Source organism: Canis lupus, chromosome 17 (assembly GCF_011100685.1).
Source record: "Canis lupus familiaris isolate Mischka breed German Shepherd chromosome 17, alternate assembly UU_Cfam_GSD_1.0, whole genome shotgun sequence".
Lineage (NCBI taxonomy): Eukaryota > Metazoa > Chordata > Mammalia > Carnivora > Canidae > Canis > Canis lupus.
This window is the reverse complement of record NC_049238.1, coordinates 34,288,718-34,570,752: the sequence shown is the minus strand read 5'-3', so window position 1 is coordinate 34,570,752 and position 282,035 is coordinate 34,288,718. Positions and strand designations below refer to the sequence as shown.

The following is a 282,035-nucleotide window of genomic DNA, read 5'->3' as shown; positions in this document are numbered from 1 at the left end:
CATTGCTGGATTTTTAAAAACAGTCTTGAAGTATACTTGGCATGCGACTCACTGCATATATGTAAATTGTACAATTTGACAGATTTTGTATACATGTACACCTGTGAAACTCAATGCAATCAAGATCATACACTTAGCAATTACTCCCAAAAGTTTCCTCCTGCCCTTCCTCACCCCTCACAGATTCATTTGAATTTTCTAGAAATTTTTGTCTTCTCTCACTTACCATAATTATTTTGAGACCCATGTTGACTTTTTCTTTTCATTGCCTATTACGGTTCCCGTGTGTGGTTATATTGTGATTTGTCTATCTATTCACTTGTTGTTGAGCGTTTGGGTTACTTTCAGTTTGGGGGAACGATGAAACTGCTATGAACATTCCTGTACAAGTCTTTGTGGGGAGGGACGTCTGGGTGGCTCAACAGTTGAGTGTCTGCCTTAGGCTTAGCATGATCCTGGGGTCTGGGAATTGAGTCCTACACGGGCTCCCTGTGAGGAGCCTGCTTCTCCCTCTGCCTGTGTCTCTGCCTCTCTCTGTGTGTCTCTCATGAATTAATAAGTTAAAATCTTTTTTTTAAAAATGTCTTTGTGGGCAGCCCGGGTGGCTCAGCGGTTTAGCGCAGCCTTCATCCCAGGGTGTGATCCTGGAGACCCAGGATCGAGTCCCACATCGGGCTCCCTGCATGGAGCCTGCTTCACCCTCTGCCTGTGTCTCCTCCTCTCTCTCTGTCTCTCATGAATACATAAATAAAATCTTAAAAAAAAAAAAAAGTCTTTGTGGGGAATCTACTCTTATGGTAGGTGTATGTCTAACTTTTAAGAACGTGCCAAACTGTTCTGGTTCAAGGGGGTGATGTAGGAAGACTCTGAGCTCTTCTCCCATTGACACACTGAATCTACAGCTATGTACAGGACAGTTTTCTCTGGAAGAAACCCCAAACTAGGTAAGTGGTTCCTATACATCAGAAAAAGAATGAGGGGGCGCCTGGCTGGCTGAGTCAGTGGATCCTGTGACTCTTGATCTCAGGCTTGTGAGTTTGAGCCCCATGTTGGGTGTAGAGATTACTTAAGAAAAATAAAATAAAATCTTAAAAAAAAAAAAAAGGAGGAGGAGGAGGAGAGAAAACCTTTATGGGTAGGAAAGGCTGTGACACAGTCTTGCCATAACCCCACCCCCAATGTAGTGACCCATAAGCATGAGGGAACTCTAAACCCATAGCCTCTCTCTGAGGAGTGAAGGATTTGTTTTATTTATTTATGATAGCCACACAGAGAGAGAGAGAGAGAGAGAGGCAGAGACCTAGGCAGAGGGAGAAGCAGGCTCCATGCACCAGGAGCCCAAAGTGGGATTCGATCCCAGGTCTCTAGGATCACGCCCTGGGCCAAAGGCAGGCGCTAAACTGCTGCCTTTGGGATCCCGAGTGAAGGATTTGAACCCCACATCTAGCACTCTAACTTTTAAGACTTCCACCTGGGAGATAAGCCTCTAAAACATCTACCTTTGAAAGCCAGTGGGGTTTATGGCCACGAGACCCACATGGCCACGAGTCCCACATGGCCATGGCAAAAAAGTACCTGTTGTTACAGGGCTCGTGTGGACTCACCTGGCTGCCGTCTGGGGCCCAGCAGAGATGCAGCCAACTGAGAAGCACCCAGTCTTTCTGTGAAAAAGGCCTAAAGCTTTGGCCTGAGGGGCAGGCATCCAACTTAACACACATCTAGGACTTACTGAAATAAGCCGCAAAGACAGAGGCCAGTGGGTGTCATCTGTGCTTTCTCCCTTTGCCTCACTCCTAGCCACTGGTATCTCCTGAAAAAGAGCTTGTCCCCTAGTCTAGCACCCTGGTTTTTGTGGCTACCTCTCTTGACCTTTTGTACCTGCTGGCCAGCAGGCCTTGTGCTCCTGAGCCCCTCTGGGCTGTCACCAATGGAGCAAGAGTTCTTGACCAGCCACCACTCCCAGGACACAGCAGAGAGGCACAGTCTGTGGTGCCCATATTAGCTCATCCTCAAAGCTGCAGCCTGAGGGCAGGCTTTTCATTAAACACTCACCTAAGGGCCTCTGATAATCCTCTCCAGAGGCCTCAGGGAGAGGATAGGCTCTCTCCCTCTGCCTTGCTCCATGGGGCCAGTGTCCCCTAATATAGAGCTCGTGAACAAATCTGCTTCCCCAGTTTTTGTGGCTGCTGCCCAGGAGACACCTTTTGATCACCTGGCTCAGGTGGCCAGCAGTGCTTATGTTCATGGGTTCCATAGGACTATAACAAATGGAGAAACAGTTCTGAACCTGTGAAATTCAGAAGATATCTGCACTCCCACATTCACTGCAGCATTACAACAGCCAAGACAGAGAAACCACCTTAGTGTCCACTAATGGATGAATGGATAAAGAAATGTGATGTATGTGTACAATGGAGTCTTATTCAGCCATGAAAAAGAGGGAAATCCTGCCATTTGTGACAACATAGACGGACCTTGAAGGCATCATTCTCAGTGAAATAAGTCAAAGACAAATACTATATGATCTCATTTATATGTGGAATCTAAAAAACAAAACACCCAAGTTCAATGATTCAGAGAACAGATTGGTAGCTACCAGAGGCGAGGGGTCGGGAATGGGTGAAGGTGGCCAAAAGGTACGAACTTCCAAAAATAAATCTGCATAATAGCTAACAGTAGCTAACACTGGTTTGGCTTAATGCTATGCCTGTTGTTAGAATTTTTATATGCATTAACTTATGAACACTCACAACATCCCCAAGATGTAGGTACTGCTATAATGTTGACTTTCATTTGAGAGCACTGAGCCTCAGACAGGCTAGGTCACATGCCAAAACTGCAAGGTTAACAATCCCAGATCTGCCACTTACTAGCTGCGTAACCTTGGGCATGCTTCTCACTGGCCTCACTGCCCTCAGCTGCAATAGGGGGATAACCACAATGCATACACCACAGGACTGTGAGGATGCAGCTAAATACAGTGTTTAGCTCAGAGTTTGAGGTCAGAAGATGCGAGTTATTACTGCATGTGACTGTAGGATCAAGCCTACTAGGTGGACTGTTGGACTGAGGGAGTATTTGGACTCTTTTAAGGAGTCCTGCTAAGCCTTGCAACCTTGAGCAAGCCACTCTTCCCCTGGGTACCACGTATTACCCATCCACAGTCTAGACTCCACCCCATGCTCCTTGCCCATCATCTGAGTCCCTTGCTCTGAGGCCTACCTTCCCAGGGACCCACCTCCCTACCCCTGTTCCCCAGCTAGCCTCCCACTGGCAGAGCTCCAGTCCTGGGCATCTTTGCCACCCAGCAGCTGGCACACAGCAATGGCCTGATAACAACTTTACTGAATGAGCCAGCAGGTGCCTGTGCACTGGGAAGTCAGCCCTCCTCCCACCATTGTATGCCCTGCTGATCAGTTTAACCCTCATGTGCTCTGAGCCCTCATCTCCCTGAGGCCCCCAAACTCTAGCCATACACTTTTTTTATAATCAGAGCACTTGGCTTATCAGAGCCTGAGGGCAGGGATGCCATGTGCCCCGGAACTCGGGGCTGTGAGCACAGTCGACACGCAATGAAATCAGATCACAGAAAGCACATGCCTCCTTTGAGCCTCTGGGAAAAGCACTTATGCTGGTACCTGGGAGGATTCCCGCTGACATTGCCAGGAGACAGGCCCTGGGCTGTCATATTCTAGGAGGAGCTTGCTGAGGAAGAGTGCCAGCCTGCAAAGGACTGAGTGTTGTCTGACTCTGCAGTGAAGGCAGGATGGCAGAGGGAACCCACTGCAAGAAAAGAAAGTGTCATGGCCTGGCTGCCACTTATCCAGAGGCTTCCACTTCTCCCTCAAACTCCTTTGGGACCTCTGCCTTGACTTCCACCAGGAGCTGAGGCATTGCCGGTGGCAGCTGCTCACCAGGGACACCAAAGAGAGCCAAGAATGAGAGGAGATGGGGTTTCACTTATGTCCAAGCCTCCCACTCAGATCCCTTGAATGAGAAATGCACTCAGCTGGGGGACAGGCACCCTGCCTTGGAGGTGCCTCCCACCCCCAGAAATACTGGTGGCCATGAGGAGGACGGTCCATCTGTGAAGGAGAAGGCTGTGCTCTCCTGCTCTCTGCCAGCTTTCCCCAGGCAGACAGGATGCTGGCCACATATTTCCTTTACCTGGGGCACTGTGTGCAGGTTTGTAGTGTCGGGAAAGACCCCAGAGGTTTCCAGTAATGTCACCTGTCTTTGGCTATTGGTGAATTTGGGATTGTGGCAATGAACAGAACAGGAAATAACACTTTCTTGTCCATTTGATGAGATTATTTTTACCTAGATTCTAAAAGCAGATGAAGACATTATCCACAGGTCTACCTCACTTCTGAACATAATAAGTCCTAGATAAACTATAGGTACATGATCTGTTATCCAAGATTCTGAAATCTAAAGAGCTATGAAACCAAAAGATTTTCCATAAATCATTTGGAGGCAAAGCCTGAAATGAAGTCCTTATTTATCCTACTTAGCTTAATATTCAAAAGTTTGTGGCAGGAATTTAAAGATATTTGATTATAAAAAGCCCTTCTCTGGATTTGGGTGTTCTACAATATATGGTTATTTACTATGTTTCCTTTCTAACATCCCAAAAAATGCCAAATTCCAAAACACACCTACAAATTTTCAGATTAGGGACTATCGATATGTATTAGCAATCTGAATCTTATCTAGAAATCATATATATGTGTGTGTGTGTAATATATATATATATATATATATATATATATATTTACATTCACTGTATCCTGTGAGGGAGGCATTTATCATCATCCTCTTTTTAAGATGAGGGAATTGAGGAACAGAGAAGTGAGGTTTTCACCTATTTTCTCATCTGTCGAAAGGAGATGCTGATAGGCCCTCCTCAGAACGTTGGTGTGAGCATCAAATATATCAATTCCCATAAATCTTAGAACCACTAGTGGGCTGGAATTGATTTGCAGCGTGCTTCTGTGCCATAACTTTTCCAATCAACATATTTTGGAGATTTGTCTGGATGACACTCGCTCCAGGATGCATGGTGTGACACACTGATTCCAGCCATTCTCCGGTTGATGGACACTGTGGTGGTGGGGTCCTTCCAGAAGCAGATGCCAAGACATAGACATACAAGGCATTTATGGGTTGGGGGAGGCCTGTGAAGAATGGAGGGGGGCTAGATGGAGAAAGAGGTGAGAGCCTTCAGATGTGATGCAGGCCTGACACCTATGAAAGGAGAAGGGAAAGAAGGAAGGCTGGGCAGAAGAGCTGGGTCTGTGGGACAACTCTAAGAAAGGTTCCTGCTGGCTGATGAGGCATTGTCGAGTGGAAGGCACCATCACAGGAATTCCCCATGCTACTGGGGTGGGCCTAGCCCTTGTGCCTTACCATGTCAATGAAAGGCCAGGAGCAGCCATGGGGAGCTGGGCTCTCAGTCACTCACGGTCCCCACAGCAGAAGTCTGAGCAGGGTGTTTTTGTGGCGGCCATAGGCAATTCGGGTGGTTCACATTTATCTCAATCCATTTTACTGGAGGCCTAGTGGTGACCGCAGGAGGCCTGCTGAGGAGACTACATCCACTGGGTGCTGACAGAATCAAGTTTCTGAGCCTCATAAACTCTGAGATGAAAAGACTGGCCTCAGGCCTCTCATGGGTCAGTTCCCAATTCATCCCCCTAAGAGGACACACACTGTCTGACATGTCCTTATGGCTGGAAGAACGCCTCTTTGCCACACAGCTATGGGCCCCTGTGGCTCTTTTCCTTACAAACATTAAAAAAAGATTCTACCTTAGGGTAACCCAAGGATCTCTGTCCCCTTTCAGCCAAGGGTCATGTCCTTTTCAGTCTCCATTTGAGGAAGGAAAGGCATCAAGTATTTCCCCCAATATAATACTTAGATTCTTCCTTTTAGGAAGCTCGGGGCTCTTGAGGTAGTCAGCCCCAGGACCACATATGCTTTGAGAGGACAAGTGAAGAACTCATTGCATTTGATCCTCTTTTTGGCCAGCAGGAGCCCCAGAGGAACAGAGGGAGTTGGGAGAGGTCCTGGAGAGGAAATCAGGAAGATGGTTTGGGCCTGGAAGGGAGATTGGTAAGGTCTCTCACCATCAGCCCTTCCATCTCAATCACTGCTTGTATCCAAATTGACCCTTTTTGTGTCAGGAATTTGAAGAGGGTGTGGAGAGATGGTAATTACCAGGCGATTGGCATCCATTTCCAATCATAAATGGCACAGCATGTGGCAGGAAATTTCCTTGGCTGGGATCCCAGGATTTGGGATCTAGTCCTGACAACACAATGGACTGTTGAGTGGTCTTGGGCAAGTTGGACACAGTTTCTAGGCCTCGGTTTTTCTAGTTATAAAATGGAAATATTATCTGCTGTGGCCTGCCTACTTCACACAGACCAGAGTATCACAGAGTCATCCAGGTTCTTGAAGGGACCCCCACCTCCTCCTCCTGCAAAGGAAAGTGTGGGGGGTGGGGGGAGCAGGACAGCTGGCAAACAGGGCACTGATCTGGTGCAGGCCCATGCTGGGATGGGACAGAGCCTTGTTCTCTTCACCCTGCCACCAGGCTCAGGAATGGTCTCTTCACCACCCTTTCCAGCATTCGCTTGTGGACTTCTTCCAAGTGGAATTTCTTTTTTTTTTTTTTTTAATCTTTATTTATTTGTGATAGTCACAGAGAGAGAGAGAGAATGAGGCAGAGACACAGGCAGAGGGAGAAGCAGGCTCCATGCACCGGGAGCCCGACGTGGGATTCGATCCCGGGTCTCCAGGATCGCGCCCTGGGCCAAAGGCAGGCGCCAAACCGCTGCGCCACCCAGGGATCCCTCAAGTGGAATTTCTTGAACAGCTTATCAGGAGGCCTCTACAATGCAGAGCAGGGTGGGGGCGCATGGGGGGATGGTTTAAGTAGGCAATAATGCTGGTGGGGGCTGCTATTCAAATAGCATGGGGTGTGGGAGTGTGTGTATAAGTGTGTGTTTGTGTGTAGATGTGTCATGGGGAGTTAGGGGACACATTGGACCTGGCCCCTAGAAGAGGGCTTTGTTATTCCCCAGATGAAGGCAACACGCCCCAATCAGGAGCCTTATCTGGAAGTCATCTGAAAAGGGAATTTCTCTCCGTCTCCAGGAAAGTCCCATCACAGGTCCCTGGACCCAGACCAAGCTGGTTTTCTGTTTATAGCTAACATTGATAGTCCATGGTTGCACTTTTACTTTCCTTTTACTCTGCATATTGCCTTCATGATAATGATTCATTACATACTCACCCTTATTGCTTTGATCCATTGAACTCCCTTCACCAAAAGCTCTAAGTCTCAGAATTCCAGGAAAGTGAAACTTAGAAGCATTGTTTTTCTAAGCACCTTATAAGCAGAGCATGCTTGGCTGCAGTGGAACAGCCCAGCTGACCTGTAGCTTCTATACCTTACCCTCCCCGGGGTCAGCTGGGACCGCAAGCACTGCCCAACCCCCCCCCCCCCCCCCCCCCCCCCCCCCCGCCCCTGGGGCACACACAGGGCTGGTGGAGCGCTCCAAGGCCTGCTCTAGCCACGTTCCCCTTCCTGCTCCCTCTGCTTTGGCCCATGTGACCTCGTCCTCATTCCCCTGACACATCCTGCACTTGTCCACCTTGCCATGGGCTGTGCTCACTCTGTAGACTGCCTGAATTTCCCCTCCTTTCCCAAAATAGCCATTGGCCCTGTAAGAGTTCAAATGTCACTTCCTCTTTGAAGGGTTGCTTGCTCCCCAGGGCTAATAGTGCCTTCCTCTTTTGCTCCCACTAGCACTTTGTTATTCATCTATTTTGGGTGGCTTTTTTGCATAACTTTTACTTTGAGGTATATAATCCACCTACCAAAATATCCTTACCTTTGAAGTGTGCAGTTCGGTGGTTGTCAGTATATTCACAAAGTTCTGCAACTGCCAGTCCCATCAATTTTAGAACCTTTACCTCCCCCCTCAAAAGAAAGCTTGTACCCTTTAGTTGTCACTCCCCTCCCTCTGTTCCTCCCTCTCCCCTCCCCTCTCACTGCTAATTTACTTTCTGTCTCTATGGTTTTGCCTGTTCTGTCACATAATATGTGGCCTTCTGTGACTGGCTTCCTGCTTAGCATGCTTTCGAGGTTCACCTGTGTTGTAGCATGCATCACCCCTTCATTTCTTTTCAATGGTCAAAGACTGTCCCATTGAATACATAGATCACATTTTGTTTATGCATTCATCAGTCGATGGACATTTGGGTTGTTTTCCACTTTGGAGCTATTATGAACAATCCTTCTATGAGCATTCACATACAAATTTTTGTGTGGATATATGATTTCAATTCTCTTGGCACAAATTCAGACACAAACTCAGAGTGAAATTGCTGAGTCATATGATAACTCTATGTTTAACTTTTCGAGGAACTACTTTTACTATGCATTTACCAACACACACACACATATTCACACACACACACACTTTATATATTTTTACATTCATTAAATTTACTCTATGTCACATTCTATATTTCAGAAATATTGTATTCTTGAGAATGTATCCTTTGTAACTGTGAACAGTGTTCCCCATGTGGATAAACCCTAGCTGATATAACCTCACATAGGCACTCCCTCCCTTTATTTTAATCCAGTGACTTCCCATCTCATCCGTGTGAGTGACTTACTAGAGTAGATAAAGCTGGGGAAATAGGTTATATATACTTTAAATTCTAGTAGATAATGTCTGCAAATGTTGTTCAATCAATTTCTATTCTGTTGGTATTTCCTAACTGCCCTTATTTGCATTTCTCAGGCCCTGGTGAATGAGATTATCTATCATATGTTTATTGGCCACTTGGATTTATTTCCCTGTATGTGATCTTAGCCACTTGTATGGGAAGCTATTTGTGCTTTTCTTATTGATTGTACGTATGAGTGAATGCTTTATATATGTGGACATCAATCCATTCTTTTATATATATTGAAATACTCTACTTCCTATTAACTTGCCTGTTAGTCTTATTTATGGTATTTTTTGGCATACAAAAGCTTTTTAAAAATCTGTATGTCCTCAAACCTGCCAGTCTCCACTTCATTACCTTTGATTTTTATATCTTGTTTTAAAATGCTACCACTACTCTGAAGTCAAATTTTTTCTCATATTGTTTTCTAAAATATCTTGAACACATCAAAGCAGTATATGTGCACAAGCACATAACATGATCACAAAAAAATCATGCTACCAGTTAGATAGAAATTGTATCAAAAGACATGTTTGAAAAAAAAGACATGTTTGTTTGTGTCATTTGCTCAGCAGATTATATAAAAATAAATTATTTCAGATTTAAATATTATCTATTAAATGGAAAAGTCATGTGCTATGATTCTGCGAAGATATAAACTCAAAGGAGACACAAACTGCAGTAACAAATAAAGTCCACAATTTCAGATGCTTGGCACAACATAGGTTCATTTTTCACTCATATTATGGTCCAATGCTATGATTCCTGGTTAGCTCACCTTCTGTCTTATGTCTCTACCATCCCGTAGAATCTGCATCCTCTGCACCTAGGAAGTACACTGGGGAAGAGAGAAGCCTCAGACCAGATATAGTACATATTGCTTTCTCTCACAGTCCTTTGGTGAAGGTTCAGAATATAGTCCCAGACTGGGCAGCTGCTTCCCAGCAATAACCCTGTTCTTGTACTTGCTTTGAGTCTTGCCAAAAAACCATGTGTTGTGGATCCAAGGGAGCTCTATGCTCATGGGCATCAGGGAAGCTGTATATGAATGGAGCAGCTGGGAATGGCCACTTGGCATATTATGTATATCTCCTATGCTCACCACTTGCTCATTGTTCTCTTAGACATCACTACGTTTGTATTACTCCCTTGTTTTTTCTTCATTTCTCATGCTCCAAAATTCCATCTCTAATTACTGATTATTCTGTTTGGGAAACCTCCTTTTGTCATTCCTTTAGGCCTGCTGGTAACAAATTCTCTTAGTTTTCCTTTATCTGAGAAGATCCTGATTTCCTCTTCATTCCTGAGGGATCATTTCTCTGGACATAGAATTCTGAACTGATAGTTGTTTTTTTTTCCTTGCACTTGAAAATGTGACACTTACAGCCTCCAGGGTTTCTAATGAGAAGTCTCCTATTGTTTCAGTTGCCTTTTTTAAAAAATATTTTATTTATTTATTCATAAGAGACAGAAAGAGAGAGAGAGGCAGAGACATAAGCAGAGGGAGAAGCAGGCTCCATGCAGGGAGGTGGATGTGGTACTCCATCCAGGGACTTTGGGATCACGCCCTAAGCCGAAGGCAGACGCTTAACCACTGAACCACCCAGGCGCCCCTCCAATTGCTTTTTCCCTAAATGTAAGGTACTACTTCTCTGGCTGACACTAATACTATATAAATATTTATTACAATTAAGCTGAGACATATGTATACTATAATCCATTATAGTATCCATACTTCTTGATCTCTCCATATATATACAGTAATATATATCCATACTATAATCCTTTTCATTTTCTTGTCTTTTTTTTAAAAAAAGATTTTATTTATTTATTCATGAGAGACACACAGAGAGAGAGGCAGAGACACAGGCAGAGGGAGAAGCAGGCCCCATGCAGGAAGCCGGACATGGGACTCCATCCCGGGTCTCCAGGATCTCGACCTGGACTGAAGGCGGCGCTAAACCGCTGAGCCACCCGGGCTGCCCCCCTTTTCATTTTCTTTAAAATTAATCATTGTCTTGGGGCATCTAAGTGACTCAGTCCCTTAAGTGTCTAACTCTTGACATTAGCTCAGGTCTTGATCTCAGGGTTATGAGTTCAAGCCCTGCATTGGGCTCCATGCCAAGCATGGAACCTACTTTAAAAAATCAATAATAATAATAATAATAATAATAGTTGTATTTTTTCTTTGCATCCCTGGAGAATCAACCTCTAATGTTCTGACAAGACAGGTAAAGAAAGGCACTGCTTCCCAGGGATTCGAGGAGGAGATCTCGGGAACTTGCTATTTCTTAAATATATTTCCTTTCTTAAAAAAGATTTTATTCATTTATTCATGAGAGACACAGAAAGAGAGAGGTAGAGACACAGGCAGAGGGAGAAGCAGGCTCCATGCAAGGAGCCTGACGTGGGACTGGATCCTGGGACTCCAGGATCACGCCCTAGGCCGAAGGCAGGCGCCAAACCTCTGAGCCACCCAGGGATCCCAATTTCTTAAATATATTTCCAACAAATTTCTGTTTCCAGCCTTTACTCCATGCTTACTTCAGAGATACTTGGTATCCCAATTCCTGAAGCTTCTGGGTGGAAACCAGGTTGGTTTTTTTTTTTAGCTTTCCCCACTGCTGGTATATAAATCAATGTGTCTGGGGCTCAGTCCAGCTCTTTTCCAGCTTTGCAAAATCTGTTGTGTTGCCTCCTTTTTCATTTTCTTTGCCTTTATGGGGTTTTGCCTTAAAAAAAGAAATCTCGGGATCCCTGGGTGGCGCAGCGGTTTAGCGCCTGCCTTTGGCCCAGGGCGCGATCCTGGAGATCCGGGATCGAGTCCCACGTCAGGCTCCCGGTGCATGGAGCCTTCTTCTCCCTCTGCCTATGTCTCTGCCTCTCTCTCTCTCTCTCACTGTGTGCCTATCATAAATAAATTTTAAAACAAAATTAAAAAAAAAAAAAAGAAATCTCCTTGCTGTCTTGTCAGTTGGTTTTCAGCAAGCAGCAACAGTAAATGAGTATGTTATATCTTTCATCTTTATCTGGAAGATAATAAAGTTTTTTAAGATCTTTAATCCATCTTCTACGTATTTTTGTGAATGATATATGACTTCATTCATTTTCTCCATGGGTAATCAGTTTTTCCAAAAATTCATTCAATAATCTGTGCTATTTTTCACTGATTTGAAATGCTTTATCTTATATAAAGCAAAATTTTCTTTTACACTTGGAACTGTATAATGATTGGTATTACAATCTGTTGATTTGTCTTTTCTGATAAAATCCACATAAATCAAAGTATTGCTTAAATTACTGTTGCTTTGTAGTATCATATTCTCATTTCAAAATTGTCTTATTGTGTTCATTTAAACATCTACTTTAATTTTAGAAACAGCTTCTCAAGGCCCATGAAAAATCCCACTGAGCTTTAGATTGAGATTGCACTGAATTCCTGGATTTATGGTATTTTGGAAAGAAGTGATATCTTTACCATATTGATATTTTTGCCCATGAATATGATACAGCTCTTTTATTTTTGGTCTTTTTTGTGTTATTTCATGGTGACTTGAAAAACTTCTTACATTTATTCCCAGGTATTTTACAAGGTTTGTTGTCATTGCTAATTTAATCTTTTTGACTATTTTTATTTGTTATCTGTTTATTTGTTATTGCTATTATTAACCAAAGCTATTAATTTTTGGATGTTAATCTTATAAACATGTTAGGAAATTGACTATACCTTTGTAATATCTTCTTGAGTTATTGAAATATTATGGTTTTCTACTTGTTGAGCCAATTTGAATAATTTATATTTTCTAAGCAAGTCATCCATCTTGGGACACCTGGGTAGCTCAGCAGTTGAGCTTCTGCCTTTGGCTTAGGGCGTGATCCCGGGCTTCTGGGATCTAGTCCCACATCAGGTTCCAAGAATGGAGCCTATTTCTCCCTCTGCCTATGTCTCTGCCCCTCTCTGTGTCTCCCAGTCTTCCCTGAATAAGTGAATAGTTTTTAAAAAAAGAAAAAAGTCATCCATCTCATCTAAGGTTTTCATAGGTGTAAATTTATTGGTGCACCTTATATTCTCTTATTAAATCTCTATATTGTTAGGCATATTTCCTTTTTGTTGGTATGTTAATTCTAATTTTATATTGCATTGTGTTCTGTGAATATAACCCATAAGAATTATTTTTCTTTTTGAAATCTGTGGTGTAACACAGAACATTTTTATGTTTGATATATTTGAAAAGAATATATATTCTTCAGTTTGGGTTATTAAAATATTGTATACATCTACTAGGTAAAAACTAAATGCACTCTTCAAATCATTTGTAACTCTACTAATTTTTTGTCTTCTTGATCTCTCTGTTTCTGAGATGCATTAAAATGTTCCACTATCATTGAGCCTTTTTGAAATTTTGCCTTCAGTTCATATCACGTTTTGCTTTTTTAGGAAGATATTTTGTTAGGTGTATCAGCATTTGAAATTATGTATCTTTTTACCAGATTATTCCTATCAATATAAATTCTCTCATTATCCCTTACAATCCTTTTTTCCCCTTAAATTCTACTTTATCTAATGTTAACACAGTTGCACCTGAACAGCAGCTAAGAACAAACGTTCTAATCTGGCTTTTATGATGCTGAAGAATAATGACTAGACCAGGTGTAAGGAAACTTTTACTTCTGATTTACAAAAAACTAGATCAAAGGATTTACCATAAGATAAGGAAGGATACAGGAAATGGCTCAGATTTTGGTTTCCCTTTTTCTTTTTCAACAAGAAACTTTTATTTATTTATTTTAATTAATTAAAGATTTTTCTTAAAGTTCTTTTTTTTAAAGATTTCATTTATTTATTCACGAGAGAGAGAGAGAGAGAGAAGAGACAGAGACACAGGCAAGAGGGAGAAGCAGGCTCCATGCAGAGAGTCCAACGTGGGACTCAATCTTGGGTCTTCAAGATCAGGCCCCGGGCTGAAGGCGGCGCTAAACCGCTGAGCCACCAGGGCTGCCCCAAGATTTTATTTATTTGAGAGAGAGGGAGACAGAGCATGAGCAGGAGGGAGGAGGGAACAGAAGGAGAGGGAGAAGCAGGCTTCCCACAGGGAACCTGAGCTCGTGACCTAAGTCAAAGGCAGAGTCTTCACCAAGTAAGCCACTCACAAGCCACCCCTTATTTATTTTTAAAGTAATTTCTACACCCCACATGGGGCTCAAAACTCACAACTCCAAGATCAAGAGTCACATGCTCTACTGACTGAGCTGGCTGGGGACTGGGTGCTCCCTGTTTTCCTCTTATTTTTCATAGGGGTATGCTCAAAGTCTGATGGCTTTCGTGGAGTAAGATGCAAGCGCTTGAGAGCTAGAGAATTGTGGTCTCATTCCAGGACCAAAAATGACCAGAAGAGCATGGCCCCTTAGCTGATACCTGAATTCTTTCGAAGTCCTACAAGGCCTAGGCATCTTCTATTTACATTATCTTGAAGGATCTTCAGGGCAAGCCTCATCATGGACTGCCACAACCTGTTTTCTTGTTGTCTGTGTTTGCTTGATATCATTTTCTTTTCCTTTATATTTGCAGTATTTTCGGATTTTGTTTTAAGCGCATCTCTTAGAGACAGGATATAATTGGACTGTATTTCCTGGAGATATATATATTTTTTTATTGGCCCAAACTGAAAATTCCTGCCAATCAATAAGTGAATTTAAATTAGCACATGTAGGGATCCCTGGGTGGCTCAGCGGCTCAGCCGTTTAGCGCCGCCTTCAGCCCAGGGCGTGATCCTGGAGACTCGGGATGGAGTCCCACGTCGGGCTCCCTGCATGGAGCCTACTTCTCCCTCTGCCTGTGTCTCTGCCTCTCTCTCTCTCTGTGTCATGAATAAATAAATAAAATCTTAAAAAAAAAATAAATTAGCGCATGTATTATGAGTACTGCGTCTTTTAGGATTTATTCTTACCGTCTTTTTATTCTTTTATTTACTTTTCTGCCTTTTGTTGGATTGCTGGAATTGAAGTTCTACTATGTTTCTTTTAACGATTTGGAGTTTATATATTGTTAGTAGTATTCTGAGTTTTGTTTGTATGTTCTTCAACATATCAACTAAACCTATCTTTTACTCATTTGTATTGTTAATAATTACCTATTCCTAGTCAGAACAGAACCTTATCATGCTTTTGTTATGCTACTCTCCACCCCACCCATAACAATATCATCTGTGGTTTTCATTTCAGATTAGTATTGATTTTTTTTAAATTTTTATTTATTTATGATAGTCACACAGGGAGAGAACATGAATCCTGGGTCTCCAGGATCGCGCCCTGGGCCAAAGGCAGGCGCCAAACCGCTGTGCCACCCAGGGATCCCGATTTTTTTTTCATATAATTAATATTCATTTAGAATTAGCATTATTTGCTTTCACTAATCACTATTGCATTAATTTTTCTTGTTTTTCTTCTTTCTGAAACAGTCCCTCTTAATTTTTTTTCAGTCCCTCTTAATTTTTTTTCATAAAGTATCTGTAAATGAAAAAGTGGATCTTTTTATATGGGAAAAAAAAATCTCATTTGCCCTCATGTTTGAATGGCAGAATAGCCTGTAAATTTTTAGATTTCAAAATTATTCCCTCACCAAAATGGAAACTTAAGATCTATGCATTTTCTGTGTGCAAATCATACTTCAATAAAATTTTTTAAAACCCTCTGGAATTTGAAGATATTATTCCATTGTCTTTCAGCATCCAGTATTGCTGAAAAAAACTACTGTTCGTTTGATTCATGTTCTTTTATATGTAACATATTTCCCCCTTCCTTGGGTATTTTCTTTATCCCCAACACTCTGAAATTTCATCAGTATATGTCAAGGTGAAGATCTTTTTTTCATATTCTGCTTGGCAACTGGTGGGCTTTTTCAATCTGAAGAGTCTTTCTTCAATACAAGTTTTTCTATCTTTGAACATTCTCCCTTTTCCATATTTCTCTCCATTTTCCCTATTTTCTCCTTCTGGAATTTTGGATATTTGAACTTCTGCATCTATTCTCTTTTTTCATGTTTCATCTCTATAGCTTTGCAGTGGATTCTGTTTGATTCCAGGTCATCAATTCATTTTTCAGTTATAATTTTTCTGTTATACAGTTCATCTAGTGAGTTTTTATTTTTTTGTTTCCAGGGTACCTAGAGTGTTGTTGTTGTTGTTATTGTTTTTAAGTAGGCTCCACACTCAGCATGGAGTCCAATGTGGGGCTTGAACCCACAATCCTGAGATCAAGACCTGAGCTGAGATCAAGAATCAGACGCCTGACTCAACCACTTAGGCATCTCTGTACCTAGATTTTTTTTTAAGATTTATTTATCTGAGAGAGCGCGAGGGGCAGAGGGAGAGGGAAAGAGAATCTCAAGCAGACTTTGTGCTAAGCACAGAAACCCACTTGGGGCTCGACCCAATGACCCTGAGACCATGACCTGAGCTGAAACCAAGAGTCAGACAATTAACCAACTGTGCCACCCAGGTTCCCCGCGGTACCTAGATTTTTTTTTGATGAAATGTCTTTCTGCATTTACATTTATTCTAAATCCCAGGTCTATTCTGCCCTATGAAACCCATCTTTTCCAGGTATGAACTCCTCCTTTTGTAAAGTTGAGTGCCTTTCCCCTCATGATATTAGCTTTCTTCAAATACTTGGCTTTTCTTGGGTGTGACCTCCTGTTGGAACTAAGACTCCTTGTGAGATTAAGTGGTTTGCTTGCAAGAGGGAATAAGATATGCATCTGTGAATTGCACTGCACCTGTCTAAAGTGATCATGAAAAATGGATGCCATGTGCTTCTGGACAAGATGAGTCAATAGCCTTCTGAAGAGGGCTGCCCTGAAGAACTGTCAGTGTTTGGGGCTTTGCCTTGCCTCTCTGACCCAGACATACAACCCAGGAATGACCAGGAATATCATGGGCAGACACCTCCTTGGCTCATTGCCTGGTCTGAGATGAACATTCCTGACCACTTGTTCTGTGCCCACCGATTCATGGTCAGTCAGGCAAGGGCCATCTTCTTTCAGTCCTCCAGTTCTGGGTTTGAAGCATTCCTAGAACTATTCCCATATCTTATAGCAGACCTCTCCTCTGTGTAATTTTGGCCCAAGGTTTCCAACTTCAATCTGTTCCCATGTGTTTGTCATCTTCTATAATGGCTTTTAGTTCACTAAATAGTTCCCTCTATTGTTTTTGAATGAAGATATGGATTTATTTAGATCTTTTGTGAGCAATTTATAGATACCTGGAGTAAAAAGAAACAGCTACATATGCTTAGTCTGCTATCTTGAACCAGAAGTTGACAAGCTTATTGTATAGACAATTTGAAAACTTACCCCACGGTACTATATTTATTCCCCAGTGTGACTCCCAAGGATGCAGATAAGGCTGTGCTCATAATAAGATAGCTTCTAGTGTCTGGTACTTAATATTTTTTTGGACAAATGAATCTGACAAATGAATGAAGAAATGATTGAGTCAGTGTGATTAAAATGAGTATTCTAATTCTCATCCTGTCATTTATAAGACCATTCCTCCTCCCTGGACCACAGTTTTCCTATCTATAGGATAAAAGGTTTGAGATCAATCCTTTCGTCTTATAATTTTTTTAAAGGTTTATTCATTTATTGGAGCTCCTGGTGGCTCAGTCGGTTGAGCACCCAACTCTCGGTTTTAGCACAGGTCACGATCCTGAGATCGAGCCCCATGCCAGGCTCCAAGCTCAGTGCAGAGTCTACTTGAGAATTCTCTCTCCTCTCCCTTTGCCCTTCCCCCCTTTATTTATTTTAGAGAGAGAACGGGGTTGGGGGCAGAGGGAGAGGAGATAGAATCCTCAAGCAGAACCCCCCCCGCCGGAGCGTGGAACCCCAGGAAGGGTTCAATCTCAGGACCTCAAGATCACAACCCAAGCTGAAACCAAGAGTCAGCCACCCAACCTATTGAGCCACCCAGACTCCATTAATCCTTTCATTTTAATATGAAAGCAATTCCTTTAGTATTTCTTTTTGATCAGGTCTGCTAGCAATGAATGCTCTGTTTTTGTTTACTGAGAATGTCCTCCTTCCTCACTTTTGAAGGATAATTTTGCTTGCTATATTACTTTTGATTGAAATTCTTTTCTCCCCCCAGCACTGCCAATATACCATCCAATTACACTCTGATCTTTAGCCTTCATGATTCCTTTTTTTTCTTTTTTTTAGTAAGTTTTTTATTTAAATTCACAGTGGAATATTAGTTTCAGGTGTACAATATGGTGATTCAGTGCCTTCCATGATTTCTGATGAGAAGTCAGCTGTTACTGACAATACCATGGAGGTGATGAGTTTTTTTCTTATTGCCATTGAGATTCTCTCTTTGTGTTTGGTTTTTGGCAATGTAACTCTGATATGTGTCAGTGTGAATTCCTTTGAGTTTATCCTACTTGGAGTTTGTTGTTCTTCTTGGATGTATAGATTAATATTTTTCATCACATTTAGAAACTTTTGTTCTGTTTGTGGATTTAATAGCAGGAGGCTAAGGTGGGGTGTGCCACTTGCTGTTTCCACTTTTCCAGTGGGGAGGGGGCCCTGTGTAGGTGCACTGAGGTGGATGGCCATGATGTGTAGAGTTGGGGGAGTAGGGGGAGCTGATAGGGCAGAAGACATTCAGGGGGCCCAAGACATGGGGGGACTGCTGGGCAGTGCAGAGGTCCTTTCCATTAAGTGACCAGGATTGTCAAGTGGCATTGAGTCTGGTGTGAAAGTACTTGACCCCTTCCCTCCCAGCTTGGAGGAGCTTGCCCAGAGCCATCAGGAGTGTGAGGTGGCCGCTGGCCCACTAAGGCCCACTCAGTGTCCTTCCCTGTCATCCCTTACTCCTGTCCTAGGCAGAGGAGCCCAGGACAGGTGGAAGAACCACTCTACTTCCTTCTGTTGAAGTTCAATTCTGTGGACAGAAGCTGGCTCAGGCAGGGCCAGCGGCAGCAGGGGATGGTCACAGAGCAAGTGTTGAGTGCTTGGTGGTTGAGAAATATAGCTAGGCCCAGAGTGGCAGCAGCACTGAGTGGGTAGGGTGGCCAGGGGCCAGGAATGTGAGGCTGAGGTCTATGGCCCTGAAGCCCTCCTGATATGGGGTTGGGGCAGCAAGCAAGTTGGAAGGACAGAGATGTATTGGGCTATGGTGGATGGGGTGGGAACCTGGGGTTCAGAGCTTGTGGTGGTTCACCTATTTGCAGGTACCTTTGTACTAGAAGCCCACTCTCTTCATCAGCTTGTCTGCCCCTGTGGGGTCTTGACGGCTATAAACAAACACATGAGATGGGATGGGCTGAGGCTTCTTGTCCCCAGTCTTGTGTGGCAGTGGTGTGAAGATCCATCACGCTTCTCAGAGCTTGTCACTGTGTTGGAAGTGCATCTGGTTCCCATGGGAGACGTTCAGGATAAGATGCTCATGGGCACTGGGGAACTTCACGTTCTCGTATTTTGCTATAGGTCAGGTCCAGCTCTGACTCCAGAGGCTTGAAGAACATGCTGGGATTCTTGGTCATCATCTGTATGTACACGGCTTTGTTGTGCTTGCACTGCTGCTGGAAGATGTTGCTGGCCACGTCCCAGAACTGCAGATGCACCTCAGCCTTGTGCTTATTCAGGCCTTTACAGCAGCGCAGGATGAAGGGCAACTTTTCCCACCTCTTGTTCTTCACATAGAGGGACAATGGCCCCAAAGGTGGCTGTGGTGGGCCCGCAGAGCACTGTGGGGTCATCAAGGTACCCTTTGGTGGACTCACCCTCTCCTTTGGGGTTCCCCACATTCTGGTCCAGGACTACTTTATTTGCCTGCACCTCTGAGATATGCTTTGACACCTTGAACTTCTCCTCATGGACATCATTGAGATCAGAGGAGGCCAGCTTCTTCATGGTCACCAGACACACTATCTGCAGGAGGTGGTTCTGTATTACATCCCAGGTGATCCCAAATTCATCAAAGTACCTGCGGCACCCCTTAATGCCAAAGGGCTCCTTTAATGTGAGGGTGACACAGACAAAGTTGTCCTGGTTCCAGATAGGGCTGATGATCCTGTTGGCAAACCTCAGCACCATGAGAGGTTCTGGACCATCCCCTGGCCCAGGTAATGGTCAATGCGGTAGATCTGGTCCTCTGAGAACACGGAGAAAATGTGGTTGGAGAGCCATTGGAGCTTTGAGGATATCTCCTGAAGGGCTTTTCCACACAGACATGGTTTCAGCCTGTTTGCTCTGGCTCATGCAGGTGTCATGGATGTTCTTGGTGACTGCCTCATAGACAGTGAGTGGGGCAAGGCCGGGTAGGAGAGGTGGTTGACCTGCGGCCTCTGGGGAGGGCATTCATGTAGCTGTTGAGGCACTCGTAGGTGGCAGTGTTGTCATACTGGTGAGCCACATAGGAATTGCAGGCAAAGAACTCCTTGGGCTTCTCCTCTGGGGTGGCTTTGAAGGAAGGTTCACTCTGTTTTCATACGTCTGCCACTGTGAGGTGGGAGCGGGTGGAGCCCATAATGAAGGTGTCTTTGGGCAGAAGGATCATCCTAGAACAGCCACCAGATGGTGGGGTAGATCTTGGTTAACTTGCCCCATAATGACAAAGATATGTGTATTGGATTGATGGAAGGCATTGCTCTTTCCTCAGGATCTCACATACTTGGGCCCAGCTTAGGGCCATCCGCTCTGCCATAATGCTCTCTGAGCCTCACCACCAGTGAACATCTTGCTCACAACAGGGGAGTTCCTGGTAGGTTCCCTAGGCTGCGCCCCACCCCACCCCACCCTTAAATGGTGGGGGTGGCTATGGTTCTGAGCTGATGCCTCATGCAAGGTGTGTGGGCAGAGCCTCAGCATTCCCTCCCCACTGGGGGTGTGAGGGGAGCCCTCAAGTTTAGAAACTTTTTGGTCTTCTAAAATATTTTTTCCTCCCCTTTTCTCTATTCTCCTTCTGGTATTATGTGTATAATGGAGCACTTGGTGGTGCGTCACAGTTTTCTAAGGCTTTGTTCATTTTTGCCATCTTTGTCCTTTTCCTCAGGCTAGATAATCTGTGTTAATTTATCTTGAAGTTCATTGATCTTTCCTCTTGTGGCTCAAATCTGCTGTTGAGCCCCTCCAGTGAATTTTTTTTTTTTATTAGGTATTGTGCTTTTCAACTCCAGAATTTCTCTCTGGTTCTTTTCATAATTTCTATCTCTCTATTGATATTCTCTATTTGGTGAGGCACTGATAACATACTGTCCTATAAATTTTAGACATGGTTTCCTTTGCCACGTTGGTTTTGTTTGGTTTTTAAAGATTCTATTTATTCATGAGAGACACACACACACAGAGAGGCAGACACATAGGCAGAAGAAGCAGGCTCCATGCAGGGAGTCCTGATGTGGGACTCGATCCCGGGACTCTGGGATCATGCCCTGAGCTGAAGGCAGATGCTCAACCGCTGAGCCATCCAGACTTCCTGCCTTTACCACTTTGAACATATTTAAAATAGCTGACTTAAAGTCTCTGTCTAGGGGCACCTGGGTGGCACGGTCAGTTGAGTGTCCAACTCTTGGTTTCAGATCTGGTAGTGATCTCAGGGTCATGGGATTGAGACCTGCCTCAGGCTCCATGCTCAGTGCAGTGTCTGCTGGAGTTTTTCTCTCCTTCTGCTCCCCCCCTCCACCATGTGCATGCTCTCTCTCTCTCTCAAATAAATAAATCAATTAAAAAAAATAAAGCCTCTAATATAGATGGCCACCAGACACATGAAAAGTTATTCAATATCACTCATCATCAGGGGAATGCAAATCAAAATGGATAAGACATCACCTTACACCTGTCAGAATGGCTAAAATCAAAAACACAAAAAAACAAGTGTTGGTGAAAATATGGAGAAAAAAAGAAAGCCTCATGCTCTGTTGAGGGGAATGCACTGCATACCTGGTGTGGCCACTGTGGAAAAATAGTATGAAGTTTCCTCAAAAAATAAAAAAATAGAACTATGCTATGATTCAGTAATCACACCACTAGATATTTACCCAAGGAATACAAAAACACTTATTTCAAAATGATATATGCACCCCTATGTTTATTTTGGCATTATTTACAATAGCCAAATTATGGAAGCAGCCCAAGTTCCAGCAATAGATGAATGGATAAAGATGTTATACACACACACACACACACACACACACACACACAAATAGAATAGTATTCAGCCATAAAAAAGAATGAAATCTTGCCATTTGCAAGAACATGGGTAGAGCTGGAGAGTAAAATGGTAAGCGAAATAAGTCAGAGAAAGGAAAAACTGTGAGATTTCACCCATATGTGGAATTTAATAAAGAAAATAAAGGAAAAAAGAGAAAGATACAGCACGAAAAAGATTATAAACTCTAGGGAACAAATTCGTTAAGAGGGGGGGGCAGTGGGATGAGTGAAATAGGTGAACTGGATGAAGAGTATACTTATCGTGATGAGCACTGAATAATGTATAGAACTATTGAATCACTATATTGTACACCTGAAACCAAATAACATACTGTATGTTAACTATACTGGAATTAAAATTAAAAACTGGGATGCCTCAGTGGCTCAGTTGGTTAAGCATTTGCCTTTGGCTCAGGTCATGATCTCAGGATCCTGGGATCGAGCCCCAAGTCAGGCTCCTTGCTTAGTGGAGAGTCTGCTTCTCCCTCTCCCTCTGCCTCTGCCCCTCCCCTGGCTCATGAGCAAGCATGTGCGTGTTCTCTCTCTCTCAAACACAATTTAAAAAACTTAACCCCCCTCCCAAAATAAAGAAAAATAAACTCATTAAAATTAAAATTGAAAAAAGAAAATCTATGTCTAATAAGTTCAAAATCTAGCCTTCAGGACAGCATCTAGTCACTGAAATGGGCCATACTGTGTATATGGGCCATGCTTTCTTATTTCTTTTCAGGATATATATATATATATATTCCCCCCCGCCTTTGAAAACCAGATTCTCTAGAGAACATAATATGGCAACTTTGAATATCAGATGCCACCACCAGCACCAGCACCCCAACCCCTGCCAGGGTTTGTTGCTACTGTTGTTTGTATATTCCTTTGTTCAATGACTTTCTTGAACCAGTTCTGTGAGGTCTATAATTCCTCAGTGTGCAGCCACCGATGTCTCTGCTGGGTTAGCATAATGGTCAGCTAGCGATTGGACAGAGATTTCCTTAAACGCCTTGAGCTAGAAAATCTTCCACTTTTGACCAAGAAGCTCTGTGTGTTGATGTATCCCTTCAATGTTCAAACAATTTACAGCTTTGTCTTAGTCTTTACTTCCTGCTTGTATAGGACCTCAGGGTCAGCCAGAAGTGAGAGATCGGGGCCTTCCGGTCTTTCTAGACCGTGGACGTCATCTTTTAGACCCTGGGAAATTATACCAGAGCTTTTAAAATTCCCCTCTGTACGTCCAATTTCTCAGATCTCCCTTTTAGGTCTTTGGCTGGGCTCATGTTTGCCCCAACTGGTATTGCAGTCTTTGGCAACTGTGAGGCTAAGCAACTAAGCCTGATTATATTTGACAAATGCCCTGGGAATAGGGGTTTTCCCAAGTAGAGAGCTCCAACTTGGATTCAATAATAACAACACCCCGTAAATCAAGCTTTTCCAGTGAATTACCATACAGTCCAAACAGTGATAATACTTGGGGGTCAGAACTTTCGAGGTTCCTCTAACCCAACCTGTCCCCTCCAGCAGCTTCAAGGCTGCTGTTTTTCAAGGCTCCTATGGAGTTGAGGCTAAAGGGATGGCAGTAGGCCAAGTCAAAACACCACAAATCCCACTGTTCTTACCAAAGTTGAGCAGTTTCTCTTGGATAAAACCCCTCTTCAGATTGTTGTTAGCTTTTGGCTAATATCTAGAGTTCTGGAAAAGTTGATTTTTTATAATCCTGCCAATATTTGTGTCGCTTTTATGGAAGAATGGATTTATAGAACTCCTTACTCCACCATTCCAGAAGTCCCTCCACTCTGGTTAGAGATCATGTCTAAGATCAGGCTTGCTCAGGTGTTAACTAATAAGAAGGTATTCACTGGAAATAGGATTAAAGTACTGCCCTTGTCCTACAAGTCTCTGGATTTAAAAACAAAAAGACACTTTAAAGGAAGGAAAAAAGGATCTATAGGAATCATTCCAAGATACTGGGGTGACATGGGCGCCCATGGTAAAAGTCAGTGGGCTGTCAGGACTCACACCCCGATCCCTGACACCTAGCCCATTGATCTCTTGGCTGCTTCCCCTAGGAGATGCCTTTTTCAGAAGGCAGATGCCATGTTTTGAGTACTTCATCAAAGCTACAAGTTTCACACTTATGATACTCACACTTGCCAACAAAAAAAATGATCTTATTTCCACTTTACATATGAAGAAACTGAGGCTCACAGGAGTCAAGTAACACAACCAACGTTCATGAGTGATGGAGAGGGGATCCTATTCCAGAGTGTAAGCTATTCCAGGGTCACCAAACCCAATGCCCTAACCCACTGGTTGGCAATGGTGTGGGTAAGGAGGCAGTTTATGAAGGTGCCCATCATGACAATTTTGAGCACAAAAGGTTGGAATTGCCCTTTTAGCCCTCTTTCCCAGGAGATACCTCCCCACCAGTCATGGAGCAAGGAACAATAGAAAAATAATAGGTATGGCTTGCCCTAATACGAGCACCTGCTGAGGTGGGCTCCCGGGTCAACTCCTCTCTCACTCGGGAGCCAGAGCTTCCTTGCAGTCCCCTCAAATCAACGGTGGCCAGGGCAAAGCCTGGCTGTGATGTCAGGGCTGGGAGCACAGAACTATCCCCTTCATATGCTCAGAACAAAGTCCACAGGCCTGAGAGTCGGAGCCCCACCCAGTCAGTCCACTGCAAGCCTAGGGTGTGTCTATAGAGGACAGAGGTATGTTCCCAAATGCCCCAGCATCCCGGCAGCCCACAGCTCCATCCATCCCCCATGACTGCAGCAAAGGGGACATACTCATTACAGAATACTTTACAAAAGATCCATTTTATTTTGACACCTCAGAAATTGGCAAGGAAATAAGCACAGCAACAACAGTACAGGCTCGTGTGCAGAAACATCTGCAGATATGTGATCTCACTGGGATCTCACAATCACCCTGCAAGGCAGGCAGGGTGGGTAACCACTGATCCACTTTACGGAGGACTTGTCACAGGGGACCCAGCTTCCACACAGGAGTATAAACATTCCACCCATGCCTCCCTGTGTCTGGTCCAGGCTCCTCAGTACCCCAGGGTGGGCTGGGCTTCCACCAGCTACATGCCGGTATCTTAACATCCTCCCCGATAAAACCAGGGATCAGGCTGTTCCATCTTTGAATAAAGGCCTTTCTCATTGACACGACCTATATGTACCTAGCAAGCATTGCTAGGTCTGTCCTATGGTGGCTGTACCAAGTGGCCAGCCAAAAGCCTTAGCAAGCCCTGGGCACAAATGAACCACTTTATATAGTCAGGAATGCCACCAGGGAGATAGTTCTAGTGTGGGCAGAAAAAGCGGGTCCTCGTTTCTCCACTGGCCCCAATCTGTCGGGGAGGGGGAAAGAGTCATTGCCTCCTCTCTCTGCTGTCCTTGTTGTTGACCAGCTCTTCTGACTATTCTCCAGAAGGCGAGTGGACCTGCACCTCCTCCCTCTGCAGAGGCCAGCCTCGGAGCTAGACTCAATCTGCCATCCGCATCAGAAGGCCCTCTCCAGTCCTCAGAGTAGGAGGGCCCCGAACAGGCACCATGGTCTTGATCTCCCAGCGACATATAGGGCACTTTGCAGAGTCCCTGAAGACCCTCCAGGCGCAGTAGCTGCAGAAGTGTGTGTGGCCACAGGGAATCAGGCAGGTGTTGGCAGCATGGTGGAAGCAGATGATGCACGCCTCCCCTGCTGTGGCTGGAAAAGGGGACAATACCAGTTGGGGCACATGGGGGCAAACAGCAAGCAGCCTACCCACGCTATAACTTAGGGCAGAGACACACAGTCCTATTCTGAAGATTACCTCATGAGAAAATGCTCTCAACATAATCAAATGAAAAAAACCTGGGGGGGCCGCTTGGGCGGTCAGTCGGTTAAGTGTCTGCCTTTGGATCAGGTTGTGATCCCAGGGTCCTAAAATTGAGGCACTGAGCTCCCTGCTCAGCGGGGAGTCTGCTTCTCCCTCTGCCCCTCCCGCTCCCTCTCCTCCTGTTCCTTTTCCCCAAACCTCTCTCAAATAAATGAAATCTAAAACAAACAAACAAAAAGAAAACAACTGGGAAGAAAGCCATAATATACGTACAAAAGTTCAACTTTGAAAAAAGGAAAACAGAGCACAATTTCCCATAGAAATATGACTACAAAATAGTAGGAGAAAATCCACCTAAGAGGTCACGGGTGATTTTTCTTTTTTTTTTTTTTTAACTTCCACATATATTCTTTAATATTTATTTTTTTTTTTTTTTTTTTTTTTTTTTTTTTTTTCTTTAATATTTATTTTATTTCTGTTTGGCAAATTTTTTATTATGAACATGGTCTGTTTTTTAAAGCAGGGACAAAATCACATTATTTGTTCATGAATGTGCTCTTGTAATTTGTAAAGTTAGCGAATGTTCTAGAAGGCAGAGCTATTAAGTTGCTTTTAGGTTTCCCATAGGCAGCACCCAATCTTTTGACGTAAAGCCTGCGGGAGACATTGTGAGACTTGGAAAGACTTTAGTGAGCTTCCAGAGCTGGAGTCTCCCCTGGTGCCTCTGGTGCTGGAGTCCTGGGGAGTCCCTGGTGCTGAGGGAAGCCACTCACCTTCAGGCTGCAGAGTCTCATCACTGACGGCCCGTGGCATGGTTGAGGGGAAGACACTGGCTGTGGGATCTGAGGCAGAGAGGGAGACTTAGGACCCAGGGAAAGCAAAGCCAGGGTGCTCCCACGGTCCCTTCCCAGCTCTTGAGGTAACTGCATGGGCTTTCTTTCCTGGGTTACAGTGCTGGAGCTCCCCACTGATCTTACGGCCCCAACCATCCCCTCCCCAGTTTAACCCAGCAGAGACTTTGTGAGGCTGTAGATTCTTTTTCCTAAACCACCCCACCCTTCTTTTAGACACCTCCTCTTTGCCCTATTGTCACTGCCTGACTGGAGAACCTCAGCCTTACCTGCCTTCCTAAACCCAGATGTGCACTAAAATCCCCCAGGTGGTGGGGCAAACAGGTGCTTGGGCCCACGCCAGACCAACCAAAACAGGTGTGTTGGGGGGGAGGGGGTGGTGAGGCTTCAGCAGCTGTGACAAGTGATTTTAAAAACGGAGGAGAGAATGGACTGCTTGTATAGGTCGTGGAGGAGCAGCACAGGAATCCCAATATTTCTTTTTATGGGTGTTTCCTGTATCCACTCTCCCTGAAATCCACTCTCCTTTCAGGTGGCTAGAGGGACGGTTCCTGTTTCCCTACCCATTGACGGAATGGCTCACTTTACCCCCACTGCACACCCAGTCTTCCTGTGCACCTCCAACCCTCATACTTATGTTCCCTTTGCTTGCCACCCTTGACTCTTGTGAACTACTTAGGGGCAAAACCTGGTCCCCAATCTCTCCCTTTGTGAAACCCCCCTTTAACAGATGTTTGGAACGCTAGTCATATCTTAGCGTTCTCTAGGGACAAGGCTGCTCTCCCTTTGACTGGGTCTTGTCCATCTGGCATCCCCAGCGCCCATCTTCATACCTGACACTGAGCAGGAGCTGACGCAACAACCATATATGAAAAACTGAGCGATCTCCCCACCCCCCACCCCAGCTGCGGGTACCACCCGAGCCTCCACCTCCCACCCAGGGGCGGCGCCCGGGTGCCCGCCGCCTCACCCAGCAGCTGGATGGCCTTGGTGGTCCCGTACACGTCCATCACGGCCCAGAGCGGGGCGCCCATGAGCACACCCTTGCGCAGCAGGAGCCTGGGGCCCGCGTTGACCGTGGCGCAGAGCCGGCCGCGCCGGGTCACCCAGAAGCGGACTACGTCCCCGGCCAGCGCGCAGCCCTCGGGCAGCACGGCCGCCCACGTCGGGCTCTGCTGCTCCAGGTCCGGGCACACGAAGGGCGGCAGGCTGGGCGCGGACACCCGCGCGGGGTCCAGGCGCGTGAAGCCCACGCGGAGGCCGCCGCACCAGCCGCTCTCGTGCCGCAGCACGCGCAGCGCCACCCGCTCGCCCGGCCGCACCGGCCTTTGGCTGAACACGATGCCGTCGTGGAACGTGGCGCGCCTGCGCGCGGTGCTCCCGCGGGCGTCCAGCCGCACCTGCGCGCCCTTGGCCTCCAGGTGGAAGCGGAGGGTCTCTCGCGGCGCCTTGGGGCCTGCGGGGAGGCGGGGCAGTGTCAGCGCGGCCCGGCCCGGAGTCCTCGGCCCCGCCCCCCCGCCCCGCCCCGCCCCGCCCCGCCCTCTTTCAGGGGCCCTCCGGAGAGCTGATGAAGCCTGAGGAGGAACCTGCTTTGGTGCCTGGGATCCGAGTTCCATCGCGAAATTCAGATGCTGTAAAAATGAAAGGAACTCCTGCCTGTGCTGGCTCTCGATACCTGGTAATGGTTATTGGCATTAAATAGAGCAGGCTTTAGAACAGTAGCTATAATATGATCCAGGTTTTGTTCGACACATATATGTTTAATACACACATATATTATGTTTAATATGCACATATATATTCTATCTGTATCTAGAAACAATCTGAGAGGAGATGGGCTTGCCAATTGTGGTCAGCTTGTGGGGATGGGTCCTGGTATTGGTGCTGTTTTCCTCTCTGTCTGACTTTATGATTGTCCCACAGAGAACCTGCACCATATTGTGAAGGCCATGGTCCACAGAGAGGGTGACTTCCTTTTCCTAGGAGAGAAAGGAATCCAACGGCTCCTGCACAGGGGGAGGTAGCAGGAGGAGGCATAGGCTGGAGAGGGAGTCCCAGGTCTGCCGCCCAGAATCCTGGACTGGGCCAGCCAAGCCCCAGGGCTGGGTTTTACAATCAGGGGACTTCCCAACCCCACTCCACTTGGCAGCTGGGAGGGGAAGTTCCCTCCTGGGCGGCCCTTCCTCTCAAGCCTCAGTCCTGAGCCTGGAGGAAGCTGGTGAGCTTCCTGCACTGAGCCAGTGCTACGGCTCTCCTCTCTCTCCACCCCTCCTCCCCTCCTGTCCTGCTCTTTCTGGGTTGGAAGATGGAAGCTGGAAATGGAAGGGAATTCCACTGGAACTTGAACTAGACCCCAACCCAAAAAGCAGGCCCCTGCCCTCCTGGATCTTACCAGTTTTCCCAGCCACACTTCTCTGACTACTCACAAGCCTGCAAGATTCCAGAAGGTCAGAAGGAGGAGAGGCTAAATCTGGTCAGGTACAAGGGATACCCTTGAGGTCATAGGGAATCTGTCTCTGATGGATTCAGGCCAAAGGCAAGCCTACCATGGTTCTCTCACATGAGGCATTAGGGACAAGCACTCACTGTGGCCTTGGGGACCTCTGAACACGCTCATAGGGCCTTGCTATCCAAGTTCACTCCTCCCTCACCCAAGCCCCCTGCAGAACCTTCATCCCCTTCTGGAATATCTTCATCTCTCCCTTCCTTCCTGATGATCTGCCCAGATGCCTTTTCCTGGAGGCTATGCACAAACAAGGGAGAGTCCCTGGATAGGCATAGACAGTGACCAGGAGCCAGAGTCAAGGGCCCTGACATCGGATGGATTGTCTTTGGGCCCACTGCAGAGTCGCTGAGGCATCCAGGAGGCTCTATGGAGGGCAGCCAGGACTGATACCCAGATGCTAGTCGCTGTTGCCTACTGCCCCTCTCGGTACAGGTCTCCTTATCCACCAATGGGATCAATATGTTTGGCCTGCCAAGGACCTGCCTAGAGATCCTAAATGTGAGGAGTTAACTACCCCCTGAGACAGGTGTCACAACTTTTGGATGTCTCCCCTCCCCACCCCACACCCCGAGGCTGATTCAAAGAGAATCTTTGCAGGAAGTCTCTTGGAATCTAAGTGACTGAGGGTCAGCCCTCTGCTCTGCAAGGACGTCCCTGGATCTTTATTATCCTCCTGGCCACCCCTCCAGCCATCAAAGCCCTTGGGTGCCAGGCATGCATTACCCCTTACAGCTTCTTTCACTCCTCCCACAGCCTGAAGGGAAGCACTCAGAGGGAACTGAGTTTGGGGTGGTTCTGCACATCTCCACAGTGAGGAGCAGAGGAGCCGGAGCCCAGCTCCTGCCCCCGCACTCTTATGCTGCCTCCTTTGTGGCACCGCCATGACCTGGAATCCAAAACACAGTTGCCACAGCAGCAGCTACAGTGGCTTGGTCCCCACCCTCCTTACCACCTTCTTTCCCACGGAGCTCTGGGTGCTACCTGCTACTGCTGTGTGAGGCTTCTGTGCCCCTGGGGAGCCAAGGGCTGAGACTCCAGGCTCTCTGCCTGGGAGGGAGCGGGGTTCTGAGATGCAATCCTGGTGTCTGGTGGTAAAAGACCAGCTCTCCATCCCCTGCCCTGCATGCTAAGGGAACACTGTGCTTTCAGGCGAGGCTCTCAGAGAACTATTGTGCCTGGCAAGCTTTTGGTTTGTGCTTCTAGCAGTCCCGTAAGCTTGTGGGCAGGGTGAGTTGCATTGGCCCTGGCCTGCAGATGGACAAACTGAAGCCCCAGGGGAAAAGTGATTCTCCCAAGGTTCCACAGCCTCCCCTCTCATTCTTGCATCCCCGGTCTAGGGACCAGGCTTGGGGCTCCCACTTACCAGCCTCAGAGCAGAGCTGGGCTCCCATCAGCCTGGGGTCCTCGGGCACAGGTCCCTGGGTCTGGAAGGAATTGTCTGGAGAAGACCAGTGGACAGGTTTCCAAAGACTCAGCAGGTCCCCTCGTTATGGGCAGGATCATGTTACAAGGTTGATGATTAATTAGATGTGGCTGTCACGAGTTATGATACCCAGGGAATTTCCTGATGACTGCGCCTGGCTCGTAGCAGAACTGCCACAGCTGGCCGACCGAAAGGAAGCAGGGACTCGGGAGATGGCCTGAGTAGGATTTAGGATAGACTCCCTCACTTCTGACCAGCTGTTCTGAGCCCCACTGTGCGTTATGATCGTCTGAGGCACATTAGTAAGTACTTATGCCCAGACTGCTCCCAGAGACTCTGATTCCAGTGGCCTGGGGGAGGGGGTGGTCCAGCATCAGTCATTTTTAAAGGCATCCAGGATGATTCTAATGCACAGTCAGGGTGGAGATTCTACTGCTACAGACCCGGGCACACAGGCGGTGCCTAATCAGTGTTGCTGAAGTGGACTGAATTGAATTAGCTGCATCCCAGGACCTGTGAAGCTGCCCCAGCCCTGGGTCTTAGGCAGAGGGAAAAGGAGAAAATCGGGCAGGATGGGAGAGGTCTTGATTGCTCCCCCAACCCTGCTGGAGCTGGAATTCCGCTCTCCAGTATACGCTGCAAAACACACATAGTCCCACCAGGAGGTCGTGCCAAAGGCCTGGCTCCTGGTGTGTTGGCTCTGGCCGCGAAGTGAAAGATCTGGGGCATCTGGCTGTTTCCATCTGTAGAGCAATTGACTCTTGATCCTCAGGTGATCTCAGGGTTGTGAGTTCAAGCCTTATGTTGGGTGTGGTGTCTATTTAAAAACAAAACAAATCAGAGATCTTTCGCCCTCTCCATTTTTATAGGAAAACTGAGGCTAGGGCAGCCCCGGTGGCTCAGCGGTTTAGCGCCACCTTCAGCCCAGGGCCTGATCCTGGAGACCTGGGATCGAGTCCCATGTTGGGCTACCTGCATGGAGCCTGCTTCTCCCTCTGCCTCTCTCTGTTTCTCATGAATAAATAAGTAAAATTTTTAAAATAATAAATAAAATGCTGATTGGCTCAGAAGGTATAGGGCTCTGGCTAAGATATTCCTTTTTTTTTTTTTTAAGATTTTATTTATTTATTCATGAGAGGAACAGACAGAGACACAGGCAGAGAGAGAAGCAGGCTTCATGCAGGAAGCCCAATGACTTGATCCTGGGTCTCCAGGATCACACCCTGGGCTAAAGGCAGGCACTAAACCACTGAGCTATCCAGGGATCCCCTGAGATGTTCCATTTCTAACAAGGTGTTTCTGTGGAACCCACTTTAGGTGGCAAGGCCTCGGGTTAGCTCAGAGGCTTGTGAGTTCCCTGGCCCCCACCCCCAGGCTGAGCCCTTCCCAAGACCCCAGATCAAGGCCATGATCAGTGAGTACTCTGAACTCAGCTAAGGGATACATGTCCCTGGAGCAGCTGGAGACAGTGGTGCTGCTGACCAGGCCGAGGAGGCTGTGGAGATGGGAAAGGATGGAGGATCTGGAGACCCAGGTTCTGCCTCCTGTGTTTTCTTGCCTTCCCCTGCCCTCCCTGGGCCCTGGTGTCCCCGTGTGTAAAGCAGGAAGCCAAAATAAGCTGGTCTGTTGGCCCCTCTAGCCCTGACATGCCGTGACTTTAGTCTTAGCAATGGAGAGATGACATCAGTCTGGCCCCAGTTGCCCTCAGAAGATGTTGCCTGGACCCTGGACCTTCTCTTTCACACCACACCCCTGGCCAGGCTCCCTCTGTTTCCACCTCTAGAAGTAATCTTCCAAAGGCCAAAGGCAAACTGGTGAGAAAAGTCAATAGCAATCACAGCAAGTTCAACGTTGGTGGTTCCAGCTAGTCTAGTCTGAGGTAAAGGCCCCTGCTGGTCCAACCTGAGGGATTCAGGCTTAAGGCATCGCCTTATCTCTGGGCAGTGCTGGGGCCCCAAATTCCCTCCTCCCTCCTCCCCCACTCTGGCTTTACCTGCATCATTGGCTGCCTTGGATGGTGACCAGAGGGCTGGAGCCAGGATCACATGTTGATAAACCACAACCTTATAGAAGAAGCGATTATGGAAGCTTATCAGGGAAATCAGGTCCCCTCAGCCCTGGTGGAAAATTATCTGGCAAGCTGTAGACATCAGGCTACCTGATGCCAACAGGCTGATGTGGTATAGTTCCATCTGCAGGACCTCAGGGGGAGTAGGCATTCTGAGGAACTGCCATCCTGTCTCGGGCCTGACATCTAAGGTTCAGGGGTGCCCAAGACAGCACCACCGTCACACAACACACTCAGTGTTCTAAGTCCAGTACTGTATTTTTTTAAAGCTTATATTTATTTATTCATGAGAGACACACACAGAGAGGCAGAGACATAGGTAGAGGGAGAAGCAGACTTCCTGCAGGGAGCCCGATGTGGGACTCGATCCCAGGACCTCGGGGTCACACCCTGAGCCAAAGGCAGACACTCTACCACTAAGCCATCCAGGTGCCCCAGCCCAATACTGTATTAACTTGCTAATCCTCATGGTAATTTCTCAAAAATATCTATTCATTATAATGATCCCCATTTTACAAACTGGGAAACCGAGGCACAAAGAGGGGAAGCAAGTTGTTCACCATCACAAGTCAGTAAACTTCGAATCAGGACTTGGCCTTGGGCCTCTGGCTCGAGAGCAAGTGTATTAACCCCTGAGCTACTGTAACGGAACCAAGCCAATAAAAGCTGACAGAGCTTTTGCAGTAAAGAAAGATAGGCTATTTGTTGGTGTGGCACCAGCCAGGAGAACGGGGGGCTAATGATTCCAGTCCTGAGTTCCCTGATGGCTTACAAGCTGGGGTTTTTAAACGATGAAAACTCAGGGTCTTGGATCATGCTGATTGATTAGGGATTATGTGGGCTCTGATATTTCCTTTCTTGATGACCCAGCATCTCCCTGACTGTTTGTGGTAAGCGGATGGTTCTGCTTCAGGGACCTGGTTGTTCCGCTTTAGGGGCCTGGAATTGGGGGTAATTCTCAGCAGATTGCATTACTGCTGTCATCTGTAGAATACAAGGGCAGAAATCCTACCTCCTGGAACTATCGGTAAGATGCAAACTAGCATTATCATTTTTTCTTGCAAACATGGCACATTATGTTCGTTCTCGCGGGCAGAAGAGCATCCCACAGACTTTTCGGGATGCAACATAATCTTATTTCCTGAGGTATTTTTACAGGTCCTTACATCAGTAACTAAGGGCTCTGGGGCTCTGGTCAGAGGCAGCTAGGAGCCATATGTCTGTATCGTGGGATCTGTGGGGGCTTGCTTCCCCTCTGTCACTGTGCCCACTGTCCCCCCCCCCCCCATGCCTCTTCATTTAGGCTACTTTGTAGCCTTCTGAGCATTTAGTGGTCCCTCCCTGTTTGTGCTGACCCCACAGTAGGAGCTTTATGGATTATTGCTAAAGGGTTACCCGAGTGAGACAGAGGCCACCTCTCGGCGGAGACCTTCTGTCGTGTCCAAGCCACCTACACAGCAAGGCTGTGTGCATGTCTGCTCCAAAGGAGTGTGACTGGCCCTTTGGAGGAAGGCAGCCTTCAGACAGTTCTTGAAGCGTCCCCTGGTGGCTATAGTCGGTACTGCAGGATGTGCTGAGCCCCTCAAAGCTAGGAGGGGCACCCCCAGGCAGGGAGGTCAGAAGGCTGAGGCTTCCAAGGCCTCTCCGCCTCCTCTCCTGTCCCCGAGCCCCCTCATAGTCCCTCATCCTTCCCCAGGGTTCCCTCACTGGCAGTCAGCCCTCATCATTTGCCCAGGCTGCATCATTTCAAAGGGCTTCCAAAGAAGCATTTCCTAAGTAGCCTCAAGTGCTCTGAGAAGCTGCTGGACAGCTGTTTCAATACCCAGCCATACAGCTAAGGAAGCTGAGCGCTTGTCCAGGGTCCAAGCCAACTGTGGTGGAGCAGAAATGGAAAGCCAGTGGAAGCCCAGCCCAATCTGGAGACAGCTAGGCAGCCTGGCCCCTTGTCCCTCCCACCACCAGGGCCCTGAGACCCCTACCTTATTACACTTGCCTGTGTTCAGCTGTTCCCCACTGGGTGGAAATCTCAGAGGGCAAGGGGCTGCCGAGCCTAGAAACCAGCCCCTCAATCAGGGCCATGTGCACAGTAGGTGGTCAGCAAGGATTTGTGAGTGCCAAGTAGGGCAGCGTGTCAGTGCCTCCTAACGTTGCTGGTACGCCTACCTAATGACCCAGACATGCCTCTCCTAGGTGAATGCCCAACAGGCTTGGGTGCATTTGTCCACAAAGACCGGTACGTGAATCCTCGGAACAGTGTTATTCATAACAGCCCCAGACTAGAAACAGCCCAAATGTCCATTGTGCTGATGCTCTGACGTGCTGCTCAGATCCTGCTTCAGGACTGGAGAACTTCCATGTGGTTAACTGAGGTTCTTGCCGCAAGGACCATAGAAGATTCATTGCAATAAAAACAAAGTACTGTTAGCCACAACAACATGGTTAAACCTCACTGATGTGATGTTGACTTAAGAGAAAATGCAAAAAGCATCCATTGCATCCCTCTACTTATATGAAGTTGAAGAACAAGCTAAACTAATTTGTGGTGTTAGAAATCAGGACAGTGCTTACCTTTGGGAATTAATAACTGGGAAGAGGGCATAAAGAAGCCTCCAGGGTGCTAGAACCGTCCTCTATCTTGAATTCATCCAGGTGGACTCTCAAACTGCGTGTCAAGTGTACCTTAATTACATATTGGCTACATTCCCTTCCAGCCCTAAAACTCTGATTCTGAGTAAACTGATGAATGATGGAGTATCCACCCTTGGAAAATCCTCCCTAGAAGCCAGAGGGCTTAGCTAGCACTGCTGCCTGGTGGAGAGAAACGGAATTGACTGTGGGTCTGATCCCCCGGAGGGGAGCGGTTAGGAGACCACGCAGGCTTCCACCTTTATCTTTGGACACTTGTTCCCCTTCCTGCCCACTCAATTCCTGCTGATGAGCCACCCAAAAACTCTGGGAGGCTAGCATATCCTCTGAGTCAATAGCTAGACCCCTACCCTGGGCCTCGGGGTCTGGAAGTCAGGAGAGGGAGGCTAGGATGTGCCAGCGAAGCAGCCAGTCCTAGTTAGGCGTGTGCTGTTCCTTCTATCCCGCTGCCCTGTCCAGATATTCCTGGCCTTGATTCTGCTGTGGGCCGAATCCACTGCCACCACTGCCTGGGCCCCCTGGCTCCTGCCTTACCAACACCAGGGCACCTTCCATGTGCGAGTGTGGAGCCTATCAGGGGAGCCAGAGGAAGGAAGCAACCTAGGGGGCCAGTTGGGTGATCAGAGGTAAGAGAAAGGGGGAAGGGAGAGGTTTGGGTTTGTTTTCCTGTTTTCCTTCTCCCTGTGTCCCCATTTCCCCACCCACATCTGTCAGCGAGTCTGTCCTGGAAGTCTCTGGCAGCTGCCCTGGGGGTGGGTGAGTGTCATGTCTGTGTGTGTGTGTTCAACAAAAATTTACTGAGCACCTCCTATGTGTCAAGCACTGTACCAATTTCCCTAGAAATTGGAGAAAACTCACTTCTTGTCCCTCAGTCAATTCAAATACACCTTGATACTTAAATAAGTGCTCTGAAAGGACCAAACTGAGGCTGGGAAAACCATGGCTTCAGCAGGGGGTTGTTACACCCAGAGAATGGGTGAAGGTTTTGTGGAGTAACAGACATTAAAATTGATAACTGCAGGGGTGCCCAGATGGCTCAGTGGTTAAGCATCTGCCTTTGGTTCAGGTTGTGATCCTGGAGTCCCAGGATTGAGTCCCACATCAGGCTTCCTGCATGGTGCCTGCTTCTCCCTTTGCCTATGCCTCTGCCTCTCTCTGTGTGTCTCTCGTGAATAAATAAAATCTCTAAAAAAATAAAAATAAAAAATAAAATTGATACTTGCAAGCTAATTAGGACTTCAACAGCAAGAAAGGAAAGAAAGGCATTCCAGGAAGGAAGAACCACACATGCACACGTAGAAATGTAATTGTGCACATTGCTATCTGGTTGTATCACGTAAGATCAGGATTGCCTGTGTATCACCGAACATCCAAAAGAAGAGTGACTTAAAGAAGACCTGTTCACTTCTTTTTCACGTAAAAAAAGTTGAAAGTAGACAATCTAGGGTAACCATGACAGCTCTATGGTCATAAGGAGCCCAAGATTCTCTCTACTTTTCTGCTCCACCATTCTAGCACTGGCCTCCATACTCAAGATTACTTTAGGGACCAAAAGGACTGCTGGGGCTCCAGCCAGCACATCAGCATTCCAGGTAGCAAGAAGGAGAAAGACCCAAAAGGGCATTCATCTCAGCTAAGTCAACTCCCTATAAGCTGACTCATTGGAAGGTTTATGTAACATTTTCATTGACATTTCATTGGCCTGAATTATGTCATGTGGCCACAACTAGCTGCAAGGGAAACTGAGGAATGTGGTCTCTATTGGGGGAGCTACTAAAAATCAGGGTTCTCTTGTGAAGGAAGAAGGAGAAAATGTAGATTAGGTAGGCCATAAGCCCTATCTAGCCCAGTGGTAGAGTGGAACGCTGGTCCTCCAGAGTGTGGGCAGAGCTCGCAGCAAGGACCTAGATCACACTGGCCATGCTCAGGAGGGCTTGGACTTGATTCTGTAGAAAACGGAATTGCTACAGGATTCTGAGCAGGAGCCTTGGGTCTGGGGCCTGGAACAATTCACTCTGGGGAAAGATCCATCAGGCAGAGGAGCCGGAGAGGGTTGAACACAGGTGCAGAGCATCAGGAGTGATGGGTTGGAGGCGGCAAGGAGGAGGCAGTGCAGGGCTGAAGAGGGTACAACAGGAGAGCCGAAGTCAAGCCTGGCAACAGTGGGAGGTGATGCCAGCTTCCCAGGGAGGGACACTCACCTGCTGAGAGCAAGTCTGGGAAGAGATCTGAGTCTAAGGCAGCTGCGAGCCATCAAGTCAGGGGGCCCAAGGGCACCTGGGAATCCAGGTGGAAGTTTGGGGAAGAGGAAGGGCTGGGCATGCAGATTTGGGAGTTGCCACTCGTACAATGATGGATGAGATCAGTGGGGCAGGAGTGCCCAGCTGTTGAGCTGGAGGAATGGGATGGACTCTCCAGAGTTACTAGGGAGGGAAGACAACAGAGTGGGCAAGTACATAAACTCTACAGCCAGACAGAGCTGGGTTCCAGTCTTGAATTCGCCACTGAACAGCCATAACCCCCCAGGCCAGCTAATTGCCCTTTCTAAGCCTTAGCTTTCTCATCTGCAAAATGGGAACAAAGGTGCCTACCTCAGTCCCTCACCACAGAAGGGCAGCCCTCCACTTATTGGAGGGGACACCAGTGCCTTTCCTGCTGGAAGATGGGTCCCCTGGAGCCCTTTGTGGGCTCCCTGGGGAGTGAGTCATGAGCACTGTGCATCTCCGGAGCTCTGAGAACCTTTGGCCCAGTCTGGCCAGGGCAGCCCCTGGCTCAACCACATCTCTGGGCAAGCTGGTGGATTGGGCGAGGAGTTACGTATTTGCTAGGAGACAGTCCAGCAGGAGGTGAGGGCCAGCCACAGACTCGGTAGAGATGATTCGAGGTAGGCTCAGCCTGGTTTTGGAAACTAAGAAAGACAATTGCTGGGGCAGAGGGAGAGAGTCCAGCCAGCCATCATGAGCAGAGCAGAGATGCATTGTCTGCACCAGCCTGGCCCTGCAGCGTGGGCAACCAACATCCAGCCAGGACAAAAGGCCTGGCTTGGAGTCTGAGAAGACACCCCCACCTCAGCCCAGAAACCCAGCTCATCCACTTCTCATCCAGAAAGACAGTCTAGCCCTTATCCCCCAGAATGATCCCAGACAGAATTTTGGGGAAACCAGCACATCAGGGACAAGCATAAGGGCCCTTTAGGACACTAGAGAGGGATAGCAGAGACATGGAAGGTGCCAGGAGCGTGGCATCCCACAAGCTAAGAATGGGCAAGAGGAGGGAGTGGGGGGCGGCCAGGTGTAGGGTGGGATGACAGCTGGGAAGAGGCCATTGGGTTTGTGCAGGAGGAGGTCCACTGTTGGAGAGACCGTGCGGGAGGGATGGAGGCAAAAGTCTGAAGGCAGCTCCTGGAGAAGTGAATGTTGTGTGCGACGGGATCCTATAGGCTGTGATTGTAGCTGCAAGTGCCAGAAGCTCAAAAAAGCTCAAGACAGAGGTTCATTTCCTTCAGAGCACAAGTCTGGGGTGGGGGCTCTGCTCTGCACAGTCAGCATGGCCCAGGGCTCTCCAAAACTTTTGCTTACCCTCACTAGATACCGCCCTCCTCCACGTGGCCGAGGGCCGGCCCCACAGCATGGTTCAGCCAGCTGGAGCCCCGGTGGTCAAGGCAGGCTTGACACACCCCTGCCCTTCAAGGGCGCAGCCAGGTGGGTTCCCACGGCCCCTTACTTCATCTCGTAGCCCATTGGCCAAAGCTTAATCACACAGCCACACCCAGCCACCAGGACTAGGAAATGTAGGGGTTAATTCTGATCAGTCCTGTGCCCCGCTAGAAACTGGGGCATGCCGTTGCTATGAGAGAGAAGGAGAGAATGGCTACAGGAGGACAAGCGAGCACTCACAGAGTGCAGGGAAAGAGAGAGGGTGGCAGCCAGAGGGTACCAGGTGAAGGAAGGAAGGCTCGGAGCATGAGAGCACCTGCACATGGATGCAGGGACACGTGTGTGCGCACCATATGGGTCCACGGCCTGAGTGCCAAGCTGCCTGTGCTCCATTGTGGAGGCACTGCAGGTGGTGTTGCTGCTGAGAACTGGTTCTGCTAGCCAGGAGGACAAATCACCAACCTTTCCAGAAGAATTTTTCAAGGTTTCTTGGAGGTCCTTCTGGTCCTACACCAAAGCCAAAATAGCACTGCTCATTTGGGCTATTGTCATTGGGTCCAGTGCCTGGCCACGGGCACAGTCCTTGGACAGGGAGCAACCACCCCAGACCCCTCCACCACAGCAGAGCTGGTCCTCCAAATATGGCCAGAGTGGGCTCCAGACTATTCTTTCCCTCTAGGAGCCTCTCCTCTCTCCATTTGAGCTTTTGGAAGCAGGATAAGAACAGACTCATCCCCTAGAGATGAAAAGGTTAATAATAAGGGTGTCTCTGTTCTCACTGGGCTACACACCTGTTGACTACTGCTGCCTCTCTCTGTTCCCTGTTGTGTGTGGAAAAATATATGTTGGAGGGAAGGAAGATAGGGTCCTTGATTCTGTATTAGTGGGACTAAGTTGTCCTGGGAGTTGATTTCCCCATGGGTAACTTGGCAACTAAACGCAGGCATGTGCTTTGGGCACCATGTGTGTGCTTACAAATAGTCTGTCCTTATGTACTTCATTCTCTCCATTCGTGAGTGGACACACATCTCATCCTTGGTGTGTGCCTTTACTGAGGACTTCATTGGCTCATTGATTCATTCAGTCAGACAGTTGGCAAACATTTCCTGGGGCCCATGTGAGCTAAGTACCATGGAATAACTTAGCACGGTGGGCAGGTTAGTAGCTAGTATAGATTAAATCAGGATTGACTCCAAAGTTCTTCACTCTTTGGCTAATTCTAAAACAAAGATAATTGGCTCCTGAGTGAAAGCCCTAAAGGCATTTGAAAGATGTGCCAAAGTATGTGACATATGGTTGGCAGCATATGTTTATAAAACCTCATTTCTTTGTTCTCAGGTGTGTTCCACAGAGATGAGGTGGCTAAACCTGGGGCTTCTGGATTAGTGAGCAGTTGCCTCTTTGGGTGAAGTCGTGCACGGAGCATGGGTTTATGGGGGGCCATTCCGAGTGTGGAGCCCATGTGTGAGCTTCCAGTCCTCTTGCAGAGTGGGATGTGCTAGTCTTAGAGCTGAAGTAAAAAGCCTCAGCTGAGCCTTCTGTTTAGGTCCAGAGGGGAACCCACTGCCTCCCCTCAAAGGCTCCAGGGATTCCAGGGTGGGGGAGGTCAGCAAAAGCCCCCATGTTTCTCCAGGCTCTTCCTTGCCCTGTTTCTTCCTTCTGCTGAAGCCTCCTTCTCCTGTCTTCTTTCCTATGGATGTTTTCTTGCCAGCAGCCAGCACACCCCAAGATAGGCTCTTTTTTCTTTCCTTTTTAAGATATATGTACTTATTTGAGAGATAGAGAATAAAAGAAAGGAGAGGTAGAAGAGAATCTCAAGCAGACTCCCCACTGAGTGCAGAGCCCAATGGGGCTCCACATGGGGCTGGACACTGTGACCCTAAGATCATGACCCGGGCTGAGACTAAGAGTCTGATGCTCAATGGACTGAGCCACCCAGGCGCCCCTAGGCTAGGCTCTTCTTTCCCTCCAGGATCCCTGACACAGGTATTTGTGAGCAACAAATTTGACTGAAGCTATAGGCCCCTGCTGTGTGAGAGGAGGGAAGATGCATAGTGCAGCTGAACACAGAGAACAAAGTTAAATGAAGCTCAACCAACCACGGTTTTCAAGGATCCTCAGATGTTTCCATCACCAGGACTTCTTCTTTTTAAGATTTTAGTTTTTTTGGCAGAGAGAGAGAGAGAGAGAGAGCATAAGCAGTGGGGAGGGGCAGAGGGAGAAGGAGAAACAGACCCCTCACTGAGCAGGGGCCCACCATGAGGCTCAATCTCAGGACCCTAGAATCATGACTTGAGCCAAAGGCAGATGCTCAACTGACTGAGCCACTCAGGTGCTCCATCCACCACCAGGATTTCTCACTGTTCATTCTTTAGGAGCCTTCCTTTATCCCTGCTGGCCCCTTATTCTTCCCCTATCTCTTTTTTTTCTTTTTAAGATTTTATTTATTCATGAGAGACACAGAAAGAGAGAGAGAGAGGCAGAGACATAGGCAGAGGGAGGAGAAGCAGGCTCCATGCAGGGAGCCCGATGTGGGACTCGATCCCAGGACTCCAGGATCACACCCTGAGCCGAAGGCAGATGCTTAACCGCTGATGCACCCAGGTGTCCCTCTTCCTCTATCTCAAAACCAGTTCTCCTGTCCTCACCCTCAAACCCCTGTTTATTTCTTATGCAGAGATGTTCAGCTCCCCACCCCCAACCAATACTATCTCCAGGCCTAACTCTGCAGGTCCCAAGACTCCCCAAGGTGCTCTGCTAAACACCAAGACCACTGGTTTCAGACTGGCAACATCATGGACTGAATCAACACTGATACCTTTCCCTTTGAAAATACCGAGAGGGGATCCCTGGGTGGCTCAGCGGTTTGGCGCCTGCCTTTGGCCCAGGGTGTAATCCTGGAGACCCAGGATCGAGGCCCACGTCAGGCTCCCTGAGTGGGGCCTGCTTCTCCCTCTACTTGTGTCTCTGCTTTTCTCTCTCCCTCTGTGTGTTTCTCATGAATAAATAAATAAAATATTTTAAAAAATAAATAAACTTGGAGCTGAATCTAACACACTGTGTGACCTTCCGAGGCTCCCTGAGAATCATATTTCTTAAAAAAAAAAAAAAAGAAAAAGAAAACACTGAGAAATTTATAATAAAATGTTAACTGAAAGATACTAGAACCACAGCAGAACTTGAAGAAAGGGTGGGGAAATACCCAGGTGTCAGGTGCACAGAGTTGAGCTCTGGCCCTGGATATGGGCCCTAATGACAGAGGCTGAAGAGTCAAACCCTCCTTGGATCAAGGGGTGTGACCTTCAGGAGACATGGAACAGAGACCCCTATATAGCTAGGGCTGCCCCTCAGGAAAGAATCAACCCATCAACCTAGAGAGCTAACAGTGAATCTTGTCTTGGGTTAGGGCTCTGAGTGGGAAAAAAGATTCCTAGGAAAAATCAATACTTAAAACCTTAACTCTTCACGGGAGTAGCATCTATAAATTTATGCTATCCATGGGTTGAAGAATTCCCAAGCTGAAAAATCAACACAGAAATATTCCCCTGATGAGGTCCTTGGAGCAGTTGGTACAAACAGAGAACAGATCTCTGGGGCCATTTTCATAACCCAGGACACACAGGACTCCCGCAGAACAAAGCAATCTCACTGAAGATGAGCTCACAAACACCAGTTACAAATCACAGGAAGAAACCATCTACTGTGAAGGAGAGTTGGCAAGTATAACAAATAGAAAAATTATCTCCAAGAATTTGGGATGACAGAACAATCTGAAAAAGATACCAAAGCAGTATGTTAAAATAATTAAAAATATAAGGGAAGGAATAAAAATGATAATAAAAGATCAGGATGCTTTGAAGAAGAATAGATTGAATGGATGAAATTTTGCTAGAATGGAAAAGAGATAAGAATCTTGAGATTGAAAAGGCAACTGAGGGCAGCCTGGGTGGCTCAGCGGTTTAGAGCCACCTTCGGCCCAGGGCAGGATCTTGGAGACCCGGGACTGAGTCCACATCGGGCTCCCTGCGTGGAGCCTGCTTCTCCCTCTGCCTGTGTCTCTGCCTCTGTGTGTGTGTGTGTGTGTGTGTGTGTCTCATGAATGAATAAATAAAATCTTTTTTTAAAAATTAAAAATTAGGGGTAGCCTGGGTGGCTCAGTGGTTTAATGCCACCTTCAGCCCAGGGTGTGATCCTGGAGACCCAGGATCGAGTCCCACATCAGGCTCCCTGCATGGAGCCTGCTTCTCCCTCTGCCTGTGTCTATGCCTCTTCCTCTCTGTGTGTTTCTCACGAATAAATAAATAAAATCTTAAAAAAAAAAAAAAAAAAAAAAAAAATAAAAATTAAAAATTGAAAAAATGAAAAGGCATACTGAGTCCTGGGTAGGATAAATAAAGATAACTCCACATACAGACACTACAGAACACCAAAGATAATCTTAAAAGCAGTCAGAGGAAAAACATGGCTTACTTTAAAAGGAGCAATAATTACATTGATTGAAGACAACTTATCCACAATAATAGAGGCCAGGCCATAAGATAATCTTATGTATAAATGTTAACAGTCATTGATTTGGGCATCCCTATGTTTATTGCAGCATTATTTACAATAGCCAAATGATGGATGCAGCCCAAGTGTCCCTCGATAGAAGAGCAGATAAAGAAGATGTGGGATATATATATACAATGGAATAATACTCAGCCATAAAAAGAATTAAAATTTGTTATTTGCAACACATGGATGGATCTAGAGAGTATAATGCTAATGGAATAACAGAAAGACAATACCATATGATTTCACTCATGTGGAATTTAAGAAACAAAACAAATGAACAAAGGAAAAAAAAGAGACAAATCAACAAACTCCTTCCCAGAAAACAGACTCTTAACTATAGAGAACAAACAGCTAGTTACTAGAGGGGCGGGGGTGAGGGGTGAGGGAAACAGGCGAATGGGATGAAGGGTACCCTTATCGTGAAGAGCACCAAGTAACGTATAGAATTGTTGAATCACAATATGGTACACCTGAAACTAACATAACACTGTATGTTAATAACACTGGAATTAAATTTTTAAAAATTTAAAATAGAACAAAAAGGTCACTGATTCATATCACCACCACCAATATAAATAATTTGAGATGTTAAAAATAAAATGAAATAAAATACTAGATAACAATGCATGGAAAATGAGACGTGGGTAATTGGGAGTTGAAGCTTTTAAGATCGTCGGCGTTATTTGGAAAGAGCATAAAGATACTGATTAATTTCACCCCTTGTGGTTTTTTTTTTAAAGATTTTATTTATTTATTCATGAGAGACACAGAGAGGCAGAGACACAGGCAGAGAGAGAAGCAGGTTCCATGCAGGGAGCCCGATGTGGGACCCGATCCTAGGACTTCCAGGATCACGCCCTGAGCCGAAGGCAGACACTCAACCACTGAGCCACCCAGGCCTCCCAATATCATCCCTTGTTAAATCAAAGATGCATGAGAGAGCTATAAATTAACTCCTAAAAGAATAAAAATAAAGTATGCAACATCCAAACTGGTATTGGGAAAAGGGGTGAGCTTAAAGAAAATGTGACCAATCTAACAGCAGGTAGCAAGTGGAAATAAGAAGCAAAGCAAGAACACAGTAAATATAAATAAAAGAGCACATTAAATTGAAATATATCAATAATGGCAACAGATATAAACAGACTATATTTGCCACCTATATAGCAGAGATTCTAGAACTACATTTTCAAAACTCTAGCTCTATGCTATTTACAGGAGATATGCCTAAAACATACTGACACAGAAATATTGGAAGTATTTTTGTACTAAGAGGATACTAATCAAAAGAAAGATAATATAGCAGTATCAATACTAGGCAAAATAGACTTTAAGACCAAAGTCACTGCTAGGGAAAAAAAGTATCACTATAAATAATAAAAAGAATAATTCACCAATAGACTAAAACAATCCTGAACCTGATTGTACCTAATATCTTTAAAATATACACAGCAAATATTTACAGAATTACAAGGAAACACTGTCACAGCCACAATCACAGTGGCAGATTTTAAACAAAGGGCTATCGACTCCAGGTCTCCCAGGCATGAGTCACAGAACCTTTAAGATTACAGTCTTTCTTTCGATATAGTCTAATTCTAGACGTAATTCCTTCAAGTGCCAGCACCTATAAAATAAAGAAAGCAGTACACATTTGTCCTCACCCCGGGTGAATAATCTCACACTCGTTAGGCAACAGAAATGTACAGAGCCAGATGTTTTTATTAAAATAGTCATTTTGGGGCAGCCCGGGTGGCTCAGTGGTTTAGTGCAGTCTTCAGCCCAGCGCGTAATCCTGGAGACCCTAGATCAAGTCCTATGTGGGGCTCCCTGCATGGAGCCTGCTTCTCCCTCTGCCTGTGTCTCTGCCTCTCTCTCTCTGTGTGTCTCATGAATAAATAAACAAAATCTTTAAAAAATAATAATAATAAAATAAAATAGCCATTTTTTTCTCTTGCCACAAATGGACAAGCCTCAAGCTGTAGCAATAGTCCCAGAAGGATTTCCTTGAAACCCCGGAGGAGCACCTATTTTACACTCAGGGTAGCTATGCTCCTGAAGACACTGGGTTGCAGTAATCTGAATTTTTGTAAATTAAATCCTATTCCCCAATGCACAGATGCTTAGACGTAGATTGCATATCCACATATTATAAGTTAGCAAAGGAGAATACTTTTAAAAAACCTTAAATGTTATCTTAACCAACCTCTGGTTTACAGATAAGCCAATGACACCAGGCAAATGAGTTTTCCAGGGCTCTCTAGCTAGTGTGGTGACCAGCACCTGCCTCCTGGCTTCATTCAGAATTGTACTGAATTGGGGCACCTGGGTGCCTCAGTGGTTGTGACCCTGGGGTCCTAGGATCGAGTCCTGCATTGGGCTCCCCACAGGGAGTCTGCTTCTCCCTCCGCCTGTGTCTCTGCCTCTCTCTGTGTGTCTCTCATGAATAAATAAAATCTTAAAAAAAAAAAAAAACAAAAACGAATTGCATTGAATTTCATGTAACAAAAACCCGGGATGGTGGCTTAGCCACATGGGGGCTCATTTCATTCAAAGGACAAGAAGTCCTAGAGTGGGAAGTCCAGGCTGCTACAGCTGCCAAGCAAATTATCAAGGATCCAGCATCCTTGCAGCCTCCTGTTCTGCTTCCTTGGCAAGTAGCTTTGTTCCTCAGGGTTTCATGATTGGTGCTTTATCCCACTGTACCCTCCAAGCAGGAAGAAAAAAGGAAGTGAGAAGGAGGAAGGGACAGGGCCTGTGGCAGGAAAGTCAAACTCTGCTAGAAACCCCAGCTGACTCCTTACATCTCGTTGACCAGCAGGGCTATCCCTAGCTGTAAGGGATGCCGGGTTGGCTGGGTTTTTGCCAATCCCATTAAAATCAGGGTTCTTCCATGCACCCCCATTAATAACAAATTAGCCTATGTTCATGAACTGCTTACCGTGTCAAAGACCCTGGTTCAAGTCCTCACCTCTCTGTACTTTCAGATTAGGATTTTCCCCCTTCACATTGCCCTCACTGCATCGTATGGTAGCTATTCACAACTTTCCCTGGAAACGAAGTTGTCAGCTTTTTGAAATTAGGGACTCTGGCAAGGATAGAAAATTAGCTCATGTAGGAAAACAGTTGTGAAGTTTTCCATGCCATACATATACAAAGTGGGATTTTTATTATCGATATCGGTATCAGTACGTTTTGTACAATCTCCTCCTCCCTGTGGCGGCTCTGTCTTTGCACACATACGTGTTTGGCACATGTGTGTTCTATTGCTCAACGTACCACATGTGCATTTCCCCCTCCTCTTCCTCTACCCCTCCAGTTTCTGCTGGATGTGCAAGGGCTCAGGAACCAAGCCGCGCCAAGCCTCTATGTACCAAGGATGCCCTCTCCAGGTGGGGAAGAGGAGCCCAAGGGGACTGAGACTCCCCCACCCCACAGCAAGCTATTTACCAGCCTGGCAGGCCTCTGTACAAGACCTTGTATGTGGGGTGGGCTCTGGGAAGGGAGGCAGTGGAGATACTCAACTGGAGGGGAACATACTCAACTGGAGGGGAACTGAGGCAGGACCAGCACAAATGAGGACTAGAGAAATCCTTTGTCCCCCAGAAACCAAAGCCTACAGTGCTCTGCCCTGGGTCTGTAAGGTCCTGTCCACCCCAGGGCCCGATGCAACAGTGCCCTGCTCTGAGAAGAGGGCAGGATGCAGGTTGGAAGCCTAGTGGCCCATACGAGGCAGATTTTTCATGCATTAATCTCACTGTCTTCACAGTAACACCAAGGTAAATATTTCCATTTTACAGATAAGGAGAGTGAGGCCCAGAGGCTAAGTAGTATACTAGGGGCCACACAGTAAGTGGCAGGACTGGGAATTGATCTGACTCTCAGCCTTTTCCCTTTCACTGAAGATGGGTGCTTTGCCTCCCATTTAAAGCACCAGCAGGCTCTCTGGCCTCATCCCTGAGGGGGCAAGTGGCAGAAGCAGCAGGGGTCAGACCAGAGGGAAGGTGAGGTGCCTGGTTGCCATCCTCCCATCTATGGCTGCTTCCTCCATCTCCACAGGCAGCAAGAACAATTCTCCCATGGGCTCCCCACTTCACTGCAGCCTCCTCAACTCCTCCATCTGGGGGCCATCCAAAAAAGCTCCCCAGGGCACCTGTGTGGCCTGGTTGTTTAACTGCTTGCCTTTGGCAGAGGTCATGATCCCAGGGTCCTGGGATCGAGCCAAGCCCGTGTCTCTCTGTTCAGCAGAGACCCTGTTTCTCCCTCTGCCTATGTCTCTACCTCTCTCTTGTGTGTCTCTCATGAATGAATAAATAAAATAGTTTTTAAAATAATAAAATTTTTAAAAAGAAAAAAAAGAAAAAGCTCCCTAGAATGCACCAGGCCAAGACCCTGACCTGAAGCCTCCCCTCACCTCACCCACCCCCCTGCCCCAGACCCCACAATCCCCCTACACTTGCTGGGAATCCAGAGCCTGCCCTGTTTGCTTCCCAGACCACGGTGCCTTTCATGCCCTTCCTGCCTTCTCAGTGGCCCCAGAGGCTCCCCCTTCCCTGTCTCTGCCTGCTGGCCTTCTTGCTGGAGGAAGGTCCCAAATTGCATGCAGGGAGGATGGGACTGGGTGAGGTGGGGGGAGTGGGATGGAATGCCAGGAAGGCTGAGCCCAAGCCCTACCCTTGGTTTGCTGACCCTTTCCCAGAGGAGGCATGACAAATTCAAATAAAGACAGCATTTAGGCTCTGGACCAAGAGTCCTCGGGTTCTTGCAGGCAACCCTGACAGTACAGGCTTTTATGAAGAAGCAGCAAATCCTAAGAAAACCATCTTCTTGGGTGGACTTAGTTGGGACAGAAACTGCAGACTGATGCCAATTCGGGCCTATCTCCATGTCAACATGTACAGAATGTACAACGGCATCCAAACCATAATCCTCAATCCTGGTGCAGAGCCTCGGGTGGCTACACAGTCTCTGCTGACCCGTGACAGTGGCTGTGATAGCAGGACCCATGTCTAGAGCACATATGGCTCCTCTTTCTAGTGCTTGTCACAACCCAGGAGGTATTGCTCTGCGTATTTTACAGATAAGGAAACTGAGGTTACTGAGGTTAGGTAACTCAACCAAGGTCACATATTTAGAAAGTGGTGGAACTTTTCAAAATACTAAACTGGGGAAATGCTCGCCATTTGTAGAGAAATTTTCGATAAGGCATAAGGACACAGGCTTCCAGTTAACCCTCAGTTACCCAGAAAAATCAGTTCTCCAGAATGTCCCTACATGTGCGTGCATGTTGTGCATGCATGTGCTTGGGTATTTTGATCAACAGAGTTTTCCATAAACAGGTCAGACCACAGGGGTATAGAAATCAGCATTGTATTCTCTGAATTCAGTCCTGTGCTTGGAGACGCCCAGATAACAGGTAACAAGATATACTCCTTTCAGAGCAATGGCAGGAAAGGGGGATGAAGCATCCACTGGCCCGCTCTCCAACCCCTGGCTCCCACAAGCAGCTGACCCAAGGTTCACAGGCCACCTCCCCAGACTTGGAATCGCTGCAATGCTGAAGGAAAAGCAGGAGCCTGGCAGCCTCGGGATAGGGCTCAGCCACCACTCTGCAGGGTGCTGTTGGGTTGTAACAGGTCAGATAGTGAATATGTTAGGCTTAAGATCTCAGTCACATTTTTTTTTAACTTTAAGTAATCTTCCCATTGAATGGGGGGCTCAGACTCACCACCCTGAGATCAAGAGTTGCACGCTCTTCCGACTGAGCCAGCCAGGCACCCCATACATTCTTCTTCTTCTTCTTTTTTAACAGCCCTTTAACAATGTAAAACCTTGTAAAAATGGAACCAGGCCAGAGAAGTTTCCGAGACTGTACCACAATAAGGCAGAACCCCTTGCTACCCCTAAGTTCTCATTCTGCTCCTTAAAATGGAGATGCTCCCACCTTTCTCCTTGGAGCCAGGGTCTCCCTTCAGCCCTCAGAACTAATAGTCATCCCCCTGCTCTAAACCATTCATAATAGGGACTTACTTCAATGTCAATATTAGCTGCTGCTCCAAGCCCTAATACGGCGCCACTTTGGTGCCTTCCTCTCTCTCCAGACCCCCCTACATCTTAACTACAGAGGTACAACACCAGTTGCTCTAATAGATCAGTAGCCATGTGGCCCCAGCCCTGCCAACTGCACCGACCAGCACTGCCCTAGAAAGGGTGTATGTGTGTCTATGCATCTGTGTCCTCCTCACATGCTCAGCTGACCCCACATGTCCCTGACCTTGGCCATGTTCTGTGCTTGTCCTTGTGTGTGGTGTGCATCAGCCAGGCCATCTATACCACAGCCGTCTTGTGTCTATAGGACCGTCTGCATGAGAACAGCTGTGTTCCTGGCCCTGCCTGAGAGCTCACGATGGTCCTGCTTACAGGGCAAATTTTGTGCTGAGGTGGTGAGCTAGGCTGAGGGCGCAGTGCAACAGGCCCAGGCCAGGTGTTCTGGGGGCCCAGGAAGACGAACCATCAGCATCTCCTTTCCACACCTGTCCTAAGGTCATAATGAACTTACTTGAGTCCACCAGGGTCCCTGAGCCAGAGAGTTTCTGTGACTGCAAAGGCTGGATAGTTGAGCAGAGCTGGGGTCTGCAAAGGTCAGAAACCACAGCCGGATGAGAAGAGCCCTCTAGGCTCTCCTGTTCCATTCCACCCTGGCAATCCAGCCTGAAAAAAATGATTAACTACTACATATAGAGCAATGTTTCTCTTCTCGATAATGACAGTTAAAAACAAAACAAAACAAAACAAAAAAACCCAGAGCACAAACTCTGCTGAGCCAAGGGGCCTAAAAGTGACAGTTAGGGTAGGGGGCCAGTGTCAGGGATGTTGAAGATACTTGAGTGGTTCTTTTCAAGTTGGTTTTACCAACTTTGCCAGAACTGGTCTCTACAGTGGGAAGCCAGGCCTGTTCAGGAAAAATTCTGAAGAGCTTCACACCTCTATCCCCAGGAGGATATACAGGAATTCGCAAGCTGAGGGGGAGGGAACAGCAGAGTGAACGGAGGGTGCAAACGCAGAGGCATGAGGGACTTGATAAATGACCTGAGAAGGGTGGGCCCAGCTCGGGGCCTACTGGGGCAGGTGGATGGAGCTCTCTTTCACCTCTGCCAGGACGCCCCAATCATCTGGGCCCCCAGGAGGGTCCCTGATGGCCCTGGAGGCCCAGCAGAGCCTGTGGGGCAGGAGGAAGCACCCTCCCCTCCGTCAGCCCTTTCTGCCCTGGGCACTTCCCGGCCCCTTTTCTGGGGAAAGAAAGAACTATATGGGAACAAGGGGCTTTCAGCGAGGCCCGAGGGGCCAGCGCCGCGGGCCCAGGAGCTCCCTGCCTGGCAGTAATTTGGGCCCCAGAGAAATATTGGCAGCCTTGGCTAACCGAATTATTCTTTCGGTTTGAACCAGCTCCCCCTTTTGACTCAGATCCGGCTGGGCAAGGAAAGCGCTTTCCGAAACCCCCACCCGGTCTTTCGAGCCCAGAGCGAGGGGTGGGGGTGCGGGGCCGCTGGGGGCGGGGCGGGGCGGGCGGGGCGGGGCGGGGCGGGGTGCGGGCGGCGTCTGGGCCTGGGGACCCCTGGGCGGCGCCCCCCGCCCCGCCCCGCCCCGCGCCCCCTACTGCGGCCCCCCTCGGCCCCCTCGGCCGGCGCCGCTGGGCTCCGCAGCACCCGGCGCGAGCCTGGTCGGCCGAGCACGTGCTTAACGCACCAAAATAGAAAAAGAAAATGCTTGGAAAGAATTTGATATTTCCAAACGAGCATCGAAATCGCCTTACGGGAAAAGTCAGTCTCGTGGGACTTCTTTACACTAATTTAACCATCCAGAGTTGTTTTTATTTCACATTACGCCAGGGAGGGGGAGGAGGCATCGTGATGTTTTTCAGGGTTTAGTCCCCCGCCCCATCCCCCGGCCTCGGGCCCTCTCCAGCAGCACCCCATGTCAAATAGGTTCAAGCCCACATGTCAAATCCCTTGGGCCACAGGGCTGCCCAGCTGTTATTTTGCAGAATTTCTCTCTCTCGGCTGCCCACTAGCAGTTCTGCTTATTGCTCCTACCACTGACTCACAAGGGGAGGAGGGGATTTCTGAGCTGTTTCAAAACTTAACCAGAATATTAGGGGTTTCATGAAGCCCTTGTTTATTTTTTTTTAAAAAAGCCCCCAAAGCCAACACAATATGACACAGGAACAGGAGGGAAGGTGGAGTGGGGAGGGGTCTTCCAGGACCAAACGGCCTATATGCTCATTACAGCTGGCCCTGGGATCCAGGTTTCCTGTCTCCCTTCCCGGAGCCCTGGCTCACACCACGCCTTCTGCTCTGGGCTGTGGAGAAGAGCTGGCATTTATGGAGAGCTTCCTCCTGTCCGCTCAGCTCTAAGGTTTTTATAAGAAATAGCTCATCTAGGGGCACCTGGGTGGCTCAGTCAGTTAAGTGTCTGCCTTTGGCTCAGGTCATGATTACCCGCCTTCCTCCACAATCCTGGGATCAAGCTCCTTGTGGAGTCCCTGCTCAGCAGGGAGCCTGCTTCTCCCTTTCTCTCTGTCTGCTGCTGCTCCACCTGCTTGTGCTCTCTCTTTGTCAAATACATAAAATCTTTTTTTAAAAATCTTTAAAAAAAAAGAAAGAAATAGCTCATTTAGTGCTAAAAGGTGTGAGAGCTATGAGTATACCATCCCCATTTTACAGACACGGAAACAGCATAAAGAACTTCACTGACTTGGGGCACTTGTCATAGGGGGAAAGATGCTCACCACTTCCCCACTCCACTGAGGCAGATCCTACTCAGCCACAGCAGGGCTCAGGTTCACCAGAATGAGGCTAATGGGTGCCTGGAACCTTCCTATTGCAGAACCAGGGGGTCAGGAGCCTGGGGACTCTGAGATCCTGAAGGGATTGGGGATGTGCTTCCCTGAGTGGGATCCAGGGCCCCAGGTACTGCTCACCCTCCACTACCACCACCACCACCACCACCACCGAGGGGCAATGGGATAGGGATACCCAGTGTAGGGGCTCTGAGCCAAGCTCCCAGCTTGGGGCCAGAGCGATGGAGTGACCACAGACTTGCAGAGTCACCCAGCCCTGGAACTCCAAGAAGAAGGGAACGTGTATGACCTCAAAGCTAAAGTATAGAATATTCTGCCCTTAAAAATTAGGAAGTGCGGGGATGCCTGGGTGGCTCAGTTGTTGAGCATCTGCCTTTGGCTCAGGGCATGATCCCGGAGCCCCAGGATCGAGTCCCACATCGGGCTTCCTGCGTGGAACCTGCTTCTGTCTCTGCCTCTCTCTGTGTCTCTCATGAATAAATAAATAAAATATTTTAAAAAAAATTAGGAAGTGCTGGGGTACCTGGTTGCCTCAGTCAGTAGAGCATGTGATTCTTGATCTCGGGGTTGTGAGTTCAAGCCCCACATTGGGTGTAGAGATTACTTTTTAAAAAATCTTTAAAACAAAAAAATCTTTAAAAAAAAAATTAGGAAGTGCTGCTCCAAAGAAGGCCTAGATGTTATACGGTGAAGGGGAAGGGCATGGGGGTGGGGGGGTTGAGGGGTTAGAAATGGATATCCTCCCTTTCTCCATCCTTCCCTCCTTCATCGCCTTCTATGCATCTTCATTGAACATCTGTTATGTGCCTGCCCTCTGTGGCCTCCCACTTGCTCCTCTTCCCTTCCAGTTCCTTCTTCACCAACTAAGATCTCCTGAAGCAATGCGGGACCTCAGACAAGTCCCTTCCACCTCTGAACATCAGTATGTTGACAGAGCAGTGGCCTGGGCGCTGTGGCTCTGCCAGCAGCATGGTGTAGGCTGATGGCATGGATCATTCCTAACTGTGGGATAGAGGCTCAATGGAGGCTGGACAGTCAGATAATGACATAGGAGTGATGTGACAAGAGCACCAGTGTGGCAAATGTCACAGCAGAGTTGTATGCTGGGAGCCCTGGGACACACAGGGGATATGGATGCCTGCTTCATGTGGAGCCTTGGAGGATGAGCAGAGGTTCACTGGGTGGACATGGCAGGCCCTACTGAGCCCCGGAAGGCACTTGGGCACAGAGGAAACAGCACACAGAAACCCTGGGAGTCAGAAACAGAACAGAGAGCACCAGGAAGATGGTCCTCTACAGCCCAATACAGTGTGGCTGTATTGCCAGATTTGTCAGGGAGGGGTGGACACCAAGCCAGCGCCATGCCTAAGAGAAGCCAGAGGAGCCACTTCCATGCAGTCTTCTGTCTTCAGTTGTCGCTAGTACCAACAGTCAGGACTGGAAAGCCTGCTGAGGCCAAGGTAGGGAGGCAAGTCAGTTGCAACAGCAAAATCCCAGAGGCCAGCCCCATGGCTAAAGCAGCAAAGGCACAAATGGGCAGCTTGGGATAGGCAGGAGGGCTGGACAACCATCTGTCCCCTTGCTGGTATCCAAGGTAGGCCAGCATGGTGCATCAGATGTGGAGAAGGAAGCCTCGGGGGCTGAGATCTCTCTAGTGAGTTGCAGTCGAGCGGTGTCCATATGTGTCTGTGTTCCTCTGTGTGAGCTATGGGCTCCTCTGCATGCAGGATGCATGTGCAAATGCACAGGTGTACATAGGTTCGTATATGTGTTTCCAGGCACACAGAAGCAGAAAGAATGTACAGTGGTGGGGATCCCTGGGTGGCTCAGCGGTTTAGCACCTGCCTTTGGTCCAGGGCGCAATCCTGGAGTCCCGGGATCGAGTCCCATGTTGGGCTCCCTGCATGAAGCCTGCTTCTGCCTCTGCCTGTGTCTCCACCTCTCTCTCAATGTGTCTATCATGAATAAATAAATAAATCTTAAAAAAAAAAAAAAGGATGTACAGTGGGTGTGTGGAGGATTTGAGCTTTTGGTTGGCAGAGTGGGAAGAAAGGAGGGCCTGAGGTGCAGGCAGGACCATTTGGACCTGAGTTCTCCTTGGGTTCTCCCTGCCAGGCACTATTTCAAACATAGTTGGGATGTCAGGAAGGGAGGGCAGTCGCAGGCTGGGTAATACCAAGATGATGACCACAGAGGCCTGGCCTTCAGGTGTGAGATGGGGTGTGGGGAGATGTGCCAGAGAGTGGGAGGCTTCTAAGGGATATTAGGTTCTTGGAGCCAATGGGTCCCAGACAACTCCAAGCCTAGAAGCTTTAGTTTTGATGTTAGCAAGGTCCCATGCATTCATTTGGGGAGCAGGAAATAAGGCAGCCTCCCCCACCCCAAAGCCCATGCTTGACGAATTGAAGGGGTTGATGGACCTCGCTCATGTTGGAGATGAATCACTTACCTTGCTCATAATTCCTCCTGGCATCCTGGTTACTTTCTTCCATAGACCCAGTAGCACACCAAATTTGCCCAGTCAGAGGCAAGTTCGGGTAACACTACCAACACAACAGAATGATCGTTTGTCGAAGGCCTATGTTATTTCTAACCTCACACTAACCTTGTAAGATGGGTACTGCTAACCCCATTTTACACATGGGGAAATTGAAGATTAGAGACCCTGAGCAACCCAGTAACGTGCTGGCTCACCTGCAAGCACACGCACTGGGATTGGAAAGCAGTCTGCCTGGCTTCAGAGCCTGGGCAACTCCTGTTCCAGTAGCTGGGCTGAGAGTGAGAGTGAGTGCAGCCCCCTGGGAACTTGTGAACCTGTCTGTGCTTCCCCTTGTCCTTTCGTTAAATTAATTAGTTAATCGATTAATTAATTTAAAAAGCACCTATATCACTGCAAGAGCTAAGGTATGTAAGAGCTGGGCCTGGCCTGCCTCAAACTTCAGTGGCTCTAAGCTTCAATTATTCTATGCTGCCTTGGTGTGTGGGGAGAAGTCTCTGGGCCCCAGCGGCCTTACCTGGTAAGGATCCAGGTCAGGGTTATGGAGAGTGGGAGGATACCTGTGACTGGCTCACAGCTGGGACTCCTGTATCGGCTCTGGAGGGGTCTCAGACAACAGACTCTAGAGGTGAAGGGGCAGCTCCTTGATCAACTCACTCCCCCAGTTTATCATGACCCTGCCCTCAGGACACCAAAAGCTGCGCTGGTGGTCACCTCCTGCCTAAGGACTTTCCTGCAAGTTTAAGGGAATTGGGCACCTACCTCGCTTTTACTCTCTCCGTGTCCTCAGGCCAGTCCTCAGCCCTTCGCCCCGACAGTAGGCCTGCAGCTGCCGAGACAGGAACTCTGAAATCCGGGAGGAAATAGGGGACACTGAAGAAAAGAGCAGCCCAGCCCCCTCTTGCCTAGTGCCCACACCATTCACCTTGCTGGGCTGCCCCCACGAGGGACACCGATTCTTCCGACAGGGAGCAGCCCCAAACTTTCCCTGAAGCCCTTACCATCTGGTAAACTGAGGCCTGGCGGGCCGCTCCCCCCCCCACCCCCCGCTAGCTGGCCGCCTGCCCGAGCCCAGGGTCCAGCTGTCAGGGCCCTGGCATCCCGCCCCCGCCCCGAGGCTGGGCCGAGCGAGCGGCAGCGGCGCGCCAGCCGCGCCCCCTCCTGGCTGCGCTCCCGGCCGGGCCTCTGGAGCCTGCCTCTCCCCCTCTGATGTAAACTGATATTTTAATTCTCTTACAAGGAATGGTGTTTAGAGAAATGACTTAACCGGATTACTCATCGTCTATAATGACTTGGCCTGGCTCCGAGGCTATTCCTAGACATGACGCTTGAGGCTTTGATTCTTTCTCTCTTTTCTTTTGCTACCTTTTTTTTTTTTTTTTTTTTTAAATACCAAGAAATTACAGCCCTGTGCTCGCGGCGGCCCCGCCCCACACGCCCGTCGCACGGCATCCTGGGAGACGTAGTTCTCTCCTAGCCGGCCTGCCGCGCCGCACCCTGGCATCCCGCATCTCCGGCAGGTGCAGTCGGGGTCCAGCATGGCAACCTGCCTGTGATAAGCACCCCTCGAGCAGAAACCCCTGTTGTGCAGTGATTGGGAAACTCACTTAACCTGTACGTGCCTTGGTTTCTCCTGTGTCAAATGGGAGACAGTCGGACACCGTAGGGTTGGAGGGACAATTGGGATCTTATTTTAAGTAAAAGGGCTGCATAGACCCCACGTTTTAAGAAGTCTTTGTCCTGTGCCTATGTACTGACCTCAGGCTACCTACCACTTTGTATTGCAAAGTGACACAGAGAACCAGGCTTTAGTTATTCCAGTCCCTGGGGCTTAATAGTGACCTGGCCCATCGGCCTTTTTCCTTACTCCTTACTGTTTGCAGATGAGCCTTGGAACTTCTCCAGCACAAACTCTCTGCTCCTCAACGGCCTCGGCCGTAATATGGGGATAAATATAGTGTCTACATCACAGGGTTGGGATGACACTAAATGAAATCATCAAGGTAAGATGCATGGCATAAGGTCTCATAAACACTGGCCCAAAGCATTATGCCCTCCTAGCGCCAGGCTGGCTGCATAACTGTGTGAAGAAGGGATGGCTAATTCCCTGCAGCCTTTGAGGTTAGCAAGGCTACATCTTCTGATCCAAATGATCGGGACTTTGTTCTGGTTGCGGCTATGTCCTCAGTGTCTAGTGCCCAGTGCTGACACGTAGTCAGACCCAACATGTGTTGTTTGAATGAGTAACTGAAAGATTACCCCTGCTTTCCAGATGAGGAAACTGAGGCTGCATCAGGTCAAGTGACTTGCCCAAGGCCATATAGCTGGGCTGTAAGATTAGGGATGCAAACCCTCAGTTTATCTCTTTGTCATCCACTCCCCACCCCCCCAACACCGGGGAATCAGCTTTCACCCTTCAGGCTCAGGAAGGGCAGAAGCTCAGGTTTCCACCCTGCTAGGCCCTTGGTGGGGCAGAGGAGCTCCCAGCCCAGGCCTGGTCCAACAAAGGAAGTTGTTCTTGATTCAGCCGAAGGGCAGGACTAAAGGGTGGGGGTGCACTGGGGGGTCAGAGGGAACAAGTAGCTGGGTGTAGACATGGCTCCCTTGGTGGACAGAGCTGGGGAAGCTAATTTTCACGTCCCCTGGGGGGAAATGGCCAAAACTCTTCTGGCTGGAAGTTGGGCCCTTGGCGATCTCAATCTTGGCTGGATCCCTGTCCCAGCGCCACACCTCCTCACTCCCTCACCCCCAGCAGGTCCCCAAAGGCTGAAAGCTATTCTTGGCTTTTTCTAAAAGAGGCATTTGAAGGCATGAGCCAATTTTTTCCATTCCTGAGCTTGGGTATCATCTATTTCGGGCGTTTGTTGTTTTCCATGAGTTGCAATGCCACTGTGAAGCCGGCCTTTCCTGGACAGCAAGCACGAGGGAGCAAGGCAGGAGCAAGGCGGGGCCAGCGGTTAAAAATACTTCCCGCTTCATTTCTCCTTTGAAAACAAAGCCCTGGGGGCCTTTTGCAACTGCTGAGCCTGGGAACAGAGCTTCTCAGGGCAAAAACTGGCAGTATGTTGTTTCCTGAGTGAGCTGGATGTGGGTCCCAAGAAGAAGCAACACTGACGTGCTGTGTGACCTTGTGCAACACACTTAACATCTCTGAGCCTAGTGGCCGCCTCTCTAAAATGAGGCCAGGTGGACAGATCTTGAATGATCCCTCCAGCTCTGAGAGCTCCAGGATGAGAAGCACCTCCAGGGCCAAATTTTCTTCCTAGAACTGGGCCAGCAAGAGGTGCTGGGAGTTAGGAGTTAGGAGTTAGGAGAAGGCAACTTTTAGCTTAGCTCAGTCTCTGGGAACACTTTGTGAGCTTTGAGCCCTGAAAGTGTTCTAAGGTGGTCCTGAATGTTCTCAGAGGATTCGTGTAAAAGGAAAAAAGATTAAACGCCATCAAAGAGGGAGTTAAATAAAGACACTGTGGTAGATCCACACCAAGGCACGCAGCCCAGGAGTTATGAGACAGGCAGATCTGTGTTCTGACATGGAGAGATCTCCAAAATCTATTGTTGGACAAAAAAGCAAGACTGGAACAATCAGCATTGTATAGTTTGTTTAGAAACACACATAAAGCAAAGCTAAATGTTTTTCTACACCATGGATACATACATTTATGAAAATACATAGGGAAGGTTCTGGAAGATTTTATCCAATCTGATAAAAGTCCTTATCTCTGGGGCAAGAAGGGAACTGAATTTGGAGTGGTGTCAGAGAGGAGTGATTTGTTTGTAATGTTTTACAGGAAGAATGCATTTATTTGTGGGGCTTATTTGTTTGCTTGTTTGTTTTTATTGACACAGAGAGAGATAGCAAGGCATCGAGGGGCTAGGCGGCTCCTCTTAAGCTGTCCCAGGCTGGGATCCTATGGTTGGAAGGCGCAGGGGGAGGGGGGCTGTGGGTGGGAAGCGGAGGTGTGTGACATAGAGGCTTGAGCAATGGAAGTGTTTATACTTTTAGGGAGGCAAATGGAGATGTTGTTCCTCTGCAAGATTTATTGGCCATTGTAAATTACATTCTATTGCAAACAGTTGCCTCAGGAGGCAATTAAATTTAGATCATATTGTTCTCAGGTTGGCACAGGCAGGTGTTGACTTGCTGAGGCTTTGCACAACAGCCACTGTCTGTAAGAGTGTGGTCAATTGCCCGGATGGCAGAATAACCCTATTCCTTGGTGGGATGAGCTGCTGCCTTGTAAGGTAGTGAGCTCCTTGTCAGAGGGGGTATCCAATCCAGGAGGCGGGATTTGCCTAGACTGTGACCCTGAAGAGAGCAGGCAGGCCTCTATCCCAATCCTAACCACTAGACCACCAGGGAGCGTCTAGGCCTCTATCCCAAACCTTAAGCAATCAATCCTCATAGAATGGGTGAAAGTGGAACCAGACAGGCCATTAAGCTTCGCGGCGGCACTCCATCCACTCCATCCACTCCATCCACTCCATCCACTCCATCCACTCCATCGCAGCGCCCGCCACCCTACCGCAGCCTCAGCTGTCCTGGGGAGTTTGTAAGATGTGGGGAAGTGGGACACACTATGACAAACACCAATGATAACAATTGTTCTGGACTGTTACTAAATATTGTCGATGATGTGTTTGTTACTAAATCTACAGGCACTGGCTCTTACAAACCGACCCATTATGAGGGAGACAAGGGAGCTCACCGTGTTGTCCGCTCTTGACTGAGCCCGTAGAACATCTTTCATCCCAGGGTCACCAACCTGCAGCCCTGGTCCGTTTGTTTAGGGTGATAGGTGGGCAGTAATGGATACGAAAAAGTTTGGTGGGTGCCTGGGTATGAGGGCTCCTCCACCATCTGAACTTCGAGTCTGCACCTCACCCCTGGATTCCAGGACTCACTTCAAGCAAGCTACCAAGGAACATCTTCTGGCTCGCCATTACTTCACCAACACTATGCCTTCCCCTTACCCTCTCTCCTCGCGGGCTGTGCTCCCTGATTCTGTGAATGGTGCTGCCAAGGAATGGCTGAGGGGAGTGGTTAAGGAGGCCTTTCTGGAGCTCCAGTGCCTGGGTTTAGCTCAGGCTCTGCCACTTACCCGTTGTATCACTTGAGCCGATTAACCTCCTAGAGCCTCAGTTTTACCCTGTAAAGTGGGGACAATGATTATGGGAAATACCTAGAGTTGTTGTATTAAAACAAAAAATATTGTGAGTGCCTGCTGTGTGTTAGGAACAGTGTTAGAGTCCTAGCTAGTCAGGTGTTGAGACCTTAGCCTCATTTTTTGAAATTATGGTAAAATATACATAAAATTTACCATTGTAGCCATTTTTAAAATTTTTTTATTTATTTATGACAGTCACACACACACACAGAGGCAGAGACATAGGCAGAGGGAGAAGCAGGCTCCATGCACCGGGAGCCCGACATGGGATTCGATCCTGGATCTCCAGGATCGCGCCCTGGGCCAAAGGCAGGTGCCAAACCACTGCGCCACCCAGGGATCCCCATTGTAACCATTTTTAAGCATACATTTCAGTGGCATTAAGTACATTCAGGCCACCCTCCGTTGCTACTTTTTCATCTTGCAAAACTGAAATTCTGTTACTTATTAAACACTAACTCCCCATTTCTCCCTCCCCCCAGCCTCAGGCAGCCACCATTCTAGTATTTGTCTCTATGAACTGGACTCATATAAGTGGAAGATAACAGCATATATTTGTCCTTTTGTGTTGGACTTCCTTCACTGACCGTAATGTCTTTGAGGATCATCCTTGCAGCACATGTCAGAATTTCCTTCCTTTTGAGGCACCTGGGTGGCTCAGTGTCTGCCTTCAGCTCAGGGCATGATCCTGGGGTTCTGGGATTGAGTCCTGCATCAGGCTCCCTGCAGGGAGCCTGCCTCTCTCTGTGTGTCTCTCATGAATAAATAAAATATTCTAAAAATTAATTTCCTTCCTTTTTAAGACTGAATGATACTCCATTATGTGGACATACCACAGTTTATCTACTCATCTGTCCATGTCCATGGTGGTTCCCACCTTTTGGCTGTCGCGAAGGATGCTGTGAGACCTTGGGCTTGCAAAGGCAAGCCTCAGTGTCCTCTTCTGTGCTGCGTACCTGGTCAAGTTATTCCTCCCTACGGGGGGAGCTGTCACAGCTGCCTCAGCAGCAGATCCAGTGCCCACTCCACCCTAGCCTCACCCGGCTCCCCAAGCAGGGGTCATGGCCCCTCGTTGGAATGCTTCCTAGCTGCCAGTCTCTGTCCTTGCGACATCTATGGACATTGGCCGCAGTGGGCAGGCTTCCTGCCCCAAGTGTTTCTGCGACCCCACAGAACTTTGACCGAAGGACTTGCTAGATTGGGTTGGGAGGCTTCTTTAGCTCCCACCCACCACCTCTACTTCTGTGTGGGTCTGGGTAGAAGTTGGAAAATGTCCATGACCTAGTTCAAGTCCAAGTCAGAAGCATTTTGCTCACCCCACTCAGCCCCAGGGCCCTACCGACGAGCAAGGAGAAACTTTCCAAGCCTAGTTTTGCCCCCTGAGGCACAGGCAGCAGTGACTCCCGGGCGGGGGGGCGGGGGGGTCCTGCCTCAGCCCTTGTGGGCGAAGAACCTACTACAGCTGGTACCTAGGTCTCTAAGTCCGGGGATGCGGAAAGCGCACTACAACTCCCAGAAGCCCCCGGGCTCAGGGGGCGGCCTCCGCCCCGCGCGGAAGGATCGGACCCACCAACCCGGGCCCGGAGCGGGGCGGGGGCGGGGGCGGGGGCGGGGGCGGGGCGGGGCGGGGCCCGGGCGGGGCGGGGCGGGGCTGCGGGGAGGCGGCAGGCTCGCGGCGCCGCGGGCCAGTTGCGCGGAGAGCGCGGGGTCGGACAGCTGGGCGCGCGGAGGGCTTCGGGCGGGCGCCGCGGGACCTTGCCGGGCCATGGGTAAGCGGCTCCGTGGCATGTCCCGGGACGGGGCTGGCGACCCCGCGGGGGGGGCCAGGTTGCCCTGCCGGGTCCCCCCCGGGCCCTCGTGGCCGTCGGGGCCGCCGGGAGGGGCGGAGCGGGGCCGGGGGGGACTCCGGGCGAAGGCGCCGACGACCCGGCCCGGCCTGGGGGCGCCCTGCGCCCTGCGCCCCGCGCGGGAGGGGTGAGGCTGGGTGGCGGCGCGCACTCTTCGAAAAAAGCCGAGACGAAAAGTTTTGGCGGCCAGGGGCTTCCCGGACGTTTATCTCGAAACTCTTTTCGTCGTCTTCTGGCTGAAATTTACCAAGTCCTGTTCGGTTCTGTCATCCCACTTCCTGCTGTGGTTTCAATCTCGAGCTGGTCTCAGCTAATTTGTTGTGACAGGCCGTCCGCAGCCGTCTCCGCGCCCAGCCCCCGCCGCCCGCCGCCCCCCGGCCCCCGCCCCCCCGCCCGGCACAGCCCGCGGTTCTCAGAACTGCCGGCGCCGCCGAGAAGAGGCACCGGGGTCCCTGGGCGCGCGGCGCTTTCCACTGCGGCCGCCGTTTCCTGAAAGTGACTCTGCGCGGGTTTTGAAGAACTTGCTCAATGCACTTTGAAGAATCCGCGGTTCCTCTTTCAGCAGAGGGGCGTTCTGATGCGTCGGCGGCTGCCGGCCCCCCGCCCCTACCCTTTCTCTTTCCCTTTCCTCTTCCCTTTTCTTTTTTCCTCTCCGTGTTCTCTCTCACTCTGGTCTCCCGTGCATCGTCTCCTGCCCCCCGGCAGGAAGGACAGACGCTCCCCTCTTCGCTGTCGCCTTATTTCTTGTGTTTTTCTTCCCTTTCCTCGAGTCTCCGGGAGGGACCGGGCGGCGGCCCCGGAGCGCCGGGGGGGGGGGGGCGGGGGGCGCCGGGAGGGACTCCGGGCTTCGCGCTCGGCCGGAGCTCGGGGCGGCCGCGTCTCGGGCGCTGCGCAGGGTCGCGGGGGCGCCCTCGGCCGGGGTCCACGTACCCACGCCCGCCCCCCAGCGCCGCCGACGTGGAGGGGGCGCCGGGGCTCTCCACGCGCCGCACCGCGGGGGCTCAGGGTGCGGGTCCCGGGGCTCGGCTCGGCGCGGGCCTTTGTGTGCGGGCGGCCCGCCGGCCGGGAGGAGCCCGCGGGGCCACGGGGAGGGTAGCAGGTGCCCCTCGCCCCCTCCGCAGGGCCGCTGTTGGGCCGTCAGCGTTTCTGCGCCTACATGCCGGCGGGGCAAAAGAGGGGTGAGAGCCGGTGCCTAGAGGTCAGGCCCCCGGAGTGGAGTCCCAGACTCCCCCAGAGCCCTGGGGACCCGCCCGCGACCAGAACGTGGCCTGGCAGAGGTGGAAAGGACCGCAGAGCTTCAGGCCCTCGTTTTTGATAAACAGTCAGAGAAACTGAGGCTTAGAGTGAGGTCCGGCGGTGAAGGAGAGGCCGGCCGCCAACGCCTCTCCCCTCCCCCTTGCTTTTCTGTTACCTGGTGGTGAACTGGCCAGGTAACTGCCCACACTCCCTGTTAGGCCCCTGGAGTCTCCGGGTGGGGGTGGGGGGTGGGAGGGGGGTGGAAAAGCAGCAGGCCCCGGAGCGCCCCAGGCAGGGGTTAGGCAACCTTCCTCCCATCCGGGCTGAGTCTCTACTCGGGGGCCACGTCTTAGACAAGCCCCGGAGCCTGGTTTCTCCCTGGGCGGATTGGGAACTTGAAAGGTAGTTAGTTCATGGGGACATAGGAAACCGTCCACTGGTGGAACTGTTACTGTTTTCAGATACCACCCAGACTTGCAGAGGCAGGACAGTGGGATTGAGCCTAGTTCTGGAATAGGGTCTTTAGGACACATCAGAGCTGGCTAAGGAGGGACAGACTTCCCGTGGGGTTAGGAGTTGGAGCCCCCATGCCACCTACCTCTTGGTCTTTCTCTCAAGACTCTCATCTTGGCCCCAGCTACTCTCAAACCCTGTTTTCCCCCAGGCCCCAGCTGAGAAACTGAGGCAGGGCTGTGGCAGTCGTTCCCCCACACACCCTCCCCCCGACCCCCGTGCCTCCAGGGGTCCCATGTCCAGCTCGTCTGCCCTCAGCGCGGGCGGGAGCACAGCCCTTGGCAGGCCCTCCCTCCCCAGATTGCCCACTGGAGAGAGCTCCACACCGACACTTTGCCAGGCAGCCGGCTCCTGGGCCACAGAGTGGACTGGCCGCCTCAAAGGCTGTCTTTGTTTCAGCTCCAGCTCAAACTAAGAGAAACTTAAGCCAACAACCTCGGGCGAGGTGGGGCCGTTCCTGCTGCTTGTTATTGAGACGGCTGTTACCATTATTGTCGTAATTGACGCAGGGCTCCCAGTGGGTGACTTTTCATGAAAGGAAGTGTTGCTTCCTTCCCATCACACCAAGGGTGAATGGGGCGGGGCTGGCCGTGGGAGGAGGGGGGAGGAGAGAGGGAGGGACGGAGGGAGAGGGAATAGGAGGGAGAGAGAGAGAGAGTGGAGAGAGCAAGAGTAGAGAGAGAGCGAGAGCACGAAGGAGATAGATACAGGCGGTGCAGTCTGGCACTAGGTCTCTGACAGGCTCTATGGCCTTGAGCTAGTAACAGCCCAAGCCCCTCAAGTGGCTCATACTGCATCCCTGCGGCTGTTTATGGAGCACCTGTTCCCAGCCCCACAGCACCGTGAGACCCCGAGGGGAGTGAGCAGGACTAGCAGACCTCAGATCTCACCATGAGGACTGTGTGTGCACACACTTGGCTGTGGCCCACGTGGGAAGACTTGTTTCTCACTTTGTTCTGCTTAGAACATTGGACCCATGGGGGTCTAGCACCCCCACCTGTGGATGGGGAAGCAGTGGCTGACTTGATGAAACATGCACCTCTTTGGAGTCAGAGCCGATTCCCATCTCTCCTGCCCGGCTCTTACCTGATTCCAGCTCATCAGTGGAGGCAGACTCTTTTTCGCAGATGAACAGGAGTGGTGTGATGGGAGACTGCAGACCCACTGGGGCAAGAAGCAAGCCCACACCCTTTGAGCAGATATGGAGCTTGGGGTCTCCCTGCTTCCATGAAAAACCCTAGATCTCAGGGTTCAGAGTCTTGGGACAGGCAGACTGCTTTGGTTCTGAATCCCAGCTTTGCCAGTAGGAGGCTGAGTGACCTCAGGACACTTACTTAAAGCTCTGGGATCTTCAGGGATTGTATCTGTGAAAAGGGGGAGATAGCATCCACTGGGGAGCTGGGAAGGTTCAGTGAAGCAGAGTCCAAAAATGCCTAGTCCTGGGCCCACCAGAACACTGACTGGAGTTGGAGTGTATATAGTATGGAGAGGGAAGTAGGGAATGGCTTGAGAACAAGTAGCCTTCAGGGAGCATCATCTTTTGGAGTTAGTGACTGGTACTGACCTCTTCACTGCTGTGGTTTTCAGGACCTTGGGGCTATGGGGTTAAGCAGACTCGGGTTGCTAGCACCAGATGGGCCTTGGACAGTCCTCCCACCCAGCACTCTGCCACCCCCTCCTCACTGCCCAGTGAGGCACTTGGTCACGAGGGTCCAGGGGCTCATATCCTGGCCCAACCAGCAGCCCCCTGTCCTCTTTCTACAGCGGCAGGAGGAGACAGCAGCAACTGTGGAGCGAAATCCTACCCAAGGTTACCAAAGCTTTTCTCACACTGTTATCTAGCTGCGCAAAACCTGAGGAATGAGCTTAACAGGAAACACACGGGACTTGTAAGAAGGAGCATCTGGGGCCAGCAGAGGGAGAACTGAATGTTGGAGACAGTGTGGTCCTGAAAAAGGCAGATGCCCTATCGGAAAGGTGTTACTTCTCCTCAAAGTAATTTCTAAATTTAAATGCAATTCAACCCAAACCCCAGTAGTTTGTTTTCTTTTTTAAGGGAATGTGATAAAATTATCCTGAAGTTCAGATAAAATTATTTTAAAAGACTAATGATGGGGGACTTGCCCTCCGGAGAGTAAGTCGTTTCACAATTAAGACAGTGGGCCCCAGTGCTGGCATTCCACAGTGAAGGAAACTGAGTAGAAAAGTCCAGAAATAGTTTCAAATGTGTTCCTTATAAGCTTTTGGATTGTGAGGAGAGTAGCATTTCAGATCATTGGGGGAAGGGTATCACTCAGACAATACTGGGACCACCTAACCATTGGGGGGATTAGATCTCTACTTCATACCTTAGAGATTCCAGATGTGTTCAGAGTAAACAATTAAATAATAATCACCATTATTGTCATTATTGCTTCCTGGATGGAAAGACCCATGTCTGGATGATGTTCCTTTGGCAAGGAGAGGTTTTCTTTTTGAAAAATGGATCCACCTCCCCATTACAATAGGCCACCTGAGGCTTTGTGGCCAAAGCAGGACAGTAAGTAACTCAGTAGGTCCTGGGCAGCAGTCAGGAAGGGTCCCAGCAAGTGGGACTCCTGCTTCTGCCGCCTGGATGTGGCTGGGAGATTGGGATCACTGGTCCCCAAGCCCCTTCCCTCCCTTTGCAGAGCCAGGAGGGTGGCCCAGTCCTGTGTCAGCTGCATTGGAAGGTATGGGAGCTGGGAGCCTGGCAGGCAGGGGGACCCGTCTGTCACCTGTGGCAGGGGTTTCAGACTTAGTTTTCCTAGCAGACCCCTTCTCCAAATGAAGATTATCTGGAACCTGATCTACAAATGACTGGGGAAGGGAGAGCTTAGGGGATCCAGGGATAGGACAGAGGGCACCCTGTAGAAAGAGGGGGCTCTCCTTCAGCTAAGGCTGTGGAAGTGGGGGTCCAGGAGGCCCTGCCAGGGCAGAGAGGATGCTAGCCTGGCTGGGAGAGAATGGAGGGTGAGTTCATTTGGGGACTCAGCTGGACGCAAAGATAAAGAGAGTGTTTCCCTTTGTGGCTCTAGGCAAGAGCTCTGATCCTTTTCCTGTCTGGGGTTAAACAGCTCAAATTGGTGACCTCCTTTCCAGGTAACCCGAGTGCCTGACTCCAGGAGGTTTTCCCTCAGTGTGGCAGAGCTTACCAACTCTGGAACCAAGCAGACGGGATAGAGGTCCTCTGGCCCAGTGGCTCTCAAACTGGCTACCCTTTGAGATCCACTTGGGAGCTTTAAACTCTGATGCCCTTGCAGAACTTTAAATCAAACTGGGGCTGGGGAACATGGTCATCACTACCTTTAGAATGCTCCCTGGTGATCCTAATGGGCCCTGCTCCTATCACCTATTCTTCTGAGGCCGAGGCCAAGGGCAGCAACTTGCCAGAGACACATAGCAAGTGTGCAGGAAGGCTCCAGTGAGAAGGCCCAGTAACACCACAGGGAGGGACTCAGAGTAGAGAGTCCTTTGAGGCTGAAAAGCCAAGCCTGCAGGAAAGAAGGCAGAGAGGAAGTGAAAACAGGTGGAGAGGGCAGGGGGGGCAAACAGAAGAGCTGGTGGAAGCGGGTGCGCCCCAGAGACCTGGAAGACTTCACGAATTCGGAGACAGTGAGCAAAGGATTCAAGGGTCTTTCACTCCCATTTCACAGAAGGGAAGACTGAGGTACAGAGTCACCCAAGAACTCAGTAGGAAAGGCATCAGCCTGCTGGGCTGGGTAGGGCAGTCAGTTGTTAACACCTAGTTATTTCTGGAAATGGACCATGTCTTGATTGGTGAGAAACCAGCCTGAGAGGAAGGCCCCCGTGTCTTTCTTTTTGACAAGGCTTAACATTGGTTTCTCTTCCAGGCTTATTTGGACTCTTCGTCAAGGCTTGCAAATGATGTTGGTAACACCAGCAGCCATAGTGGCGGTGAGGCCGGGCCTCTTGGGCTGGTGGTTTGATAGACCTGGTCTCCTAGGGAGACAACCATCCTAGGTTCTCTGGCTTCAGTTTCCCCCTCTTTAAAATGAGATCCCTTCTGGGACTAAATAGGAGAACATACATGGAAGAGCCAGGGACCCACACAGCAGGAGTGAGTAGACACAAGCCCAGTGCTTGCTGCGGTAATGGTAATGCTTGCGTGAGCAACTGCTGAAGGAGACACTAGCCTGAGGCCTCATGGGTCATGCTGGGATGGGTTTATCATTGCTATGGAGATTCTTTTTCTCTCTAGGAGAATCTCAGAGGTGCCCCGCAGTAAGGATTTCCTGAGTTGGAAAGAACCAAGAAAATGGGACAGTTCATCCTAGACTAACAAAAAAGAAAGGCAGGTTAGACAGAAAGAAAGGGTGATCAAAAGACATGGGCTCCTGAGCTCAGATGCCCTGCCAGCCTGTGAGGGGGTCTGAGGCATGTTCTGATGTTCTAGTCGTTTTTGCAGGGATATGGATGTTATGTTTTTGCAACCATCCACTCATGGCTGCCTTTCGTAAAATCCAGCCCATGGCTCCTCCCTCCCCAAGCAGGTTGTTGTGACTCTCTCCCTTTCCCTGAAATCTGGCATCTACTGTGTGGGGTGCTGGAGGCCTCACTGAACCTTCAGGAAGCCTCATGTGCAGTGAGCAGTTGAGTCTGGGTGGCTGGGAGTAGCTCAGGGTGACAAGAGAAGCAGAGTGCTGTGCTTGGCTGGGGACTGAGAAAGGCCACCCAGAGGAAGTGGCTTGTCAGGTGAGACCTGAAGCGTCTGCAGACCCTTGCAGGTGACAGGAGCCAGTGACCTCATTAGGGCCAGTTAGAACTCTGCAGGTGCTCAGAGAAAGGTCAGATATTTCAGAAGCAGGAGCTTATAGTCTTCTCGATTATTTCTAGAGCATCCAAGCACCCTCTGTGGTGCTCTTGGACTCACAAACATAGGAACCTCGGCAGCTTTCCCAGTTAGGCTGAGATGCTGTGAAAACTTTATGCCTGAATGTGGGGCAGGTTTTGGAGACAGGATTTCCCTGAGCACCACAGCCCCAACCTTATCCTCCTCTGACTTGACTCCGGGGTTGTTTAGGGTTTCCTTCAAAGGTGTGGGAAGCTGACTGGAACAGAGAAAGGAACAGTAGCGGGCGTGGGGTCCATCTGGGGGTGAGCCTGGCAGAGAGGAGGGAGAACAGAGTTGGCCACCAGGGTGCATCCATAGGTGCGTGTGGAGGGCCAGCCTGCATGCAGTCAGGGACTAGGGGGCAGAAGACGCAGCGCGGAAGGAAGAACTCACTTCCCACCTGGCAGGTTCAGATGGGGGTAGGAGGATCTGCTGCTGCTCCCTGCTCCTGGAGGACCTCTCCTCACTGCCTGTTCTTCAGGCCTGCATCTCAAGTGCTCTCTTTCTCTCTCTCTCCTTCCTCTTCCCCTCTCCCCTCCGCTTTGTTCCTCTCCTTGCAGCACCCCCTATCAAAGGGAAAAGGAAGCAGTCAGAGGAGGGTGATCCCCTAGACCCATCTGTGTCCCCTCAACCTGATGGTGAGCAGAGCAGGAGCCAGAGCCCCATCCATCTGGAGGTGAGTAACCCCTGGGGGCCTCTACCCTGTCCCTCCCCCCTCCCCTGTGCACAGTTTCCCAGGTAAACTTGGGGACTCCCCAAGCTCTCCAGAGGGTGTATTCCCTGCCCTCCAGCCTGCAGAGCCAGGAGAGGGGCCCAACCCTACAGTCTCGCGCCTGTATCCAGGGAGGTGTGGGAGCTGGGAGCCAGGGACCAGAGGACCCGCCCGTCACCTGTGGCAGGGGTTTCAGGCTTAGTTTTTCTTTCTTTCTTTTTTTTTTTTTTTTAAAGATTTTATTTATTTATTCATAGAGACCGAGAGAGAGGGGGGCGGGGGCAGAGACACAGGCAGAGGGAGAAGCAGGCACCATACAGAGAGCCTGACGTGGGACTTGATCCAGGGTCTCCAGGATCACGCCCTGGGCTGCAGGCGGCGCTAAACCGCTGCGCCACTGGGGCTGCCCTTCAGGCTTAGTTTTTCTTTTTTTAATTTTTTTTTTTTTTTTTTTATGATAGTCACACAGAGAGAGAGAGAGAGAGAGGCAGAGACACAGGCAGAGGGAGAAGCAGGCTCCATGCACCGGGAGCCCGACGTGGGATTCGATCCTGGGTCTCCAGGATCGCGCCCTGGGCCAAAGGCAGGCGCCAAACCGCTGCGCCACCCAGGGATCCCCAGGCTTAGTTTTTCTAGCAGAACCCTTTTATCAAGTGATTTGCCCAGAGCCCTGATGAATAAAACAGACAAAAGCACTATTTTAGGATGTAAACTACATGTACATCCACACATCCCTCCCAGGTTTACAGGGATGCCAGAGTCACTCAGTGAGATCACTGAGGCCATTGGTGAGTGTAGACTGAGAGGGAGCCATGGGTGACATTGTGGAGCATTGGCCTCAACACCCACTCCTTTTGGTCATTTGCTTTGGTGGCACAGTCTGGAGTGAAAATCCCAACTCACGTAGAAGAGTAGTTGGAAATGGTGACAGTTTTTTAACAGCTTGTGTGGAAGAGCACATTCACTCCAAGGCCTTGAGAGCACCTTCACCCGGGGCCTGCATGAGAACAGCTGCCTCGGGCCCGGGTATGTCACAGTTTCTTAGGTGATGTGTTAGTTCGTGTGCCATTTGTTATCAACGGTCTTATTCAGTGTCAGAAAATTGTACTCGAATCGAATATTTTGGGTGCACAGCTCTCTTTACTGTTCTTAGATCAGTTGGTTTCCATCCTTGGTGTTTGGGGCCTCCTCATCCAGGACCTGAGCCCCGAGCTCCAGCTCAGCCACACTCTTCCACCCTGAGCCACCAACCAAATGCATAGCACCAGCAGAAACGGTCCCTCTGGAAGCAGAAACCAAAAGTCCTGAGCATCTGACAGAAATGAGTCAGGAACCCAGGATAGGGCTTCAGCACCCTGAATTCAGCATGCAGACTGGCGGCTCTGAACTTGGTGGACACAGGACCCTGACGTACCAGAAAACACCAAGCACCTTTGTTTCCTTGGCTTTCGCCACAGGGGTCCCTAGGAGGCCTAGGGATGCTGAGCCCGCCACCAAGAGCTCACAGTCTAGTAGATGAGCTGAGATGCAGACATAACAAATCTAGAGCAAGACAGAGAAGTGATCTGTGCCTGGAGAGAGGCCTGGAGAAGCCGCAGGGCTGCTCCTATGGCCGTCTCTGGAGCCATTTCCATGGACCCTGAGCTGGCGTCCTGGGCACTAACAGCTGACAACTACCTCTCTGGTGCCAGAAACAGTCACTCCAGCCCAGAGCTGTCAACTGGGTGCTGGGGGCCTGCTCCCTCCCACGGGAGCCTGGGGTCGGGGACCACATACCTCCTTCCCCAGCAGGCAGTGGTTCCGTCTGTCCCCAGCCACCCACCAACTGGGGGCTCATCCCAATGCCTCCTGTTCTTTCCCCAGGACTCCCCCGAGGCAGGCGGGGAGCGGGAGGAGGACCAGGAGCGGGAGGAGGAGCAGGCCTTCCTGGTCAGCCTCTACAAGTTCATGAAGGAGCGACACACGCCCATCGAGAGGGTGCCCCATCTCGGCTTCAAGCAGAGTGCGTCCCTGGGTTGCAGGCAGGGAGGGGGAGCCCGGCAGGGGATTCCATCCAGGCAGGGTGTCATGCAGGCACCTCCACTCTGGGCAACCCTGGGCGATGCCAGCCCACAGGGCTTGCACACAGAAAGGGCACCCCCCACCCCAGGCACAGGGCTGCAGTGGGTGGGGCCGGACTTCTGTCCTCACTGGCCACTGGGCCCCCAGTGCTTAGGGCCTGGCCTAGCCACCCGTTGCCATGGCCCTGTCTGGGTGTGTGTTGGTTCTGTGCCTGCCTGACAGGTCCACGGGGATGGGCTGCTGGCTGCCCCTTCCTTCCGCAGAGACTGATGGGGGCCCTGCCCTCTCTCTTCTCTAGTTAACCTGTGGAAAATCTACAAAGCAGTGGAGAAGCTGGGGGCCTATGAGATGGTAAGGAGGGTATCTCAGTCCTCAGCATGTTGCATCCTGCAGCCCGTCCCCACTACCCTGTGGGGACCTGGGGAGGAAGAGCCTTGTCTGGGGACAGCGCTGTCCTCACTACCAGACAGGAGGAAGAGGCAGGGTCCCAGAGCCTGCCGCTTCCCCAGCTCTCCTGCATGCTGTGGGGAGGAGGGCCTGCCTGGCCCACTGGTACTTTGCTGCTTCAAGCAGGTTTTCCTGTCTTCCCATCTGTTCTGTCTTCCCCATGCTCCCCAAGCTGGGAACACTGCCCGGGCCAGCAGTCAGGCAGTGGCCCCTGGGGCCGGAGGACTGGCTAGTGGCCAGGGAGCCCCCTCCAGTCTCCCCACTGCTGCTGCCAGAGAGGCAGGTGCCAAACTGCGGTCCTTGCCCCCAGCCTTGCCAAGTGGGGACCTGGAGCGGCAGGGACCCCACCACCTGGGCGGCGTGTGCCTACCATGCACTCACGTGGTGCCCTTGCAGGTGACCGGCCGCCGCCTCTGGAAGAACGTGTATGACGAGCTGGGGGGCAGCCCGGGCAGCACCAGCGCAGCCACCTGCACACGCCGCCACTACGAGAGGTACGGCCGGGGTGAGACCTCAGGGTGGGGCACAGCCGCAGTGGGGCCAGGAGTGGGGTGCCCGAGGGGTGCGCTGTGCTTCCTCACCACCCAGAGCCCTGTGGGGTGGCTGGCCTGCTGCAGGCCTCCTGGATGACGTGGGGAAGGGCGCGGCCCTGGTGGCAAGTGGGCCAGGCCGGCCTCCCGGTGGACACGCTCTGCTCCTCCTCAGGCTGGTGCTCCCATATGTGCGGCACCTGAAGGGGGAGGACGACAAGCCACTGCCCCCTTCCAAGCCCAGGAAGCAATACAAGATGGCTAAGGAGCCTCGGGGGGATGATGGGACCACTGAGAAGCCGAAGAAGGCCAAGGAAGAGAAGCGGTTGGATCAGGTGAGCTCTGTGCCTGCCTGGGGCCACCAGCTGACCCTGGGCCTTCCTCCCCCTGCCCTTGCCAAGGCACAGAACTCCTTGCCCAGAATACCGAGAACACGCTCTGAGGGGCAGACCTGGGGTGGCAGGGGAGGGGGCTTTCCGGGGTAATGGTTGTGTAGGGTCAAATGAGGGGCCATGTCAGGTCTAAACTCCAGTCTGCCCCACAGTCACCAGGCCCCATGTCCTGGTACCAGGCTGCGTCCATTCAGAGGACGGGATACCTTTGGAAAACCTTCCACAAAGGCGCTGGAAGGGCTAGCAGAGGCTCTTGGGAATACCTCTGTGCCCCTGCTGCCATGGGGTCCCTAGGTCAGGATACACAGCTCGCACATCCAGCCCTGAGGCATGGCCTTTTCTCCTTCCAGATGGTGCCAGGAAAGATGAAAACAGATGCTGCCCCTGACCTGGCACGGCTTCCCAACCAGGAGGCCCCCAGGGAGGGCCCAGAACAGCCAGGCCCGGCCCTGGGGCCCTCTCCACCCTTTGGGGGTGCCAGCGGCTGCCCTGAGGCCTACAAGCGGCTCCTGTCCAGCTTCTACTGCAAAGGAACACATGGCATCATGTCACCACTGGCCAAAAAGAAGCTCCTGGCCCAAGTGAGCAAGGCAGAGGCCTTGCAGTGCCAGGAGGAGGGCTGTCGCCACGGGGTAGGCAGCCCTAATGGGGACCCCCAGGCATCCCCTGCCATTCTCCTGTCGGAAAGTCCTCAGAGCCCAGGAAAGCCAGCTGAGAACTCCAGGCACCGGCTAACCCCTCCGGAGGGGTTACAGGCCCCTGGTGGCAGCCTCAGGGAGGAGGCTCAAGTGGGTCCCCGCCTACCAGCCCCCATCTTCACTGGCTGTTTCCACGCATACCCCACTGAGGTGCTGAAGCCCGTCAGCCAGCACCCCCGGGACTTCTTCCCCAATTTTAAAGATGGGGTGCTATTGGGGCCCCCTGGCAAAGAGGAAGGCCTGGCAGTCAAAGAGCCCCAGCTGGTGTGGGGCGGGGATGCCAACCGCCCGTCTGCATTCCATAAAGGCAGCTCTAGAAAAGGCAGCCCCTACCCCAAGCCCAAAGCCTGCTGGGTGTCCCCGATGGCCAAGGCCCCTGCTGAGAGCCCTGTTCCCCTGTCTACCTTCCCTAGCAGCCCCGGCCTGGGTACCAAGCGCAGCCTGGAAGAAGAGGGCTTTGCCCATGGTGGCAAAAAACTGCGGGCAGTGTCTCCCTTTCTTAAGGAGGTGGACGCCAAGGAGTGTGGGGCCAAATCTATGGGGTCTGGTGTGGCCGTGTCCTGCCTGCTGGGCCCAGCGCTGGGGCCTGCCCTCCCTGAGGCCTACAGGGGCACCATGCTGCGGTGCCCACTGAACTTTGCTGGCACCCCGGACCACTTAAAGGGCCAGGCCACTCTCCCCTTCAGCCCCCTGGTCATCCCTGCCTTCCCGGCCCACTTCCTGGCCACTACAGGGCCCTCACCCATGGCCACAGGTCTGATGCACTTCCCCCCGTCATCCTTTGACAGTGCCCTTCGCCACAGACTTTGCCCAGCCTCGTCTGCATGGCATGTGCCACCTGCCACAACCTATGCAGCACCCCACTTTTTCCACCTCAACACCAAGCTTTAGGTTGGAGCTTGCAGTGCTGTGCTGTGCTATGCTGTGCGGGGTCTGAAGTGGCCTGAGATGAGTAGGCACTGCCAGGGGTCTGGGCTGGAGCCTGTTCCCCAGGAGAGCTTGGCTGTCCCCAATGCAGGAACGTGCCCCTGTCTGGGCAGCCTGGCATAAAGAGGGAGGCAGTGGGAAAACTGGGTTTGTCTCAAGGAAGCAACCCAAGCCTGGAGCCCCAGTTGTGGCAGGGCCTTGGGAGAAGACGGTGCCTGGCTGGCAGCTCCCAGCTAGGTCCCCAGAGCAGAAGCCAGGAACGTGCCGAAGGGCTGAGGAGCTGGTTAGCAGCTTGAGGTGTCCAGGCTGCCCATGGAAAATCCAATAAAAGACCAATGTGAATCCACTCAGCCCTGAGGTGTGTGTGGTGTGGACCTTCACGGGCAGGTGAGGCTGGGGTGTGCTCTCAGGTGGGGCACCAGTGGCATGGGTGGGGGAGCCAAAGGGAGACCTACCTTGCATCCAGTCAGATCTGAAATGCCCCCACTCCCACTGAAGAGCAGGACTCAAAGCAGAACTCAGCCTCTTGTTCATATGTCAGCGGACTGTGACACTTGTCCTGTGCCTTCTACTTTCGTAGTCTCAGGTCTGTGGACCAAGTAGTTACCCGTTACCTTGCTCTTTACATAGGTGGGGGTCTGAGGCCTGGTGACTTGCCCTGGTTCCCCCAGCAAGTCAGCAGCAGAGCAGTTAGGTAGGCACTTGGGTGTAACTCCAGTATTCAGAGCTAAGCCACAGGATCCCAAATTGAACAGTAGGATGAGCCCTGCGACTGTTAGCAGCCCCCCTGGGGGCAGAGGGTATAAGCAGGGAACCTGAATTGGTCTGTCCTGGTGATGGACTTACAGGGTTTGCTGCTGAAGCCCCCATCCCACTGCCCCTGGCCTGCTGCACAGGGGTGGGCCAGGAGGTTCCGGACGGGGGTAGGCACCCAGAGTGAGGGGAGTAAAGTGGCCGGGATCTTGGTCTGGGCATCTGTGTTCTCAGACATGGTTTTGCTCTGAGGGCTTGCTCAAACCCTTGCAGCCTAACACCCTCCTTCCTAAAGGCTCCTAAAGGGGAGCAATGAGGGCCATCTGTCTTGTAGGAAGGAGGGGGGGGGCCTTTTAGAGGCCTCCCTCCCCTTCCCAGGCTGCCTGTTCTCTGACCCCAGGTATGGTGGCCTGCAGAGCTTCACACTTGTTACTACAACAGCAGTGCTGCTTTTGGATGCAGGGTAGTAGGGTGGGGCCAGGCCCCCAACTTCCAGCCTTGGATTGGTCAACAGTGGCCTTGGACCTCCACCACTGGAACTTGCCCTGCCTTCTGGGATACTCAGGAGCTCAGGCTGTGGGACGGGCAATCTAGTGTGATGACACCCCCCTCTCCCCACTTAGTTAATAGATGAGTAGGCTGAGGCCAGGGCTGGGTTCTGTTTGCCCAGTGCCACCACTGAGTGTGATGACCCTAGACCAGGGCACACATAACATCTCTGGCACCAGGGGATGGGCTACCCAGGCTAAAGGCATCCTTTCCAGCCTCCTCTTGCCTCCAGCCTCCAATTCTAGAAGCTGCCTGTGGAGGGGGAGCTCAGATGGGCACAGGCCAGATAGCTGCCCTCCAAGCTGGGACCAGCGATGGGGTAGCCAGAGGGTGGTGGTCCTCACTCTTGGCTCTGCAGGGGGTCTCCCAATTCCCCACCTCCGTCCTGGGCAATGTCAGATACCAGCCTGAGTAGCTGCCTGACCTCCAGAGGCCCTACTTCACATATGCACCCACACGCTGCCTCTCTCTCCAGGCTTCTGGAGTCGCAGTGGTGGACAAGGAGGGGTGAAGGGTTGAATTCTGCTACCCTCCCTGCAAGTGCCCTGGGGGCTGGGCTGCAGGCTGTGGGGTCAGATTCCCCTGGGTTAAGGGGAGGCGAAGGCTACTGGTTGTGTGCAGGGTCCTGCCTGAGATGGGACCGCGTCGCTGGGATCCGCGAAGCCACAGAGACCTGGCTCTGGCACAGCAGTGGGAGGTGCGAGGCTGGCGCCAGAACTTGAGCACAGAAGGTTCAGAGCTGTGATGTGGTGCCCTCTGGAGGCTGCTCTGGGGACTACACCTTTCCTTGTGGGGCGGCTGCTTCCTGAGTTGGTCCCTGAGCAGGAGGCTGTGGCCCTTGCTTGGGTGTCAGCAGATCCCCAGGGCTTAATATGGGCATGCTTCCTGGAAAAGCTCTGTGCCCTGCATTTCCCGTGAGCCACTGTATATGATTTTTCTCACTCGCCCCTCCCAATTCCCAGGGAAGGTACTGTCCTGGTTTACAAATGAGGAAACAGCTCTGAGGGCTCTGTTAGCTTCAGACATGGCTCACAGGACTGTCTGACTCCTTGCAAGGGCATCCTGCACGTGCTTCTGGGGGCACTGACAGTCCCTGACTCTGCCTTGGGGACCCACAGGCCAGAAGGACTGGCCAGAACCAATGTGTGGGGCATAAACCCTGTTTCAGGACCATTTTGAAGATCCCTTTCAAACTGGCCTTCAGGCTGTTGAGGATGGCGGCGAGTGCTTGCTTTAGTAGCATGTATACTAAAATAGGAATGACGGTGGCAGTGAGTGGAGGTGACCCTAAAAGGGATATCCCTACAATCCCAGCCCCTTTTCCTGGTGACCGTTTAAGTAGAAGGCCATGTGTCAGGCATTTGACAGACACTGAGTGTCTATTCCTGGTTGGTGCCAGGCACTGTTTTAGGTGTTGGGATGGACACATCAGTGGATAAAGCATTCAGGCCCCTGCCTTCATGGAGCTGACATTCTACAAGGGGAATATAATGAATAAAATACAGAGGAGTTAAGTGCAGGGAGGAAAATAGGGCTGGGAGTGGAGTGTACAGTTTGTTTTTGTGGTAAAATATAACAGTATAACGTTTACCATTTTAGCCATCTGTAAGCATACAGTTCTGTGGCATTGAGTACATTCACAACGTTGGGCTGCCATCACGACCATCCATGTCTGGGGTGCACAGCTGTAAACAGAGTGGTCAGGAGGTCTCAGTAGAAAGTGGCATCTGACCAGTGGCTGGAGGAAGTGACAGAGCGATGCAGCTCCTGGGGGGAGAGCAGAGGGAACTGGGAGGATCACAGCCTTGGGTGGGAGTGGGCACGTGTGTCTGAGGAACTAGAAGACCTCTGGGGTTGAAGCAGAGTGAGCTGGGGGAGAGATGGGGTCCAACAGGTGGCTGAGGCTGGATGTATAGAAGATTCTGGGTCTCAGAGCGAGCTGGAGCAGAGAAGGGTCCTGGTCTCTGGCTCTCACAAGAGGCCTGTGGTTTCTGAGTGGGACAAGGTGCTAGGGGGTGGGGGTGGTAGGGAGCCCACCTACAGAGACAGGCAGCATGCTGGGGCACAGATCTGGAGTGGGTGGAGGCTGTGGACACCTCTGGCGTGTGCTTTCGTTCTCCTAGGGAGCACGGGCACTGGGGAAGGGGGGTGGTGTTGGAGGTCTGAGGAGGGAGACTGGCAACTAGAGATCTCCAAGGAGGTGGCAAGGCTACACAGGGCAGGGCCATGGGGCTTCTGGAAAGCCCCAGGTTCCCACCCAAAAGAGGCTAGTGGCAGGAGTGTCTGTGGAACTAGCAGCAGTGAGGTGGCCTCCCTGTCACCTGGGGGGACTGGCTGCGGAGGTGGGAGTTGGAGTGGGGGGGGAGGCTGGGTCCCATGTGAGTGAGAGCCACACCCAGAGTCCGCTGAGCAAGAGTGATCAGGATGGAGGGGCCACAGAGCAGAAGTCAGGGAAAGGGGGAGTGAGGGACCTAGGACAGGTGGGACCAATGGATCATAGATCCTGGTGGCCTCTGAGGGAGGATGAGGAGGCAGCTAAAACTAACATGTCCAGGTGAGCTGATGGGATGGCAACATGTACTGAGGGAGGGGACGAGGCCAGGGTGTAGGAAGCTTTGAAATCAGCACAAGCGCACAGCAGTAGTTTGGGGCAAGGGCAAGGCCTACCTCTGAGTCTTCAAGATCAAGAATTGAGGACAGGGAGGAAAGACTGCAGCCAGGACCCGAGTCAGGGGCTCCTTCTCAGCAGGGAGCCACAGGGTCTGGAAGCAGGGGTTCGCTCAGGACTCCCAGGGGAGTGTCAAGTGTCCCACACTGGAGGAGCAGCATCTCTGGGTGGGCACAGCACTGGCAGGGGAAGCCCCCCAGGGAAGAGATATCCATTTAAGTTCAAGATCAGAGGCTGCAGATAGCAGCCTGAAGATGTGTTTGGTTTGCTTGACCCCTATCATTTAAAAAAAAAAAAAGTTTTTGTAACTAGTTCCCAGCGTTTAAAAATCAAGAGATTTCACTTGATTTTGATTTCACTTGATTTCAAGAAAATTTTGGATATGGGTCTCTTTAAAAATCAGAATTTCTGGGCAGCCCCAGTGGCTCAGCGGTTTAGTGCCGCCTTCAGCCCAGGGCCTGATCCTGGAGTCACAGGTCGAGTCCCATGTCCTCGGGCTCCCTGCATGGAGCCTGCTTCTCCCTCTGCCTGCCTGTCTCTCTCTCGCGCGCGCGCGCTCTCTCTCTCTCTCTCTCTCTCTCTCTGTCTCTGTCTCTCTGTGTCTCTAATAAATAAAATCTTAAAAAAAAAAAATCAGAATTTCTGGCCTTGTGAGGCCATTTCCTGGAGCTCGGTAGTGGCTACTGCTGCCCTGTGGACGATCTACTTGCTCCTTCACTACAGCACCCACCCCCCAGGCCCGCTTGTCCTCAACCCCAAGGGACCCAGCTCCAGCCAGGCCACCGGGTCTCCACCCCGTCCCCCTCTGCTGACTCCACCCCACAGCATTCCCACCATTCAAGCCAAAGTGCTGCCACTGCACGGCCACTAGGCGGCAGCTTTCGTTCTTTGTTACCTCAAGATCAGTTTCCTAAGCAAAGGACTCCAAGAACGTTGCTGCTGGGAAACTCAACAGGGCTTTCAGACAGGAGGGCAAGGCAGAGTCAGGTTGTGGCGACTGTCCCCTGATGCACGGGCCAGCAGGGGCAGGCCGTGGTGCGCTGGACAGGGCACGGGCGTGGGTCCCCATCCTGCCAGACCCCTGAGCCTCTGCCTCTCCCTGGACCACACCTGTGCATCTGTGAAATGAGTACGGTCACTTCCAGCTCTGTTCTGTGACCCAGAATGAGATGCAGAGAGGGTCTGGTCTGTTGACCGATGAAAGGCAGGTGACCGCCCCCCGAACACACTCCTGGGGCTGAGAGGACCTTCCCCGCTCCTTCGGGCCCCTGGCTATTCCTGGAAAGCCAGTTCTCATCTGCGCACAGCAAGTGGCAGCTCCTGCCCAGCCTGGTTATGAGGCCCCCACAGGAAGGGAAGGGGCTCCGGGCAAGGGTCTTAGAAGGGTGGCTGCACCACCAGTCCCACCCTCAAGCCCTCCCTGGGAGGCTTCCAACCATCTTCCAGGGTCCCTGCTTGGCACCCCTTGAAGGAGCAGCAGGGTGGGGAGGAAAAGTCAAGGAACTGGAAGCCAGAAACACAAGGCCTGCGCCAGGCGCCCCCACAGGTTCAGTGAGGGTTTTTAGGCTCTTTATTCTTGCAAGCAACAACAAGAAACTCCCACCCAGGCAGGAAAGAGCCTGTGGGGCTCACAGACCCCAGGGAGAGCTGAACAACCACACATGGGGGCAGCAGCCATGCAGCCCTCCCTCTCAGGGGCACTGCCATCCAGGAGCTGGAGCTGCCTCCTCCTGGCTCCTCTCTTTCCAATTCCAAATTCAACGACGCCACTCTGGCAGCTTGAAGTAGGCCAAAATGAGAGTATTCACATCCCTTCAGGAATCAGCAAATGCTCCTGGCCCCTTTCTCATCACTCAGGACCCCTGACCATCTGGCTCAGCTTCAGATGCTATCCCTCCTAGTGGGCCTCACCTCAAAGAATAATTTTGAGGAAAATCTGATCTTCTATCTTGTGCTTAACTATGTCCCTGAGGCACCAGTTCAGAGGAAGTGTGTCCTCCAGGTAGACCAGAACAGCAGCTGCCAATGGTGACATCAGGCAAATACGTGTCACTGGGCCTCTATTTCCTCATCTGTATTACGGAAGTGAGTAATTACCTCAAGAGTTGTGGGCATTTAGTGAAAGTGCTTTGTAAAGTTCTGGATGCATGTGAATCATCGCCTCCTTCTCTGCAGTTCTGCTTGGCTAGCCTGACCACTCCCTGACCTGCCCTTTACCTCAGGGCTTTTGAAATTCTAGCTTGCATGCTTACTGCCTGCTCTCCTGCCTGGCTTCTGACTCAGAGCCACCCAGACCTTTGGATCCCCTCCGGGCCTGGGTCAAGAATAATAAATCAGCACCCCCCCCCCCCCCCCCCCCCCCCCGCCCACCACCACCACCAATTCTCACTGCTCCCAGTTGCCTCAGCTTTGGGTTGACTCTGTGAAAGTGATGCAGTTGATTAGTAATGTCTGCCAAGGACCTAGGAAGTAGAAGACGCTCACCTTTCACAGAGTTGCCATTCTCATCTTTCTCTCTCTATGCCTGATTATGGGCTAATTTAGTGTCACATCTCAGCTGCAGGCCCTAGGCACATGAGCAAGGAGCATGGGGCAAAAGGCCTTGGGCCAGGGAGCCCAATCCGAGAAGCCTGCTTTCGATGTCACTTGCACATAAGCTACTGAGTTGAATGCCTGGGTAGTTGTTACTATCCAGGGAAGCAGCTTCTTGGGAAAAATCCGAGTAGGCTGCTTTACCCTACCCGGTGGAGAGGGGCCGTGTAGCCGTGTGGAGAGAGATGATGAACTCCAAGTGTAAAGTAGAGGAGAGCAATTCTAGTGTCATTTGTGGAGTAACTGCAGGGCTTTGGAGGTAGAGCCTATGGCCTTGGGTAAGGCAGAAATCAGTAGATGATCCATAAAAGAATCATTCCAAATTCCAACTCTGGTCAGCTCATCCCTTGCATAAACTTGCCTGTGGCCCTCTTCTGCCCTCAGAATAAACCCTGAATGTCTAGCCTCTGGGCTAAGCCCTGAGGTACCACCTGGGCTCCCAGCATGTGTGGCCCTCCCTCAGCTCTGAAAGCACAGAAAACATCTACCTGAAGAAATTCTCTACACTGTTCCCACTGTTCTAGACTCATCCAGAAGTTATCCTCCCAGAGCCTTACTGGCTCAGATGCCCATCCCATGTGCCCCCATAGCACCCATAGCTTCTCCTATCCTGCCACTGCTGGACCTATTAGAGTCTGCGCCCTACCCCCCACCCTATAGGCTCCCTAAAGGCAGTCACTGTGTTCTCCTCACTACCAATCCCCAGTTCTACCTAGCCCATAGGACAGGTGTCCTAGACTCACCTTATATTTTACCCCAATTATTATCAGAAACACCCTCCTTCAAAATGTTCCTCAGCTGCCTCTTACTGGTTCCCAAAGGACTTACTCAGGAGCCATTCCCAGATTATTTCTAGAGAACTGTTCCTCACCTCATCAGCCCCAAATGCTGGTGGCCCTGGAGAGAAAGAAATAGCTCTTCCCAAATGACCTTGGCCAGTTCCTTTCCTGGCTTTGGAGAAGGGAGAGAACCCACCCTTGACAAGAAGGTATTTGCAAATGCCTCATCAGATAAAGGGCTAGTATCCACGATCTATAAAGAACTTATCAAACTCAATACCCAAAGAACAAATAATCCAATCAAGAAGTGGGCAGAAGACATGGACATTTTTCCAAGAAGACATAAAAGTGGCCAAAAGACACATGAAGAATATGCTCAACATCACTTGGCATCAGGGAAATAGAAATCAAAACCACAATGAGATACCACCTCACACCGATCAGATTGGCTAAAATTAACAAGTCAGGAAAGGACAGGTGTTGGTGAGGATATGGAGAAAGGGAAACCCTTTTACACTGTTGATGGGAATGCAAGCTGGTGCAGCCACTCTGGAAAACAGTATGGAAGTTCCTTAGAAAGTTGAAAATAGAGCTTCCCTATGACCCAGTAATTGCACTACTAGGGATTTACTCCAAAGATACAAACGTAGTGATCCAAAGGGGCACCTGCACCTCAATGTTTATATCAGCAATGTCCAGAATATCCAAAATATGGAAAGAGCCAAGATGTCCATTGACAGATGAATGGATAAAGAAGAAGTGGTATAGGGGCACCTACGTGACTGAATGGTTGAGTGTCTGCCTTTGGCTCAGGTCGTCATCCCAGGGTTCTGGGATCAAGTCCTATGACAGGCTCCCTTTGGGGAGCCTGCTTCTCCCTCTGCTTATGTCTCTGCTTCTCTCTCTATATCTCTCATAAATAAATAAAACCTTAAAAAAAAAGATGTGGTACACGTATACAATGGAATGCTACTCAGCCATCAAAAAGATGAAATCTTCCAATGCAACGACATGGGTGGAACTAGAGGATATTATGCTAAGTGAAATAAGTCAGTCAGAAAGAGACAATTACCATATGATCTCACTCATGTGGAATTTAAGAAACAAAACAGAGGATCATAGGGGAAGGGAGGAAAAAATAAAACAAGACAAAACCAGAGAGGGAGACAAACCATTAGAGACTCTTAATCATAGGAAACAAACTGAGGGTTGCTGGAGGGGAGGAGGGTTGGGGGATGGGGTAACTGGGTGATGGGCATTAAGGAGGGCATATGATGGGAGTGCCTGAGCGGCTTCATGGTTGAGTGTTTGCCTTCAGCTCAGGTCATGATCCTGGGGTCTTAGGATCAAGTCCCGCATCGGGTTCCCCACAGGGAGCCTGCTTCTCCCTTGCCTATGTCTCTACCTCTCTCTCTCTCATGAATAAATAAATAAAATCTTAAAAAAAATTTTTTTTTTCAGGGATCCCTGGGTGGCGCAGCGGTTTGGCGCCTGCCTTTGGCCCAGGGCGCGATCCTGGAGACCCGGGATCGAATCCCACGTCAGGCTCCCGGTGCATGGAGCCTGCTTCTCCCTCTGCCTGTGTCTCTGCCTCTCTCTCTCTCTCTCTCTGTGTGACTATCATAAATAAATAAAATTAAAAAAAAATAAAATAAAAAAGAACCCACCTTTAACTATTGCTTCAGAAATATGGGCCAAACCCCTTCTCATCCCCCCTTTACACATACATACACATGCACACATACACACACACACACGCGCGACTAGGCAGGAATAGTAGTAAGATTTTATTAAAGTTTCAGGAAAAATAGAAGGGAGGCACAACCCATAACTGCTTTTTGAAGTTGCTACTCAACCTAACCCACATTGTGCCACACCCAGTTCCAAAGGCACCCTGAATAGGAACCTTATAAATATATCTATCCATTACTCTTAACATTTCATCACAAGGGATCTACCCATAAAACTCATCAATTACCACAACATTTTGCCCACTATAACCATCTCCTTTACCTCTACGCTTGTAATACACATACTCCAACCACTAGGGGTACATTACCAGCAACAAAAAGGGACTTCCCCATCATTCCCCCACCCCCTTCACTGGGGAGCTAAAACAACCGTGAGGTAAGTCATAAAATCTCCGTCCTTGAAAATTCCAGCTCCTGTCATTGCACTCCTTGGACGGTCCTGACCTGGGTCTATGTGTCAGAAGCCAGACCTCCAGCACCCCGGGGCAGCGCCACACCTTAGAATTTAGCCAGACTCACTCCCTGCCTCAGAGAAAGGAGGAAGTTTGGTTGGGCTTCACCTACTTCTGAAGTTTTTCTCTCTAAAATCCTCATTTCCTGCCCCGGAATCAACCTCTGCTCCTGGACCAATGGTTAAAACTTTTGAAGCTGGAGGGAGCAGGGACTGTGAGTCAAGGATAAAATAAGAATAAAACAAGAAGCCACAGGGAGATTTTAAGGCTGACCTGGCCACACTGAAGCCTTCTCTGTTCCTCCAGTCTCCATTTGTTGGCAGGATTTGCCACTTTCTGTCTACCTTCAGTCCCTTATTCTACGACTTGAGGGACTCCACGAGGGAACTGCTATGGTCTGAATGCTGAAAAAATTCCTATGTTGAAAATCGAATGTACCATACAATGGTGTTGAGATGGGACCCTTGGGAGGTGATTAGGTCATGTGTGCAGAGACCCCTTGCTTATACAAGAGGCCCAGGAAAGCTCCCTTGCCCCTTTCCCATGTGAGGAAACAGCAAAAAGCCAGCCTGGGAAGCAAGCTCTCATCAAACACTGAATCGCTGGCACTGGAATCTTGGATTTCTCAGACTGCAGAACTGTGCGAAATAAATTTTTGCTGTTTACAAGGCACCCAGTTTGTGGTATTTTGTTTGTTTGTTTCATGGGACATGATTAATGTAACCCAATCATAACAGTTTGGTTTCCCCATTTCCCAGCCTCCTGGCAGCTGGAGCCATCATCCAGCTCTGGCCATTGAGATCTGGCACGGACTCAACTGTGTTCCCTCCAAATTCATGTTAAAGCTTGAACTCCTAATATGATTGTATTTGGAGGTAGGGCCTTTAAGGAGGTAATTAAAGTTAAATGAGGTCATAAGGGTCATAGTCCAATATGAGTGCTGTCCTTATAAGAAGAGACATAAGAGAGCTCCAACTGCCCTCTTATAAGGGCCTTTTGAGGATTTAGGAAAAAAACAGCCATCTGTATACCAGGAAGAGAGGCTTCATCAGAAACAAACCCTACTAGACCTTGATCTTGGACTTTGCTTCTTTTGGTGGCTGGCATTTGTGTAGTTGTAAATGACAGCCCATAGCCATCTCCAGAATGGTCCAACACTATCTATCCCCCTGCCAGGGCCAGACACTGTCTAATTGGACTAATGGAGCTGAGTCAGGGTCATGGCTATGTTCCAGGGATGACCTGCATGTCTTGGGGGATCCCAAATCTTTCTTGGAGTCTGAGGGAATTCCCAGAATCCTCCCCATAAATCCCTCTTTGGTTATAAACCTTACAGAAGCAATTTCTGCTACCTGCCACTTGACCACCACCAGCATTCAGGTGTCCTTTATGGTGAATGTCCAGAGACTGTAGCCACAGGTCCCAGGCAGCAGACCCACATCAATGGAGTTGGGCTGAGTCTCGTCTCCCTGCCAAGTCAGTAATAACTGAGAGGACTCCCTGGGCCTTGTGTTGAGCTGGGCCACCTAACAGGTTAGCCTAACAAGGAAATGGCCAAGACAAGGAAATTGGTCTTTCGTGGCCATCACTTTTGCCAAAACACACCCTGAAGGTAAGGAGCTCAAAGTTCCTGGGCTTCCATTTCACAGATAAGTGAAGGACTCTGTCCAGTAAGTTAGGCCTCTTTGATTTGTACTAAGTGGAGGAAGTCTTGCCAAGTAGTGGAGAATCTGAATCACTCCAGAGTTTTCCGTAATATGCTTAGTGTTGAGCTACATTCAAGAACTGGGACCAAAGGGTACTCTGGTGACTCAGTTGGCTAAGCATTGGACTCTTGATTTTTGGCTCACATCACAATCTTGGGTCTATGCTGGGCATGGAGCCTCCTTAAGATTCTCTTGCTCCCATGCTCAAGTGTGTGCCGCTCTTTCTCATTTGCTCTAATAAAAAAGAACTGGGACCAAGGAGACCTGACTACTCTTCTCTAGGAAAAGCCTAGTCATCAATCATATGCAAACAACACCTAGAATTTATAAGGTAGTCTTTGTAGGCTTTTTTGCCCCAATCTTGGACCTTGTCAAATCTTGCTTAGGGCAGCTGGGTGGTGTGGTAAGTTAAGCATCTGACTCTTGGTTTCAGCTCAGGTTGTGATCTCAGGGTCCTGGGATTGGCCCTGCGTTGGGCTCCACACTCAGTGTGGAGTCTGCTTAGGATTCTCTCTGTGCCCCTCCCGCTTGCACTCTCTTTCCCTCTCTAAAATAAATCTTTAAAAAACAAACACACAAACCTGTGCTTGTATAGAAAGCAAAGCAAAGCCAAATCAGACACAGTGGAATTTGGAATCTAAACCAGAGAGAGAAAAAGAAAGAGGGAGAAAAGGGGAGGGGAAGAAAAAGAGAGAGGGGGGGAAGGAGAGGGTACTGAGGAAGAGAAAGAGGGATGGAGGGAGGGAAGGAGATAGATATAAGATGGGTCCTCCCTAGGACAGCAGATTTCCATTGACCTGCAGGAGGGACGAGGGAAGGTGATGATAAATGATATAATGGTTTATAGAGGTCTGAGTTAAATACACAAACAGAAGGTTAATAAATAAACTTTTAAAAAAGTGTGGTAGCCAAGTATTATTTTTTAATAATCCATGATCCTACCTTAAATGCTCAAAATTCCTGACAGAAGCTGTCGATATTTTGTCTTCCCCAAATCAAATCCTCTCTTAAACACACATTTCTAAGTGAAAGAATCACCGGTCTGAAAAGGCTATATACTATATGAGTCCAACTAACTAACATTCTAGAAAAGGTCAAACTATGGAGACAGTAAAAAGTTCAGTGGTTGCCTGGGAACGGGGGAGGGTGCCAGGGCTGGAGAGTGAGGGAATGAACAGGAAGACCACAGAAGATTTTTAGGGCAGTGAAAATACTCTGTGTAATACCATAATAATGGATACATGTCATTTCTTTTATAAATAAAATCTTAATGAAAAAAGAATCAAATCCTAGAGAGTATCTTTCACACCTAAAATTGTCTTTGAGATTTCCCAGAGGGTCCCTAGAAAGTCACTTTTTGTTTAACTTTGTAAAAAGAGGGGTATTACAAGTAATTACGTTTATCTGATACATTACCATTAATGAGCAGCACAGGAAGTTTGGTTAGATCAAGATATGCTTTCATTTGGCTAAAATGTTAACATAAAATTTTCAGAAATTGTATACTACATAGGAAGTTCTAGAGAATTGTCATTGCCCTAGCTGTCCATAATATGTTTCTGCTGATCAGAGTCCTGGTGCTGCTTTGCCTAATATTAGACAAAAACAAGAAAGTGTTATCAATCATAATTTGTTGTTTTTAAAATGTTAACTTAGTTGCAACTTTACTTCTTTGATTTGAATCTAGCACCTTTGTGGCCAATGGTTTTTGGGTTTTTTTTGTTTTGTTTTTTTTGTTTTTTGTTTTTTTTTGCCAATGGTTTTTGAATTAGAGATTCATATCACTTATTCATGGGGTTTTATTAATACACAGGCATTTACCACCTAATCCAAATTTACAGAATCTCTTTCCTTGATATTTGATGTAGTTTTGGAATATAGGTGAGGTTTGGTGGGGTGAGGTCGAGAGCCAATGACCAGGAAAAAATTCTTGAGACATCTTTGGTGCAAATGGTGGTTTTATTAAAGCATGGGGACAGGACCGGTGGGCAGGAAGAGCTGCTGTCCCTGGCTTGTGAGGGTGGCTGATTATTTACTTGTGAGCGGGGGGGGGGGGGGGGGGGGGGGGGGGGGGGGGGAAGAAGGAGAAGGGAGGCTTCAAAAGGATTTTTGTATGTTAAAGAAGACTTACAGGATATTAGAGGCCTTGTCATTGTCAAGTTAAGGTTGTTTTTTTTTCCCCTCTAACAAGGCATTAACACTAAGACAGTTGGGAACTTCCTAGAGGAATGTCACAGATATCCCATCCAGGAGTGTGTGGGGGGTGGTTTGCAGGGTGTGAGCTTGTGCTTTGTGCTCAGCTAACTAACACCTTCTATTCCCCATCAATGTTCTTAACATATTCTTGGTGTCAAATAAAAGATCAAATCCAGATTTAGTAAGGAAAGATTTTATTTGAAGGATTCTACAGGGTGGGGGAGGAGTGGAGGAGGGACAATTGCAAGGAGGGATGAGGGACAGCATACGTGACTACTCTAACAGAGAATCCCTAAGATCTGTATGTGTCACATGGGTTAAGCAAAAAGAGTTTTTCTTTTATATTTTTTATTATTTATTATTTTTTTATTTATTTTATTTTTATTTTTATTTCTTTTTTAGTTTTTAAATTTTATTTATTTATTTATTTATTTATTTATTTATTTATTTATTTATTTTTGAGTTTTTCTTTTATAGAAAAGAATGGGTGTGAGGAAGTGGGATGAAAGGATGGCATGATAGAATAGTAAATTAGAGTTTTACCCTGAAGCCTATTCTCCAGAGGGTTTGTGTGCTGGCTCAGGCTGAGGGTGGGCCAAAGTTGAGGGGTCTGTAGGAAGGAGGGAATCTTACCCAAAGTTTGGTTTAAAGAGTATTTTGGGGACACCTGGGTGGCTCAGAGGTTGAGCATCTGCCTTTGGCTCAGGGCATGATCCTAGGGTCCAGGATCAAGGCCCGCATTGGGCTCCTTGTGGGGAGTCTGCTTCTCCCTCTACCTGTGTCTTTGCCTCTCTCTCTCTGTCTCTCATGAATAAATAAAATCTAAAAAAAAAAAAAAAAAAAAGGAAAAGAAAAGCATTTTGTTGCCAGTGATCAGTGGGGACAAAACAATTCAGGTAATCCTTTATGAGGCAAAGCTCAATGAACTCCAAAAAAGATAAAATCAAAGAAACCCACACTGAGACATATTAGAAGCAAACTTTCAAAAGACATAGGACAAAGAGAGCATCTTAAAAGCCACAACAAAGAAGTGAATCATCACATACAGGGTGCCCTCAATAAGATAGCATATTTCTCATCAAACACTTTGGAGGGCAGCAGGCAGTGGACCAGTATATCCCAAGTGCTAAAAGAAAACTCTGTCAATCAAGAACTTTGTATACAGTAACTGTCCTTCAAAGGTGAGGGAGGAATTAAGACATTCCCAGTTAAACAAAAACTGAGAGGGAGTTTGTGACCACAAGACCTGCCTGGCAAGACATGATGAAGGGAATTCCACAAGTTGAAATCAAAGGACAGTAACTAAGCTCCATGCTCAGTGTGGAGTCTGCTTGTCCCACTCTCTCTACTCCTCCCCTATTTGTGCTTGCTCTCTCTCTCTCTCCTCTCAAATAAATACACAAAATCTTAAAAAAAAAAACAAAAAAAAAACCAAAGGACAGTAACTTGAAACTACATGTAAAGATTTTGATAAAGGTAAATACATGGGTACTTATTTAAGGTAGTATTATTGTAATAATGGTTTGTAACTGTACTTTTGTTTGCTTTCTATGTGATTGCAGAGACCAATACATTGAAAGAAAAACAATTATTAAAAGAATTAAAAGAAAGTATAAAAGAATATTACTATAACTTTGGTTTCTAACTCCAAATCTTTTTTTACATAATTTAGGAGACTAATGCACTTAAAAGAATCATGAGTTTATGTTTTGGAGCACACAATATATAAAAATATAATTTTGTGACATCAACAACCAAAAGGGGTAGGGACAGAGCTATAAAGAAACAAACTTTTTTGTATGTTATTGAAGTTAAGCTGGTATAAATTCAAATTAGAGTTATAACTTTAGCATGCTAACTGCAATCCCCATGGTAACCACAAAGAAAATAGCTATAGAATATACACAAACAGAAATTAAACACTTCACTACCAAAAAATCAACTAAACACAAGACAGTAATATAGGAATAAGAAACATATAAAAGTTATAGTACATGTAGAAAACAAATAGAAGTCTCCCCACTTATCAGTAATTACTTTAAATGTAAGTGGATTAAATTCACCAATCAAAAGACAGACATTGGCAGAATGGATAAAAACATCTGATCCAACTCTATGCTATCTACAAGAGACACACTTGAGATCCAGAGACACAAACGGGTTCACAATGAAAGGAGGGGGGCAGCCCGGGTGGCTCAGCGGTTTAGTGCTGCCTTCAGCCCGGGGCATGATCCTGGAGGCCCCAGGATCGAGTCCCACGTCGGGCTCCCTGCATGGAGCCTGCTTCTCCCTCTGCCTGTGTCTCTGCCCCTCCCTCTCTCCCTCTCTCCCTCTCTCTCTCTCTCTTTCGAATAAATAAATAAAATCTTAAAAAAAAAAAATGAAAGGAGGGAAAAAGATATTCCATACTAATAGTGACCAAGAGAGCAGGGGTGACTATACTTAATATCAGATAAAATAAAAAAGGTTTACAAAGAATAATATTATATATTGATAAAAGATTCTGTACCACAAGATGATGTAACAACTGTGATCATTCATGTACTTAATGACAGACCATCACAATATATAAAGCAAAATCTGACAGAATTGAAGAGAGAGATAGTTCTACAACAGCAAAGACTTCGCCACTCCACTCTTGATAATGGATAGAACAACCACACAGAGACAAGTAAGGAAACAGAGGACTTAAACAACACAATAAACCAACTAGATCTAGCCAATGTGTACAGAACACTCCACCCACAGCAACAGAATACACATTCTTTTCAAGTGTACATGGAACATTTTCCGGGATAGATATTTTAGACCATAAATTAAGTCTCAATAGGTCTAAAAAGATAGATATCATACACAGTATCTTCATCCACAACAGGATGAGATTAGAAATCAGTAACAGGGATCCCTGGGTGGCGCAGCGGTTTGGCGCCTGCCTTTGGCCCAGGGCGCGATTCTGGAGACCGGGATCGATTCCCACGTCGGCTCCCGGTGCATGGAGCCTGCTTCTCTCTGCCTGTGTCTCTGCCTCTCTTTCTCTCTCTGTGACTATCATAAATAAATAAAAATTAAAAAAAAAAAAAAAAAGAAATCAGTAACAAAAGCAAAACTGGAAAATTCATAAAACTGTAAAAATGAAACAATACAGTTTTAAACAACCAATGGATCAAAGAAGAAATCATGAGATAAATAAGAAAATACTTAGAGATGAATGAAAATGAAAACAATTAAAAATAAAGATAGAGCTACCATATAATCCAGCAATTCTACTTCTGGATATTTACCCAAAGGAAATAAAATTACTGTCTCAAAAAAAAAAAAAAATCTGCACCCCCATGTTTGCTGCAGCATTATTTACAATATCCAAGATGGAAACAACCTAAGTGTCCACTGAGAGATGAATGGATAAAGAAAATGTGGAGTGTATGTGCACACATGCATGCACACGTACACAGAGGAATATTATTCAGCCATAAAAAGAAGGAAATCTTGCAATTTGTGAGAACATGGATGGACCTTGAGGCATTATACTAGAAATAATTCAGAGAAAGACAAATACTGTACAATCTTACCTACATGTGGAATCTGAAACAACCACCACCAAACTCATAGATATGGAGAACAGATTAGTTGTTGCCAGAGGTGAGAGGTAGGGAATGAGAGAATAGGTTAAGTTGGTCAAAGGTACAAACTTCCAGTCATAAGAGAAACAAGTCCTGGGGATGTTATTTATAGCTTGGTGACTATACTTCAATACTGTATTGTATATTTGAAAGTTACTAAGAGAGTAAGTCTTAACATTTCCCATAAGAAGGGCCTCTGGGTGGCTCAGTCAGTTAAGCATCTGCCTTTGGCTCAGGTGGTGATCCCGAAACTGAACCCCACATCAAACTCCCTACTCAGCAGGGGAGCCTGTTAATCCCTCTCCCTCTGCCTCTGCTTGCGTGCTGTGCTCTCTCACTTGCTCACTGTCTCAAATAAATAAAAGCTTTTAAGATTTTATTTATATATTCATTTATTCATGAGAGACACACACACACACACAGAGGCAGAGACACAGGCAGAGGGAGAGGAGAAGCAGGCTCCATGTAGGAAGCACGATGTGGGACTCGATCCTGGGACTCTGGGATCACGCCCTGAGCCAAAGGCAGACGCTCAACCGCTGAGCCATCCAGGCATCCCAAATAAAAGCTTTTTTAAAAAGTTCCTATAAAGAAAAAAAACTTGCATGGCTATTAACTAAATTTATTGTGGTAATCACTTTGCAGTGTACATATATCATATGATTATTTTGTACACCTAAAACTAATACAATGTTTTATATCAATTATGTCTCAATTTAAAAAAGAAAAAGTTAAGAAAACTTAGCAAAGAAAACAAAACACCTAGCAGTAAGGAGGAGCCTCTCCTGGAGTCCCTAAATGCACAGTGGGGATTCCAGACTTACATCTCATCTAGCAGTAACAAAGCAGCTCCTCCTTTATCCTGCCTGAGAGTCTCACACAAGGCTTGCTAAAACAGAATATTTAAATAACATCTAGAGTTTCACAGATAATGCTCAAGATGTCCAGGTTTCAATCAAAAGCACTCAACGAAAGTACCAAGAACCATCAGATTCTTGGCTTGAATGAGAAAAGACAATCAACAGATTGTCAACATTGTGATGTCACAGACATTAGAATTGTCTAACAAGGATTTTTTTAAAAGATTTTATTTATTTATTCATGACAGACACACAGAGAGAGGCAGAGACACTGGCAGAGGGAGAAGCAGGCTCCATGAAGGGAGCCTGATGTGGGACTCCATCCCGGGACTCCAGGATCACCACCTGGGCTGAAGGCAGGCGCTAAACCGCTGAGCCACCCAGGGATCCCCTTTAACAAGGATTTTAAAGAAGTCTTCAGAAAAATGCTTCAGTGAGCAATTATGAACACACTTGTGACAAAAAAAAAAAAAAAAAAAAAAATCTCAGCAAGGCTGCTGTGTTTCATGCATCCTGAGGGGTCCTCCTACTTCCACAAAACCTTTCCTGACCAGGAGTCCTGCCTTACTGAGCCCTCTATCTCAGAATTCCTGCAAGAACAGACATAGCCTTCATTATAAGGCTTCTGGTCTCTGGTAATCTTGTGTGTGTATGTCTTGCTTCTCTAGTGAAAACTCTGGAAGGAAACTCAGTGTCTCTCTCTCTTTTTATTTTATTTATTTTTTGACAGAGTGCACATGAGTGGGGGAGGGATGGAGCAGAGGGAGAGAGAGAATCTCAAGCAGCCTCCACTCCCAGGATGGAGCCGGATGTGGGGCTCAACCCCATGACCCTGAGATCCTGATCAGTGTTGAAATCAAGAACTGGATGCCCAACCAAGTGAGGCACCCAGGTGCACCCCCCTTTTCTCTTTTTAAAAAAATCTCTCACAAATCCCATCAAACAAGGATCACAAACAGGTGTAGTTCACAGACTTGGGCTGAAGGGGTCCCAAGTGGATTTACAATGGCTCTAGCACAGCACTTGAGGCAGAGTCTACATTGCAGTCAAACAGGTTTGAAGCAACAAAATACCCAACTAAGAATAATTTCTACCAAGCAGGTTTCAATGCTCAGGGCAATCCAGAAACAGTGGAGAATGCTAGGCATTCAGATTGGGCTCCCTCCACCTTTAAGAAAACCCAGACATTTCTTTTCTACTTACGGGCCTGAGAAGAAGGTGTTGGGCTTTCATCTATGTGGTATGCAGCTCCTGGGTCCCTTCACCTGCTCTGTAGCCTTTCTCTCACATGAGGGCCCAGCATACAATGCTGGGCACAGCAGGGCCAGAGTTGTTGATGGGGAAAGGTTACTCCTCCTACCTCCAGGCTGAGGGCATACAAGGGTTCATGGCCACCTCCTGGAGTGACCTAGCTTCATGAAACCTCCATGCCCTCAGGATGTGGCTTTATGAGGCAGTAGGAGAAAATGCAGACCCTGGGAAAAGTTCCCTGAGAGTCTCAGTGTGGCTGGGGAAAATCAGCCTAACCAGCCTGGTCTGTGAGTTCTGCAGGGAGACAGGGAACCCAAGACAAGGGGCATCTGATGCTGAGGGCTGGGGCGAGCATGCACCGAGCCTTACAGCTGAGCCACCATCCCAGGAAAGCATAGCATAAAACCAGACATGATCTCCAGAAATTTATTGGAAACACAATACAAATTGATTAGTAGATGGGATCTACTTACAGACATTCCACACTAATATGATGCTCAGAATGAATTATCCTGCGGAAACACTCATGACCACTTATGTATGGTCTGGGCCAGTGTTCTCTGGCAGGGCAAGTCAGAACTTGGGGGCCAAGGGATGAAAGGGAAACTGGGACATGGCTTTCTTGAAGGGAACAGTGAGGTGCGGTGGCTAAATGGGTAAATTCCCCCAAAGGAAAACAGGGACAACTGTTAAGAATAAAGGCTTTACCCCCTCCCTTCCAAATACATTTTCCTCTTTAGGTGAGTGAGTCTACAAAGCCCCCTACCCCGGGGGGAGGCAGCTCCTCCGTCTACCCTCCCCGGAGTCTTAGGATAGCACGGGGTACAAACACTGGGCTGGACATGACATGGGGAAAACCCAGGCCACGCATGTCCCAGCCTGCCTTCCCCACTCTGCTCTGAAAGGTGGGGGCTGAATGCTGCCATGTGCCTGTGCCAGGACCCCAGGTCAGCTGGCCTCCAGCTGGGCTTCCCTAACCAGAGGTACCTGAAGAACCTGTAGGGCAGGAGAAAAGGAGAAGCCAAGCTATTCCTCTCCACACCTGCCCGGGGGGATTGTTTCCAGCAGGGACCCTGCTTCCTCGAGGCCCCAGCTCCCACCAGATAGGCCTTCCATGGTCCCCAGTTCCTCCCAGTGGCCCCAGTCCCCCTGCTCTGGTAACATGGTTTCTCCCCTGTGTCCCACCAGCCCCTGGTGGTGGCAGTTCCCCACCTCTGGGTTGCCGCTTGTTCTCCTGCATGGCCTCTCAGCTCTTCTGGTGTCTGTGTTCAATGAGTCTCTGGATAAAAGCCCCTGTTTTCAATATTTGGAGTGGCCTCTGTTTCCCTGGTTGGATGCTGACTGACAAACCAGGCTGTGGGCAAAGTGGAGCTGTGAGAGGTGGGCTAACACCCAGTCTGTCTTCCTCTGTGCCACCATCTCTAGGGGTGGGCAGGTGGTGATGGCAGAGTGGGAAGATGGCTTGTGAGCTTCCGTGTCCTCATCCAAGGGAGCACAGATCAGGCTCAGCACAGCGCCACCAGGCACATCTGATGTGGGCTGTGCAGACACACCCGCATATCTAGCCTACAAGTTCACTGCACAATGCTGACATACCCTTAACACACACAGCAGAAACACTGTGGCCCTAGAAAGGGCTGGGTGGCTGGGAAACGTTCTCAGCACCAACTGCTCAGAATGGCCAAGGCAAATGTTAGAGCCTCCTTGGTGTCATTTCTTTATTCCCTTGAGTGTTCAATCAGAATGCTGGGGAACTTTCCAGGGATGAAGTGAGAACATAAAGATCTTAGTCAACATCCTCTTTGTAGGAGGATGGGGCTGCAGAACCAGGAGCTCTTACTACAAGGTGAAGGAACAGCTTTCCTCACACATGTGGCTCAAAAGGAGCAGCGCTTTCTCCAAAGCTAAAAGTAAACTACAACCAGGGTGGGGGCACTCCCTGTACTTCCTGCACACTGGCCTTGGCCCTGGTCTCCAACTTTCCTGGGCCTGGGTGAGGAGGGCCTCTCCCAAAAGGCAGAGTGAAGGCTGGCAGCAGAGTCACAGAAGGACTTTTCTCATCTCAACAGTCACATTTTACACACGGGTCAGGAGAGGCGTGTGAAAGGGCCAGGGAGCCATTGCACACCCTGTGTCCATGTGCGACAATAAATCCAGGGCAGGACACAGAGACAGCTTTCCCATGTCTTTCTTTAGAGAGAACATACCACATGGCATGTGATGCAGAGTGCCATTTGCTTCCCCTCCGTGGGTCTTTGCAGAGGGGGCTTCTCTCTGGAGAACCCTGAGGGCAATTCCTGTCACCTCTGCCCTACTCACTGGGTACCTCTAACATGGGCCCATACTAGGGGCCCTGAGCCAAGACCCAGAACAGCTCCAAGAGTTAGCAGTGGTGAGAACATCCCCAGGTCACCCTTGCAAAAGCCAAAGATGAGAAGCAACTCCTTAGAAGGGAAGCCACGCGGGCTGCAAAACTGGAGATTGAGCTCTGGGCATCGCCTTCGGCCAGATGTCATCCATCACATTCTCTTTTCTGAGCTGAACCCAGCCTCCGAGGATCTGGGCACCGTCATTTTAGTGATACCTCACTCTGCTTGGGGGCTGGCGGGGCGGGGGGGGGGGGGAAGGGGAGTGTCAACTCAATTGTAGTCATTCTATCCTGCAACCACCTGGCTGTTTGGCCATCCAGTGGCAGACCCCAGGGACAGCTGGAAGGCCAGACTCCAGTTTTCTTTCACAGTGCTGTGAGCCTGTGGCCTGTGGCTGCAAATGGAGGACAGGGAAGCAGCCAGATTCTTATATGCTCGGGGAGTTGTGGGGCACTAAGTTATTCCTACCCCTGCAGCTGTGTGCACAGAGCTGCAGAATGGCCAGCCAGTGGTGCCAGCAAAGGCTGGTGCTGAGGGCAGACAGGAAGGACCCAAGCCAGTGAAAACTGGGTCACAGGCACATGTCCCAGGGCCTAGGCGCATGTGTTCACAGCAATGTCTGAGCTGGAATGGAGAGGGGAGCTCGTGGTGTCATATATACACACTCACCTGCAAACACACTTCTCTTGTTTCACCCTCCTAGGCCAAACAGATTCCATCTTCTTAAAATAAACCTGGGTGATTTGTGACTCGTTGAAGGACTGACCTGGCTGCAGTAGTTCGGCGGCTGGCTTGGCTGTCAGGAAATAGGGCAGTACACGGATGGCTTGCGACAGTGATATACACGCTTAGCTTGGTTTAAACATCTGCTTTTGCTGGAGCTGTCTGGGGCCAGCAGAATCAAGTAGAACACCAGCTTCTCTCCAACAATAAAATACAGATGATATGAAGAGTTCAGAGGCTTATGGAAGAATGATTTTCTTATTTTTTTTTCAGAATCTCATAATTCTGTACCTAGGAGGGGTCAAGGGGGTGGGGCGAATATAGGATACAGGGGTAAGAGCAAAACTTTCCCATTAAAAAAATAAATAAATAAAGATGAAACCTATTGAGAAAAAGCCAAGTGACAGTAACGGCGAGGATGAGGGGCAGGTATCATGAAGTGCATAAACACTGGCACTTTTCTTAAGAAAAATCCATTCAGAAAGCTGCCATGTCCCTCCATTAGAGCATCAGAGCACCAACAGGGCTGAGCTGACACATGCAGGGCAGCAGCAGCTCTGAGCTCTCCTCTGCCTGGGGAGCTGCGGTGCCTAGGAGCAGAGTGCTGGACAAGGAGGAGGCTGAGGGGCTCTCTTCACTCCTCAATTTTCAGGCAGGTCCCGCCGTGGGACAGTTAGGTCTCTGAGAGGAAAGCGAGGTGACATTGATTCACACGTGGAGACGCAGCTCTGGGGATGTGCACTCCTACAGTTTCCTCCCCTGCCTCACTGAGTCTCTAGGAGGCACCGCAGGTCTCCCACTGAAATGTGCTGGAAATAGGACTGCCTCCTTCCCAGAAACAACTGTGAACATCAGCGGGACAGTGTAGCGAGTCTTGGCTTATAGGATGAATAGGGGTAGCTCAGTCCGACACGCAGCATGTGAGTTCTGGGGAAGGAGAGAAATGGGGCTCAATGTTAATGCAGTTCTGACCATGGCGGCAAGGTGAATGCAAGGACCGAGCCATCCCTCCCACCAACAATGTCACAAATGTCAAGGAAAGGCAGTCATACATTAATTTAAACAAAAGCTTACAGGGTAGTTTAAGGTTGGACTAAAAGGAAGTCTAACTGAGGCTAAGAAAATACATGAATGACAGTGACGTATCCTCATTAAAAGCTGGGTTTTGGAGGGGCAGGTGTAGTGGTTACTGCCAAGGCAGACAGCATACCAGCAGGTCCCGATATGCTTATCAAACCCATATCATGGGCTGTCTCTGACCAGATACTAAGGAATGGGGAGCATGACTGGCCTGGGGGAGACACAACGTGATCTGAAGTAATCATAATTAATGGTAGTGATGTGGGCACTCAGAGGCTAGGAACACATTTTCCTGTAGGGGGCTACCGAATCTCAAATACCCACAGTGTCATAGTGGCCCTTATTCCCACCTCCCCCATCCCCTCACCCCAAACCTTCAACTCTCCTTCCCCAGAGCTGGTCATCTAGAGACGCTCAAGAGAAACAAGTAAATGAAAAGCAGAAGTGGCCTGCAAACTGTATCATTACTATCTGCTGTTACTAAGTTGTGAAACCTTTTGCATGGTTATTAGGAAAGCAGCTAAGAGGGAAGTGGGGTTTGTTTGCTGAAATGGGACCAGGTGCCCCAGCCCAGGGAGTGCTAGAACATTCTCTCCCATCACACTCTGCAACCAGGAGAGGACACAGGGATGCTCACCTTCACAGCCTCCCGCCATCCTGAGGAAGGTCTGCAGGATGGAACAGAGCTGGGCCTTCACTTCATGAGCCTTTCTAGAATAGGGAGATATATGTACACAGCCTGGTATTTGATAGGGCTCAGCAAATACGTGTTAAATAAAAACCCAGATGATTCCGTTTCGGACTTAAGCCAACCTTTGCTTTATTGAACCTGTTATGGTTTTTATAATTGCATGATTTAACTTTCACTAGAACCTGGTGAGCATCAGAAAGGTTAGGAACTTGCTCAAGGTCACACAAGCGAGTAAGTGGAGGTTTTGAAGCCAGATCTTCCTGATTCAGGTCAAGATCTCTCACTACACCAAGCTGCCACATTCTCCATCCATCCCATTAAAAGCATACTGCCCTCTTCAGCATCTAAGTGAAGGGTTATGTATGTGTCAGGACCTCCAGGATTTCCTAGAAGGTGCTCTCTCTCTCTCTTTTGTTTTTTGCAGGGGTTGGAGGATGATGCTCTGTTTTTGTCCAACCTCTGTGGAATGAAACCATCTGCAAGAAGAGCCACTTGTAAGAGTTTCCCAGGTTTCTGATCTGCCTTGGTAAATTGTGCTTCCTTTTATTTCTGTTAAATTTACCTGCTTCAGTTTCTAAAGCAATGCTCTAGCGTCAGAGTTGACACCGGCTTTCATACTGGCCGTGGTTTTAAGTTAAAACATGTGAAGTCTCTGCACTCCTGGCTGGAGAATCACAGTGCTTACGATCTGCCCTTGTAAGGCTATCACTTCGCTGCCCCCTGCTGGGAGCTTCCTCAGTCCCACTGCATTTCCTTGAAGCAAGGATCAAGCAGGATCCAGGTGTGGAGGCCCCAAAACAGCAGACAGCCTCAGGAGAAGCCCTCAGATCTCCTTCCTAGATTATGTAGCCCAAAACATTTCCCTTTTTTGCTTATAAATAAATTCTCAAAAGCATTAATCTACACTTGCTACTTTTGTCTATACTAACCCTGATTCATAAGCGCTTGTTTTTTTGTGTTTTTTTTTGTTTGTTTGTTTTGTTTTGTTTTTACAGAATTTTCCCTCTTGGTTTAACTGTTCAGAGATACTTCAGGTCCATGGACTTGGAGATTCTGCACTCTAGCTTAACCAATGCAATGAAAGCAACCTTCTGGGAGGTTTCCAGTTGCTGGATTCTGAGTTCATTTCTCTCCCTTCTGAAACCCAGAGGAGAAACCATCATCAGAATTTTGTAGGTTGGAAAGCAGATACACAAGTGATAACAGACGATGCACTCAAGAAAGCCAAACCTGAAGTTGGCAGTGTGGTAAGTCAAGAACCCAATTTTCCAGAGGGTCCTCAAATGGTTTAGGAATTAACACCAGAGACCATAAGCAGTGGAGGAAGGAGACTGAAGCATGGAGATTAGTTGAAGGCTGTTTGAGAAACAGCTAGACCCCTAGAAGCCCTCCTAATGCCATGCTCTTAGGCAATTGCCTGCCTCCCATAAGTCTGAATGTGTGTCCTCTGAAGAGGACCCACCAGAGGGACTCAGTCCTAGGAGACATCAGGCAACAAGCACATTTGAGGGCAGGACTGGCTACTCCAAAACTGAGGAATCAAGTGAACATATGTCTACTAGATGGTGAGACCTCCAGCATTATTCCCATTTAGCTCCCAGAAAGCATGCAGCTAAACCTAAACTCTGGGAGAAGAGACTATTCTATGATCTGGTGTTTGTCCCCCCACAAAATTCCTATCTTAAAATCCTCATGCCCAATGTGATAGTATTGGGGGGGTAGTCTTTGGGAGGTACTTAGGTCACGAGGGTGTAAAGAGACCTCACAGAGTTCCCTAGCTCCTTCTACCATGTGAGGACACAGAGAGAAGTCAGCAGTCTGAAACCTGGAAGAGGGCTTTCATCAGAACCCAACCATGCCATACCCTGGTCTTGGACTTCTCAGCCTCTGGAACTGTGGGAGATAAATTTCTGTTGTTTATAAGCAATCCATCTGCAGCATGTGTTATTACAGCCTGAGTTGATGAAAATAGATGGGAAGAATCTTCTCTGGGAAATGTGACCAGCCTATGAGAGCAGACCTCTAAATAGTAGCATATGAGCCAGCCAACAAACAGCCCAACCTGATCACCATACCATGAAGTGTACTATAGGGCACAGATCTTTCAATCTGATTTTAGTATCCTACTCTTAAGCTTTAGTAAACAACCACAGGTCACTAGGGAAAAACCTCCAACAGAAATGTCAGAGACCAAAACAAAGAACAAAGAGAAGAATTAAAATTGAAGGAAATAGACTATTCATGAAGAAAACTTAAAAAACAGAAAACACCATCATTAATATCCTCAGGGGAGTAAGAAAAGATACAGCATCCATGAAACACAAACAGTATGCTACTTAAAAAAAAATTGAGGTGCACCTGGCTGGCTCAGTTGGAGGAGCATATGACTCTTGATCATGGGGTCATGAGTTCAAGCCCCATTTTGGGTATAGAGATTACATAAATAAATAAAAACAAACTTAAATAATTAAAAAAATTTTTAATTGCGAGAACCAAAGGGAGTTGGCAGAGAGCCTAATATCTAGAGTGGTGGGCTAATTTATACTGGGCTAATCTTCCAGCCAATAGCAGTAATAAATTCTGGAAAAAAAATTTTTTTTAAATGCCTGAAGGTTCTGGAGAGCAACTAAAAATCAGGCAAAAAATGGAGGAAATATGACCCTTGGGGAAAAAGTGAGATTAGGTGAGATCCACTTTTTCCTATGGGCACTTCCACACAGTACAAAAGGAATATGGCTCAAGCAGAAAACTGCAGTATAATTGTGTTGAGGAATCAGGGAGGATCCAGAGTTTGAGGCTGCCAATACAGCTGGAAATACAGGAGGAGATCCTAGAAAGGAAGAGGACAGGGAAAGGGAAGCCATCAAGTCTATATACACACTCCACTCAAATCACTGGCTGACTCTGGAACTATGTATTCATGAGGTGGGACTCCTCATGAAAGTGGGAAAGATCAGCTGGAAGGCTAAAAAAGGCTGAGCAGCAACTTCAGCAGCTATCTACTGCTGGAAAGACAAATGTTGGAGTTCAAGTTCTGTCAAGTTGAAGGCACCAGGCAAACAACTTGGTCTTTCCATTGAAATCTCAATGGATTAAGAGCTAAACTGAAATAGATCAGACCTATTGAAGCTTTAAACCAAGCCTCCACACAATCAAGGTGACCCGCCAATTTAATTGCTTGCTAGAACAAAATGCAACACTCTGCAGAGGGAGATAACAGAACCCAGGGTCTCTACAATTGATCATCCACACTGATTAGTATCCAATAAAAATGAACAGACTGAGGGCCACACTGGATCTCAGCTCAGATTTTGATCTCAGGGTTGTGAGTTTAAGCACTGCATTAGAATCCACACTGGGCATAGAGTGTACTTTGAAAAAACAAAAAACAAAAAAACAGACTGAGCAACTCCTCCAAAGAAAAAAGTTGGTAGAAAATGACTAGTGAATGATTCAGATGTTAGAATTAGCAGATTTGCATATAAAATATTCACTATAAGTTTATTAAAGAATCTATAAAAAAGATGAATATAATGGGTAACAAGATGGTATATTTTAGGAGAAATAGAAAATAACTAAATGGAAATTCTAAAACTGAAAAATACAAAATCTGAAATGAACAATTTGTTAGATGGGATTAACAGCAAATTCAATACTGCAGAAGAGGGACCTTAGCTGGCTCAGTCAGTAAAGCATGCAACTTTTGATCTTGGGGTCATGAGTTCCAGCTTCATTTTGGGAATAGAGTTTACTTACTTAAAAAAAAAAAAAAAAAAAAAAAAACTGAAGAAGAAAGAATCAATGAACTTGAAGATCTCTAAAAATTATTCAAAATGACAAATAAAGCACACATACTATATGACTCCATTTATATAAAATTCTAGAAAATGTAAACTAATCTCTGGTGACACAAAGCAGATCAATGGTCACCTGAGATGATGTAGGGGAAATGGGATAGGTAGGAGGTTAGATTATAAAAGTGTACAAGAAAATTTCTGAGGGGATGGATAAATTTATTAAGTGGATATAACCACCCAAGTGATTATGGTGGTTTTATGGTACATACATAATGTTATACTTATCAAGTTGCATATTTTATTTTTTATTTATTTATTTATTTTTTTAAATTTTTATTTATTTATGATAGTCACAGAGAGAGAGAGAGAGAGAGAGAGAGAGAGAGAGAGGCAGAGGGAGAAGCAGGCTCCATGCACCGGGAGCCTGACGTGGGATTTGATCCCGGGTCTCCAGGATCGCGCCCTGGGCCAAAGGCAGGCGCTAAACCGCTGCGCCACCCAGGGATCCCTGTAATTATTCAAGTTGCATATTTTAAATATATGCAAGTGAGGGGTGCCTGGGTGGCTCAGTCGGTTAACTGTTTAACTTATGACTTTGGCTCAGGTCATGATTTCATGGATCATGAGATCGAGCCCCATCTCAGGCCTCTGCACTCAGCAGGGAGTCTGCTTTGGATTCTCTGACTTTCCTTCTCTCTGCCCCTCCCCTCACTCATGCATGCATGTGCACTCTCTCTCTCCTCCTTAAATAAAATCTTTTTTAAAATACTAAATATATATAGTTGAATATCAATTCTGTTTCAATAAAGCTACTTAAGAAATGATAATAGAAAATAGCTTTATATGTTTTTTTTTAAGATTTTTTTTTTTTTTTTTTTGAGAGAGAGAGAGAGAGAGAGAGAGAGACAGAGCACAAGCAGGGTGGAGAGGCAGAAGGAGAGGGAGAAGCAGACTCCCTGCTCAGCAGGGAGCTGGATACAAGGCTCTTTCCAGGACCCTGGGATCATGATGTGAGCTGAAGGCAGATAAGCTTAACCAACTGAGCCACACAGGTGCCCCTGTTTGGGTTTTAAAAATCTGCTAGAATAACATGTGTTGGCTTTAGAGATACTATAAGAATCATTCTGAGTTTAATAAAACTAGAAAAAAATCATTGAAAAATAACCCTAAAAAGAACAGAAGAAAAAGAAAACTGGTGTGATCATGTTAATATCAGACAAAATAGACTTCAAGACAAGGAGTATTAACAGAGCTAAAAAGAATCATTTCACAGTGATAAAAAAAGGTAAAAAAGACATAAAATTCTAATTATATATATTACCAATAAAAGAACTTCAAAATACTGAGGCAAAAATTGACAAAATAAAGGGAGAAATAGACAAATCTGGCTGGAATATAAAGTTGAGAAAGTCTCCCAGAAAACAGAGCAAAAGACACAGAGGAAGAAAACTGGAGAGAAAAAAGAAAATTGGAGGACCAGTGCAGGAGGCCCAATGTCCAATATTTTGACCCTTTCTTCTGCTGACTAGTTCTAGATGCCTTAAATGCGGTCAGCCCTGCTTCCCCAAAGACTCACGCTTGATCTTCCTCACTGGCAACCCTGGGAAGGGGCTCCTGTAGGCGAAGCTGCAATCAGACTGTCATGGAAACAGTCTTCTCAGATTATCTTCTTCTAGGCACCTCCATTTAACAAAGTTGCCTTCAAGCTCACTCCTCAGTTTTACATTAATTACTTTTTGCCTTCATTTATATGTACATAATTGTTGATAAAAATAAATATTTGGTTGAGGGAAGAAAATGCATAGATTATAACTCAGATGTTTTCTGAGCTTAAAGAGTACTCAGTCATCTGGAAGGAAAAACAGGAAACAGGAAAAGAGAATAATAATGAGCATCGTTGGGAAGCTTAAAATAAACCCAGTGGGGGGGTCCCCAAATCAACTAAACTGTGACAAACAAATCTTTCTATTTCCATTGCCCTGAGGGACCTGCAGATTCAGAACACTTCTCCTCACTTCCATCCTGGGACCCAAAGACACTGCTCAGGAGGATACCTAAATCAGTTGGTTTTTGGAGTTGGTCTTTACCTCCCTGGGGCATTAAGATCTAATACTGATGTCCCAATGGCTCTCTCAGACATATGTACCTGATCTTTAGATGGATGGGTCACACTTCTATGGAAGAGTTGTTTCTCAGGGACTTAATCCCCTTTTTCTGCTGTCTTCCTCACTCTCCTTTCCCAAGCATCTACTCTTCTCCACAAAAAGCCCAGGACCTAGCTCTCAAGTTAGAGGTTCACTTTCTTTCTGAGATTTTCCCTCCACATGACACTGAGAATGGAAATACATTGGGAGAAGTTGGCTAAAAATGTTTCCTATAATGTCCCTTGCAGGTATAATCAAAGACACTTTATTAAGGAGACCAGAGCTGGTCCTGAGAGTTGAGGATCCCTGAGCAACTACCATAGACTTCTGTCACTCTTCTAAGATCTCCATAATACTCAGAGGATGTCAACTCTAGACCTCTTAGAGGCTCACACACTAGTATATTCCTCAGGAACACTAGTACTTTCCTCAGGAAAGTATTCTCTGGGAGCAACTGATATTAGTAAACCCAGGAATGGTCCCAGGGGCGGCTGATCTGGCATCCTTCTAGAATACTCCAAAACACTAAGTTGTTAATTACTCATGCCCAATGCAGTTGAGTCTGTCTTTCTCTACAACATCACCCCTATGGCTTCACAGTATGAGAGAACATCCACTGCCCTCACATAATGCTTCAATACTCCCAAAACTCTCTAGATATACTAGATATTCTGTCATAATTACTTCACATTCAATAAACCCTGGGGTTATAATGATCCATTAGAAAATACTGGAGAAAAAAATTCAAAGGCACTTTTATCTATTTTTAAATTTTTTTCCCACTTTCATCTATCAAACGAGGTTGTAACATTACAACGTCAGACAAGGAGATCAGAGGCAAGTCCAGGGGCACCTGATGTTCTTCCACAAACAATATTTTGGAAGATTAAAAAAAAAAACAACAAAAACTGTAGTCTTTTGAAAGGATATAAATATGTTGACAGAAGGCGTCCTGTGCCCAAGCATGCCTAGGAATGCCATCAGCTGTTGCTGGCAGTCTATTTTTATTGGGATTTGTGAAGACAGCAGATGCATTCCCAGAGCTCTCTCACTGGTACAATGGACCTCATCACCACCCATTTCCCAGAGTTGGGATGCAAACAGTTGGAGCTGATTCAGAAACAAGTCATCCAAAGGACAGTCTTCACACCCCAGATCATAATATTGTACTTAGAGCCATCCACACTGGATACCCTCTTTATAGGGGACTCAGAAAAATGATATTACTCAATGCGGAAAACAAATAAGGAAAAAAATTAGATCTACAGTGTTATTCACATACCCCTGGGGAAATAAGCCAGAAGAGAGCAGATTAAAAAGCAGTTTATTGTACAATTCATCAATTTCCTTGGCTCAGATGCCCTGACTCTGTCCCACTGAAAACTCACCTCTCTTCTGAGCCTGTTGCTTTGGTTTTCCTGACACACTGAATCTTGCTTCAGTAGTACCCTGGGACAAAAGCCTTTATCATCTCAGATGAAAAGAGCACAACTCTAATTGATGTCCCCTCGTTGTATCACTACAAAACAGAAGTTGTTCTCCAGGGACCCCATTTGATAAAGACAGAGACACAGCAGGTGATCACCCTGTCCCTTTGCACCCAAGCAGAAGAACTGACAATCTGCTGACTGGAGCAGAGAGGACCAGGGCCTCTTCATAAGGGTTCAGGAGAGGATGAGAGATGTCTGAACAGCCCATCAGCCCCTCTACTCTCCAGACTTTTTCTGACTCAGCCTTCACTCTGAAAAATGTGAAGGAGGATTATACTCCATTCCCTCTGCTGTAGAGTCTCTAATTGCAGAAGCCTACAGGGAGCTAAATGAGCCCTCTTTATCAAATGAATTTCCTGTCTTCAATACTCCTTCAAAACTTAATCAAAGGCAATTTCTCTTTATAGATACTGGGCCCTTCTACTGTGCAAATATGCTTTGGAACATACCCATTTACTTTCAAGCAAACCTATGAGTCATTTTTTGAAAATCATATTTTTAGGTAAGAAATAAATGTAGTTATAAGAAAAGTGTTGACATTTTGTTTACATATAATCCACATATGACTACAAAAACTTTGGTTGATAACAATTTTCAAAACAAAACGTTAGTGATAGCTCTACTTTATAGAAGGTGTGGGAAGATAGAGACACCTGGGTGGCTCTGTTGGTTGGGTGTCTGCCTTCTGCTCAGGTCATGGTCCCAGAGTCCTGGGATCAAGCCCCACATTGGGCTTTTTGCTCAGTGGGGAATCTGCTTCTTCCTCTGCTCTTTCCCTACCACTTGTGTTCTCTCTCTCTCTCAAATAAATAAATAAATAAACAAACTTTTTAAAAAAGTGTGTGTGTGGGGATAGTATCTTAGCACTTAATGAATAGCTACTATGAGTCAGAGTCAATGCTGGGTATACTATAGAATTTAATTTAAACACATTTCAGGGGATCCCTGGGTGGCGCAGCGGTTTTGCACCTGCCTTTGGCCCAGGGCGGATCCTGGAGTCCCGGGATCGAGTCCCGCGTCGGGCTCCCGGCATGGAGCCTGCTTCTCCCTCTGCCTGTGTCTCTGCCTCTCTCTCTCTCTGTCTATCATAAATAAAAATAAATCTTTAAAAAAATAAAATAAACACATTTCACCATTAGGTGATTCTGTGAATTTTCTTTTCTCTTATTTCTTTTTTCTCCCCTCTCTTGGACATTAATATAGTTCTTATGTTCTACATTCCAGAAAAAGTAGGGATAGGGGGTATAATATAGGCAGAAGAGTTTCACAGAGGCAATGGTGGCTTACAACTCACAGGCTAAGCACAGAAAAATACCTACTATGTTCCTTTCTATAATTCCAAACACATACCCATCTCCCATACATAGAAACATAAACATTTCCCAGATACTTGCTGCACTCAGCATATGAATCACATAAATCTGGGACCTTATTTACCTGTTGGAAACAACCCTGGACTGGAGCATTTTAAATCTCATCTCTGCTGTTTGTTAGCAGTGTGGCTTTAGGCAAATCCCTTAACCTCTTTGAGCTGGGTTTTTTCATTATTAAAATGCAGGTTTATATCACCTGCCTCATAGAGAGTTTCGGAGATCAAGTTGTATAAAGCAGGTGAAATATTTTTAACCATTATCACAACTCCATTAAGGCAAATGAAATTTGTACTTTACAGAGGAGAAAACAGGTTTAAAGAAACTAAGTGATTCACCCACGGCCACACAGGAAGTAATCAGAGAAGTCAGCAGTTAATCCCACCTGATTCCAAACACTCAGAGGTACTTTCCCCCCTCCATGGCAAAGATAAATTCCATTTCCCCTACTGCCCTCTCTTTTGGGCAGCCAGACATGGAAAGGCTTTCCTGTAAATACTCTTTATCTCCACTTATCTCATGGCTTCTTTATTCACAGCCACATGGAAGTAACCAGGTCGGCCAAATGTGGTAGGTACTTGGTTTGCTGGCAATAAAAATGTCATCAAAGCATCTGTGAGTCAGAAGAGGAGACAGGATTTGGAAAGCACATGACAGCATGTGGCATACCACTGGACTAAAAGCCTGATGGGAAAGACCGAAGCGTATGGGGCTGGTAAGAGACCAGGTAGGTCTATGTTTTGAAATTTCATTCTTCCTGTCATTACTAACCCCAAATAATGAGGCCTCTTTGTATATGCAGATTGTATTTTCACCCTTGGAGTTTAAGTTCCAGTAGGGTTGTCACAGAGGGGTATGTGTGGCCTGGTGATGTGGGTGATGCTTAATAGAGGACCCAGAGGGCTGACTCCCAACCCCCAGGGCCATTAAGGGGCCAGGGCTAGACGAGAGACAGTGACTTTCAGGAAGATGATATGAAGCTGTCCATCATTTTTTTTTTTTAAATATCAGGTAAAATCCTTTCTACCAGCAGGACTCCAGAGCCTCTTTTCCCATCATCATGAACCTCCAACTGAACGTGGAGGCTGAGTGAAGGGGGCAAGCCACCGAGAAGGGGAGGAGAAGCCCTAAAAAGCTGAGAGGCCTGGGTATTTCCGTACAATCAGGTTTTGTTTCCAGTTTTCTTAGTTCTGTCCATAAACATTCTGTATGGTGTGCTTGTCTATCTGACATGATGATAATTAAGTAGCAACGCTAATTGATTTTATGATTGGATCACACAGGGCGAGGCTTTTCCATGAATTTGTATTCATCAATTCCAGTAAATGATGGTATTGACTATCCCATGAAAACTCACTATTAGCCTAATATTTTTTTCTAGTACTTTGAGTTCACCTTGGAAACTCAGGTTTAGTCTGTATCCTATATCCCAAGAAAATAAGAAACAGACCCTTTGTCCCAAGGAAAAGCTTCACTGGGAATACAAAAGTGGGGACATGTTCTGCAATGTGTGTGTCCATTGCACTTGTCTCTCATTCCCCACATCCATCCAAGCAGCAAGATGTTGCTGGGACTGGGATCCTGCAAACATACCTCTCCTCTGCCATCCGGGTCCCTGATGCACCAGCAGGGGGTGCTAGAGGGAGCAAGCAAAGCAGGAGGCCGGAGAAGGCACTTGTCACCACCTGTGTCCTGGTCCAGTCAGCCTCATGGCACCTGAGGTTTGTTCAGTTCCCGCTTTCCCTCATGCTCCCAGAACCAGCCTCGTCACACCTGAGAGAACCCAGTACCAGCAGAACAGTGCCTTCCCTCAGGGGCCTCAGTTCTCACTCTGTGGACCTCCTTGAGCCTCCAGCAAAAGGAAGAACCCCATCTTCTTTCTTTTGCTCTCCCAACCTTAGGGATGGCAGCTGCTTCCTGTGCCCCCCATTGTGTTCCTGCTCACCTATTCTGTCCTCCAATACCTGTCATATTGACTTCTTACATTAAATTTGCTAAAATAACTTAGGCACTTTCTCCTTTACTGACTCATACAGCGTATTTGAGAGACAACTTTTATAACCGTGGTTAAGGGAGCAAACTCTATAATCAGCCACACCCTGAATGGGAATCCCAGTCCATTTATACTTGATAACTTTGGAAAATTTAATTTTCCTCTCTAGGTCTTATTTTTTCTCAATCATTCATTTATTCAATTAACATTTATTAAACACCTACTAAGTTCCAGGGAGTAGAAATACAATATGCTAGGCAGTAGGAATACAATGTTATGCAAAGCAGTTAAATTCCTTGACCTTCTAAAACCTTCTGTCCTGTGAATCAAATGAGATAACACAGGCAAGGTACATGTTATCCATACCAAGCTGCAAGAGCAAACCAAAGACAAAAGGGTTTGAAAAAAAAAAAAAAAAAAAGGTGTTTCAACAGCTAAGTCTCATCAGAAGATGAGATGGGTGTCTTTTCCTCAACAAGGTTGAAGGTCTCTCTTAACGTAACCCTAGGGATTCACTGTATGCCCTGTCCATTTCACCTGTTCACAGCAGAGAAGCAATCACCTTGCTGTAACAATCTCCAGAGGAAAATGGGACAAATAGCCCCAGAGAGGGAACACTATAAGGTGGAATTTTTTATAAATTCTAAGGAAACCAGTACCTATGATAAAAGGAAAGAGCAATGCGAGAGCTAGGATTGGGGCCCAGAGTGACTGGGACCATAGGATACAAGTGGAAAAAGATAGCAGAGAGCTGCTTTTCCACCTGTAGTCACCATAAGAGTCTTCTTACCATGAAGTGTATATTGTACTTATATGTGTATATGTATGAACCAGAACTTAATTTCTGCTTCCTGCAGAAGGACTAAACACACCTATAGAGGCCATGGAGGTGATAACATGGAAAAGGAAGATTCCTGAATTCCACTTAAGTCTGAATCTAAAAGCCTCAGGCCGTAGGCAAGGAAAGAAAGAAATCCAATTTCCACATTTTGACACAATTCGTCCTTAGTCTTCTGCTGTCTAGATAGTGGGTGTATTGTGGCAAGGATGGCCAATGTCCTTGTTAGCAAATAATTATTTCTGCAAAACTACTGTGTAGCTAAATTCCTGAAAGCTGTATCTATAACATACCGATATCCTATAAATGCAAACTAATCTCCTCAGTCTCAATTTTTTATTCATTTTGATATCACTACAACCATGAAAAGTCATACTAAAGGAAACCAACCATGGGAAACTATTACTAGAAGGTCTATTTCACATCCTTGCTCTAGGGCCTCATTATAACTAATTTACTGTCACTGAAGGAATTTAGAGGTCCCGGAGACATGGAAAGCCTGGAGAGAGTTTCACTCGTAAATAAATGCCAACATTTAAACCATCAAGACAGCTTCAAATTCTAGGACTATTGAAATGGACAATATATACTGCTGGGATGATTTATTATGTTTGTGTTTGTAGTCCGAATGGGAAGATAATTCAATTCCACCTGAGGAGTCATTCTGTGGCCAAACCCCAAGGGAGGTACTTTGGATAAGAGGTGATATTTCTTAGCTTTTCCATTTCAAACAAATTATTATTTCTGTATTGAAGACGTCACCCAGGCAATTCCCTTCATGACTTGTAGCACTCTTGAGCAATTAAAAAAATTTTATAAGGTGAAAGAAGTAGCTGACAAGTGCCAAATCCAAAATGAACCACAGAACACCCAAGAACCCCCAGAGATCACAGTTGCCTCTGACTTAAGGTGAAATCAACACTTCTGCTCAAGAAAATGTAAAGGAGCAGTGAGCATGCATCCCAGCAAGAACATTATCACCCACCAGAGTCAACCTGATAAATACAGACTTCCTCTCCAAACAAGCATCCTCACAGGGAATGTGAACAAAAGGGTCCCTTCTGAGGAGATAGAGAAATATCACTCAGCTAAATGTCTTCACTGTGGCACACAGCAGCCTTCCCTCTTACCCCTTTACCACACATTCAGTTTAATTAGAGGGTAGGTAGACGAACCCATTTGCAACACATCTTGGATTTGGCAGAGGATATGCTTAGAGCAGACAAGGGCAGAGAGGCCCTGGCCTATGAGCTCAGCCCCCAGAATTCCTGGGCTTACATACCATCCAGGCCATTGTGATGACTGTAGTTCCTTTTCCCCAAAATGCTCAGAGATGTGTGATTCGGGGTGGTTAGCATCCGCTTGGTAGTGGGGGTTTGCAGGCTTGGTGTAGATCGAATTACATTAGGTTTCTTCGAAGGATGGATCTCTGGCAGGGGGAGAAAAGGTTTCTCAACTCAGGACATGGTAATAAAAATCTCTGTGTGCACTTACATCGCCTAATAGGCACACATCTTACTTCTTAATGAGGTGAGAGTCCGTTCCTTACGAGCCAGTCTGTTTTCCCAAGGACTTGCATAATGAATCAGCTTCAAGTGCTGTTACCATGGCTTTACTTATCAAAAGTGAGCTTGCTTCTCCCTCTGCTAGCTGGAGCTCTGAGCTTCATGTTGGGAGTACAAGCAACAACAACAAAACAACAAAAACACCACTTCCACTTCAGAAGATCACTTAAGCACAGATATACTAAGGGAATTAGGCAACTAACTCTTCAAAGTTTTAGAAATTTAAAGGTTATCTGGAGAAATGGCCTCAGAGAAAGCTAACTCTATGCTCTATCAAACCAGAAACGCAGCATGCAGCATGTCTAGGGTGTGAGAGATTTCTGGAAAACAGGATTCCTTCTCTGACTCTACAAGGAGAGTACAGGACCAAGGTTAATTACTACTAGTCCAGAATATCTTGATATAGATGAAACATGCCACCAAACTCCAAATTCTAGACTCAAGATGTAGTAGAAGAAAAGCTTTGATGGAGGGTATATCACAAAACTGTGATGTGCATGTGGGATATGTGTGTTTACATGAAGTATGTTGTTGTCAGTCATATAGCCCAGAATTACTTGTACTTTTTTGGATAAAGCAGACGGACAGAAATTACAGTCTGTAGGAATTGGACTTAAGGATCTCAGTCTGTTACTCTTACTGGGCAATGTCTTTTCCAAAATTAAACCTGCTCTCTGATTCTAAACCACTCTCTCTTCTCAGGGAGGGCCAGGCAATCAGCCTTATTTATCGAAATTTAAGAAAGGCTGTTAGGATTGTTAGAATTACTATATCTTGGTCTGGTCAAAATTCTACCCTTATCAAAATTTAGGAATGGATCAAGTGCTAACCAACATATAGTGCTGATTTTTTTTTTTTTTTTTCCAACACGGCACTGAAACTTTGTTAACCCCATTTTTCATTACAGCCTCCACACTATTCATCCAAACCAGACCACCCACCTTTGGACTCACTGAAGCCTTTGTGCATCAAATTCTTTAGGCCTCATAAAGGGAAAAATATTCTTTTTTCCTGTTTTTCTATTTAAATACTACTTATTGTTCAAGGTTGAGATCAAACACTGCTTTCTCCACGTAGGCTGCCCTAAATCTCATCAGAAATAACTATTCCTTCTTCCAAGTGTCCAATGAATATTACCTGTAATTCTTTCATAGGAGCTAATCCTTTGCTTAATTGTCCTTACCTGTGTGCTTTCCCCACTAGAATAAAACTTTTGAGGACAAAGTCTTACTCATCTTGATGTTCCCCCAAATCACTATGTTTACTATGTCTTATACATAGTAAACACTCAGAAATATGTGAGGTAGAGGTGTGGTTCAGCTAGTAAGTAAAGCATAGCTTTGGGCCTCCCAGGTAGGTACAGAGACCAATTTGCCCGCAGGAGGAACACAAAATTACCCACAGAAAGACTGGCTAATATGTAATGTTATATTCTATTTCTTATGATCAGAGACTTGTCCATGCATGGAGGGAAGGGGCTTCTAGGATTAGGCTCTTCAAGGGAATAGATAGCAAAATTCAAGGACTTGGTCACCATGACCTAGGTCCTGCCTATGATGATGAGGTGATATTCTCGGGACTACTGAAACAACTCTTCAGGCTCTGAGAAATAAAACAAGAAATAAAGTGACCAAGTAAAATCAAAGAGGGAGCTATGAGCTTCTGACTTTTGGATGCTCTGATGAGGAGTAGATAATATACCAATTTAAGGCTACACTTTGACTTTTAAGTGTTTCTAGAGTCTGAACGCTTCATAACTGTACATCTTTCTGACAGAGCAATAAGCTTCAATGCAACTTTGAGTACACCTTTCACTCTGAGAAAATGAAAATGCAAGGATATTAGAAGCACTAAAAACATGCTATTATAGTTTCTAGGGATATTAGGAACCATTTTAGAAATAATTATTTTGTAAATTAACTTAAAACTTTGCAAAACAGAACAAAACAAAAAGGGTTATTACCTATTGATTTTTAAAAATACTATTTCTTAATTGTGATATTTCAACACAAATATGGAGCCAACATCTTTGACTAGTTCTAAGTTAAATAACATGGTAAAAATCAGAAAGCAATACAAATGCTTCCCTTTCAAAGTAACTTTAATTGGTACATCAAACCTATAAATATTTTTTTAAAGGTAGGTTAGAGCCAGTTTGATCTCATTAAAAAAAATAAGCCAAGTGGAAGGATCTAAATTGAAACATTAAGAATATTCATCCTCAAAAAAAAAAAAAAAAGAATATTCATCCTCTAATAATTTAGTGATTCTTTCCTCTTTTTGCTTAGTTTCTATTTATATCCACAAATGTTATATTTTTATTTAATGATTTTTTTTGGAAAAAGTAAACATATCCATAACTCTGTATACATGTTGTGTGTATATGTTTTGTAATAACAAATAAAAGCTTTTGGAAAAAAAACCCAAAAGCTTCTGAAACAAAATAAATGGACTATACATGTGAAAGTATCCAATTTCAGCTACTTGAAAGGCTTGGATTTAGTTTAGGTATGACAATTTAGAATAGCCAAATACTTATAAGGTACAGAAATTGTTTTTTGAAATTTTCCTTCTGTAAGAAAATACCCACCTAAATACCCAATGATACATGCCAAAGGTTTCCTAGTGCTTTTGCTTTTCAGTGGACTTCCAGATAGTTCGGCATGTCTGTCTGCATCTGAGGAGAGAAGGAAACATGGAGACAACCAATGAGGCTGATTTCTCTACCTATTCTATACACACTGCAGAAAAAAAGGTGCCAGTGGAAGACAGTGCAAAATATCCACCAGATTCCTGCATAATTTCCTGTAGGGTTGGAGGAAACTGTTTCTAGCTCTGGTTCCAAATTACTGAATGAAGGATGTACCTGGAGAACACTCACTTAAAGCCTCATCTGAGTGCTGCTAACACACGTCTTACACGTATGTGCTTTCTTTCTGTGTGACCCCATTTGAAAAAGTGGAAGTATGCTTCCTTTCTAGGCATGGCATTATTTCCTCAAAGTAGAAAAAATGTCCATGCAGGATGAGGTGAAAACAGACCTAATTTAAGATTAATCTGGCATAGAACACAAAAATGACAAAGCTGACAAAGGCAACACACTTGGCCACCCCTGACCTAGAGGAAGTAAGTCTCCACTGAGAAGTCTTAATCTATCTTGATTAAACTCAATTCCATTAAATGAGAGCCTCACAGGGCTAAAAATGGGTCATTGGTTTTATTGCTAGTTTTCCATCTTTCACACCCTACTATGATGTCAGCAGTGCTGAGTTTTAAGAGGTTGCCTGTACAGACAGGGTGCCTCATCTGTTAGAACAGGAAGATACTGTGGGAATGGTTATTAGTGTTCATTTATCAAGCTCACCTCATACCCTACTATATGAGACACTTTGGACAGAGAAAAATAAAGCATACAACACACACTCTCTCTGCATTTTAATTAGCTGCCATTAGGATGGGTGAATAGATGTGGAACAAGGCTGCTTTCACACTGAGAAGCTAAGTTACAAAAACAGAGTTTGAGGGGACCACACACAAAAAATATTGAACTGTTTTTTAAATTTGCATAAAATTTAACAGAGTAGTTTTAACAGATATTATTTTGCTACGCGTATGCCTTTTTCCCCACCTTCCAATACTTGACAAAAATGTCCTAAAGGCTTTCTATGGCTGAGACCACATTTCTAGGCACACAGGAAATTTCCTTTGACATCCACAGGACTTCTCTGCATTATCAGTGTCAAAATGTACAATTCACTGTGGAACTGCAAATCATTTAAAATTAAAAATTAACTTTTTCATAAGCTCTTGCCCTCTCTTTCACCAAGCAAACTATTTTACTATTAAACAGAAAGAGAAAAAAAAAATAAAAATAAAAAATAAACAGAAAGAGGTGGGGAAATAGCATTTTAAAAATCTAAAATAAACAAAGCACATACTGCAGAGAGTCTCTGATAATAGGAATTTGAATATGTATCCCAAGCACTGGCTAGTTATTAGACAACCATGGATGATTATAAATGATCTGATTTCTTTTCCTCCTTACTCAGCTGATTTCCTTTGGGGGAAAATTTATTGATATATGAAGTTTTTCACCTGTTGTTGAATAGCAATGAAGATAAAGGACTAAGTATACTAAGCATATTTTGGAGGAGTAATCTAAATAAACATTAAAAAGCAACACAAAGCTTGCAGAGATCAAATCACTGTGAGTGAATACTAGAGACTTCCGTCCTCATATTACTAAGTTCACCTAAAATTCAAGTTCTACTTGGGATGCTGATAAGAAAAAATTTTATCCTATTAGTGAAAGAAAGCTTGAATGAATCAGCTCATCCGTACCAGAACATTTCCTCAATGTTCTGGACAATGGCAACCATTACTAGTAATAAGATTAACTTCACACTTTATTCCAGTTGATAAGGCCCAAAGGAAACTATCATTGTGGACTCTCATAGGACTATTGCCTGTACAAGAATCAACAAAATGAACAGCCTATCAAAGGGGCCACCAACACAATACCTAAAGATGTTTCATCTTAAAACTACACTAAACCGCTTTTGAATTTTCATCAAATCAGTAGCATTAATTATGTGATGTTCCAGGTACAATTTAAAGAGCACCTGAGTGGGAGATAAAAGCTCTTTATGAGCATCGTTAATCCGCATTACACTTTAAAGTAGCTGGTAGCAAGAATTAGTAGTCTCCGCTATGAGGAAATTAGGACAGAAAGTGCTAAGCCTACTAGTCACTGTTTCATATGAATATTCAACCTATTCAATGACATACACTGGATACACATGGGAAAAATACCTTCTGCCCTGGGGGAATGATCATAGACATAGGATTATCAGGTCCACACTTGAGTTGGTTAAACAGAATCTTGGTCTGCACTCAAGAACAGGCCAGTGGTGCCTCTTGTCAGTTAGTCCTGGTTCTTAAATTATTCACCTGACTCTATTTAAACAGAGACAATTCACTAGTATGCATTAGATGTGCACAGATAAGGCAAGCAACCTGAGAGATGCCACAGAACACATAAGGAATCAAAATCTGCCCAGAAAGAGTGAGAACGTGTGCATCTCACCCAAGTCAGTTGACTGCACACAGGCGCACTTCTTTGGCTTCCTAGAGTACAACTCCTTGAGGTAAACCTGGAAAAACACTGTTTCTTTTATTGCAACTCACAGCCATTTTCCTAAAGTGTTTTGGAAATATGTGTATGTGGGAATAAAACAGAAAAACTGCAAAAAGTACACACTGAATTAAAATTCACAAAAACATTCACACGGGCTTCCAAGATTGCTGTCAAAATAGAACCATCCGTACAATTTTCTTATAGGAATTGCAAAGACATTTCTAAAGAAGACACAAAACCCAGGTGCCGTAAAAAAAAAAAAAAAAAAAAAAAAAAATCACAGGAGCGCTTGAGTGGCTCAGTCGGTTAAGCATCCGACTCTTGGTTTCAGCTCAGGTCATGATCTCAGGGTCCTGGGATCCAGCCCTGTGTTGGGTTCCATGCTCAGCAGGGAGTCTCCTTGAGATTCTCTCTCCCTCTCTCTAAAATAAACAAATCTTTCAAAAAACTGACAAATTCAACTATGTTTTAAAAAAATCTGCTTGACAAATACATCATAAAGTCAAAGGCAAAATAGGGGAAATATTTGCACCATGTATCACACAGATCAAAAGCTAATTTCCTTAAAATATTAAAAGTTCTCAGAAGTAAGACTTCTAATAGAAAACAGGCCAGGGACAAAAACAGCTGACAGAAAGGGAAAAACAAATTGTTTTCAAATATATGCAAAGATTTCTATCTCATTCAAAACGAGAAATGCAAACTAGTATAACTTATATGTTACCTGTCAACTAGTCAAGGTTTCAAAGATGGTAACACTGCTGCCAAGGTTCTAGAGAAACAGGCATTCTCTGGACGTTGTGGACGGGAGCACAAATTGAGGTTTTCATTTTCTTTTTTTTTAAATTGTGGTTTTCTAAAGGTAATAGGTAATGACTATTAAATTTCCAAATGCATGTTCCTTGACTCAGATGCTTTACTTTTAGTGGTCTGTCCTGTGACCTACCCACACATTTCACACATCGTAAGAAAGGCTATCTGTACAAGGATATTTGTTGCAATATTACTTATAATAGGAAAGATTGGAAATAACCAAAAAAAATCTGTTTAATCTGTACAAAACAGATTATTATGCAGCTGATAAGAAAAGGTGGTAGCTCTTAATGTACTGGTATGGAATGGCCTCCAAAATGTTAAGAAAGCAAGTGGCAGACAAATGTGGACATTAACATCTGAATTAAAACGAAAAAAATACACCCACCTAGACTGCTACACACACACAGAATATCTCTGGATTCTTTAGACACAATGACAATGGTTACCTCTGAAGATGATACAAATGGGAATGGCAATAAGATTTGTAACCACTTTTGTATCTTTAGAAAAATTTAAAGTATCCTTTCAAAAATGAATTATTAAAAAATATCCAAAATACCAAAACAAACCAAAACTGTTCTCACCTAATATTACAACTTAAAATTTCATACAACTTTATACAATTATTATAGTTAACTTTTGCTGAGAAATCTCTAGAAAAACTATTTTAAGGCTTCTGAATGCAGGCCCTTGGGATACTTGCAAAACTGAATTAGCATCTTCAAACAGAAAAAAGTGGCTCCAGGTGCCTCTTGAGGAACTTCATTCTAGGGAATGGTGGTCATTCAAATCTGATGTTATCAACTGAGAAACCACCGAGTCACCCATGCAAGCTACAAAGGTGGCAGGTCAGTCACTTGAATCCACTTCTCCAAGTACTTTAGCTTCATCTATGAAATGCTGCTAATATACCACTTCTACTTCACCTCAGTTTCTGAGGATTCTGAATCTCAAATAGTAACCCTTTGCTCATCAGGTGTTGGGTAATCTTACAGGTGTTTGAAAAAGTCATCAGGTAGCTCAGTGGTCATGTCTGACGGCAATAACAAAGGAAGAACAGCATTATCACACCGTGGCTTTTTTACTTGAGGGCAGAGGTGTCAAGAAAAAGAGACGTGCTGTCTGAAACTTGACCACCCATGCTGTTGGTCTGCAAACTTTGTCAAGGACACAATACCTTTCTTTCTGCAATGTTTTGGTTATTGGTTTATCAATCCATGTTTTTAATATGCACTACCTACGTGATAGAACTGGCTCGGCATTGTACTAATGTTAGTAATTTTTGTTGTGGATTTATATATTTACATATAAAGGCCTATTATTAAAGCAAGTAGACATTTGGGGAACTTTGGTTTTAAAAAATCACCATATATGTATCTTAAATACATATATTTAAATACATATTTTTAAAACACATTGGTCATACTATATACTTAAGTTTTTTAAATTATTTTTTAAAATAGGAAATGTATTCTCATAACTCAAAATCTTAAGTTTAAAACCAGGTGGAGGGGGATCCCTGGGTGGCTCAGCGCTTCGGCGCCTGCCCTTTGGCCCAGGGCACGATCCTGGAGTCCCAGGATCGAGTCCCGCGTCGGGCTCCCAGCATGGAGCCTGCTTCTCCCTCTGCCTGTGTCTCTGCCTCTCTCTCTCTCTATCATGAATGGATAAATAAAATCTTAAAAAAAATAAAAACAGGTGGAAGTCTCCTTCCCATCCCTTTGCTTTAGCCTTCCAGTTTCCCTTCCCATAGACATTATTAGTTCTATTTTCTCTGTAATACTTTATGGATATACAAAGATTCCCCCTTTTCACTCTACTGTTTCAATACCATTTTCTTAATGAAAATAAAATAAAATAAAGGTCAGAGAGTGCTGTTGTAACAAACCCCAAAATATGTCCTCTGAAAGGATCGACTTCTAAGCCAAGCCCTCATAGTCACCATTATGCTCTGCACCATCTGAGACTTTTATCTCCTTAGTTCTTCCCCTTGCTCTCAGGCAGTCTGTCACCCCATGAGCTCTGGTTAGCACACTGGTTGTGATGGTGCTGCCAATGCCAGAAGTCATGGAAGGGGTCAGTTTCTATAGTGCTTAGAACTCCCAAGTTCACAGGGAAAACTATTTACCTTTCTGAATATTATGAAGAATTATTCTAAAATGCATCAATTAAAGCTCTTGATCCATCAGTTTCTTTGGAATTACAGACTTTCATCTGATCTGAAATTACATTCATACTGCATCATAGGGATAAACTTTTTTGAGGGATGGGGGTCACCACTGCCCTTGAGAAACCAAGGAAAGCTTACAAAAAAAAATACACCTATACATTCCCACTGGACCATAGACATGGTTGCCTACAGACATCAAGTTATTAACAACTCATCTTCTCCATAACAAGCCAAGATCAAGGGATCTGATGAAGAGATTGTAACAAAGTACATATAAGAAGGGAGATGATGTAAGAATCAATTAGATGCTAGAAGAGTTCATTAGTTGCTTATCTGGAAAAAAAAAACAGACAAACCAGTAGATGGTTGCTGAAACTTTGTAATTTTTTTTTTAAGATTTTATTTATTTATTCATGAGAGACACAGAGAGAGAGGCAGAGACACAGGCAGAGGGAGAAGCAGGCTCCATGCAGGGAGCCCGACATGGGACTCAATTCCGGTCTCCAGGATCATGCCCTGGGCTGAAGGTGGTGCTAAACCGCTGAGCCACCGGGCTGCCCTGAAACTTTGTTTGTTTTGAAACTTTGTAATTTTAAATTTTGAGGTAAAATTATTTTGAGAATTTGATTCTAGGGACGCCTGGGTGGCTCAGTGGTAGAGCGTTTGCCTTTGGCCCAGGGCGTGATCCTGGAGTCCCGGGATCAAGTCCTACATTGGGCTCCCTGCATGGAGCTTACTTCTCTCTCTGCCTGTCTCTCTCATGAATATATATATATATATATATATAAAATCTTAAAAAAAAAAAAAAGAAATTGATTCTATTATGTAACTTGACCAAAGAAGCGAAATGCAAAGTAAAATATGCTTCTTGAATCTTACAACAAATGAGTCTTTTTATTATCATAGCTATATGTTTATAGAAATAAAACACATGTAATTTAACTTTGACCTCCCTTGCTTATTTTTAGCAGCATGACCTTTCAATTGAGGAATAATACATAAAATGGTAACATAAAAATATACTTCATTGAAGAATAATAAAAATAAAGGCAATTTGCATATTAACTGAGAAACTAACAGAAGAGCTATGGGAAACAGAAGCTTCCTCAGCTGCCAATTTAGTTGGTGATGATTTTTTTTCCATTCATAGGAACAAAGATGATATTGGATCCTGGCCAATTTCAATGGAAGAATTTCTTTCATTCTCTTTCTCATGTGTTTTATTATCCTGTTTAGTTAATAAACTATATAAATGTGTTTTAAATTGGCTAAGCAGTTTAGATGAATGCAAATATTTTCCAGTTCCTTAAAATGGTTAAGAAAATGATAAGAGCATAAATCCATGAACTCAGAAGCGTTAGCATGAAATAATCAGTATCAGCCTAAGTTCCAAATACACATGAATCTAATGGAGTCCCTCCTCCGTGAGACTCAGAAAGTACTGCCATTTTGCACTCTCTCTCTACAAAGCACTTTTCTTCTCCTTATAAAGCTTTTACCTGTAAGTTGTAAAGCCTTTCAAGCCGTTTTGCTGAAATTATCTTTAGGAACAAAAAGTTTTCAATCATCACTCCTTATAGAGATACCCTTCTTAAATCAAAATGGAACATCTCATAACGCAAAATTTCTTTTCTCACAAAGAAAAAACATCTACTAAATGTCTATAAGATTTCCTCTCTGTTAAGCCAGACAGCAAGTTTTCTCCTTTAGGGGAGAAAGTTGCATGGCTCTAACATGGCAGTCAGGGATGTGACTAAACGTAGCAAGACTAGAATCAGAGCTGGCACACAAAGTATGGACACATTTTAGGGGTACATGGTAATAACAGAACAACCCACAATTCACTGATACATATGACCTTTGTTCTAACAACAACAAAAAAATGAAACATAAGCCAAGACTGAACATGTTGAAAATGAGAGTAATAATTATGTATATGTTATGCGGTAATATATGTATGATAATGAAATGGAAACCAAATTAGACAAATAGAAAGAATGCTCAACCATAAATTTGGTCATTAGCCTGTAAGAACTAAATATGTATTTTCAGAAAATTCACCCAAAGACACTAAAATCCATTTATAATTTGCTCCATTTTCCAGTTACTGTAGTGTTTGTTATGAAGCACTCTGAATTTCCATAATATTGTAGAATTATAAAAGGTTCATGGGAAAATGAGAGGTTTACAAAGACATGCAATTTCTAATTAGTGTAAATTGGCAAATTTTATTCAAACCTAATGAAGGCACGTAAGAGCAGATTGAATGTCTCATCTATGGGGCTTCACTGTGACACCATCCTTAGGGGTTACATCTCGGCATGACCTTACAGGTGAAAGTGCCTTCCCATAAGGGTTCTCGGGCAGTCCCATCACAAGACCTCTCTGAATAAGGGCGCCTCCCACCAATTCTCTGCTGAGTACTATGCTCTCTGCAGAGGGGCTGCAGAGGTTCCAGTGTTTCCTTTTCAGGTTGGCATGATACAAATGGCAGCAGACAAAAACAATGTTAAAAAAAATAAACCAAATAAAAGGCTGTACACAAGAACTTATGTTTATTGCAAACAAAAACGAAACAAAACAAAAAAAAAAACAAAAAAGAGAGGGAAGGAGAGAAAATGGTCAGAAGCACAACACATAAGGTTAAGAATTTAAAAGCATCTTACATTCTGCCCTAATGGCAGCATAATTAATAGGAACAAACGGCCGTCTTGCTGCCTGCCGCAGCCGGAGGGTATTTTTGCAGACCTGACGAGCAAATTTTGTGAAATATGTAGTGTGGAGGAAGAAAGCTTGGCGGGTCTTCACTGCAGACTTTGGGCTCCCAGTGTTTCGGACTGGCATCCCCTGCATGGCCTGGCGAGACATGTGACTCCTAACACGGGGGTCCTGCAAAATCAGATACCAACAGACATGTAAAGAAAAGAATGCTATTTGTATCAGGCTCAAAGAAAAGGCAATTTTTAAGTTTTCCACTGAAGCATCTAGAAGTTAATACCCTACTCCCAAAGAAGAAATTAGAAGTATGCACTTTCGGAAAGAGGGTAGGGGAGTAGAGAAGGTAACTGTGTAGGGGTAGGAGGATGTGTGATCCTATATTTTTGTTTTTCAAAGTTTTTATTTTACTTCCAGGTAGTTAACATACAGTGTTATACTAGTTTCAGGTATACAATATAGTAACTCAATACTTCCATCCATCACCACCCTGTGCTCATCACAAGTGCACTCCTTCCTATGCTTTGGTTTTTAAATGGACATTGACCTTAAGAATCCAAAATCACATTTAAAAAAAAAATGCCAAGGGGGTTAATGAAATTATCTTATTTTTTAATAGTGCTGGAGTCCTGAGATCCTGTTAGCCCTTAAAAAGAAGTCTCCCTCTGGTCGACACAGGTGCTTATATCTGCAATCTGAGAATTTTACCAAAATCCTATTTCAACTGTTTATCTCAAGATTGAGTCCATATCACCTTCTTGTTCCTCCTATGATAGCTCAGGGACAGAAAAATGTTCAGTTTATGTTTATTACTTTATGTAGTAAGGCATATTTTTACAGTATTTAAAGGTTGCAAACTGTTTCCCAAAAAGCAATTAAATCATTTAATTTGTAAGCTCTCTACTTATGTTAACACTTCCCACACATATTGTTCTTTTGTCTGAGCAATCACACAAGAACAATATTTTGAATACCTGAAAAAATTTGATTTGTCCCTGCCCTCTCTCCACACCCACCTTAAATATTATGGTGCTATGTTTAGTTATAAAAAAACAGCTTTGTTCGCTTTTATTTTTTGCTTTTAAGTTATCCTGTACTGTACTTCTGTTTCCAAGGAGTGATCAAGCCATTAAAATGACATTTCTCAACGTCAAAGACTATTGCTCATATACCTCTGTAGTTGGGCTAGGAGATAACTTCTCTTCTTCCGACTGGGTGGGCATTTTCAGGCCTCCATATTTTTTCCAGTAGAGCCAACAGGTTGCACACAATCTACACTGCATATTAGGTGGGCCCCAAGAATACCACTGATGAGACTGTGTAGCTAAAGACAGAGGAAAAATATGAAAAGACAAAGTGTTATATAATTTGTAACATCAATACATATACCATCAAATATTTTAAAGATATTCCAAAGTAATCTTTAGTTTATAATGTTATTTTTCTTTCTGCAGTTCACCAAACATAAAAGTCTAATATACATGTATTTTCAAGATGCAGGGTTCATTAAACCATTTCTCTCTCTCTCTCTCTCATAGTGAACGAGAGAGCAAGAGAGCAAACCTGTGGCTCCTGTTAAGAGAAGCTATTAGATGAAGTATCTTATATAATATGCTGTGCTATTACTGAGGGAGTTTTGTTCATTAAAAATACCCCCTATTGTGTACATTTCTGTAAATAAGTTATCAGAAAGTTTTTTTTTAAATTTTATTTATTTATTCATGAGAGAGAGAGAAAGAGAGAGGCAGAGACACAGGCAGAGGGAGAAGCAGGCCCCATGCAGGAAGCCCGATGCCGGACCCGATCCCGGGACTCCAGGATCATGCCCTGGGCTGAAGGCAGCGCTAAACCGCTGAGCCACCCGGGCTGCCCCAGAAAGGTATTATTATTATTATATGAGTGTTTTAAGTCTAAATCTCCAAATTGATGGTCCAGAAACTACCCCAGAGTTTAAGGTGCTCAGAGAGGCCCCACTGATTAAGGTAGGAATCTGTCAGAAATAGATAAATGAACAAAGTAATCATTTTAGTATTTCTCCCTTTAAAAACAGAATCCCTTTCAAGACTATTTAAGTCCAGATCAAGGGAGCATATGCAGCCAAGATCACAAAAGGCTTAAGACCTAATAACTTGGCTGATTTACCACTTAACACTGCAAGCCTTCATCAGTTTTGCTGCAGTTTGAATTGCTCCCATATTGCATTTAAAGTTTTCCTACAATGGATCTGAAGTTTAAGATAGGAAATGATGGCATAAAACATTAAGTTAATGAGGTATGTATAAATTATTATAATCTGTATATTTCCCTTGGAATACTCTTCCCCCTGATTTATAAGTTAACTTCGTCAGGTCAAAGTGTTCAAAGAGCACATCAAGGTGTCAACTAACACTTCACAAGCCAATGTCAAAAAGAGAAAATATACTGGCCATTATAATCAAACTGCATCTTAGTTTGAGAATAATACTGTGCACCCATCGTGTATTATTTTTGGTAGACTCCTTGCTAACAGCAGCCCCCAAAACTTTCCTTTTATAATTTAAAACAGTAAGTCAAATAAGTTGATTTTTTTTAAACACAATTTTAAGAATCTTAAGTATTAGGCATGGACCTAGTTTGGATTATGACTATAAAATTTCACTCATGGGATGCCTAGGTGGCTCAGCAGTTGAGCATCTATCTGCCTTTGGCCTGGGGCATGATCCTGGAATCCGGGATCGAGTTCCACATTGAGTTTCCTGCATGGAGCCTGCTTCTCCTTCTGCCTGTGTCTCTGCCTCAATCTCTGTGTCTCTCATGCATAAATAAAATCTTTGAAAAAAAAATAATAAAATTTCACTCATATTTAAGTATACATTTTTACTCAAGTTAGTCATGACATGTCATTTTAATATTTGTCAACAAACATCATTCCCCTTACAAAATTAACTCAAATGCAATTAAAAAGTGACAGGGGTGCCTGGGTGGCTCAGTTGAGTGTCTGAGTCTTGATTTCAGCTCAGGTCATGATCTCAGACTGAGCCCTGCATCAGGCTAAGGAGGCTGCTTGAGATTCTCTCTCCCCATCTCCCTCTGCCCTGCTGCCCTGTGTGCTCTCTCTCTGAAATAAATATATAAAATCTTTTTTAAAAAGTGACAAAAAAGAAAACACCAACTTCTATCTCTCTATAAAGATAAATCTTTTTTTTTTAAAGATTTTATTTACTGATTTGACAGAGAAAGAGCATAAGCCGGGGAGCAGGAGGTAGAGGGATAGGGGGAAGCAGAAGCAGACTCCCCACTGAGCAGGAAGCTGATGTGGGCTCGATTCTAGAACCCTGGAATCATGCCCTAAGCCAAAGGCAGATGCCACCCAGGCACCCCTAATGATAAATCTTACATCATGTTATAATAAGAGATACATTTTATGATATTATTTGAGTCTAAAATAAGTATTATAAAATAAAAATCACTTATTTGTCATACACATAAAAATGACAATTATATAAAGGGATATGTGAGACTACATATGTGTTAACGGGGTATGTCAAAAATAAGATAGATTAAGCCACCACTTGTCTGTAGGATTAATTTTATTTTCACTTAAATACAAATAAACTTCAGTGTCTAAGAGTTTCCAATTCAGACATTCATGGGGATCCCTGGGTGGCTCAGCAGTTTAGCGCCTGCCTCCGGCTCAGGGTGTGATCCTCGAGTGCCGGGATTGAGTCCCACATCACGCTCTCTGCATGGAGCCTGCTTCTCCTTCTGCCTGTGTCTCTGTTTCTGCCTCTCTCTCTCTCTCTCTCTGTGTCTCTCATGGATAAATAATATCTTTAAATAAAAAAAAAAAAGACATTCATAATGCAACATATATAAAATTATGACCAAAAGAATCTAATTTTCCATAAATTATTTTCCTTTATGCTTCCATGGTGCAGAAAAATGGTTAGAAACATACCATTTCTATGAAGTCAGCAATTTGTCTGGATCATACTTTCCTTAGTTTCAGGTAAGATAATTATATGACCTGTTTGTTTTGTTTTCTTAGAGAAACAACATGAGCAGGGAGGGGGCCAAGGGAGAGAGAACCTTAAGCAGAGTCCACACCCAACATGGGGTTCCATCTCACAACCCCATCATCATGACCTGAGCCGAAATCAAGTCAGACACCTAACCTACTGAGCCACCCAGTCACCCCTATGTGACCTGGTTTTAAAAGTCTTTTCTAGGGGTGTCTGGCTTCAGTTAGTAGAGCATGCAGCTCTTGATCTTGGGGGTATGAGTTCAACCCCCATGCTGGATATAGAGATTAACTTAAAAAAATAAAACTTTTAAAAAGTCTTTTCTAATGCTGAAGCTTGGTGTGAATATGAAGCAGAGGTTGTCACGTCCCTCATCCCCATGCCCTTAGGGCAGTAAGCTACATCCATCCCTCCAAAGAGCTGTTGAGAGACAAAAATTGGGCATCAAGTAGACTTTCAATAAAAATCAGTTTCCTTCTCTTCCCCACCCCAGGCCACTTTGATTGTAAGGAAACATAGATAATAATGTCATTGATGTCTATGAACAGATTATGCCATTGTTTGAGATTTTAAATAAGTATAAAAATATAAAAAGTGAGGGGTGCCTGGCTGGCTCAGTTGGTACAGTGTGAGACTCTTCATCTAGGGGTTGTGAGTTTGAGTGTAGGGATTTCTTAAGAAATAAAATCTTAAAAAAAAAAAAAGTGGGGAAAGAAAAGCTAAGGAGAGACAATAAAAGAGCAAGAATTTTTTTTTTTTTAAATGTATGGGGCGCTTGGGTGGTTCAGTTGGTTAAATGACTCTTGATTTTGGTTCAGGTCCTGATCTCAAGGTGGTGAAATCAAGTCCCGCATAGGGCTCTGTATTGGGCGTAGAGCCTGCTTAAGATGCTCCATCCCCCATCTCTGCTTGCATGTGCATGCATGCTCTCTCAAATAAATAAAATCCTTTAAAAAAAAATAGCAATTACATCATCTCACCAAACCAATTTAACATCCCAGTCAAATACAATGTAATGCTGCCCATGTCTGATAGGTTTTTGACATGGACAGATACTGATAAAGATACTTGCTGAAAGCAAAGGCAAACACAAACATGGTAGAACAAGTTCTCCCAAACTGGTGCACTTTGATGGAAGCTGGTCTGAGGATCATAAATGGCACTTCATCCACACATAGGTCTTTCTGACAGAAGTTTTTGGAGCCTTTTTCTTTTTCTTTCTTTTTTTTTTTTTTTTAAACTGGAGCCTTTTTCAAAGAAGCGAAGCAGAGAAAACCCAAGACTAAAATGCAGTGTCCAAGTCCAAGGGAAGGGTGGGCATCTTACTCACCTAAGGCTAGATCATCCTGCTCTCTAAGCAGTGTGCCATAGGTACCTTGAGATGGCTGCTCAACACCTCCCACCCAGCAGTGCCAGCACAGTGCCACAAACCTCATCACAGGCCTCAAAGGAGAGAAGAAAGCCCTGCTGGAGAAAACTTACCATAGCAGCTCTCACAGGCTCGTCCTAAGAGGGGATTCTGTGGCTGGAATGTGGTCCCCACGGCTCCATTCACAGCACCAGGTTTGCCATTGCTGGCAGATATTTGGTTGGGATTTGGTTTGCTGCTTTCAATGAAATATAAAGTGAGGTGATAAAAATGACTTGTATAACAAGGCAAAAGTCTGTACACCTCATTGTTGATTTATCTTAACTACATATAAATATCTGAATATTTGGTAAAGAAGAAATAGGCTGGTAAATATAAGGTATTAAAATGAACTCAAATCATCCATCCTTATAAAACAAGGGTACATAAAAACCAATCTCTTATGCCTAATATGCACAAAGAAAATATAGCCATTAGTACTCCTCTACCCAAATACAATTTCCTTAGAACACCCTATAATGCTTTTGAAAGATACAAGTTCTTAAGCTCTATCACTTATCATGAATTCTCCTGAGAATAAAAGATAATTTTTTTGGATAAAATAAATTAAGCTAAAAGCAGTGTGTTGTGTTTAGAGAAAACCACTGTGCCATTTCTGCTGCTGGTATGAAAGCTATTGACTCTGCATTGGCTCTTGAGGGAAATGCACAAAAGCCATGTGTTCAACAAAGACAGTGTGGATGTCAACAGAGCATATCTCCTGAATGTAAGTCGGCATTTCAGGAGATTTAGCCGTTTATGATAATAATTTCTATGATGTCTGAATTTTTATGAGAAGGACTACATACATAGCACTTGAAATTAGAAAAGCCAACAATTATATTCTGAGGCTTTTCTTTTTAAGAAAAAAATTTCAAGAGGACAAAAAAGGAGATATCTATCAAGGCTTTACATGTAAATTTCCCAGATACCATAATTCCTTAGAAACAGGTAGCCCAGATTACCTTGGTACTTACTAGGTGCAAACGTGGTTAATTTTTACCCATGTGGGGTAAGCTAACTTCTCTGCTTATAAAGCCATGCCCTAGAATACTACACAGGTGCACTTGACATCTTCTCAAATAAACTCATAATTCATTAAACATGTATTTATTTCAGTGCCTTGTAAACAGAAATACCTGACTTAAAGGAACTTTCATCCTAGAAGAGCTTTCACATCTATTTGCTAGACAGAAAAAAAGCAAAATAAACTAGTCAACTATTTGTTAGCAATGAATAAATGCGGACTAGAACTCTATCTCCCCATGGTTGCTGAAGTAATCAGAGATCATAACTACTAAGACATGTGGAGTTTCAACATGGAGTTGGCACAGGAGTTTCCTCTTTGCTGTTCCCAGTTTCTTCAATTCCATTTACCAGTGAAAGCCTAATGTGTAAACTTGGCCTGAGAGCAAACTAAGATTTCTTTCTCTCATTGTTACTGTAACTCTTAGGTGACACCTCAATACCACTCCAGAAGAAATCATTTAACCTGAGGTCCCCATTCTGTAATAGGGCTATTATTTTCATTTATAACCTGTGCCAGCAATGTATTTTGAAGACAAATCATTTTTAAAACATTTTTAACAAGAACGTTTAGTTTATAGTTTGCAGCTGAAAATGTGCACAGTTAAAAATAATTTATAATGATTAAGATTTACAAAGGTATGTAAAAATATTTCTGATTTTTAAAAATCTACTAGATATAGATAGAAAGGATGGCCTCTTAAATCAAATGACTGATTCTCAGAAGTCTTCCCCCAAAATATGGAAATTTCTGACGTTTAACCCAGGGCTAAATATATGTGATGAAAAAGAGCTAATACAAATTTACAGATGAGAGGCCTAAAAACAAGAATGAGAGCAAACACAACTTTAATTGTTCAACTGATTTTTGAATCTTACTTGACTGAATAAACCACTGATCTTCATTATAATAATCATAAAAGGAAAACAAGTGTGCAAAGACTCAATGCATATAGACATGTGAATCACTTTACATTAGTTTAGCAAAACCAAGTGCCTACACATTAATTCTCAGGTGACAAATGATGTCAATGTGAACATTTGAATAAACTTTTACTCTAACAAACATACAAAAAAGTTTTTAAAGCTGCATTATATGAAACTGTCCTTTTATCTAATGCCCAAACCTCTCCTCCCACATCTGTATTCCATATTCTACCCCTTAAAGGCCTCCTGAGAATTTTGTACATTTGATTCTCTATCCTGGGCTTTCTCCATTATCATGTAAACATATTTCTCCCTACTTACAGAACTCTTCTATTACTCTTTTACAATCTACCCCTCAAAGTGAAGAACTCCCAAGACTGACCTTTCTAGCCAGTTTTGTTGAGGGGCCAATCTTTACTGTCTGCAGTTCCTTGGCTCATATGCAGTCCTCAACTACTACATTACAGATGACCAATGACCTATCTCCACGTTACTAAATTCTCTGGCTATTTTTCATCAACATCTGACATTAATTAATTAATTAATTAATTAATCTCTTCCCCTCCTTGAAACACACTTCTCTTTCAGCTTTTGGGATAATGCACTGACCTTGCTATCCTACTTTATCTGATACATAAATCCTGGATTTCCTCAACCTTGGTCCGAGACCCTTTGTTCTTATTGCTCCTCCTAAGAAAGCTCATCCATGGTTTCAAACACAATATTATATGCCAATGAAGCTCAAATTTTTATCTCTAGAGCAAAACTTTCCCCTGAGCTTAAGATCAATATATACAACATCATATTCAACACTTCTTTTTGGATAGAGCAAATTCAAAGTGTTAGCCTGCCTCTCTACCAGTCTCTTTGCTTGTGCTGGCCAGAAATCTGGGACTCTAGCCTGACATTACCCCTCTACCCCTCTATACAAGTCAGTCACCTCCAAGTGGTGTACCATTTCCAGGGCCACAATTCCAGTCAAGCTCCTGTCACCTTTCCTCTCCAAGAACTTCAGAATTGGGTCTCCTTACATCCACTATTGCTCCCCTTCCCCAAACCATTTTCTAAAATAGAGCAAGTGATCTTAAAGTACAAATTTGATCATGACACTTCCTTATTTAAAATCCATTTCCATTGTTGATCAGATGGGTAAACCCCTGGCTGGCCCTTGCCTGCCAGCCTCCCACAGCTCACCACTCTCTTTACACAGCTACACTGCCATTCTCTCAGCTCCTTAACTACTGTTGTGCCCTTCCAATCTCAGGATCCCCTTGGCCTGGAAAGCCTCCATCACTCAGTTAATTCCTCTTCCTTCTCCAGAATTCACTCAAACTCACTTCCACAAGGAATCAACTGAGTCTGGTCGTCCTGTACCAATTCTCATAAAAATTGTGCTATTCTTCTTCATCATAGTAATTGTCACACTAGGCGACTGTTTGGCACCTGTCTCTCCCACACTAGAATGTGGTATACCTTTCTAACCTTTCTACCTCTAGTACCGAACAGAGTGCTTTGCATACAGGAGACTGCCAGGCTCAAAAGAATGACAGCATAAAATAATTCTTAATCCATTATTTGTTTCAAAATACTTGATTTCAGAGTTAACTGTGAAATTCTTCCAAGGACTCAGATTCTTATCCAAGGACTCAGAAGGTGACTTCATACCTTCTATTTATGTAGATTTATGTAACTTTTTAAAAAAGTTATGATTAGAAACTGTCTTGATCTCCAAAAATCATTCACTTAGATCAGGCTGGCATCATAAATATTTTAAGTTCTATGGAGATTACAATTTCTGTCACAACCACTGAACGCTGTGATTGAAGCATGAAAGCAGACATAAATAATACATAAATGAATGAGTATGGCTGTGTTCCAACAACATTTTATTTATAAAAAAGGGCAGCAGGTCAGATTTGGCCTGCAGACTATAGTTTGCTGGTCTTTGAGATCAAGACTCCAACAAAGTCAATGCAAAACATAACAGAAACAATTCTCTGGGTTACTAGGTGAAAACTGGTTTAATGTACTTTTCCTTTGATGTGACAGCACTACAATGCACAAGAAAGCTGCTATGCTTGCTTCTAAGAACCTCACATATGAATCACCACACTGTTTTCTTTGGGCAGTTGCTCTTTTATAAATTACTCACATATAATATAAAATTTTCTAAGGTACTACAGAAGGGACATTACAGCTCTGAAAAAAAATTATGAATCCTGTAAATTACAGGTTATCTGCCTTGAGATAAAAAATGATTTAAAAATAACACGATTCATTGTCTAAGAGGACTCCTCTATATAAATGTATTAATATATCAAAATTCAATAAACAAAAGCCTAGGTATAAAACAACTATACTAAGTGAGAAAAATCTTGGAGCAGCACATAGAACTCTGTAGCAAATTTCATTTTAGTCCCCAAAGAACCTAATATAGCACTGTATACTCAGTGCTCAATAAACTAAATTTTCGTCAACAAATGAATGATTGAACTCTTACAGACCTCAAAAAAGACTATAATTCATTTAAAATGTAGCAAATGAGAAGCAAACTGGCATTCATTTTGATGAAAATGATTTCTAAGTCCCCAAAATAATGATGCTAGAATACCAGACACGTGAAACAACTGACACCTATTCATTATTTATTCAACATTTACAAAGTATGATTCTTCTTACTTTCTCTAACCCTTCTCCTAAGCAAACAATATAAAATCCTCAACCAAATAAACAATCTCCAAAGGGCAACGTGCACTGCATGCCCCTCAAGTCCATTCTATAACATTGAAATTTCAAAAGCTGCCGACTTTCTGAAAAACGTTTGCTTCAAATAACAGAGTTTCACAGGTTAGTTTTCTGCTGCTTTCCCTGCAGTTTTGATGGAAGTATACGACATGGCATCTTTCCTCTAGTCCTTTTGTTTGTCTCTCACCAGCCATTTTTCTTTCTAAAAAAAAATCACTGTAATGGTAAAATGGAAAGCAAGTCTAGTGCTTTGTAGTGTCAGAAAATAAAATATACAAAGAAATTCAAATTTGGCTGAAATTGACCAAGATGACATATTTTGTGTTCATTGAATTCAAACTATGAGAAATATTTTAAAAGATTTCTGTTACTTACTAAGTTGGGATATACACTTGCTTCAGTTTACTCTCAGCTTCTGCTGCTTTTAGACGTTTCTAATTCAAAAGATAGATAAAATATTTTACATACAATGCCTAATAATTATTACTACTTCTTGTCTTAAACATTCAAAAATTGCCATTTCAGGAAAGGTCTTTCTTTCATGTATATATTCTTAAACTGTGTTAATTTGTAAGACAAGTCACTGGAGGTACAGAACTGCAAATATTAATAACATTGTAGATCTAGATTTTAAAATTAAAGCAGTGATTAAGTCCATTTCCCAGTGCTCCATGAGTGAATGAATAAACAGGATTTATAAGTAACCATTTTTACTTTGCGAATTTAGTTTCTACTTTTTTTACCTTTCTGGGAGAGAAACACACACAAACATACACACACTTTCTTTGCTTTAAAAGAAATTTCTTTTCCAGAAATGATTCGTTTCCAAGGTCCATGAGAAAGAAAGAGATAACAACTCTCCTAAGTACAATAAAATAAGCATTTACCCTCAAATGTTAAGAGATATGCAATATGCAATAAGCTTTAAGGCCTGACTGAACTCCCATCAGATTTTAGGAGACATTAGGAGCCAAATGTAGGGAAAGAAATGGGGAAAAGATTACATAGTCATATCCAGAAACTGATCAACACAGTAAATGAATACCAACAAGGAAGAAAAACAATATGTTGCCAATATCCAAAAAACAAAAAATTACAAACCAGAATATAAGGCAGTCATCCATTTTCTCAATGAGGAGAATACAAAACATTTAAGGGGATAATTTAAAACTTTTAGAAACCAAGTTGAAATATTTAGAAATAATTTTATCCATAAACCACTTTTCAACCACCCATGATGTCATTACTCAACCGTCTCCAGGGACTTTTGGCCTTGAAAATCCCAAGTTTTCCAGAGTACATGGTCTTCACTTCTATATTGTTTGAAATAAGCACTTTTGGATTATGCATGATGTTGACACCAGAAACTTTTCAACAAGCCATGGATACGTATTCACTATTCATGATCTCGACAACTCACTGTGGTCATTTAAAAAGTGATCTTTGGGGCGCCTGGGCAGTTCAGTAGATTGAGTGTCTGACTCTTGGTTTTGGCTGAGATTTTGATCTTGGGGTCATGAGACTGAGCCCTATGTCAGGCTCTGCACTGGGCGTGGAGCCTGCTTGGGATTCTCTCTCCCCCTCTCTTCCTCTGCCCCTTCCCCCACTCGTTCTGCATTGGGCTCCCTGCATGGAGCCTGCTTCTCCTTCTGCCTATGTCTCTGCCTCTCTCTACATATGCCTCCCATGAATAAATAAAATCTTTCAAAAAAATTAAAATAAAAGTGATCCTTAAAATGTATTTTTATAGCATGCAACACTTGCCACTGTGTGATCACATAACTTAAGGAAAATAATCTCTGTGTTGAATATATTTGTTCCTTTCTTTACCAGCTCTAACCTGTGACTAGAAGAATATAAAAACAAATATTGACTGAAGTCACTGAGGAAAATGTGCCTTTCCCCAAAAGTAATAGTACCCAAATTAAGTAATTGAGAAAATTACCTCAACTTGGAACATTTAGGAAGAACTCAAAATTAAAAGACTCCCTACTTTTAGAAATAATTTTAGAGAAAAATTTATATATAGTACTAAAACATCAAACTAGTAAGATTAACTACTCTAATTAAGGTCAAAGACTCAGGGGAGATATATTTGACACAAATGTCATCTAAGGAGGTTCCAGATCTTTTAAAATATCTTCAACTGTATGGCTGATGGCATTGGTCTAAATTTCTAATAATCCGTAAAAATAACTTGTTCACATCTTAGGTCATTCCTGTCAACTATATTCACAAACAGATAAGGCACTATGCACCTGGCACGGAATATAATAGTGGTATCCTTCCCTGTTGTCTTTCCAAAATATTTACGAATGATGACTTCTGAAGTAAAGAAAATATGAAGACTAAAAAAAATTTTTTTGAGGACTAAAATCTTAAGCAGTGTTTTAAGGATGTGAAATTACATAAAGTTTAAAATAGTAAAGAAAAGATAAAGCAAACATATTTAAAATTAAGTGTATTGCTAAGAAATATTAAGATATGAACAGAAAGCAGTGCCTGGGTGGCTCGGTCAGTTTAAGTCCTGCCTTCAGCTCAGGTCACAATCCCAGGGTCCTGGGATGGAGCCTCCTGTTGGACTCCCTGCTCAGCAGGGAGTCTGCCTCTCCCTCTCTATCTGCCTTTCCTCTTTCTCACTCTCTTTCAAATAAATGAATAAAATAATTTAAAAGTTTTTTTTTAAAAAAGATATGAACAGAAAGCTCACACTAATGTAATTGTATTGGCAGCAATATGAAAAAATTACCTGTTGTACGTATCTGTCAGTAGTTTTCCACATGTAATAATATTCAATGATGCTAGTCAATGATTTCCAGGGGAGCTGAAAAAACATTCAACATGATAATGGAAAACAAACTACTGTAAGAAACTGCTTTCTTTTTTTAAAAAAATCACTTTTTAAAAATAATGAGGCAAATATCCACATGGAAGATTCATTCTAGGAGAAGTGTTTGAGAAAATTAAAATTCTTAGCAAAGGGTACCCCAAACAAGTTCGATTAAGTCAGAGACTCTAGTACAACACATTCCGTTTCTCACCTCCTGTTTTATTAAGGATTATAAATGGTAATATTTCGTGACCTATTCAGGAAAGTTATTCTTGGGCTGCAGGTGGGATTGAAGTACAATTTTTAGAAGTGATATTTGAATAGATTTAGCCTAAGTTCCTTTAAACTTCCAAAGATGCCAGCTACACCTGGTTGTCATTTAGTTCCAGCAAAGCAGTTCTTATCTTTTAAAAAACTGCTTTATTTTGACCTATTTTGTTGTAAATAAAATAAAAACCTCTGAAAGACAACATAGCTGAGTGTGACTTGTATTTGAGAAATAGGAAGCTTACCTTTGCTATTTTCCATAATGACTCAAAACTGGCCAAATGAGCTCCTACTAATGAGACCCACAACCAAAATGATATTCAATACATCCCTCTGTAAAGGGAAATCTGTTAGTCATCCAAGATGTAAATCAGAATAGATCAAACCTTCAAACAAATGACTATCGACAGCCACAATCTTTAGCTGTTGCGGTAAAATGGCAGATTTTACCGATAGGTGACTCAGCGCTCTCCCTGACTCCTAGCTAGCTTGCCCTAAGCTACCATGGGGATTAGAGTACTTCCCACACCCCACTGCTGCTAGGGGTCTGCTTGATATCGATGTGTACGATATCCACACCATTCTTATCACCTCCATAATTCACTCACCTGTTTGCTCTGAAGAGAAAACAGATGGAGTTTTGAGAAAGAAAATTATTTTAAGCTTAACAGGGTGGCAATTCCAACAGCAGTTACAAATGTGGCCTCCTTAAAGGACCAAGTCACACAGCCACTGGCAGCTGCATTACAGCTAAAGCAAGTACCGTTTTCCACAACCTAACAAGCAATCTAATGGAGTTCAAAGTGTCTGAGGGATGGTAAGCAGCCCACCACAAAACCTCATGGTGATGTCTGAGGATAGTCATGGGCATAGTCCCCCAGGGTTCAGAGAATAGTCACAGGCATAGTCCCCCAGAGCTCGAGCAAGCTAAGACCTTTTTATCTCCTAACTATTCTTCTTCTGAGAAACAGCCCCTGGCCTGCAATTACCTGGAAGGCTGAGAAAAAGAAACCAAGTGCCTATGTAACCTGAGCTTCATCATCAGACAGATTTTATCTAAGCCATAAAGTCCTAATCAGCTGTGCTCATCACCACTGCTCTCTCATCAAGAAGTACAGCTCTTGAAAGCACAAGTAACATATCCCAGTGTGTCTACTCCTGTTGCAGGATCATTTATCCCTCAACCCTCACGGCTTCATAAGCATTCCCTAGGATATGTCAAGTGAGAAGGAAAAAATCTGAATGCGGCAGATGGCTTTGCATGATATACTGGCACTGACCAGAGTGCTACTGCTGCAGCATTTCAGCCCCAAGCAGGAGTGGCTCTGAAGCACAGTGAAGAAGGGACAACCTTTGGGAGGGCAGGTCATTAGTCATCATCTGGTCAGAGGTACTAATCCATACCCACTCATAGAGAGTGGTTATTAACTGTCATGATGATTGGGGACTTGAAAGGAATCAGATCAGAAGGTTGGTAACATCGAGGCTTAGGAAAGAGGTTTATGGGAAGGATACCTCTGGATGGGCCCAAGTGTGAGGATATCTGTGTCTCCATGCTTATCAAAGGCTCCCTCTGGAGAGGAAGTTCTCATTAGTATCAGCAGGACAAGATGATCTCCTCTAGAGCTCTCTCAGTCAGCCTCCTTCCTAGCCAAAACAATGACTGCTCAAAGGACACAAACAAACACAGAGGCAAGCAGACAGAGATTACACATGGGTACTATTACATGGATGTCCTCTCACCAAATCTGATCTGATTACTCCAGGTGTCCAATCTGCAAGGAACAGAGTATACTGGGCTTCCAACATGGCACCATTCCTGGTAACATGTCAGTTACATTAGACTCTCAGCATCCTGGAATGAATAGACATCTTGTTCTTGTTGAATAGACAATTATTCTAAATATGACTTGCCTTTTTTGCCTATAATGCATTAGCTAGCAATACCAATCACAGATTTATGAATGACTTATTCTCACAGAACACTGCTTCTAACCCAGGGCTCAGAACCCTCAGGAATAAAGGTATGGGTCACCCTACCAGATTAAGAACACTGGCCATCTAAGGAACTAAGAGGAGAATAGTAGAGGAATTAGATTTTGAATGCCAACAAAGGCCTCAGGCTAAGTATCAGAAACAGAAAGAAGATGAAAGAAGCTATCTTTCTTTCTTTCCTTGCTTGGTATAATGATTTTCCTTCAGCAGCCCAATTCCCTTTCTATTTTTATATAAGGTCTGTTGATGGTAGTTTTACCTTTACAATTGAATGCATAAGTAACAAGCTATAAAGACAAGTTGTGACTAAAACCAGAGAAGGATGCTGTGACATTAAATTTGAAGAAAAAGTACCACATTTTCTAACAATTCAGGGATAATTACAATTGTTTAAAAAGTTGATATATGGAAAGGAAGCATGTACAGAAGGCAAGGATGACGTTGAGTGGTGGCAGATATTATCCACCCACTTCCAGCTTACCTTCCTTAAAGATCTAAACATTTTCCCCAGATACCCTCAACCAAGGATGCAGACATATGGGCCATGTTTAGGCAAGCTGACAAAATGACATCCAGATAGAGAACTGAGCAACATAAGAATGAGGCTGCATGCAGGGAGAATGAACTGTTTGGCAAGAAAGATGGCTGAGGGGCGCCTGACTCAGGCAGCTGAGTGTATGACTCTTGATTTTGGCTCAGGTCATGATCTCAGGGTCCTGGAACTAAGCCCTGCATAGGGTTCTACACTCAGTGGGGAGTCTGCTTGAGGATTCACTCTCTCCCTCTCCTTCTGCCCCTCCCCCTGCTCCCTTGCATGTACTCTCTCTGTCTCTTAAAATAAATAAATCTTAAAAAAATATATATCATGAGATATCATGTTGAGATATCATGTTCTTCTGGGGCATCTGTGTTGACCTTTCTGCCATCCATACTTAACATCATGGTTTCCAAGAGGTAGAGAGCATGGATGTTTCTACAGTTCCTGGAAGTCTAGTGTCCAATGCTGGTTTTCTGGTCTTCCCCGGGATTCTGTAAAAACCCAATATGCTATATTCCTTTTTGCTTAAATTAGATACAGTGAATCTTGTACTTAGCAACTAAGAACCCTAATATAATACATTTATTCTTTATTCTAAACTAGGTGAGGTTGAGTTTCTCTTATCCATAATCAAAAGCACTCTAGCTCATACAAAGGTAGAAAGTAAAGTGTTCAAAGAATAGGCCCTAGGTATGTAGCATTTGCCTTTTTAAGAATTTTATTTAAGTAATCTCCACACCCAAGGTGGGGCTTGAATTCATGACCCTGAGATCAAGAGCTGCATGCTCTTCTGACTGAGCCAGCCAGGCACACCAATGTGTGGCCTTTATTGACAGTCAAGTTGGAGCAGAAATTAAGTTTCTGCTAGAATGTTGCCATTGCAGAGTTAGATACTGTTCTTGGCTTTAAAAGTCCAGCTGTGAAGCATCTAAACTTGGATCTCTGGCCCACCTGGAGGTTCTGTTAGCCTGTAATAAATCTCTTTCCTTAAACTAGCTCACTCAAATAGACTGTCATCTCCAATTACGGCTTTCCAACTCCCTTCAAGTTCACTCACCTATAGTGGAAGGCTAGAATGGAAATACTGTATTTCTGAGACTCCCTTGTGATTTATTCTTCCAAACAGATGTAGAAGACCTAAATTCAGAAGTGAATTAAGCAGGATAGAATGGTGCACAGGTATCTGTTTAGCTGCAGCAGAGCAAAGAGGCATAAAATTGTCCTAGAGCCATCAGCTCCACTAGGGGCTTCCTAATTCCAAAATCATCGTTAAAGTAGTATAATCCTGGAACAGAGGTTGTTAACCTGCCAGCTTCCCACTTCCTGGACAGGGCAGAGGTAGAAGCTCCCCTGCTGGACCATTTCAGTAGAACGTTCTGATGTCCATCCTGGAGCCTATTTCTCCAACCCTATCAATTGACTCTATATTATATAATATATAAAACTATAAAAATAATTATCCAAAATCAAATCCCATTCTGTTTAAAATAGCTTTTGTAATTTTGTTATCTGCAACTGAAGTTCAAATGATAAAACAGCCAGGAAATATCCTCTGCTGAAAGAAGTTTCTATGGCAAGAGACCTGAATGCATGAAGGAACACAGACTTTACTGTTCTGCACTTTTATCAGGTTCCTTTGTATATTTCAGGTCCTGTTTCTCCTTAGAATATAAAATCTACAAGAGAATGTCATTCTCACCCTAAAAATGAGGAGAGAAAAAAAATCCAGATAATCTAAAAACCACACCAATTCTTGAGCCTATCATGGAGCTAAATTTACAAGACAATAAACTGAACTGAATTCCAAAGTCACTCTGAGTAAACCCTAGACTCATGAAACTCATGAACTATTTTCACTTTGGCAAAGCACAAAATAAAATAAAATAAAATAAAATAAAATAAAATAAAATAAAATAAAATAAAATAAAATAAAATAAAATAAAATAAAAATAAAACAAAACAAAATAAAATAACAAATAAAATAAAACAAATAAAAACAAAGTAAGAAGAAAACAGCCAAAAATTTACCAAATTATTAAAGGCCAACAGTGAGCTAGGGCAACTGTTTAACATCTATGGGAGCTCTAAGCACTAGGGGAATCCATCCACATTTGCCACGGATCTCCATCAGGTGTTCATCAGAACACTTGTAATCTCTCTCTCTAATAAATAAATTAAAACTTTTTAAAAAAGGGTCAATTCAGGGCAGCTCCAGTGGCTCAGCGGTTTGGCGCTGCCTTCAGCCCAGGGTGGAATCCTGGAGACCTGGGATCGAGTCCCATGTTGTGCTCCCTGCATGGAGCCAGCTTCTCCCTCTGCCCCCACCCCTCTTTCTCATGAATGAATAGATAAAATCTTTTTTTTTTTTTTTTTAAAGGGTCAATTCATTACGAGAAGGTAACAATCCTCAATGTATGTATCCAGTAACAGAGATTCAGCATAATTAAAGCAAAAACCTACTATAATTGAAAAGAAAAACAGGAAAATTCACGGTCATAGCTAGAGGCTTTCAATACTGCTCACTCAAGAACAGAACAGGTAGACAGAAAATCAGTAAGGCTCCAGAAGACTTAAGTACCACCATTAATAAATCTGACCTAAGTAGCATGTATAGGACATTCCACTAAATAGCAAAATATCTCTTTTTTTCAAGAACACATGGAATATTCATAATAATGGACCATATACTGAGATAAAAAATCAATCACATGTAAAAAATGTAAAATTTGATTTTTTTTAACAAAGTATGTTTTCTGATCACAACAGAATTAAACTAGACTTCAGTAACAAAAATATAGGGAAAAATCACAAATATGTGGAACTTACCTCTAAGTAATCCATGAGTCAAAAAAGAAAATCAGAAGGAAAAATGAAAAATACTCTGAAGCAATGAAAATGAAAACACAACTTATCAAAATGTAGAGAGGGGCCCTAGAGCACAGGGCTTGCTGAGGCTGAGACAGGAATACTGAAGAAGCCCTCCCACATTCCAGGCCCTGAGTAAAGCACAGGTAAGAATCTGAAGTCTGTGGATGTTCAGATAACCTCCTATTCACCCCTTCATTGAGGGAGGGACCTGCCCCTCAAAAGAGTATCAGGTGGCCAGACGGACAGCACACAACACTGAAGACAAACAGCAGAGACGCACAGTGTTTCATTAGTCACAGATACAGCCCACAGGAAGACAACACCATGTAGGGCCACAGTGAGTCACTAGGGGCTGGGGAAGTAAGGTTCTGTGTAGCAAGAAGGTGAGGTATATCCTGGTTTGGAAAAGGTTCCTATGGGAGAATGGGCCTGGCTTGTCTGAGTAATTCTGCAGGCTGGCAAGGAAGTGAAACCCATTGGGTTGAAGGAGGAGCAGGGGGAGGTGCTAGAAGAACTGGGCAGGTGGGGAACCTTTCCTGCTGGGTGAGGGGCAAATCTGGAAAGAGCAGTGGAATTCAGTTAAGTTCTGGGGCCCAGTGACGCTCAAAATGTCAAGGCAGTACATGAAATTTTAGGCCTTCCAGTACAGTGGTACCCTGAAGGTAAACAGGACAACAACCAAATCCAAAACTGGCCCAGCTACAGATTAAATTAATATATTAAAGGATCTGGTTAAAAAGGTAAGACAGCACACATGAATAGATGGGAAATTTAAACAGAGATGAAAGGTATGAAAAATAAATATAAATGTCAAGCAAAACATGCTATCATATTTGAAGAATTCCTTTAACAAGTTTCTCAGTATACTGGACATAGAATTAGTGTACTGGAAGATAGATCAATATAAATTATACAAACTAACATACAAACAGATTACAGCTCTTGGAAACTCAGTAGAATGATTACAAAAAAAAAAACACACCCAGGTGCACTGTAGTAATAAAACTGCTAAAAACACAAAAGAAAAGAGAAAAGAAAAAAAAAAAAAAAGAAAAAAGAAAAGAGAAAATCTGAGCACACAAAAAAAGAAACATTTACATACAAAAGTACTTCTCATCAGAAACTATGTGAGCCAGAGAGACATCTTTAAAGTATTGAAAAAGAAAAAGAAGAAAATGAGTTCCATATAGAGTACATTTTTGTTAAAGAGGACAGAAGATGATTTTGAGAAGAGGCAAAAATCACTGTCAGCAAAACATATACTACCAATAAATGATTACATTACAAAGAAAGGTTCAACCTTAAGCTTCAACCTTAAAAAGACAGTAGGAAAAGACAAAGCACTTAAGCCTAAAGCAAGCTGAAGAAAGGAAATGACACACATAAAAGCAGAAATTGATGAAACAAACAAAAATCAATCAAACAAAAAACTGGCTCTTTGCAAAGATCAAGAAAACTGACAAACTCCTAGTTGGACTGACAGGAAAGAGAGAGAAGTAAATTCCCAGTATCAGGAATGAGACAGGGAGCATCACTAAAGCTCCATCCCCAAGACCTTCAAAGGGTAGTAGGAAATTATTATCTATTTTATGATAACAAACTAGACAACTCAGGAGAAAATGAACAGGGAGAATGTGGTTGGCAAGCCAGAGGAGTAGGAGATACCTGTCTTTGTATCTGACAGCTATCGACAAATAAAAATAGCCCTGGAATGATGGATATAGTAAAATAAGAAGCTATGGCAACACAGTGGAGCAAAGAACGAAAAACAAACACTCAGAAAGGATCACTGCAGAGGTAGGCTTAGTTGAGACATCTGGAAATGGCTAAGAACAAAGAAGAAGGGTAAAAGCTATCAGTATAGGCCACATGGTGGGTGCCACTGTGGTCCCAGTGGCCTACTCTGCAGAGGAGCCAGGCAGCCATTGCCACTGAGGACCTCAATAGCCATCAGGACAGTCCCCGCCATGTTCACAGCCTGAGAAAACTGACAGCTTCTGCTACTGAAGTAACCAACTGCCGTTGCTGATACTGACCTCCTAGAGAGGGAAACGCTGCTGCTCCCCTCCCAGATGACAATGCTGTGTCCCTACCCCAGGAACAGAGCTCCCAGCTCCAACTTTCAACCCTGTGAACAACCAGGACCCCAGAACCCTGGCTGCTCCACATGCATCCGCACTGTAGACCTTGATTCCATGTCTGTTCCACGTGTGTTCATATCTCTGGCACTGACATAGCAGGCTAGCCAGCACCTAGACCCTAGACTGCTGTCATTGCTGTCATTCTGCAAACCTACATGCTTCACTCCTAGCTCTGTAGTGGTCCAAGCATGCTCACACCTCGTGCTCACTGCCATGGCAAGGGTACTCCAAAGCTGGATCCAATGCTGACAGGGATCCCTTTGGCAATGATATATCCCACGGGAGAGAAAGAGATCAAGAGGTCCCCAGCAGCCTTTGCCACCAAAGACCCTAACAGCCTTCACTGCCACTGCAGATACCCGGAGCACTGGCTGTTGAAGGCTCCTGCAATTTAACTGACACTGACCCCAGCTGATGGAGCCAAATATACGGTATGCTTATGGGCCTTCCCAAGAGCTGGAACCATCAGACTTGCCCTTTCAACACCCTTGCACCCACTGCAGGTGAAGGTCTCTCCCCACTAAAACCAGTGGGTAAATTCTGATAGAGGTGACTAGTAAATCAAATGCACAAACATCAACACAAGGCTATAAGAAATACAAAAAATTAAGGAAACATGACATTACCAAAGAAACAATTTTCCAATAGCTGACCCCAAAGAAATGGAAATCTATGATTTCCTGATAATGATTTTAAAATAATGGTTATAAGGAAGCTCAATGAGCTACAAGAAAATATAGACAGAACTGAAATCAGGAGATAGACTCCAAAAGAAGGAAAATAATATACAAAATAAGAAGCTCAAAAGAGAAAGAAGTCACACACACACACGGAAATCCCCAAAACCTGAACAAAAATTCTAAAGCTGAAGAATACAATGAATTAAATGAAAAATGCCACACAGAACACCAAAAACACATGATCAAGCAGAAAAAGAATCTGGAACTCAAAGACAGGTCATTAGAAATTATCTGGTTAAAGTGGAAAAAAAAGGAAAAAATAAGTGAAAGAGTGTATCCAGTTAGCAGAAGGAAAGAAGCAACAAAGGTCAGAGGAGAAATAAATGGAAGTATAAACTAGAAAAACAACAGAAAAGACCATTGAAAATAAGAGTTACTTTTCTGGAAAGATAAACAAAATTGACTAGCCAAAAAAAAAAAAAAAAAAAAAAAAGTCTGAAATGCACTCAGAAATGAAAATAAGGAGACAATACAACTGATAGTGCAGGACTACAAAGGATCACTAGAGACTACTATGAACAATCACACACCAACAAATTGGATAAGCTAGAAAGGATGACTGTTATAGAAAGCTATCCATGGACTTCTCAAATAGAACTTTCCCCATTTCAAAGAGATTATAAGTTTAATTAAAGAGAGCAATTCCACAACTACAAAGACAAGAGGAAACACATAAGTGCTTAAGTAGGTAAGATTATCTAGTACTTAAAATGCAAGTAAGATACCACATATCATTAAGAGGAGTCAAAGACCAAAAACTCCTAAAGCAAATTTTCCTACTCTGCTTGGTACAGGTTGTTTCCATATTAAAGGTCCACATCAAGTTCAGGCTCAACAATTAGTCATCCTACTAATATAAAAATATAAAAGGTCTAAAGGAGAGTAACAAACTCAAAAAGCAGAGCTCAGAAATAGTGCAAATGGTGAGAAAAACTATCCATATCTTAAACTTGAACTCAGAATCTCCTAACCCTGGGTCTTATAATTACTTCCCCAAAGAAAAGTCAATTTTCTCCCTCTCTAAGACTAGCCTTCATTCCACAGGGAGCAGGTAAAAATTACTAAGTCACAGGCTTGCTAAATGGTTTACCAAATTCCCGATAAAGACAAAACACTCTTATCCCAACATTTTATTTGCAATTTTCTACTTACGAAATCTTGACGTATGTCATTGAAGTCTTTGCCATATTTTTCCAGGGCCTCTTCAAATAAACTAGCTTCAGAGGCTGACCACTCTTCCATTTCATCTCTGCATAAAACAGGTCCTCCAACTGGTACTAAGACACTAATGGCACTGCTCAAATCATAGCTGTGCCTATACAATGTATCCATAGCATGAAACTAAAGAAAACAAAATGGAGAGAAAAGATAGCCAAAATGCAAATTTCCTAGGTTATTTAAAAACAGAAATACTAAAATGTGTGATGCACTTAAAATTAACACTAATACACTCAACTGTTTTTTAAGTAACAAAATTAAGAAAAATTTAAACATCAGATTACTTACAGTATCACTCATTGCTTTAAGAAAACGGTGATTTGTACCTTCTAAGACGTGTATTTTTAAAAATGCAAAAAATAAAAAAAAATTTAAAATGCAATCATTTGTCATAGTAACCTAACCATGAAGATCCAGAGCCTCTAGGTGTTAAACTGGGAAGCCAGTAAGTTTCATCATCCTCTTGGTTAACGAGTACCAAAATCACTTCAGCTACTATACAGGGCTGGCACAGCCTTTCTTGACATGGGGAAAACAGAGTATGTACCAGAGAGAGAAAAAAAATATTCTCAAGTTGGATTAAAAGAATGATGTCCTAAGAATGAGAGATACAGAAAACAGTGGAATTGAAAATGATAGTGACACCAAACAAAACTACACATTCATGTTAAGCAAAACAAAATTAAAGTACATATCCATGTGAAAACAGTAACGTGGTTAGGATTTTGTAAGACCAAGAACAGATACCCAGGCTTGCTTGGATTGGTTAGGCTGGGGTAGGTTTCCTACAAATTTCAAGAGACAGTGATATGAAGAGTAATTTAAAAGGAAGAAAGACAGATTTCTTGGCTTTTTGCAAAAAAAGCCAGATTTCCTGGCTTTTTGCAAAAGTACCTTGGGTCTAGCTTACTTAAAAAACATGCTTCAGGGGATTCCTGGGTGTCTCAGTGGTTTGGCGCCTGCCTTTGGCCCATGGTGTGATCCTGGAGACCCGGGATCAAGTCGTGCATCAGGCTCCCTGCATGGAGCCTGCTTCTCTCACTGTCTGTATCTCTGCCTCTCTCTGTCTGTATCTCTCATGAATAAACAAAAAATCTTAAAAAAAAAAAAAAAAAAAGCTTCTTTTCAACAGAAGCAGTGAATAAACTTAGGTCTCAAAATTTTAAGCTTTGAAAAACCTCAAATGGTTTTTCTACCAGAGAGAAAGAGATTCACTTGTAGCATATATGCACATTTGTATGTGTAGCAGGAAAAGAGCAAAACAGGATGCTCTGCTCTGCTGTGTCTGGATAAGGTGTGGCCCAGATTTGATTGGCAAGGGGATCAAATTCTTATCAAGAGAGAACTAGTTCTTTTTTTCTTTTTTTAATTTTTATTTATTTACAATAGTTACACACAGAGAGGGGGTGGGGGAGAGAAAGAGAGGCAGAGACACAGGCAGAGGGAGAAGCAGGCTCCATGCACCGGGAGCCCGACGTGGGACTCGATCCCGGGTCTCCAGGATCGCGCCCTGAGTCAAAGGCAGGCGCTAAACCGCTGCGCCACCCAGGGATCCCGGGAGAACTAGTTCTATTTAAACTTTCTAACACATGAAAGCAAGTCTTGCACCTTGTATACAAAGCATCTTCTGAAATTTTCACAAAATGGAGATAGCATCACATCAATTTGACAACATGTTTCTTAAAATTTAGCTTATAAGTGAGTTCCCTATACATATAAGAATATAAAATTAGGGCAGCCTGGGTGGCTCAGTGGTTTAGCGCCGACTTCAGCCCAGGGCATGACCCTGCATGGAGCCTGCTTCTCCCTTTGCCTGTGTCTCTGCCTCTCTCTCTGTGTCTCTCATGAATAAATAAATAAAATTTAAAACATATATATAAAATTAGCTCCAGTATCAACTAACATCTACTAAAAAGAATTATTGGCTACAGCATGCATTAAAAAGATATTTACACTGTGATACATTAAGACATTGAAAAAGGGTCTAGAATAGGAATTTGTTGATAGAACTAAAGATGGGATTTAAGATCTACAAACACGTTTAAGGTATGTTAACTTACTGCTTTAATAAGGATTAACATCTCTCTTAAATAAATCACTGGATTCCACAAAACAAAGGCAAGTAGGAATTTCATTTTCTATTCCCCAGGTATAATCACACTGACCATGTATAGTGTCCTTTGCTATATGTGTCACCATTATGGAATAATAACTTCAGTTTTCAAAAGAATTTCTTCTCACCCTTCTGCCACAAGGGTTACAAAAATGTTAGAATTGATCTTTATTCTTTGCCTGTGTTCTGCAAACTTCAGAATCAATTGAACTCCACTTTTTCTAGCTAATCTCACTTGACAGATTCAGCAGTTTAACAGATTCAGCTAAACACGTTTACATTGTCCCTGAAATTATTATTTGTAGATAACTGATCTATGAAAGTGAAAACAAAATCCAATAGCATTTAGGGATCCTTTCAATTAATAATGTATTACCATAAACAATTATTTTTGAAACAAAATTTACAATGGATAACAAAACTGAAAAAGATACAGTGATATTCAAAATCAATAATTATATAAATGAACTGTGCTGCTGAGATTCCTCAGGAGGTAGAAGTAATTTTTATAATTAGCAGGTGCTCTGAAACCAAAAGTCACACAATTAAGTGAGTTTTTCTCAGCTGATATTATACCAGCCACTCAAAGCATGAAAGGATATTCAGTCTTTTGTTCATGTGATATGAATGAAAATACTTTTCTTAGAGGTACTCTTAAAAATGATAGGCTATTATTTAATAAGGTTTCAAAGAACCAAAGCAATATCATAGCCTTTATAAGTGATTAGGACCATAATCTGAAATGATTAAATTGTTTCAAAGGTTCTGTTCTTTACAGAGTGTTACTGAACACTGAAGTATTTGCTTTCAGAAGACTAACTCCTGCACTGTCACAAATCAAATGGAAAGAATGGGTTCAACTTGTAGCTGACCGGAGACTATGAAACCCCCAAAGCCCACTTTAAAACAGCCCAGAGGAGAGTATCACCATGATTAGTATGTGCAGAAAATAAACATCTCATCAGACATATGCATTGTGGAATCCCTAGGGAATAATTTTATTGAAATTGATGACCAACTTCACAAAGGAAATCGGGATCACATGATGTGCTAGGAGTCCATATTAACCTCATTTTTCTGACACACATAGGTGGCTCCTTTTTTTTTTCCCCCAGATTTTATTTATTTATTCATGAGAGACACACAAACACACACACACACACACACACACGGGGGGGGGGGGGGCAGAGAGGGAAGCAGGCTCCATGAAGGGAGCCCGACATGGGACTCGATTCAGGGTCTCCAGGATCACGCCCTGGACTGAAGGTGGTGCTAAACCGCTGAGCCACCCGGGCTGCCCAGGTGGCTCCTTCTGAATTAGTTTTATATAGTCTGATCTTACCCTAAAGAGCTCTAAGTAAAACATAGACAAGGCAACAAGTGAAGACTCTCAGAAACAGACTAAGATACAGGAGTTTGATGTATGACTTATGGTTTATCAGTAAGATAATAAAAATTCCAAGAGCTAGATATGTAAAAGAATACACTGGCTGATTTCTTTCTTTCTTTTTTTTTTTTTTTTAAGATTTACTTATTTGAGAGAGAGAGAGCACACATGAGCAGGGGGAGGGGTAGAGGGATGGAGAGAAGCAGAGAATCTCAAGCAGACTCTGCACTGAGGGTGGAGTCCTACACAGGACTTGATTCCAGGACCCTGAGTCAAAATTAAGAGTTGGTCACAGAACCGACTGAGCCCCCCGGGTGACACTGGCTGATTCCATTTAGATGAACTTGGAGAAAAGTAACAATCAATGGGAAGAGAAGTCAGAATAATGATTTCCTCAGAAGCAGGGGATTGTGGTATGGGGTGGGGGGAATCACTGACTGAGGAGGGGCATGAGGTAATCTTTTGGGATTCTGGTAGTGCTCTTTATCTAGATTTGGATGGTGATTATAAGAATGTATACATATATATATATATATATAAGTTTAAAAGCTCTGTACCTAAGTATACTTAATACACTTTACTGTATGTATATCTCGATTTAAAGATGAAGAATTTAAAGACTAAATGCAAAAAAACTGAATATCTTTCCTCTTAAATACTTTGCAAAGATACCATGTTTTTAATAGAGATACAGATACACAAGACAAGATCCATTCAAATCTAAATTTAAAAAAATCATAAGAACTAAGCACAAGCTGTTCTCTCTGCCAAATAGTGGTGAAGGTGTTGTCACATTTCATCTCATTCATAACAGATGGAGATGACAAACAGAAATATTTTAGGAGAAAGACTGACAATGAAATCTTGGCAGTGAAATTCTCATCTTTTGTTCATTAAGTAGAATCACACTATGGTAGACTGGATTATTATTCAGCAAATATTCACTCCCTCCCCTGGACCTCCATAGGAGAGTATACTTCCATTCCACTGATGTTGTGTCTGTCCACGTGACTTGACTGGCAAGTAAGATATTCAAAATATGTGATATAATAGAGCCTTGACATGTGTTTGCATGTCTGGACTTGCCCTCTTGAGCTATTGGCTTTTGTCAGCAGAGGATGAGATATGCATGAAGTAGATCTGGACTCTTCCTGCAGTTTGGCACCTAAATTGGCCTGGTCTAGTTCAGCAGAATCCTAGACAATCTGCACAGAGTAAGAAATTAATGCTTATTATAAGCCACTGAAACACTGGGCAGTGTAATAAATCTGTGTTTTCCCTTTTGAGAATAAAGAACTTATTCACTCCGTGCTAGATGTGCTGTGGGAAGATAGCCCTTCAAAACGTCCCATGGAAGGCAGCCCAGGTGGCTCAGCAGTTTAGCGCCACCTTCGGCCTGGGGCGTGATCCTGGAGTCCCGGGATCGAGTCCCACCTTGTGCTCTCTGCGTGGAGCCTGCTTCTTTCTCTGCCTGTGTCTCTACCTCTCTCTCTCTCTCTCTCTCTGTGTGTGTGTGTGTGTCTTTCATGAATAAATAAATAAAATCTTAAAAAAAAAAAACCAACAAAACGTCCCATGGAGTTGACTGAGGCCTTCATTCATACAGCATCATAGCCCATCTTCTTCTTCTGTTCAAACTTGCCTCTTTCCCTTCTCTTCTACTCCTAATAAATTTCCTACATACAGATCTCCATCTTAGAATCTGTAGCTACATGCTACAGCCTGTAACATGTAGCATTATTTTGGCCACAGCTAACTGACACACGTATATATTCAATCCTAACTATTGATTTGCTCAGTTACCATTTTATAATAACTTCATAAGTATACCTCAAGCACAAACTATAGCATTAAGAACACCAAGTCTATTTAAAAATTAATAAGCATATGGTTTTTTTCAAGGAGGTGAATATAAATTCTTATGAGTAAACTGTAAACCATGATCAAAGCAAAACACTTTATATATAAAAGAGAAGTATGCCATCCATTCTCCATTTTTGCTTCAGTGCATAGTACTCAAATCAAAATCCCTCATTCATCATAAAATTTGTTAAGACATAGTCGTCATTCACTCAAATCAATCTATAAGACACCCGGAGTCATGTCCTTATTTTAAGTCATATCTTTTGAGTAGTATCACAAGAAAGCTACATGGGTGGCAAGGCCACAGTAACCCTATGCCCTAAATGTCATTTGCATGAGCAGAACTAGGAATTCTTCCCCATCCCCCGGGTAATTCTAGACACCAACCAGACAAATATTTATCAACTGTGTGAGGACAGGCAACCAATGCAGGCAAGGGGAGGCTAAAATAATTCAGGAAGAAGTGTGACAGGTAAGCTTCCATACTGACTTGAGCTTTTACCTTGAAGGCATTTTCTAGATTGCTACAAGACAGAAGAGATAAAAACAAAGTTTCCTTTTTACTAGGCTGAGTTAAAAGTAGGTAAGACCTGAGGAGTAAAATCCTATGGAGGTTTATATTCCAGGCCCTAAAGGAAATCCCAATATATTAAAAGAATTGGTATCATACATGCTCTTGGACCACAACCCCCAAGGCAATTAAGATAAATTTATGAACTTTATTTCCTTGGAAATTAACTCACAATTAAAAGCAAAATTATAAAGTAAATTAAGAAATACTTAGAACCAAGTGATAATAAAAATATTATATAATCAAGGTATACAGGTACATTTACACTCTTAAACACTGATGATGGAAAAGTGAACAAAGTTGATGGGCTCTAGTCAGTCTTAAAAAGCTGGAATGGGAATATCAGAGTAAATCCAAAGAAACATAGAAGGAAGAAAATAATAAACAGTGAAAAAAACTAAATAGAAAACATATAATTTAAAAAATCAACTAAACTCTTATTTTTTTTAGATAATAAAAAAGAAAAATCAGGCAAAACTATCAAGGAAAAAAAGGGAAATGACACACATAAACATTATCAGGAGATTTACCAAATTATTCCGATGAAAGAATAAAATGAAAACTTACATTGATAAATTTGAAAATTTAGGAAATTTCAAAAATTTCCTGAATTAACTGATCAAAATGAACTTAAGTAGAATAAAAACTTATTCTAATTATTAATCAAATTATAGCCACAAGCCAAACTAAGAGACATTCTACATAATAAATGCCATGGTTATGAAAGACAAAGAATGAACTGTTCAGGACTGAAGGAAATTAAAGCAATACGACAACTAAATGCAATAAATGATTCTCAAGTGAATCTCTGACCAGAAATTTTTTTCTTTTGTTATAAAGAACATAACTGGAACAACTAGAAAGTCTCACTAAAGCATTTAGACTAGATAACAGTACTATAATACCACTCATTTATTGCCTTATGATATATTTAGAAGGAAGAATAATTTCATGTTTCATATTTTTTTTTACTGCAGTGATAGTCTTATTAGTTTTATTTCTAATTTACAGCCTTGGAAACATGAATAATACTCAAGTTTTAGGAAACTGAGTTTAAAAAAAAATTAGGAACTCTCAGTTAATTTTATATTCATTTTGAAGACTATTTCTGATATAAACTAATATCCAAAAGGTTAATCTAAACATTTCGGTATTCTACAGGCACCTGCGTGGCTCAGTTAAGCAACTGACTCTTGGTTTTAGCTCAGGTTGTGATCTCAGGAGTATGAGATTGAGCCCCACATTGGGCTCCGTGCTTAGCTTGAAGTCTGCTTGGACTCTCTCCCTTTCCCTTTGGCCCACCCTTAGGGTCTCTCTCTCTCTAAAATAAATAACTCTTTAAAAAAAAAAAAGATTTATATATTCTGCTTAGTAAATGTTCCTTTAAATGTTGTAAGGACTGTGATTTGCACCATCTTCAAACTCCCAGTGCCCTCAAGGCCCTATATGAAATAAGTGATTTCAACAGAACTCACAAATGAAGAGAACAAAGTAAATGATTAATGGCTAGCATTTTTTATAGAGTTAATACCTGAAGAATAAAATTACTGTTGGTTAAGTCAACTTTCTCTTTTTAGGAAAATAAGTTAATCAGTTTTTCCTGTTTTTCTAATGGGAAAAATTTTACTGTAAAAATTATAGCTTGTTTAAGGGGAAGATTTTTAAATCATATAATCTCCTTGTAACATTATATTAAAATGGAGTGCTTGGGTGGCTCAGTGCTTAAGCATCTGACTTCAGCTCAGGTCATAACCTCAGGATCCTGGGATGGGGATCCCTGCTCAGCGAGGAGTCTGCTTCTCCCTCTCCTTCTCCTCCTTCCACCCTATCCTCATGGTCTCTCATTCTCAAAAAAAGAAACCCCCCCAAAAAAACAAAAAAAAAAAACAACCACACCCAATTACATTAAAATGTATGACTGATCATAATCTAATGACTATATTCAAACTTGATAATCTACAATGACAGTAAATATGGCATGACAAAAGCCCTTTTAGACTATCAATAATGCTATAAAATCAGAAGAAAGTAAGTGAGATTCAACAAAATTGGAAGGAAAATGTATCATTGTTATCATCATCTCAACAAACAACTAGTATTACTAAGCCCTCACTGTGCCAAATAGGATTTTAAATGATTTACAAGTATTACCATGTTTAATTCTCAAATTGATGCCATATGGTAACTCAGAGCTAGACTTTTCCAGAGGCTGGAAAGAGGGTGCCAGAAATCTTGTTCAGGACACTGAGACATGGTATACTCTCTCTCCCAGTGAGGACACAACCTCAAGAGCCAGAAGAGCCAAGTATTTGTGAATATTACCTTAAACAAAGGCGTATTAACTGTCCAGTGTAATTTTCTCTGGAATGTTGATGGAAGCGCAGAAAGACTTGTACCATAGCAACAAATCACTTATCTTCTATGCAATCCAGGCCCCCAATTTCATAGAGAGTTCTATGCCTCTCAGAGAATCCAGGTGCCCAGGAGAAACTACCCTGAGGCATGCTCTGGGGAGCCACTGTAGTTCCATCAAGTTCTAGATGCTTAGACATATATACCTGCAATTTATGGACATGTGTCTGTATACCCTCTTCTTGTCAAGAGGTAACCCCCTAAGGCAGCACAGATATGTTTTATATTATTATTATTCCCATTGCAGATGCTGCAACTCAGGCACGGGGATGTTAAATAACCTGCATATGGTTAAATAAATCATGAGCTATAGATCCAGGGGAAAACTCATAGAATCATAGAAGTATCCATTTGTACCCCCATGTTCATAGCAGTATTATTCACAATAGCCAAAAGGTAGAAGCAACCGAAGTTTCTACTGACAGAAGAATGAATAAACACGATGTGGAATACATGTATGATAAAGTATTATGCAGCCTCAAAAAAGGAAGGAAATGGTGACACACATTACAATACAGATAAACCTGAAGACATTATGCTAAGTGAAATAAACAACATACAGAAGGGCAAATATTGTATGGTTGCACTTATAAATAGAGAATAGTCAAAATCACAGCAACAGAAAGTAGAATGGTGGTTGCTAAGGGCTGGGGGACAGGGAGTTATTATTTAATGAGTACAAAGTTTCAGTTGGGGAAGATGAAAACATTCTGGGGATGGATGTTGGTGATTGCACAACAATGTGAATGCTTCATGCCAGAACACAGTACACTTAAACATTGTTAAAATGGCAATTCTATATTGTGCCTACTTTACCACAGTTTCTTGTTTTTTTTGTTTTTTATTTGACAGAGAGAGAGCAAGCGCACAAGCCAGGGGAGCAGCAGAGGCAGAGGAAAAAGCAGGCTCCCTTCCCACTGAGCAGGGAGCCCAATGTGGGGCTTGATCCCAGAACTCTGGTATCATGACCTGAGCCAAAGGTAGATGCTTAACCGGCTGAGCCACCCAGGCACCCCATTACCACAGTTTTTGAACAAGTATATCCAATGTCTAAAACATTCTATAATTCCTGGTCTTTAGACTGTGTATGTTCAGCTCCAGTGACACAATGAAATGAGAATTCAAATATAATCACTTAGTGATGAGATGTATTCAATAAAGATTTATTAAAATCTAAGTAACATTTTAACAGAAAAACCTACTCCAGTGACCGATTTCAATAAGAACCTATTGTCTTATGTGTCAGAAATAGAAACTAATTTAAATATCATTCTCAGATATTTACTGAACACCTAGAATATATACCAAGAACTATGCTCAGTACTGGGAAATCAGTAGCATGGAAAATGAGGATACAATCACTCTACTAATGAACGCTACAAGCCAGTATGTAAGGAATTGGAAGAAGAGAGCTAGAGATACACATTAATAAGATAATCACAAAAATAAATGTCTCATTATAAATAACTACCATGGAGGAATGTGGTTGGTTCTCTACATGAGCACATCACAAAGTTAACTGCCTTAGATGGATGAATTAAGCAAGATTTGAAGAAAGATGAAGTGTTATGGTGGGGCTGTAAGAGCATCCAGGCCAAGGGAAATGAAGTTGCAGAGGTCCTGTGGCAGGAGGCAAACCTCAGAACCAAAGGAAGGCCACAGTCTGGCTGGGTCCCAGAGGACACAGGGAGTCAGGGCCAGGGACTGGACAGAGTGGCCAGGCAAAACTCCTCAGTTTTTTTTGACTGTTTCAAGGATCTGGGTTTTTCCCCTGAAAGCATTAAAAGCCACTAAAAGGATGTAAGGTAGGAGATAGCAAAGTCAGAACTGCATTTTAAAAAGATTAGATAGAAGAATTAGAGATGTTCCAGGATTTAGTCTCCTCCCTACAAAATCAACACAGTCTGACCTTTCTCAGAACCAGACTCAGCATCACAAAGTCTGTCTCTAGTACTGATTCTGTCACTAATTAAATATGAATCTTTATATAAGTTACTTGACTATCATCTCTAATATTGTCTATCCTTGAAGACTTCTAAGGCCCTGGAAAACTCAAAAAACTCTTTCTCAGATCCTATCCTCCAACTTGCTTTAGTCCTCAGGGTCTAAGGAAAAGAGAAATCTAGTGCCTATATAATGACCTGTTCTCTGAGACTGAGGCTCCCTACCAATGCACATGGCATTCCGTCCCTCCACATATAGGGTGCAGACCACAAACAGGAAGTAACAAGGTAGGCCTCCCACCAACTCCCACTCACTGACCACTTCGGGGTTTACTTTGTTCTAAGGAATTCTGTTTCCACAAGGGAGGTCAACATAGAGTAAATGGATTTTCTTCCTTTGCATATTGTACAAAGTACACTTTACATTTTAATGAAACAAGGATGAAATCTATAAAGCCTCCATGACTTCAATTTTTTAACAATTATAAATCTTATCATGTATCTTAAGACTAGCAGTGTTTGAAATTCAGTCTAGCTATGATTTTAATAGATCTCAAAACAAGGACGTCAGACCTAGTGATCTGCAGGCAGCTTAATTATCTGCTCCCAAAACACTACAGGTGATTCGACAAGTAGCATACAGAGTCTAGGATAAACAGATGCTTTGGATTATGAATGCTGAAAGCCAACTGTAGTCCTTACAGGAAAAGCCACAAAGAAAATGACCTAGACCAGGCCAACTGAGTTGTAGCAGTTCTATAACCCTTCTCTGCAGTGAGAGGTCTTCAGATACAAATCTGGGTACATGATGGAGATAGGTACAACTGATCTATACAGACCTGAAAACATTGAAAGAAAAAATAAGAACCTGACTCTCCAATTCAACAGAATGATGAATCTGATTTGACTGAATGGCACAAAACAACTTGCCAGCTTTCCATATGATCCTTTTGGAAAACAATCTGTAAAACTCATATTATCGACATATAACTAATCAATATTTAGCCATTCCACTCACTTCAGTAGTAACACCCCAGGTTCTAATATGTCAACATCAAAGTAGAAGGCATGATACTACAGGGCAAACAGGATTCAAGGTGTAAGTCATTGCATCTGAAGTAACAAAGGACATAGAAAATCTTCCTGATTTTGTGACTTCTGAAAGATGTCAATTTTATGACATTGAAAATAATCTCAACACAAGAAGAATATATAGAAAGGTCCAAGTACAGGGGATCCCTGGGTGGCTCAGCGGTTTGGCGCCTGCCTTTGGCTCAGGGCATGATCCTGGAGTCTTGGGATCGGGTCCAGCACTGGGACTCCCTGCATGGAGCCTGCTTCTCCCTCTGCCTGTGTCTCTGCCTCACTCTTTCTCTACGTCTCTCATGAATAAGTAAATAAAATCTTAAAAAAAAAAAAAAAAAAAACAAGAAAGAAAGCTGAATCTTAGAGTAGTCTGAGCATGAAACCAAAGCATTTCAATGTTGCAGACAAGAACAGATCTTCTGTGGTGCCTAATCCAAGACAGACAACAACAAAGATTTTTAAAACCAAGTCATTTTAACCGAGTAAGAGAGAAGAGGCGATCTGGGAGAGAATTCTTTAGTTGGAGTCAAGAACAAATCAAATCCTGTCTCTGAAACCAGCCTTACAAACAACAAACTGCAATTTTCTGAGCCTCTGAGTACACTTCTGCTTCAAAAAGTAACAATTAGAGTAGTAAATGATTTAAGATAATAGAAAGAATACAAAAGTGGCTTCCCAACTGCTAAATACCAAAGGAAACAAAACATGAGAAATGAAAACACTGGAGGGTGTGAAAACCCTGCCTAGAATGAGTATATAAGCAAGTACGGCAAAAGATACACACAAAATGATGTTTTAACTAATTCAGGTACATAGATTGTGTTCTCTTTAAAATGATTTTTTAATAAACGGCCTTTACTGATAGAAACAAATACTGAACCTGAAAAACTCTGCCTTCTTCCAAAAGAAACTCTCCTGCTGTCCCACCAGTCACCACCAGTGGGAAGCAGAGAGTTGCTATAGCGGGAACCAAAAACCTACACACCTGCTCTTTACCTGTTCACACCTATCTCCAAGAAAATCAGTCCCAACTGTCACAGAGCTCTGTACCATATCTTGAACAGGCTTGCCCCTCTCATTCCTCAGACAGGGTAAAGGGAATCTGCTGTACTACAACAGGGAAAGCATCCCCAGTTATAATCTGGGAAGCAGTATCTCAGAGTTAAACCACAAGAGACTGGCTATATAAGTAACAAGTTTATCACACAATATTTAAAACAAAACAAAACAAAAAACCCTTTCCAGATTTTTATAATGATATGAAAAGGTGTTCATTTTATACTGTTAAGGAAAACATGGTGGGGTAGGCAAAGTAGTAAACTCCAATTTAAATGACTTCCACTATGTCCTAACAAGAAAGTTCATGTGGGATTTATCAGCCCCCCCCCCCTTTTTTTTTAAATAATGTAGTGCTTGTGCAGGGACAGACAGATCAACAAGACAGAAGAGAATAGGTCATATCCAGAGGCAGACCTGAGCATATCTAAAACTCTGAAATAAGAGAGGAAGCATTACAAAATCATGAGGAAACAACCAATTCAATAAAAGGTGTTGGGATGTTTATTTTCCATAGGGGGAGAAAAACACAATTAGACTCCTATACCTCACTCTACTTTCAAAAAATAAACTCCAGATATATTTATAGTCTTGAATATGAATAACATTTTAAAACTATTAGAAAATAAAATAAAATAATGCAAGTGAAGAATGAACAAAGGATATGAATCTAAAATACAAAGAAGAGGGGCGGCTGGGTACCTCATCAGTTAAGTGTCTGCCTTCAGCTCAGGTCATAATCTCAAGGTCCTGGGATTGAGCCCTACGTCAGGCTCCCTGATCAGCAGGGAGTCTGCTTCTCCCTCTCCCTCTGTCCCTAACCCTGGTATCTCTTTCTCTCAAAGAAATAAACAAAATATTTTTAAAAAATAAAAGTAAAATACAAAGAAGAAAAACCCTGCAGAGCCAAAAAACATAAGAAAAGTTGCTTAATCTTATTAAGAAACACAAATTAAAATAAAATTAGGGATCCCTGGGTGGCGCAGCGGTTTGGCGCCTGCCTTTGGCCCAGGGCGCGATCCTGGAGACGCGGGATCGAATCCCACATCGGGCTCCCGGTGCATGGAGCCTGCTTCTCCCTCTGCCTGTGTCTCTGCCTCTCTCTCTCTCTCTCTCTCTGTGACTATCATAAATAATAAATAAAAGAAAAAAATTTAAAATAAAATAAAATAAAATTAGAGGGCAGCCTGGGTGGCTCAGTGGTTTAGCGCCGCCTTCAGCCCAGGGCGTGATCCTGGAGTCCCGGGATCGAGTCCCACGTCGGGCTCTCTGCAGGGAGCCTGCTTCTCCCTCTGCCTTTGTCTCTGCCTCTCTCTCTCTCTGTGTCTCTCATGAATAAATAAATAAAATCTTTTTTTAAAAAAATAAATAAATAAAATAAAATTAGATAAGCATCAGCTTAGTAAAAATTTTAGTATGAAAAAACACAATGTTGAAGACAATATAAGAAAATGGATGAGAGGGACGCCTGGGTGGCTCAGCGGTTGGGTGCCTGCCTTTGGCTCAGGGCGTGATCCTGGAGTCCCTGGATCGAATCCCACATCAGGCTCCCTGCATGGAGCCTGCTTCTCCCTCTGCCTGTGTCTCTGCCATTCTCTCTCTCTCTCTCTGTCTGTCTCTCATGAATAAATAAATAAAATCTTAAAAAAAAAAATGGATGAGAAAGGAAAATACTCATTGACTGCTTGTGGGATTATAAATTTATACCTCAGACTATAGAATAGCTTGATTGCATTTGGTCAAATTTAAAGTGAGCACTGCCCTATGAATCACTATGAATAACTATTCCAATTCTTGTTCTGGCTGAAAGCTCACATACATGCTTATAAAGGAAATGTGTTGGAATTTTCAATGAAGCATTATGGGTAGTAGCAAATGAAAAATGTTTTTAAAGCACTCCAGATGTTCACTGTACATAAATAATGTGGTGTTACATTCCATGAAGGAGTACTACAAATACTACCCAGTGGTTAAAATGAGTGAAGTGGGTACGTGTTTATTGAAATAGCTAGATGTCAGTAACAGGCAAAGAGCAAAATGTCACAGAGTAAATTGAAACACATGCAAAACAATCTTTATGCTGTTTTCAGACACACAAATACACAGTGAAACTAGAAAAACAGACTAGATAAATAGCAGATCTGTTATACTGGCTGCCTCTTGACAGGAGGCAGGGGTGACAGGCATCAAAGGTACAAAGGGAGGGTGCAGAAGAGAACTAGGGAGAGACTATTAGAGACTCGGTATTATAATGGTTGAAATTTTCTTTAGTCCAAAGAACTAAAATACTAACGTTTGTTTAGGTGGCATTATGTGGAATTTTATTACATTATCTTCTGTACTATTCTGTAATTTGCTGGTATCACTGTTTATAATGCACAAAGAGTAGCTGAAAGGAATTATTACAAAATGGTAAGAATATTCTACTCTGGGTGAGGAGAACAAAGCTTTGTTTTGTTTTTTTTTTTTTTTGGCTGCTGCTGTACTAAATTTTGAAATTTTTCAAAAAGCATACATTGATTTTAGAATTGAGAAAAAAATCTCCTTGAACAGGAGAAAAATACAAGTGGTGATTAGATTCCATACAGTTTTGGACTGTATGGATCTACTGACAGGATTTTGAAGGTTATTTTACAAACATGCAACTTGTACTCTCGCTCCTTCAGTAATGTACTCTAAAAAACAAAATATAAACCTATTGTAAGACCCCTAAACTTTTATATAAAATATTAATGTACCAATGGAGAGAACAAAACTTGCTTCTATAAACAACAATCTAGTCTCTGAGAATGCATAAAGAAAGATGCTCCATAATGGCTACAGAGTATTAATGCTTTCACCATCACCTATGGCATAAGAAAGAAAGTCTTGTAAGAAACAAATGTGATGTACATTCCAGTGTGAGTTTTTATATTATTGTGGTTTTTATATTATTGTGGCATTTTGTGGAAAGCATTTCAAATTGGAATATAACCAGAAAGTCATAAAACCTATCATTGTATTCCATTCCATCAGAAAACAAAATTGATGGGGATCCCTGGGTGGCTCAGAGGTTTAGTGCCTGCCTTCAGCCCAGGGCGTGATCCTGGAGTCCCGGGATCGAGTCCCACATCGGGCTCCCTGCGTGGAGCCTGCTTCTCCCTCTGCCTGTGCTAGTCTCTCTGTGTCTCTCATGAATAAATAAGTAAAATCTTTAAATAAAAAGAGAAAAGAAAGTTGAAACTTTTAGGAGGAGACTTGGGAAAACCTGCCAGTACCCTAAGTGAGAGGGTCTGGGTTAACATTTGAAGAACTTGAGACAGAGAGGAATGGTCAGATTTTGGATACATTTTGAGGGGAGACATTTTTAGGACTTTTGGTGCATTTTGTTTGGTAATGATTATGGCCTGAAAAATTTAAAGGAAGACATGATTGGATGATGTATTTAAGTTTATACTATAAAACTTTGAAAGATACATTTAACAGAACAGAAAACAAATTATTGCTCACATTTTTCTGCATATTCTGGGCAAGATTTGCATTTGCGGTCATCAGCAGCAGTGCACAGTGATGATTTAAAGAAAATAATCAGAAACTGGTATTCAAAAGAGGCAGGATAGATAATGTAGTGTCATGAGTGATGCTCTAACTAGCATCAAATAAACAGTCTTGGGCAGCCTGGTTTAGCTCAAGCGGTTTAGCGCCACCTTCGGCCCAGGGCATGATCCTGGACACCCAGGATCGAGTCCCACATCGGGCTCCCTGCATGGAGCCTGCTTCTCCCTCTGCCTGTGTCTCTGCCTCTTTCTGTCTCTCTCTGTGTCTCTCATGAATAAATAAATAAAATCTAAATAAATAAATAAACAAATGGTCTCAGGGAACTCCAGAGGCAAGATCTACATTAATAAACTGGTTGTAAGGAGACATGGTATTATGGAGGGGAAAAAAAGGAAATGTTTATTACATGTAATAGATATTGGTCAAATAATTTAACCTCGCCAAATCTCAGTTTTCTCAGACTATGCTTGTCTCAACGGGCTGTGGTCGTCAAATACAGAGTCACTTCTATCAACAAAAACCTCCAAGTCTACTTTGCTGGAGGGTGTAGAGAAAGAAGCCAAGTGCCAAGTTCAATGCCTGGCCATAGCGGGCATCAGTGGTATCAACTGAAATGGAAAGTTTCATTTGATGATGAAAGGAAAAAAAGAAACAGTCTAAGAAGAAGCAACCATAATGTAATGAAATAATGCACAAAAACAGAACTTCTTTTGGGGCGCTGGGTGGCTCAGTTGGTTAGGAGTCTTGGGATTGAACCCTGCATCTGTCTCCCTGTTAAGCAGGCAGGGAGTCTGCTTCTCCTACCCCACCCTCTGCCTGCCACTCTGCCTGCTTGTGCGTGCTCTCTCTCTCTCTCATTCTGTGTCAAAAATAGTTTTGAGGGATCCCTGGGTGGCGCAGCGGTTTGGCGCCTGCCTTTGGCCCAGGGCGCGATCCTGGAGACCCGGGATCGAATCCCACATCGGGCTCCCGGTGCATGGAGCCTGCTTCTCCCTCTGCCTGTGTCTCTGCCTCTCTCTCTCTCTCTCTGTAACTATCATAAATAAATAAAAAAAAAAAAAAAAAAAAAAAAAAAAATAGTTTTGAGAGGTGGTCAAGTCCACTGAAAAATATCTGTAAAGCATTATATACGATGTACAACAATTTAGGTACATATATAGACTACAAGAAAAAAGCACACAAGTGAAAAGAAGATGGGTCAGAATGTTAAACTGTTTTCCCCAGAATATCCTTTTACTGTTTCATACCTATTCCATCAACAGTCATTCTTATTTTGTCTCAGCTCACAAACATAAGAGGGGACTTAGAAATGGGATACCTTAACCCCAGTTAACCAATCAGGTGAGCCAAATCAACCCAGCAGTCAGCAGGGCTAAAAGCCAGAAAGCTCTTTCACAGAAAGCTCTCTCATCTATAGCATGCTACACTGGCTTTAAAATTACAGTAGCAAAGGACATAATAACACTTAAACTTCAAAAAGCATCTTACCAGGGTGATGTCTCGAGACGCTGCAGCTGCGCTCATATGCAAACTTGGCTGCCTCACAGAACTGCTGCAATCAAGGGCTCGAGCGAATGTCCCAACAGCACTAAATAATACACAAAAACAAAGAGGAAAAACTAAGGCTCTGTTATTTTTTTATATTAAAAAAAAAATACCACGCATTTTGGTAGTGCATAAAAATTGTAAAAGTCGGTGGTGAGGATGCAGGCGCCGGAAGCTGAGGTCTGAATGTGAGTCTCAACCTTGTCTCCAACGAACGTGGGGCTTTGGGTGAGATGTCCCAGTTTCTTCCTGTAAAAGATCAGTGCTGGCCAAGAAGAGCTCTACACTCGTCTCTCCGCTACAGTTCCTTTCTGGGGCAGGCAGGACTCATTTCCTTCTTGCTCTTGATGTGGTCATTCAGGGAGGATCTCCTGGAGTGGACTGCACTAGGCAATCTGCCTTGGGTACTTCAGAGATAGTGACAGTACACTGATGAAATCAAACTCTGCCTGCATCTAGCAGTCTCAGAAATTTGTCATCCCTAAGTACATCAGCCTCCAAGAGGTAATCCTCTAAATAGGCTGTAAGGAATTATTTTCCATGTTTTTTACAGTTGGGGCTCGTTTTGGGGCTCATTTTCTTTACAGGGGAAGACAGGTAAATTTATACAGGTAATTAAAAAAGATAGCTGTCAGGTGGATATGTGCTATGGAGAAAAAAATAAAGGAAATGGAGAAGAAAAAAAGTCAAACAAGTTCTTGGATGTTTAAGAATCAAATATCAGATAAAAAGTATCTTCTCTAAGATTTAAGCATATGACAAGACATTTTACTATATATAGGTCATTATAAGGATATTCAGAAACAGTGATTTGTGTGCCACAAAGAAGGGACAGATCTATTCTAAAATACCATGGAGTAAACAATTTCCTATTCAACTGTGCTCAAAAAATGAGAAGTAAATGAGCTGCAGAGTTTGACAATTACTGCAAAAGCAAGTTCTGAAAACTTTTTAAGCTCAAATTGTGAAATCCCAATAACATTTTTTCCTTAAAATGAGGTATCATCAATTGTACCAACCTCTTCCTATGAGGGCTCAAGATATAATAGGTTTCTATTAAAACAAAACAAAACAAAAGAGAAAACAATTACAACTTTTTTTCACTTAATGATTTAGAATGCCTACCCACAGATAAAGCATGAAATGAACATAAGACTTGCTGTTTGTTTTATTTTATTCCCTTCCCCTTGCTGTATTTTAAGCATGTTAGCTGAAGAAATTTTTAAATGCCCCAATTAACATATAACACATGTGCATAAAAGCACACACTGTACAGCTCTGCAGTAATAGCAAAGTGAATCCTTCCATGTCACTAACACCCAGGACAAGAAACAGAACACAGCAGCATCCCAGAAGACTCCTCGTGCTCCTTTCCAATCTGTACTCTCTTCCTCTTCCCAAAAGAGAACCACCATAATCAATTCCAACACCGTGGGTTAGTTTTGCTCATTTGAGATAATAAAAGTGTATACCATGCTCTTTCTACATCCAGCTTCTTCTGTTCAAAATTGTGTTTGTGGACTCACCCATGCTATTGGTTATAGCGTGTTCATTTTCCTTGCTATGGAAATGCTTGCAATGGAGCATTTCTTTGTATGATACCCCAACCCCACTCCACTCTGTTGTTGATGGAAGTCTGTGTTCCAGTTTGGGGCTACTCTGGGTAGTGTCATTAATGCCATCTATACCTTTTGGTGCACAGGTGTTATGTATGCATATCTGCTCAGTATACATTCAGGAGTGAAACGTAAAGGATATGTATGTCAGATGATTGCAAAGCGGCTATACCAACTTATACTTCCACCAGCACAATGAGTAGAGTGTTAGCTGCTCCACCTCTTTACTAATGCACTATCTTTTAAAATTTAACGATTCTGGTGGGATGTGCAATCATATTTGATTATGGTCTTAATTAGTATTTAGAAGATCTTTTTTAAAACAAAAATTGAGGGATGCCTGGGTGGCTCAGTGGTTGAGTGTCTGACCTTGGCTCAGGTCGTGATCCTGGGGTCCTGGGATCGAGTCCCACATCAGGCTCCCCGCAGTGAGCCTGCTTCTCCCTCTACCTGGGTCTCTCATGAATAAATAAAATCTTTAAAAAAATTTTTTTAAAAAGGTACCAGGTGCATCTCTTTGGTGTCTCTCATGCTGGCTTCAAGGAAAATGGAAACGTATGGCCCTTGGCAATCAGGAAAAGGAAAAAAACAGTGGAAATCAAATTTAAAACTGCAATGTCTATAATGGCCCAGATCTGAGTAACCTGTCTGGAGTCTCTAGGCCAGTGATTACACCAATGATTGATTTCCATTCCCAAATATTCAGTATCATCTATCTATCCACTGACTGGCTTCCCCAACAATGTACTTTAGGTCTCCATCTGATCACCAGTGGCTGCGTGGGTGCTAGAGTCTGAACCCTAGCCACCAACATGATGTGATTTCTGTGGAGACAGGCACTATGAACAGTGCTAAAGGTGGGCAGAGACCCTTTTTTCCTTTGTGTTACAATAACATTTCAACAGAAAATTAGAGAACATAATGATGACCCTCTAATCATGTCTATATCTACCTGATTCTAATATTTTACCATGTTTGGTTCATTCTTTAAGGAAATATTAGAAATTTTAGAGCCTCCTATACACATTCCCAGAACTCATACATACATATAATATGCATATGTACTTATATGCCCATTAATGAAATAAGACATTGTTTATACATTGTAAAACTTTTTATATGTGATCATACTGTGTGTATCCTCATTTAACATTGTTTTTGAGATTTATCTGTTATATATCCCTCTAATTCATTCATTTTCATTGTTGTAAAGTAATATTCCATTACTGAATATGCTTCACTTCACTTAATCAGTTGCTTGCTGGTGTACTCTTAGTTTTGTTGCAATTTCTTACTATTTACATTACTATGATAATTTCACTTTCCACTTTGCAGTAATTCCTCCATGAGCATTATTTGCCTTTATAATTGAAAAATAAAAATAAATTTTTGTTCCATTCATTTTCTTAAAGGGAGGTGGGCAAGCCAGTCAGGCAGCCAGGCTGAAAGTTCTCAAAGGAAAGCCATATGCTTAGCAATAGGCCCTACTCATATGCAGGTGCTTTAAAAGGAATTTGAGATGCATATTATTATTATTGACACCGGAATTATCCCTGTCTAGAGTAAAAGAGATAGCTGCTTTAATTAAAGATCTGGGATTTCAGATGTTGAATTTCATTTCATATTGTTCCTTAGTACTTAAATTTTTACAAGTAGCATTTATTACGTATCTTAATCAGTAAAGCAATAAATCTATTTCCAAACAAAAACTAATGATTAATCATATTTAGGAAAGGATGGGATACATATTTAGGTCTTCTTACGTAACTAGAAAAATAACACAACCAATGAGAAAAGTAGAATATATACATCTACAAATTCTTTTCTAAAAAGAAAAGATACTTCTTAACTCAATAGTGCTATACTTACCGTGCTACAACTAAAAACTGGTCAATCTGTCGATCTGTAAGTGGGCTATTTGGATCCCAAACTTTAACTTCCAATTTGGACTGTTCCCTCTCATCTGATTCTCCTGTAGGAGAACAAAGGAAATGGAGTCTTGTTACTTAACAAGGAAACTATCACATGTTTGACACCACATTCACAATGTAAGGTAAATGTTAATGGCTCTGTACATTCTTTCAGACAGCAGATGGACATTTTGTAAAGTGAACACTGGTAATAATACAAAGTATATGAGATCTTCATTTAGTCAGTAACCTGTATTTCCTGAGTACCCTGCAAGTGCGAAGCATGAAGTCTCATGCTGAGGGATATACAGACAAAAAAGAAAGCACTCTTGCCACAAGACACTTTCACTGTGGTAAAACTAACGCATAAGTAACTAAGATACAAACAGAAAGAAACAGATGTCATAAAGGACATACAGAACTGGCTCTAAGTGAGGTGCCTGGGTGGCTCGGTCAGTTAAGTGTCTGACTCGATTTCGGCTCAAGTCATGATCTCAGGGTCATGAGATGGAGCCCCAAGTCAGGCTCCCCACTCAGCAGGGAGTCTGCTTGAGACTCTCTCCCTCTGCCCCTCTCTAAAAGGAATGGATGGATGGATGGATGGATGGATGGAAGGAAGGAAGGAAGGAAGGAAGGAAGGAAGGAAGGAAGGAAGGAAGGAAGGAAGCTGTAAGATTCTGAGGATTAGAAAAATCACTTCAGACTAGTTAGAGAATGTCATGAAGGGGGTGGCATTTCTGCTAAGAACTGAAGGGTCTGAGGGATGCCTAGGTGGCTCAGTTGGTAAGTGTCCAACTCTTGGTTTCAGCTGAGGTCATGATCTCAGGGTCATAAGTTGAGCCCTGCATTAGACTCCACACTCAGCACAAATCTGCTTGGATATTCTCTCCCTCTGCTTCTCCCCCTGCTCACGCTTTCTCTCTCTCAATAAATAAAAAAATCTTTAAAAAAACAAAACAAACAAAAAACCCCCACAAGAATTGATGGGTCTGAGTGCACCACCAAGGAGAAGGACTTAACGTAACAAATGAGAATGTCAGGATGCCTGGGTGGCTCAGCGCTGAACGTCTGCCTTTGGCTCAGGGCCTGATCCCGAGCTCTGGGATCGAGTCCCACACTGGGTTCCTTGTGGGGAGCCTGCTTCTCCCTCTGCCTGTGTCTCTGGCTCTCTCTTTCTGTCTCTCATGAATAAATAAAATCTTAAAAAAAAAATAAGAAATGAGAATGTGAACAACGTCATGTGGCTTTAAAATGTGATAGAAAATCAGCTCATTTTGTCAGGAGCACATTAAGAGGAATGAGAAGAGAGAAGTAAGAAAAGAAGGTTACAAACATATTACTGAAGATTCTACGCAGATGTTATTTCAAGGTAATGAGAAGCACTAGCCTTTTCAGTAAGAGAGCGACGAGACCAGAACCAAACTTCGTACCTCACATTTAGCAATGCTTTAGAGAGCTACCTGATGAAGACAAAACATGTACTGACAGTGGCGGCACAGAGCAAAGAAAGACTAATGTAGCGGGGAGATTTCAAGTCTTTTTTTTTCTCTCATTTTTTTTTTTTATTTTTTATTTTATTTTATTTTATTTTTTTTTTTTATTGGTGTTCAATTTACTAACATACAGAATAATACCCAGTGCCCGTCACCCATTCACTCCCACCCCCCGCCCTCCTCCCCTTCTACCACCCCTAGTTCGTTTCCCAGAGTTAGCAGTCTTTACGTTCAAGTCTTGACAACTATACTGGCAGTGGGGCACTAACAGAAAGCAGGGATGCTAGCAGAGGTGAGGGTGGAGGGGAAGACTGACAATAATGTGGGATGCTTTGTTTTAGAAATCTCTCACAAGGAGAGACAACCGTCAGGTGGGACTCAGAGAAAGGTCAGTGAAGGAAAAGAGACTTGGGAGGCAACTGGGAGTCTGATTTACAGCTATGGATTTCTTATTAGGCTGGGGGCTGGGTTTGGCTTTGTTTTACTTTTGATCACTGTATCTATAACATGAGGCAGAGTGCTTTGCACTGACTGACAACTCTAAATCTAAACATTCCTGGCGACAGACAAACCCTGGCTATGAGCTTCTCTTGTGTTCAGTCCTGGTAAAAGAGCAACCAGGGGGCAGCCGCGGTGGCCCAGCGGTTTAGTGCTGCCTTCAGCCCGGGGTGTGATCCTGGAGACCAGGGATCGAATTCCACGTTGGGCTCCCTGTGTGGAGCCTGCTTCTCCCTCTGCCTGTCTCTCTTTGTCTCTCTGTCTCTCTCTGTGTCATGAATAAATAAATAAAAAATCTTTTAAAAAGAGCAACCAGGTATCAGCAGCTCAACAGGAGAAAGGGCACGGGGGAGGAGGGGCAGTCTCCTAAGTCAGCCACCACAGTCAGGGTAGGGCCTGCCCCCTGTTCAAAGGCAGGTAAACACAGAGCCAATCTCCACCCCCAACATAAAGAAGCACAGTAGAACAGAGCCAGTACTAGGCCAAAAAGATCCCGTGTTTGAAAGGATTTCATTTTTCATTGTTTGTGATTACAATTCTCAGTCGTCTAAGCCAAGACATTCAACATTAGCTCAGTTAAAAACCAAGAAATTCGCAAAAGGCATGAAACTTGAGAAAGTAGAATGACACACCTATCTTCCCTGTAATCTTCGAATAATAAAACTTCAGATAAAGATAAAAAAAGATAATGATAAAATGAAATCAACATTTGAAATCTGTATTTTTATATAACACAAGATGATTAAATGATGATACTATTCAGTATTAAGCCCCTATTACACTATATACTCCAAAATGGTTAAAACTGACATTTACTTTTCAAATTCAAGTTAGTTAGGTTGATACACTTCAGTCCCATCCATATATTCTGCGACATACAACAGAAAGAGAATTCAATAGAAGAATTCTAAATAAATTTGCTGCAAACAATAACAAAACATTCTTGGATGCATTCATACTGATACCTAAGATGCAGATAATACCATTGGATGAGAACAAAAACAGCAGCAGCAACAACAAAAGAATAAATACAGAAATGCTCTATATCAGTCACTCTCACTAATGAGAATTCCCCATATAATTACACTTTTATCACAGTATGATCACTTCTTCACAGGGCAAAAACTTTAAGAAACTCTTTTATAAACCTGTTGAGAATCAAAAAACAAAAACAAAAACAAAAAACCAAACCTGTTAAGAATCCATAAAACTAAATTCTCAGCTAAGCTAGCAGTAATCTTTGGAATGGCCTTATTATCTGTGGTATGAGCTAGAGACAAGACCAAGATTAACTTCATGATCTGATCATGTTCATTCTAGTCAACACAATAATCTCACTTCCCTCCTCCATTTATGATAATCATCTGAGCAATTCCAATCTAGTCCCACACCAGCCCATGGTGAGTCCCTGAATCCTTTTTGTTTGTTTGTTTTGAATCTCTGAATCCTTAAAATAGTATTTACCAACTAATTACATGAGTGTCTACAGTTCCTTATTTTTGCTTCGTAAGTTCTTCATAATTTTGAAAAAAATGTAGATTCAGTAATGATTTAAAATGTGATAGCCCTAAACCTCCAGCTGTATTTTAAGATTTCTAGAAATTATGGACAAGAAAGAAAGAAAATAGGAGAGGGAAAGGAGAGGAGAGGAGAGGAGAGGAGAGGAGAGGAGAGGAGAGGAGAGGAAAGGAAAGGAAAGGAAAGGAAAGGAAAGGAAAGGAAAGGAAAGGAAAGGAAAGGAAAGGAAAGGAAAGGAAAGGAAAGGAAGAAGAAAGAAAAATGGACAAAATACTTCCTCAGTATGACCACCTAAAGGCACATAAGGCTGTTCAAAGACTGAAGAACTAAAGCTGTATAGCACTCATCCTACAAGGGATATTCCTAGATAACTGGAAATATCCCTTGTTCTAAACACAATTCATTTTCTTTGTACCAATCATCAGAGTACTATACTTTTTTATATTAAATTCAGAAACTCGGGATCCCTGGGTGGCGCAGCGGTTTGGCGCCTGCCTTTGGCCCAGGGCGCGATCCTGGAGACCCGGGATCGAATCCCACGTCGGGCTCCCGGTGCATGGAGCCTGCTTCTCCCTCTGCCTATGTCTCTGCCTCTCTCTCTCTCTCTCTCTCTGTGACTATCATAAATAAATAAAAATTAAAAAAAAATAAAATAAAATAAATTCAGAAACTCACAAGGATGCCATTTGTCACTATTTTTATTTAATATTGTTCTGAAAGTTCTGGCCAATTTTTTAAGTTATGAATCAAAGGAATAATGAGTTACAAGAGACAAATAATATATATCATTTATATGTGAGATCTAAAAACACAAAACTCATAAAAACAGAGTGGAGGGCAGCCCAGGTGGCTCAGCGGTTTAGTGCTGCCTTCAATCCAGGGCGTGATCCTGGAGACCCAGGATCGAGTCCCACATCGGGCTCCCTGCATGGAGCCTGCTTCTCTCTCTGCCTGTGTCTCTGCCTCTCTCTCTGTGTCTCTCAGGAGTAAATAAATAAAGTCAATAAAATCTTAAAAAACAAAAACAAAAAGAGTGGAATGGTAGTTACCAGGTTACCAGGGGATGGAGGGTGGGGAAATTGAGAAGATTTTGTTTAGGGATACAAACTTCCAACTAGTAGATAAGTAAGTCCTGGAGATTCAATGCACAGCATAGTGCTTACTGTCAACAATACTATAAACTTCAAAGATGGTAAGAAACTAGATCTTAATTGTTCCCACAACAAAAAAGAAGTAATTATGTGATGTGATAGCAGTGTTAGCTAAGCTATGGCAGTAATCACACTGTAATATATAAATTCATCAAATCAACACATTATACACAAACTTACACAATGTTATATGTCAATTATCTCTCAATAAATTATAAAAAAATGAGTAACTAGAAAGACACAATAAGGGCAGCCCGGGTGGCTCAGGGATTTAGCGACGCCTTTGGCCCACAGTGTGATCCTGGAGACTCGGGGTCAAGTCCCGCATCGGGCTCCCTGCGTGGAGCCTGCTCCTCCCTCTGCCTGTGTCTCTACATCTCTGTCTCTCTGTTTCTCATGAGTAAATAAATAAAATCTTAAAAAAAAAAAAAAGAAAGAAAAAAGAAAGGCACAATAAAAATATGGCACCTCAAGTGCCATTCTAAAGAAAATAAAATGTAAAAACTATTATTTATCATAGCAACAAAATATAAAACACTAAGAAATAAAACTGGAGTTATATTTACATAAACAAATTACAACACTTTCAAAGAAGATAACCTGAGGAAAAAACAGTAAAGATTTAAAATTCTAAGGATATCTTTTTTGTACAAGTACTCTAATAGGTTATATTTCACAAAATTTAGTTTTGGAAGCCAATAAAATGACTTGAATATTAATATCCATAAATCAGATGGGATTAGGGGCACCTGCGTAGCTCAGTGGTTGAGCATCTGCCTTTGGCTCAGGTTGTGGTCCCAGGGTCCTGGGATCAAGTCCCAGATCAGGTTCCCCACAGGGAGCCTGCTTCTCCTTCTGCCTATGTCTCTGCCTCTCTCTCTCTGTCTCTCATGAATAAATAAACAAAATCTTTAAAATAAATAAACATAAATAAATAAATAAAATAGATAAATAAGCAAGCTGGATGGGATTATAATATATAGCAACAGTAATTAAACAATATTGTACTGGCACAAAAATAATCAAAAGCATAGAAACAGACTAGATTATCCAATAATTTACATTTCAAAATTAAGTATTATTATAATAAATTAACATGAAAATAGTATTCACTGTTTCCTATTTCCTTTTTTTTTTTTTTTAAAGATTTTATTTATTTATTCATGAGAGACACACAGAGAGAGGCAGGCAGAGACACAGGCAGAGGGAGAAGCAGGCTCCACGCAGGGAGCCCGATGTGGGACTCGATCCCGGGACTCCAGGATCACACCCCGGGCTGAAGGCGGCGCTAAACCGCCGAGCCACCGGGGCTGCCCCTGTTTCCTATTTCCTAAGAGCCCTTACCCCAGGGTTTCTCAACCTAGGCACTACTGATGCTTAGGGCTGAGTAACTCTTTGTTGTGAGGGGCTGTTCCACATATTATAAGATGATCAGCAGCATCCCTGGCCTCTCTACTCACTAGATGCCACTAGCATCTGTGCCCTAGCCCCCTAACTCCTTCCACAAGCTGTGACAGCCAAAAATATCTAGAGACACTGTCTAATATATCCTGCCCCTGGGTTGAGAATTACTGTTCTACATGGTTGCAATCAACACCTTCTTACACTTAATTTTTATAGGCTGGTGTTTTTAAGTTAGTTAACATCTACCACATTGTTGAAAAGTACATGCTGCAAAATTACACACTAAAAAAATACAGTGGGGGAAAAAAATAGGGTTGGGGCATCTGGGTGGCTCAGTCGGTTAAGCTTCTGCCTTTGGCTGAGGCCATGATCCTAGGGTCCTGCGATTGAGCCCTGCGCTGGGCTAGTGCTGGGCTCTGTGCTCTGCGGGGAGCCTGCTTCTCCCTCTACCTACTTGTGTGTGCTTGTTCTAATAAAAATGAATGAAATCTTTAAAAAACAAAAAATAGCATTTGTGGAAAAATAAAACAAAACTTTAAAAACCCATTAAACTTGGTAACCAGAACATTTTTTAAAAAGTAATATTCATTAATAAAAATACTAGCACAGTTAAATCCCCACCAACATTTCCAAAAAAACAAAGGCTGATCAACCATTTACCACCTTAAACCCCGGACTCAAATTTTTACCACTGAGGTCATTGTATAAGGTTTCTATAAAATTTTAAAAACAGCGTGTAGGTTTATTTTTAAACACTGAGGGAAATATCTTCAAAACTCCCTTCATCTGTAACTCTTAAGCTTCCCCATATAGTTTAACCATAGTGGAAAGTGCCACAGATTTTGAGGTCCCTAAACTAACCACTACTTGCACTAGAGGAAAGCACTTCTTGTAGAATTTCAATCTTTTTTCTCTTCAACTCTGTTTATCTGTAAGAATACTTGCTTCCCCAATTGCTGAGGAAAGTCTCATATAAATTGACCCTACTTCTATACTATACTGATACTTCCCTATTTATCAACTGCATATAAACTAATTCAAGTTTCAAAAGCACATATTGTAGCAGAAGAGACTATACTAATTTACTTCTCTTTTTTTAAAGATTCATTCATTCATTCATTTGAGACAGAGAGAGGCAGAGACATAGACAGAGGGAGAAGCAGGCTCCCTGTGGAGAGCCTGATGAAGGAATTGATCCTAGGACCCTGGGATCACGACCTGAGCTAAAGGCAGACACTTAACCACTGAGCCACCCAGGCATCCCTAATTTAATTCTTTAATTCTCAAAGACAGATACCTCCCGAAATTACCAAATATCAACAAGAATTATTTAATTAGTAGCAGCAGACAGGGGTGGTCAGGGGAGAAATGCTTTATAGGAATTACTTCATCAGATAATCACAGCATAGGATGTGTGCACAGACACTCTCATTGAAGAGGAGAAAATGGGAACTTCGAGGAGTTAGTTTTCCCCCGGTTACTCAGCTAAACAGATTACTGCCAGGCTTTACTCAAACCTGTAAATCTAGTCATTTAAGTTTATTAGTTTAGTGTTATAATATTTTTTAGCAGTTACAAATTTTAATATGCAAATAGATTTTTCTTAAAATTTCAGTATTACAGTGAAATAATAGTGTAGAAATAATTAAAAACTCCCTACTAGCACATCTTTTTCAAAGAAAGTTCTCAAGTGTTTATTCAAACTCAAAAAAAAAAAAAAACTCAATAAAAGATTTAAAATCTCAAAGAAACTTTTACCTTCCTTTGCAAACTACATAGTGATCTTTCCAGATCTCGAGAGTTTGTTAGATGGTGGGTAGCCATAAATGAATTTAAAAATTCTGAAGTTACAAAAAGATTTATTCACTAGCAAGACAAATGCCACAACAACGTCTTAGAATTCATCAAGACACATTCACAAACAAAGCAAGCCTGTAATATATTCTGGCATGGTGCTGATGCGGCCACCTACTCAGGATATTAATTCAAGTTCTATATCCCATGCCAGTGCAGATTGGAATCTGGCCACTGGTCAAAATGTACCCACTCAAAAGTATCAAAAGGGTAGTAAACCTAGACTTGCAGCAAGTCCTAACTACCTGTTCTTGAGTATGATATTTTCTACTATTTAATTTCCCTGCAAACAGGTACTAGCTACATATAGGAGTTTCTAATGATGGATGTCCACATTTTTCAAGAGTGGTTTAACTGTTGGTGTACCTATTTGCCACCCTATACCCTTTTCCCCTGAAAATATATTAATTATAAAAAAGAAGAGTGTTTTTTAAAACTTGTATCTAGTTAGTTGTCTGATTACAAGTGAAATGTAACATGTTGGATATGTTAAATGCTTTAGGCTGAAATAAGAATTCAAAGTGACTTCTTCATTTATGATGAAAAATATGGCATTTTTCTTTGTTAAAGATGAATACTTACAGCTAACAAACTATAAACTTAAAAATAAACTTAACAAGAAATGTATAAAATCTATGACTAAATCTATATTAAGAAAACAAAAACAAAAACCACCAGACCCAAAAGTAGCCTTGAACAAAGAAAAAGACATCCCTTGTTTCTAATTAAGACTTTTCAAAACCATCAAAAGTCTGTTCTCCCTAAATTAACTTAAAACTTAACTGAAACTCTAATAAACATGGTAAGGAAGTAATAATAAAGTTCATTTGGAAAAATAAGAGGAGGATAAGCCTCACCAGATATTACCACACACTACAAAGTTGCTATAATTTAAAAAGTAAATTACTAGAGCATTAACAAACAGACCAGTGAGACAGAATTAAAACCTCAGAAACAGACCTAAATAGACCCAAAGAAACAGAGTCAATCTTACGAAATGACCAATCACCTCCCAAAGTAACAGAAAATATGAATACAATTTCAATCAGAATTCTAATGAAATCTGGGAAGGAAGAATTTGACAAATTGATGAAAACTTAGTCAGAAAAAAAACCTCTGAGATGAGACACCTCCCCATCCTGCCACACACACAAACATACACACACACACACAGAAAATTTTAAAGAACAATGAGGGGAAACTTACCCTAACATAAAACATGTAATAAGAGATAAATAAACTCAAATCTACCACACAACAAAATACTGAATGTAATTTCATATAATAGTAATACAAACAGGGAGAACATGTTAAATTAGTAACCGTGTTTAACAGTGGGCAAGGAGGGATGATCTGAGGGACTACTATTTTTTGTTTTCAGTATAATTGCACTTTCTGCCACAATTCCTATTATTTATAATAAAGTAATTTTAAAATCTAATAAATGGGAGGAAGCAAAGAGAATATAGTGGAGCCCCTTTGTTATGCTATGTTGCAAAGGGACTCGTCATATGCACTTCTAACTGTGTGACTTCTCTGGCGATACTGTGGGATGAGAGACAAGACCCTAAGAGTGGAATACTGAAACAGTAGCCTTCAGAATGTCATTCTCTCAATTCTAAGGTTCACTGGGTATCTCAAGAGATCCAGTAGGGCCTTTTTTCTTCCCTCACCACAACAACCTGGCTTTTCTTATTTTATTTAAGGTATATCGCGTAGGGTTTCATTAGGAGACAGAGTTCTATTACTTAAATAAAGTTTACAAATCACTCACCCAGAAGACTGCCAGGACTGCAGACATGTTAAAGATAATTATTAATACTTGTTAATGGGGCGCCTGGGTGGCTCAGCTGGTTAAGCATCTGCCTTAGGCTCAGGTCATGATCCCAGGGTCTTGGAATTGAGCCCCAGCGGTAGACTCTCTGCTCAGCAGAGGGCCTGCTTCTCCCTCTCCCTCTGCCACTCCCTGCTTGTGCTTTCTCAAATAAATAAATAAAATCTTAAAAAAAAAACCTGTTAAAGAACTATGAAATATCTATTACATTAATGAATTTTCTAAATGCAAAGTATGCTTTGTCAAGTAACTGGTATAATTCTCCAAATGGCACAAGCTGTTAAGAATCATTCCTCCTGGGATGCCTGGATGGCTCAGTGGTTGAGTGGTTGAGCGTTTGCCTTCAGCTCCTGGCTTCATCCTGGAGTCCCCGGATAGAGTCCCACACTGGGCTCCCCATGGGGAGGCTACTTCTCCTTCTGCCTATGTCTCTGCCCCTCTCCCTCTATGGGTCTCTCATGAATAAATAAAAATCTTTATATATATATTCTTTATATATATATAAATATATAAATAATAAATAAAGAATAAATAAAAATATATAAATATATAAAGAATAAATAAAAATCTTTATATATATATTCTTTATATATATATTTATATATATATACTTTATATATATATTTTATATATATATAAAAAGAATCATTCCTCTTACCCAAAAGAACTTCAAGTCCATTTTGAGAAAAATTGTAGAATAAATTATTGCATTCTATGTATCATTTTGTTTCCTAAAGTCATTTTTAAAAATTCTAACCTGGGTAGATATGATTGCCAAATTACATAACTTTAACAAGCTTTTATGCCTTTCATGGGTAAATACATATTTAAATAGTCTTTCAGATAAATGGGATTTTTTTTTTTTAATTTAAGATTTTATTTATTTATTCATGAGAGACATAGAGAGAGAGAGAGGCACAGACACAGGCGAAGGGAGAAGCACGCTCCATTCCATGCAGGGAGTCTGACGCAGGACTCGATCCTGGGTATCCAGAACCACACATGCAGGCCGAAGGTGGTGCTAAACCACTGAGCCAACCCGGGCTGCCCATATAAATGGGATCTTACTAGATTCTATGATCTGATTCTTCTGCCCACTGTTAATTGAAACATCCCAATTTCATTACTTGGTTCAGCATGTATCCTTCCATGAGCAACATACAAAAAAAATCTCCAGGCTTTTTATACACCAAGGCTTACGCTCAATGCTCAAAGGAGAACCATGCAATCAAGAGCTCAGGTGCTGATTTTTAAATTTCTGAAGTCAAATAATAAAAAATAGCATAAAAGATAACACTAATGACCAATCTGCACGGTTCAAGGATGAGAGGGACGAGAGAGTTCACAGAGGAGTGACAAAGGCTGCTTAAGGGATGCAGGACTTGGGCTGGGTGCCTATGGCACACATGGGTACAAGGGACCTCCCTGGCTTTTGGCCTATGCACAGACAGACTTGCTGAACTATCTCACTAGGAACATATATCCCAGTTCCAAACTCACAGAACTGCATGCTACAAAGGGTGGGATATACTACATATAAATTATACATTAATTAAAACAAGGAAAAAAAACCCCATCTGTAAAGGACCACCTGGAAGACAATTTGGTATTTTGTATAAAATCCCAAATACACATGCCCTATGACTCAGCAATTCTCCTTTATTTGCCAGTTATATCCAGAGTACAAAATTACCCATTATTCATATTCATGTTTGTAAAATTTAAAAATCAAGTATTTTAAAAATAAAATAACAAACATTTAGTGGATTTCTAGGTATAGTGATAGAAGTCTAACATCAAACATTAAGAACTAAAATCATAAAAATTACTTCTGGAAGATAAGATGATTTGTACAGATAAGAATGCCAATAAATGTAATTTCTCAACTTGTAATAAACTAATCCACTACTTCCAGTCTATTCAAAATCATTTCCAAACACAGGGAGCACAGACACAGTGTTCTTTTCTTCAAGCTAAATCTTTTTTTTTTATTCAAGCTAAATCTTTATTGACTGCCCTTTCCTGGTATTTAAATTCATGAAAACAAAGGTGTCTATAGCCTGGCATTATTCACAGCCACCAATGACACCAACGTATACTACAGTTCACAAACTCATCTATCTTCAGTATCTGTTGATTTAAATTTTCTGTGTACATTTTCTTAGAAGTATGGCAAGGTAAAGAGAGAGAAAAACCTATGGAGGAACTCATATATTTTGTTTGTTTATTTATTTTAATAATCTCTACACCCAACATGGGGCTTAAACTCCTAACTCTTGAGATCAAGAGTTACATGCTCCTCTGACTGAGCCAGCCAGGTGCCCCTGGAAGAATTAATATGTTTTAATAATCAGAGGGCAAAAGCAAAAGTGGAGCCCTTTCTGTGACTAATGCAAATCATAAAGGCCTTAAAGGAAAAGACTAATAAATTCTAAATTTCCGTATGACAAAAAAATAAATAAAACATATTTAAATTTAAAATCGCTATTAAAACATTTTTTAATCGAAGGGGCTCGGGGGTGGCTCAGTCAATTAAGCATCTGCCTTTGGCTCAAGTCACAATTCCAGGATTCTTGGACTAAACCCTGCTTTGGGCTCCCTGCTCAGGGGAGAGCCTGCTTCTCCCTCTCCCTCTGCTGCTCCCTCTGCTTGTGTGCCTGCTTACTCTCTCTCTCTCTCTATCAAATAAATAAAATCTTTAAAAAAATTTTTTTAAGAAAATAATTTTGTGTTGGGGAGGTATTTGCATACTTAGAGACAAAGGGTAAATACTTCTGTGTTTACCTCTAATAGTCAAAGAATTCTTGCCAATATATAGAAAGATATATAACCATGTAGAAAAAGCACAAGAAATTTAAAGAAAGAGCATTAAAGATAACTGAGCAAACATAATCTCAAGTTCAAAACAAAACGAGGGGACCTCTGGGTGGCTCAGCGGTTTAGCACCTGCCTTCGGCCCAGGGCATGTGTGGTTTCTCTTCAACCTGGAGTCCTGGGATCGAGTCCCACATCGGGCTCCCTGCATGGAGCCTGCTTCTCCTTCTGTCTGTGTCTCTGCCTCTCTCTCTCTCTCTGTGTCTCTCATGAATAAATAAATAAAATCTTAAAAAAAAAAAAAGAAAGAAACCAAAAACCACTAAGACAATGAGATATCAAAATGTAGATAAAAAATGGAAAGTGAAAAAGATCCCTCATATTCAGTGTTGGTGAAAACACCTGGTTCTTTCATACATACAGTAACACAGCCTTTTTGAAGAGCAAAGGAGCATTTTCAATGTGTAAAATGTATATATCATTTCACTTCCAAAAATTATGCTTGAAAAAAATATTTATGCAGCACAAACATATGTATAACTTTTCAAGCAGTATCAATTTGTAGCATTGAAAAATGTAAACGCCTAAAAATCTATCAATAGGGGCCTAGAAGAATTAATTATATAGTATATCTGCACAAATGTTTAAGAACTGCACAGTCACTGAAAAGAATAAAAATCTCCCTAGTCATGTGCTAAGATGGTAAATAAAGATACACCGTTAACTGAGAAGAGCAGGTGCAGAAGAACATGTGCACATGGCGTATGTGGACTGTTCCGGGTGGAGGATAAACCAGTGTGAAGGAAATCAACATGCCCAAAACAACTACAGTAATTAAATATGGGTTTGGAATGAAGGAAAGGGGATGGTGTTGGTTTCCTACATCATACATTGCTATGCATTATTTTTTTTTGTTAATGTTTTACTTTTTAAAACCAGAAAATAAAGGTTTTGGGTTACAGTTATAACAGGAGAAAGAAAAATTACATCCTGCTAAGAAACTGTTTTAAAATAAGAAGTGCTGAATCTCTTCAGTACATAGACTACCCAGATTAGCCCAAATCACTAGATTCTAGGCCATCTCAGATAGATGACTTAGAGGTATTCAGGACCTCAAGGCATTGTATGTGCCACATTTAAGACACAAGTTCAACAATACAATCATTCTTAAAGTTGCATTTAAAAGGAAAACAAGGGGCACCAAGGTGGCTCAGCCAGTTAAGTATCTGACTCTTGATCTCAGGGTTGTGAGTTCAAGGCCCATATTGGGCTAGACACTGGGCATGAAGCCTACCTAAAACTAAATTAAAGGAAAACATAGCCAGAAAACTCATAAAAATGTAAAATAAAAAATAACACCTCAAATTATTTTCTCTTGCTATTTATTGTATTTCCTTTTACTTTTTAAAAGATTTTATCTATTCATTTATTTGAGAGAGAAAGCATTAGAGAGCACAAGCAGGCGTTGCGCCAGGCAGAGGGAAAGGGAGAAGCAGACTCCCCACTGAGCAGGGAGCCCGATGTGGGGACCATGACCTGAGCCAAAGGCAGATGCCTAACTGACTGAGCCACCCAGGACACCAGGACCATGGACACCAGGACCATGACCTGAGCCAAAGGCAGATGCCTAACTGACTGAGCCACCCAGGTGCTACCATTTGTTGTATTTCTATAAGTAGAAGAACTTAGAACTTTTAAACTTCAGCCTAATAGTTGTTTCTCCCATATGAGGAAAAGAATATTTGAGTTTCAAGACATTTGTTTTCATAGGACTTGAAACCCAAAGGGAAACATACCTTCTAAGAGCATCTCTGGAATGTCTGCTTGATATCTAGGCCCCACTCTGATTTCACCTTTGTCAGCTAACAGTGTTTTCACTGAAGGGTCATAGACCAGTGAGTAGAAAAAGGTGTCCTGAAAAAAAAAATGACAGAAAATATTTAGGTAAACTTAATTCCTTCTACTTTTTATAAAGCAGTAAAGCCAGTGTCATGATAATGAAACTATAAAACTTCAGACACTATGTAAGATTTCATCATGGTAAAGAAATTCACAGATCTTAAAGAAGACAATGAGGTTACTGTCATCATGCTAAAGAGCATAAAATTAAATCAAGAAAAATAAATAGCTTACAATAAAGGTAGATTATAATGTTTTGTTGGTTTTAGTCTAAAAGAAAACATTTAACTACTCTAAAACAAGATTCTGAAAAGCTAGCAAAACTAAGCTATAAGTCAAAGGTAAGACATCTGGAATCAAGCAATCATTTCAATCTCTAAAGCCCATACCAAACAATGAAGACACCAGGCATCCTTACTTTTGGAGTATCCATCCACATTTTATCAAAATGTGAAAATACATAAACATCTCACATTAAATAAAGTTTAGAAGAGTTGAGCTCACATGCAGTTTACTAATTAAAATGTCACATTGTATTGCTTAAACATCTATTCTAATTCTGCAGTTCTCCTTTAACTCCTGAAGTACTCATATTTATATATAAATATGTATATAAATATAACTATACCTACCAACCACTACCAGCATACCCACTAACTTGCAAAGGCCCTTGAAAATGAAAAAAGGACCTCCAGGCTCTGGGTCTGCCTTGGGCTCACATCAAGATCCCAGGGTCCTGGGACTGAGCCCCCTATAGGGCTTACTGCTTGGCAGGGGGGCTGCTTCTCCCTCCCTCTCTGCTGCTCCCCATTTGTGCTCTCTTGCTCTCCATCAAATAAATAAATGAACTCTTTAAAAAATAAAAATAAGAGATGCCTGGGTGGCTCAGTGGTTGAGCATCTGCCTTTGGCTCAGGTCATGAGCCAAAAAAATAAAAATAAAAATAAATGCAAAAAGGCCCTCACTGAGCCTAAAGGATAAAATGACCAGGCCACTAGGCCTTTGCTGAATTCTGCAAAACCACTAGATGTCTTATAAAGTCTTATCCCGGCTTCCTGCCATGACTCTGATGGTCATCTACTGAACAACTCTCTGCATTATACCTTAGAGGGGCCCGTTCCTACCATTAGTATTTTACCAAGACCCTGGTGAGCAAGTTGCAGATAAGAGATAATCTGCCAGATTGTACAGCTTTCTCCTTTCAGGATCTTACAGACTGTGATAAAGGGAAAGGAGAGAACGGGACAAGCTGACACCATCAATTCAGAAATTCTGCACTGTGTTTTATTTTATTTTTTAAAGGGTCTTATTTATTTATTCATGAGAGACAGAGAGAGAGAGAGAAAGAGAGAGAGAGAGAGAGGCAGAGACACAGGCAGAGAGAGAAGCAGGCTCCATACAGGGAACCTGATGTGGGACTCGATCCCAGGACTTCAGGATCACACTGTGGGCCCAAGGCAGGCACTCAACCGCTGAGCCACCCAGGCATCCCAGAAATTTTGCACTGTGTTTTAATCACGGGTTACTGTCAGAAGAAAAGCTTAAACAAGAGGACACAACAGTGTGACAATTTATGCATGTAAAAAAAATGCTACCTAGGGAAAAGAAAAAGAAAAAATCTGCAGAATATATAAATCAACCTGCTTAAGTTGATGGAAGTGATGAAAATGTAATCAGAATCATGTGTTTCTGAAGACAGGAGCAACAAAGAATGTTAGTAGGTAACTAAAGCTACCACCACTGGTACATTATTGGCTTTAAAAGAGGACATACTTCTGGTCACTTTGGTTCTGTAAAATATGTTAGCATAGTATTTTATAAAAATAGGATTTTGCCATACTTGACAGTAAAATGAGATGAAATTATTATTTAGGATCACATAGGTTGCTTAAGACTCCTTAAATCTGGTGTACCTGAGTGGCTCAGTAGGTTAAGCATTTGACTCTTGATTTCAGCTCAGGTCATGATCTCAGGGCTGTGAGACTGAGTCCCACACCAGGTTCTATGTTGAGTATGGAGCCTGTTTAAGATTCCCTGTCTCTCTCTCTCTCTCTCTCTCTCCCTCTGCCCTTCCCCTGCTTACACTAGCTCCCATGCATGGTATCTCTTAAAAAAAAAAAAGACTCCTTAAATAAATATGTGCTGCCTAGTATGGGAAATTATTTAAAATGTAAATATAATGTAATAATGTAATGTAATTTTTTAAGAAGTAAAAAATCATGATTAGAAAGTTGTCCTTTGGGACGCCTGGGTAGCTTGGTGGCCTTTGGCCCTGGGCATGATCCCAGAGTCCTGGGATCGAGTCCCACGTTGGGCTCCCTGCATGATGCCTGCTTCTCCCTCTGCCTATGTCTCTGCCTCTCTCTCTCTCTCTGTGTCTCTCATGAATAAATAAATAAAATCTTTAAAAAAAAAAAAAAAGTTGTCCTTTGGGTTGCCATCTTCAAATATGCCAATCTCAGTATTTATAAACTACATTTTCTCAAGGATGGTCTTATAACAGATAAAGCAGTAAAAGGTTAAAAAAAGTGCTTTTCAAATTGACAACAGAATATAATGTAAGCAGTAAATGTAAAGTATAATATAACTTTACTAAACTGCTTCCTCTGGTTTAAAAAAAAAAAAAAAAAACAGGTTTCTTCAAATACAGTGCCAGAGGTCAGTTCCTCTCTTAAATATTGATATAGGACCACGTGCTTAAAATTCAAGGAGACAGGAAAAACTCCTAAAGATCTGTGCAAATTTTCATCTCCTACAATTCTTAGCACATAGAAATTGCCAACAACAAATCAGAAAGCAAAAATACCACTTTTAAAAAAATCACACTGTTGGGGTGGCCTGGCTAGCTCAATTGGTGGTGCATGCATGCAACTCTTGATCCTAGGGTTGTAGGTTGGAGCCCCACATCAGGTTTAGAAATTACTTAAAACTAAAAAAAAAATTTTATATGAAAAACAAAAAAATTTATAAATTGCACTTCTTAACAGCTAAATACACCAGTAAAATACACTGAAACATACTCAATGTTTCCTCCTTTTATTTCTGCTTCTGTGAATTAATACTAATTTCTGAGCTAATTTCTGAACTAATACTAATACTAATTATCTTTATCCATCATTATCCATATGTTGACTGACAAACACTACTATGTACTTTTCTAAATTTCACGTGTAAGTTATAAAGACTATCAATCTTTTTTCTGCCTTAAATATTTACTTCCACTTAGTTTTCTCTATTAGATTTTCTAATGTATGGGGTACTTGGGTGGCTCAGTGGTTGAGTGTGTACCTTCAGCTCAGGTCATGATCCCAGGGTCCCAGGATCAAGTCCCACACTGGGCTGCCTGCAGGGAGCCTGCTTCTCCCTCTGCCTCTCTCTCTGTATCTCTCATGAATAAATAAAATTTTTAACAAAAAGAAAAAAAATTTCTAATGTACAACAGTCCCACTTATCTGCATCAATCTTTTGTAGTTATGCTTTCTTCATTTAAGATGAGACAATACTTTCAAGTATAATAAAAGTTTTTTCAAAGAAAATATATCCATTTAATTCTTTAAAACACACACACACACACATATAAAATACATATACACATACATAAACACGCACATACATACAGAAAATAAAGATTTGGAAAAACAAAAATACCATGAAACTATAAAGGTTAAATACTAAAACATCAACAGTAAAATTTCCCATTGTGGAATATTCTGTATAGAGGCATTTCCTCCCGGCAATGAAGCATATGCTCTCATTCAACTTGTTAAAAAATGTTTAAAATGTTTCTTGTTGAAGTTTACAGAAACACTTTAGTTGACAAAGTTTATTGGGATTTTAGGAAAGAAAGCAGACCACCAGTTAAAAATCTCATCTGGAAAAAGTCTAAAAGAAAAACTGTTTATTTGAAAAACAACAAAAACAAAAAAACAGGCAGGAGGACCAAATACAGGAAAGTCACTTATTTCATAAAGCCAAAAATATTTCTTCCACTACCAACTAAATCATCATACTGTAAAAAACCTTTCATTACCAACTGAAAGAAAACAGACACAGAAATTTTTGCCAACTCTTATCTCAGTTAACCAGAAAAATTAAATTTCCTAAATGTATTCTGGTCATTATGCTTTTATATAATGCTGCTCTCTCTCTAATAATTTGGTGCAATAAGGCATAAATTAAAAGGTATGGGCTTCATGTGAAATCAAGGGAAGAAAAAAACCCCACAAAACAAGTGTAATAGTGAATTACCTCTTTATCAAGATATGACAATACTGACTCTGTCTCATTCAGAAGGGCAACACTGCATTTTCCCCTGTTGGAAAAGGAAAAAAGTGAATAAATGTAAGAAAGGTCACATCACCTTCACAGTGATGACATATACAACATTAGGAATATGCAGGATGTAAGGCTGGTATTAAAAAAGTAGATAGCAGTTAGGAATATACATTTATGTATATACTTAGACTTGCTTTATAACCCTAATGTTACATAACCTAAAAAAACAGTACTGTCTTTGTAGACATTTACTGTATGGCTAACCTGTAGAAAGAACTGTGTTAGGCAGTAAATCTTTATAACATTAAACACTTGACAGGTATCCCCTAATTATTACAGAAAAAAGAAAATAAAACCTTCAGATTAGAAGTGAGTTTCTGAATCTATAAAGAGTTAATATTAGGTGATTTTATACAAGGAGACTTTAGACAGACTTCACCATGCAAACTGATACCTAAAATAATCTTTGGATTTTTTTTTTTAAGTAGCCACTGCATATGAGAACCTAAAAATAATACACATTCATATCAAGATTAACTAACTTACCTTTATTGACATTGCTCTAAAGCCTAGTTAAAATTTAAATACACTGCTATAAAGTAAAGGGCAAAATAAAGACCTACAAATTTACAGACCCTGAAGTCTGATGGCATTTACCTTTGATCACAACCCAGGGTATGAGTTTGAAAATGAATGAAATGTCTATTTAAAAATGAATGTCTATTTAAAAAAAAAAAAACTTGTCTAGACTTGAGAAAAACTAAGGTTATCAAGGTAGAGGCATTTGTTACAAACACTTTTAGAATTATTATCCTCCATAGCTTGAAAAATTCTGTAGAGCTACAAATTTGACAGGAGAATTTTGATAGACAATTCAAGTTATAGATAATTGGTCAGGACTCACAAAATATTTTTAAAATGTCACAATGTCATTAGATTTTGTAAACAAAAGTCACTGCTTGCTCCCCACAAAATGACAAGGAAAAACAAATACATCATATATGCATGGTATGGGAAGCTACAAGAACAAGCTGTTGGAACATCAAAGTGGAAAATAATAATTCAAAGAAAAACATTACCCAAAGCAAAATAAAATGTAAAATGCTAACACACAGGTAAAAAAATCACAATTTATCAAACATTTTGCAAATGTATATTCCTTAAATTTAAAATAATTTTCCCTTAAAAAAATAATTTTCCCTTCATAAAAACATAATCATCTATAGTTACTATCACTTCAAAAGACTTCTGAGAGCATGTGTTTTTCCATATTATCCTGTCAAATCTGTTATTTGGTTAGTGAGAGTTATATAGGTTTTTGGTTTTTCTAATTTAATTCATGGGTATCACTGAAACAGAAAAATTAACATTATTACTCCAGAGCATATAACAACATTCACAGTCAATAATTACCTGACCGGCTCTTAGAAGGACAGAATTACGAATGGGGGGATATTGCTCGGCTGAGGTTTGCACATCTACAGCTGCCACAGAAGACCTTCTGTGACGTGTGTAGTATGTGTGCTCCTCACACATGCAGCATGCTTAAGTACCAAATGGGGTTTCCAAAAATAGGTTTCATTTACTTTTTTTTTTACCTAATAGCTGACAAAGCAGTATTTCTAACATTTAATACTTAATCACCTAGAAGAAATAAAATCTTGCATCTTGAAGTTCTCTAAAGTTGGGTGATTTTTTTAATGGAGAGGAACAAAAGCTGAATGTTATTTTCATAGACACCACTTTCTTTAAGAGCCATTTGGATGTTAAGCGTTAACAAACACTGAAAATATAAACAATACACCATTAGTCTCTTCCATACTGTCTGAAATGACAAGAAGATTTAAATGGAATCATCAAATCATTATTTTCATAATTACATTAGGAGTTAAGGAAATGTTGGTTATACACTGTTTTAGAGATATGACATAATTACAAAATCAAGAGGATACTCAGCCAATCTAAAATATAAATAATTTAAGGGAATGTAGGTTTTATGCAAAATTGAAAATAGGTGATTTTCATTTTTAAATTTTCTTTATGAAGCTATGTATTTTCTCCCAAATTAAAAATGAAAATGTGATACTTAAAATATTCAAGTACATATACTAGCAGCTAACAAAGCAGGAGATTGAGTCAGAATTATTTTATGAAATAAATATGAATATGTAATTAACACATGTACTACCACGCCAAGAGTTGTTGATAAAAGTAGTTTAAAAAGAGACAAAGTGGGGGATTCCAGGGTGGCTCGGCAGGTTTAGCACCTGCTTTTGGCCCAGGGCGCGATCCTGGAGTTCCAGGATCGAGTCCCACGTCGCGCTCCTGGCATGGAGCCTGCTTCTCCCTCCTCCTGTGTCTCTGCCTCTCTCTCTCTCTCTCTCTCCCCCCCTTCTATGTCTATCATAAACAAAATAAAAATCAATCTTAAAAAAAAAAAAAGATTTAAAAAGAGACAAAGTGCTGGCTTCCTTTATGCTGAACAAATTTTGGCTCAAACAAAAAAAAAAGATAAATTTTAAGCTAATCCCAAACTAAAGGAACCATTATCAAATTGTAATATAGAAAACCCAATTGATTGATGATGAATCTCAAGCAATGATTCTAATTGTTCTCTTCCACCACACTTTAATCCTTAAGCAATAAAGATACTCAAACATCATGACATAAGCATAAAATATATCAAAGACCTTAACACAAGAAAGCTCACTCCAGGCCTATATAATTATTCATACTGCTTTTCTTATAAGGAACTATACAACAACACAGAATTTCCATAGAGATAACATACTTTCCCAGAGATCACTGAAAAAGGTTTTAAAAACATACTCTACTTCCGAGACTGCACACGGTGCTGGGTCAGAGACATGTAAATAGATAATTACAACACAACACAATCCCATGGGGCAGCCCCGGTGGCGCAGCGGTTTAGCGCTGCCTGCAGCCCAGGGTGTGATCTGGAGACCCTGGATAGAGTCCCACGTCAGGCTCTCTGCATGGAGCCTGCTTCTCCCTCTGCCTGTGTCTCTGCCTCTCTCTCTCTCTCTCTCTCTCTCTCTCTCTCTCTCTCTGCATCTCTATGAATAAATAAATAAAATCTTTAAAAAAAAAAAAAAAAACACAATCCCATGTTGAATGGTAGGTGCTGATTCCCCAGGTCTCTGAATACTCTCGGTTTCATACCACTGCAGCCTGGAGAATGGTGCAGCGCCACTGGGGTCCCCGCTTAGGAAAATGCAAATTTCTTAGTGCCACACCAGACTCACTGAGGACAAATATCCTTGGGGGAGGGGGGTCAAGAAATCCACGTGGTTGATAAGTATCACCAGGGGAGACTTAGTCCCGCTTACTGAATCTCAGGGTGGGATCAAGAAATCTCCATGAAAATCAGCATCACCAGGTAATGGTTAAGAGTGAACTTGAAAACCACAGGTACTTGGGATGCCTGGGTGGCTCAGTGGTTGAGCATCTGCCTTTGGCCCAGGTTATGATTCTGGGATCCCGGATAGAGTCCCACACTGGGCTCCTTGCAGGGAGCCTGCTTCTCCCTCTACCTATGTCTCTGCCTCTCTCTGTGTGTCTCTCATGAGTAAATAAATAAAATTAAAAAAAAAGAAAGAAAACCACAGGTACAGATGCAGGGTCTGATTGAACTTTCCTTGCTCAATAAAAGATAACCATTAAAAAAAAAAAAGGCATTGTGGGGGGTGCCTGGGTGGCTCAGTCAGTCAAGCATCTGACTCTGGTTTGGCTCAGGCCATTATCTCAGGGTCATGAGATTTAGCCCTGTGAGGAGATCTGTGCTCAGCAGGGAGTCTCCTTGAGCTTCTCTCTCTCCCTCTCCCTCTGCCCCTCCCATGCACACCCATGCACATGCTCATTCTCTCTCTCAAATAAATAATATTAATCTTTTTTAAAAACAGGCATTTTTCTCAATGGCCTTATGAGTCTCACAGTTGCTCTAGATTCTGAACATTTTCTCATATAAAAAAACAATGCTAGGGGGCAGCCCGGGTGGCTCAGCGGTTTGGCGCTGCCTTCGGCCTGGGGCGTGATCTTGGAGACTGGGGATCGAGTCCCACGTCCGGCTCCTTGCATCGGGCTCTCTGCGTGGAGCCTGCTTCTCCCTCTGCCTGTGTCTCTCTGTGTCTCTCATGAATAAATAAATAAAATCTTTAAACAAAACAAAACAAAACAATGCTAGGTTCTGTGATTGGAAATTCTGCAGTTTTATCAAGCATTTAATCCACTGAATACAATGGACAACCGAATAAAAAATAATGAAGTTCAAAGACCCAAAATGCTTTCAGAAAATTACATTTCACATCATATTTTGCTAAAAGGACAAAAGGGAAGATTCAAAATTCTGAATGAAAATGATTTCCAAACCAGAATCATATGCCTAAACAAATCACTGGTATGTGGAGAAAAGATTTTCAAGATAAGCATGGACTAAGAATTTTTTTCTATCTTAGAAGATAGAAATATCAAAAAGAAAGGCAAAACTATTAAATCCATGGAAAACAAAAGATTGCACAAGAAAGAATACATGAGGAATCTTTATATGTTCATAAAATACAATGATTATTATTAAGTTTAAAAAAGGTGACATATTGGGAACACAAGGGAAAGGAAACAGAAGAGAAAGAGGGATTTCTAAAACTGAAAAAGTAATAGTAGCAGTGTAAGAGTGGTATAAATACAGAAGCCACAGAAAAGTTGAAAATGTCTATGGGGGGGGGAGGGGTAGACTGCCCTGGATATTATTACACAACTATCTACATATATTTGACTTTTGAAAAATAATACAATTTAGGGGTACCTGGGTGGCTCAGTGGTTAAGTGTCTGTCTTTGGCTCAGATCATGATACCAGGGTCCTGGGATCGAGTTCCGCATCAGGCTTCTTATGGGAAGCCTGCTTCTCCCTCTGTCTACATCTCTGCCTGCTTCTCTGGGGTTGCTCACAAATAAATAAATAAAATAAAATATTTTTTAAAACTCAATTTAAAGTAAAAAATAGATCCTAATTAAATAAAGTACATATACTTGTATAAATAATATATATATACACCAAGGAAGCAAAGATTATTTACCATGGATCTATATCAAGTTTTCTCAACTCTGGCATTACTAACAAAAGAAGCCAGGTATTTCTTCACTGTGGTAGGCTGTCCTGTGCACGTAGGGTATTTACCAGCATCCCTGGCCTCTCCCCACTGAACAATAGTAGCACTACCACACCTAGCTGAGACAACCAAAACTGTTCAGATTTTGCTCAATGACCCCCAGGAGACAAAACTGTCCCTGGTTGAGAATCACTGCTCTAAAATTGATGAGCCACAGTTGTTGTGTGGGGTTTTTTTCTTAAGATTTTATTTATCTGGGGCACCTGGGTGGCTCTGTGGTTGAGCATCTACCTTCGGCTCAGGTCGTGATCCCGGGGTCCTAGGATTGAGTCCTGCAGTGGGCTCCCCACAGGGTGCCTGCTTCTCCCTATGCCTATGTCTCTGCCTCTCTGTGTCTCTCATGAATAAATATATATTTTATATTTATATTATAATAAATATTTATTTGAGAAAGAGAATGAGTGAGAGGGAGAAGGAAGCTGATGCAGACTCTGCACTGAGCACAGAATCTGATGCAGGGCCCAATCCCAAGACCATGAGATCATGACCTTAGCCGAAACCAAGAGTCAGACACTTAATTGACTAAGCCACCCAGGTACCCTGAACCACAGTGTTCTTTTTAAAAGATTTTATTTATTTATTTGACAGAGAGAGAGTGTGTGCGTACAAGCAGGGAGAGCAGCAGGCAGAGAGAGGGAGAAGCAGGCTCCCCACTGAGCAGGGAGCCCAATGCAGGACTCAATCCTAGGACCCTGGGATCATGACCTGAGCCAAAGGCAGATGCTTAACGGACTGAGCCACCCAAGCACCCCGAACCACAGTTTTCTTAAGTATAGCTTAAGAAGCAAATACTTAAGGACTGTCTACATAAGAGGAAGAGTATGATTGTATGGATCTTTAGACTATAAAAAGGACCAAAAAAAAAAATCTGGAATCCTTTAAACATTTTTATTCAGGGGACCCCTGGGTGGCGCAGCGGTTTGGCGCCTGCCTTTGGCCCAGGGCGCGATCCTGGAGACCCGGGATCGAATCCCACATCAGGCTCCCGGTGCATGGAGCCTGCTTCTCCCTCTGCCTATGTCTCTGCCTCTCTCTCTCTCTGTGTGACTATCATAAATAAATAAAAATTAAAAAAAAAAATTAAAAAAAAATAAAAAATTAAAAAAAAATAAACATTTTTATTCAAAGACATATTTTCTGCTTTAACAGATGTTAAGAAATAAAAATTAAAGAAGGCCCAAAACAAACAAAACAAAGCCTGGAACAGCTGTTTGAGTAGGTAAAGTAAAGGAATAAAAAGCTAAGAGAAGTCTGGGTTTAATGTAACAGATCAATGGATTCTGCAAAGAAAAATGACAAATACTGTTTTGGAAAGCTCATTCTGTCTGTGGCATGTGAGAAAACCAAAGCAACAAAACTTTAATCCAAGATTCTGCAGATTTGATAACAAATACGAAACAAATTATAAAAGAGGAATTCAAGGGGGAAAAATCCCTCTCTTGGTGCCTTTTTTTCCCTTTGTATAGCTAGGAGAAAGTGGATGTCCAAAAAGCCACAGGTATTAGGAAAATCCTCTTCCCTAGCACAGTATGACAAATTGTTCTGAGTACTAGAAAAATCTTACAGGCATTTTCACAACCATGTGAAATACCAGAGCTTGAGACAACATGTAGAATATACTTTAATCCAAAAAAAAAAAGAATATACTTTAATCCAGCTCAGTGTTTTTCTTATCTTATGTCCAAGATACTTCATTTAAAAAGCACAATGTAGCGAGTAAGATGGAGTCACTTATGTCAAGCAGTAACTCGTGTCAAGCAATGATGTAAGCAGCCAAGGGCTTTACAGCTAAGACGAGTATCACCAAAACCAGCATGGGCTGATGGCATCCAAAATTGATAACCGGCAAAGCCAAGAGAGCCTAGAAGAACTGAAAGCTGATAATCAGTAGAATTAGAAGAGGCCTACAAAGACCCAAGACTGGCTACACTCCTTAAAAAAGCAAAGACTTGCAGCAAACTGTCACTCTCCAGATGCTGACCCTTCCATGTCTGACCGCATTAAAAAGGCAACTGCCCCCAGAAAACTCTGCCTAACTGATCTCTGACCACAACAGAGATCATCCACTGGTTGAATATAATAAATAGTAAGTGCCAAGAGCTGACCTGGATGGGAGTAAGGCCTCATCTCAACAGCGTGCTCACAGACAACTTTGCATTTGGTTCATTAACTTTTTGCCCCTTATTGTATCTTGTTTGCTGTGTGACTTTGTATTGTGCTTTGCTTTCTGTACCTGCTATGAAGGCAAATTGAATGTAGTGAAATGTCATTGTGTCTGAAATCTCGAACCTGCTTTTCAATTATGTCAACCTTGCTTTGACTGAATAAAACTTACACTGTGGGGATCCCTGGGTGGCGCAGCGGTTTGGCGCCTGCCTTTGGCCCAGGGCGCGATCCTGGAGACCCGGGATCGAATCCCACGTCAGGCTCCCGGTGCATGGAGCCTGCTTCTCCCTCTGCCTGTGTCTCTGCCTCTCTCTCTCTCTCTCTCTGTGACTATCATAAATAAATAAAAATTAAAAAAAAAAAAAAAAACTTACACTGTGGAAAGACTCAACTCATATAGGTACCTTTATAGCATGTTCATGATGTACAATATAATACTGTTGTAATTTATTCCACAATTAACTACAGACACATACACACCTCATTGCTTCTATGTGCATGAAGTGTTTCTGAAAGCATACCTAAGATTCTAGTTCTGTGAAAAATATTATTGGTATTTTGATAGGGATTGCATTAAATCTTTAGGTTATCTCGGGCAGTACAGACTTTTAATATTTGTTCTTCCAACCAAATGTTTAGATTTTTCAAAAGAGGAGGACAGGGACACCTGGGTGGCTCAGCAGTTGAGTGTCTGCCTTCGGACCAGGGTGTGATCCTGGGATTGAGTCCCACATCAGGCTCCCTACATGGAGCCCGCTTCTCTCTCTTCCTGGGTCTCTGCCTCTCTCTTGCTGTGTCTCTCCTGAATAAATAAAATCTTAAAAAAAGAAAGAAAAAAGAGGAGGGCAGGACACCTGGTGGCTCAGTGGTTGAGCATCTGTCTTTGGCTCAGGGCATGATCCCAGGGGTCCAGAGATTGAGTCTCGCATTGGACTCTGCAGGGAGCCTGCTTCTCCCTTTGCCTGTGTCTCTTCCTCCTGTCTCTTATGAGTAAATAAATTAAATTTTTAAAGAAAAAAAAAAAGAGGAAGACGGCAGATCAGTTTTCTGGGATCTTGACAACAACAAAAAATCTGTTCTGTTATCTAATGCTTTTGGATACCAGGTTACTTCAAACCATATATGGATATACTATCCCCAACCATACCAATTCATAAACTCACTATGGCAGTCTAGTCCCATCTCTCATCTATTAAGTATATATAGCTTTGCAGTCTCTGGAACATTTTTGTTTAAAAAAAAAACAAAACACTCTGCTTATAGATAGATATCTTCTGTTCATTAGTTTCTATTTTTGGGCTTTTCTTTATTTATTTATGAGAGACAAAGAGAGAGAGGCAGAGACACAGGCAGAGGGAGAAGCAGGCTCCCCGCAGGGAGTCCAATACAGGACTTGATCCCAGGACCCCAGGATCATAACCTGAGCCAAAGGCAGATGCTCAACCACTGATCCACCCAGTTGCCCCTCATTAGTTTCTGATATGCATGACCACCTAAAGAAAAATTTTACCTTCAAATATTATTTGCTCTAGGTTAAAACATGAATCAAAAAACTTTCAAATTCCAGATTTTGAAAATAGATGGAAATATTTTTCAGTGTTGACTAGGTTTATGAGTCACAATGCATTTCCCAGTTTAACAACTCCACTTGACAAAGAGACATAAAGGGACAAGTCCCAATACTGTACATTGTATTTATTTAGCCACCTGAGAAATTTACAGTGTTCTAATGTGGGGGAAGGGAATATTTTTAGAGTCTCCACAGAATAGTAATGAATTAAATGACAAGAAAAGCTCATATGCTTATCTCCTCTTTTCTGAGATGCCTTTTTTTAAAAAGATTTTATTTATTAATTCATGAGAGACACACAGAGAGAGGCAGAGACATAGGCAGAGGGAGAAGCAGGCTCCTCGTGGGGAGGCCAATGCAAGACTTGATTCCAGGACCCCAGGATCACAACCTAAGCCAAAGGCAGACACTCAACCCCTGAGCCACCCAGGCATCTCTCTGAGATGCCTTTAAAATGAAAATAAGGGATCCCTGGGTGGCACAGCGGTTTGGCGCCTGCCTTTGGCCCAGGGCGCGATCCTGGAGACCCGGGATCGAATCCCACGTCGGGCTCCCAGTGCATGGAGCCTGCTTCTCCCTCGGCCTGTGTCTCTGCCTCTCTCTCTCTCTCTCTCTCTCTCTCTCTCTCACTCTGTGACTATCATGAATAAATAAATAAAATCTTTAAAAAAAATAAAAAAATAAAATGAAAATAAGAGCATTAAAAATAAAAGAACCTAGGGATCCCTGGGTGGCGCAGCGGTTTAGCGCCTGCCTTTGGCCCAGGGCGTGATCCTGGAGACCCGGGATCGAATCCCACGTCGGGCTCCCAGTGCATGGAGCCTGCTTCTCCCTCTGCCTGTGTCTCTCTGCCTCTCTCTCTCTCTGTGACTATCATGAATAAATAAATAAAATCTTTAAAAAAATAAAAAAATAAAAAAAAATAATAAAAGAACCTAAAATCACTAAGAATCCATCACCCATGATGGTTTCAAAGATTTCACAAAAATTCTGGAAGACAATGACATATAAAAGAGACTGAACAGTGTAAACCAAAGTTAAAGATAAGCATTTTCATTTAACAGGGAAACCAAAAAGCACTGAGCTGGATTAAAGTGTGTATATATATAAATATATATATTTAGGATTAGGAATAAGGCACAAATGCCCACCCTACACATTATTATTCAACATGACACTGGTGGTTTTAGCTAATACAACCAGTCAAGAAAAAACAATTACAAGACAAAGGCCAAAATACGTTTCAAAAGAGCTGATGCTAGGAAAAATGATACTGATTTACCTGGCAGAGCCCTAAAAAAAAGTTCTAGTTTTCTTTAAGTAAAGGTCCTAGTAAAACCAACTCCACATCCTAAAAGGATACTTACCAACAAATTCTGACCACATGAACAGAACTTCTGTCATTATTCCCTTGGTTTTAAAAACAAACAAGTATGAATCACCTAATACTTAAGGAAAGACCACAGCACAAAAGATAAGTACAAAAAATAAAAAATAAATTAAAAAAAGAATCTAAAGAAAAGAGGTGATTTAAGCAACAAAAGAGAACTTTGAAGATACAAATTAGAATTTTTAAAGAGATTTGTGCATATATCGCATTCATAAAACAAAAACATGCTGCACTGAGCAGTTGTCATATAACATATTGGTTTCAAAACTACAGCATAATGGTCCAACATTCTATACACTGTGCGATGCCTACCACAGTAAGTGTAAATGACACATTTTTTTTTTTAAAGATTTTATTTATTTATTCATGATAGTCACAGAGAGAGAGAGAGAGGCAGAGACACAGGTAGAGGGAGAAGCAGGCTCCATGCACCGGGAGCCCGACGTGGGATTCGATCCCGGGTCTCCAAGATCGCGCCCTGGGCCAAAGGCAGGCGCCAAACCGCTGCGCCACCCAGGGATCCCGACACATTTTTTTTAAATTAAACAATACCATCAGGGGATCTCTGGGTGGCTAAGCGGTTTGGCCTCTGCCTTTGGCCCAGGGTGTGATCCTGGAGACCCGGGATCGAGTCCCACGTCGGGCACCCTGCATGGAGCCTGCTTCTCCCTCTGCCTGTGTCTCTGCCTCTGTGTGTGTGTGTGTCTCTCTCATGAATAAATAAACAAAATCTTAAAAAAAAAAGAAAAAAAGAAAAAAAAAACAATACCATCAACACTTTTTAGAAAGATTTTTATTTATTTGAAAGAGATAGAGGGATCCCTGGGTGGCGCAGCGGTTTAGCGCCTGCCTTTGGCCCAGGGCGCAATCCTGGAGACCCGGGATCGAATCCCACGTCGGGCTCCCAGTGCATGGAGCCTGCTTCTCCCTCTGCCTGTGTCTCTACCTCTCTCTCTCTCTCTCACTGTGTGCCTATCATAAATAAAAAATAAAATTAAAATTGAAAGAGATAGAGAGCATGGGCAGGGGGAGGAGCAGAGGTTGAGGGAGAAGCAGACTCCCCGCGGAGCAGGTAGCCCAATGCTGGGCTCGATCCCCGGACTCTGGGATCATCTGAATACAGATGCTTAATCTACTGAGCAACCCAGGTGCCCCCACCATCAACACTCTTGAACACTATACACAACAACTGTGCAATACGCATCATTTTCAGGAGTAAATAGAATATTTACAATTGGCCACTTGCTGGGCCAGAAAATGTGGGTCAACAAAATGTTTATTTATTTTTTTAAAGTATTCATGAGAGACACAGAGAGAGAGACACACAGACACAGGCAGAAGGAGAAGCAGGCTCCATGCAGGGAGCCTGACGTGGGACTCGATCCTGGATCTCCAGGATCAGGCCCTGGGCTGAAGGCGGCACTAAACTGCTGAGCCACCTGGGCTGTCCTCAACAAACCTTTAAAGACTAAAATTATACAAAGTGGACTCTAATTATAGTAAAATTAAGCCAGAAATCAACAACAGGAAGAACTGGAAAATCCCTACATCTCTGGATATTAACCAATAAACTTCAATAATTCATAAATCAAACACTTAAGAAAGAAAGGATGCACTGAAAAAGAGCATTCAGAAGACAAAAAAAAAAAAAGGCACCTCTGAAATTCTAAAGCATACTTGGCAAAATTAAAATATCCAACATGCTAGCAGATAAAAGTCAAAGAGTTAGCTCAGAACCAAAACCAAAAAATATGAGAAAAAAACAGAAAACAAAGCCAACCCAGGAGAGCTAACATACAAGCAATATTAAGTACCTGAAAGAGGAAAAAAATTTTGAAAGAAATATTAGCAAAAGAACTCCCAGATATAAAAGACGGGATCTTCCAATAAAAATGGCCTACCAAATATCCTCATCATTGAGGCTTTACTGAAATTTCAGAAAACTGTATTTCTTATATTGGTAAGAGAATTCTAAGAAGATTTAAGAGAGGGGGGAAAAATAGGTAATATGCAATGTATGGAAAAATCTATGTGATATAAAACTACTATTCAATTACAATAGATATCTGAGAATAGGGTAATTCCTTCCATGTTTTGATGGAAAATCATTTTCAACCCCAAATTTAATACCAAACTAATCATGTATCATGTGTATAGTAATAAGTTATCTAGACATTTCATTCCAGAATTATATAGGAAGCATTATAAAATATGTAAAAGAGAAGTTGAGATTCACTCTGATAGAACTGAGAACTTCTGCTATAAGGTATTATACATCAAAACTAAAACTGAAATTAAGAATCAAGGGCACCTGTGTGGCTCAGTCGGTTAAGTCTCCGACTCTCGGTTTCAGCTCAGGTCATGATCCCAGGGTCATGAGATTGAGTCCAACATCAGGGTCCTCACTCAGTGCAGAGTCTGCTTGCATTTTTCTCTCCCTCTCCCTCTATCCCTCACCAAAAATAAAAATAAAAATAATATAAAACAGAAAAGACGGATTGAAATTTATTAAAATAATAAATTGTACTATTTTGTCAAGAACATTCTTTTTTTTTAATTCAATGTGCCAACATATAGTGTTAAGAACATTCTTTTTTTTTTTTTTTTTTTTTTTAAATTTATTTATGATAGTCATACAGAGAGAGAGAGAGAGGCAGAGACACAGGCAGAGGGAGAAGCAGGCTCCATGCACCGGGAGCCCGACGTGGGATTCGATCCCGGGTCTCCAAGATCGCACCCTGGGCCAAAGGCAGGCGCCAAACCGCTGCGCCACCCAGGGATCCCTGTTAAGAACATTCTTAAGTGGAATTTGATATTTTAATTTTTTGTTTGTTTTACTGCAAATGCACAGAGATTAAGAATATAGTGGCAACTCTAGCACAATTTAGTGCCACCGATCTGGTTCATGTTAAGTTTATCAACAACTGCGTTTGCAAAATCAACATAGGGAAAAGGCAGTAGCATCTATTTGTTATGAAATAGTTCTGATCTCACAAAGCTCCTGAAAAGGTCTAAGGGACACATGGGAGGAGTCCACAAATCACGCTTTGAAAATACTTTATTTTCAATATTCTTAGTCCTTTCCACTCTTATAATTTGGAATCAACTTCTCAATTTACACACACATACACCCTTACACACACACACTCACACACACACACACACACGCTGAGTTTTTCCATGGAACAGCATTGAATCTTTGGATCAATTTGGAGAAAACTGACATACTGTCATACATTTACTTATCCTGTGTTTTTTAAAGTCTAATTCCTTCAGCAATTCTTTGTAGTTTTTATACCTTTCCCCTTTCCTCATACATCTTTCTTTAGATTTATTCTGTTTTATGCTTTTCAATGACATTGTAAACAGTATCTTTTTGTAGAGAGGGAGAGAGAATCTTAAGCAGGCTCCACGTCTAGTGCAGAGCCTGATGCTTGATCTCATGACCCTGAGATCATGACCTGAACTGAAAACAAGAGTTTGAGGCTTACTGACTGAGCCAGCCGGGTGACTCACTACCAACTGGGCCAGCCAGGCACCCCAATGCTATCTTTTAACCTTAGTTTTCTGACTGATCCCTCTTCACATCATATACATAAAACAGACTTAAGCACAAAAAGTGGGGCACCAGGCCGGCTCAGTCAGTGGAGCAAGAGACTCTGGTCTCCAGGTTTTGAGTTTGAGCCCCATGTTGTGCATAGAACTTACTTTAAAAGGGGGAGGTGGGGGATCCCTGGGTGGCACAGCAGTTTGGCGCCTGCCTTTGGCCCAGGGCGCGATCCTGGAGACCTGGGATTGAATCCCACATCGGGCTCCCGGTGCATGGAGCCTGCTTCTCCCTCTGCCTATGTCTCTGCCTCTCTCTCTTTCTCTCTCTGTGACTATCATAAATTTTTTTAAAAATTTTTTAATTAAAAAAATTTTTTAAAAAGGGGGTGGTGGGTTAAATAATACAAAAGATGAAATAGTAAAACTTCAAGAAAACAGGAGAGTACCTTCATGATCAGAGTAAATCTTTGTCCCAACGTGGTAACACTTGCATTTGTAATTTGAATGAGCACTCTTTCTGAGTGACAAAGTATTCTTACTCTAGTTTCATTCTGCTCCTTCACACATATCAAACTTATCAAGCATGTCTGTCAGCTTCTGAAGAATGGAATTTTTCCAGCCTTAATTTAACTGTCCTCCCCTCCTCCTGCTGTTCCATTGTTCCTTTTCCAACTACATTTCTCAAATATTTAAAAACAAACCAACCAACCTAGAAAGAGCAAAGATGACACTAGTGGTGCTGAAGAATAAATATTACTTAATGAGAGAGGAAGTTAGACACAAATAATGCAGTGCCTCTGTCATTCCAAGTCAATTCTAGCAATGCACAGCCAAAATCCAATGAATACACATAAAATTAGAAAAGAAAAAACACAATAATGATACAACAAAATGTCAGTGCTGCTGAATGGAGGAACTACAGTGGGGTGTGTGTGTGTGTGTGTGTGTGTATCTTTTTCTGTATTTTCAACATTTCAACAATAAATTAGAATTCTCTCATTATCGGGGATCCCTGGGTGGCGCAGCGGTTTAGCGCCTGCCTTTGGCCCAGGGCGCGATCCTGGAGACCCGGGATCGAATCCCACATCGGGCTCCCGGTGCATGGAGCCTGCTTCTCCCTCTGCCTGTGTCTCTGCCTCTCTCTCTCTCTCTCTCGCTCTCTGATGACTATCATAAATAAATAAATTTAAAAAAATTAAAAAAAAAAATTCTCTCATTATCAGAAAATAAACAAGTTTATTTTAAATTTTTAATATCCAGGGACACCTGGGTGGCCCAGATCGAGCCCCAACCTCGGGCTCCCTGCTCTGCAGGGAGTCTTGCTTCTTCTCCCTCTCCCTCTGCCCCTCCACCATTGCTTGTGCTCTCCCTCTCGTTCTCTCTCTCAAATAAATAAGATCTTTAAATTTTTAATTTGCAATAACATTGAAGGAACAACAAAACAGGCAGTCATAATATACTGCAGTGGGAATATGAACTGACAATAATTCTTCTTTTTAAAAAAAGATTTATTTATTTGAAAGAGAGCACAAGTGTGCATGCAGCAGGGAGGAAGTGAGGGAAATGGAGAGTCTTTAGGGGGTGGGGGCAGTCTCAAAGTAGACTCCACATTTAGTGCGGGCCCAGACACAGGGCTCAATCTCATGACCCTGAGATTAAACTGTTTGTTTGAGCAGAAACCAAAGGTCAGATGCTTAACCAACTGTGCCACACAAGCACCTCTGAACTGACAATAATGCAATAAGAAACAGCATTTTGCAAGAAATATATTTGAAAAATGTATCCTTAAATTAGAAACAGGTCTGCTATCACATGGTAACAATAGTTAATGATACTAGCTTTCTACTACTGGAAAAAGGAGGATAAAGAGGAGTTCTAGTGGATCTCCATCTATTCTGTCTTCATCAGAACCAGCCATGTTGTCAGCAAGGAAGGGGACAGAAATAAAATCAAAACGGCATTTTCCCTCTCTAATGTCCAAATTCACAAATTTTAAAATAAAGTTCTTCCCATTCTATGTCTACTGTGTTTTGTTCAGAAAAAAAACCTGAAAAAAAAAAAGGAAAAAAAAAAAAAAGAAAAAAAACCTGAAATATAGAAAATTATAAAGATGAAAGTTGCCTACAGGGCGCCTGGATGGCCTAGTTGGTTAAGTGTCTGCCTCCAGCTAAGGTCATGATCTCAGGGTCCTGAGATCAAGTCCCACATCAGGCTCCCTGATCAGCGGGGAGTCTGCTTCTCCCTCTCACTCTCCCTCTATGCTCTCTCACTCTTCCTCAAATGAATAAATAAAAGCTTAAAAAAAATAAAGTTGTTTGCATTTTCTGATATTAAAACAAATCTGAAATCTATCAAATTCCAAATTTCTATTTACATTCCTGATGCAGATACATGCTTACTAATGATAATGATCCCATTTATTCACAAAGTAAAAATTACTGACTAAATAAAACAAGTATTTAATAAACAAATCAGGGATCCCTGGGTGGCGCAGTGGTTTGGCGCCTGCCTTTGGCCCAGGGCGCGATCCTGGAGACCCGGGATCGAATCCCACATCGGGCTCCCGGTGCATGGAGCCTGCTTCTCCCTCTGCCTGTGTCTCTGCCTCTCTCTCTCTCTCTGTGACTATCATAAATAAATAAAAATTAATAAAAAAAAAAAGAAATTGTTAATAAACAAATCAGTATATATCTCTCTCTAAGCTTGCATCAAGAACTTCGGTTAAGAAGGATGCCTGGGTGGTTCAATGGCTGGACGTCTGTCTTCGGCTCAGGGTGTGATCCTGCGGTCCTGGGATCGAGTCCCGCATTAGGCCCCCTTCATGGAGCCTGCTTCTCCCTCTGCCTGTGTCTCTGCCTCTCTCTGTGTCTCTCATGAATGAATAAATAAAATCTTTAAAAAAATAAAAATAAAAATAAAAATAAAAAACTTTGGTTAAGGGACACGTGGGTGGTTCAGTCAGTCAAAGCATCTACCTTCGGTTCAGGTCATGATCCCCTGGTCCTGGGATTGAACCCTGCACTGGAATCCCTGCTCAGCAGAGAGCCTTCTTTTCCCTCTCCCTCTGCTCCTCCCCCCCGCTCATGAGCACTCCCTGTCTCAAATAGGTAAATAAAAATCTTCAAAAAAAAAGAAAAACGAATTTCGGTTAAATAAAATCCAAAAAATGGAATTGTTAGATCAAAGGATATGCACACATTACAATCTGATGTTTTTAATTATACTAATACTCGAATATAGGCGTTATTGATTTCCCTACCCTTACCAACACTAGGGATTAAGAAAAGAACTATGGTCTTCCATCCCTCAAATAACTCTTGCTTGCTAGAAACTTCCATTTCTCCCTTTCTCATGGTTGCTATATACTACTGCTCTTAAACTCATTTTGTTCAGTGACAGATTGTATGTACATAAAAACAATTTCCTATCCTCTGCCTAGCCCTCCAGGTAAAAGCCTGATGTTGACTCTGAGTAACTCACTTTCCCTGGGAGTCCTGAGCAACCCGTGATTCCATACAGCCAATCTCTCTCATGAAAGGGGAAAGACACATAATATAAAATTTCATTTACGTCAGTAATAATTGAAAAGAGATTATTCTATTATCTCTTGATGACTTTTAGTTCCTTCAAGAACAGAAAGTTAATGAAAACTAGGCAAGCATCAAATTCTAACTGGCTATTTTGTGTTATGTTCCACAGTAAGCAGGAAAAATAAAGACACCAATCTTCAAGAATTTTATACTCTTGAGTCTGACTAGAACAATCTAGACAAATTATATATAAGCCCCAAGATTTTTATCAGCTGTTCAAGATACTTTTTCAATTAAGTTAAGAAAGCTCCTCACTGGGACACCTGGGTAGCTCAGTGGTTGAGCATGTGCCTTTGGCTCAGGGTGTGATCCCAGAATCCTAGGATCAAATCCCACATCGGGCTCCTTTCATGGAGCCTGCTTCCCTTGTTTCTGCCTCTCTCTCTCTCATGAATAGATAAAGTCTTTAAAAGGGGGCGGGGAGGCCCCTGAGTGGCTCAGTGGTTTAGCCCCACCTTCAGCTCAGGTTGTGATCCTCGAGACCTAGGATCGAGTCCCACATCGGGCTCCCTGCATGGAGCCTGCTTCTCCCTCTGCCTGTGTCTGCCTCTCTCTCTCTGTGTGTGTCTCTCATGAATAAATAAATTAAATATTAAAAAAAAAAAAAGCTCCTCATTTTGGAGGTGAGGAGACCGTGTAGAAGCAACATGGTATATTGCTTCAACCAAGAAAAGTTCTGTATAAATTGTGGTTGCTGCCCATCTTCTACAGAGCAATGGTAATGGTTATATTCTGGAATCCCAACCTAAAATTTGTTTAAAGCCAGTGGCAGATTGGGAAAGGATAGGAATATAAGGATTTCTCTGAAGCATTCTGGCATTAAGGGACTACTTGAACACTATGTGCACTTACGTCTTTAAGACTTATCCTGGGATCCCTGGGTGGCGCAGCGGTTTGGCGCCTGCCTTTGGCCCAGGGCGCTATCCCGGAGACCCGGGATCGAATCCCACATCGGGCTCCCGGTGCATGGAGCCTGCTTCTCCCTCTGCCTGTGTCTCTGCCTCTCTCTCTCTCTAACTATCATAAATAAATAAATAAATAAATAAATACATACATACATACATACATACATACATACATACATACTTATCCTACTGCTGACCTCACATTTAGGGTCTGGAATAGCTTCTCTGGACTTCTTAAAAAGCATAGTCAAGGTTAAAGCAATGAGGTAGACAAGATTTTTACCAGTGATGCTCTGAATGAGGGCCAGGTCTAACAACATGAATATAATGCTTTCTCTATCACCAATCATTCTTCATAACAAGGCAGACTTAGAGAACGAATCACCCAAACGCCCTTACTGCAGGAAAAATTTGAGGCCAATAATCAACAGGTACCTAAGAAAATACTTTAAAGACACAATGAAGCATAACTTCAAAGGCTGTTGGCAAACAGGAAAGGACTGGCTCTTTTGAAATGACTAACTACCTGCACCAGAGGCTGGGAAGAGGCATTAATCATTATATGCAGAATGCTGTAATTAGCAGCTTTTTAAAAAGCCAAGCTTTTTGTGTTCAAGATGTGGAAAAACTGACATTGGACCATCTACAAGACATATCCATAAACTTAGGCATCCAATCAAGTAGGTAGTTCCCAGCTGCTACTAAATCTAATCTAGCACAGTAGCATCATCTTTTACTAGGATAGTACGGTTTATATGTTTAACTTAGTTTTTAATTTAGTTCTGTCCATTTGACTTGAACATCTACCTAGAAAAATTATGTAGAAAAAATAAAATATCAAAGAGCCTACCTATCCAACAAGTAACTCAATAGCTTTCCTTTTATCTCTGACACTTTTTAACACTTCCAATCATGTACACATCATAATTCTATCTATCTGCAGCCAGGTGGCCTGGTTTCAATTTCCCAATCTGCCACATAAAAGCTGTGAAACTGACAAGTTACTTAATTAACCTTTTTGTGCCTCAGTTTCATCTGTAAAATGGGGATAATTATAGGACCTACTTTATAATGTCAGTGTGAGGACTAAAAAAAACACATATAAAGCAACTGGAACAAAATCTGTACAAAGGTTCAATGAATGTTAGAATTTATAAAAGCCAAGTTTGCTAAATATGGTCTATCTATGAGACTGAATACAGTATTATCTATAGATTCATAACAAGTCTAGCAGCTGACATAACAATTTTATAGTGCTTTAGAGTGTATGTAGCACATAATCTTTTTTTTTTTTTTTAAGATTTTATTTATTTATTCATGAGAGACAGAGAGAGGCAGAGACACAGGCAGAGGGAGAAGCAGGCTCCATGCAAGGAGCCTGACATGGGACTCAATCCCAGGTCTCCAGGATCATACCCTGGGCTGAAGGTGGCGCTACACCTCTGAGCCACCAGGGCTGCCCATGTAGCACATAATCTATTACTAATGACTTCAGGCATTGTGCACGAAGCATTCTGCCTCTCTCCTTGTGCCCTCCAAAAGTGTTCCAAGATATTTTCATTGTTCAAATCCTACCTAGCTCGTGAACACAAAGTGAATCACTAACTATCCAGAACCGTCCTGGTCCTGGTTACTCTCTCTCTGCCAGTGGAATCAGAAGGAACAAAGAGTTGCCTCTATGCCACTCTGAAAAGCTTATAATATCCAATGAGTATTGTGGTTCACAAACTACAAAGGACCTCAGGAATGCCTCAGTCAGATTTTCTCCTATGTGCCATATGGCACTGAGGATATTCTGGGCATTTAATAATGTCCCTGGAGAATAAAATGCCAGTATTCACCAAATTACCGCTTTTTGCTGCCAAAGAACAATGGGGCTTCAGTAATTTTCTCCTGTTACAGCAGAAATAGATAGGGCATGACTTCAATATGAGCAAACTGTGAAGATCACTCCAATGTGCACTTGTTTACATCAGCATGAGGGCTGGTTAGCATGGCTCTGTGCTTTGGCCAGAGACTGCTCCTAACCCCATTTAGCTATTTGAAAATGAGAGCCACAAATGAGAAAATGTGGCTCTGTACTACTCTTTCTGGACTTAGAAAACGAGACAACAAAAAATAAAAGCCTCAAATGTTTATAATGCTTCATCATAATTCAAAAGAATTGCTGGTAAATTCACCCAGTAAACTCCTTAAACTTACAAGATGGGGACATCATCTTATTTATCAAGCACTTGGTAATTGCCTTAATCTAGAATATACTCAGAAAATATGTTCAAAAAGATCGTGTATTCTATATAATTTCTATGTTCAACACAGGGGTGGTCTTAATAATTTTATTTCAATATATTCTCTTAGTTCTTATGGATGATGAAAAACACAATACTAGTTTTTCCATTCTGGCCAATCCGTTAAAGGAAACATTACTTATAAACAGATTCTAAGCTATCAGGATGGTAAATTAAAAATGTACTTGCATGTTTTGGATACATTTTTAAAACCATTTGTCAGATTCTTGTTCTGGCAAGATTCTTATGACTAGCCACATTAGTTCTTGAGCTTAAAATGAATCTTATATTCTAGCTTCTTTCAATTAAGTAATAAATGCATATGGCTCTTTCAGCATTTATTAGTGACAGACGTATTTATAAAATGATGAAATATGTTTTCATGTTCCATCTATCTGAAGAAAAATAGCTTACTTTCCTACTTGTTGAAATAACTCCATTGGTAGATAAAATGATTGTTTCTACATTACCTAGTTTGATTATTTTTTCCAGCAAAGGACCCAAATCACACAGAATATACTAACTCGAGCCAATCTAAACATAGTGTCCCCTAAAAAACCTAATAAAGCCAAATGGCTGACAGACACATGAAAAAATGCTCAACATCACTCAGCAAAATCACAATGAGCAACCACCTCACACCTGTCAGAATGGCTAAAATTAACAACTCAGGAAACAACAGATGTTGTCAAGGACGCAGAGAAAGGGGAACCCTCTTACATTGTTGGTGGGAATGCAAACGAATGCAGCCACTCTGGAACAGTATGGCAGTTCCTTAAAAACATAAAGATAGAGCTACCCTACAACCCAGCAACTACAATACTAGGTATCTATCCAAAGGATAAAAACATAGTCATTTGAAGGGGCTCATGCACCCGAGTGTTTATAGCAGCAATGTCCACAATAGGCAAACTATGGAAAGAGCCCAGGTATCAATTAACAGATGAATGGCTAAAGGAGATGTGTTATATGCATACACAATGGAATATTATTCGGCCATCAAAAAGAATGAAATCTTGGGGAGCCTAGGTGGCTCAGCTGATTAAGTGTCTGCCTCTGACCCAGGTCATAAGCTTGTGGTCCTGGGATCGAACCCCATGTTGGAGTCTGCTTCTCCCCCTCTCTTTATCCCTTGCTTCTGCTCGTGCTCTATCTCAAATAAATAAAGAACAAAATCTTTCAAAGAAATTAAAAAATAAGAATAATGAAATCTTGCCATTTGCAACAACATGGATGGAACTAGAGGGTATTAGCTAAGTGAAATAAGTCAGTCAGAAGAAGACACCATATGATTTCATTTAAATGTGGAATTTAAGAAACAAAACAGATGAACAAAGGAGAAGGGAAGGAAAAATAAAAATAAAAACAGAGAAGGAGGTAAACCATAAGAGACTTTTAAAGAATAAACAGGGTTGCTGGAAGGAAGGGAGGTGGGGGGATGGGGTAACTAGGTGATGAGCATTAAGGAGGATATCTGATGTTATGAGCATTGGGTGTTGTATGCAACTGATGAATCACTAAATTCTATCCCTGAAACTAATAATAAACTATGTTAACTAAATTGAATTTAAATAAAAAATAAATAGGGACGACTGGGTGGCTTAGTGGTTGAGCGCCTGTCTGCCTTTGGCTCAGGGCATGATCCCCAAGTTCCAGGAACAAGTCCCGCATCGGGCTCCCTGTGGGGACCCTGCTTCTCCCCTCTGCCTATGTCTCCACCTCTCTCTGTGTGTCTCTCATGAGGAAATAAAATCTTAAATAATTAAAATTTTTTTTTCTAAAGATTTATTTCTTCATGAGAGACACAGAGAGAGAGAGAGGCACAGACACAGGCAGAGGGAGAAGCAGGCTCCACGCAGGGAGCCCAATGTGGGACTTGATCCCAGGACTCCATCAGGGCCTGAGCTGAAGGCAGATGCTTAACCACTAAGCCAGGTAGGCATCCCCCAAATTTTTTAAATCTTAATAAAGCAATGCTGTCATGCTAACTACTGACATCAAATTATTTCTCAAAGGATTTGAAGGACAAGGATACCAGTATCTGTCACACATGTTCTGCTTTAGAAAATCTGCATCCATTTCTGAAAAGAGAAATACGCACAAAAGATCTGAGAGCTGGGGGGTGTGTGTGTGTGTGTGTGTGTGTGTGTGTGTGTGTAATACAAGGACCAAATCACAGTTTCAGTAAGTCTCCAAACCTGTCTTAGCCCCCCAAAAAACCAGATTCAATAACCACAGTGGAGGGATCCCTGGGTGGCGCAGCGGTTTGGCGCCTGCCTTTGGCCCAGGGCACGATCCTGGAGACCCGGGATCGAATCCCACGTCAGGCTCCCGGTGCATGGAGCCAGCTTCTCCCTCTGCCTGTGTCTCTGCCTCTCTCTCTCTCTGTGTGTGTGACTATCATAAATAAATAAAAATTAAAATAAAAAAAAAAATAACCACAGTGGAGGCTAATGAAGCAGGGCCAATTTTTGAAATAAAATTAACATGCTATATTTCCCTTGATATACAATTTTTAAGGCATTCATGACTTACTAGTAGAGAGCTGAATTACAGTAGGAAAGATTGTGAACAAAAGCTGAAAGAAGTTAACATGAAGTGGACAAAAACACTGCACTCTCTCACACACCACCCTACACATAAGCTGCTGCCTGCATACAGCCATGCTCACCTGTTCCCTCTACGTAAAACACGCCGCCCTGCCCCCCTACTCCCCACCCTCTTTCCAAGGTTGAGTAAATGCCAACTACTTACTATCTGAAGTTTACCTGACCCTGACAGTCAGTAATTGCCTATCTTTTGAGTTTAAACATTTTGTTAGACCTCTAAGATATTTATGCTTGAATGGTACCATCAGCATATCATAAAAGACCACCACCATTCCTCCACAATCCCCAAAACTACAAACCAGGGATGGAATTTTTTTCACTCTTGCTTCCCATCAATGCACAAAGCAGATACAAGTTAAGTATAAGAAATACGAAGTTTTCATCTCAGACTTCCTCAAGAGAAAATAAAAGGCCAAATGTTCTACAAGGTCAAGAGTCACCTGCCTGGGACCCAGATCTTCTGTTTTAGGTCTAGGATTCGAATGACTAACTCTATAAGGTTTTAGGAATCTGGAGATTAGCATTTCCTAAAATAGTGTTTGCTGGACATTGTTTTGCAGGATGCTAATAGCTACATACATCAATTGGAAAAGTCTGGATTAAAATAAAGCTAAAATGATTACTTTTACTGTAGAACACCTACAGGGCTTTAATATGGTAATAACACTACAAATTTCCAAGATAAAATTCCATCATGAAGCCTTTAGTAAACTAAGTTGAACAAGATCATGAAGAGAGTTTGGAAATGGTTCAAAGAAGGCTGTTTTGTGTTGTTTCTAATTGTCACAATATTACTGAATACTTCCTATCAGTTTCTATGATGCTCTTACCTGATATGTGTTGCAGGCAGAGATTCATACTGGCGAGACAAAAAGAGCTCCCTATGTTTCAGCTGATGTTTCTGTTTATCAGTCAAGTCCGCCTCAATTGTTGTTTCTGATTCTTCCTCAATTTCTTCTACACAAATAAAATTCAAAGAATGTATTATTACACGGCACATTATCTACCTGGACATTAAGACAGATCAACCATTTGTTCAAAATTTGCTTCAAACCAACTTTTGTTATTTTATTTTAAATTTACATATTTAACTTGTCATTTGAATTTACAACCATAAAATGACATGAATTGAGGCCACAAAGAGAAAGAACTGCAACTTTAAAATGGCAGATGGAACATATGTATTTATCTCCTCCACTCTCATAAAAGCACCCCAAATTAAAAAATAAATTAAATAAATAATTAATTAATTAAAAAGCACAGCAATGAAAATGTACACATATTTCAATGACAATAAAAGTGGAAACAATAATGGAGGAAAAACTTTCAGCCAAAAAAAAAGTTTTAGAAGATGGGAAGCAGATGTAAAAAAAAAAAAAAAAAAAGTACAAGCTTAGCTAAGAGAAGGAAGTGACAATCTATACATTTGTATGTACAGATAGATGCAAGGAGAAGGCAAACACAAAGCTTGAGGTGACTTAGCCTTCAAAGATACTAAGTACTCTGAGAAAGAGGAACAGGCAAGAGAAAAAGCCAGGAGGAAGGTTGAAAGTCTATTTACAATACTATAACTAAATCCCAGAATACTCCACTTGAAAAAAAGACATTAATAGGAAAAATGGAAATAGGATAACACTTCTCAAATTTGATAACATGGGGGTGCATGGGTGGCTCAGTGGGTTAAGCAACTGCCTTCAGCTCAGGTCACCATCTCAGGATCTCAATGTCCTAGGATCCAGCCTCAAGCCTCCCATCAAGGCTTCTTGCTCAGTGGGGAGCCTGCTTCCTTTTTCCCCTTTGCCTCTCTCCCTGCTCATGCAAGGTCTCTCTCAAATAAACAAATAAAATCTTTTTCAAAAAATTGAGAACACAAACAAAAAACTAATAGAAGGATCAGAAGGTATTGCTAAGGAAATCGCCCAGAAATTTCAACACTAAGACAAAGAGATAAACCAGTAAAAAACAAAGTATAAAAAAAAGAAAATAAAAAATAATTCACAAAACCCAACATCCCAAGCATAAAAGTTTCAGAAAGAAACAACAGAGAAAACACATTTCTTTATCTCTTTTGGTGGGGAGAGGGAGGAAAGGAATACCTATCAAAGAAATGATTCAGGGACATTTCCCAGACTGAATTTCTGGCATACTTAGTTACTTTTAAGTGCTAACATGAGATCCGAAAGTTTACAGAGAGAAAACATAAGTCACATGCAAAGAAACTAGCATCATAGTGAAATTCTATATGAATAGGAACACTATCCTAAGATGGTGAAGCAATGTTATCCAAAAGGAAAAATGATAGTCAACCTAGAATTATACTCGTAAATTGTAAACTATTTATCAAGTCTGGAAACAGAGTAAGAACAATCTTTCATTCATGCAACCAAGATTTATTAGATGCCCAAACAGGCACCATTCAAGGTGTTAGAGACAATCCGTGAGCAAAAGTTATTAGGAAGAAACAATTCAAAGCATTTGCCTTTGAGAAACAGAGTTGGAAGCAAGGGACAGGAGACAGCAAAGTTTCATAGTTTTTTTTTTTTTTTTTTTAAACCCACTGCATTTAATAATATTTTTAAAGAAAAAAAGTTTAAAAAAGTAAAAAAAATAAAAATAAAGAAAAAAAAAGTCACCAAGGGCATCTGGGTGGCTTAGTCAGATAAGTGTCTGCCTTTGGCTTGGGTCTTGGGACTGAATCCCATGTCGAGCCCTGTATAGGGCTCCCTGCTCAGTGGGAGCCTACTTTTCCCTCTCCTCCCTGCTCATGCTCTCTCTCACTATCTCTGTCTCTCTCTTTCTCTCTCAAATAAATAAAATCTTTTAAAAAAGAAAAAAATGACCAAGTGTCATTTACAAATACAATTCCAAATAATTTTAGATAAAAAAATTCTTAATAGAATACCTCTAGGGGGCTTACAGATCCCCTGCAGCCTTACTGTGGCCAGACTGTGTGGGAGTAGCAGGGGCACTAAGGACTCAGATGGTGAGGTCAGGGGTGGGGGTTGCTCTTCATGTAGGAAGAGCTTCAGTTTAGGACTCAAGGACTTAATTTTGGGACACTGATGGGCAACACACACAGATATACATGTGTGTATATTTCTGCTTCTCACTATTCTTAAAAGTTCTCATTTATGGACCCAGAACCACAAATGAGATTTGATCACATATATAATTCTCTAATTATAGCAGTGCTTTTAAACTGCATGAGGGCAATGAATGAGGCTAAACATGAGATCTTTTTTACAATATTTTCAATTTTTTTAAACTCTCAATTGAAAAACTAGTTTAGAAAAAGACTCACCTAACTCAAGACTAAAGCAACTTAAAATTCTTTGAATGTTCCTTTTTTCTTAATTTTTATTTTTTAAAAAATATTTTATTTATTTGACAGAGTACTGGAGCACAAGCAGGGGGAGAGGCAGAGGGAGCAAGAAAGGGAACAGCAGACTCTCTGCTCAGCAAGAAGCCCAATGCAGACTGGATCCCAGGACTCAGGGATCATGACCTAAGCTGAAGGCAGAAGCTTAACTGACTGAGGCGCTCAGGCGCCCCCTGAATGTTCTTTTTAATGAACTACTCAAAGAGAAATCCAGCACTAAAACAGCCATTTACTTGCATAGATATTTCAACAATGGAGATCAACGAAGTTATTGCTGCATTAGCTCTATTAGCACCAGCAAATACCACATACAAAATTATACCCTTTACTTAATGAGGATTTTGTTGTCCTGTAGAACACAACTAACTGAATTCTAATGCATACCCTATAGAGCTAAAATCACAACAAGCTCTACAAATAACAACAGCAAATCTTAATCTCTTCTACAACCTCTTGGTACAGGGTGAAAAGGACTAGAATCTCTGACATGCAACCGAGCCAAACGCAAATCACCGAACAGCACCTACAACTCACCTTCCAAAATTTACTAGTGTTAATTTTATTTATATATTTTCATAAATTTACACTAGCTTCCAAAAAGGAACAACTCCCATGCCATTCACATCCTAAAGACATTAAATGACCACAATGGCAAAACTAGCATTTAGACAATGAAAAATTTAAAATACTTAATTACCATCATCAGAAATTGGGTACATAACATATTTATAATTTTTAATATTTTACCAAGCTTGATGGAACAAATTTGCTATAATTTCCAAAAGTTATTAAAGTAGAAGTCCTATACTCTATACAGTGATAGAAGAGATGGATACAAAATTATTTACTGTATTTTCCTTACAATTGGGAAAGTTTCACCACAGTTTATTAGCAAGAAGGCACTGGGGGCATGGAGAAGAGAAAGAGTATGAAGGAAACTGTACAATGGGATTGTATCAAGTGTTAAGGAGCAATATAAATGTCCCTATATTTAATACTGATATCTTCGGTTTTAGTAGTACATACCACACAATGCATGACCCACCAAGGCTCCCACAAATTTCTAAGTTGTAGACTGCAGGATGAGAAAGAAACCATACTAAAAAATCTCAGTCAGGCTCATCACACATGCAGGCTGAGAGGGGATGGGATATGGCCTGGACAAACAGTGTCCAAGACACAGAGGTCAGACAACAAGTCAAACCAGCCAAACAGTCTGGAGCACCAGAGCACCCAGCTATGAGATGTGGGAAATCAGTTTTTTCAGCAGTATGTGTCAATCAGGGAATGAAGCAAAGCCCAGTTAGAAAATGGGCATGTGACATATACAAGAGCAGAGCTGGAGACTGATGCATTCAGGTGCCTGAGCAACAAGGCACAGAATGCAGGGAAGGAGGGCAGCCCCGGTGGCGCAGCGGTTTGGTGCCGCCTGCAGCCTGGGGTGTGATCCTGGGGACCTGGGATCGAGTCCCACATCAGGCTCCCTGCATGGAGCCTGCTTCTCCCTCTGCCTCTCTCTCTCGGTCTCAATAAATAAATAAAATCTTAAAAAAAAAAAAAAAAAAAAAAGAATGCAGGGAAGGAGCAGCCATTACTGATCCTAGGTACTTGAGTCCCATATCAGGCTCCCTACATGGAGCCTGCTTCACCCTCTGCCTATGTCTCTGCCTCTCTCTCTCTGAAGAAACAAATAAAATCTCATGAATAAACAAATAAAATCTTTTTAAAGGGTGGGGGGGGAATACTCCCTAACATTAAAAAAAAACAAAAAAAAACAAAACTGAGTGTTTTTCAGAATAGACCAGAATTTTAATTCTTACTTATTAGTTGGGAGGGATGGAGGGGAAAGCAGACATGAGTAGAATCCTCCACAGGTTATTCCCAAACTTCCTTAGGTCTGTATTTTAATGGATTATCAGCACGTAATGATAAGATGTTAGTTGGTACAGACCGTCCAGAAAAGTAAGCAGTTAAAATTTTGTCTGTAGATGCATTTAACAAGTACCCAAATGTTTGAAGGTATATTATTGGATTGAAAATAGCTTAGTATTGATGCAACTCAAGTGTGTCTTGTAAGAAAAAACAATCCTCAAAAAAGGAATAAGGTAGTTGAATAAAATTTTTATGACAATGAAGATTTCAGGAAACTATCTGAATGAAGAGAAACAGTTTGGTAGTTTAGAGGCAAATAATAAAGAAAAACCAGTTATATTTCCATCATTAGCAATGAATAATCCAAACCCAAATTAAGAAAACAAAATCATTTACAATGGCACCAAAAGGAAAAAAATTACTTAGAAAAATACTCAACCAAGGACAAATCTTGTATACTAAAAACTATAAACGCTGTTGAAAGAAATTAAAGACCTAGGCAGCCCAGGTGGCTCAGAGGTTTAGCACCGCCTTCAGCCCAGGGCCTGATCCTGGAGACTCGGGATCAAGTCCCACACTGGGCTCCCTACACGGAGCCTGCTTCTCCTTCTGCCTGTGTCTCTGCCTGTGTGTGTGTGTGTGTGTGTGTGTGTGTGTGTCTCATGAGTAAATAAAATCTTAAAAAAAAAGAAAGAAAGAAAGAAATTAAAGACCTAAAAAAAAAAGGAAAAACTATGTTCATAGATTGAATGCCTTACTATGGTTAACACGGCAATTCTCCCTAAATTCACCTACAGATCCAATGCAACTTCTATCAAAATTCCAACTGCCTTTTCACAAAAATTGACAAACTAATTCTAAAATTCATATGGACATATAAGTGACCCAAAATAGTCAAAATCTTTTTGAAAAAGAACAAATTGGGATCCCTGGGTGGCGCAGCGGTTTGGCGCCTGCCTTTGGCCTAGGGCGCGATCCTGGAGACCCAGGATCGATTCCCACGTCGGGCTCCCGGTGCATGGAGCCTGCTTCTCTCTGCCTGTGTCTCTGCCTCTCTTTCTCTCTCTGTGACTATCATAAATAAATTAAAAAATTAAAAAAAAAAAAAGAAAAGAAAAAGAACAAAATTTTTTTAAATTTTTTTTTTCATTTATTTATGATAGTCACACACAGAGAGAGAGAGGCAGAGACACAGGCAGAGGGAGAAGCAGGCTCCATGCACCGGGAGCCTGACGTGGGACTCGATCCCGGGTCTCCAGGATCGCGCCCTGGGCCAAAGGCAGGCGCTAAACCGCTGCGCCACCCAGGGATCCCGAAAAAGAACAAATTTAAGGTGACTCACACTTCCAGATTTTGAAGCTACAACAAAGATTATGTGATATTGGCATAAGGATGCACATATACTTGAGTCCAGAAATGAGCCCATATGTTTATGGTTAATTGATTTTGGACAACAGTATCAAGACAATTCATTGGAGAAATGAAATTTTTTCTACAAATGATGCTGAGAACTGAATATCCACAAAGAATGAAGTTTCACCCTCATACCATATGCAAAAATTAATGCAAAATGAATTAAAGTCCTAAATTTAAGAGCTAAAACCAGAGGCACCTGGGTGACTCAGTCAGTTAACCGTCTGACTCTTGATTTCAGCTCAGGTCATGATCTCACGGTTGTGAGATGGAGCCCCGCAGCAGGTTGTGCACTGAGCGTGGAACCTGCTTATGATTCTTTCTCTCCCTCTCTTTCTGCAGAGAGAGAGAGAGAGAGAGAGAGAGAGAGAGGGCTAAAAAAAAAAAAATATGGAAACTCTTAGATAAACCACAGGTATAGCTTTTCATGACCTTAGACTACATAATGGTTTCTTCACTATGGAACCCTAAAGCATAAGCAACCAAAAAATAAAATTATACACATACATATGGCCCATAAGTATATGAAAAGATGTATCATTACTTACTAGGGAAATGCAAATCAAAATTAGAGTGAGATATTTCATACCAACTAGGATGATTACAATAAAAAAGACATAACAAGCATTGGCATACATGTGGAAAAGCTGGAATCTTTGTACATTACTGGTGTAAAATGGTGCCACCGCATTTGTATACGGTTTGGCAGCTCCTCCGATAGCTAAACATAGTTACCATAGACCTAGCATTATTCAGCCATAAAAAGGAATGAAATGCTGATGATTCATTCTACAACACAGATGAACCTTGAGGCATTATACCAAATGAAACATTATGAAAGTGAAAGACCCAAAGGGCCATATATTATATGATTCCATTTATATGAAAAGTCCAGAACAAGCAAATCCACGGAGACAGGATGTGGATGAGTAGTTGCTAGAGGACGGGTGGAGGGTGAACCAGGGGAGTGACTACTAATGGGAATGGGTTTCCTTGCGGAGTGCTAAAAATGTTCTGGAGTTAAATAATGGTTAGGGTTAAACAAATCTGTGAATATACTAAAAACTACTAAATTATATACGTTTTTGAAAGATGAATTATATGATATATGAACTATATCAAAAACAAAAAAAGCTAAACCTGAAAAAAAAAGTCAAAATGTAAAAGGTCAGCAGAATCATCTTCTGGCAATGTGCCAAAATGCCCAACACAAAAGGAAAGAGGAGAGGTGCCTGCTATGGATTCTGTAGGCCTTTTAGAACACAGGGTATTGTTGCTCTTTCTGCCACACATGTGCCTGTCTACAGGAATGGTGATACTGTGAACATCAAGAGAATAGGCAGTCCTCACAAAGCAGTGCCCCACAAATGCTACCATGGCAAAACTGGAAGAGTCTATAGTGTTACCCAGCATGCTGTTGGCATTGTTGTAAACCGGCAAGTTTAGAGCAAGATTCTTGCCAAGTGAATTAAGGTACATGTGAAACATAGGTGAATTAAGGTACATGTGAAACACTCTAAGAGCCGCATGAAGGAAAATGATCAGAAAAAGAAGGAAGCCAAAGAGAAACATACTTGGGTTCGACTGAAGGCACCAGCCTGCTCCATCCAGACAAGCATACTTTGTGAGAACCAGTGGAAAGGAGCCTGAGCTGCTGGACCCCACTCTCTCTGAATTCATGGCATGATAGTTACAAAAAAATAAAAGACCTTGCTCTGGACTGTAAAAAGAAAGAAAGAAAAGAAAGAAAAGGAAAGAAAGGATGAAAGAGAAAGAAAAGAAAGGAAAAGAAAAAGAAAAGAAAAAGAAAAAGATAAAGATAAAGAAAAAGAAAAAGAAAAAGAAAATTTCAGAAAAAGGAAAAAAATAAACACAATGCAAAAGGCCAAGAAAGAATAGCTAAATTTCAGTGTGGTCATGTAATGAAATTCTATTCAGTAGCTTAAAATGCATGAGTGAATCCAAGTACCAAGATGGATGGATCTCAAAAATTTGATTTTGAGCAAAAAAGCAATCTGTAGAAGGACACATATGTACAATAACATTTTTTAAAACGTAAAAAAGTGTTCTATAAAAATACACACACATACAGCAAAAATATTAAAAACATGAATGGAAAAAACACACCAAAATTAAGACAGCAATTTACCTATGGAGAAACTAAGGAGGGATGGGGATACACATAGCACTATAAAAATTTGAAGCAAAAATATGAAAATATTGAGAAGAAAAAGCTAGCTGGTAGGTTCATTATTAGCACTACATTTTGCCTCTTTTCTGCTTCCTAAAAATACTTCAAAATAAAAACTGAATATGACCAAATAGGAGGGAAATACTTCTTTCTTTTGCATGTACCTAAACTCTAATTCATGTTAAACTTTTTTTTTCTTTCATGGCAACAACTACTACAGTTGATAATCATTTCTTTAACCTATATCTTCCTTGTCTTCATCTCTATCACCTTGCAAAAAATAGAAATTTCAACTGGCATTCTAGCATTAATCAATTTCTGAAATATATGTGAATATACATGTCTGTAAATACACAAATAAATTTTGGTTTTGAAGATTAAAAAAGGAGGAGATCAAAAGTGGACCAGCCAATGATACAGAGAAATGGCAACCTTCTTACACTGTTGGTGGGAATGCAAGCTGGTGCAGCCACTCTGGAAAACTATGGAGGTTCCTCAAAAAGTTGAAAATAGAGCTACCTTATGACCCAGCAATTGTATTACTGGGTATTAAACTCAAAGCTACACATGCAGTGATCCGAAGGGGCACCTGCACTCCAGTGTTTACAGCAGCAATGTCCATAATACCCAGACTATGGAAAGAGCCCAAACATCCATTGACAGATGAATGGATAAAGAAGATGTTTTATACACACACACACACACACACACACACACATATACATACAATGGAATATTACTTAGCCATAAAAAATATGAAATCTTGCCATTTGCAATGACATGGAAGGATCCAGAGAATATTATGCTAAGCAAAATTAAGTGAGAGAAAGACAATTATCATATGATCTCCCTTATATATGGAATTAAAAAAAACAGGGGATCATAGAGAAAGAGAAAAAAATAAAACAAGATGAAATTAAAGAGGGAGACAAACTCTACATCGTAGGAAACAAACTGAGGGTCGCTGGAGGGCAGGAGGGGAGGGGGGATGGAGTAACTGGGTGACGGGCGATAACAAGGGCATATAATGTCACTGGGTGTTACATGCAACTGGTGAATCACTGACCTCTACCTCTGAAACCAATAATATATTACATGTTAATTAATTGAATTTAAAATTTTAAAAACAGCAAAAGAAAGAAAAAGTGGGCCAGCTCAGGAGATCAAAATCAGGCAAGAACTAAGTATCTAACACTTCTATAAAGAAATGCATGAGGGGAGCCTGGGTGGCTCACTCAGTTAAGCAACCAACTCTTGATTTCGGTTCAGCCATGATCTCAGGATCCTGAGACTGGGCCTGTGTGTGCCCTATGTCGGGCTCCTGCTTAGCAGGGAGTCTGCTTGAGATTCTCTCCCCCTCTCCCTTTGCCCTTCCCTCTACTTGTGTGCTCTCTCACTCAAATAAATAAATAAATCTTAATAAAAAAGAAATGATAAGATAAATAAGAGAGATTATTAAAGTGGATGAAAAGCTAGCAGAAGTAAGAAGACCAAATGTAAAGTTGAGATTTTGATACCTGATCTCTTTAGACTTTCACCAACCTCCACACGGCGTAGTCTTCTCCATGTTTTTTTGCCACAGATCAACACCCACATAAGCCTAAGGTACTTGTCACAGAATGCTTTATACTATAGTCAGCTCCTTCAGAGTCCCTTGTGAAAAAGATGGCTCATTTATTTTTGTATCCATGCTGTTTTACTTGTAGGGTAAAAAGAGATGCAACCTCAAGAAATGTTTGTAATAAAAAAAAAAAGAAATGTTTGTACTAGATAAACCAGGTAAGAATTATCAGGTAACACACCAGTGAGTAGCTGCAAGGATAAATGTACAAAGTTATGACATAAAACACTACACAGAGTAGCTATCAAAAAGTAGTTCAAAGGGCTCCACTTTGCACAATTCTTTCAAGATCTAAGAGGGTGGATGGAAAACCAGGCTTCAGAGTCACACCTGAATTCAAAGTCTAGTAACACATGTTCCGAGTATGTGATCTTGGGCAAATTATTTACTCTTTGTAATCCTCAGTTTCTTCATCTGTAAAATGTGTACACAATTCTTCCCTCTTAAGTTTATTGTTAAGATTAAGATAATGCACATAAATTGTTCAGTACAGTGCCTAAACAGCATTAGATTAAAAAAAAACTGCTATTACTATTTTTAAATGAATTTTAATATGAACTTTGTTATTTGGAAAACCATTTCTATCCTAAAACAACAGTTCCTAATTAAGAAGGCAAATCATATTAAAATTTAAACAAATTAAATATGTGATTTTACTTCTTTTTTTCTTAGGGTTTTTTTGTCATCTCTACACCCAACGTAGAACTCAAATTCACAACCCCAAGATCCAAGAATCATATGCTCTACCAACTGAGCCAGGCAGGCATCCAAAATTACTTTTTATAAACAAACAAAAACATATCTAGACCCTACCAGTGGAGATCCTGATTTAGAAACTATAGGGTGAATCACTCCAGTTAAGCTTCAGTTAAGAATCATTATTATAAAACATTAATTTGAAAATGTTATTTTGAAAGAATACCTAGGACAGCTTTTTTGGTCTCGGGACCCCTTATCCTCTTAAATCCTATCAAAGACTTCAAAAAGCTTTTGTTAGGGGTAGCCTCAGCGGTTTAGCACCGCTTGGGCCAGGGGTCTTAATCCTGGAGCCCCGGGATTGAGTTCCCCATCAGGCTGCATGGAGCCTGCTTGTCTCTCTGCCTGTGTCTCTGCCTCTCACTCTCTATGTCTCTCATGAATAAATAAATAAAAATCTTAAAAAAAAAAAAAAAGCTTTTGTTAAATAGGTTATATCTACCAATACTGTAATAGAAATTAAAACGAAGAGGGACACCTGGGTAGCTCAGCAGTTGAGCATCTGCCTTTGGCTCAGGCAGGGCATGATCCTGAATCCAGGGATCGAGTCCCACATCTGGCTCCCTGGGAGGAGCCCGTTTCTCCCTCTGTCTATGTCTCTGCCTCTCTCTGTGTGTCTCTCATGAATAAATATATATAATATTAAACAAGAAGAGGAAAGAAAAAAAAAGAAGAAAAAAAAGAAGAGGAAAGAAATTAAAATGAAGAAATCTTTAAAAATACAAATTACAAGCACACAATCCATCATCATGAGAGCAATGGTGCCATCCATGTCATTCCATCTCTGGAAAAACTCTGCTATTTACTCACAAGAGAATCAGTGGCACAATGAAATGATAGCTTAGTGTTACTATGAAAATTATTCTGTCCTCCAGACTTCCTTGAACGGTATTCAGGATGACTGACCTCTGCAAAAGAAATATTAACTGAAGTCTAACCTGAAAAGAAAAATAAAAACTGCCTGAATCAAGAGTTTTTTTTATTTTATTGGGTTTAAGAAATGTCACAAATTTTATCCTCACATTGTATGATATAATGACTCATAAGTTGTTCTACAGCAAGTTAGGATCCCATCAGAAATTTAAGCTATTTCTGCTTTACATTTATTTATTCAAAGAACACTGCATCTGGCAAAGGCTGCCCAATCTTATAATATATTCAAAGTCCATCTGGAATTTTATACAGCCTTAACATGCCACCATGCATTTTTTCACTTGCTATCAATTTTAAAACCTAAGAAACAAAATAAAAAGATCAGAAGTAACCAAATTTTCCAGCACCACCAGACCACCATTCTCTACAAATCATTCTGGACAGAGTAGTCAGCATCTTCCTATAACACAACTCAACGTTTTCCCTCTGCTTTGATTAAAAAACAAAAAACAAAAAACAAAACCCTCAATAGCTTTCAACCACCACTAGTATCAAATCTAAACTTTCATGGCTGAAAAATCTCTTAATGCCCAACCCTGCTACATGTTTCACCTATTTCCCTCCAAACCCCACCCCATTCCTGGTAAATTAAATAAATAAAATGTACTCATGTGCCTACCAATGTGTTCTGGGGATATCTATGAGGAAGACAAAAAAGTCCTGCCCTGATAAATTACAGCTGATCCAGGATTATAGATATGAATATATCTCTTCAAGTGTCGTAATTATTACACAATTCTGTAGGGTACTTCAGAAGTATGACAGAGGAAACTAATGTAGCTTGAATGGCCAGCAGAAGTTTCTGTGAAGAAACATAACTTACATGAGACTTGAAGGAGAAAGGAAATTGGGGTGGTGGGTCCCTGTCTTTTTTAATTAGAGAAATAGGCTGGCTCAGGCCTTATCTTTACTTGAGCTTGGCTAGACCATGGGAATTTCCTGTTACTATTAACATTCTGCAGATGACATCAGCAGAGAGCCTCATCTAGGGTGATTAGAACCATTCTGGTTTTAAAACAGAGTCTCCTAATTCAGAGAACCCTCCAGGTCGGCTGGTCACCTCAGCCTTGATATTATTCAACCTGACTATGATGCTTTAGCCTACTCAAGGAAAACTTATGGTCCCATAATGGTGAAAATTTAAAAGACTGAAAATACCAAAACTCATCAAGAACATATACCAATTAGAATCCCCATATATTCACAAACAAAGTAAAAGATGGTTCTACCATTCTGGGAAATTTTTTGACAATACCTCCTGAAGTAAATTGATACCTACCCCATAAACCAACAATTCCACTCCTGGGTATTTACCCCCAAGAGGAATGAAAGTTTAAGTACACCAAAAAATTTGTGCAAGATATTCCTAGCAGCTTTGTCATAGGAGCCAAAACCTGGAAATCACTCAAATGTCCATCAATAGGAGAAGGAATTCCACTGAGCTAGAGAAAAGAAAAAGTAGTAGCAAGCAATAACACCAACAGATCCTATAGACAGGGTGCTCAGGAGAAAAGTCAGGCAAAGAGGGCAAATACTGTAGGTACTCCATTTAGATGAAGTAAAAACTTGGCAAAACTAACAGATGGTAGGTAGACATCAGAATAGTGATTACCTGGGGAGGAAGAGAGCAGTAACAATGATTACCTTGGGAGGAAGAGCGCATTTATGACCAGGAATGCGCATAAAGAACCTACTAGGGTATCAGAAAGTTTCTTTAACTGAGTGGAAGTAACAGAAATGCATACATCTGGAGAAAATTTACTGACCCACTTTACCCATTCCGTTTTATTTTATCCCTTGACATTTTTTTTTTTTAAAGAATGAGGATTTCTGCTTCCAAACAAATGAATTAACAGGGACTAGATCTACCCTGAAACAACCAAAACAATTAAAAATTAATAATTCAAAAAGTGGACAGCAGACAGAATACTGAAACCTCAGTTTTCTTTTTCTTTTTTTTTTAATTTTTTTTTTATTTATTTATGATAGGCACACAGTGAGAGAGAGAGAGAGGCAGAGACACAGGCAGAGGGAGAAGCAGGCTCCATGCACCAGGAGCCCAAGGTGGGATTCGATCCCGGGTCTCCAGGATCGCGCCCTGGGCCAAAGGCAGGCGCCAAACCGCTGCGCCACCCAGGGATCCCCCGAAACCTCAGTTTTCTTAACACTGGACCACTGGCTATCAGGTGACAAAGAACAGTGATTTTTTTTTAAAGATTTTATTTATTTATTCATGAAAGACACAGACAGAGAGGCAGAGACTTAAGCAGAGGGAGAAACAGGCTCCCTACATGGAGCCCCATGCGGGACTCAATCCCCAGGCCCCAGGATCACGCCCTGAGCCAAAGGCAGATGCTCAACCACTGAGCCACCCAGATGTCCCAAGAACAGTGATTCTTGAGAGACAGGAAACAAACAAGAGATGAGCCCTAACATTACATACATAATGCCAAGAGAATTTCCAGGCAACAGTACAAGGAGGAGAAACTGAGGCAGAGCCTAGCAGAGTCCCAGAGTTAGAAAGGCAAAGCTGAGAGACCAGGGAGAACAAAGCAACCAGACTGTAGAAGACAGAGTACCCGAGAACAGAAAACCTGGGGACTGCATGGGTTGAACTTCCAGCACTGCACCAATCAATGAAAGCGCCTGAGAAACTAGTAAAAGCCAAGGAAAGGGGATCCCTGGGTGGCGCAGTGGTTTAGCGCCTGCCTTTGGCCTGGGGCGCGATCTTGGAGACCCGGGATCGAGTCCCACGTCAGGCTCCCGGTGCATGGAGCCTGCTTCTCCCTCTGCCTATGTCTCTGCCTCTCTCTCTCTCTCTCTCTCTATCATAAATAAATAAAAATTTAAAAAAAAAAAAAAAGCCAAGGAAAGGATCCCTAGAAAGAATCAGAGGGAACAGTGCCTAGTGCTCACACGGGGCCACGAACATATTTGTTCCCAAACAGCTACCCTAGAAAAATTCATAATTCACAGTGTATTGGGTAGACTACACAGAAAGAAAGGTCTTGCCTAAACAATGGGGAACAATTAAGCCCAAGACAGAGCTCCATATCCACTTAACAAATACATGTGAGGTCAAAAATGCAACAACCAGGGATCCCTGGGTAGCGCAGCGGTTTGGCGCCTGCCTTTGGCCCAGGGCGCGATCCTGGAGACCTGGGATCGAATCCCATATCGGGCTCCCGGTGCATGGAGCCTGCTTCTCCCTCTGCCTGTGTCTCTGCCTCTCTCTCTCTCTCTCTCTCTCTCTCTGTGTGTGTGACTATCATAAATAAATAAAAATTAAAAAAAAAAATGCAACAACCAAAAGGATCAAACTGTTCCCAAGTAACTTGACTGCATCCCAGGAATCATCTCAATATGATTTATAGGAGTATGAAAATATCCAGGATGCAAAAAAGTAAAATTGACTATGTCTGCAACACATCTAGTAGGAGGCCTAAATTAAAGACTGACCATACCAACTGTAGGCAGGGTGAAGAAATCTAAATGCTCTTACACTACTACCTATCGGAATGTAAAATGGTACACTCACATTGGCAAACAGTTCATGGTTTCTTAAAAAGCTAAAAATAGGGATCCCTGGGTGGCGCAGTGGTTTGGCGCCTGCCTTTGGCCCAGGGCGCGATCCTGGAGACCCGGGATCGAATCCCATGTCGGGCTCCCAGTGCATGGAGCCTGCTTCTCCCTCTGCCTGTGTCTCTGCCTCTCTCTCTCTGTGACTATCATAAATAAATAAAAATTAAAAAAAATAAAAAATAAAAAAAAATAAAAAATAAAAAATAAAAAGCTAAAAATACCCCTACCAAATGGATAAAGCCATCCTACTCCAACCCAAGAAAATGAATGTCTGTACAAAAATTTCTAACAAATATTCACAACAACTTTATTTTGTTGCCAATCTGTAATTGGCAAAAACCGGAAATAAGTGAACTACCAACAGATGAGTGAATAAACAAACGGTTGTACAGCCATACAATGGAAAGCTACTCAACAATAAAAAGGAACAAATGAGCAATGACAAAAGACATACTGTGTTCATGGATTAGAAGATTCAATATTGTTAAAATGTCAATTCTCCTCAAAATAGTCAATGGATTTAACACAATCCCAATAAAAATCTCAGCAGGCTTTTTCGACAAGTTGACAAGCTGGTACTAAAACTCAGATGGAAAAAAATAATAATAATAAATAAAACTCAGATGGAAGTACAAAGAATCTAGAATAGTTAAAGAGCTCCAAAGAAGAGAAATCAAAGTTGGAGGGCTAACATTACTTGATTTCGAAAAGTATTAGAAAGCTACAATAATCAAAAGCCAGTTACTGGCAAAAAAGAGCAACAAATAGATCAATGGAACAGAACAGAAAGGCCAGAAATAGAGCCACACATATATGACCACCCAATTTGACAAAAGCACAAAAGCAGTGCCATGGAGAAAGGATAGCCTTTTCAACAAATGGTGCTGGAGCAATCAGGTATGTACATGCCTGCTGGCCTCACAAAGAAAGGAATTTAGGATCCATACCTTGCACTAGATATAAAAACTAATTAAAAATGAGTCATAACTTAAATGTTAAATATAAAACTATAAAACTTCTATAATACAGGAGAAGACTAAATGACAGCAAAGCATGAAAGAAAATTGACTCATACTTTCTGGAAGGCTCTTTGGGAACATGTATTTAAAACATTAAAAACTGCATATACAGGGGCACCTGGGTGGCACAGCCAGTTAAGCACCTGACTCCTGGTTTCAGCTCAGGTCATGATGTCAGGGTACTGGAACTGAACCCTGCATCAGGCTCTGAGCTCAGCCCAGCATCAAGTCTGCTTGAGAGTCTCTCTCACTCTCCTTCTGCCCCTCCTACTCATGTGTTTTCTCTCTTTCTAAAATGAATAAATTTTTTCTTTAAAGTATATACATGCTCTCTGGTCAAATCACTAAAAAAAAAAAAGACAATCAAAAAAGACTCAAGAATGGGTAAATTCATGAGAAAGTATTTATTAGGACAGTCACTGAAACATTTTTCTACTCCTTTTTCTCTGTAAACTACTAAATAATAATTCTAAAATGCTATCCTCCATTTAAAGTTGTGAATTACATGATGTAGGGATTATCAATATAAGAAATATGAGCCACCTCATACTATAGAATATAACCTTTCTCAAAGCTTTAAGCAATATGGAAGCTAAGGCCTCAGGAAATTTATAGTCCGCCACAGACAAAATGGAAACAAAATCAACCACAGGGTACAGAATTACAACATTTCTCACAGACATTTTCTACAGTATATTTCTTTCTGTGAGCCTTTCACTAATGAGCTTCATAATTTCTAAAAATTTCTTATAATCTTGTCGTCTTCTGTTCTATTTGTAGTTATTTATATGAAAAGATATACAATCCTAAACAAGTTTTTAAGAAGTCTTTTCAAATAAGGGATAATATAGAAAACATTTCCTCAAATGTATAGAGTACTAAGTAATCTGAAACTCACCTCAACAGAAGAAATGGATTTGCTGCTTAAACTATTGACACACAACAAAGGAGTCAACCATATTACATCTTAAAGGCAAAAAGAATTATACAAAAACAAGAAATAAAATATTTTTTGTTATCTCTGGGGATGTCTTTCCAATATCTTAACCTTCAGTACTTTTTCTACCAGGTTGAAATTAATTCCTGCCAGGAATTATAGTTCACCCATATGAATTACTGATACTCTTAAATGTAAAGCAAGTTTAGATAACCAATTATTGTTACAGCCTTGCCACAAAGACTCACAAGTCCCCACAACATGAAAATACTCATGCAGCTTTAAAGACTAATGAAAGTATTATATACTGGAGTCAGGAAGGGGAAAAAACAAAAGACAAAGAAAGAGATCATGGGAAAAATTGTGCTAAGAAGAATGAATTTATAAAAATCTTTACTTATGCAACGAAGCTAGATAGAATGAAGATATTGTATCAGATGGTGTCTAAAGCTATACTTTATTCCAAGATCTATAAATACTGGCCAACAGAAAAGTTTAATTTGGCTGTGAAGAAAAAGAATTATTCCACTAAGCTATGGGTGGAGAGGAGAGGAGATCAGGCTCATAAAGTGGTATGGCTGGAAAATTAAGCCTTTAATCAAGACAAGAACTCCAGGGCAGCCCGGGTGGCTCAGCGGTTTAGCGCCGCCTTCAGCCCAGGGCATGATCCCGGAGCCCCAGGATCGAGTCCCACCTCGGGCTCCCTGCATGGAGCCTGCTTCTCCCTCTGCCTGTGTCTCTGCCTCTCATGAATAAATAAATAAATAAAATGTTTAAAAAAAAAATAGCAGGACTGACAGGGCGGCCTCCACGGCCACACCCACGCCACCTGCGGAGGTGACTGTCCTTGGCTCCACCTCGTGCCCCCGCGGGCCTCCCCCACCCGCCCTCCTTCCCAAGGGCGGCAGAACATGGCGCCCAGACCCTGCCTTGGGGAGAGCGAGGCCTTGGAGCCGTCGCCTTGAAAGACAGCAGATGCAGGGCGAGCCCCCAGTGCCTGAAGACAGCGGCTCTGAGAAGGAACTCGATGATCACAGCCGCCCTCCCCGGGAGTGTCCTCAGCCAGCGGGGACGGATTCTTAGCACAGGAGAGGAGACTAGCAATGGATGCCGCATCCTGACAAACTGTCATACCTTCCATCTCTCTCTTTTTTTAAAGATTTTATTTATTTGAGAGAGAGGGAAGGGAGGAGAGGGAGAAGCAGGCTCCCCACTGAGCAGGGGGCCCAACTTGGGACTGGATCCCAGGATCCAGGGATCATGACCTGAGCCGAAGGCAGACCTTAATAACTGAGCCACCCAGGCACCCTCCCATCTGTTAAAAGAACAGGGCCCCTTCTTCTTCCCTAGAAACCATTCACTCTCCCCTGAGAGGACTATGTCCCCCTCCCCTTTCCCTACTGACATCCAGTGAAGCCTGAACTCTAAGTAAGCTACCTCAGAGACTCATTGCCCCTTGGGTATCTCCCATGAATACAGGAGGTAAACATGTTAAACTTCGGGTTTGCTCTTGTTAATCTCTTTTATTTCAGGGGTCTCAGCCAATAAGTCAGAATAGTGGGAAAAAATTATTTTTCCTCCCCTACACTTCCATCTTCCTTCTGCCTTTCTTAAGATTGTTGTTTAGCGGGGATCCCTGGGTGGCTCAGCAGTCTGGGGCCTGCCTTTGGCCCAGGGCCTGATCCTGGAGACCCGGGATCGAGTCCCACCTTGGGCTCCCTGCATGGAGCCTGCTTCTCCCTCTGCCTGTGTCTCTGCCTCTCTCTCTCTCCTCTCTGTGTATTCTTATGAATAAATAAATTAAATATTATATAAAAAAAAAAAGACAAGAACTCCAAACTATTCTTATTTAACTTATATGGGTAAGATGCAGTTTCCATTCTTTCACTAAAGGGAATTTTAAAAATAAATTCAAGAGCCAATATGATATTACAGCATCAAATGCAAGACACAAAAAATACAAAATAAAGTAACCTTTCTATTTCCCTTCAATATCATATACCAACCTAGCCCTTAACAGTTCAAAGTCCTCCACGAGTGAATATATGATACATCCTTTAGAAGTTTCAAAAATTCATGCAAATTCCAATGTGGATTCAAAATAATGGCTAATTAGAGTAAATCTGTAATGATCTTTCATCATTCTATTTCTATATTAGAGTGACAGCTCATAATACAACACTCCTATTCTACTAAAGTAGTGTGAGACCAGGAATGATTTTATTCTCTATTCTTTTTACCAGTTAAAGGACAAAAGTAGGGCAGGAACAAGTCTTTTCATTAAAAACAACTTGAAAGGGATCCCTGGGTGGCGCAGCGGTTTATCGCCTGCCTTTGGCCCAGGGCGCGATCCTGGAGACCCGGGATCGAATCCTACGTCGGGCTCCCGGTGCATGGAGCCTGCTTCTCCCTCTGCCTGTGTCTCTGCCTCTCTCTCTCTCTCACTGTGTGCCTATCATAAATAAAATAAAATAAAAATTAAAAAAAAAAAACTTGGAAAAAAAAAACTTGAAAATACACATTCTTAGAATTTAGGTTTTTCTATCTTTCCCTCCTCCAAAACAGACTCAAACTACAAAATAAGTTTACATCTAAGAAATGTCAGAAGTTAATAAACACTAACAGGGGTATCTGGCTGGCTCAACTGGAAGCATGGGGCTCTTGATCTTGGGATTGTGAGTTTGAGCCCCATGCTGGGTATAAAGATGAACTAAATAAACTTTAAAAAAATACTAATAATGTTATGCCAAGGGAATTTACAAAGAGCCTTTTAAAGGGTGCAGCACAGAGCCCTGGGACAATTACTCTGAGCATCAGTTTAGAAGGCTTTTAGTGTAGAGGGGGAAGCTCTCTGAGGGAAAGAGAACACTACGAGGGCTTCTGAATCACCACTACTTCCCCTTAAATATAAGCATCCTCAATAAGAAATATGTTAACAAATTATTGCTATATACTAAACTCTGCCAATATCTGCTCTACACATCAAGCAATATCTCTTCTAACTGATCCATAGCTCTTCACCCTTGCCCTCAGCTGTCTGTGGATGGTGATAATGGTGGTGGTAGTGGATGGTGGTGATGAAAGTATTAATGGTGGGGGGGATGGCAATATGCTCCAGGAAAGATACATGGTGAGGACTCACTATTACCAAACAAGAAAAAGCCCCAGGCAGTGCCAATAACTAGGTCTTGTGGGACTGTACTTCCCAAAGGTACAAGGGGTATACTGCTGCCCTTCACAGTACACCCTCCTACATACTTCTATTTGTCTTAAATTTGTCCTGACATAATGGGACCTACACATGTATTGTTTATTATATATCTAGAATAAAAACAAAGAGCCTCTTCTTCCATCTTGGATGAAAAAACAAAAAGATAGCAGAGGAAAAGGATAGAAAATATCTGGACCCTAGGGTCCAGAATCTGTGTTATGTCATGATGCCTGCTTTTACTCTTTAAGGAAGGAATACGGCCCCTGGAAGCCTTATAGGTGAAGAAGATAAATGGGTCAAAGCATAAGCTGCCATCAAGGATGCCACCCACCTCAGCTCAGCAACAGAACTGGCCAAATCTGAAAGGATTTTCTCCTAAGTATTCTCTCCATCCCGCACAAGAAGCCTTTCCCCTCTGGATCTTCCTGTTCTTGACAAAAGTTGTCATGATCCAATTCTCTTTACTTGTTTGTAAAATGTACAGGTGATTACAGTACTCAAACTTATAAATGATCATTTCCTAAAAGCGTCTGATAACATGTTAGAAGGCCCCCCGACAGGGGTCAGGTGTCCTGCCTTTGTGTTCCACATCTTCCATACACTTACTATCCTGTAGTAGAACAACCTGTGCCTATGAGCCCAGGACTAAAGGCTTTCTGAGAGCAGGGACAGTGTGGTCACTGTTAACATACCTAGCATTGAGAACAAACACCTGCTCATACTGAGATGTTCAGTGAATTATTTATTGAATGAATAAGAACAAGATATTGGAACGAGCATGGCCCACTAAAAAGAAAGGGATTTGAGATTTCCAGTTCTGGTTCTAGACTGTCACCCACTTGATGTATAATTCTGAAGAAGGTATATTAAACGCAGCAATAATAATCCTTATCCACCAGTATCACTACCATTCATCATAATACCACTACAATAAATATTTGGATTTCTCAATCTCCTTCCTTCCCTTTGGAGAGATCTGAAAGGTTAAAAAGAGTTCCTAGCTTCCCATGAACCCCAAGCTGTGCATGGGAACTGGCATAAAAGATATTGAAAGAAAAAAAAAAAAAAAAACAAAGATACTGACAGGCTATGAGCCTGATAAGGCTGAGGTCACCTTCCTAAGACCCTTAGCCATTAGTCAACAAGGTTGAAAATGTGAGGCTTTTAGGTAGCAGTGTCCATTATCCAACTTCCCAAGCTGTCATGAAAGGAATGGGCATCAACAGCTTCTGGATATGACCTCTAAAACATTGGACTGACGCTGCAGGTGAACACTGTCAACCAAAAGCATGTTGCCAGCTTTAGCTCTGGAAAAAGCTTCAAGAGGGAGCAGCTTCCCATGTGGGTCAGTTCTCCGTACTGTTGTGGGAGTCCTCCCAGGGCCCAGCCTAGGATCTGACCTTCAAACGTTCCATCATTTTGTAAGCACCTAATTCCCAGTCCTATCCAAGCTGGTTTCTGTTTCTCTCACTAATTCCGAATGATATAAAAAGCTACCGTTTTCTGCATCCCTCATGATTTGCCAGCAGTTTATTCATTTAATTCCTACAACAACTCTCAAGACAGGGAAGGTAACAAGGTAGAAAGTATTAGCAAGCCCCTTGTAAAGATAAAGACACTTAAGGTTCAAAAGGGTTAATTAATCTGCCCAAGGCCCACAACAGAAATCAATATTAATACCCATGTCTGACTCCAAAACCTGTTTTTCTATAATGCCAAACTGGACAAACATAAAATGGGGTATAGCTATATTTATCTTCTCCAAAATAAATTTTAAAGAGATAAATAAAACAAAATAGAAAAGCAGCAATCAATGGACAGAATATTAGTCCAGGTACGTAACCTTGGTGAAGGACTCAACTATAAAATACAGAGGGTTGGGACGCCTGGATGGCTCAGTGGTTGAGCATCTACCTTCAGCTCAGGGCATGATCCTGGGGTCCTGGGATGAGTCCCGTGTCAGGCTCCCTGCACGGAGCCTGCTTCTCCTGTGTCTTTGCCTCTCTCCTCTCTCTGTGTCTCTCATGAATAAATAAATAAAATCTTAAAAAAAAAAAAAAATACAGAGGGTTTAGGGGCACCTGGGTAGCTCAGTCAGTTAAGCACCTGACTCTTGATTCCAGCTCAAGTCATGATCTCAGGGTTGTAAGATCAAGCTCTACTTGGGGTCTGTGTTGGGCGTGGAGCCTACTCCCTCTCCCTCTTCCTCTCCATACCCCCCTCCAAGAAAATTAATTAATTAATTAAAATAAAATACAGAGAGTATAAATAGATTATGTATAAGGTCCTTTCTGGCAGGAAGCTATAGAATTCAGTGTATACAGTACTATACTTCAATGAAACAAATTTTTCTAAAAGATTATCTGTGATAAATTTTAAATTTTTTTTTTAATTTATGATAGTCACACAGAGAGAGAGAGACAGAGAGACAGAGAGACAGAGAGACAGAGAAGCAGAGACACAGGCAGAGGGAGAAGCAGGCTCCATGCACCGGGAGCCCGACGTGGGATTCGATCCCGGGTCTCCAGGATCGCGCCCTGGGCCAAAGGCAGGCGCCAAACCGCTGCGCCACCCAGGGATCCCCTGTGGAAAATTTTAGATTAGCTACTCTACAAAAAAATGGTTTTCACTCAATTAGTCACATGAAAATACAAAACCCGAGTCCACAAATTAAGTTAAAGCTGACACAAAACCTTTAAAGAAGCTTAAGAATATCTAATTATTGGAATGCTTCACTTAATAATCAATAAGCAATGTGACATCAACTTTAAAGTATTAATACAGTACTAGCTTTGTTTAAAAAGATAATAGCAACCATTAACATTCAAAGTAATGGATCAATAAGAAAATGTGTATCATAAAACATAATTAACTTGTCAAATAACAAGCCTCTGTAATATTTACAGTTGATAATAATCTGGTTAATGAGACACAAACTTGCCATAACTGCTAATTATAAAATGTCATTCCTAAAAATAAAAACATTATAAAACAGCAAGAGGAAAATGTCCTTATAAATGAACATTTATTACTTTTAATGCTGCAACAAAAAATAGATTGTTGCGCCAACACCAATCAACTGGTAGTAGCTACCTGGAAAGGATTGAGAAGGGTTTCCAGGGACAGACTTAGGGCTCAGTGATTGAGATTAGCTATATTTGGCACTGGATCCAGAAAAGGAGAGTGTCAGGCTGACATCTATGTACTTACACACTTAACAGACCAGACTAAGAAACAACAGACCTATGGACTATACTCTCATAATATCAAACTTCCTAAGAAATTACAAAAGACATCTAGAAATCGAATATGTTTAGCCTTATCCCAACTAATAAAATTTGTAGTCAAACTACAAAAACTGGAATGAAGAAACAGTTCTTCAAATGCCAGGCTAACCTTCTGTTATATTTCCCTTCTTCTCTCTTTAGTATTCCTCTTGCAGGTACAGAGCACAGCTGACTCTTGAACATCAAGGCTTGCCATGATCATATCAATGTCCATATCAGTGGACACCAGGGCTCCACTTACATGCGGATTTGTTTCAATAAAAACAGTGCATACGTGTATTTTCTCTTCCGTGTGGTAATCTTAATAACATTTTATTTCTCTAGCTTACTTTATTTTAAGAGTACAATATATACTACATATAGCATACAAAATATGTATTAATTGGCTGGCTCAGTTGGAAGAGCATGCAACTCTTGATCTGACGGTTATAAGTTTGAGTCTTGATCTGAGGGTTATGAGTTCAAGTCCCAAGTTATATGTAGAGATTACTTAAAATCTTTAAAAAAAAAAAAAAAGTTACACATGGATTTTTTTTTACCATGCAGGGGATTGGTACTCCTAGCCCCTATATTGTTCAAGGGTCAACTATATTACAATTTCAACAAATGGGCTGAACAAATCTCCGAATAGATAGTGGCTGATGAAATAGGTGAGCTAAAGTATTATATCAAAGAAGTCTCCCAGTAAGCCACACAAAAGAACTAAGATATGAAAAAAATGGTATCAAGTCAACAGAAATCACAAACTTTTGTTACTAGGAATTCCATAAAGAGAATGGAAAAAATAGACAACACAGAAACCGTAGTCTTAAAAGAAAATAGCCCTGATGGGCAGCCCAGGTGGCTCAGTGGTTTAGCACCACCTTCAGCCCAGGGCGTGATCCTGGAGACCCAGCATCGAGTCCCACGTCGGGCTCCCTACATGGAGCCAGCTTTTCCCTCTGCCTGTGTCTCTGCCTCTCTCTCTCCCTCTCCCTCTATCCCTCTCCCTCTCTCTCTGTGTGTCTCTCATGAATAAATAAGTAAAATCTTAAAAAAAAAAAAAAAAAAAGAAAAAGAAAAGAAAAGAGCCCTGACCTGAAAACAAAATAAAGGTCCTCTCTCACCCCAACATAAAACACAGACTGGCTACTAAAGGGGCATCTGGGTGGCTCAGTCGGTTAAGCAGCTGCCTTTGGCTCAGATCATGATCCCAGAGTCCTGGGATGGAGCTCCGAGTAAAAAGCTTCCATCTCAGCAGAGAACCAGCTTCTCTCTCTGCCCCTCCCTCACCACGTTCACGCTCTCTCTCTCTCTCAAATAAACAAATAAAATCTTTTTTAAAAAAATGGTTACTGAAATAAGTCCAACACACAGACATGTGCTAGTAAAATTTCAGAACACCAATTCTAAAAGAGAAAAGCTTCCAGAGGACAAACCATGTTACCTACAAAAGAAAAGAATCAGGGGATCCCTGGGTGGCTCAGCAGTTTAGCGCCTGCCTTCAGCCCAGGGCATGATCCTGGAGTCCTAGGATCGAGTCCCACGTCAGGCTCCCTACATGGAGCCTGCTTTTCCCTCTGCCTGTGTCTCTGCCTCTCTCTCTCCTCTCTGTGTATTCTCATGAATAAATAAATAAAATCTTTTTTAAAATAAACAAATAAATAAATAAATAAAATCTTAAAAAAAAAAAGAAGAAAAGAATCAGAATGACATCAGACTTCTTATCAACAACACTGGATTCCAGAAGACAATGAGACAATTGCTTCAAACTCCTGAGAGAGAACTATTTTGAACCTACAAGTCTATAAAAATCCAAACTAACACTCAAGTGTGATGGTAAAATAGAGACATTTTAAGGCAGGCAAAGATTTAGAAAGTTCACCACCCACAGACACTTTCTGAAAAAAACTTTGATAGCGACATATTTCAGCAAAGCAAAACACAAATGTAATTCAAAAATAAAGATAACTTGGATACAAGAAACAGCAAGGGAACAAATCAAATGAGTATAACACATATGAATCTTAAGCAGCAGCTACGTAATGTAAGATGGACTTCCATGTAAACTATACGGAGAACAGCGCCTGGTGTGATGTGCCATTAATATTATTAAATCATCACTACTGCTTAGTAAAATTGGAAGGTAGAGAACAAGGAAGAAAATGTTAAGCTAAATGTATTTCCATATTCTAATGGGAGAATAACTAGTGGGAAAATATAAGATTAAACATGTCTGTTTAAATGGAAGGGTATCTGCTTTTCCCCCCTCTTTGAGTTAAGGACTTTCCCCTACAAATTATTTTAGCAAAAGTTAAACTCAACAGAAAACAAGGAAAAGGTTTAAACAGAAAAGGAAATATAAAGTGGCTTCTATTTAAAAAGCCACATTTTCTGAAGAAATGTGATATAAAACTATACCAAGGTATTTTTCACCTATTAGGTGAGTAAAAATCAAAAGCCTGACAGTAAGCATATTGCTAAGGGGGGGAAGGATTAGGCACTCATTCACTGCTGGTAAGTGTAAACTGGTACCCTGAGGCAAGCAATTTGACAGTATCCATCAAAATTACAATTTACAACCTTGAGACTCCCAATTGCAATTATAGGAATCTATCCCAAATATAGATGCTCTACTCCTACATGTGCTAAATGATATCCACTCTGCAGAATTAAATGACAGTAAAGGATGAAAAATCCACCAGTACAAAGTGGTTAAATAATAATACATCAAACTGTGGAATACAATGCAGTCAGGAAAAAAAAGCACTAATATGGAAGGATCTCCAAGATAAAAAGAAAAAAGCAAGGACCAGGAAAAGTGATCTAGTATATCAGAAAACTTCAAAAGGTGAACTTGAACCCTTCTGTGAGTACATGAAGAAATCTGAAAAGGATACAGAAACACAGGTTTAAGGAGATGGACTGATGGATCTATCTGTCTAGTAAGCTCTACACCCAACACGGGGGTTGAACTCACAACCCCAAGATCAAGAGTCACATACTCTATCAACTGAGCCAGCCAGGTGCCCCAGAGGAGATCAATGTTTAGATCAACTTCCTTAGACACTAGTTCCTGACACACCTGAGAACTAACACAGGGTAGAGGCATCTGGATAACCCTTCTTTTCTCACATCTATCTGTTCCTGCCCCCCACCTCTCCACCCCCCTATATCTTACAGTGAAGCACAACCCAAGGGAGTAAAAACCTCCAGGGCATGAAACAAAGAGACCACTGGTGACAAAACAGACACAATACAATCTCTCAGAAGCCTCTTTAACCAAAATACCAGAGACACACACAATAAGGTTTTGTCTTCTATACTTCAGTTATAGAGAAGTATGGTAGTAGAATTGGGGTGTTTAGTCAGTATTAGGATGTTATGAATTCAGAAAGATTTGAGACTATGGCATCAGATATCAAATTGACAGATAATGAACAATTTTCACTTAAAGACTTCACTTTTTCCAACCCTTAATGATCAAGAAATACTATCACTCCTTCTAACATTGTATGTTCACTATACTTCAAAAAAAAAAAAACCTTTTTTAGGGTTTTTTAGGGGCACCTGGGTGGCTTAGTTAAGCATCTGATTCTTGATTTCAGCTCAGATTGTGATCTGAGCAATGTGAGAATAAGCCCTGTGTCAGGCTCCATGCCAGGAGCCTTAAGATTCTCTCTCTTTCTCTCCGTCTCTCTCTCCCTCTGCCCTTCCCTCTCTCTCTTTCTCTCTAATAAAAATTTAAAAATTTAAAGACATTTTTTAAAAAATCGCTCCTGAGAAAACAGTCCTAAGAAAACAAAATCAACACACTAAAAAAAAAAAAAAAAAAAGGAAGCAAGCAAGCTAGCAAGCTAGCAAGCAAGCAAAGAGTCTAAAAAATAGTGAAGGTCTCAATCCATCACAGCAAGGCTCTAAACATTATCCCAGAGTCTATCTTAGAACTCAGAAGGAGGGGGTGCCTTGGTGGCTCAGTTGGCTAAGCATCCCACTCTTGGTTTCAGCTCAGGTCATGGTCTCAGGTGAGATCAAGTCCTGCATCTGGCTTCTCACTCAGCCAGGAGTCTAGTCTGCTGAGGATTTTCTCTTCCTCCCTCTCTGCCCTTCTCCCCACTTGTGTGCTTGCTCATTCTCTCTCTCTCTCTCTCAAATAAATAAATTAATAAATTAAATAAAAACAGGATTAAGAGACAGTTGTCTTGGGGATAAATAGTACTCACTTATTAAAAGAGAAAAAAAGAGACTTTCCAACAAAGTCACTGTGATTTAGGCACCTGGTTTGTCAATATGGGCTAGCTTCACCATTGTTTACTGGTGATCATTTTCCATGACTAAATAAATGAAATCTGTTGTTTCAACAATCTGATGAAAATATATTTAAATACAGTTCATATTATACTTTATATACCAATTTACATAACATCTATTTACATATATTTTAAGTACACAGTATAAAACTCAAACATCTTCCCAGATACAAATGTAAAATGCAAAGGTGGGGATCCCTGGGTGGCACAGTGGTTTAGCGCCTGCCTTTGGCCCAGGGTGCGATCCTGGAGACCCAGGATCGAATCCCACATCGGGCTCCCGGTGCATGGAGCCTGCTTCTCCCTCTGCCTATGTCTCTGCCTCTCTCTCTCTCACTGTGTGCCTATCATAAATAAAATAATAAAAATAAAAATAAATTTTTAAAAATAAATAAATAAAATGCAAAGGTGTATTTAAATGATTATTTCAACTTCCCAAAACATTTCTGAGTATATTAGTTTAAATAAGGTTCAGTCTCATGTTAGCAAGGCTACATTTCCTCTTATTCAAAATCTAATCTAGGTATTGCTATGAAAGTATTTTGTAGATGTGATTAACATCAGAAGACTCTGGGTAAGAGAGATATATTATCCTCAATAATCTGGGTGGGCCTCATCTAATCAGCTGAAAGCCCTCATGAGCAAAACTACATTCCTCTGAGGAAAAGATTCCAATAACCAGCCTATTAAGATTTCAGGCTTGCCTGACTAGCCTCCACAATCATATAAACCAATTACTTGCAATAAATCTCTTTATATATTTATATAAACCAGTTAGAGATTATAAATGTTTGAGTATGTACATAGGAGATTATATGTATGTGTATGTGTGTGTGCATGTGTGTTGGTAAAGTCTTTTTACTGTGCTTCTCAGAAAATGAGACCATGAAGGACTCTAATGACTGGTTAACAAACCTCCTCCAAGACTGGTGGTTTCAAATTCTCTGCTTTCAGCAAAACTGAAGGAGGGCCTAATTAAATTGTCAGCTGCTAAATCATTAAAAATCGCTTTTGGTAAAAACTGTTATATGATTTTTCGTATACAACTCAGAAGAACAAAGAAAGATACATTTATAAACTCTGAGGACAGAAATTTCTGTGGCTTTGTTCACTGCTTATCACCGGAGCTCGGAAGGGTGTTCAGAACATAATAGGAGCACAAAATGATAAATGAATGAGCAAAACTCCACCATTCTTATCTGCTTACATAAATGAAAACATTTTGTCAAAAGTTTCAACCATAAATCCAAAAATCAGGAATCCCTGGGTGGCTCAGTGGTTTGGCGCCTGCCTTTGGCCCAGGGTGTGATCCTGGAGTCCCGGGATCGAGTCCCACATCGGGCTCCTTGCATGGAGCCTGCCTCTCTCTGTCTCTGCCTCTCTGTGTGTGTTTCTCATGAATAAATAAATAAAAATATTTATTAAAAAAATAAAAATAAACCCAAAAATCAGGAAGAGAAAATGCCAAACCCTATCTCATTCAAGCAATGAGTTACATTAATACAAGGATTCATTAACTAATCGAGAGTAAGAGGAAACCCCATCTATCTCATTAAGAGATGATTTCCAGTAAAAATGTATCTTTATGTTTAGCGATTATCATATTTTTAAAGATTCATTTGAGAAGGAGAGTATGCAGTGGGAAGCGGTGGCAGAGGAAGAGAGAGAATCCCAAACAAGACTCCCTGCTGAGCACAGAGCCAGATGCAGGGCTGGATCTCACGACCCTGAGATCATGACCTGAGCTGAAGTCAAGAGTCAGACACTGGGGAATCCCTGGGTGGCTCAGTGTTTTAGCGCCTGCTTTCAGCCTAAGGTGTGATCCTGGAGACCTGGGATCCCGTCCCATATCAGGCTCCCTCCCTGCATGGAGCCTGCTTCTCCCTCTGCCTATGTCTCTGCCTCTCTCTCTCTCTCTCTGTCTCTCATGAATAAATAAATAAAATCTTAAAAAAAAAAAAAAAAGACACTTAATCAACTGAGTCACCCAGGTGCTCCAATAATTACTGTTTTTTCTAATAAAGCATGTTCTATTCTATAATTAATTGAAAAATTCTTAAGACTCTGGGCCTTATGGACTCAGGAAATACAGAATGTTTTTTATTTTAATTTACTTATACATTTTTGTTTCAGAGAGTGGTATGACGAATAAAACTTGTAAGCATGGGGCACCTAGGTGACTCAGTCAGTTAAGCGTCCGACTTGATTCCACCTCAGGTCATGATCTCAGAGTTGTGAGACTGAGCCTCAGGTTGAACTCCATGCTGGGCACGGAGCCAGCTTAAGATTCTCTTTCTCCCTCTCTTTCTCTCCCTACTCCCAACCCCGCTCACGTGCTCACTCTAAAAACAAAACAAGGGCAGCCCCTGTGGCTCAGCGGTTTGGCACCACCTGCAGCCCAGGGTATGATCCTGGAGACCTGGGATCGAGTCCCACGTCCGGCTCCTGGAGTGGAGCCTGCTTCTCCCTCTGCCTGTGTCCCTGCCTCTCTCTCTCTCTGTGTGTGTGTCTAATAAATAAATAAAATCTTTAAAAAAAATAAAATAAAATAAAATAAAAATAAAAAAACAAAAAAACCCCTCCCTAGAGTAAAATACATTAGGCTGAAACTCTGTGGAGAAAGCAAAATGCAAAGGAGCTCAAGGAGAAAAAAGATCCCATAAAATTTCAAACTGTAGAGTAGAATTTGTTCTTCCTTTTCTTAACCTGTGATGGTAGGCAAATTGTTACAGTATTTCTTTCCCACCAGAACACTTTAAAGTGTGATATAATTTATTTTTAAATGTCACTATTTACAACATGCAAATATTACATCTTTGCAACTATTTTAATTTTTGTTAAGTAAGCTCTATGCATAATGTGAAGCTTAAACTCAAGACCCAGAGATCAAGTCACATGCTCCACTAACAGAGCCAGCCAGGTACCCCCACAACTATTTGAGTTTTTGATGAAAAACTTTAGAGGTCAATTTTTTTTTTTTTTAATTTTTTGAGTATAGTTGACATACAATGGTACATTAGTTCAGGTTGACAATATAGTGATTTGACAAGTTTATACATTATGCTGTGCTCACCATAAGTGTAGTTATCATCCATTACCATACAACCTATTACATCTCCATTCCTTATGCTTTTATTCCTAGGACATATACATTCCATAACTAGAAGCCTGTATCTACCACTCCCCTTCACTCATTTTACCCATCTCCCCCCCAACCCCTTTCTGATAACCAGTTTGTTTCTCTGCATTTATAAGCCTGATTCTACTTATTGTTTATTCATTTGTTCTTTGGATTTCACGAGTGAAACCATATGGTATTTGTCTTTCTCTGACATTTCACTTAGCATAATAAATAAATAAATGGCTCCATCCATGTTGTCACAAATGGCATGATCTCACCCTTTTACATGGCTGCATAACATTCCAATGTGTGTGTGTTTACCACATCTTCCTTATTCATTCATTTATCAATGGACACTGGGCTGCTTCCCTGTCTTGGCTATTGTAAATTATGCTGCAATAAACACAGGGGTGCATATATATCTCTTTCAATTAGTGTTTGTGTTTTCTTTGGATAAATAGGCAGTAGTAGAATTATTGGATAATAGAGATTTCTATTTTTAATTTTTGAGGAAACTCCATAACATTTTCCACAGTGATGCACGGACTTATATTCCTACCAGCAGTAAACCAATTTAAATGTCAACTTTAAATGTATTAAGACAGGGCAGCCCAGGTGGCTCAGAGGTTGAGCACCACCTTCAGCCCAGGGCGTGATCCTGGAGACCTGGGATCGAGTCCCACATCGGGCTCCCTGCATGGAGCCTGCTTCTCCCTCTGCCTGTGTCTCTGCCTCTCTCTGTCTCTGTGTCTCTCATGAATAAATAAATAAAGTCTTTAAAAAATAATAATAAATGTATAAGACAGTAAATGTTTTTTAAGTTTCTTTTTTTTAAGATTTTATTTATTTATTCATGAGAGACACACAGAGAGAGAGAGAGAGAGAAGAGAGGCAGAGGCAGAGGGAGAAGCAGACTCCATGCAGGGAGCCCGAAGTGGGACTCGATCCTGGATCTCCAGGATCAGGCCCTGGGCTGAAGGCGGCGCTAAACTGCTGAGCCACCTGGGCTGCCCAGTTTTTTAAGTTATTAAGGGAATTTTGAGAGCAAAAAATATAAAAACCATTATATTATGTCATCATTTTTATTTAAAAAAAGAGAGAGAGTTGAGGAAATGCCTGTATACACATTTGTATGGTTTCTGTATACATACGTTGATTTTTCTCTAGAAAAGATTCCAGAAACTAATAACAATGGTGATTTGTGGGGGAGAAGTGGGTCTCTGGAGACTGATGTAGGGAGTTTATACAGTGAGTATACTTTTATACCTTTTAAATGTTGACCCACATTCAAATAATTACCTTTCAAAAGACAAAAATTTTTAACAATTAACTAAATTTAAAAATGTGAATGTGACTACTATAAGACTACAAATAGGATGAATGCCTTCCTGAAAAATAGAACATTTAATAAAACCAACAGAAAGGAAGGAAGGAGAAAATACACAGGATTTAAAATAAAATACAATTAAATATAAAAGAATTAAATATCCTTATTGAAGTTAAAGACCCTCAGAATGGGTTTAAAAAGGCCAAACAATGGAAACAAAAAAAATTCCAGGGCAGCCCAGGTGGCTCAGCGGTTTAGCACCACCTTCAGCCCAGGGCATGATCCTGGAGACCTGGGATCGAGTCCCACATCGGGCTCCGGCATGGAGCCTGCTTCTCCCTCTGCCTGTGTCTCTGCCTCTCTCTCTCTCTCTCTCTGTGTCTCATGAATAAATAAATAAAAAATTTTTTAAAATTCCAGCTATGTGATTTAAAGAGATAGGACACTCTAGAAAAAGACTAAAGATAAAAGGAAATAAATATATTAACTAGACAAATATTAACAACAACAAAAATGGGAATAGCAATAGCATAAAAACAAAAACAAAAACCCAGAATTCAAAGCAAAAAGCCATCAGAGAAAGAACTTTCCTATTATTTTTAAAAAGAATTCATTTTGGAGGGGTGCCTGGCTGGTGCAGCATGACACTCTTGATCATGGGTCATGAGTTCAACTCCAATACTGGGTTTAAAAATCAATCAAACAAACTTAAAACCAAAAACTGTTAAAATGTAAGGCAAAATGGATTTATATACTGAACATAAGTAACCAGCAGATTAGTAATGGACAGGTCAAACAAAGTCTATTCATGTAAATAAATATTAGGTTAAAAAAAAGGAAGTGTAAAGAGGAAAGTTTGTGCTGAAATTTCAGTTGGGGTCTGAAGTGGGGAAAGAAGCAAAGAGTAAAGGAAATGAGACTGCTGATTAATTGTTGAAGCAAGGGGATGGTTATAAATGGAAGTTCATCGTGCTCTTCTACATTCCTATTATTTGAAAAAAAACAAGACTATTCAGAAGTGAAGTGACACCTACACAGCAAAACCTATGGAAGACAGGAGATGATCACAGGCCCTCAATGAAAAATAGGTAATCTTAAGAGTGTTTATTAGAGGGGCGCATGGCTGGCTCAGTCAGGAGTGCATGCAATGCTTGATCTCAGAGTTGTGAGTTCGAGCCCCATATTAGGTGTAGTTTACTTTAAAAAATATACTCAATTTAAACAAGGATTTACTAGAAAACAAGAAAGAAAACAAATGAACCCTTTCTTTCTCCTCACTCTTTCTCTTCCTCTTGGTATATAACAGAATCACTTTGCCAAGGTCCAGATGAAATTATATTAGGATTTTGACTGGGATTTCATTAACCTTATGGATATGGGAAAAACATTTACAACACTGAATAATATTTTAAAGAACCAGCTACTCATTTCATAATCTCTATATTTTCCATTTCAGTAATTGTTGCTTTTATATGTAATCCCTTTCTTCTTTTGGATTTTTTTCTCTTCTATCTTGAATGCCCGTCCTTAATAATTACTTGAAGTCATTTTTTTTAAGGTTTGCTTTGAAGTCTTTAAATTTTCTTTTAAGTGTCACTGTGGCCTCATGCTCCATGTTTTTAAGACATAGTACTTTTATTGTCAATATTTTGGAATCATTTGCAATTGAAGATTTTAAGATTTATTTATCTTTTTTATTTTAGAAAGAGAGTAAGTGTGTATGCAAGCAGGGGGAGGAGGAGAGGCAGATGGAGAAAGAATCTCAAGCAGATTCCCTGCTGAGTGAAGACCAGGACAAGTGACTGGGTCCCAGGACCCTGAAATCATGACCTGAGCTGAACAAGAGTCAAGACAAAACCAAATGAGCTACCTAGGTGTCTCACAACTAAAGACTTTATTGCTTTTAGCACAAAAGCTCTTATAATCATGTTTTTTAAATTTCTAAATTGGATACTAACCTGGCTTGTTACCTTTTATAGTTAATTATTTACTTTGCTGCCTAGTAGACAGAATGTTACTTGTGCATTCCTGCTTTTGGTACTTGTTAAAGGTTTTCTTTGTGCCTCATTTATAGATGAATGTTATGAATAACAGTCTATCTTTTAACAAGAGAACTTATCCCACTCACATTTTTGCCATTTGATATGTTTGGCCTCATTCTAAGCCACCTTATATTTACCTTATTGTTCTTGTTCCCTTTTCTCTTGAGTTGGGGTCTATTTGGGACCATTTTAATTTATCTATTAATCTAGTAACACAAGTGAAATAAAATCAAATAATTTATCTCTATCCTTCTATTGATTATCCTTAAACTAAGATACAGTTAATATGGTGAACTATCAAACATAATTGAACAATACCTATAATCTTCCCCTTCCCCCAAATATCAGACTTTTGAAACACATACACTTCCCTGCCCTATTTCTAATGCTCTGATAATACGAACCTTTGCTTTAAAGATTTATTTACTTAAAGAGAGTGTGAGCAAGTGGGGGGGAGGGGACAGAAGGAGAGAATCTCAAGCAGATCTATGCAGGGCTTACTCCCATGATCCATGAGATCATGACCTGAGCCAAAATCAATGATTCAAATGACTGAGCCACTCAGGTGCCCTGATAATACGAACTTTTATTCCTAAATTATTTATATCATATTTTATATATTGAAAAATACCTTTACTTGATTGCTCATACTGTTACTGAATTCTCAACTTAAATAAAATAACTTGCTCTTGGGAATCCCTGGGTGGCTCAGTGGTTTAGCGCCTGCCTTTGGCCCAGGGCATGATTCTGGAGTCCCGGGATCGAGTCCCACATCAGGCTCCTTGCATGGAGCCTGCTTCTCCCTCTGCCTGTGTCTCTACCTCTCTCTCTCTGTCTTTCATGAATAAATAAAATCTTAAAAAAAAAATAATAACTTGCTCTTTAGGACACCTGGGTGGCACAGCAGTTGAGTATCTGCCTTTGGCTCAGGTCGTGATGCCAGGGTCCTGGGATCGAGTCCGACAATGGGCTCGGCACAGGGAGCCTGCTTCTCTCTCTGCCTCTATCTCTCATGAATAAATAAATAAAATCTTTAAAAATAATAATAATTTAAAAAATAATAATAATAATAATAATAATTTGCTCTTCTACTATCTAAGAAATATGACCCTCATTCTTTTATTGGTAACTTTCTAAAAACTTAACAGGATCCTCAGTTTTTCTTTGGTGTTTTGAAATAAAGATTCTGTCTTTTTTCATCCAATCTAAAGATTCCTGTCCTTTAATTCTAGGGAAATGCTATTTTTAATAATTCCTTCCTGTCATTTATTTTCATTATTTAAATCCATCAATGTCTTTATCATTCAGCCATCCTAGTCATTTTTTCATTTCAACATGCATTTTTAACATCCCAAAACACTTTCCTATTCTGATTGTTCATTTATACCTGTATTTTGTAGGATCATTATCTATCTGCATAAATTTATATATACATAATAATTCACACATAAATGTCTATAAATTTTTTACTTTTCATAAATGTTCCAAAACTGGGGCTAGGGGCACCTGAGTGGCTCAGCTGGTTAAGTGTCTTGACTTTGGCTTGGGCAATGATCTTGGGGTTCTAGGATGGAGCCCGATGTCAGGCTTCCCATTCAGCAGGGAATCTGCTTCTCCCTCTGAACCTCACTCATGCTCTCTCTCTCTCTTTCTCTTTAATAAATAAATAAATAAAATATTTAAAAAAATACAAACGGGGGCCATAACTTACATATTTTTTTAATATATTTTTTTAATTTTATTTATTTATGATAGTCACATAGAGAGAGAGAGAGAGAGGGAGGCAGAGACACAGGCAGAGGGAGAAGCAGGCTCCATGCACCGGGAGCCCGACGTGGGATTCGATCCCGGGTCTCCAGGATCGCGCCCTGGGCCAAAGGCAGGCGCCAAACCGCTGCGCCACCCAGGGATCCCCATAACTTACATATTTATCTCATTATTTAATTCAACCATATTGTGTCATCTGTTTATGTTGATACATACATGTAAATCTATTTTCATTTAAATGGCTGAAAGGCATTCCAGAATATGTGCAGTAAACAAAGTTTGCTTAGTTCAGTACCCTATTGCTCGACACTTAGGTGTCTATTTTTTGCTATTACAAAGTCCATTTCCTTGTGTACTTGTCTATGATTAGTACCCAGTAATGGAAATAGTGAGTTTTAATTTTACTAGGTATTCAAAAATTCTCCCTTAAATTCTAGGTCAAGACAGTATCAATCTTAGTGCAATATAAATAACTTTAACTTTTTTATTGACTCAGCAGTTGAGTGTCTGCCTTTGGCTCAGGGTGTAATCCCAGAAACCTGGGATCGAGTCCCACATCAGGCTCCCTGCATGGAGCCTGTTTCTCCTCCCTCTGCCTGTGTTTCTGCCTCTCTCTGTGTGTCTCTCATGAATAAATAAAATATTTTTTTGAATAAATAAAATCTTTAAAAAGGCCATTTAAAATATATAGTACAATTTTCACAATAAAACAAAACAAAAAACAATTCCAAGATCAAGAGTCTCATGCTCTACCCACTAAGCCAACAAGGCTCCCCAAGAAATTTTTTTTTAATTTGTACATACCAAGTAACTTCCACGTTCCCAGCCTTATGGTGGATGTTAGCACATATATTCAGTACAAGAAAGACATAGTTTTTATTTTCCTATGATAATGAGTTTAGTGCAGTGGTTTTCAGTGGGTACTAGGCTACAACCTAAGGAGTCCTTTGGAAATGTGGGTCTGGGGGAAGGGAGGTGTGAAGACACCACAGTGGGAGGGAATGGTACAAAGATTTCATATATAAAAGAATGCTAGACATCAAATTCAACAACAACAACAAAATAAATGGGCAGAGGACTCAAAAGACATTTTTCAAAAGAAGACATACAGATGGCTAACAGACAAATGAAAATATGCTCAACATCACTCATCATCAGGAGATACAAAGCAAAACTACAATGAGATACCACCTCACACCTGTCAGAATAGCTAGTATCAAAAAGACAAAAAATAACAAGTGTTGGCAAAGATGTGGAGAAAAGGGAACCCTCATACACCACTGGTGGGAATGTAATTTGGTGCAGCCACTGTGGAAAACAGTATGGAGGCTCCTCAACAAATTAAAAATAGAAATATAAAAAATAATAATAAAAATTTAAAAAATAAAAATAGAAATATATATGATCTGGGACGCCTGGGTGGCTCAGTGGTTGAGTGTCTGTCTTTGGCTCAGGGCATGATCCCAGAGTCCCAGGATCAAGTCTCGCATCGGACTCCCCACAGGGAGCCTGCTTCTCCCTCTGCCTGTGTCTCTGCCTCACTCTCTCTCTCTGTGTCTCTCATTAATATATAAATCTTAAATATATATATATATGATCTAGTAATTCCACTACTGGGTACTTACTACCCCTATAAAGAAAAATACTAACTCAAAGAGAGATATGCAACCCTATGCTTATGCAGGATTATTTATGATAGCCAAATTATGGAAACAGCCCAAGTGTCTATTGATAGATGAATGGATAAAGATGCAGCATGCGTGCATGTATACACACACACACACACACACACACACACACACAGGATGTGCAACCCTATGCTTACTGCAGGATTATTTATGATAGCCAAATTATGGAGACAGCCCAAGTGTCTATTGATAGATGAATGGATAAAGATGCAGCATGCGTGCATGTATACACACACACACACACACACACACACAGGAATATTACACAGCCATAACAAAGAATGAAATATAAAAAAAAAAAATGAAATAAAAAAAACAAAAGAATGAAATCTTGCTTTGTGACAACATGGGTTAAAAAACAAAAGAATGAAATCTTGCTTTGTGACAACATGGGTTGAGTAGGGGGCATTATACTAAGTGAAATGACAAACACCATACAATTTTACTCACACATGCAATCTCAAAAGCAAAACAAAATGAACAAACAAACAAAAAACAGACTCATAAATACAAAGAGCTAGTGGCTGTCAGTATGGGACAATGGGCTAAATAGGTGAAGGGGATTAAGAACTACAAACTTACAGTTATAAAATAAATAAGTCACAGACCTAAAAAGTAGAGCATAGTCAATAATATTATAATAACACTGTATGGTCATAGATGGTAACTATACTTATCATGATGAGCATTACATAATGTAAAGCTCTGTTGAATCACTAAGTTGTACATGTGAAACTAATAAAAAAAAAAAAAAGGATGCTAGACAACCTATATACAGTATATAGCAGAACACAGTCCAGTACCAGAGAACTGATTCACATGATTTTCAATGTCCCTCTGACCATTTATACAAGTGAAAAACATGATTCTGTTACTGGAAACTAAAGTTAATCCCATTTTATATAAGAGAACAGAAATATTTTGGATGTGGTTTTAATAAAACTGCATTTTCTAGGAAGGCAGCTATCATATAAAAAGAGAAAATTCTACTTTGTTTTGTTCAGAATTTACCAAGAGCACCATTCTGAAAAGTCTCAACAAATATTAGAGTTCCCTAATATAACATTTCAGTCTAATCTGTGACTACTGCATTGCTAGCAATTTCATGAGTACACGTAGACGTTTCACAACTTCATTATGTCTTCCACTATAGTCATGCCCCAGAATTTACAAATATTGAAATATAGTACAAATGATATTATATTACGTATTATATTATATATTATCCCATTATACATTTTTTTATTTTATACTTCAGTTAGAACATAATGAGTTTTAGTTTTGTCTTTTACATAAGTTATATTGTCGATGAATTTCATTTCAGAATAAAAAAGAGGGCATTTTTCCTAACTTGTGCTCACTGTGGCCAAAAATTAAGTATGAGGAAAATATTCAGCATAAGGCATCAGTGCAAGATCATTTAATCTGTCAAAAGAAAATGAGGTTTACTTAAAGAAAACTAATAGTTCATTAAATACTTTTAGTAGGCAGTGATAAGCTTTGACAATGATCTTAAATTGTCTTGAAATTACACAAAATCAGAAAATCCATTATGATCCTGTTCCAGTTAACTACTGCAGAGTTATGAATCACCCCAAAACTTAATGACACAAACAAGAACTATTATATTTTGTTCACAAGTTCAGTGGGTAAGGAATTCAGCACAGCACAGCAATCTTGCCTTTGCTTCACAATGACCAGGGCTTTAAGAGGAACTCAAATGGCTGAGAGGATCAGTTGGTGGTTCCTTCAGTCACATGTGTGGCACCTGGGCTCTCAGCTAGCGCTGTCAACCATGGCACCTAAACATGGCCTCTCTATGTGACTTGGCCATCTTACAGTATGGTGGCTGAATTCCCCAGCAAGAATATCTTGAGAGCAAACATTCCAAGAGAACCAAGCAGAAGCTGCATAGCCTTTTATAACCTAGCCTTGGGAGTCACACAGCATTACTTCCACTATACTGTACTGATCACAACAAACTCGACTCCATCTAACAATGGAAGGAATGTCAAAGCACTTGGGCACCATATTTTAAAACCACTGCAGTTTGTTTTCAGCCAACCAAGATGCTAAAAAACAACTAGTAGCCTGGCTGTTCTTCAAACTTGTTCCCCTGCTAAAAATTTAAAGCTACAAACATCTGTATAAGCAAATATAATGAACAAGACACACGAAGACTTGAAAGATGATCAAGACCAGATTCCCAACATTAAAGAACAGTGAGCACTGAGAATATACAAACTGTGTGCTAAGGCCAGGAAAGGACAGAGCAGATGTATTCAAAACAATCAATTTCAGTACTTTTTTTTTTAAGATTTTATTTATCCATTCATGAGAGACCGAGAAAGAAGGAAGCAGAGACAGAGGGAGAAACAGAATTCCCTCGGAGTGGGGAGCTCCATATGGAACTTGATTCCAAGACCCCGGTATCACAACATGAGCCAAAGGCAGGTGTTTAACTTAGCCACCCAGGTACCCTGATTTTAGTACTTTAAAGTAACAACTGTGATTACTGGTTACAAATCTTTTAAAAAGAGGTACCAAGGGGCACCTCAATAGCTCAGTCAGTTGAGTGTCCAACTCCTGATTTTGGCTCAGGTCATAATCTTGGAGCCCTGGGACTGAGCCCTAAATAGGGCTTGCCTCCAGTGGGGAATCTGCTCCAGATCCTCTCCCTCTGCCCCTCCCCAACTCACTGTCTCTCCAAAATAAATGAATAAATCTTTTTAAAAAATAAATGAGGGATCCCTGGGTGGCGCAGCGGTTTGGCGCCTGCCTTTGGCCCAGGGCGCGATCCTGGAGACCCGGGATCGAATCCCACGTCGGGCTCCCGGTGCATGGAGCCCGCTTCTCCCTCTGCCTGTGTCTCTGCCTCTCTCTCTCTCTCTGTGACTATCATGAATAAATAAATAAAATCTTTAAAAAAAAAAAAATAAATAAATAAATAAATGAGGGATCCCTGGGTGGCGCAGTGGTTTAGCGCCTGCCTTTGGCCCAGGGCGCGATCCTGGAGACCTGGGATCGAATCCCACGTCGGGCTCCCGGTGCATGGAGCCTGCTTCTCCCTCTGCCTGTGTCTCTGCCTCTCCCTCTCTCTCTCCCTTTCTGTGACTATCATAAATAAAATAAATAAATAAATAAATAAGTAAGTAAATAAGTAAGTAAGTAAAAGGGGCATCTGGGTGGCTCAGTTGGTTAAGCCTCTGCTTTCAACTCAGGTCATAATCTCAGGGTCCTGGGATCAAGGCCTGAGTCGAGCTCCCTGCTCAAATGAGTGGGGGAGAGAGAGACAGAGTCAGAGAAAATGAGTGGGGTAGGGAGGGGTAGAGGGAGAAGCAGACTCCCCACTGAGCAGAGAGCCAGATGCTGGGTTCAATCCCAGGACCCCGATATCATGACTTGAGCTGAAGGCAGCTGTTTAACCAACTGAGCCACCTACGTGCCCCTAAATAAAAATCTTTAAAATATGAGATGCCTGGGTGGCTCAGCAGTTGAGCATCTGCCTTTGGCTCAGGGTGTGATCCCAGAGTTCCAGGATCGAGTCCCACCTCAGGCTCCTTGCGCGGAGCCTGCTTTTCTCCTGTCTCTGCCTCTGTGTCTCTCATGAATAAGTAAATAAAATCTTAAAAAAAAAAAAATCCTTAAATAAAAGAGATACCAATTATTTTATAAAATCCCAGTTAAGTCCAAAAATCCTATAAAATACAATAAACATTCTATATCTTTTTAATAATTATAAATCATGTACTACCTAAATCTTAAAAAAAAATAAAATTCCCAATATGCCCTTTGACACCAAAACATTTTATAAGAACATAATGACTCAGGGATCCCTGGGTGGCGCAGCGGTTTGGCGCCTGCCTTTGGCCCAGGGCGCGATCCTGGAGACCCGGGATCAAATCCCGCGTCGGGCTCCCAGTGCATGGAGCCTGCTTCTCCCTCTGCCTGTGTCTCTGCCTCTCTCTCTCTCTCTCTGTGCGACTATCATAAATAAATAAAAATTAAAAAAAAAAAAAAAAAAAGAACATAATGACTCAGACCAGGATACGATATAAGACCTGGATATAGGGCAGCCCCAGTGGCCCAGCGGTTTAGCGCCTCCTTCGGCTCAGGGTGTGATCCTGGGAACCCAGGATCGAGTCCCACGTCGGGCTCCCTACATGAGCCTGCTTCTCCCTCTGCCTGTCTCTCTGCCTGTCTCTGTGTGTCTCTCATGAATAAATAAATGGAATCTTTAAAAAAAAAAAAAAAAGGCCTGGATATAGAAGTCACTTCACTTTTTACCTATACCAAATCATAACCTAATTGATTAATAATATTGCCACATACTAAAATGTCTTACTACTTAAAATTTTAAGATCAAGTGTTCCTAGCTGGCTCAGTTGGAAGAGCATGTGACTTGGTCTCAGAGTTGTAAGTTCAAGTCCCACACTGGGTGTAGAGTTTACAAAAAAATTGTTAATTAATTAACTTAAAAGAAAAATGTCACACACAAAAAAGGAAGAAGAATGTCAGTACTACTTTCTGATTCTACTCAAAATAACACAAAAATGCCAGAATCATTAATAACTTAGTAAACAATAATATGAACAGGACTTAAGGTAGGCAGGATCAGTCTCTCCCCAATTCTCTACAGGAGTTAATTCTGGTTTTATAATTCTGAGTAGGAATAAATAAATCTTCCCATCTTCTTTCCTTTTTTCCTTCCACAAAGCTCCAAGTGTGTGCATGTTGTAGTGGAAACAGTGGCAAAAGAATGAACATTGTCAGAAAATAATTATTCTCACTCATCTCATTCTGCCTATGTCCCAACTTTAGCCCACAATAAGTGACACAATAACTCAAAAATTGGGAAGAAAATTCTAAGGAGGGATCCCTGGGTGGCGCAGAGGTTTAGCGCCTGCCTTTGGCCCAGGGCGCGATCCTGGAGACCCGGCATCAAATCCCACGTCGGGCTCCTGGTGCATGGAGCCTACTTCTCCCTCTGCCTGTGTCTCTGCCTCTCTCTCTCTCTCTGTGTGACTATCATAAATAAATTTTAAAAAAAAATTTAAAAAAAAAAATTCTAAGGAAAGAAGAGACCTGTAAGTATAGAAAACACTTTACTTTTTGCCTAACAGGTTAAATACAGAGGAAGGTGAAACAAAATTTAATTTTCTAAAGCTTTATATTTTTACTTAAAAATAAAATCTTGGGGATCCCTGGGTGGCGCAGCGGTTTGGCGCCTGCCTTTGGCCCAGGGCGCGATCCTGGAGACCCGGGATCGAATCCCACGTCAGGCTCCCGGTGCATGGAGCCTGCTTCTCCCTCTGCCTGTGTCTCTGCCTCTCTCTCTCTCTGTGTGACTATCATAAATAAATAAAAAATTTAAAAAAAAAATAAAAATAAAAATAAAATAAAATAAAATCTTAAAAAAGAAAAAGGGGTGGGGGTGGGGGGAACCTGGCTGGATCAGTTCAATAAAGCATGCGACTCTTGATCTTGGGCTTGTGAGTTTGAGCCCCACACTGGTTATAGAGATAGCTTGAAAAAAATTTTTTTTCTTTTTTTGAGAGAGAGAGAGAGAGAGAGAGATCACAATAGCGTGGGGCGTGGGAGGGGAGGGGCAGAGGGAGAAAAGAAAGAATCTTAAGCAGGCTCCACGCTGAATGTGGAGCTTCATCTGGGGCTCAACTGCACAACCCTGAGATCAAACCTGAGCCGAAATCAAGAGTTGGGTGCTTATCTAACTGAGCCACCCAGGCTCCCCTTAAAAACCCAAACTATTTAAATAAATAAATGAATAAAAACCAAAGCTTTACATTTTAGGAATCACAATATAAAAGTATACAATGTCGGGCAGCCCTGGTGGCGCAGCGGTTTAGCGCCGCCTGCAGCCAAGGGCGTGATCCTGGAGATCCTGGATTGAGTCCCACGTCAGGCTCTCTGCGTGGAGCCTGCTTCTCCCTCTGCCTGTGTCTCTGCCTCTCTCTCTCTCTGCATCTCTATGAATAAATAAAATAAAATCTTTAAAAATAATAATAATAAAATAAAATAAAAGTATACAATGTCAAAAAATATCTAAAACATGTAAAGGGCCATACAGAGTAGTGACGAAATCATTTTTTAAAATTTCATCAGTCCTGAGAATCATGCCCATCTGAAACTGGCATCTTTTCTTTAAGCCAAAATTCCATTTCTAATAGATTAAGAGAATCAAGATTGCTTTTAAAAACAAAGTATGGGGCCCTCTGGGTGGCTCAGTTGGTTGTCTGCCTTTGGCTCAGGTCAAGATCCCAGGGTCCTGGGATGGTGCCCCTCGTCAGGCCCCTTGCACAGCAGGGAGCGTGCTTCTCCCTCTCCCTATGCCTACTGTTCCCCCAGCTTGTGCTCTGTCAAATAAATAAATAAATAAAATCTTTTAAATAAATAAATACATACTTACATACATACAAAGCATAGGGGCACCTGGTTGGCTCAGTTAAGCATCTGCCTTTGGCTCAGGTCATGATCCCATGATCCTGGGATCCATCGAGCCCCATGTCAGGCTCTTTGCATTACTAAGACATTTCAAAATGACTCAAGAGCCAAATCAAACAAGCCCTCTGGCTAAAAGTGGAACAACTTTTGAGTTTCGGTAAGGACAATAATTGAGGAATGCCTGGGTGTCTCAGTCCAGTAAGTGTCCACCTTCACCTCAGGTCATGATCCTGGGGTCCTGGAATCGAGCCCTGCATAAGGGGCTGGCTCCCTGCTCAGTGACGAGTCTGCTTCTCCTTCTCCCTCTGCCCCTCACCTTGCTTGTGCTCTCTCTCCTGCACTCTCCTTCTCTCAAATAAATAAATAAAGTCTTTAAAAAATGGATAAAGAAAGGATAACTGATAAAAATATGAAATATGTCCAAATCCTTGAGTTCATAATGAAACTGATCTTTGGAGTATGCCAGGAACCATCTCATTATCTTTGAAAGCCGGTAAGAACTAATAAAAGGAAAAATCACATCAAGACTTTAACCTTCCTGAACCTAAAGATTAACTTGATAGCTGACATAGGGAATATTCTGGTCATAAAAATAGTCTATCCAGTAAATGAGGGGATAATAGAACTAAAAGCATAATTTTCACAACTTTAATGAGCTAAAAATCAAGGCAATCATCAATCAACAATGATAACATTACAAAAAGACAGCTTAAAAATTCTGTTTTTAAGAGCACCTGGCTGGCTCAGTCAGTAGAGCATGTGACTCTTAATCTCAGGGTTCTAAGCTTGAGCCCCACATTGGATGTAGAGATCACTAAAAAATAAAATCTTTTTTTTAAAAATTCTGTTTTTATTCTTTACTATAAAAGGCATTAGTAGGCAACATTGCAAAATCTGATTGAATCTATAGATTAGTGTACCATCATGCTTGGTTAGATAAGAAACTCCTTGTTTTTTAAAAGATATACCCTGAAGTATCTTTAGGAATTAGGGGAAATGTCTTGAACCTAGTTTCAAATGGCTCAAGACACTAATAAGTACATAGATATAATAGAGCAAACAGAATAAACTGTGAACATTTTGGGAATCTGGATGAAGAGCATATGAGATTTCTTGGTACTCTTTTTAATAATTTTTCTGTAAATCTAAAATCAGTTCATATTAAAATGTTAAGAGAGACAGGCAACAATACATTATGGATCTCATAGGAGAAGTATACAATACTACCTTCTAAAGTAATCTTGTACTCTCTACCCCACCCCTCCCTCCCAAAAAACCATGTGGATTTTTTTTAATTTACTGTTTTTTTTTTTAACCATGTGGATTTAGATCCTCTAGAATCTGAAACTAACTATCCATCTACAGAAAAACCATGGTAAAGAACACAATAGATATGCAATAAACAACTCCAGACCAAAGGAAATTATAGAATGAACAACCAGTTATCTTCAACAAAATATTAAGGGATAAGAGAAAGAGAATATGAATGAATTATCTGCACAAAAATTTGTACATGAGGGATCCCTGGGTGGCGCAGCGGTTTGGCGCCTGCCTTTGGCCCAGGGCGCGATCCTGGAGACCCAGGATCGAATCCCACATCGGGCTCCCGGTGCATGGAGCCTGCTTCTCCCTCTGCCTGTGTCTCTGCCTCTCTCTCTCTCTGTAACTATCATGAATAAATAAAAAAAAAAAAAAAAAAAAAAAATTTGTACATGAATGTTCGTAACAGCATTATTTGAAATAAATAGAAACAACCCAAATTGTCCATCAATTGAAGAATAAACAAAATGTATATCCACCCAATGGAATATCATTCAGCTATAAAATGTAATGAAGAAATTCAGGCAATAATATGAAAAAAACTTGAAAACATTATGATAAATCTTAAAAAGTCAGACACACAAATTATTATTATAAGGGGCACCTGACTGGCTCAGTTGGTAGAGCATGTGACTCCTAAACTCAGGGTTCTAAATTCAAGCCCCAGGTAGGGCATAGAGATTACTTAAAAAAAAAAAAAAAAAAAAAAAAAAAAAAAAAAAAACTGGGATGCCTGGATGGCTTAGGGATGCCTGGGTGGCTCAGCAGTTGAACATCTGCCTTTGACTCAGGGTGTGATCCCGGGGTCCAGGATCAAATCTTGCATCAAGTTCCTTGCAGGGAGCCTGCTTCTCCCTCTGCCCATGTCTCTGCCTCTCTCTCTCTGTGTCTCTCATGAATAAATAAATAAAATATTTAAAAAGAAAACAAAAACAAAAACCCCCATCTGTACATATTATATGATACCGTAATAGGAAATGTCCAGAACAGGCCAATATGTAGAGACAGAAAGTGTATTAGTGGCTTCCAGAGGCTGAGAGGAAGGTGGAATGAGAAGTAATTGGTTTCCTTTTGAGGTGGTGATAACATTTTGAAACTAAATAGTGTTAATACTTACACAGCTTTGTAGGCGTACTAAAAACCACTCAATTGTGCACTTCAAAAGAATAGATTTTTTGCTATGTGGATTATACATCAGTTAAAAAAAAATATATGGACAAGGAAAAAAAGAGAGACTTAAGAGTACTACTAACCAATCATAATCTATTATTTTGGGGATCCCTGGGTGGCGCAGCGGTTTGGCGCCTGCCTTTGGCCCAGGGCGCGATCCTGGAGACCCGGGATCGAATCCCACGTGGGGCTCCCAGTGCATGGAGCCTGCTTCTCCCTCTGCCTATGTCTCTGCCTCTCTCTCTCTCTGTGACTATCATAAATAAATAAAAATTAAAAAAAAAATTAATCTATTATTTGGATCTTGATTTAAACAAACTATAAAAAAGAAAAAATGTATAAAAGAAAAAAACATGAAAACTAAGTAGATATTTGATGATACTGTTTACAGAATCCTAAACGATCAAAGAATGCTAAACTGAGTAGGCTATAGATTGAGAAGAAGGCATTCACGTAGATACTAAGTACCTCCCCAAAACAACTTACTAAATACAAAGGGACACCACCTTGACCAAGTCATCAACCTAATATAACCAATATTAGGACAAATCCAATTATGTGCTTCCTAATACAATGCACTGAGAGGGACACAATATAACTTCCGTGGCATCCATACAAAGAAAACATAACCTGGAAAAACAAACAAACAAAAAACCATAATCTGAATATAATCATGAGGAAACATCAGACAAATAAAAATTGAGCCATATTCTACAAAATAACTGGCCTGTTTTCTTCAAAAATGTTAAGGTCAGAAAACAAAAAGAAAGACTAAGGAACTGGTTCCATATCAAGGAGACAAGACAATAAAATACAATGAGTCTGGATTTTATTCAAAACTAAGAAAAAATATACATAGCTATAAAGAATGCCACTGGTGCATGAAATCTGATTAAGGACTATGAATAATGGTTTTGTGTGAATATTAGGTTTCTGACTTATTTACTATACTGTGATTATATAAAACAATTTTCTTGCTTTTAGAAAAACACAGATGTCTCCAACTTAACTCTCAAATGATTCAGTTTATACATATAAAAAGAATGATAAAGTCAATAGGGCAAAATGTTAATTTGCTGAATCTGGGTAAAGAGTATATGGGAGTTCCCTGTATATTCTTGGCACTTTCTGTAAGTTCAAATGAAGCCCTATCTTTTAGAAATATATACTGAAATATGTACAGATGAAATGGTCAGATGTCTCTAATGAGCTTCAAAATAAGGGGACAAGAAGACTAGAGAGGGATTAATTGGCATTTATTCATAACTGTTACAGCAAAGTAATGGAAATATCAGGTGAATTATACTAGTCTCTGTACTTTAGAATATTTGAAATTTTCTGTAATAAAAAGTTTTAAAGGAGTCCATAATGGAAAGGTTTTTAAATGGAGAAACTAAGGCTCAGGAAAATTAAGTGGCAACCACATCCAGGAGTCCAGTTTTAAAATAAAGAAAAAAACATGACAAATGTTTTTTTGAGAGTCAAATATATGACTCTCTCTCTATTAATCCTCCCTCGAAACCTCTTTATATAGCAAGAACTATCCAAGCAATTTTATTTTTCCTACCTGAAATTTTGGTCAATACCAAACAAATACAGTAAGATACTTCTGACCCCACCATATCTAAAAATATAGTTACCTTTGAGAATAAACTCAATAAATAATGGCAGAAACTGGCAAATGTTGACAGAAGTTATCTACCCAAGAGGTGATATACAAATTGCTGAAGAGATAGAAAAAAAAACTGACATTTATTAAGCACCTATCTATGAACTTAGGTCATTTAATTCTCCCATCAATGGTGGCATAATTTTTTCCCTTAATTTTTTCTAATTGTGGTAAAACATATATAATACAAAGTAAAGTGATTTTTTTCAATCCCATTTTACACATAAGGAAAATGGAAATGAGCAAGAAATTAAGAAATTTTCCCAAGACCAGCAGCAGCTAGAAAAGTGGAATCTGAACCCAGGTCTTTCTCTAAACTATATGATTGCCATTATATAAATTGACTAACTTTTAAATCTCTTAAATTTGGTTTCTAAGAGTCAATACTAAGAGCCTAATCAATTCTGATTTTCTACATCCACAAGCCTAAAATAGCACCAAAATATAGCCCTCCGTGAATAGTCAGCAGATCCCCTAACAACCTTTATACCATACTACTTTTGCAGCAACTTTGGAAGCTGTATTAGAAGCTAAATTAAATCCAAAAGTATATGAATTGAGATATTTTATCTTTCTTTTCTTTTCTTTATTAAAGATTTTATTTATTTGACAGAGAGATTGCAAGACAGCACAAGCAGGGGGAGTGGCAGAGGAAGGAGGAGAAGTAGAATCCCTGCTGGACAGGGAGCCTGACATGGGGCTCGATCCCAGGACCCTGGGATCATGACCTGAGCCATAGGCAGACACTTAAACCAACTGAGCCACCCAGGCACCCCTTTATCTTTCTTAAGCTTATTTTGTAAATGGTAAATGAAATCCAAATAATTTTGCAGAGCCACTCTAATAACACACTGAATTCATAGATTTTTAGCTACAGTTAAAATAACTGATTAGAGTGATATTTTAAAAAGCAGTATTTTGGTCTCATACAGGAGGGACAATATAAATGTCCTAAATCTATCAATACATAATTTATAAATATTATAGAACTTGTATCGTCCTTTATTTATATATATGTATACATACACACACACACACACACACACACACTCACACACAAAATTTTAAAACACTATTAAAAAAAATTTAAAAATAAAAAAAAAATAAAACACTATTAACTACAAGGGTGCCTCAGTGGCTCAGTGGATTAACCATCCAACTCCTGCTTTCAGCTCACATCATGGTTTCAGGGTCCTGGTATCAAGCTCCAACCTCAGCATGGAATTGGCTTGGGATTCTCTCTCCCTCTCCCTCTGCCCCTGCCCTGCATCCCACGCTCTCTCTCTCCCTCTCTAAAATAAATAAATAAAATCTTAAAAAAAAAAAAAAAAACACCATGAACTATAGCAGAAAATACAGTAGGAATTTGACTTATGTGACAACCAATCTGCCTGATTAAACCAGTGACACAGTGGTGAAATGATTATCAGGCAGATACAGAACAAATCTGTGTACACGATAGCCTCCCTTACCAAAACACTTAAAAAGCTTGAGGACCCCCAAGACCAGAGCATTACAGATCAGTGTCAAACTGTAAAACACACATACATATGGTTCTAGTCTCATATATTTTGTAGGCTGAAAATGGCTTTCAAAATAAAGAACTTATATTTCATATATTTCTTCTTTCTTAAAATTTAAATCACTTTTTTTTTTATGATTCTGTTTGTTATTTTAAAAATCAAAGAGGTAGAGCACCTGAATGTCCAAGTTGTTGATTGGGGGGAAAACATACAATAAAGATTAAATCCAAAATAAGGGCTCAGAGTTGCTATCTACAGGAGTTCACCATATCTCAATCACTTTGTACTTCTTTTTCTGGCAAACCTTTTTCCATACGTGTCTAAAACTATATACATATAATAAATAATCAAAAGTTTTAAAATTGTAAATATTACCCAGCTGCTTTAGAGGGGAAAAAAAAATATCCTCCAAAATATCAACAAAGTATAAATGTCCTCATATTCAAATCCTTTCAAAACCACCACTGAAAACTACAGATGATAAAACACTGCCCTGATCATCTGCAGAAGCCTACTTGCAAAGAGTTCTATTTCAATGTATTGACTAATATACACGTGATGCAACTAAGAAAATATATACTAAAACCAAGTACCACCCAAAAAAATTACTCCCATCTAAACTAAGAGGAAGACAAATGTGAAAGCAAAAAGCTACAGGCAACAAAAAGTATTTTTCCTCCTATCATGGAAAACAAAAACCTTAAAACGTTTTTTAATTTTCAAAAAAAAAAAAAAGACAACTTACTAGCATGCTTGTCTGCAAGCATTATAAGCGTGTTGGAAATATCTCTTCGTCTATAAAAGCACACTACTTTTGCTTCCACGTTGCCAGTTGCAGTCTAAGAAATAAGAAAAATAAAAGTTATTTGTACTGAATAGTAGATTCAAATAGTTTATAAAACAAAACTAAATACAATATAACTGTAAAAACACTCTCATTTATACTGTGCCAACCGCAACTGCAGGATAATCAGAGAGCTAAAAAATTCAAATGAGGATGAGCAGCATTTGCAATGGTTCCAAGTGAAACTGAAATGTCAAACATACAATAACTTACTAGCATCAATTAAACTAAAGTGATCAGATCACTTTAATGAGCCAGAGAGTGAAATCTGATTAGCCAGCCTTGAGAAATTAATCCCCCAAATTTTAAAAGCCACAATGTAACTTATTTAAAACAGTTAAACATATCTCCTCCAAACCCACTCCCAGAAGCATAGGCTGAGTAAAATCATGCTTGCTTGCTCTCTCTCCTCAACACTTCCAAAATGTTTGACTGATGGTGAACCTCTGTGAATTTGGGCAGCCATCACCCATTAGAATGGAGCAGACGACTTGGAAAAGCATTCTCCAGCCCAGGTAAATCTATAAATCTGTAATAGTCAATATTCTCAGTAGTAGTTATTTTACATTCACATGTGAAAGTATTAAAACCTCTGAGTTATGAACACTAAAGCTCTTATTTATTTTGACTCCGGTCTAGAATACAACCAATATTAAGTTAGGTTGTAATTTACTGCAGCTGGGGCTCAGGATCCTACTCTCCTTTCCTCATGAATTCTGAGAATTTTCAAGGTCAATCATTCATTACAAAGTTCCTTCTAAAAACACATAAATAGATTACAGTAAAATCCTACTGTGATTTCCAATTTCAAAAAAATTTGAGAACAAATTTTCAGAATTTCTCTGGGCTTACATATTCGGACATAAAGAAATAATATACGTTGCAGTAAATGTGTCGATTTTATGAAGTTCAGCAGCAGTATTTTAGAGTGAGAAATAGTCATGGGGAAATATTGCCCCTTTGAATTGAAATCATATTAAATCCTAACCAAAGTGCTTCTGTATTTCACAATGCTGTGATCAAATACATCCTCCAGAAATAATGATCCAGCAATCTAATAAATGAACAGGCCAATATTTCTTGTAAATAAAATCTATCAATGCCTACAATTACAAGCTCTTTATCAGTTTTGTCTTAAGACAAAAGCATGTTCGAAACCCAAAGCAAGCATTTAAAGGCATATTTTTTCTGCCTCTCTAGTGAATTCCTCCATTAGGAATACTCTACAAAACTAATTAAATTCTTATTTAAACCTGCTTGAGGTGGAGCAACATAGTTCAAAATAGTCTCTTCTGAACGATGCATACACTTGGCTATTGGGTAGTTAATAACTACAGTACTCCTCTTCCTCTATACAAATACACCCTTTCAAGCATGCCTCTAAAGTTAAGCTACTCAAACTGTGGTCCAAGGCCCGGTGTACAACTGTTGCTGTGTAATCAAATGAGAACAGAGACTGAGTGTATGTTAGAGCATTTAGTAGTTAATTTTAATCTATTGAACCTAATAATGAAAAACGAAAGCCTGTGTTTTTATATGTCTATTTTAAATTTCATTTTTCTACTTTTTAAAAAATTTTATTTATTTTTTTTTCTTTTTAAAAAATTTTATAAAAGTATCTGAGATAGTGAACATTCTTAAAAATCTTTCACTACATATAGTTTCACCTCTAAAGGTTAGGAGCTCCTGACTGGCTCAGTCAGTAGAGCATGCAACTCTTGATCTCAGGGCTGTAAATTCAAGCCCCACACTGGATGTAGAGATTACTTAAATATAAAATCTTAAAAGGGGGGCCTGGGTGGCGCAGTTAAGTGGCTGGTTTCAGGGTTGTGAGATCATGTGTCAAGCTCCAAGTCTGCTGGCAATTGTCTCTCCCTCTGCCCCACCCAAAGACACACGTGCATGCTCTCTCTATCAAATAAATAAATCTTTAAAATAAAAAAGCAGCCACAATGGACATTAATTTCTTTGCTGTGTTCTTTTCTCTACTTAGGTTGCAGCCTCTTAAATCCCTATTCTGTGAAGCACAGTTACTAAAACATCCTCCAGCGATAAGGGGCTTTTCTTTAAGCTCTAAATTCATTTTAGTCAACTTCATATTCATGTCTGTTTCTATCTCAGACTTAGAAGTACACTATTAAAACAAAAACAAAACAAAAAACCCAACACACACACACACACACTTCCATTTCAGAAAGTCTGTGGTTTGTCTAAAATAAAGAACAAATGAAAAGGGATTTTCCAGGATGCCAGGGTGGCTCAGCGGCTGAGCGTCTGCCTTTGGTTCATGGTGTGATCCCAGGGTCCTGGGATCGAGTCCCACATCAGACTCCCCGTGGGGAGCCTGCTTCTCCCTCTGCCTGCGTCTCTGCCTCTGTGTGTCTCTCATGAATAAATAAAATTTATTTATTTTATTTAAAGGAAAAGGGACTTTCCTTTCCCAATTTCTGTCTTTATTCCCAAGAGAATCCAAATGGCAGGAGGGGTCTTGGCTTTTATGAGGGAATCTCCTGAAATTATGTGCAAATTCTTCTATGTGCAAATTCTTCTATGTGCAAATGTAGATGGAGGCAGAGGGTGTCATCAGACACTCAAAGAAATTAGTGACTCCCCTCTCCTCATTCAAAAGCCGCAAGACTCGGGATCCCTGGGTGGCGCAGCGGTTTGGCGCCTGCCTTTGGCCCAGGGCGCGATCCTGGAGACCCGGGATCGAATCCCACATCAGGCTCCCGGTGCATGGAGCCTGCTTCTCCCTCTGCCTGTGTCTCTGCCTCTCTCTCTCTGTCTCTCTGTGACTATCACAAATAAATAAAAATTAAAAAAAAAAAAAAAAAAAAAAAAAAAAGCCGCAAGACTCGAAACAGTAAAATGAATCTCAGAGCAAGTCAGATAGCTAATAAAATATACAGAATATGAAGGTACACAACAAATTATACAACATATGCAACAAAACCAAAAGAAATAGCAAGTAATATGCCAATTTTTCTGCAAACTGAACTTACAAAACCTCATGAGACTATACCATTATAATGTGCACATAGCTCTCTCACCATGCATGCAAACATAATCTTTTTTTTTTTTTTTTTTTTTTTTTTTTTTTTTTTTTTTTTTTTTTTTTTTTTAAACATAATCTTTAGAAGTAAAAGGAGGGGTGCCTGGGTGGCTCAGTGGTTGAGCAGCTGCCTTTGGCTCCAGTAGTGATCCTGGAGTCCCCGCAGGGAGCCTGCTTCTCCCTCTGCCTATGTTTCTGCCTCTGTCTGTCTCTCATGAATAAATAAATGAAATCTTAAAAAAAAAAAAAAAAAAAAAAAGGTAGGAGCAACACCCAACCTAGACAATGACTAAATAAAATTTACCAAAAGTTGTTTTCATAATTTTAAATCTTATATTCGTCCTCCAGAAAATAATCTTCACAATATCTGTGTACAAATTAGGAGAGAGGAAAAAAGGGAACATAAGATAATCAACATTGAACTGTGTTCATGGACTGATAATTATTTTTGCACCTAAAAGTTCCTGAAACTTTAAGGAAAAAAAATTGAGACAAAAATCTATTATCAGAAACATCTGGCTGCCTCAGTTGGTGGAATGTGCAACTCTTGATCTCGGGCTTAGGAGTCTGAGCCCCATGTTTGATGTAGAGACTACTTAAAAATAAAATCTTTAAAAATAATCTGGAGCACCTCAGTGGTGCAGTCAGTTAAACATCTGCCTAAGGCTCAGGTCATGATCCTAGGATCCTGGGATGGAGCTCCGCATGGGGGTGGGGGGGCGGTCCCTGCTTGGCGGGGAGCCTGCTTCTCCCTTTCCTTCTGCCTGCTGCTCCCCCTGCTTGTGCTGTCAAATAAATAAAATCTTTTTTTAAAAATTATTACTGTAATTTAAAAAAAATTACTGTAGTCCAGCTTTCAAATTGAACAAGTAATATTTCAAATAGGATTTTTTTTAAAAATCAGAAACCATTCTATAAAAGTGAATTGTCTATAACAATGGTGATTGACAGCTTATCCTAAGAATTTTGTTACAAAAACACATTCTATTCAGAAGATAATTAATAGGGGCCCTAGGCTCCTGGCTGATTCAGATGGTCGAGCATAATTGACTTTAGATTTCAGAGTCTTTTGATCTCAGGGTCCTTAGTTCGAGCCCGACACTGGGTGTAGAGATTATTAAAATATATAAATAAACTTCAAGAAGATAGTTAATGAGATAGGTTAATGTTCCTTTTTTTCTTTCATTTTTTTATTTAAGTAATGTCTACACCTAACATGTGGCTTAAACGCTGGACCCCAAAATCAAGTCATATGCTCTACCGACTAAGCCAGACAGGTACCCCGAGGTTAATGTCCTTTCTTATCCTGGTTTATCAATTAGAGTATAAAGGTGTTCTTAAATTCATTATTTGGATTTTCCATCATGTTAACTTTCCCCATTTTGCCAGCTTGACCTCTGATCCCTCAGGGCCTTTATGTGGAACGCTAGTGTGGCATCTCTCCCATGGCTACCTCTTTCTCATCCTTTAGGCTTAAACTTCAATGTCTTTTTTTTTTTTTAATATTTTATTTATTTATTAATGAGAGACACACAGAGAGAGAGAGAGAGGCAGAGACACAAGCAGAGAGAGAAGCTGGCTCCATGCTGGGAGCCTAATGTGGGACTCAATCCCAGGACCCCAGGAACACTCCCTGCGACGAAGGCAAGCACTCAACTACTGAGCCACCCAGGCGTCCCCAACTTCAATGTCCTTAAAATCCTTTCCTTTTCTATCCAAAAGAAGTGACTTCTGTTATTCCCTATGTTAAGGCTCTTGTTTAACGTCAGACGTGTGAGAAATTCATTAATTCAATAAATATTTACTGAATGCCTTAACTATGTGCCAGTCTCTTACTCTAAGGCACTTGGGATGCATTAGTGAACAGAAAAGATCACTACACACAGAGCTTACATTCTAGTCCGGGAAAACAGACAATGAAAACAAACACAATAATTAACTATATTTGAAAGTGATAAATAATATGGAAAAGAGCAAGGTAGAGCAAGGTACAGGGAATTAGAAACAACTTGGTGGGGTGGTCCTGAGGTACGTGTATGTGAAAACAGCAAAGAGTCTACTGTCTTTGGAGCTAAATGAACAAGGCAGAGAGCAGTAAGAGTGGAGGTCAGAGGGATAGGGAGCAGCCAGAGAATATGTTTCATAGGCCAACACTTCTCTTTGTATCCTAATTAATTTTCTAAATAAACTCATAAACAGTTTCAAGTTGCCTACACTCTTACACATCACTAAAATAAAAGAGAAGATCAGAATGAGGGCAGCCCAGGTGGCTCAGCAGTTTAGCGCCGCCTTCAACACAGGGCCTGATCCTGGAGACCGGGGATCAAGTCCTGCGTCAGGCTCCCTGCATGGGCCTGCTTCTCCTCTGCCTGTGTCTCTGCTTCTGTGTGTGTGTGTGTGTGTGTGTGTGTGTGTGTGTGTCTCATGGAGAAATAAAATCTTTAAAAAAAAAAAAAGATCAAAATGACACCCCAACTGTTCCCACCAACAGACTGATCTAATCCTGAGGTCATTTTCTTCATTTGATGGTGGTGGTCTCAACTACAACAGAATTTTTATAGATGTAAGGTCCATGGGGATGTCTCCAGAAGCAAACCAAGATCTCAGGGTTCATAAACCAGAAATGCCCTAAACCAAATCTTACATCCTGGGACTCAGAACTTCCCCAGTCTCTAGAAGGTACTTTGGAGGAAAGGTATTAGCAAGACAGCTTCCGACATTTTAACACTATGAACTCTCATAAGTAAAACAAATAATCTTCAAAGTTGGTTTGGAGGAAACCAGAGCACCATTAGTAATCCATGGTTCATATAGTTTATGGCTTTTCATATGCTACCATTATAATAAGCTCACCTATTGCAAACAGTCACAAAGCTTCTGCTGTCAGGCCTAAAGTAGGAAGCTACTTTACATTATAACAAAACTGTATTCTTATTAGTTGACCTAGTCCAAAATTTTACAAATTCGCTTCAATACTACATTTCCTAGCTTCCTCTTTCTAAAGCTGAAAGAGGAAAAAATAATTCCCTGAAAGAAATACAATTATGACTCTAAATATAAAAAGGGACAGTTACAAGAGTGACCTGCTCCGAGAAGATCTGAGCAACGTGAAGAAATCTGCAGATTTTTTTTTTTAAGATTTTATTTATTTATTCATGAGAGACACACAGACAGGCAGAGATGTAGGCAGAGGGAGAAGCAGGCTCCATGCAGGAAGCACGATGTGGGACTTGATCCTGGGACTCTGGGATCACGCCCCGAGCCAAAGGCAGATGCTCAACCACTGAGCCCAGGCATCCCAGAAATCTGCAGATGTTAAATATTCAGTAACATTTAATATCATAGGTAATTATAAAAGCAAAAGAATATTCAGAATCCTGCATAACTCTCTAATCTTCAATCTCTAGTTTCAAAGAGTCCAGGACTGAAAGTAAAATCACCTCTTATGCCCTTTACCTAATTACTCGTCAATGGAAAACAATTTTTTTTTAATATTAGAATCAAGAACACTTAGCGTTTATACCTTGTTGAGTTCTTCTATCCTTCTGATTAGGTACGGGTTACTGGAGGAATTCTCAAAGTAGACATAATCTGTAATTAAAGGAAGTAAAGACCTTAATCTTTTCAACAGAAAGTTCACATTTGTCAATCTATGACTTTCTATATTAGGCAATGCACATTCAAAATGAAGCACATAATTCATTCCCGGTTAAAAGCAAATTTAGCAATACAACCTTAATATATTTTCTCATGCCTACTATTCACAGACCCTTATTTTCCTGAAATTTTCATTTAACAATTAATGTTTTATCAAGCTCTCTGAGCCTTTCATGCCACACATCACTTCTTTAATAATAAACAAAAAGACTCCTCATCACCGAGTAGTCAGGGCTGACTAAACATGTGTCTTTCATGCTATAACTGCTTCCACATCTTTCCCCTCCAATCCAATTTACCCTGGAGTATGCTTCTCACATAAAACTATTGACCTAAGACAAATTCAGAGCATCTTGAAAAGCTTAGCAGCCCAAAGTACATTTCAATCACCAACTTAAAAAAAAAAAAAAATCAGGTGAGCAGAATAGGTAAGAGGAAGCACACTGACAAACTTCCACAGCTCTATCTGGGATGATTGGGGGGGGGGGGGGGGGCATGAAAGGGGATTCCCTTTCTGAGAGACAGAGCTCTCTGGAGATGGTTATCAGGATTTTGTTATGCTCTTTACCATATTTAATACAGATCCATTTGGGGTCTTGTTATAAAAAAAAAAATCACCGCAGGCTTTCAATAAAAAAGATAAAAATTTTCAAGTGTGGCTTTTCCTCTCCTGTAATAGGCTCACTGGAAACTTCCCACTGTGTGTTTATTTGAAAGGCTGGGCTGCATTGTTATTGTCTATCTTAGTGGCTCTTTCCGTCGTCTCTCTTCTGCAAAGTGGCCTCATTTGGCCAGGCCATTCCCACTACCATCCATCAGGAGCTCAGCTAATGAGCAGAGAAGACCAAGTCTCACACACAAACACGCCACTTATCTGAATTATTATTCTACCAAGAAAGAGGGAGGAGGGCGTCGTGAGTAGGGAGAAAGTTTGTTTGACCTTATTTCTCTTTTCTGCAGAGGGCTGAGAAGGCAGTCACCAGAGCAAACGTCCGGGCAGAGCTCAACTCCCCACCTCTGGCCGCGGTGCCCTGGCCCCACTACGCCCCATCTTGGGGGGGCTGGGCAAGAAACGGGAGGGGGGAGTGAGGAAGGAGAGGTGAAGGGCCCTATCCCCGCCAACAGGCCTGTCCAGCTGTGCCTGGCTGAGCCCCCATCGCCCCCACCCCCCGCTCCCAACTGAAGGGGTGAAGGAGTAGAGCGGGGGGGCGTCCCCCCATCCTCTCCAACCCCCCCACTGCCTGGAAGCCACGCAGGGAAAGAGCACCCCACTGGGGGCTCGACGGCCGACACCCAATGGGGGCGTCTCGGAGGGGGGCAGCTGAGAATTCACACCCCCAAGTACAGGCCCGGCCGGCCCTAGAAAACTGAGCGGGGGTGCGAGCGAGGGGGAAGGTGGGCGCCGGCCCCCGGCGGGCCACGGCCGGGGGAGGGGCGGGTGGCGCGGGTGGCGCGGGTGGGGAGCCCCGGCCCCTCCTGCGGGCCCCGGCGCCCCTGCCCCCCGCGCCCGCGGCCCCCGGCGGTTAGGGTGAACTCGCCCCGACCCCCCACTCCCGGAGCCCGCTCCCAGACGGGCCGGGTCGGGCCGAGCCTTCCTACCTCCGACCCGGTACATGTTGGCCGCCATGTCCGCCCGCCCGCCCGCGGAGCCCGAGCCGAGCCCCGCCCGCCGCGCCGCGCCGCCGCCGCCTCAGCCTCGGCCGCCTCAGCCTCGGCCGCCGCCGCCGCCGCCGCCGCCGCCGCCGCCTCGCCGCGGGGGGGAGGGGAGGGAGGCACCGAGGGGAGGGGAGGGGGAAGCGAAGGGGAGGGGACGCCGCGGGGTGGGGGCAGGTTCCCGCCCCCAGCGACGGGCCAGCCGGGCCGAGCGGGCCGGGCCGGGCCGGGCCGGGGGAGGTCGCTGCGGGGCCCGCGGGGACCTGGGGAGGCGGCGGCTTGGGGGCCCTCGCCGGAGGTGGGCGACCCCAGGGCAAGGGTCGTGGCCGAAGCGGAGGCCTGCAGTGGCAAATGCGGACCTGGAGCGGTGGGAGAATTGGGGTGGGGGCAGGGGCTCAGGCTCTCCCGAGCCCACACAGCCCCAGCCACCGTACCCTGTCACCTGGCCACCCGCAGACAGGTCTTCCTCCTTGCTGCGTCCCTGGGGAGCCCTTGTATGCAAGACCTTGAGCACGTGGGCGCCTGCCTCAGGGCAAACACTTGGAAACAAATAAGTGCGCCCAGCAGAGCGCCTGCCTCATGGTGGTGATGGAACCCGCATACCTTGGGGCCAGGAGGACCCTGGTGCTACCAGCTTCCCCAGGGAGCGTGCTAGCTGGAGAGAAGTCCAAAAACACTGACCCCCTCCCAAGTCACCCCAACTGCATTGACAGGTCTATCAAGTTCACCCCACGCGTGGGCTGAACAGAACCCACTCCCAGCGGAGGCCTGGCCTCTAGACAGACCCTATATCCAGTGCCGCCCTGCCAGGAAAAGAGGCCCTTAGGAAAGGGACCCTACTTATTCGCCATTCCCACCCCCTCTCCACAAAGGGGGAGATGGTTTCAGTCCCCTTACTGTTGATGGACTTTTAACTAGTTATGTGCCTAATGCTTTTGAATCATTATTTTCCCATGCCAATTCTCTAGGCAATCCCAGCATTCTCAGCCTCCATTCCCTCACAGAAACAAGCAAAAAAACAAATTGAATTGAATCTTAGCTGGCAATCCCCCAAATGAATGCAAACAACTTTTTAAAAAGCCAGCAGCACCTGACTCTTGATTTTGGCTCAGGTCATTATCTGGAGGCGGTGTCCAGGCACACACACACACCCCCCCCCATGCTCAGTGAGGAGTCTGCTTGGGATTCTCTCTCCCTGTCGCTCTGCCTCTCCTCCAAGTGCTCTCTCAAATAAACCTTGATAAAAATTTGTTTTAAATTGAAAAAATAAAAAGCCAATCCATTCCAAACTACTTCCAGACATCATTATATAATCAAGGGTAAGATGATCCCTCACTGTTGTGAGTTGTTTGTGGAGTTTCTGGTGATTTACAGCTACATGTTGGTGACCCTGGGTATGGGATCTGTGCAGGGATGGGCAGTGTCCCCAGAAAAGAAGATTGTGTTGTGTTTGAATGGTGATGGCATATGTGATGGTCCATGATCACAAATTATTAAAGTGAAAAAAATAATGCTCTATATAGCTGAGGCAAAGTAAAAAATAAAGCACATTTGCCTGAATTACCTTGATGATGTGTGTCACCCAAATTTATTCAGGTACAAAATGAGAACATTAATTCCATTTCACAGGTGGGGTAAGGATCAGTTGTGACAATATATGAAAATGCTTTATAAACTATTCAGCATAGAGCAGTATGCAAATAACAGGTGTCTGTTGTTTTTTATTAACTCCATAAAGTTTCAGATTCCCAAGGGTTTTTACACCATGTGTACAGTGTGAACCTGTGTCAGCTCTTCTGACCCAGAGAAAAAAGCAGAAGTGTTCTGTTATGCACACTGACTAGCTGTTACCATAATCCTTTTACTGGAGATCCCACAGAAAACGTATTATGACATATCTGACATCACTCTCTCCATTTCTGTGCTGACAAATAGATTGAATAATTCACCTGGAGTCTTCCAGCAGTATTGGGATTATAATTCTGCCCTTTCCTCTGGCCTAGAATTCTCTAAACCAGGAAGCCTTTCTCCAGTGAACAGGCCTCTGGAAACCATAAATTACAAAGGAATGCATCACAAGTTTTAAAGTGTTTGCCCAGGGATCCCTGGGTGGCATAGCGGTTTAGCACCTGCCTTTGGCCCAGGGTGCAATCCTGGAGACCCGGGATCGAGTCCCACGTTGGGCTCCCGGTGCATGGAGCCTGCTTCTCCCTCTGCCTATGTCTCTGCCTCTCTCTCTCTCACTGTGTGCCTATCATAAATAAATAAAGTGCCCATTACTTTTAAGTAAATGAGCAAGGAATCCCCAACATCTCTTCTTTAGTGATGAGGATGGCTGGCATAGAGAGAAGGGACCTAATATGTAGGAAGCTCTTGACATGTGATGAACACTTTATATATTTAAATTTTTAGCACAAGCCTTTGCTATAGGTGTCAGTCCGTAATCATATTTTGAAGAATTTGAGGCTCAGAGGGGTTAAGTGTCTTGCTCAAGGTTTTAAAGCTAAATAGCCAAAGTAGGAGTGAAGTTTAGGTCTGGTTGATGGCATGGTTGTGAGCTGAACCATGCAGCCTATGGAGGTGGAGGTGCCTTTGCTATCTTTGAAGATTAAGACTTTTCCACCCTTTGTCTGGTCCAAGGGTTTCTTTTAATCTCCAAACACTTGCTAACCTCCCATATGGCAGTACTTTTTTTTTTTTTTTTTTTTAAGATTTTATTTATTGGGATGCCTGGCTGGCTCAGTGGTTAAGCATCTACCTTCGGCTCAGGGCATGATCCCGGGGTCCTGAGATCGAGTCCAACATCGGGCTCCCTATAGGGGCCTGCTTCTCCCTCTGCCTGTGTCTCTGCCTCTCTCTCTCTCTCTCTCATGATACATAAATCTTTAAAAATAAAAATAAAGAAGACATGTCTCTTAGACCATGCCAGAAATCCCAGGGCACATCCAGCCTCCTGTGGGTAAAATTTCCTGGCACGGCTATTGTGATTAAAGAATCAGGATAAGAGATTTCCTAAAGGCCCAAGACATTCCTTGTGTCAGTTTCTAGCATCCTACCACTTAGCTGAAGAGAAATGGATGTTCAGGAAAACGTTAGATGAGACAGAGTTGGTTTTTGTCATAATCTGAGGATGGAGTTTTCGAACAGGCTCTGCGGAGCTGACTGAAGGGTCTGGAAGCTTTGTGATATCAGGAAAGGAACTTTTGTGAGGGATGGGGTTATAGAATGTAACTAATCTGAGAGTAGATGCCAGGCTTTGAATAAAGGACTATATTTTATTGTGTTTTCTATGATTCATCTCTCTCTTTTTTTTCTTATCTTTCGCAAACTTATTTAGTAACATTCTTTTGGAAAGAGGCAAGCCTGTCTCAGCTATTCTAAGGAAGTCTGGGTTTTAAAGGTGGAGGAATGTATCCTAGGAGAAAGGTAAGGGTAAAATAGCAAGAATCAAAGCAAGCGAGCCCCTGAGGGAAAGAAAACCAGAGTCAGGAGTTTGGTAGTTTCTCCTGTGAGGGAGGTTCTCCTTCCATCTGTCCCTGTGCTGAAAACATGAAACTCAGGGTCAGTCCCAGAAGGTCTTTTTTGGAAATGTGCATTTAGGATTTCATGGTTCTCTCGAGCCCTCAAAGGGGAGCTGGCTCAGCCCTTGGGTTGCCTCCACAAGGAGGTTCCTACTCTGATGACAACATTGCTTCCAGGTAGCAGAAAAGTCACAAAGGGGACAAGCATGAACTCCTGGAAGGTTGAACTAGTTGATCTTAGAGCTTCCCCTTTAGCCTGCCTAGTGCTATGAATTTGATGGCTGGACTGTACAGGGCGTGGAGTTAGGAAAGAGAATTCTAAGGGGCAATGGGAATGTCTAAGGGATATTACAGGAACTGTTTATAGGAATGACTCAGGCTTCAGTAAAGGGGATTAGACAGGGCAGAGAGTCTAGGCAAGAGATCAGTTGGTAGGCTGGCAAAAGGGATGATGGCCTGACCTAGAGTAGAGGCAGTGGGATGGGAAAAAAGTAGAAGGATCTGAGAAAGACTTAGGAGGTGGGGGCTATGTGACCCAGTGGCTCTGGGGAGGCACAGAGTGAAAAGGTAGCACCAAGTTATGAGTAACTGGGTAGAGAGAGGTATGATGTGGTGAGTTTAAAATACTGTAGGGGAGGTAGTACCTGGCTGGCTCAGCAGGAAGAGTATAAGACTCTCAATCTCAAGGTTGTGAGTTCAATCCCCACATTGAGTGTACAGATTACTAAAAACAAAGTAAACTTGTTTTTTAAAGATTTTATTTATTTATTCATGAGAGACACAGACACAGAGAGAGGGGCAGAGACACAGGGAGAGGGAGAAGCAGGCTCCATGCAGGGAACCCGATACGGGACTTGATCCTGGGTCACCAGGATCATGCCCTGGACCAAAGGTGGCGTTAAACCTCCAAGCCACCAGGTCTGCCCACAAAATAAGCTTTAAAAAATTAATTAATGAGGGGATCCCTGGGTGGCTCAGCGGTTTGGCGCCTGCTTCGGCCCAGGGCAAAATCCTGGAGTTCCAAGATCAAGTCCCGCATCAGGTTCCCGGCATGGAGCCTGCTTCTCCCTCCTCCTGTGTCTCTGCCTCTCTCTCTCTCTCTCTCTCTCTCTCTCTCTGTCTATCATAAATAAATAAATAATAATAATTAATTAATTAATGAAAAAAATTATAAAATACTGGGTCTGTCTGGCTGGCTCAGTTGGAGGAATAATGTGGCATTTGATCTCAGGGTTATGAGCTCAACCCCCAAGTTGAGTATAGAGATTACTTTAAAAGATAAAAATCTCAAAAAATAAAGTTAAAAAATAAAACAAATAAAATACTGTAGGGAAGGCAATTTGGGGGGAGGAGGGATAGTTGACAGGTTCAGTGTTAAATGGATTGTGTTCAAGGTGCTTTTGGAAAGATCCAGATAGATGTTTCCTCTTTAGGACAGAGGTGGATGAGTAGGCCTAGAGCTTAGGAAAGAGATCTGGGCTGGAAATATCTTCTTCTGTGTCACCATCTGCACACAGCCCAGTCTGTCTTGTCTAAGGAATAAACCAAACCCTGGCCCCAGGGGAAGAAGCAGGTTCCCTGAGTCCTTCAGCTTGGGTAAAAACAGGTTTAGCAGGTCCAGGTTCAGGAGATCAGAGTCCAGGTCCAAATGTGCAAACAGGCAGGGCATGGGCAGAGAGCCACACAAGTCACTGACCAAGACAGATAGTGAAGACGAAGGGGAGTGCCCAGGGCTGACCATCTCACAAGGGTCAGTGAGCAAAATTCTCAGACAGAGCTCGAGAGTTCTGCTCTCAGCTCTGAAAAAGCAGCCAGACTTGGGAAGAAGGAACACAGAAAGCCAGAAAGAAGGAAAAAGGAAAGGAAGGATACAGTCTGAAAAAGCAAATCTGGCTATTTCCTACTTACTTTCTTGTCTCTAAGATGGTATAATGGGTTGAATGGTGGTTTCCCAATAGATATGACCACCTAGAACTTGTGAATCGGATCTTATTTAGATAAAGTGTATTTTCAGATGAAATAAAGTTAAGGATCTGGAGATGAGGTCATCCTGGACTAGAATGGGCCCTAATTCCAATGACAAGTATTCTTATGAGAGACAGAAGACACAGAGTGAAGAGTGGAAAAACCATGTGAAGGTGGAGGCAGAGACTGGAGTTATTCAGCCTGAAGCCAAGGAATGCCAAAGATTGCCAGCAACCACCAGATCATGGGGAAGAGACATGAAACAGATTCTCCCTTAGAGCCTTTGAAAGGAATCAACCCCGCAGACACCTTGTTTTCTGGGTTCTGGTCTCCAGGATTGTGTGGAAATATGTTTCTGTTGTTTAAAGCCACCCAATTTGTGGTAATTTGTTATAGCAGTCCTAGGAAACTAATACAGATGGTATCCACAACTCAACTTTAAGTAAACATAGATTCAGCCAGAAAACACCGAACATTAAATGCAGAGACTAGGGGACACAGAATAAGAGAAGAAAAGAGAGACGGGCAGAGAAAGAAGGGGATCCAATACTACTTCATCTAATCCTGTCTAACCCCTTGAGACAAAGCTCGGCTGACCACATCTTGGTCTCTCCTTCTAGCTGTCTTGGTTGGCTTAGTACTAAAAGAACCCCCGATTGCTATGACCCCCAGCTAAGAGCCAGTGGAGGCATCCCAACATTTTTTCTTCACCAACACACCTGAAGGATGTCACACATTCCCAGGAGCAGCAATTGATTACCAATATGGTGCTGTACCAACTAACCTCTTAATTGGGTTCTTTTGTCAGAAAGCACTCTGGCTACTCTGATCCCAATCCGTACTTCTATAGTGGGTGGTGTGGTGGAGGCTACCAAAAATATAAGTCTTGTCTACAAAAATGCCCTTTCATTCAACAAATATGTATTAAGCACTATTGAAGGCAATGAGGATATACCAGTGACTGAAACAGACAAAATACCTGTACCCTTGGAGCTTGTATTCTAGTGGGGAAGACAGACAATGAGAAGTAAAGAAATCAGTTGATACGCCCTGGGCCGAAGGCAGGTGCTAAACTGCTGAGCCACCCAGGGATCCCCTAGATGTTTTTAAACACAGGAGTGATGGAGATCTGATTTAGGTGTTTTTAAAAGATTACTTAGGCCATAAAGAACACAGATAGAAAGGGGTAGTTATGACTTCCAGTTCAAAAGAACGTGATTGTCGGGACATCTGGGTGGCCCAGTCGGTTAAGCGGCAAACTCTTGATTTTGGCTCAGGTTATGATCTCAGGGAACTGAAATTCAGCCTCCTATCGGGCTCCCCACTCACCAAGGAGTCTGCTTGTCCCTCTCCTTTTCCTCTCCCTGCCCCTCAACCTTCCTCACACTCTCCCACTCTAAAATCAGTAAACAAATCCTTTAAAAAAAATGATGGAAAAAAAATCATGATGGGATGCCTGGGTGGCTCAGTGGTTGAATGTCTGCCTTCGGCTCGGGGTGTGATCCTGGGGTCCCAGGATCAAGTCCCACATTAGGCTCCTTGCATGCAGCCTGCTTCTCCTTCTGCCTATGTCTCTGCCCCTCTCTCTCTCTCTCTCATGAATAAATAAATAAAATCTTAAAACAACAACAACAACAAAAACCATGATTGGGGCACCTGGGTGGCTCAGTTGGTTAAGCATCTGCCTTCAGCTCAGGTCATGATCCCAGGGTCCTGGGACAGAGCCCCTCGTAAGGCTTTCTTCTCATCTGGGAGCCTGCCTTTCCCCCTCCCTCTGCTGCTCCCCCCCCTACTAATGCTCTCCTCTCACTCTCTCTCAAATAAATAAATAAAATCTTAAAAAAAAAAAAAAAGCATGATTGTGTTCTCTGTTGTCTCCTTTGGATAGTAGGAATTCAAAACTCACCAATCTAAAATTTATTTGGGGGGAGATGCCTGGGTGGCTCAGTCAATTAAGCATCTGCTTTCAAATCAGATCATGATCCCAGGATCCTGGGATGGTTCCTGCATGGGGGTCCCTGCTTGGCAAGGAACCTGCTTCTTCCTCTCCTGCTCCCCTTGCTTGTACCCACTCTCTCTGTCAAAATTTTTTTTCATTTTAAAAATTTTATTTATTTATTTATTTTAAGATTTTATTTATTTATTCATGAAAGACACAGAGAAGGCAGAGACATAGGCAGAGGGGGAGAAGTAGACTCCCCGCAGGAGGCCGATGTGGGACTTGATCTTGGAACTCCAGGATCATGCCCTGAGCCAAAGGCAGACACTCAACCACTGAGCCACCCAGGTGTCTCTAAAAAAATTTTTTTTTTCTTTTTTTATTTGAGAGAGTGCATGTGTGCAAGCACAAGCAGGGGAAGGGGCAAGGAGAGAGAGGAAAAGAGGGGAAGCAGACCACCCGCTGAGCAGGACTCCATGCAGGGATGGATCTCGATCTCACAATCCTGAGAGAATGACCCTGGCGATCATGACCTGAGCCAAACCAAGAGTCAGACACATAACTGACTTAGCTACCCAGGACCCTCACCAATCCAAAATTTGTGCTGATGAAAAACCCAAACTCCTCCTGTGTTTCATTGGTATGATAGTGAAAGAGACCACGTCAAACTCCATCTGTGGTTCTGAGACCCGTATGTAATTGTGATGGGGAAAATGGCAACATATACTGGCCACTTAAAAAAATTTTTATACCGGGATCCCTGGGTGGCGCAGCGGTTTGGCGCCTGCCTTTGGCCCAGGGCGCGATCCTGGAGACCCGGGATCGAATCCCACATCGGGCTCCCGGTGCATGGAGCCTGCTTCTCCCTCTGCCTTTGTCTCTGCTCGCCCCTCTCTCTCTCTCTCTGTGACTATCATAAATTAAAAAAAAAAAAAAAATTTTTATACCAAATCACTATCCCATGTTGGAGATAGGGATTACTTTAAAAAAGAAAAAAGAAAAGACAGCAAAAATTTTTTTACCAAGTAAGACAACACCTAATCATGTAGGCTGTTCTTCCCCTTTACCTCTAGTACTTGAACAGCTTTTCATGGGCCATTCACCTCTTCTTTCAGGTGAATTGCATCTTTGTAATGGGGCATATGGTAAGAACAGTGAATTCCATGGATATGAGCCACTTACTACATTTTTTCATCTTAAAAAAGGTTTCTTGGTTGTAAGTGATGCTCTGTGTAATAGCATGGCCTGAAATAAAGCTTTTTGAAAGTTTAAAAAAAAAAATCACTTGAGCTGCTATGCAGTAGACTGGGGAATACAAACAGGGAGACTAGTAAGAAGGCTAACAGTTTAAGGAGGAAGTAGGTAACAAATGTTGGAAATAAAATCATAGCTTCCATGGCCAATGAAGATACTTTTTTCTTTAAGATTTATTTATTTATTAGAGAGCAAGAGATCGTGGTGGAGAGGGGCAGAAGAAGAGGGAGAGAAAGAATCTTAGACACACTGTTAACTATGGAGCCCAATGTGGGGCTGGATCTCACATCCCTGAGATCACGACCTGAGCTGAAATCAAGTCAGACACTTAACCAACTGAGCCACCCAGGTACCCCAAAGGAGATGCATTTTTAAGGCAGAGCCAACGGTTCTTGCTAAAGGTTTGGATGTAGGCAATGAGAGGATAAAACCAATGGACATTAGTACTTCCAAATGCTTGTAGATATGTTTGGAGGTGTTATAGATAAGTGGATATGGGCTCGGGAACTCAGCACAGAGATCCAGGCTAAAAATGCAAATCTGTGTAGGCAATCCATGAAGCTGGGGATTGAGCAGATCAGCTGACAAAGACTGTAGATGGAGGCCAGCAGAAGCCTGAGCCCTGGAGCAAGCCAGCACTGATAGCAGGTGCTGTACCCTGGCTGTACCAGAGGAACTACTACAATACCAAGCCCCACCCCCAGGGATCCAGATTTAATTAATGTGGAGTGGATCCCGATTTCCAGTTTAAAAAAAAAAAAAAACAACAACTTAGGTTATTCTATTTTTTTAAAAAGATTTTATTTGAGAGAGCGCACACATGCGCATGAGCCAGAGGAAGGGCAGAAGGAGAAGTAGACTCCCCGCTGAGCAAGAAGCCTAGCTAAGGGCTCGATTTCAGGATCTCAGGACCCCGGGATCACAATCTGAGCCGAAGTCAGATGCTCAACCAATTGAGCCACTTGGACACCCCTCTTGGGTTATTCTTTTTTTTTTTTTGAGAGAGAGAGACAGAATTAGCAGGGGAAGGGGCAGAGGGAGAGGAAGAAGCAGATTCCTCACTGAACAAGGAACCCAATGTGGGGCTTGATATGGGGCTCGATCCCAGGACCCTGAGATCATGACCTGAGCTGAAGGAAGATGCTTAATCAAGTGAACCACTCAGACACCCCCCTCTTAGGTTATGTTAATATACAGTCAAGATTGAGAACTACTCATGTAGTAAACCAGGAAGAGGAGAGGCACAGAGGCGGCCTGAGTGAGCAGTGAGGTAGGTAGGAGAAAAACCAGAAGAATACAGGTTCCAGGATCCAAGTGAATAAGGGAAGGGTTCAACTGTGACAAACCACAGCTACCGATGACCAGTGAATTTGACAAGGTGCCAGTCATCAGAGGCCAACTGCAAGCCATCTTTCCTTTGTTGGGTCCTGACTCTCTAGATATCTAAGCAGCCCAAAATGAATTAGCAGAGCTCTGGCCCTAGATAGTCTACAGAGTGGATGACTCCAGGCGTAGAGAGGAGCCTTATGAACCCCTCAAACTGAGGGATAGAGACTAGAGTTTGCTCTTTTCATCAGCTCCTTTTATCTCTATCTGTAGGTTTATAGCAGCTGCCCTTTCTAAAAGAGACTGAGGGAAGTTTATTTGCACTCTTGATTTCAGAAAGCACGGAATATGTTGAAGGGCTTAAAGCTATACTTTGAACTTCTGGATAAATAAATCGCTGTTTATGTTTCCTTTTATCTCTGCAGAGTTTGGGAGGAAAAAAAGCATGAGTATTACAGAGATGCCCCAAGGAGCTTCTTCTACAAAGCCAGGCCAGGACCATATTATTAATGGCGACTAACACAGTGCTTCCCATCTAATTGCACAGATCAGAATGCTGAGGGGCTAGCTCCAAAAAGAGGGTACCCGGAGGCAGTTTAATCTTTTTGAGGTTTTGGCAAATGATACCCAGGACTTGTCCAGCCAAATCCCATCATTGGCTCCTTTCTGTAAGAGGAGAAAAGTGTGCATCCTCTGGAAGCCCGAACTCCCCGCCCCCCCCCCCCGCCCAGGCTTAGGGTATAATGGGGTGAAATTTAGACTGTGTTCTTGAAATAGAAGGTGGAGCCCATGTTACAAGCCAAAACTCTGGAGGTGGAGGGAGAATAGAAGGTGCCCGCATTTCATGGAGTCACCTTATTCCTCTGCCCTAGAACTCAGCTGCCTCCTTATATTTGGTGTCCTGATCCTCTCCTCTATATTCACACAGACTCTAGGTTGGACCTGTTCTAAGTGGCCCTGAAGCCTCTCCACCAGGTCGGAGCAACCTCAAAGGTGGAGTGTGAACACTCTGGGGTGGAGGTGTTCTTGCGTCTTCCTGCTCCTCCCACTCTCCTGACCAACACACACACCCTTGCACCCCCACATAGTCCCTCAGATCTGGGCTGCCATGAGGATGACACAGTGACTCCATCCAGAGGAGTAGCTTTGAGGAGAAGCCCTCAGGTTCAAGATGGACTTCTCCGTTTAATCCAGCTTCTCCCAAAGCAGCTGCAGCAGAGGGCAGACCCTGAGACTTGAGGGATGGTGTGACTCCCAGCTGGTGGCATGTTCCTGGGATCAGATGCATTATTTATGATGCTGATGTCAGCATGGCTCCCAGGCACCAGGGGAAATGGAAAAGGCACTTGGGCCTGGGCTGATTAAACTAAATATTTAAACAGGAATCAGGAATTGAAGCAAAATCCATTTTTCTTAAGTAAGGCAGAGAGCGCCACAAATGACTTCAAGGCTAGGGACTTAGTAAACACCACACAGATCATAAGAGAAGACTGGGGCTCCTGGCCCTCCACAGTCAACTCCCTATTCCCTCTCTGGAGCAAGTCTCAAGGGTTTGTGGGGGACTTGGGAGTTAGAGTAGGGGAAGGGAGATAGAGAAGCAGGGGAACAGTTTGAGCCACTGTGGGAATGAGATTAGGAGACACTAGGACAAAGTCAGGCCGGATTCCTGCCTCTGGCTGCTTTTTCTTTCTCCAGACACCTTTTTTCCTTGTCCATCAAGATCTATTCTAGGGCAGCCCTGGTGGCTCAATGGTTTAGCACCGCCTTCAGCCTAGGATGTGATCCTGGGGACCTGGGATCAAGTCCCAAGTCAGGCTCCCTTCTGCCTGTATCTCTGCCTCTCTATGTCTCTCATGAAAAAATAAATAAAATCTTTGAAGAAAAAAAAAGATCTGTTCTATTGCATTTTCCCACATTATCGCACTTACATTTTGATTAGCTATGAGGACGGTAAGGTGTCAGGCAACCATGAACCAACACTCTTCTCTTGATTCTTCTTATCCCACCAGAGACAGGTCCCAGGTCAGGAAGCCAACCTTGGCCCCTTTGCACACTAACACAGAGGAGACTCTACACAGAGAGCCCACAGGGGATTGGGGCCCTCCATTGACAAGATACGGAAATCTCCAGATTTGACCAACGATGAGATCTGAAAAGGAAATTTCCTGGTGGAAAGAAACATTTGTCATTTGATCTGGCTCTTCCCGCTGTTTTTTCCTCCCTACGGGGTCCCTCACTTATGTTTCCATACCAGTCACCATCCCTGGCCCCCAAGGATATGATTTTCTCAGTCTCAGCATGAACTTGCTCCCTTTCCCTCCCGTCCTCTCATTACAGTTGAGACAAGTTGACATTTTCAAAATTAACTTTTATAAGAATTTGGAAAGAGAGAGAAATAATTGCAGAAAATACAAATGAGTAAGTCCAATTCTGTTCAACATTTACCCAAAGTCTTGTGCTTAGCCAGTGTGCTATATTCCAGGTTACCTTGATGGATAAAATGACATCTGGTTCTCAAGGTGTTCACTACCCAGTGGGAGAGGCAGTCATGAATATATGATAAAGTATAATCTATTAAGATAAGGGCCATATTAGCTCAGGATTGGGAGCAATGAATATGGCCTGACATAGGGGCAGGGCTAGTAGGAGAAGACTTTAAGAGAAGCTAATAGTTAATCTGGACCTTCAATTAATATAAGGATTTTGCATGATAAAGAGTCAGGAAGGATATTCCAGATAAAGGGAGCAGCATATAGAAAGTACACACATAAAAAAAAAAGAAAAAGAAAGTATACACATGGCACATGGGAACCAACTGCAAAGTTCAGTCAGGGCTAAATTGCTAAGGAGTTTGACCTAATCATATGGTACCTATAGATAATGGTAGAGCTAACATAATTATGTTTCTGTCTAAGTAAGAAGTATAATAATGGCTAAAATGTAATAAATTGGCATTTTGATTTATGTAACAGTCTTCTGTGACTGAGGTTGGCATAAATATATCAAGTCTCTAGACCAGCAGAACTGACGATAGAGTATGGGCTAAAATATTGCCACCCTATGAAGTAGCCAGGCTCCCTATAAGACTTATTTTTAATTTTTTTAAAATTTTTTTCTTAAGATTTTATTTATTTATTCATGAGAGACACAGAGAGAGAGAGAGGCAGAGACACAGGCAGAGGGAGAAGCAGGCTCCCTGTGGGGATCCCGACCTGGGACTCGATCCTAGGATCTCGGGATCACGCCCTGAGCCCAAGGCAGAAGCTCAACCGCTGAGCCACCCAGGCGCCCCAAGACTTATTTTTAAATTCAAAAGAGAGAAATATTTAAGAAGACAAGGGGTTGGGATCCCTGGGTGGCGCAGCAATTTGTCACCTGCCTTTGGCCCAGGGCACGATCCTGGAGACCTGGGATCGAATCCCACATCAGGCTCCCGGTGCATGGAGCCTGCTTCTCCCTCTGCCTATGTCTCTGCCTCTCCCTCTCTCTCTCTCTCTCTGTATGACTATCATAAATAAAAAATTAAAAAAAAAAAAAGACAAGGGGTAAATCAGAGCTCATTGCTTGAGTTGCATTAAAACTTTTACCTTGGTGTTAGGGACTGAATGTTCCTGTCTTCAGAAAATTTGCATGTTGAAATCCCAACACCCACAATGTGAGAGTATAGGAGGTGGAGCCTTTGGGAGGTAATTAGGTCATGAAGGTGAAGCCTTCACAAAAGGGATTAGTGCTTTTATAAAAGAAATCCTAGAGAACACTCTAGTGTCTTCCCCCAAGTGAGGCTACAGCAGCAAGTCTCAGCCTGGAAGGGGGCTTTCACCGTATCTCGACCATGATGGCACTTTGACCTTAGGCTTCCAGCCTCCAGAATTGTGAAGAGTAGATTTCAGTTGTTTATAAACTTCCAGTCTATTGTACCCTGTTACCATTCTCCAAATGGTCTAATATGTTTGGGAAAGGCAAGAATGACCCAAATATGAAGAAAGGCAGTGTTATTGCCCGAAGACCCTTCCTGTGTGTTGGTTCAATTTCAGAAATCCCAGCTGTCTGTGGTGCCTTGTTGGCTCAGTTGGTTGAGCGTCTGACTCTTGATTTCAGTTCAGGTCCTGATCTCAGGGTCATGAGATGGAGCCCTGCATGAGGCTCCTTGCTCAGACGAAGTCTGCTCTCATGGGTCTTAGGATCAA

At 42.6% G+C, this 282,035-nt stretch overlaps 3 protein-coding genes, 1 long non-coding RNA gene and 1 pseudogene across 15 annotated transcripts; 1 reads left to right on the top strand and 4 right to left on the bottom strand.

Annotated features, from left to right (window-relative positions):
* Positions 1-18,947: 18,947 nt before the first annotated feature.
* On the bottom strand, positions 18,948-20,459 carry LOC100687810 (annotated as a pseudogene).
* Positions 20,460-25,304: 4,845 nt separating this feature from the next.
* On the bottom strand, positions 25,305-56,211 carry NEURL3 (neuralized E3 ubiquitin protein ligase 3). 6 transcript variants are annotated; one of them, XM_038561365.1, is made up of 8 exons: positions 56,083-56,211; positions 55,608-55,691; positions 54,798-54,891; positions 50,048-50,199; positions 30,505-31,381; positions 27,606-28,091; positions 26,558-26,626; positions 25,305-25,672 (listed from the first exon to the last, which is right to left on the bottom strand). In XM_038561365.1, exons 5-8 carry the CDS (start codon positions 30,530-30,532, stop codon positions 25,452-25,454), a joined length of 804 nt encoding a protein of 267 aa, XP_038417293.1. In that variant the 5' UTR covers positions 30,533-31,381; positions 50,048-50,199; positions 54,798-54,891; positions 55,608-55,691; positions 56,083-56,211; the 3' UTR covers positions 25,305-25,451. The 6 variants fall into 6 exon arrangements, with proteins under 6 accessions (XP_038417293.1, XP_038417291.1, XP_038417292.1 ...); XM_038561363.1 differs by lacking the exon at positions 56,083-56,211 and having other exon boundaries at positions 55,608-55,977; XM_038561364.1 differs by lacking the exons at positions 50,048-50,199; positions 56,083-56,211 and having other exon boundaries at positions 55,608-55,977.
* Positions 56,212-61,670: 5,459 nt separating this feature from the next.
* On the top strand, positions 61,671-74,596 carry ARID5A (AT-rich interaction domain 5A). 5 transcript variants are annotated; one of them, XM_038561359.1, is made up of 7 exons: positions 61,671-61,779; positions 69,040-69,155; positions 71,055-71,193; positions 71,551-71,603; positions 72,096-72,193; positions 72,405-72,564; positions 72,972-74,596. In XM_038561359.1, exons 1-7 carry the CDS (start codon positions 61,776-61,778, stop codon positions 74,208-74,210), a joined length of 1,809 nt encoding a protein of 602 aa, XP_038417287.1. In that variant the 5' UTR covers positions 61,671-61,775; the 3' UTR covers positions 74,211-74,596. The 5 variants fall into 5 exon arrangements, with proteins under 5 accessions (XP_038417287.1, XP_038417289.1, XP_038417290.1 ...); XM_038561358.1 differs by lacking the exon at positions 61,671-61,779 and adding an exon at positions 64,262-65,601; XM_038561362.1 differs by lacking the exon at positions 71,055-71,193 and having other exon boundaries at positions 61,703-61,779.
* LOC111090595 lies at positions 69,691-86,572 on the bottom strand. Its single transcript, XR_005372376.1, has 4 exons — positions 86,439-86,572; positions 77,140-77,315; positions 74,702-74,834; positions 69,691-70,473 (listed from the first exon to the last, which is right to left on the bottom strand). It is a non-coding gene; the product is annotated as an uncharacterized LOC111090595 (long non-coding RNA).
* A 7,263-nt stretch (positions 86,573-93,835) lies between these two features.
* On the bottom strand, positions 93,836-267,877 carry MTA3 (metastasis associated 1 family member 3). Of its 3 annotated transcripts, XR_005372374.1 has the most exons (18): positions 267,790-267,877; positions 266,057-266,124; positions 259,383-259,476; positions 208,889-209,015; positions 184,778-184,841; positions 180,427-180,544; positions 166,024-166,126; positions 162,482-162,581; positions 144,960-145,148; positions 135,178-135,252; positions 132,804-132,862; positions 127,805-127,929; positions 123,494-123,645; positions 122,273-122,495; positions 114,074-114,160; positions 111,201-111,347; positions 98,233-98,306; positions 93,836-97,442 (listed from the first exon to the last, which is right to left on the bottom strand). XR_005372374.1 is itself a non-coding variant. In XM_038561356.1 (17 exons), exons 1-17 carry the CDS (start codon positions 267,815-267,817, stop codon positions 97,417-97,419), a joined length of 1,785 nt encoding a protein of 594 aa, XP_038417284.1. In that variant the 5' UTR covers positions 267,818-267,877; the 3' UTR covers positions 93,836-97,416. The 3 variants fall into 3 exon arrangements, 2 of the variants coding, with proteins under 2 accessions (XP_038417284.1, XP_038417285.1); XM_038561356.1 differs by lacking the exon at positions 98,233-98,306; XM_038561357.1 differs by lacking the exons at positions 93,836-97,442; positions 98,233-98,306; positions 111,201-111,347; positions 114,074-114,160 and having other exon boundaries at positions 122,143-122,495; positions 127,805-127,926.
* Positions 267,878-282,035: the final 14,158 nt, after the last annotated feature.

Excerpts from the sequence above, each read along its gene's own strand:
- NEURL3 (XM_038561365.1), bottom strand. The coding sequence starts at position 30,532 with ATGGGAGCCCAGCTCTGCTCTGAGGCTG. Across the intron at positions 26,627-27,605 it reads CAAGGCCATCCAGCTGCTGG|ATCCCACAGCCAGTGTCTTC; the intron begins GTGAGGCGGCGG and ends TCTCTGCCTCAG. Across the intron at positions 25,673-26,557 it reads TGAGACTCTGCAGCCTGAAG|CCACAGCAGGGGAGGCGTGC; the intron begins GTGAGTGGCTTC and ends CCCCTTTTCCAG.
- ARID5A (XM_038561358.1), top strand. The coding sequence starts at position 65,568 with ATGCCCTATCGGAAAGGTGTTACTTCTCCTCAAA. Across the intron at positions 65,602-69,039 it reads AGGTGTTACTTCTCCTCAAA|CACCCCCTATCAAAGGGAAA; the intron begins GTAATTTCTAAA and ends CTCTCCTTGCAG. Across the intron at positions 72,194-72,404 it reads ACACGCCGCCACTACGAGAG|GCTGGTGCTCCCATATGTGC; the intron begins GTACGGCCGGGG and ends GCTCCTCCTCAG.
- MTA3 (XM_038561356.1), bottom strand. The coding sequence starts at position 267,817 with ATGGCGGCCAACATGTACCGGGTCGGAG. Across the intron at positions 184,842-208,888 it reads CTGCCTGCAACACATATCAG|GGGAAAATGCAGTGTTGCCC; the intron begins GTAAGAGCATCA and ends CTTTTCCAACAG. Across the intron at positions 145,149-162,481 it reads CGTCTCGAGACATCACCCTG|TTTCATGCTATGGATACATT; the intron begins GTAAGATGCTTT and ends TGTTTTCTTTAG.